This window comes from Netta rufina (assembly GCF_964035555.1).
Source record: "Netta rufina genome assembly, chromosome: 10".
NCBI lineage: Eukaryota > Metazoa > Chordata > Aves > Anseriformes > Anatidae > Netta > Netta rufina.
The window spans coordinates 10,594,943-10,830,582 of NC_140133.1; the positions used below are offsets into that span (position 1 = coordinate 10,594,943).

Consider the following 235,640-nt stretch of genomic DNA (forward strand, 5'->3'; position numbering starts at 1 on the left):
TTTCCTAGGAATTGAGAAAATGCAGTTTTTCCTCACCTTGTGGAAGACTTCACACTTTGAAGAAGTGATTATTAAGTTGAAAGCAATATTTGCAGGATAGAAACTGATCTCAGTGGAGTTTGTGTCTGTTAATAGCTCACTATAAATAACCTATCATAAGATACTCTGGGACTTTCTCCACGTTTCTTTCATACAGGTTAGTTACATTTCATAACCTGACCTGACAAATGGTGTCAGCAAAAGAAGAAATTTGAAGTTCTGTTTATTTACAAAATACTCTTGTTTAAGTTTTCGGAATGAGAAGCTGAGAACTGCAAGTAGTAAGTACTACCTTACAGAGAGAAAAAAATCATTAGTACTTCACAAGGGTTCACTACAGATACTGGCAGGAGCTTGTTTAAAAATGGATAAGATGACACATAAAGAAAATAATACAAGCAATAAAAGTAAGTATAAACTATTAAATAAAATAAAGAGATGACCCTAATAAAATTACTATGCACTTCTGATTGCCTATTCACAATTTACATATAAATATTAATAGAAACAGAAAAGCAAACAAAAGATAATATAGAGTCTGTAGAAGGAAAAGGAGTTTTTTTCAGAAAGAAACATCCCAAACCTCTTCTACATGTAACACAGAGTAAGCAATGAAATGAAAAACAAAGTTGTCTATTTATAACAGTGACGGTAGGCTGGAGTGAGACTTTTCTGTGCTTAATTCACTCACTCTATTTTGTGGAGGGATCCTTGCAAAGAAACAATGATAGCTGTGTCTGAATGCAAGGTGGAAATAGCTCTCCTCTGCTAAAGAACTAAGGTAGAACGCTTTACTAATTATCTTTTATTTATTTTAATTTTTTTTAAGAAAACCAAAGTACAGAATCATTGAAGGAATTAAAACTGGACTGCCTCTCTGGAGCAACAAAGCAGCAGAAATAACATTTTATGGCAGGCAGTCATAAGGGAGGATTTGATCATTTCTGCTTAGCAGAAACTGTTTGGAAAAGTAAAAATAAATAAATAAATAAATAAATCCAAATTAAGTCCTGAAAGATGAATTTGCTGAGCAAGGAAGAGACTTGGTAGTGCCTATTACAGACTGAAATCCCCAAACTTACTATCTATTGGGTTTCCGCTCACACAATTCAACACTCCTAACGCTTCAAGTTTATTAATTGTACTATTTCTCACAGAAAGTGCACACACTTTGTTTTTGGTTAAGATATATTTAGTGATATTTTAGTAATGCATAAAATGTACGTTTACACATTAATAATGTTTCCAAAGGCTAAAAGCCTAACCATACCTTTTACAGATTGTAAAGGTGCTAATAATAACACATACTTATTTAAGGCAAAATACTGAGGATTAGAAAACACATGCCCTCTTTTAAGATTAAAAAAAAGTCTCTAAGTTTCTGTTATACAGCATGCTCCCCTTCTGTAAGCAAACGAAAGGTATCTTTTGACATTTGTATCTGAACTGGTCAAAGTTAGTCATCCAGTTGGCAGAGCAATGCAACACCTCGCTTGATCCAGTGTTGGACTGGTTTATCTGTGTTAAGCGTCAGAGCAATGACAAAGTTAGTGGAGTGTCCAGTAGTAGATAAGACTCCTTTACGCTCACTTGTCTTGTAGAGAGGGCAGACATACGCATTAGATTTCTTTATATCCGACTTTGCAGCTTTAAAAAAAAAAAAAAAGAAGGAATATAACCTCCACATTAAGTACTAATCTAAATATCACATACTTATAGTAACAATCTTAAAGCTAAATTAAAAATAGCAATATTGCTTTGTGAGCAACACAATATCTGTTTTTACAGAATTTATGCTTTTCTGCAATTCTACAAAACTTGTAATAATTCAAAAACACATTCAAATCTGAATAGTTGCATAATTAAAACATTTTGCATTCTGCTTTCATGTTAGGATTAACATTTAGACACAAGCTTTTAGAATCTCCCTAAGAATTATGGTCCAGCAGCCACAGAGCCTAACTGCAATTCAAATCACTGAAGATTCAACAATCCTCTTAGAACTAGACGGTTCACATGCAACTTGCACAATGTTTAAAATTAAGCAAGCCTGAGAACAGATTCACCCAATGCCAAAAGAAGGCATAGACAGAAAAAGTAGAAACCTGGTGTGACTGCATATTAGCTAATTATATCTAAGTTGCAACAACTGCAATATAAAGTCTTGCTTAAGTGAATAAATGAAAATCAGCTATTTACTGTTCTTAATCAAAGAAAAGAGTCATAGAAAATATTTCACTAGTATCACAGAAAACTAGGAGCAGATAAAAATAATCTGAGCAAACCTTGCTAAATCACGTGAGGTAAAACAGCAAATCTCTGTAGGTCAATTCAAAATTCTCCTCAACTTGAGTAAGCCAGGAATTCAAACACCATGTGCTTTTCCTACCAAAATTATCTTTTGGTTGAGAAACAGATCAGGTTAATCTAAATAATCCATTGGTCAAATTAATAATTACGAACACCTGTGAAGAGGGGGGGACAGGCCTACAGCTCAGATGAAATGAGACTGTGGTTGCCAATTTGACTCATTCAATCTTTTATGTAAAAGTCAAAGGTCAAGTGCACATTTGGGTGCTTTGGTGAGGGTATGATCATTGGTCTTGTGTAAAAAAGGAATTCATTGTTCAAGTATCTTGTCAAATAGCACATACTTCAAGGTAATTATACTCACTTGGCTTTATCCAGATGATTGGCATTATATCAAAGAGCAATTTGGGATACTGCTCAGCTAACATTCCCCTGGTGAGAGAAAGCAACAAAGTCATTATTTGTGGCTTGGTATTAAACCAAGCCAAGGCTGACAGAAAAAATAAAATCTCAGTGCTCTTTTTTGATGTTTGTTTTCCATCTTCCATGCATGAAAAAGTATTTTTACATATAAAATACTTCTATCTAGCAATATAACGTTTATTTGAAGAATTTGTAAGAAAAGCAAAGTAAGTCCTACAGTCACAACAGTCTTAGTCTTAAGATGACTCAGGCTAGATACCAATTATTGGTTATTTTTTAAAAAAATTGGAGTATCTGCTTGAAATCTTTCTGCTACTCATGCTGGCAGATGATTTTTTGAAGGAGTGTATTTTAATGCATTTCCATCACAATAACATTTCCAGCACAATAATATTTAAGAGTCACTGTTTTATTTTCTCATCTTGAGACCATGGGAAGAATGAATATATTTTCAAGTGTTTTATTGTAATAGTATGAAAAGTAACTCTTGAAATATTTAAATCTTGTTTGAGCACTTAAAAAAGCTTTCTAAAACTGTATTAAAATAATTTTTACTGACTTTGTCCTGTCCCAGCGAGCTCCATCTAAAAATAATCCATGTATATAAACACCATCTGCTGGTGCAGTATCAGCAGTGTCCTGAGGAATAACCTACAAGAAATAAGTGATCTGTGTTAATAAACTTTCCTAGGTGTTTGCTTTTTCAGGTATTATACCTATTGCCAATGTTCAGAAAATCGATCCAAAATCAGAATAATATAGTACCTTCTTTGGGGTACTGCTTTTATACAAAACCATAAGGACAAAAGCTTTCTGTGGTTTGTTAGCCTTTCTGTTAATTTGTTATGTGGTTAACCTTACTGTAGGTTATAAAATAAGACTTTAATCACACAGACAAATATGCACTGTGTAGGCTGTTTTTTTTCTCTGAGTGGAGGCCCAGGTCCAATGAGAGAACTACTTTCAAAATTTCTTTTACAGAAATGTGCCTACCTTATCACAGAATTAAATGTATGTCTTCAATTGCAGCATGACAATTGGAAAATGAACATTTCAGTCAGGATTTACTTAGTGTATCTCACTGTAACATCAGGACACAGATTAATAAAATACACACTTAATTTAATTTAATAATTCATCTGTACCTGAAATTCATATCCCAGAAGGTCAATAGGGATTCTGTGTTTCCTAGCATAGTTTTGCATAGCTCCAGTTAAAAACGCTTGAGTAAAATAGAATCCTGACAGCCAAAAAACTGTGGGCTTCCCTAATTCATACCAATCCTGGAAAGAGGAAAATGATACATTCAATAATCAGAAAGAGACAAATCCTATGTCCTTTGATCACTTTCTACATAATTGGATTTAGAAAATCTGGCAAACTCTATCACTTGTTTCCCAATATTCCTTTAACATAAAGGGCAAGTTATATGAAAAAAGTAGATTAAATAATTAGTAGCACTGCCTCTTGTACATTACCTGTAAAAATTTCAGCCTTTCCAGAAAATCTAGAATATAGCTCCCTAATGGTTTTAGACTAGGATACGAATGCTTAGCCCAATTCTCAGGAACTTTTCCAATAAGTAGACTGCCACACAGAGCCTCCAATTCTGCATCCATAACAACCAATCCTTTAATGGCTTTCTTCAGGTTAATTAGCGTTATGCGAATAGTTCGGATTAAACTAGAATTAAAAAATAAGACAGAATTATTTTAAGTTCTTTATGATTTGTAAGATGCTACATATGCACTGAAAACAAAAAGGACTATAGTATGATCTATGGAATTTGTGTAACTGGTATATAACTAACTGTAACTGTTTCTTTAAAGACACATCTTTAATGTTACAGAGTTATTTAAGACTACAAAGAGTTGAATATATTCTTTTTTAATCTCTAATATAATCTATACTGTATGGTAAAATGATAAATTTGGAAATCCAAATGTGTATATGCTGTATACTAGTTGAAGGAAAAAGTTTTAGATTAAAAAATAAGAGGAGGGTAAGGTCTGAAACCATGGAGAATTACAGCCACAGAGTATTATTACAATTTTGGAAGAAACTGAAGTAGAAGGGGTAAATAGAGAAATAAAGAAAAAGGAGAGCAGAGAAAAACAAGGGAGAAAGAATGGAGGAGCAGGTAGAGATAAAAAAGAAAACCAGGAAAACAAAACTAGAAAGAGACTAAGGACCCAAAGAGAAAAATAAAAATGGATAGAGTTACATAATCTCAAGAAAAAATATGTTAAAGAGAATTATAGCAAGAAAGGCATCGGGAAAGGGGAAAACAAGTAAGAATTTAAAAACAAAAGCATATGAGATGATATAGAAATAAGCAGACATACTTCCAGCTACCAAGGAAATAAACTATTAACTGCGTGCACATTACAGTTTCTTAGCTCTTTGCTCTGCAGGCCAGAAAATGTGAAGGAAGAAAGTAAAATATAATGAAATACACTGAAAAAGTAGTTAATAAATAAATAAATAAATGAGAATATTGTTCACATTCTTTTAAAATGCCTCCTTAGACTCAGACTCTCTTCTTCTATCATGCACTTTTTCCTTTTCAGTTCATTTTGCCACCAGATCATTTTTCCCAAAATCTATCCCACATTCTGAATTTCCAGTGTTTACGGTATATGAGTGGCTGAAAAACATTCTCTGATAATGGAGTGGTTTGGGTTACATTTAATAAAATAAAACCCTCTTACTTGTTAAATCTTTCCATTTCTTGCACCAACACAGTGTTCATACTTTCTTCGTATCTCACAGGATATTTAGCTAGGCAACTTTCAATGTCAAAATCGTTTGGAAGCTGTAAATGTCAACATGTTTAGAAATCATTCCATATATCATTATAAATTGGAGTTATATTAAAAGCATGCAGATATGAAACTGTTAAATTTGCTCATGAGTATCTAATCAATATTGTAGTAGCATAATCCAAATAAAAGCAATTAAGTTGTATTTATCTTTTAAAAACCACCAAGATTTTTCCTTACCATGAAAAATTATAAATACATTTCCATTTTATTTTTTTTTAAACTTGTTTACATGAGTGAAACAAGTATTCTTTCAAACTTCATTTGCTGTTTTCTCTGTCCTATCTCCTGTCTACTTTGTAAAAATAGTTTCAAACGAAATATAGCCACACAATTTCTTACTTTCATATTATTGCACTTAATTCTTTCCAATAGATTTTTCCTCCAATATGAAGTCAATTTTACGGTGAAGATTCTGTCTAAAGAATTTCTGCTTTGTAAAAAGATAAATTGGAGTCATTGGTACACTACAATACCTTGCTGAGAATATCATCTGCAATTTCATAAAGAGTGCTGTCACCACCTCCAGAAGAAGTTCCCTGAATGTCTCCTCCTTGTGTTAAAAGCAGAGATTCAAAGAGGATCTTAATTTGCTGAAGATCTTTTGAAATATCCACATTTTCATGCAAACCAAATACCTCTGGTTCCTGACTAAAGGGAAGATTCTAGGACAAAATACAGTAAATATTTGCATGAGATAAAGCAAAAGACTGAGAATTAAATCCAACATTTGTTTAAGAAGCTGAGTGAAAAACTACTACTGACTTCAACAGAAAGTGGATAAGGACCTTAATGATGGGTATTGACAGACCATATTACTGGTGATAGAGCCATCAACTCACACACAGAAAGCCATTTCTAAGGAATTCTTGATTATCTGTGCTACATCCTTCTATCTACCTTATTGAGTCACCCTCCCTCACAGAAACACATACTAGACCATAGCAAGGATCTTACAAGGATGTTAGGCAAGAAGCCAAGCACACAGTTAAACGTGCTGCAAACCTATTTTTTTTTAATGCAGAGAAGCGTTTAAGGGATGTGTTCTTAGCCATCTTCATTATGACGGTCATTTTGCTACTTTTTACCTTAATAAATTGAACGTAGTCCTCATATGTGCCTTTTGGTGGAGCATAATAGATTCCACTGGGAGAAAAGGTGTAACGAGGATTTTCAATTATTTCAGGATTATAAAAGTCATCTAGCATCGTCAGCAGTAAGCGTCTGTCCCAGTCATCTGTCACACGACCTCCATAATTGCACTCACCAGTTAGGTAAGATACAGCTTCAAATGGAACATGGCTATATTCATTTATGAATAACTGAAACACAAGAGAGACTTGAAATATCTGCAGAGCAACAGTCTGACCTACAAAGTGAGGGCCTGGAAGCTGTAGTGCATGCAAAACTGCCACTTACAGAGTTTTCTCCCCACTTAAGTGTTAGAATTTCCAAAGTTCTGATCCCCTCCCTTCCCCAGCTCTCCTCCCAGGTAAAATTACTGTTTAAAATTAACAGGAGTTAGTAGTAAAAGCCTCTCATGAACATCAAAATTAATAAGTAATTCAAGTCATTCTTGAATTATTTACAAATGGATAGTTTCTTCAACTTAAACTTTCTAGAAGGACACTTCTCTTTCTTGTGCATAAAGAAATGTGTGTTTCACAGAATTTTTCTTCCAACCTTCAGAACCTTCTGATCTCTTTCATTAACTGCTTGATAACTTCAACAACTTCTGTAAATCAGTTTTAGCTCTCCTGATTTTGATCTATTAAAGTGCCTGCAGAAGACTCAAGGTCAAGTAGCATAGAGTACTTTGTTTTAGGGGACAAGAACAGTTTGGACCTCTGTTTATTTAACATTATATACATAAAAACAAAATTCCTTTTGCTAACCACAAAAGCCACCATAATAGGTGACTGTTTCTAGCATGGTGTTACTTACAGGACAATGAGCTCTTACATATGACAATTTAAAATTTATTATATATACACTCATTATATGCCGTAAGTCTGTATGAACCAAAACCTCATGCAGAACAATTTTATTTCATTTGTCATTCTGAAAATATTTATAATATGATTGATGTTCCTTGCCTTTGTGGCTGAAGTGCGTTCATGGAAGTCTGATTAAAATTCTGTGAACATTTGATATAACTGAAGTGGATGTTCCTTTCTGACTATCAGGCTCTTCCCTATGGTTCATAAAATCAGAGATTAAATAAAAGCAGTGATAGATGATTTTACCTGCAGCTGTCTGATACTAATCCGCAAGTCTGATTCATTAAACCCATAGGGTATATTCCAACCAAGAGGCCCAAATTTTCTTCTCTCCTGAACCAGAGCATGGAAAAAACAGACTCCAAAGAGCAGTTTCTCCCATACCTTCAAGAAAAACAAAACAAAACAGAACAAAAAAGTATCATAAAATGACTTATATGTTCATTCTATATAGCAATTTATACCAAGAACACACCATTTGATTACTACTCTGTCTAGTGTACAACTACAGGCAACTATGAAGTACATTGTGATTATTTGACTTGGGAATAAAATATGGATACATTTGCCACGTATGCAAGCATACTTAGGTGTGCCATTATCATAAAAATCACAGAATGGTTTGAGTTGGAAGGAACCTTTAAATATGCTCTAGTTCTAATACCCCCACGATGGGCAGGGATGCATTTCACTAAACCGGTTGCTCCAAATTCCATCCAGCCTGTCCTTGAACACCTCCAGGGAGGGGGCATCCAGAGCCTCTCTGGGCAACCTGTTGCACTGACCCTCCTCATAGTAAATATTTTATTCCTTATATCTAAGCTAAATCTACTCACTTTTATTTTAAAACCATTTCCCCTTGTCCTGTCACTGCACACCCTGATAAAGAGTATCCCCATCTTTGCTGTAGTCCCCCATTATGTACGGGAAGGTCCCCACAAAGCTTCTTTAGGCTAAACAACTCCCAACTCTCTCAGCCTCTCTTCATAGGAGGACTGTCCCAGCTCTCTGGATCATTTTTGTGTCTCTCCTCTGGACCTACTCTAATAGGTCCATGTCTCTCTTGTGCTGGGGGCCCCAGACCTGGATGCAGTACTCCAGGCGGTGTCTCGTGAGGGGGCAAAGTAGAGGAAAATCACCTCCCTTCACCTGCTTGCCATGCTTCTTTTGACGCAACCCAGGACATGACTTTCTGGGCTGACAGTACACATTGCCGGCTTATATTGAGCTTCTCAACCATCAGAACCCCATGTCTTTCCCTACAAGGCTGCTCTCAATCTATTCATCACCAAGTCTGGTGATGCTGGGGATTGCTGACCCTGGTGCAGCACCTTGCACTTGGCTTTGTTGAACTGCATGAGCTTTGCTTGTGTCCATCTCTCAAGCCTGTCAAGGTCCCTCTGGATGGCATCCCTTCCCTCTAAAGTGTCATCCGCACCACCCAGGTAGGTGTCATCTGCAGACTTGCAGAGAGGACATTCAAACCCACCGTCCATGTGACCAATGAAAACATTACAGTTTTATACAAGATTTTTCTCTTTTTCCGTGTAAAGGGGTGCTGACTTCATAAGAATTCAAATATCAGATATTTAATTTTAAGCCTCAGTAGACAAACATATAAAATATAGTTGTACTGTTAAATGTAAATCCTTAGTTGCACCCACTCACAGCTATATATATATTGATTACAATATTCTTTGCTGACTAATCCCACTGTTTTTTCACTTCCTTCACAGGTGATGATTAGCTAAGTGGTTCCTTATTTATCAGGAAGAGATATGGGCACTGCAGTACTAGTCCCTGAGAGCAAGAAAAGGATTTGAGTGCTTATCATCTCAACAGTGATAATGCTTATATTTATCCTAATTTTGTACTTTCAAAAGGAAGTTTGGCTTTGCATGTGCTTCTGTTTGGAATGGCATTACAGCTGAGTTCTGACCCTCAGTTACAGAACTTGGACAGGTATCCTGTACTAATGAATGTTCGAAGTTTATACAAATTGTGTAATATGTACATGTAACATTTCAGATTTGTGTTATTTAATAAAGCCAAAGAAAACATTCTAGTGATTGCCACATGAAATTACCCAGTATAGCAATTCTCAGGTCATCATTTTAATCATTCTAAAACCTAAACTCATAATCACTTCAGCTTATGATACTAACTGGACAGAAATCAGTGTATCTGTGGATCAAAACAAAAAAAAACAACAACAAAAACACCACCACCACACACAAACAAACAAACTGTCAAGAGATAAAGAGATGAGAAAATTACCAGCTCCTTTTCAGGGCATCCGGAGAAGAATGCAGGATCAGAAATAGGATCAGAAAGAAATGACTGAAGTAGGTTTAACCGGAGACCAGTAGGAGGTTCATTTGTCATCTTTACTCCGTTTTGCAGAATAGTTACTGGGAACTAGAAATTAAAAAATAGCAAAATTGGACTCAGAAAGTATGGAATATATAAATTATATTATTATAACAATACATTATTATGTTTTGTTTGCTATATTAACTGTTATCTGTAAGAAATCACATATTAAAGATCAACAGATTAAAAAAGAACTCAAAGAAAGCTAAGACTGTGCTGTGAACTACAAACCTGTATTTTAAAGAGTTTTGTTGGTATTCAATACCTTACAGGTAAAATGTATGCTGCAAAAATAAATTTTTCAATTTATGTGAAAGAAAAACTCACAGGCAACAAAAAAACCTCCTTAATTACCCGTGCTGGCAATATGCAGCTCCATTCACTACTATACAAAATATCACACATCACAATATCAAAGTATTGAAAAGGTAGATTGGTATAGTTATTTTTAGAACTAATTTTTAAATGACCTTTCTTGATTAAATTATCTCTTCAACAGCCTCTAAGCATTTGAGAAAAGTCCCACATTATTAGTTCCTTCAGGTATATGAAAAATTTGGATAAAATTTCACCAGCTTTTCCCTTCTATGAATAAATAATGTTTGTCAATGCACGTACCTTTGGGGACGGGTAACTAGTAAGCCAAAGTCTGAAGTCTGGATGACATTTTTCACTGCTAAACTCTTCACATATTTTCTCTAGTACTGGCATCCAGGAGACAGCTAAATGACAATTTTGTAAACAAACCCAAGTTCCTTCTTCCATTCCTTCTTGAATCATTTTTGTAGCAATAGGTCCTTGTCCTTGTCCTAATGAGATGGACTGAAACTTATTTCCGACCATCTCTTTGTCATTTGCAAATTTCAGAAGGCCTTGAAAAGAAAGCATATGATTTTAGCGTTTCTTCATTAAAAAGAAGCTATGTCATGAAAAAATGTTAATTACTATTTTTTAAAAATATACATACAACAAGAAGGTATAGCTTTAGTGTAGATTGTAATTATTCAGTATTAAATAACGTTGTCCTTTTTAGGGAGCACATGATTGTATCAGTCTGACATAATGCACTCAAATCTACTTGTGCTAAGGGCAAAATAATCTCCACTGTGTATTGAAGAGGAAGAGCAGGTCTCGAATCTGAAAAAATATTCTTGGCTTTCATTTTCTCTTTGTGTATATACTTACTGGACATGGGATCTGCTCCTGGAGATAGCACAAATATTAGAGGGATTGTAGAATTTGAATCTAAGTAACTTTTTGTTAGATCAAAAGGTGGTGGCTCTACAAATTTCTTCCCCAGTTTATCTGTTACAAACGTTGTTATAGCTGGACCAAGCTGGTGAAGTAAATACAGACTATTAACTTAAATCAAACATAAATGATTATTTCACAGCATCTTCAAAGTACACTGTACCCTAACTCAGTTAAATTCCTCAGCAAAACACCTAGAGAGAGACCTTTCTAGTTTGCACAGATGTGAGACTAGTTTTGCTGAATGCTTCAGAAGCATAGGTTTCAGCTCATGTTGTCACCCCCTGCCTTTCATTTCTTTTTTTTTTTTTTTTTTTCCCCCAAAGGTGATTAAAATGTTTTTAGCAAATAAAAGGTAAAATAACTCATATGAGCAACACTGAATCACACTAAAACTTTAATTGAGGCTTTACCTAGTGTGAAGGACCAGCATGTTTCCCCCTTAGAATTAATTACACTAATGTTCACTAATAAGCAGTTGCAACATGTACTTTAAATCCTAACATTGGTTGTTCCTAAACAGCACACAATACAATTTGATAAGTGAAATAAGGAAGAATGTGTTAAAAGTTCTATTTGGCTGTTCAGCACATTTCATCTCTCTATTCCCATTTAACCTTTAGTATGAAAGCACATTGTACTGGACACTGTGCATTTCTTCTTGTTAACATGTCCTGCTCTTGGGTATATAGGGTGCATCAAAGAACAGACTGAACATGAATGAGCACTTGAAGAAAACTAGAATGATGAATATCCTCTGAAAAATGCAAACAGAATATCTCAGATGATGCTTCTGGTGTTTTCACTGCTTAATTGAAAAATAAGAATAGCATTTATTTTCTTAATAACCTGTTCTTAATAATCTGTTGTTCATCATATTTTCTTTTAACAACTATTTTTTTTTTAATAACTATTGCAAACTATGGTATAAGACCTGCAACAGTCTACAAACACATGATAATGTATCATTTTACCTTGTCTGGCCTTAAGCACCGAAGAATTACCATCTTTTGTAATTCGTTTAATGTATTATTCCATTGTTCTGGTAACGGAAAGCTTTGTGGCTCTTTGCTGTCATAAATTTTTTGCCATTCACCTATATTTTCAGTCACGTGATTCCTAGAGGAAAAAGTGCTTACAATTACTGTAAATACTTGGAGTGTATTTTGATATTTATCAAAAATACATCTATATCAGAAAATAATCCAACAGCTGAATGAAGCTCTTTCCCCAGCATGCTGTTGCAGAAATACAAGACTTCACCTGAAAGGTTCTGAGTTGACAGTAAGCTCTGCTTCCTCTTCTATCCAGCATTGTGTGGTACTTGAAAGAATCATAGGTGTGGGATGATGGCATGAATTTTTGGCTTCTTGTATTTCAGGAAAAACTCCACTTTAGAACATTTCTTTTCAGCATGTTGTGCGTAATTTGTTCAAAAACAATTATGGATAATTCATATCATTTTACTATACCTCAGTCCTTTCAAAGCTGGGATTTCACTTGCACGACATATTTCATCCCAGCTCTTATCTGGTAGCCAAGATGGATCTGGATTCTTGTATTTATTCTTGAGACCCACACCACCAGTTAGTAAGAACATAAACTCTTGACGTTCAATTTCATTTTTAGCCCTATATTCCAGGCAGGGAAAAAAACAAAAACAAACAAACAAAAAACAGTTAGCAATACTCCTACTGCAGTAACAGCTGAGATCAGATCACAGTATTCTAGACAATCAAGAAATTGTATGGTAGACAATGACTGATAACACCTACAGTAATGATTTCAAGATTTAAAAGTATATATCTACTTATTTGTTTTTAAAAAGTGCTATTATTCTTAATTTTTAAAGGCTTGATAGAAAAAATAGATTCTGGGAATACAATAAAGGAAAAAATTGGGCCAGGAAGAATGGTCCATATACAGGTATGTACACACTGTTATTAAATAGATATGTGCATTATAGTCATGATCACACAATTTTGAATTTATCTTTCATTTCACAATGTATTAGCACAAAATTCCCCTCCCCCCCAAAAAAGGCACAGGAAGACAAATAAAAAGACAGTAGAAGAGAGAAGACTACAACTGAGATCTCATGATGGATGCAAACAGGTATAAGAGGAAGATGAGGGAAAATGGAAAAAAAAAAATAAAAAGACAAAAAGCTAGAAGTTGCTAGAATGGCACAATAGCATCAGACTTCTATTTATAAACTTATTAAGTAATAGCAATAGCTTTTGATACTACTATCCATTTTCTTTAAACGGATGTATTTTCTTTAAAAGATGTATCAGTGACTAAGCCATTGGTTTAAATATGAACACAAACATTTTTTCTGTAACGTGCCCAAAGGCTATAGTAGTGATACATGTACCCACATCTTTCACTAGTCCATATTATGAGTATTTAAAACCTCAAATATTCTTGACTTTTTCCCCAGTAAGAAAATCATTGGTTTCTGTTATTAAAAACTTCGGAAAAATGAGCTTACATGAGAAGATTGCAGCAGAGTAAAAAGGAAAAGAGCAGCTTGTCCTTTTCAAACAGTGAGCGACACACATTGCAGTACAAATTGTATGTAAAGTGATCAGTTAGATATCGAAGTCGCTTCTCCAAAATTTTGGATTTGTTACTAAGAAGAAACAAATAAGGTAAGACTTCAGATTTAATAACTTAAGCAAATCAGTTAAGGATCTAAATCTATTTAACGCTGTGGATGAATCATATTAAGCCTGCATGCTCCACAAGAGACATAGAAGCCCATTTCCCCCCAAATTCAATTACACTCAATGCTTCACAGCTCTGTTGAGAGTTCCAAGCAAAATAATGAACTGATTTGCTGGAGTTAGGTGGCAGCACTCTTGTAGTGTTCATAGTGAACACCCTTTCTATAAGCAAGATTCTTACAAATACTTAAATATTAGTCTGCAGTGCATGCTTACAGTTCATGACTTGCTCAAACAGTGACTAAAAAGAATATTTATTTTACTAACAAATTATATTTTGTTTCAAAAGCCTACATTTAAAGAGGGCTGAGAGGTAAATGGTTTAAAAACAGAGGGAACTGTTCAGAAGAAGAGAATGAAAACATCTTATTTTATACTATAAATACTGTATTTACCTATCATGAATAGAGTTGATGAAGAGATTAACAAACCAGCTAAGGGAGTATTGGTACATGGGATCAATGTTTGCCAGGTCTGCAATACTGAAGAACAGCACCGATGAATGCTTTGCAATTGGTCGATAGCCTTCTCGAGATTCAGCTATTTTAAGCTCCGTTTTCTCTGCAACCTACATATCAATAGTAATTTCAAGTTTGTTTGTTTGTTTGTTTTCCCCAAAGACAATCTTCCTGTTCTTTGGAACAAAAATGTTCCTACCAAGTAACATCATTAAAATATTTCTACACAGCACTTTCTAACACTACAGTGAGACAACTTTCATGTTCCAAAATGCACAATCACAATAGGTAATGCCTACACTAGGAAAATGAGCACTTTAATGCAGTAGTGCCTGATCTATTTATCTATACTGTAGGATGCAATAGTCAAAACAAAGGATAAACATGTCACAACAGTTCTGATGCATCATTTAGCTGCAACTGTATCAATCTTTATCTCTGCAATATTAAAAAATATGGGCAATTTCGGACTGCTCATGTATTTAAGCTCTATTTATTCTACTACAAATCAGCTTTATACAAAATAATACTTTGAATATAAAAAGGTTTTTCAGAATTAAACTGTTAGACATATTCTAAGATTACCCTTAATAGGTATTAACAAAAGGACAACATCAGCTTAAAGAAAGTTTGATTTCTGTTAAGTCTGTAATAATTTTGAAAACATCTTTATTCTTTTATTATTTGGGTCTCATTTACTTCAGATGGTATTTTATTCATTAAATATAACAAAAGAATCTAGGCTTGAATACCTATATTAGTCACCCAGATTATTAATGTCTGAGTTTTCTTTTTGTTTTTAAAATTAGGTCCTTCCTTTAGCTTAACATGTTACCTTAACTTCAGAATTTGCCACTTTTTATTCAGTCCTTTAGATAGATATATATTCTTCAAAACATGTGTAAATTGGAGACTGAATAAACCACCTGTGGAGATTCTAGAATAGTCCAAATCTTATTTCTTCATATTTCACAAGCACAGAATTTCTTCCTTGCATCTAATCCACAGTTCTTTTGCTAGCTGCAAATTTTGCATTTAATTTGTACATATTATTAAGGAAAAAACATTATCATTCCTTACCTGCTGTTTTTTTGTGATTTCATTGGCCGTTATTTTAGCAGAATCCAAAATCTCAATAGCACTCTCATCTTCCAGAATATTCCCTTCAGATGACTGTAAGGTTTCTAAAATTTTCCTCTCAATTTCTTTTAGATTCTTTTTATTGGCTGCAGACTGAAGGATGAGAATATTTCTTTCCTCTTCTAATTCTGGTCTGATGAAGAAAAACACGTATAGCAAACATAGTCAATTCTCATCTTCCACTGACTATAAAGGAAGCCCATGAAGACAACTCTCTGTTCCCACCATAAATATTTGTGAGTATTCCCATCAGTTTAAATAGGTTGATACTGTTGAGCATATATTTATAACAGAGTACAGATTTCTTTGCATAACTTCAGTATTTGGAAATGAATTGCTGAGTTTTAACATCTTAGTACTTTACAAATGTCGGCACATCCAAGTTTTACTTTATTATATCTCTGGATCTGAAAAAAAAGTGCGATATGCGGAGTAAGTTTACTCCTGGAAGCAGTTTTTTAGCAAACAGAATTTAGCCCAATTGCATAGACAGTTCTGTATGACCCAGAAACTACTTTATGTCTCTGTGAAGGTTCAGATAAGACCTGTATTAAGTTTCAGAAGTACTCTGTATTTATTTCTCAAGAAATTAAAACTAAATCTTAATAATTCAGCACCTATGTCTGGCAGCTTAATCGACTTGCAAAAACACAGTAATGATTTAAACATAGAAAACTATGTCAATATTATTCAAAAATAAAAGAATATTACAGGAGAAAATTGCCATAAAAAAATAAATTGATTTTACATCTGCTATTTTGATTATCTGTTGACACCTCACAGTAAACGTCACATAATCTACTTGCATTTCAGTGAAGTCCTAGTAAACTTTGTATAAGACAACTTAGAAAACCAAAAAAAAATTTAAGCTTTTACTGAGCAACACTTACAACATGTAACATTCATTTTGCTTTACAACAAATTCACCTCTCATTTCCTTGGAATTATGCCATAAAATATTTTAAGTGGCCGTTTGCCAAACAGAGATACCTACCTTTCTTTTGCTACAACAATACCTAGCAATTGGTCCTCAAGTCCCTCTGGTGTTATCATAAAATTGAGTAAAGAAACTTTTGTAGAAAGTTCAGGCAAATAATGTGGATTTCTCAGTTTTGTGGTAATGAAAAACTTGAAATCACTGGAATACTCAATAACCATCTCACCAAGCCTGATACAATCCATGCCTCCTAAAGTTAAAATTAGAAACATTAAGAAAAACTTTATGTCAATTGCTTATAGAAAAAAACATTATTTCTGTGATGAATTAAAAGCAAATTTAAATGACAATTTTCTGAAAAGTAAAAATGAATACATAAATCTGATACTCTGCAAAATTTTCACATTGACTGAAATTTTCAAACTGATTCAATCCAATTTCTACTGTACTTTCAATGTACATATACAATACCAGAGATGGCAATTGAGAACAGTGAAATTATTCTCAAATACCGAATTCTTAGGGACTACCCTTTCCTTCAATTATCTTTCTGAAATAAACTCCAGTGAACAGTGTTTCAACTTTTCCCCTTTTCATTTCAGAACGGAGGAGCACATACTTGTGCTTGTCTGCATTTTCCGTCTTTTTCCAGATAAAAGAGAAAGAAAAGTTGAAAACCAAAGTCACAGCTACTCAGCAAGTTTCAGAGAAGCACAAGAAAGCTGTGGAGGTAGCAATAAACCAGGAAGTAAACCAGACAATAACATAGACTAAAAGCTGAACAGTAATGTAATCAATGGTTTAAAATTAATCTTGATGTACCTTGCTTAAAAGTCTGTTTAAGTAGCAGAGGTTCAAGTGATGGGTCTAGTTCTTCCCCAACATTTTCCAGCAGAAGTGGAGTTCCAAACTGAATGCAGTTCTCCAGGGTTCTCATATAATCTGTGTCACTGACCTTGATAACATTCAGGCGGTTTTCTTTCTCAAGATTCTTGATCCATTTATTTGCTTGACCTTGAGGATCAATCATTAATGGCCTAGAATATACAAAAAAAATTCTCTGTTCTTGCAGAAATTTCAAGCTATATTAAAATGCTTCCGTGTCAGGTTGTCAAGGGAAAAGTGATAAAATCTTGATTTCAGTTATTTTAAAACTTAACTGACATATGGAGTACAAGTGTTTTATCACAACTTGAAAAGTAATAGCAAAAATAGTTTTAAGGGGTGCAAAAAACACTCATAACTTTTTCATAAAATACACCTGAATGCAGAATTCTATGAAGATCTTGTTCTGCCCCTCCACTAGAACTATCAGCATTTATTTATCTGTAGTTTTAAATTAAATTTATTTTTACAAATGCTGATAGTTTTGAGTTCTCTCTCACATATCTTTGCACCTAAAAAAAAAAAATCAACAATCAGTTGCAATTTGAATCTGAGATGTTAGTATATTAGTTGGTATAAGGTTGGAATTGTAAGAAGGACAGGGCAAGATGACTGTATTTTGATTTTGTTGAACAAAATTTGTTCCCCATTACTCTTGCTGATTTTATCCATATTTATGTATTTTAATAGAAGTCAAGAATGAACAATATTAAACATCTCCACTTAATGCACCCTTCAGAGAATTTAAGTAACATTCAAAGAATGGAATTATACATTGTAATCCAAATGCAATCTGAATCTATAGTTAAGACGCTTAAGATAACACAGATCACAGGAACATTAATAGGAAGTTTTATAATCTTATGTTCCAGCTCAGTGCAGATAATTTGTAGATAGCTAATGGAAGCTTTCACATCACTGCACCTCCAGAAAACTTCCAGTAACTATATATTCAAATTCCTCTAGTCTAATATCTCTCAAACTTATTAAATTCAGAAGATAAGGATAAAAGGTTTCCAGTTCTGCTTTCCAGTACATTGTATTTACAGAGGCTAAACTGTCTCTAGATGTTTAAGGTTTTTGTTTGTTTGTTTGTTTTGTGTGTGTGTGTGTGTGTGTGTGTGTGTGTGTGTGTGAAATCTTGGGTTTTCTTGGATTAGAAAATTAAATCTTTTTGTCACCTACCAACGTCTGGAATTCTCAACAATGACCCCATTGTCTACAGAAAAGACATCAGTTGGTAAACCAGCAATATTCCAGGCTCTTATTTTTATTGGGTCACCAAGAGTATTACTCAAAGAGAAAGTATCAGAACAAGGGATATTTTTCTTCTGCAAGAAAAGAAAAATATAAAAAAAAAAAAAGAAAGAAAGAAAGAAAAAAAAACAAACCTTTATTACGTTTCTTTACATCTTTTATTAAATGTCTTCAATTCAGATGGCCAAAGTACATTTCCTTTTAAGAGTTTTTTTAAGAGATTTTAAAGTTAATTCTTCTATTTAAAGGTAAAAGAGAGAAAATTCTGAGATTATATTTAAATAATAATCAAGCCTCACAAAGTTAATGATGTGCTCTCAATTTCAGACATGCTATTTTAAGTTTGAAGTAAATTCACTAATTCAATGAAGTCTAAATTTACATAATATTGGATTAGCAGAATTTATCTCACTTATTTTAATGAGTTTTATTAGGCTAGTAATAAACAAATTAAAAAGGATTTTAGGTTTAGGCCCACATTATGAAGCCTTTTGCAGCAGTCTAAAAAAAAAACTATTAAAAAATAAGATAATGTTCTAACCTTGCATAGCTTGCTCCAATCTTTCGTACATTCTTGTCGAAATCCAGCAGTAAATGCTCCTAGATAAGCTATCACACCAGCTGATATCAGAACATCTCCTGTCAAATTATCATACACGTCTTGAAGATCATTTGCAGCATTATTCCATCTATGACAAGCAGAAGATAAAGAATAAAATGCTGCTGAAACTCCCACATTTATGGCATTGATGACAAGCATCAACCTTTTTGTTGTTGTTATATCATATATCATATAACATGTATGTACATGTTATATCTGTATCTCTATATAGAGAGATGTTATTATATATATCACATTGTTGTTTCTTCTTATTTTCAATACTTTCTCTACAATTCTCTCAATGTTACTGCCTGCATTTTTATATTACCATAATCAAGAATCTTCCAAGGGCCCAAACAGTTATAATCCCATACAACCTTCAGATAGAAATAGAGTATTAAAGCCTCAGAGAACTGATGTAGAAACTAATGTTTCTACAATAGATACTATATCTGACATTTGATCTAACCTTGATTTCTCTCCACCAAGGCCTCCAATCAACTTCTCTGCTCGTTCTAGTTTTTTAGCACACAGATCAACCTGGAATTCTAAACGAGCCTTTTCTTCAGTTTTCTCAGTAAAGGTTTGTTCCAAAGCAGCCAAACGATTTTCGACCTCTTCAAGTTCATCTCTCTTCTGATTCAAAAGTGCTAGTGTCTCTGCTAAGGATTGCTGTGCCTCTCTCAAACGATCTTTCTTGGGTGCAACAACCTATTCAATTGCAAACAATACACAAATGCACACTTTGTATATTTATTATTTAATAACAATGCTTAAGGTGAAGATACCAAGCAAAGGAAAAAAATCATAATCACTGTGGGATTAGGATCAAAAACTTACCTTTGCAACCCTGTCATACACCTCCATTGCCATTATCCACTTACACAAACCCTCTGCTGCTGAGGAAGCTTTAGCCACCTTTGGTGGATCAAACTCTGGATTAGTCAGGTATTCAGCCCGAATCTTCTGCATGACAGCTGCCTGGATAATGAATGCATTACAGGTCATTAAATTTTTCATACAGCAAAGGCTTGCTGCTGACACTGATTGCCATTTCTCTATATATCAAAATAATAAAGAACTGCTCAGCATTTATTAATTGTTGTAGAAACCACTTCTCATTTGTTTCCTTAAATTTCCCTGTCACTCTTTGCAGCCTTTCATGTTTTCATCCTAATCCTATCCTTATCCTTCATAATCACACAATTAGTGTATCTTCCATGTGGCAGTTACTTAAGTGTTAAGATCATTACAGCCATATAGAAGCCATAATTTACACTGTCCCTTAATGCAAAACATGCTAATTTCATTATTTGCTATCATTTCTTGACACAGCTATTGGGACTGACTATAAGAATGTGTATCTACTAACATAAGACAAGATCTGAATGAATTACATTGCTTGTACCTTCTTTTTGGAACCAGCTTTCTAAAGGGCAAAGCAAGCTCAATCTCTACTGAACTTGGAAAACTGCAAGGATCACACTCTTGAATAGTAGGTCATAATTTGAAGTTATGTAGCTAGTACATTTTGGTTTATTGTGTATGTTCTAGTATATGTAAAAAAATATTGCCCATTTTTTCAGCATGCATGCAATCGAAATTACACAATTAGAAAAAAAAAAAACATAAAAAGAACCAATGTAGACAGTTATTTTAGAAAATGAAAATATAATACTGGAATAATTTACTGAGAAAAACTATCTTAAAAAAAAGGCATGGAAATATTGGACAAGGATCAAACGTTCACTGTCTCTACAAAATAAATAAATAAATAAAAATAAAACCAAAACAAAACACGTGAAATGAGGCTAAGAGGACCAAGCTTCAGAAGAAACAACACAGCTTTTCATGTCACTTAAAATAGACTTCTGGAGTGCTTTGTGAAAAGATCTTGTGGATATTGAAAGCGTATATGATCTTAAGGGGACTAGAGAAGTTAAAGAAGAGTGATTCACCAAAAGCTATTAAAAACAGAAACTATCTAACTTAGGGCATCCTTCATTTAAATTCTGGGAGGGTGGAAAAATATTTGGTGAAAGTACCATACACACTATCCCTATTCTTATCAAGGCACCTAATTATGGCCATTTTGGGGTAAGACAGATGACAGTTTTGTGTTATTTTTATGTCTTTTTTTATGAGATAGTACTTTTAAATTTCAAAGTTAGAAACATTTGTGCACAGGACATTTCATTCAAATAGAAAATAGGCAAAATAGAAGCCTTAGAAACTCCCAAAGGGAATTTTAAATCCTTTTGAAATGCCACTTACGAGGAAGAGAGAAAGTTTGACTCATTTGCGATGACAATATTCATCCTATAAAGATGCCTTGTAATCTTGTAAGCATTGTTGGTCATAATAAATTGACAAATTCTGGCCAAATGCGGCCACTAATATAATATTTTCTAATTTTCCCCCCCTGGAAGAAAATATACACATGGCAAAAACTACTGAATATTTAAACAAAAATCATACCGGAATATTGTCCTTGTCATACTCTTTCAAATCCTTTAAGAAATTCATGTCACCAAGCAGTTTCTTGCTTGGACCCCAGTAATCTAAAATCTACAGAAGAAAGCAGGAAATAACTTTTCAAACTTTAAAACAAACACACGCACAAAAAAAGAGTAACCTTCTCTAATAATCATGTATATTTAATACGGATGATCTTGTATCTCATTGACACAGCAATGAAGTCTATCATATCAAATATATTCCCCCAACCAAGTCTAAAACCAGGCAGTGACTCAGGGAAGAATTATTTATTATCTCTTTACCTATATACGAGTTAAGCAAATTACATGTTTTCTTTGCATGTTTCAAAATTCCAAATTATGTAAATTGGACACTGAAGATGTCTGAAGCATAGTTTTCAGCAAAATAATGAATGGAGGCTGTAAATACTTGCTTACTTTACTGGACCTTGTGTTATTTTACTTATTGAACAAGTGCTCTGTGTTGTGACAAAGAATATGAATTACACTTTTATTTGCAACTCACAAGTGTGTCATATTACCTTGCCTCCAGTCCCCGAAGGATCTGGAATTCTTTCAGGTTTTATGTCTTTCATGACACAGACAGCAGCCATGACAAGTTTGACACCAGATGGAGGATTTTTCATTGATTTGACAATTGATATATCAGAAGGCTAAAATAAAAATCACATTAAAAAAAATAATTATGATGTTATGCTCTTCTCACCATTAAGATAAATGAAAAGAAAAAAAAAAAAAAAAGAAAAGAAAAAAGAAATTACAGCACCATTGCCAATGAACATAATTATAAAGGACTTTAAGGACTTTTAGAAGGGATGATACAGCATTAGCTAGACAATTAAAAATACCCATTAATTTATCCTATGCAGAGGTAATAAAAATGAAAGAAATACTAGTAACTATAAACTAATGATTAACTAAAATTATATTTTTAAAAGTCTAGGTCAGAATACTTTTATATGCTTTCATAAGCATCATCTAATATATATCTCATATCCTTCATGACTCCTACAAAGCAAATCCTGCAGGACTTCGTAAAAAATACTGCTTTCAGATCATGTCTAAGTCATGACTAAGTTATGACAAAGAGGAAACCTTTCACTTAAAGATCCAGATAATTCTTAGGCACAAACATTAGCTTTCTAACACATTGCTGGTTAACTTTAACTTAGCTGAAAGAAAAAATTCAGCTGATACTCCTGTTGATAACTTCAGGTTTTGGGTACTTTCCCCACAGGTGGACTTTCTTGCAAAGGAACAAACAAAATTTTAAACGCACAACCCTCCCCTCCCCTCCCCACCCCCCTTCTGTACTGTAATCTGAGTACATTGGAATGAACATCTACTGAACCATAACTGTTAATAGGTATTATATCTCTTTTGCTAAAACTCAGGAAATTTAGTACTTTTTAACATCCTTTCATCTCAGTGCATTCTTTCCCAAATAAACGGAAGAGTATCATCATATTAAGTAACTCTTCTGACTGTTGAAGTTTAGATTAGCTTGCCTTTAAAGTGTCAAGAGCATTAAGTGCAGCCTCCAGCGCTGGGATCGCCTCTGCCAGATCACTTTCACACTCATTTTTCAAAGCCTGAGCTTCTTCAGCTTTTTCTGTCGCAATTTCTTCATCTACTTTTACAATTTTTCTTTTTTGTTCTACTTCTGCAGATTCTATTTCTATAGTCTAAAGAAAAAAAGATATGGGTGAGCTTCCTACTGAATGATGAAACAAATTGAGATTACCTAGGTTAGCAGTTATGGAATAATTTGATATTCTCTTTTTATTTTTCAGTATTTCAATATTTTCATGTATTTTCAATTTATGTTAAAGGAATAATTTATTTCTTAGCATTGTCACGGATCTCGCAGCATTGTTATGGATCTTTAACAGTAGGTACACTGCATGAAATCAGATTACCATCAATAAAAGCTAAGCTATGTTCGAAGTTCATGAAAGAAAACAAGTGTGTGCCTAAGGCTGTAATTCAAAACTGACTAGCTTTTACTTTGAGTTTTCATAGCTTCAGTTTGTATTACTGACTACATAAATTTATTTTATGTTCAGGGACAAGTCAACCCTTCAACCAAGTACTCCCTCTTCAGTTCTGCAGAAGTGATATTTATTTTTCTTAGATGCTGTTTGCTCGTAGTGGTGGAGCTGAAATCTCAGTTTCTTAGAGTAGGTAGAAGACATACCACTGTATCTGTAAAAATACTTACAAGCACCAGAAGCCAGTGCACAGAAATGTTACTCAAATTTCACTTTTTTTGTGATGCGACAGTAACATACCAGATGTGTTTTTTCTCAAGTCAGAGTTTTCAAATACACTTAAGAGACTGTTCCCAAATCCCAATAAATTTCTATGAAGTTACTCCTTTTGAGGATCCTTTTAAATATCAAGTGCACAATCCCTGTGCACGCAAAGACAAAGCATGCAATACTTATCTTACTTATTTTGTATGCTGAAAAACCACAATGTTTGTGAATAATTGTGAGAAACCCAGTCTAACCCCTATTAGCGTGAATGTTTCTCTACCATCCTTTAGCACAGAGCTTAGACAAGGACTGTGTATTCATTTGACTGTATATGTATTTTAAATAAAAAGTAAAATTTTCTTCCAGTTCAAAGGATATAAGCACAAACAGTGGCAAATTTTACAGTACTGCTAAGCACAGTAAACAAGAAGCTCAAAAACCTGAACTCAGCTCTTATTTTCTAAAAGATACATATCGGTACTCATATGTAGGCATATTCTTTAGAATCTGTCAACAGTCAGCCAAGACACGGAACTACATTGTATGATTAGATTCCTCATTCAAAACTAATTACTATGAAGGTGAAATATATGATATATATATGCACATGCCTGTGTTAAGAATACAATGTTTTATGCAACTCTACCTTCATCATGTTTGCATTATCCAATTTAGCCTCTTCCAGTTTGGGCTGCAGCTCAACTAGTTCTTGTTTCATCTCACCAACCTATACATATGCAAAAGAATTAACCAGGATTCTGAATTGCAAAATATAATTTCCAACAATTGATTTAGAACCTAGAAAATATCCAATGACTAATTTATTGGTGGAAGAAAATAACATTTGTTTTCAAATCAAAACACTTCAGAGACTTATTTTTATCTCATGTACACTCTCTAATTTTAAGAAGTACATTCATTTTTAGTACATTCACATAACTATTTAGGAAGGGAACTCTGTTCACATACTGCTTAGAAATGCATGCTTAGAGGCCTTTGGACTCTAACATGACAGCTATGAATGCAGGAAAAAAAAAGCAAAACAAATTCATTGTATTTTTACTGTTTAAGATTGACCTTGGGATTGATCTTGAGATAATTTGTTTGAAATTAATCACACAAATTATTAGGTATAACAGAAAAATAATATATCATAAAAAACCTGTATGGGTCACTTTTGTATTTGCTGAAATGTACTGCCCCTCATCGTTAGAAAATATATTTTTTTAAACAAGGAATATTTTGTTCACACAGACCCAAACTAGAATGCAAATCATTTCTTAATTTTAACCAGATTTGGAACCAGAAAATTAAGGCTGCTCCCCACTTTAAGGAGACAAACCTCCATATATTTAAAGATCTGAAGTAGTGCTTTTGACTTATCTCTCTAGCAAAAGACCTGCTTCTGCCAACCATTCTGTATTTTCAGTTCCGCTTCCATCCCAAATCACCTGTGATTCAGCAAAAGCTAGTTTATCTAGTCCATTCACATATTTCTTCTTGGCTGTCATTACAGAGTCTCGTTTCTCAGTCAGAAGTTTCCGAAAGGCAGCAATAAGTTCAAGATAAGAAGTGGGAGTAACATAATTATGGCGTTTGAGACTTTGAAAAAACCTATTAGAAATAAAGGATACCTTTAATTGTTGTTATTATTATAATTATTCACCTAACTATTGGTAGAAAAGGTATGCAATGAACTATTTGTCAATTAACAGAAGTAAATGGTTTCCACAATTTTATATATTTTAGGCAGACAAAGCTTATACATTAACTTATAAGACAGAGATGAGTGGTCATGCAACTCAGCCACCTATCTTGTTTCTTGCCCCTTCTAAATCAATTTTTGAGTTCTCTGATGTTCATTTTACTCCTTCCATTAGTATAATCTTTTTCTTGTTAGTATTTCTAGAAATTAATGTGTTGTTTTTAAAAGAAACAAACTGACCTTGAGGAAAGTGATAAAACTGAAGTATGAAAGTATTGACAGATGGGCACAACCTCCTGACGCTCACTGTCTGTGAGCTCAAGTGTTTCTAAGAACTTATTTGCCACACGCTCAAGGGCATCTTCGGGCCACGGCTGATGGAGAAATGAGGAGAAAAGAATGTGTAAAATTTAGTTGTTAGCAGTCTTCATAGTTTAAAGAGATTTTTCACTATTTGAAATACCAGTATGAGACACGCCAGTCCCAACTAGGTCTCAGGAATGATGAACTGATACGAGAGTTACATCAGGCAGCAAGGTCACTACTCATGCAACCTATTCTGGTGACTCCTGGATAATCTTCTAGTTAAAAACTGCATATTGTTATGCTATCCAAACATTTCTGCATCTATGTTATCCTTTGGTAGATGAATCAATTGACTTCAGCACCAAGCCAACCTATTAAACTAACTGCACTTTAATTGAGAATAACTTTGCTTTTTAGCAAGGATCAGTAGTTTTCCAAGTTTTATTCTGATATAAAAGATTTACTTACAGTATTCCAACAGGACTTGTATTTGCTTAACACACAGCAGAAATTACGACAATTGTGCTGTCACACTGAAATGTTTTCTCTAGTCATTTAAAACATGTATATTATGAAAAAAATGACAAATTGCCATCACCAAACTGAGATTACTCACTACTTTAGAAGTGTAAAATTTGTAGCGATAAAACGTGAATTTCTTTAGTTCAAGAAATACTGAGACTACACACCAAAGAGCTCCCAAAATATTACCAAAACTGTCTATGCTATTTCAAAATTTTGAAAAACAGAGTAATTCTATACCATGAAAACACAGACATGGTTAAAAAACTGACATAGTTCACTGACAAAAAATATATATATATATATATATTTTCACATACCTGGAACCAATCAATAGTACAGCAGTTGATGAGTGAGGGAAACTGTCTCAGACGATTGCGGAAAGCATCTCCAATTGGGCTGAATGCTACCACGATATGGAGATTTTCTTTGCAGCAGTTCACAAAAAATGCAAATAAGGCCAAGGGACTGAGTTCTTCATGTTTATTGCCAGCTTGAGCTAGTGCACGAACACCCTTGGGAATGATACATAGGGTAAAAGCTGTTATATAATTTCTCATCAAGTACTTCTGAAGTCCTTTAACAATCCTGTTAATGATAGTAACACCATGAAATATATATATATTTAATTGATAAATGAAATAAGTAGAATAAACTAGAAAGAAAAAATGAACACTAAGTACTAGTTGAGAATAAGTAAATGAATAAATATTGTAAATATTTATGAGTATATAAATATGAGTAAATAGTACATTTACTGTAAATCTGTGACACTAACAAATAATTCTAGAAAAGATCACCTGTTGCGCTGAACAACCGAGAATACATCAGAACAAAAATTGGAAAAAAAAAAAAAGATTCCAAGTGCCAGATACACAAGACACATTAGGATAAGACAGATGGCTAAGACAGATTTGGAAAATCAAAATTTTAAATTAGCTCCCTCAGGAAATAAAGGACCAAAGTCTTCAGGTGATGAACAAATAAAATTAGACTTAATCACAATCCATCTTCAGTCACTCAAAGGGATTTAGGATATATGAACAGATGAGGCAAATTACTACTCTCATTACACAAAAACACATGTTGTTCTCATCTACATTTTAAGCACTATATAAATTCCCTAAACAACACTTCAAGACACTAACCTACTGAGAACATTTTCAGTATTAATATTACACTAAAATATGCTGTATTTACCTAATTGGAGAGGAATATTCAAGTTTCAAACACATTCTATTCATTTATTAAAAAAAAAAATCTGTCAAAAAAAAGAAAAAAAAGACTACTTCATAAAAGTATTACCCTCAATTAACAATCCATGAAACACTTAGACCTTACACTTAGACCTCCCTACAACTCAACTTATTCCACAAGAGCATGTATGCTTTACATAACCCTGCAATTAAAGTAAATGACAAAAATCAGATTATTAGCAATAAAGTGGAAATATTTTGATGAAGCAGATTTAAATGAGTAACAAGTAACTTTGTTCTAGCTGGCATATTACAGATAGCTACCAAGTGCTACCACACACCAATTGGATATGTTTGTACAAACTGTAAAGTTGTAAAAGGGACACATTATGTATGCAACTTGAGGGATACAGAGATTGACACCTCCAGCTCCCCCATACAGTGATTGTTATTTTGAAAATTCCAAGCATGATTTAGGTTATATTTATTTATTTATTAATTTCCCATCTTTACTTCTAAGCCTGATTTCATGGAGCACCTTCCCCCAGCTTCTCTCTGATCAGATGTGTCAAGACTATGAAATGCTGTGTAACAGTGCCCTAGACAACGAGAGTCTACTGACAAAGACAGGCTGTTTTTTTCTCAAAATACATCTTTGTCCTGAATGGATAAATGAAAACATTATGAGGTACATTCTTATTCTGCACAATATAATGTAAAAAATAACTATGGCCCCAGCATACTAACATATTTGTGAACAACATTCCCTATGTGCACAACTTAATGGGTTTGTGAGCAGAATGTGAGGTCAGAATTAAAGCTTGTAGTAGGCATAAACTATTCCAGCTTACTAATAACTAGCTGATTGATCTAAAAATCTCCAAAAAAAAAATCACAAAATTGAATGCATATACCCCCAAATTACTTTGAATTAAGGCATACTTCATATTGCACTGACAAAATAGATTAAATGGGAGATGACAGAGAATAAGAGAAGTTATAAAGATACCTCTATAATTTCCTGTTTTTCATCTGCCGCAAAAAGATTGGGTACCTCCCCAGTGTTGAGGACACTGTCAATGTCTTCTAAAAAACTTTCTTCTTTAATTTGTGCGTCTGTGATTATGAATACAGTTTTCAAGCCCTTTACACCTGCACTCTTCAGCAGACTCTAAAAATGCAAGACAGTTAAAATATTGTATAGTCCGAAACATCCTTCTTCAAAATCAAGTCAAAATGCAAACAGGTTATTAATACTCACTTTCAGGTCTTCTCTCCACTCATTTGTGCCATAGGTTTTTGAAATCTCTGGTTGAAAAACGCACATTTTTGACATAAATGCTGCTAGACGAGTCAAAGACTGACGTCCACTTCCTCCCATTCCAACCAACAAAGCATTACCCCCTGACTGCTTCAGTATACGGCTTATACGAGACAAATGTTCCAACACATACCTAAATGTGAAATGTGTTAATTACCAGAATGGCAGAAATATACATACACCTGTGAACCAATAAACCCATTAAAAATGTACAGAAGTACCACCTCCAAAACAAATTTCTAAAGCACATGGAGGGTGAGAAAGGCAGTTATATACACCACGATAAAATGAAATCAAAAACAAATATTTTATAATTTATATGTGAAATAGAGAAGGGAATGACATCTTCAGAAACCAGTATCTGCACATCACTGAGAGCCCTGCCTATTGTGGAAACACAACCGTGGTTTATTTTGGAATATGCAGCAAGATCTACAGGAGACCTTGCTTAAGCACGGGGTGTAGGGTATTTAAGGTAAGCTGAGTAGTTCCAAGTGGTCTTAAAAATAGTTGAAGCATTTCAAAGTCTTGTTCATTTTGATTGGTTAGAAAAATAATGTAGTCAAACGAGGATGCTGTCCATGAGAGGGGTCTCTAAGGCTAAAGTCAGACATGTTTCTCCTTCCTCCTGGCTGCCCTTCTGTGAGGTAACTGGGTTATTGCTTCTGTGCTCAGGAAGAGGCCTTCAATCTGAGGCTGTCAGCTCTTCACACTCCCAGTACAGTTGTATATACAGGTACTTACAAATCTGGATTGTCAAAATGACCTAGACTAAATAAACCATGCATAAACTAACTAGTCATCTTCACAGATCATCTACATGTCAAATTACACTGACAATTATGAAGGCACAGTAACCTCTACTAACAGGGAGGTGGCTGCAGGCTAAACTGACATCAGTCTTCACTGGTAACAGAAGCCCAGCAGAAGTCAAGCACCCACCAGATTTGGTGCACAAGGCTTCTGTAACAGCTGAAGAATACATTCAGAGTCTCTCAGAAAAAAAACAAAACAAAACAAAAAAAACACCCTTCTCATTATTTACTCTCTGATAGAAAAATGCAGAGCCATAGCAGAAAAATTAGTTCATTTCCATCCAAAAATGTGCAACGCCAGGAACACATAAAGGGGACGAAACAAAAAACATAGCCTGCAAACTTGGATATGCTGAATTAGCAACTACTGCTCAGAGCTCTTTGTATTACAATAATACAGAGTGTACACACCTGAAAACCACAAGATTCATTCCTGTTTTGTGTGTTTGATTATATTCATCCAGACACTGCTCTACAACATCACCAAACAGCTGAATGTTTGGAATTTCAACATAAAGTCTTTCATCTCCTTCAAGTTCTGGATTCATGTAGTCACCAAAAAACAAACTTCTCATGTTTTCTTCTGTCACCTATTGTATATATACAACAAATGATGTAGTGTTTAATAATAATATTTGTCAGTAGGAACTTTAGGAAGGAACGGAGAATTTAGACAAATACTCAAGAGAGCAGAACAAGCACTGAAGTATTTCAACTCACAAGCAACACCCACCTCAAAATTCTGTATTTCCCATTGTACAAATTTGTACAATGTATGTTTCACAAATCTCAACATATGAAATGGACAACGATGACCACAAAGTTATTTCTATTATACAGCAATTAAAGGGGGGAGGGGGGGGGGGGGCGGGAGGGAGGAGGGAGGGGAATGTCAAGGAACATGACATGACTTATACAACATTCAAAATATTAAAATGTCGATACAATTACAGAATGCAGTTTACCACACCATAATTCATAAATGATGGGCTAGATTTAAAAAGGGAATGTCTTTCTGCTCAGTAAATCAGGTCTCTGAAAGTTACATTTTAAATTAAATGTTATTTTGAAAAGGAAGTTTATATACATGTATGACAGTCAAACACCTTCCAAACATTTTCAGCCGTTTTTTTCAAAGAAGTCATTTTGCCAAATTCAACTCTGATTTTCAAGCATACTTAATCCAACATCTCACTTGTTATTGAGAAATTTTCTAGTCCTAAATTTTTAACAAAAACAATGATTTTACAACAGCTTAAATGAGATACTCACAGGAGTGTTTTCCTGCCTCAGATGTGCAAAAACTGAATCAAATGCTTCTTTGAAATGTTCTTTCACAATATTCTTAATTAAATTGAACAACCATGCTCTATCATCATCTTCCACTAGACGGTCATAGAAGACACGAAATACCTCATGTACAAACAAACGAATCATTATGTGCTTATTTTCAACTGCATGTCTCTTAATGAGCAGACAGCCATGGATAACACGTGAAAAGTCACGCAAGTTGAATGTATAATGAGATTTGGCTGGTGTGGGCAAAAGATTTTTGATAGCTTTCTTATACACCTAAAGGCAATAAAAACAGAAAAAATGAGCAAAAATTGACAAGACATTATCACTGACTGTATTATTAGAATAGATATTTTAAAATGTCTTTCTTCCAAAAGTGTATTTTTCTAAGAAAACGCTTCACACATTTCAGAAATCCTAATAATGTCCAAAGATCTCAAAGTCCTGTGAATATATCAGATTCTTTTCATGAAGTTCTGGAACATATATGCAATATTAATCTAAATTTGCAAATGAGATAAGTAATCAGTTATGTAATGCTAATTTCCTAGTTTTCAGGTGTTTGAATCTATTTGTTTGTATACCTACAAATTACTCAAAACTAAAAAGAAAGTCCACAAAAATGATGAATGAAGTCAGATTAAGAAAAGTATCTTTTGATGATGTTTAACTGTAACATTGAATGTATATGTTGTCAATAGCCTATGTTGTATAATGGAACTAATGTCATTTGACATTACATTTAACATACGTAACATGTTAAGGGAATGCCAGCAGAGGACGCTTTTGATCTGTCTCTGTGTACTCATATGAAGAAAATTATCAAACATTAAACTTGCAAACCAAAACAAAATGCTAAAACAACAGTTTAACAGTCATACTATATCCATGGTACTGTCTACACACTTATTTCACCTGCTATCTCATATCCAAAGCCTAGTTCTTCCATTACACTTTAATCCCAGGAGTCAGAAGATACTACTGTCTTGGATGTAAATCCATGCTAGAACAGATTCTCTATCCTTACAGAAGTAAACAGTTTAAATAGCATATAGTCAAATGCGCTCAAACAGCTGTATGTAATAACTGTACTGGGCTGCTACTATTATTTTCTGCTGAAAGAAGCAAAACCTTCTTGCAAATTTCTCCCCCCCTCCCTTTTTTTTTTTAAAAGGATAAACTGAAAGCACAAAGAGATTTCCAGTGGCAATATTCAGTCAGCCTCACATCATTCATACTTTGAATGTCTTATCTGGCAGGCGTTCCAAAATATCGGCTCTATAAGGCCTCGGAACAAGGTGGATTCAGTCTTGAATACAGCCTTGGGTATAAGTGGAACTAGTGTGTAAGTGTGAGAAAGGCCTCAGTTCTGCAGCAGAAGAGAAAGTCACTTGCTAATAATTCCAAACTCATGTCCCCTGTGAAACTTGAGCCATTTGATTTTGCCTTTGGAGCTTATCGGATTTTTTGTCAGAATTCCTCACCGGCCAAATATTAGCTACCTGATGCATTTCAATTTTGTATACTTAATGGTAGGCATTAGATTTGTTAACATTGCTACTAGTTTTGGCTACATAAGCTGTTAAATCTATATGTATATGTAAGATGTTGTCTTCAAATTGATGCTTCTTTGCAAAGATGTCACAAATTGCCATTCCTTTTTTGCACGTGGTACCTTGCAAATATGATACTTGCCAAAATCTGCAACATGGAAGTTAAAAGAGTCTCCACAGAAGTGGAGAGGATTATTTCTTCAGTCTTAGTCTCTCAAAGAAGGTTCTGGGGAGTGTTGCAACTGCTATTTTCATTTTGCCTTTGCATGACATAGCTTCTTGTGCCTGTCTAACCCCAAAGAGACTGCAGACTGACCTACTTGATGTATGTGGATAGGTACCATGAAGCCCTTATTAACATACATTCAAAAAGACTTTTCCTAGAATAAGAAGGTCACTGCAGCCATAAAGTTGAGATAATTTTATCACGGCATATGAGGCTGTATGTTAAAAATATCAAGGAACAAAATATCTAAAATCTCTATTTCACCAATTAAGTTATAAAGCTAATGGAATTTTTCTAAAACTAAAGGAAACTTCCATTAAGGTTCTCTCCTCTTACCTCTAACGTGGCAGCAACAATTTGATTTCCAACTGAGAAGAACTCAGGAGTAAATTCCTGAGCCCGTAGGTAGAAAGCTACTACAGTAGAGAAGATGCGGACCATTGTTTCATCACTAAAAGAATTAATAGTGCAAATGTTGAAGTGTCGCAAAAATCGAGGAGTAACAGGATTCCTCCCACCGCCTGGAGGCCCCATAGCAGCAAGTAACTGTATATCAACGAGTGTAATTTTAGATGTATCCTTTAAATCGTACCTTCAAAATAAATTGTAATGTGACATTTAGTTAGAGAAAGATATAACACATTTGTTAAAGTTTAAATGCACCCATACTACAGAATGCTCTCTGTGTGCATAACATATGTACATACATATAAAAATATAACAATTAAAACCAAAAAGCAATAAAACCCCAAACTAGTCTTCTAACTAACTATGTCCCAGCTCATCTTAACACATCAAACTGGCCTGAAAGAAAGATTATTTGTTTAATGAGGGTTAAATAAAATTTGATCTGAAATTTTGAAACAAATATTTAAAACTGTAGGGTGGCAAAATATATATTCTCTCTATTCAAGAGTATCAGACATTTGAGCAGTGCCTGAAATCACAAAAGTAACATTATTCAGGAAGTGCCTGGAATCACAGAGTAATTCAGGCTGGAAGCAACCCCAGGAGGCAACCTGGTTCAATCTTCCAGTCAAAGCTGAGCCAAAAAATCTCAAAAGCTAGGAAGAGATATAGCTTGTTTCTCTTCATGCCTACTACCAAATCTGATTTCAATGTTATTAAAAAAAAAAAGGTAATGAAAAATATTCTAATGAGCAGGAGAATCTTGGATATCAGTAAAAAACAATGTATTGAGTAAAATCAAAAGTTACATATAATTGCATTCTAAAAAATAGGAGGAAGAGAATGGAAAGTAACAAAGAACACTGAAAAAAATAAAAACAAGGATAAATGCTGACACAGAAAAATTAAAGCGTAAAAGAATTATTTTTTTTTATACGTAAAAATACTGAATTTCAGCAAGAGCCCATGCACAAAAAAAAAAAAGAAAAAAAAGAAAAAAAATATCAATTTCCTAAATTGAAAAATCACTTAAAGAACAACATAAAAGTTACTTCAACTTTAAATGTTTTTCATATAAAGCAAAGGTATCATAAAATTTACAAAGCATTTTACGAAAATTTTGTAAAGAAAATTCAAGTGAATAATTATATCACCAAATGCAGCAACTTGAACTTTTCAGTTTTGTTTCAAATAATTACCAAATTCCATGGTCAAAGAACTGTCTTAAAAGTTCTATAGGAGGCTGTGCACCATACTTCTCCAAGGCAGGCATATTCATATCATCTATGAAAATAATGCACTTTTTTCCCATTGGAGGGCCAAAGACTCCTTTACGCCTCTTGTCCAGCCTGGCCATAATAATGTTCTACAATGCAGACAGGAATATTCAGAACACAGATTAATTATTTATATAGATCATATTTTTGAAGCACAGATTGTCTGTTCTACCAACCTGAGTCTGATTGGCACTGGTTCGTGCTGAAAAATTAATGAAGAAGGGAAAATAGCGCTCCTTTTCCAAGTTGTTCATTAACTTGTCCTTGACATATACAGATTTCCCAGTACCTGTTGGTCCCACTAAAAGCAGTGGTCTTCACCAAGAAAGAAAGAAAGAAAGAAAGCATAGGCCACAGAAATCTGAACAACTACAAATTAATTGCAACTAGAAGACAAAGGCTCTAAGTTCTATCTCTAAAAATATTAAATGCCTTAAAAAAGACACTAATGTTTTAAAATACTCATTCACGCAACCTCTTTGTAATTGACAAAGGGATCAGAGGTGGAGAAGGAGAAATTTCTCATTCTCTCATTCTCCTGGCCTTGGAGTATATATGGAAGTATGTGGAACTTAAATTTCACCTGATTGGTCTTCCAGTAATTTAAACTTCATAAAACTTTCAGCCTTGAAATTCAACCTGAAATTGTTACATTTTGTTCTTTTGTATAATAATATATTTATACACACACATATATGTAATATAATTGATTTTAACTTAGTACTGAAATATATTTCAGTACCAAAGAAGAAAGAGTACAAAACTTCCTCAAGCTGTTGTTGTAACTGAATCATCAGAAAGACACAGAATGAACACACTAAAGCAGAATTATAACAGGACTTCATTGAAACAAAACAAAACAAACCTAGACATTAAGGCAACAAATTATATTCTTCATAATAAATGCCTCTTTTTAACAGGCCAAACAAGCCTTGAGGGCTTGATAAAAAACATGAAGTCAATGGAAAGAGTAAAAGATGTTTCTACATATGACAAATAGTTCTGAAATTTCTATTGAATTTACTTACTTTCCATGGGCAATGAATAGTTCCATCAGATAGGTATATCTGACTGTATCCATAGTTGGGACTATGATATCTTGAATCTTCAAATTTTTATCACTGTAATTAATATTTTTAATAAATCCATTCCAATGAACCCAACATCCTCTGCCTTTTAGCTAGGAAAAAATACAGATGTAAAATGAAGGCTTTTGGTTAGGAAAAGAAAAAAATAAACAAAAACAAAAAGCAACCAGATAAAAGAAAAAAAAAAAACATACAGAAGAACATATGCCTAACTTTAAACCAGCAAGTAGAATCTAACATTTCCAGTGGATATGATAAACACAACTGTAACACAAACAAATTGCCCACAGACCACAGACACAATATCCATCTTTACAGAAAATAGCCATCTTTCCTTCCATGCAAAACCAGACTTGACCCTGTCAGCTTAGCTTTATCTAAAAAGGGACCATAACTGATGTACACAGCTTGGTATTGTCTAAAAAAAAAAAAAAAAAAAAAAAGTGGTCAGCACATTAGTATTTTAAAAATACTAATAAATGAAATATGCACTATAGGATTTGATTCAGCACCAACACTTCACAACATCCAACAATCTTTGTAAAGTTAAATATACATCTCCCTCTATTTTCCTTTCTTTCAGACTGTAAAAATTTACTTCAATCAATACAGAAGCAAGGAATCTTACCTCAAACACGTAGTCATAGACCAAGCCTTTCTCTTCAAAGGGACATTCCCATTTTCCCACTACCTTTGGTACAGGATTTGTTCCAGATTTTCCAGCCAAAGTTTCCCTCAAGAAATTATCAAAGATAATTCTGCTATCACCATCACAAGTTCCACCAATGGACCAGATTGTGGCAAAAGCAAAGCAACCCTGCAAAGGCAAAAAGATGAGCAGCTGTCTAAAAAGATGACATAATCTGAACACTGTACAGTCTCATTAACAGACATAATTCTGAAACGTATTTAAGAATAAAGGTGTTACAGGTTGCCCTTGAATACACTTGGTCTAAAGAGATCTAGAAATCTGAGTAATGACAGAGCAAACTAAAAAAGACTTGAAAAAAAAAATAGAGGCCAAAGAGTAAATTATTATGTCACATAACAGAGGATGAGATTTGTGGTCTCATGGATTCTCTAATTGCAAATTAGGATCTAGGAATTTTCAAATTCAATTTTAAATACAGGCTCCTACATTCTGGTGTGTTTTTTTTTTTTTTTTTTTTCCCCTGATCTATCTTAAGAACCACCAAACAAGGTGAGACAGAGGGTCCACCTACTATAACTTCTAGAGAAAACTTGTCCTGAGGAAATTTTGCTCAAACAAGTCAATCTGTAACAGTAGTTATCCCAGATAACTGGAAAAGCAGTAAAATATCTAATCACATCTGTTACTTGTAATGCTGCTGTCACATCTGGGCACTCCCAAAGTTTGTGGAAAGGGAACAACAAAGAAGCAAAATTGTTTCTTGTATCTTTTACTCCTAAACTAAGTTGTTTGTGTTAGTCCAATTAGTTTTGAAAACAGGCATATGCAGAAACAGATACATACAAATTTTACAGCATGATTAAAAAACAAACAAACAAAACAAAACAAAAACAACACACAAAACCAACCATAATCCACACATGGATGTTTTTGTTGGTGGGATCTTCTTGTACGGGTTGACAGATCAACATTTCAAAAAGCCGTGTAAGAGCTACTACAGTATTGCTATTGCTTGTAGGTACCAGTTCCTAAGAGATACAAAAGGAGGGGTATTATACTTTGAGTTAAGTTAGCTTACATTTTGGAGTCAAAATATTAAAGTAATTAAACAATTAGCTAATTCAGAACAAATACTCGGAGGCAAGATTTTCACTGATTTTCATTCAAAAGATCATTTACTTCTTGCTAGCCTTGAAATGTCAACATATAGGTTGTTAACCATGTTCACGGCTACCATGGGGCCTCCAATTCTTACATCTTAAAATAAAAACACACAGAAACAACTACAACAATGAACAAGCAAAAGCCCATGCACTAAAAAGCATGCACTAAAAAACACATAGTTTGAAAAAAAAAAAAATACATGTACATTTCCCTAAAACTTAAAAAAGTGCTTTCTCTATTCAAAACAACATCTTTAGAGGAAAAAACAAATAAACAAACAAAAACAAAAACACAGAAAAGCACCACCAAAAATGCAAAAAAGGGTGACTTTCCACTCAATACTTTGAATGATTAATTTTTGAAAAGAACAAGGTAGAAACTATGATGAACTTACAACACATCTTACCTAATGTTCTCTTTCCAGCTTTTCACACCGGATACAACAGTTGCACTTCCCAAAATAATGGGTGGCTGCTGCATAGACATGGTAATTATCCTCATCAAGAGACAACAGCTCTCACTACCCAAGTAACAAGAATGCAAGTGGACACCTAACTACTGCAGGAAAAAATCACAAACAATACCTTGCACTGTTTCTGACGGAGCTGTAATGCTGGTGGTATTAACCAATCAAAAAGTCCCTGCAGAAGATCTTGATGTACCTTTAGGTTAAGAGGTTCAGGCAGTTTACTTAACCAAGAGGTAACAAGTGGTGTCCAGCCTAGTTGTGAAGGCTCCAAATAAATCATGCCACAGCGACTGACTGTAGCAGGCTAGGGAAGAATGGTAAACTTCCTTTATTATATATTTAATTTATTTAACTTAGTTTTATATTTCCATTAAATACAGAACTTACAGATGCCTGGGAAAGGTCCATTGTTTCAAAAATTAGACTCATCTGAAGGGACATTTGGATGATTTCTCCACTCATCAAACAAAGCTTCAATTAAGAAAAAATTCACAAGTAAGATTACAAAAAAAGAAAACATGCAGTTGTCAATTACCCTTCCTATCACACTGGATGTATACGTGAAGATTAGCAAATCCCACTTTAATCAGAAGCAATGCCAACCACATAAAATGTTTAATAATTTGGAGCAAAAAACCAGTAGTTTATAAGCATTACCTAAATTCTTCACTTACATCATAGTACTCCACATCATCCTACCAGTAGGTTCATTACCAATAACTATCAACCCTGTGTATGACAATAGTTCAAATCGAGTATTTTCACAAATTATCCAAAATTTAAACTCAAAATGTCGTCTGTATTTTTTATATACACATTCAAATTCTTAAGGCCCATTTTCAGAAGTTGTATGGTTACAAATTTAACTTCAGAATTTAATATTGAAAGTGCAACCTTTTTTGTCTTCAGTTGGAATTGCAGAAACTTAATTAGTGACAACTTGAAATTGTGGACTTTATATTGATTGTATTTTTTTTTTAATTTAAAATTGAATTATTCATTTTCATTACAAACATCTGATATTAAGGGAATACTATACATTAAACGTCTTAGGGGATGATACTATGATTATGATTCCAAAATAAAACAACAAAAAACAAACAGAAGACTTAACAACTTATTCTCAAAGCCACCTTGTATTTGAAATGCCAAGTTTTCCTGTTCCCTTTTGCGTTTTTATATGTAGAAGAATAGTTTCAAAATGTCATATATCATTTAGGCATTTATTTGCACTGATACCTTTTTGTTGTCATCCAGAACCGTGTTCATGCTTTCTATCCACAGAGTATCAATTGGGCCATCAAAGATAACCCATTTGCGTTCAGGAGTCTCAGATAATGCAAATTCTCTGAAAGTATTAGCAACTATACCATCTGTCCACTAGAAGGGGAGAATGTAGGAATGAAAGGTAAAAAGACAATAGTATAGATATTTCAAATTAAACTACCAGTAATCCTATTAGTAAGTACTTGCCAAAGACTGTTCATATTGAACTGAAAAAAAAAAAAGTAAGCTATTCCTTTTCATTTTTCTTCTCTTTAACAATTTTCTTACTCTATGGAGAGCAGAATACAGCTTTACAGTTTCACAAAGGGGCACACAACATCAGCAAATTTAAAAACAGTGATCTTTTGCCTTTAAAAATACTTTTTGTTAAAACAGAAGACAGTGAATTCATTTCACAGAAAGTTAGAAGTACTTTTTTTCTGGCTTGCATCATCTTCTTCCCAGACTCATCCTAAGTTTCAGTACTTCATATTCACTCTTCTATATTTTTTCTTCTCCAAACCTAAGTTTTACAGTGGGGAACTGATGAGTTTATAAGTTTTTCCAGATTGTTTTGGCACTTCTTTGATTATACTAGATCAGAACTGACAGAGAAATTAATCCAGTTAAGTTTGGTATGTCTCCCTAGCATGGATAGAGCTATATTAGGACAACGCCTCTCAGAATGGCATTGCTTATTTTGCATATTTAAACCTATGTAACTACATACACACTTACTGCTGCATTTTCAACATTAATTTGAAACCAGCCATCTGAGTTAGAACAACAGTAATTAAAATTGTATTCTCATGTGCGTTTAAAGTGATAAAACCACAAATTCAACTGTTTACTATCAAGAATCAAGGAGGTCTCACATATATGGGGTTTAAAAAAACAACAAAAAACAAACAAACAAACAAACAAAAAAAAACACATACTGTTATATCTGCTTGTTGATTCTTAAAACCAATGAACCAGTAATGTTATTAACAGTACAGCCCTACAAACACTGGATTCCAGAGAATGAAGAAACACTGTCTGGAAGTGGGACTTAAAAGTCAGAAGTAGATGCCTTTCCTGACCTGAAAACAGCTGTGCAATAACATCATGAGTTAACCTAAAGTTAAAATGCAGTTAAAAAAAGTAAATTCACACAAGCCCCATGAAAGCCACAGCATGTGACAGGATGAAACAGATAAAGACAGGCAATTAATACACACTATTTTAAAAACATGCATTACCTCATGAGATACCAAATCAAACTGCCCAAAAAGCTGACCCATAGTGATTGATTTTGGATTCACAGTCCTAAAAATTACTCTTTCTTCTTCACCATAACCACGCTCATTCATCAGAGACAGTGTATCCGCCAACACATGTAGAACTTTGGTCTTCCCAGAAAATGGTTCCCCTACTAGCATAAAGCTGTTAGATGGAAGAAAGAAAAAAAAAAAAAAAAAGCTGTTAATAGATGTCTTGCAATTTTTACTTTTACAGACCACATGAAGGCCAACATCATCATCCATATGCTTAAATATTTTGGTAGATCTGTCCCACATATCTAGAAAATAACTTTTTAAATGTGTTGCATTCAAAATCATACATGAACTTGCAAGCCTATATTGTGTATCTGCCTGATTTTTACAACACGCACACACATACCCCTAGGAACAGAATGGCAGAGATCTGATAACTAACACACAACACCATTGGTCATTACAACTGACTGATGGCCAATCAATCTCCGAGCAACGGCAGCCCCCCTGGCCAAGTCCCCCCAGTTCCATTGCTTAACACAATGCCACATGGCGTGGAATATCCTTTTGGCCAGGCTGGGCCAGCTGCCCTGGTTCTGTCCCCTCCCAGCTCCTTGAGCACCCCAGGCCTGCCCACTAGCAGGTGGTATGAGAAGCTGCGAAGTCCTTGACTCAATATAAGCACTGCTCTGCAACAGCTGTAACATCGGTGTGTTACCAGCATTATTCTCATGCTAAATCCAAAACACAGCACCATGCCAGCCACTATTAAGAAAATTAGCTCTATCCAGGCCAAAATCTGGACATTAGATTCACAAGAATTTTGGTACACGTTAAAGTAGTTTTGGTAACCAAATGTTTCAACACAAACATTTTGCCACCATTAAAACCTTTTATATGTGATATAGATAACCATGATATAAACCCAAATGACAACAAATGTAGCTTGTGAAACAGTAATAGGAACCTTACCCATGTCTAACAATCATCATTTCATATGTCTGTATCATTTTCTCTATGAAAGCTTTTACAGGTTGGACATTATGTTGAATACAACATTCATTCGCACATTCCAGAAAATCCTAAAACCAAAACAAATCAGTCTTATCATTTGCTACAAGTTTTTCTTTTCTTCTCCCCCCCCACAACCTTTAAAATCCTGTTCTTGTGTTTACTAATTATAAATGTATAATTCCAGATTAAGTATATTTATTAATTTTATTCGTTAAAAAAATTACAAGTAAATATTCATTGCACCATATCAAGTAAATTCATCTCCTGGGCTACAGTAGAACAGTTACGATCATTGTCAAGGTTTTCACATTAGTAGTGTTTCAGTTATTAATTAGTCAGAATAGAACAAACATCCCTGAAGAAAAAAACAAAATCACTTCTGTACTTCCTATGCTAGAACAGGAGTTAACTACAAATTTTATCCTGCAGGAAAGGCATATCAGCAGCAGCAAACCAACCCTGTGCATCAGTATACTACATTTTTGACAGGAGGCTAGTATTTACTGGAAAATTTTTAAAAGTGAATCCATTCTGTTTTTTCCACCATCTTTACCTTCTTCCCAATGATCCTCCTACAAAGGAACTGTGCTTTATTTGTTGTTACAAGCAAAAGAAAATGCAAGCACAAAGCTTAATTTCACTGAACTATATCCAACAATTAGGATCAATTACATCCAAAATTAGGATGGAAATCAGCCAGAGACTCTGAAATCTGGTAAATTTTCAGATCAGTTTCTGATTTGTAAGATGACTTACACAGCCCTTCTGGATGTAAGGGAACTCAGATGTGAATTAAACTTACAACAGATCCAAGAATTTTCTGTGGTACAAAGTTTCATTGCAAACATTCACAATTTTCTGTATCTCACAACAACTCACAAATTACTGTATCAATTACACTTGGTTACAAGATAAACAAGCAAAACTGATAATTTTTACTAACAAAAGGTTACAAGTATACTTACATTGTAGTCTGCATCAGGAAGTTTGATTCCAGGAAATAGATCACTAGTTATACCCATGAAAAGGGGTATATCACATGACAAAAATTTGGGCTCGTTCACATCCTTAATTGATCTAAGAAGCTAGAAAAAAAAATTACACAGTTTATTTTTCTCATTAGAAACAAAGAATAAACTTTTCAGAAATTAAAACAATATGTAATAAAGATTATTAATTATATGGTGCCTTTGATAAGCAGTTAAACACAATTGTGCAATCAGCAGAAGAGCACTAGAAAGTGCAGCATGTATTTAACATATGTTAATAAAAAAAAAATTAAAAAGACAATCTTCACAAATAGGGAAGATAAATAAAGTGGAGCAGTGATGTGACAGTGAAGATGTGGTGGAAATACCCTCAGAACTCAGAACTGCACGCACCAATAAAATTCCTTATGAATTATTCCTTGAACTCACCAATACATCTTCATCTTCCTCTGGAAATTTCAATTTTAGATTCCCAGCAGCCACCAAAACAGCTTTAACTGCTCGCATACCATAGTCATAGTGATACTGAGAGGAAAGCTGTTCTGAGCAAAGCCTGTAGGTCATTACTATCTTCACTGACAATGACTTTGCATTCAGAAATCCGTATGAATAGAGAGAAATTTCTGCTATCAGAGCATAGTTAGGAACCATCATGGCTACTGTTCGGAAAAGAACCTGAAACACATACCCAAAGAAATATCTTTAGATCATTTTTGTGGGTAATGGATCATCCCACCACAACATCTCCACTTTCTACTGAAGTACTGCTTAATATGATTATGTAGATAAGCTGTGGATCATTGACACAGTCACACTGGAAAGCAGTAGTGTGCAGAACACTGGGAGTCAATCAAATAGAAAAACTGCTAATTTATGCAGAGAGAGTTTATGACTTGCTATGAAGCTAATGTAAACACACCACCATCAAGATCCATCATCATGTACACTTCAATGCAGAAAAAACACTCTGCAGCTATTTCCCCTCAACACTGCCCCAGGAGTGCAGTTTGTCACTTATGGCATCCAACACAGCAGTAAGTGATGTAGATAGCATGAGAGAATGCACTTCCTTTCCTGAGGTAATCAGTGCTTGACATATTTTCATACCATATTAAGTCTGCTTTAAATTGACACGTATAGTGTAGCACGTACTCTGCCCTACCCTGAGTGTTAAGGAACAGCACACTGTAGCACTGCTTCCAAAAGGCTCCTAATTACTTTGTTAAAGCCAAACCTCCTTAATGAAACAGCTCACCTAGTCACAACAATAATCCCTTAGATTTTATTTAATCATGTAATCTAAGCAAACTCATTATATGTATGAAGTGTAGTTCACCAGAACTTCTTTTAAACAAGCCTACAATAAATGTTATGTAAAAATACTTTCTTAAAGCATTCTTCCAACATATCCTTCCATCCTAAAAAAGTTATCATCCAAATAATACAATATAATAACAGTCTGACACTTGCCAGTTTACTTGTTATGGTATTGAAGTCTTCGGCCTGGAAAAATAAGCATTAAAAACAGAAATAGACACAAGAGGAAAAAAAAAAAAGTTTAAAGTCTTTCAGAAATAACAAAAGTAGTTAGGAAAAAAGAGATTTGGTATGTGTAAATCACAAAACAAGTATGTGGTAAAATATGAAGTAAACCTGAAATAATACCAGAAATATGTATTTTTATTACTATTTTAAAAATATTTTTTTAAGCAAAGGCATGTATTTTACAATTTTACCTTCAGATTATCTGGAAGTTCAGAACGTCCTGCATAACCTGGGTTCATAGTGATAGCTACAAAACAGTTGGGGTTAAGCTTCAGTTCAGTTCCTTCAAAAACAAATGTTTCTAGCTTTATCTGTATGGCTCTCTGGATGCAAAGGATCTGCTGTGCCACAACAGACAATACTTCCAGTTCAATGCGATTGAATTCATCAAAACACGCCCATGCACCTGACGAAGCCAATCCCTTGAAAAACTGTAAAATTAAGAAAGACAACAATAATATCTCTAACACAATTTTCAAGGATTCAAAAGAAACTAAGAGTATCATGTTGGAAGTTTAATTATATGAAAGATACAATTCTGATAATATCTAAGCCTGTTTAGAGCAAAGGTCAATGATATAATGACAAAGTCTTTGTTTTAAAGAAAGCTAAATCACAAGATTATTATCTGGTGAACTCTTGTTTCTTTTAATTAGTGACTTACAGGATTTCATGATGCATAGAAAGTTTAACATATGTAGGGAGCATTATATTGTGTCCAAGGGTAGCAAACCACAAGTGACACTAGTTTATTCAAGTGTGGCTGCTAAGTGGGCACCCTACAGTTTTTCATCCTAATAAATAAAATACAAAGCCTAACATTTAATTCTATTTACCTTTCCCATTGCCAGGTAATCGAGGCCATCAGAACAGTTGAAGACAACACACTGCACAGCCAAAGCTTTAGCTAAATCTTTGGTGGTCTCTGTTTTACCTGTTCCTGCTGGACCCTCTGGGGCCCCACCAAGGTTTAAATAAAAAGCTCCGATCTAAGGAACAGACACAGTTTATGGAAATTATTAGTACTTCATTCATATGAAATTATTCTGAATGAAAGTGTTACTTTAAATTGTATTAGATAAATAAAATGACTGTATGAAACTAAAAGAAAAAGTACATTTATATATTATGCAAATTTAAAAATAACCTGAAATTTACTAATGGCTTAGAAATAGAGACAAAAGAAATAAATTTTCCCTAAAAGATAATTTAGTTTTATACATTATGATCATGACCATGATTAGTTACTCGAACTTTATAGAATCCAGTTTAGATACATCTTGTTTAGATACTTCTTTCACACCAGACTTGAAGCAATTAGTTTACTCTTTTCTACCTCCACTTCTACTTTAATATACTTTTTCATATTTTCTTTTTCTTTCCTACACTGTCCCTCTTTGTTGCATTTGTACTCCTCACAGTATATCATTTTGGTATGCATGGTAATTTTCCATTGTAAGGTTAGTTGATGATAAAACAGTAAACACCTCTAACAGGAGCAGGGAGACTAAAAAGTTGCTAAACTCCTACTACTCTTAGGAAAGCTATGATCAGAAGTGGTTCCTTCGCCATTTCATTTAACAACTACAGGGCATCAGAAATGGATTTTGTGTTCTTGTAACCTAGAAAGTGACAAAACCTAAACAGGGAAGTTTTTCTGTATATATTTTAAAAATCATATTCACAACGAAACAAACGTAAACCCACTACATCCACTAAAATTTAAGTCATGTTGATGGGCTGTCCAGATTTGCTACTGTAGCTCAATTTCATTTTCAATAATCTATAGAAATTATGATCTTTGAAAATTATCTTTTACAGAAATAGTCTCAGAACAACTGAGAGCCCTAAAACTATGGTTATAATGAACAATTCAAAAAATAACATACTACAGTAAATATGGTATTTAGTACCACTTATTGTTGAGATCATACCAAGGTGCGATAACACCTGTCTGTTAGAGGAGTAATGACAAGGCGTGGTGAGTTTCCAAGGTATTCATAAGCATATTTTACATTGCAATTAACGATGCAGACACGAACGTTCTCAGACTCCCAGTAATACCGTAGTTGTGCAAGCCACTGAAAGTCTGTTTCACTCTGTACACCTGATAAATACATAATTAAAAGTAAGAGAAGTTTTAGGTAACTGGATTTTCTATTAGATTTAAATTTAAAACGACTTTGAAATTATTACTGTTTATGCTCGCGTCCAAATACTCGCATACATTTGATGCTCATGTCTTAAAACTGTTGTGTTTTATGCAGCAAAATCAGACTGGTTAGCATTTTTTAATTATCTCAGCATAATGAAATTAAAGAGACACAGAAAGAAAAATATTTTTAAAAGAGAAGTACCACTTTGAATCATTTCCATGACGACATCTCTAGCATGAACATCAATAGTAACCAAGGCACCCAGAGTAGTCCTTGTTTGCTTTGAAAGTTTTCCTCTTACCAGCTCTACGATATCATTTAGTTGAAGCTGAAGTGTATTATAGTAATCCTTTAACTCCTGGGAAAAAAAAAGGTAATTATGAAACTGAGTATATGACAGATATTCATGCATATCAAACTCATACGCTGACATTTTATCAAATTTTATTTTGATTGTAGAAAAAGAAGATTTGACTAGGCAAAATACATCAGCTGAAATGAAAAATGAATAAAAATTTAAAAATAAAATAAAATAAAATAAAATAAAATAAAATAAAATAAAATAAAATAAAATAAAATAAAATATGCATTACATAGTACCTCTGGTCCATTGCAAAGAACTTCATGTACCTCACTTGTCCAGAACATTTGAGACACACACAAAACTACTTGTCCAGGCCACTCCAGAACCCAACTTTTTCTCTCAGTCTCTAGATATGCCTGAAAGAGATAAATACAGTGTACAAACACAGTGTCAGTGCATACTTAAATATTGGGGTATTGCTGGATGAAAAGCTCAACAAGAGCCAGCAACGTGCACCTGCAGCCCAGAAAGCCAGCTGCATCAAAAGAAGTGCAGCTAGCGGGCTGAAGGAGGTCATTCTCCCCTTCTGCTCTACTCTCATGAGACCCCACCTGGAGCCCTGCATTCAGTTCTGGAGCCCCCAGCACAGGAAGGATGTGGACCTGTTAGGGTGAGTCCAGAGGAGGGCCACAAGGATGATCAGATGGCTGGAGCTCCTCTTCTATGATGGAGGCTGATGGAGTTGGTGTTGTTCAGCTTGGAGAAATGAAGGCTCCAGGGAGACCTTAGTGGCCTACCATTACTTAAAGGTGGGCCTACAAGAAAGCTGAAGAGGGACTCTTCAGCAGGGAGTATATAATAAATTATATAAATATAATATATATTTATATAGGATATATAAATAAATTATATATCCTAGAAACACCATATTGCTGTGAATCTTTAAAAAAAAAAAAAAAAAAAAAAAAAAAAAGATTAAATCCACTGTTACAGGAAAACAACTTAATTCTTATCCAAAGTAAACTCTTACTTAACTCACTATAAATGCAAGTCATGTTAACTTGTTCCTGGTGCCATAACTTCATCTATATGAACACTTGTGATCAGTAAGAATTTTAGGAAGCCAAAAGACATCCTTAAAATAAAGGTCTATTTCTCTTTGTGCCACTGTTACTAAATTATTACAAAAAACATAAAAACATACTGCAAAATCCATACCATTCTTGACTTAGCAATAACATCATGTACACTCTTCAGCATAATATCTTCTACTTGAATCAACCACTTCTCCACTGCACCTCGAGCTTCAGTAGTAGAAATCTTTGAAATCAGTTCAACACATTCTCCTTCGGAACTATACATTGCTTTAATATCCAGATTGGGAAGGAAATGTAGTTTAGCAATGCCTTCAAAACACTTCTTCAAGTGAGGCTGAACTCGGAGAGGATCTTTAGTCTCTGATAGGATCTCCAACATTTCATCATTAGACAAGAAAAAGAAGCTAGACAAAGATTGAGAACATGAAGAAAAAAAAAAAGTGTTTTTTTTTTTAAAAAGGAAAAGAACGAAAGGAAGCTAACTGAACTATCAAGCTGCTTTAAAGGCTGACCTTACTGAACAACAATATAAATGTTCAGGACTTTTGTTTTTGAAATAGCCTAAACACATCATACCGAGGAAAGAAGAGACGCTTTTTCTCAAGGTATGCATTAAGCCCTTTCATGATTTTGTCAAGAAGCTCATTACAGTTCTGAAGCTTCTCCAACAACCCTAGCAAGGAAGTAGCAACAAGAACCTGTAATAACAAACACATGCAAACTATAAGTTATAAATAAGATACTTTGCACAGCAAAAATTACTCAACTAACGTACAACATTGTTTTATTCCTAGAAAGCCTAGGCAGCTAATGTAGCTGATCACTGTATATTCTATAAACAGAAATACTGCTGTTTCTTTTTAATACAGTCTTTCTTCCTTACCTTTGGGTCTTTGGCACAATATTTCATAATATCCTTCCACTGTTTATCAACAGTCTGAAATAGACGCCCCTCTTCTGGCATCTGTTGCATGATATCCTCAGAAGAAAAAATGGGTTCCAAATAAAGCCATTGTGCTTGCACTTTCAGCCATTCATCAATTATCTCCTGAATTTGAATTAGGCGATTTTCCCATTCCTTAATAAATATTTAAAGAATGTTACATGGATATTTCCACACAAATAGTATTAAAGAGAATAATTAGAGGAAAAGAGGACACTGATAGTTCCCAAGAAGAAAATAAAACAAAAAGTGTCTAGCGGTCTGCAAAATAATAGAAAAATATTTAGGAGTATTTAGGTTCTTTGACTTATACTGATGGCCAAAGGAGTTCAGAAATTTAATGTATCTGGAAATGAATTTCCCAAAATGCAGTTATCACTTTAGCGTTACAAGCTTTTGATAACTTAATGGTTCAGTAACACCCTGCAGGTTACCAGTGACAAATGCTGTTCCATCTTCCACAGCAAGGAGCTCTTGCTTTGCAGCTGAATTATAGCAGGGACACAAGAATACCAGAGAGACCACTAGATCAGAGGACCAATCCAGCCAGACTAGTATCCTGTCTCAAAAGTAGACAATAGCAGATGGCTCTAGAAGAGGCTGTCTGTAAAGGATAAGTACCTTTTACGGGATTATTACATGTTAACTGGGCCTGCCTGAATCACCTATTTCTAAATAAATAGAAGGAATTAGAGAGGGTAACTGCAAAGCAAATTGATGAGCTTCTCTCCTGACAGCAGACATAGCATCAGCACCACAAAAAGTACTCTATCTCTGCAAATAGACAAGCAGCTGTAAATTGAACCCATCATTGTTCTGAGGCCTGATTAAAAAAAATAAATGAATAAATTCTCCCAGCCCTCCAAAAGTTTCCCTGCCCAAAAGTAAACACTATAGTTCAAAATTTGATTCCAAAACTCAAGGACTACATCACTAAATGTGGATTATTTGAACAATAATGAAATCTTACTTTGAAGATATTAAGAAGCAAAGTTAAAAACCATAAATGAAAGAGCAATTTTCAAAGCCTGTGAAACAAAGTTTTTTTTGGTTGCACTTGTATCTGAATGGCAAAAGAGAGAGGAAACAAAACTTGAGATGTAGAGGGAACTGCAACACTGAGAAATAATGTAGGAAGGACTTAAATGAACTCCAGAGAATCTTGCTGAAGAAACAATAATGCATTTCACTAACATCAAATAATAATGTTGTAATACTGTTGGCTTACTCTTGCATTACAGTTATTATGCAAATCAAAATGGAAAAAAAAAAGTATGTTTTTCTCATCATACTCTGATTTCTTTGTCAAATGGTTTAATGAAAGGCGATCCCCTCATTGTCTGAGTTTTCACAATCTGATCATCGAGAATGGCTTGAATCTCATCCACTGCAGACAGAATATGAACACCAGTTTCACGATACACAGTCGTATTGAAGGAAATCGAATCCCAGGTTTCCATCATGGCATGCATTGCTTTTTCTAAGGAAAATTCCTACCATATGAAAAGAAAATAATTTATTCTACTTACTTTATTATTTTTTTCAGGTTGATTAATTCAGTACATAAACTTACTGAGCTGAATAAACTATTTTATCTAACAGCATAAGTTATTTTTAATGTTTTTCTTAGTAATTCATTTTCTAGTGCATAGAAAGCAGTACCCTCATAAAATACAAAGGACGTAACATGAAAGACAAATGTTTACACACTCACGGTTATCTTTTAATGGGCCGAAGTTTCACCAAATTTCTTTTGTATAAGGGCAAAGGCAAAAAGTCTAGCAGGTCATAAAAGCCAGCACAAAGTGACATGACATTATATTTGTCACTATCTAATCTCCATGCTTACCTTACTCGCACCCACACTTATAGCTTCAAATTCTTCCAAATAAGGGCCTAGATTCTGCTTTAAAACTTTTCTCAGGGTAGTCCCAGAGTCTGGTGTTAAATCATATCCTACTATATTTGACATCTGCTGCCAATGCCGAGTTCGCATGCCAGGGTTACAAAAGACATTCACGGTGGGAATGTTCTCCTAGTTGAGGAAAAAACATAACATAAAAATTGCAATGTGTATTATTTCTCAACTTTTTTTCTCATCCTTGTTTTGCATTTAAAATTGTTGCAGTAGCTGATGACATTAAAATCTTTTCTGAAAAGTGCAGACAAATCCATTCCATTCCTAAATAATTGCAGTAAATTACTGAAGAAGAAATATAATGCTATGAAGCAAAGGTCTTGGCAAGAAAGTGAAAAGGAACACAATTTCAACTATGTTGTGTTAAATCAGACTTCTACTTAATATGGTCCCAGGTCAAAATTCTTAACTACATTCTTAACTGTTTCCCTGAATCCTCAAAGCACTTTTCCCCTGTATGCATTCACTCTTTAACTGTCCACATCCCTAAAACTGCTAAAAAATCTATAATCCTATTAAAATAAATGGGACAGTACAATGTAGGCATGGTGATTCAGAGCTCTGCCTCTCTCTATCGCAATAGGAAGAAGAAATAATTTCCAGAGGATACTTCAGGGTGCTTAGGTTCAAGCATTTTTCTTTAGTTTCCTGTGACTAGATCTAGATGTCCACAAACACAGAGTAGCAAAAGAGCAAATCCTTGTATACTAGTTCACACATAGGGTCTAATCAATGCAAGTTCAACAGACATTCTTAAAAAAAAATGCATAACCATAACTATTACTCAAACAAGCAGTAGCTTTCTGCTATCTGGCCTTCCTTTTGAAGCCCTGCTGGACAGAATGGAAGAGGAAAGGCTTTGCCCTCCTGCATCTCTGAACATTTGCGTGAGGTCAGAAAAAAATTGGCCCTGGTGCACCATTCAACTCACTAGGAAAGTTAGTAGTTCCAAATGGGTTTTACTTGTATGAAACATCAATATCCTAACTTAAAGAGGAAAACTCTGACACTGCAGCAACCATACTTAATTTAGGATTTTTCCCTTAGCATTAAATATTAATAACCCTCGCCATTTTATTTTTACCTTAAAGCCTTTAATCTGCTCAAGAACTGAAGAACACATTGTAAGAGTTGGATTTGCCTTTATTTCTTCCCCTTTCTTCTCTTCTACAGTTCTGTGTTGTGTCTTTTTCAACTCCTGCTGAATTTTCTTCTGTTTTTGTTGGAAGAGTTTTGACATTTTGTATATCTCTCGAGAAAAATCATCAATCTCAGCCTCCATGACTTCCCCATTTAGTTCCAAAAAGGCACCATCCATCCATCTGAGAAAAAAAAATGAAGTTAAAAAACAGAATAGCAAATGTACTCCACAAACATTTAACACTTTGTTTTGCAACACGAATGAGTAAGATTAATTTAATAGTTATTTACATGAGAGTAAAGCTCTTGTTTCCAGTTACCATCATTTTACACAAAATTCTAATGCACTATTAAGGGTGGCTTGATCATGCTCTTCTGTGTATTTCTGTCCTGCCCTCAGAAAATATTAATACTTTCTGGTCTTATTGAAAGAATACAAGAACTGGTAAGAAATCTCACTTAATTTAGAGCCATATTACAGTTTTTGTGGTAATATCTAGCCACTGAAGAGCAAAATAATCATTTGAGCACATCTACATGGCACTTTGGACAGACATTGAAGTATGGTTTTCATTACATACAGACTGTGACCTTCCTAATTAAACTTCTTCCTCTTCTGGCATACAAAATGGCTCATACCTAACCTTTTTTTTTTTTGTCCCAATACATTTCTTTCACAGAACTTGTCTTATTTATAGATTTACCAGTGTGACCAATACAGTTAGAATCCAATATGAAATACAGTTAATTGTATTGCATTTAAAAACAAACCAAACCAAAACACAACAGATGTTTTCTAGCTGAATTGAAAACAATAACCCTAATACATAAACTATATTACCATTAAACTTAGATTTCTAGCAACAGATAAAAGCTTACAAGAAAACAAATGCCATGTTCTATATCTGACATGAACAAAAATAGCATGAGTATTTTGTCCACTCTCCCTCATTTACCCTCAAGTATAGAATATTGAAATACCTCTTCTGTGTTTGCTGCCATTTCAGTATAAGTTGGAAGAGTTTCTGATATGGTTCAATATCAACTTTTAAGTTGCTGAGTAGTGGGAAGTCACTCAATTTCCACTTGAACAGAGTCTCTTCTTTATTAATATGAGCTACTGTTTCATCTGCCTCTTGTATGCGTTTCTGTAATGCTCTCACGTCAGCTACATACTGAAATCAAATAATCATATGTCTTGAGAAATAACTAAGCTATCAAAATAAAGCATCAAAACATAGTAAGTCTTTCTGTTGACTCCCACAAGGGTAGAAAGGCCTTGCAGAGAGATCTTGATAGAGTGCTGGGCAATCACCAGACGTATGAAATTTAAGAACAAATGCTGGATTCTGCTCCTGGCATGTTTGGTTTGTTCAGCCCAAAGCAAAGCAAGCTGAAGGGAGGCCTCATGGCAGCCTGCAGCTTCCTCCCAAGAGGAAGGAACCTATCAGCTAATTTAAGCACAGTTTTATAGTAAACCTTCATTTGAGTCAGACATTATTACCAATATAGCCCAAGAAAACAGAGGGGTGGGGATAGAGCTTTTAATGAGTTTTGACATTGTGGCAAGAGGTTAATACACTTTGTAGTTCACATTTGCTAACAGAATTTATTACTTAATTCTAAATTTCTTCCATGATTCCTGTGTTTTAAACATACAGAACATTTCTATCCATTTTATACTAAATGTTAGTCACACCTGTTGCATGCAGTCCAGTTCTGAGTATTCTTCAAATTCTGTTACAGAATGTGTCAGCTTTTCTAATTCCACCATCAGTTTCTCAGACTTCTGTATTAATTCTTGTTCTCCTTTACGTTTGGACTCTTCAATCATCTACAAAACAGACAATTGTTTTTATAGTAAAAAGCAATGCAGAAGTGGTTGTAAATCCCCACAATAATTAACATACATAGTGCTGTCTAAATTAAATATTTAGCACAGGCAGAAAATAAATGATACAGGTAAGTTATTATCCTTAAAATAAATACATTTCTTGAGGAGTTGCTTCCTGTATGTCCCATTCAAGTGTGTGCAGCCTCTGTATGTTAATGCGGAACCTGTACCTCAATAATCGTAGCAGTTAGAATTGCATAAAGGACTCCTTCATAAAAATATAGGGAAGCTCCAATTGCTACAGCACAGGGTAAATGTTAACGCCAGAAAGACTGGTTGTATTACAGCAAAGAATAAAGAGATTCTCATCATTAGGATTCAATGCTTTATTGCCAAAAACTGAGACATCTACAGTTGCTGAAGGCCAATGCTATCCCACATGTATCTACTGCCATAAAAGGTAGAAATTGTAGAACACAAGAAAACTCTAAAGCACAGGATATGCACAAAAGTGGGTTATTTTTAAGGTATCAAACAAGAAATGAATCTCTGCAAAAGAGATCACCTAAGACAAGAATAGTACTGCCACACAAAAATTGTAAAGGACAAACAGAACTCCTCCCGAGGAACCAGTTCTTTTCAACTGCATTACAGTATGATTGGCAGCAGTTTTAACCTGAAAGAGAGTAGTTTTAGATTGGATATAAGGAAGAAATTTTCCACAATGAGGGTGGTGAGACACTGTAACAGGCTGCACAGAAAAGTTGTGGATACCCAATGATTGGAAATGTTCACGGTTGGTTTGGACAGGATTTTCAGCAACCTGATCTAGTGAAAGATCCCATTCAGCAGGGAGGTTGGGCTAGATAAGTTTTAAGGGTCCCTTCTATGATACTGGGATTCTATGAGGAATGGACTTATACTAACAGTATAAAATGCAAACTTGCAGACTAGCCAAGACCTGATGTAAAGATATACTTTTCCTTAATCTAGCAAAATGCAAGTTGCCAGATAGTCAGCTACCGAGAGATACGCTTCTGAGGGACTCCCATTAATAAGTCAGATACACTCTGTACCAACATTTTCATTAAAATAATCTGAACACGCGTCATGAATTCTCTGTGTACAAGTAGAAAATTAATTCCACTCATTTGGGGGGGGGGGTGCTACATTATTGTAAAATATTTTGTTTGCATGTTATCAGACAATCTCACAGTCTGGGTATATTTTAAGTTAGAGACTTATTCAATACCCTTGGACAGATTCTGTAGTATGGAAATCAAGCATAGTGGAAGAGAAATCCTCAATTGTGATATTTAAAAGGTATTGTTATTTTTATAAATATGTTAAATGCCATTTCTAAAATTCATTAATAAAACCAAGGACAAATTTTACACAATTAATACAAAGAGAAAGAAGAACACTGAAAGACTTGACTTATTATATCATAGCCAGAGAGAAAGAAGACAAAGAAAGCAAGAAAGAAAGCAAGAAAGAAAGCAAGACAAACATAGACCAGAGGAGATAAAAAAAAAAAGAAAACAGGAGAGAGGAGAGAAATCTAATGTTCTCTTTGTGACTGTAGATGTCATGTATTTTCTATTAGTGATGGCTACCTAAGTAACACAATTCCTACTGTTCATTACTAACAAATGTTATTAGGGGCTGGCAGTTATATTTTCAGTAACGGTCAATTGCATTGTAGTAATTCTCTACAGTCCTATGTATTACTTAGTATTGAGCACAAACGAATTAAAATATTAGGACTTTTTGAAGGTTTTAAATTGCAACGCCGATTTTTTGCATTTGTAAATTAAAATTATAATAAGTTCTGCATTTTTAAATTTTACTCCAGAAAGCCCTCTTTTGATATAAAAATCTGGAAATGCATTATTTAAGCTCTTCCAAATGTGTAAGGTTCATGTTATATGTATAGATACATTTAGCTGCTGAAAAAATAAATAGCTCAAGAAAAGTGAAAAATGTAACAAGTGAAAATATACCATAAACAAAGAAAATATCCTTACATTATCATGTTCATCAAAAATAGGGTTAATCTTCGTTGGCCATTGAACAACTGTTGCATTCAGTGCAATGTCTTCAGGAGCAAATAAAAAAACATCTAAGAAGTAACTCATTTGCAAACAGCACTCCTATAATAGAGATATCACAAAACCTTATGTATCATAGGTCTGTTTAAGGCACAGGATAGGAAAAAATTATCTACAATGATGCAATAGGAATCTACATTTCGTGGACTTTTCAGAATTTAGAGCTACTTCAGGAAATTGAGTATTAACAGTCAAAATATGTAAAAAGTTACTCAGATCCCTACCCCCTTCATGAACTTCTTTCTCTAAATACAACTTCTGTGGCCGGTTAATCTAAGTGTGAAATCTTCAGCTATCATTTTATAACATTATGCAACATAAATGTGTTATGCTTAAAGCCGTATTACCAAACCAGAAAATCTGATGCACATCATCCTAATGTATAACAAAGCACAGAGGTTCTTATCCAATAATGTTTTTGGCTGACACACACCTTACACAATTTTCCAGGTTTGTTCTCCAAGCACACACGCAGTACTAGTGCTAACGTATCATCGTCTATATTCTGCTCAAATAGCGAATTGCTTCTTGTGTGTTCTAAGCCATGATTTTTTATACATAAAATTATCTTTATACTTGCATGCTGCTTTTACACAAATAGCTTTTTCAAGCAGCCCTAAAATAAATTTCTAGGCACAACTAATAACCTGAATGCTTTTCAATCTGCTTTACTTTATCAAAAGCTGCATTTCCTCACTGATGAGCAGAACACATGGGAATGGGGAATCAGAAGCCTGGCTTGTTTCTCAAAGAAAGGTACATGACAAAGAATGAGCAGAACTTCCTTGTTTATTAATACAAGCAATAAGACTAGACTACATTCGCTGCACTCCAGAATGAATGCTGTATTTGTATATGCCAGCACATTTGGTAAAAATAAGAATGAAAGAATAGTCATTTACCTTGATCCTTAACAAGAGGTCCTGAACACCTTTGATTTTGACCTCCTTTATGTAAGCTATTGTTTCCATCATTTCCTCTGTAGTCTCAGGAACTTTCAATGCACGTTCTTTAATTGTTTCAAATTCTCTACATATCCTATATTTTTTACATAAAATATCAATTTTTTAAGATTTTAGTTTGGCTTTTTAAAAAAATTTAAAGATTTTAAAGATTTAAAGATTTTAAAAAAAAAACTTTTTAAGATTTTAGTTCAGCTTGAAAGGAAATAAAGTTCAAATTACTGTCTTTCAAGTATTACCCGTGTACAGCTCCATTACTTTATGAAATTAAATATATGAAATTAAATAGAGAATATGAACAAGTAAACCTAGCAAAATGTTATTTATTAACCTACAATAATGAGTTTGTTTGAATTTGGGGGTATTCTTTTGTGACAAATGCTTCAATTATTTTTAATAAGTACACAAAGTACTTAAGTAACTTAAGCACAGTATCATTAGCACACACTCAAACACATCCCTAGTAAATATTCTTCCATTCTGCTGATACGGAATCACTGTAAAACAGGACTATAATTTGTTCATCTTAACTGAACAATTTAATATGACTTCACTAATGATCTAATCTATACCTGCAAGTTAACCATTAGAATCCATTAGTATTACTATCTGTCATTATCTATGAAAGCCTAGAAGTATATATCATGTAATATGAGAATCCAGCCAGTCTTTGACAGTGCTGTACTACTGTATCTCACACTTTAAAAGCCATAACAGCAATGAAGCCCTTTGATCTTTTAGCTCTCCCATTATCCAAGCTTAATAGTAATTTCCTCCACTAGTTTTTAAGTCTAGTGCAGAGGAAAAAATGCATCAGCTGGAGCACCTTCCATGAAATTTTTACTTAGCCAAGAGCCTTCATTAAAAATATCTATATAAAAATAAATATTTGCATTTCTTCTAAATATTTCCACTATGGATTTAGCACACATAATGTTCACAAACACAAAATTCTACTTACTTTTCATTTTCCTCTCTGTAATTTGCAACTATTCTGTCCATCAACATTTTTGCAAAGGTGTTTGCGCTACTAGCCAAACCTTGCTTTAAGTCCTCACAATTCAAACTGATCATTGGAAAATAAGCCATCTCTGGTAAACTCAAGATTTCCTTCTCAAGGGTGAAGAATTCATCTATGAACTTCAAAAGAAACATTAGATTTTTACATTGCAGAGATGTTATTTAAATAGTTGACTAAATAAACAAGTATTACACATCCAAGAAAATAAATACTCATTTTTTCTATTTACCACATACACTTCTACGGAAAGAAAAAGCTTATTTTTTACATTTGGAGGCAGTCAACATAACTTTTAGCTAAAGGCTGAATACCTGTTATTCTCTGATCCCTTTTTATTACTGCTATACATACAGTAAATATTACTTACAAAATGTAGAAATGAACTTACAGTAGTGTATTCACCAAAACTGTGTTGTTCTGCTTCAAATCTTTCTATACGTGCCTGTGCAGTTCCATCCACAAGCCAGCCGTACTTTTCAACTGCAATTCAAGAAATACACATTTTATAACACACTGTACAGTAAGTTACTTATTTCAAAGTAACACAGCCATTATTTAAACATGTTCTTTTGTCACTCACCATAGTTTTCAAAATATTCCTTTGGACCTTCTAAGTTGTCTTTGATAGAGCTTTTCAGTGTAGATGTGGCCCATGATACGATATGAGTAGGAAGCTCAGTGTCCAGACAAGTAGTGTCTCCCGCTAGCCAAGAATGTACTGTTTGGACATTCTAATAGAAGTGCAACTTCCGATTATTTAATTTAAATATAAAAACAATGCAGGGATACATTTATTTTAAAAGTAAATTGCAATCTCCAGAAGACACGATATCAGAAAAGTATGAGACCCTAATCACAATTAAGGCCAGGCACTTGACACAGACCTAGAACAACTCCTCCAGATTCAAGTTTAACAAGAAACATGTAAGGTGGACAAAAAATAACTACATTATCCAATCTTATATAAATCTGAATTCTGTCCTACATACAAAATAACATGAACAAATCCAAAACACTTTTCTGAAAGTACTATCACCTATGATTAAAGGCCAATACTCAGTTTGCAGGGATACACCTAAAAGCCACTAGGAAAGTTTTGCCTTCCCTGCATCACAAATTGGTTCCTATAACATAAATCTTTAGTAATATAAATCCTTAGATATTGTATATACTAGTTGTTTGGTGCCTTTTTTTTTTTAAAAAGCAAGCAATATCAACTCTGATTTTCTTTGTGATCTTAGTTATTAATGCAAGTTTATGGTAACTCATCACACATAAATAAGGTATTAGAGATATTTCTACACAAAATATTAGTTTACGGTATGCACTGCAAAACTACTTGATTTTCAGTGTTAAAAAGACATGCCTTTAAAAATGCATAAATAAATTGTTAAGTGTGTCTATTCACATTTAAAGCACTACCAGATTTTCCAAACATATAAAAGAAAAAAAAAAAATACATAAAAGGTTATCTTCTAGCTAGCTTTCTTTCCTGGTTAAGTTTTGAGGCTGATTTCTATTCAATGAACAGGCCAACTATTCATTTGTGGACATATACGGAGTTTTGCAGTTTTAAAACAGCAGACTAAAACAACCAGTAGCAAATGTGCCAATTTTTCATGAACAAGGAATAGCAAAATGAGTTTCAGAGCCTTTATTTATCTTAAATAAAGATAAAAGCATACCTGGAGAGTCTGTCCTATACGATACACTATAAATAGAATTGCTTCTTCCAGGTCTTGTAAGCTTGGATAAAATTCCATTTCTTTTTCGTCAAGAATCAGTTCCATCTTAAATAAAGGTAGATGACTTCTGTCTTCAGGGTCAAAAAGTTTAACAAATGCTTCAACATTTCTTCTCAAGAATTCTTTCAGCTAGATCATAAAATATATCTCCTATTAGTTGAAAGAACAGGGAGCTCCATCCCACCTTCCCTTCATTCAGTAAATCATGTTTTCCATTCACTGTAGTACTTTTGGCCTGATTCATAGATAGCTGAAGTAGTATGAATCTTTCTAATGACTTCAGTGGATATTAGTCTCAATTTTTTAAGAGCTCAAGCTAACGAACATGTACACAAACACTTCAGTAAAATCCATGCAACTATTCTTGCTAGAAAACTAAGTCTCTAAGTAATATGTGCCTTAAATATGAACGGAATAACTGGAATGCATTTTCCTCTAAATGTGGTGGTGGATTTTTTTGGTGTTAGTTGTTTCTGTTTGGTTTTTGATGCACTGTGCTTTTTTTTTTAATATGACAATAATTTGATTAGAATATTTTCCATTATTTTTCTACCGAGTAAATAAAGGTTTGATCCTAAAAACGTCTGCATTCTTGAAATGCTGAACTTAGATATTCCCACTGATTATTATATTCATACATGTAAATAGAACTATGTAAACAACAGATGCTTCAAGTTAACTTGATGTTAAAGGATTGTTAATCTTCAGTAAACTCAACCCCCCCCTACATTTCACATGAAGTTAATCACAAGGAAGAAGCATATTTACCTGATTAATCATGAGCGTGGCCACACAGCTGTAAAAAGAGTCAACCTGATCTAAGTTTATACCATTCAATGCCTCCTTCTGAGTGAAGAGGCTGATAACTCTTTGATACCATGTATTCAGTATCTTCTCTTCTGCTTTTGAACAGCATAAAGAAACATCAGTCTTTAAAGATTCACAGTCAATTGGCCCCTTCAATCTAGAAAAGAAAATTACAGCCTACTGTATACAGAAAATAGTAAAAATAAATAAATAAATAATAAAAAATAAAGAGTGAAGAGATAATAATGTTACACTGTATTAGAAACACTTCTTTCTTAGCAGTAAGTAGAGTGGGAACCTAAGTACCATTTTTGCAGTCTTAAAAGAAAAAAAACAATACCGCAAACCCCAGAAAATGAAGAACAGTTACCAGAAAAAAAAAATGAGGTAAAGACAATGAAGTTCCAAAATTAAAAATAAAATTCAATAACTGATGAAAAATAGTAAGAATAAGAAATATAATCCACTTCAACCAGAGTTTCATGGAGATAATGGCATTGACATTAACTAAATAATGAGGAGACCTTAACAGAATTACAGTCAAAACATCAACCAAAACATCTGATATTATCATAAATTTAAGGGCAAGTGAAATATTTATGCTTAGAAGAAAAGTTAAATTAAATGTGTGACAACACAACACTATGATTCTATGAACACAAAATAACCTGCTCAAAGATCTTTAAATGACAGATTGAACAAATTTATTATAGAAAAAAGCCCCCAAACACAGTAATTAATAGAAGTGCACAAACTCTTTTGTTTACCAGCTTCAAAAATCTATTGGCTAATAATTCACCAAAACAGACATTACCTGAAACTTGAAAAATCCACTATAAGAAAGGTAGAAAATGCTGAATAACCAAAATCCAGTAAAGTTTTCATTGTGGGGTGAAGAATATGCAATTTAGAAAGGATCCGATTTTTTGCTTGGATAAAACTGTTATGCCATGGTCTAGAAAAATCTAGGCCTCTGAATAAACAAACAAACAAACAAACAAAAACAAGTGAAGAGTTCAAGTAATACTTGAGTAAAAGATTCTTACAGATAAAAGTATCAAAAACCTTATTCACAAAAACATATACATACTTCACTGCCATACATACATCCTCAGTATAATGCCGTGGAAGCTATAATCTGTCTAATCATCCATGATTTTATACTCCAGGATATTTTCAAATCACCTGCTCCTCCAGAAGCTCTATCAATGTAAACTTCAAACTTCAATAAACTGCTAACAGGAAGTATTTATTATCAATGTTTAGGTGGCAGATGTTCTAATGTTCCAGAAATTGTACCATTCAGATAATTATATTCTGTCTACCTCAATTCCTCTTCTACTTTGCAGAATATAATACTCTTTGCATTTGGTCTCAAGGTTTCACCGCATAGCACCAAGGCCAAATGAAACCTTGGCATTGGATGCAGTTTCAGCATGTTAAACTACTGCATGATGTTGCTGTCTGTGAGTAAAGTGTCTTGCATGAACACACTCCATTCCAGAGGCAACTTTAGTATATAGGCACTCATTGGTTCCACTCTTTGTAACTGTAGCAAAAGCATTAAAACATTGTCAAGTTTGTAATTCTGAACTTTAGACATAAATCCACTACAAACAGAAAAAAACACCTCTTTAAGGGTCTCCAAAATTAATATTATGCCATAACTCTGTTCATGCAGCTCAATTAGAATTTCTCACATGCAACTGAGTGTTTTGCCTGTGGGTAATTTGCTAATTTAATCCACTCACAAAGGTGATAAAGGCAAAGGTGCCTCCTCTTCATATTCAAGCCCTTTTACATCTGGCTTAATAAGAACACTTCGCACTAGGAAGAAAAAAAGTAAAAATTAATAAATGTATGAGCATGTTCAATAGGCACTGTACTTCCTCTGCCACTCTCCACATCGGCCTACACACATAGTGGGATGGGAAGGTAACGGTACATCCAAGTCTCCAAAAAATCATTCTCCCAAAGGTAGCTCAAAATCACAGCTTTTGAAAATACCCATACAGAATCAGGTATATAACTTCCAGCCAGTCTGTCCCTTATTCACTAGATAAACTAGTATTTAAATAATTATGTATTTATGGCAATTTTATTTCATATAAATATAGTGGGATACTATAATTATCCCACTGATGACATTATAAAGTTGGTCATAGTTTAAATTGTTGATTTTTTTAATTGGTGTTTTAAAAAAGATTGACCTTTCACTAAAACATTGACAAAAATGGCTAAATTTTAGTTTTCAGATATTAAAGATGTAAATAAAGATGTTATGACATGATTTATAAGGAATCCACTTTCAAAATTCAAGTTTATGAACCTCATTTAAAAGTTTAAAATTTCAGATGAGTTGTGAGTGATTTCTGAAAATAGTTAATTATCTTTGCAAATTTTCATTAGGATCTTATTCATGAGCAGCATCAGAAAAAATATGCATGTGCTTGTGGATGAAGGGCTTAAAAAGGCTGCTATTCCTGAAGCTGCAAAAAAAAGAAAAGAAAAGAAAAAAGAAAAAAAGGATGACTAGTACATAGAAAGGTTCTACTGTCTTTAGTAGAAAACAGCCATACATTCAAGCACCACATTATAGAAAAAGGTCAAAGGCTTAATGAAATACAGTCATGAGTGCGAAGTCTACAGCTGCCTTTGTCTTTGCTGGAGCCATAGCTTGAGACTGGTTAAGACAGGATTATATAACTTTTTACTAGTCCAAATGAAAGAAATGAATGGCTAATTGCAGAAGTCATGCCTCACTGAAAGAACAATCTAGAAAAATATTTTCTGTGGGAGAATATGTAACAGCTTATAATATCTATATAACATATACGTGTATATAATACATATGTGTTATATATATTATTATCATAGATAACATATCACATTATAAGCTGTTATGTATTACATATACACACATATATACAGATACACATACATACAGTAATATTAATACTGTGTAGCTTGTGGTACTTACCCACACATCTGTTCATGCTCTTTTCATAGTCCTTTATTATCTCCCCTAAAAGCTTTTCAGCTAACAGCTCTCTGTCTTTGCCTTCCATGAGTGACTGTGGCACCAGTGAAAGCACAGACTTTAGACATTGCTGCTGAATGGGAACCACTGGGTTACTTTGCACACACTTCTTCATAAAGAGGTAGTTGTTCTGAAAGGACAGTATTATCAGAGGTCTAATAATGGGCTGTGTAAGTATTTTTTTTTACATGAGATTTCACAATGAAGTCCCTTTTTATTTGTCTTTTTTTATACCTATGGATGGGAGACATAATCAAATCTTTTAAGTATTCACTCAGTAGTGCACTAAAAGCTACTCACAAGCTGATAAAATGGTCTCCCTGTCTTAGTGCTCAAATACGAAGCATTGCACCTTTTTAGTATTTTCCTTGTTTCTCTGATGAAGTTCCTGACTGATAATAAAAGAGTTCCAAGTTCACACTACTGTTCTTTGGACAAATATTCATCTAGCAAAGAGTATGCACAAATAGGTGTATTTTGGGGGGGGGTTGTTTTGCCAAACAAATAGGTATCTATGCTTTTGAGTGATGCATTTGTTATAAAATGGTGTATATATATAGTCTTCAAAATGAGTTTATCTAACATCAACCAAGAAAAACAGAAGCTCCCTTAGGTTACTTAACACAAGTATTTCAATGCTAATTTAAGTTGAAAGTGGCTTTCAGAAATAAATTATTTTTAAAACTGTACACAATTCAATTCAAAAAATTATACCAGTATTCACACATCTTTATTCCTTGTTAAATCAAATGAACAATGTCAAAGACTACTTTTTGTAAAGGCTAAAGTACGATCTATGACCTCAACTGAAAAAAACACTGAAGCTTCATAGGATATTTTTAATGTAATGATCTTTAAGTAAATTTTAGATCAAAACTTTAATTACTGCTGGACATACACACACTTTCTGTAACAGAAAACACTTTCCTTCCTCTGGGTCTCAAGAAAGGATTCCCATTTTTGCCTCAGATTGCATTTTTCCCCTTACAAGACTATTGCAATTTTTTTTTCTGTCTAACAGATATAAATTCCACATAACATACTCAACTCTTCTGAATAGAAATTATTTATTATTCCACTTTAAAAAAGCAGAAGAAAGAATTTAACTCACTCGTCGTTGTTTTTGCTCACTGTTCATCTGTATAAAAAAGAACAAAAAATCCTAATGTATTAAGAACATATACACAAAAAAAAAGTCAGAAATATAAATGTTGATTTTTAAATTTAACAGATATGATTCCTAAGACTTAACTGTGTATATACAGGTATCATTTTCAATAGGACTACTTGTGCATATATATCTATTTATGAATTACTAAGAACTGAGATAAAAGTATCTTTTAGTAAATATTGAGAAGTAAGAGCATAAATGCCCAATAACAAAGCATAAAATTGGCAATAATACTGAAGAAATACACACTTACAGTGGCAGGTAGTTCTGGGATAGGGGGTGCAGGAACTCTGTGATATTTTTCTTCCATGTATTCAGAATAGACTTTTAAGGCTCGATCAATTCTAAAGTAAAATGTACAGTCAGAAGTTCAGAAAAATACAAATAACAAATACTACATTAAAAATAATGCAGTTTTTTTAATTGATGTAACCTGTTTTTTCATGTTTGTCAACTGATCACTAAAAAGTGAGGCTAGTGAGACAACAAACATATGTCAAGCAGATTTTTGGTGCTGTAAAATAAAAAAAAAAAAATCAGAGATTCCAACAAACAAATGCTCTTATACTAAAAAACGCCATTATTATTTCCCGAATATCTAGTGTGATGTTTCTTTCATTTGAACTTCAATATTTCTTGAATTGCGTGAAACTCACAGTAATTGATTAAGCATCTCTTGCTGTTCTTTGCTTCTTCGGTATGTCAGTAGCTTATTCTGTAATGGTGACATATCTGATGTGACTGTTGAAGGTAAAACCGTGGGAAGAAGCAAAGTTCTCAAAGTCTTTCTATTGGAAGGAGTTCCACCTGAGTGTAGCATCTAAAACCATAATAAAAAGGCAAGATGAGAATACAATTAATCGTGTCCAGAAAGCAACTGAACAGATGCATATATTAAATTGAATTTACATATGACATAAAATGTGGTAGCCGCAAGGATAGCTACAATTTAGATATGAAAATTTATGTTTCAGAAAACAGAAAAATAGTGCACATGCTAAAATTGCAAAGTTTAACAGAAGGTACATACAAAGTCTGCAATCGTAGAAAACGATGGTACATTTCATTGACTCAAGATTTGTACATTGCATAACAGTTAAGTTCTGTTACAAGATTCTTTGGGTGCTAACCCACCAACTGTATGAAGCACAGAAGATACCAGCAAAGTAGTCTATGAACCCCCAGCCCTAGGCAGACTGCACCAAAATAGCTCAGTCTCACAGCTCCTGTTCTGATAGGGCCTCAATCCATGTTACTGAATATGTGGCCCAAATGGGTAAGAAGCAACTTGAGCATGAATTAGCAAAGAATAAAGTGAAATTACTAGAACAAGAGACAAGTGAGGTGTTAATGTGGTTGAAGGAATGTGGCTAAATCCTGGCTTGTGTGTGCAGAGTGAATTACCGTTCAAACTATGGTTTCACAGGGGGCTGTCATTTGGAAGGGTGGGTGTGGGATTCAAACTAGAAGGTGTGTCTGAGAGACAGGAGTTTTGGGTTGCGATCACAGTTTTGGGAAGTAGTTGGGCTGCGCAACAAGAGAGGGGAGACAGATAAGGATTTGAAGTAGGAATCTTGGTCGGGGGGCAGATGAAGATGTGTAGTAAGGAAAATGAGGTGAGGAAAGAATAGTAACCACCACAGTTACAGACATTTGGCAAACAAAATTAGTTAATCTCCACATATAAGGACTGAAAAATAGAAAAAACACCGATATATGACTGGATTCAGGTGCACTAAACGCCTGTCCTTATGCAGGGGCTTCAGTGTTGTGCAGCCAAGCCTGGCAACACCCACAGCCTCACGGCAGGGTTCCCCTGGAAACACGATGCCCAAACTCGCGAGTGCCTTTCCTCAGGTTCCCGCCGGGGAACACAAACCCAGAGCCGCCTCCTCCGTTAGTTCTACATCCTAAAAGCGAATTAAAACGGGGACGGGGACAGGGTCCGGCAAAAGAAACACATCTGGGCTGAGGAGAGCCGAGGGGCTCCTCCTGGCATCTCCCCCGGCCCAACAGGACCGGACACAGCCCTGTTGGGAACAGCAGCCCCAACCCAACCCAGCCCGGTCCCCGCCGCCCTCACCTCCCCGGGGCTGCCGGGCACAACGTTGGCCGGTCGGGACAGCGCCGCGGTTGCCGGGCGGGGCGAGGCGGGGCCCGGGGCCGCCACCGTTGGTCACCGCCCCGCGGGGCCGCCCGGCCGCCACCTCCCCTCACCGGCGCCATCTCGGCTCGGCGCCTCCACAGCCCGGCGGGGCTGCGTGTGGTGTGGGGGCTGAGGCTGCGGGGGCAGCAGCTCGAGAAATTGCTGAGCGGCTTTGTAACGACTGTGGGAATCAAAATGTTGTTTTTGCACAGTTAACGCTGTGTAGAGGGGAGGAATGTGGTATTGAGATGTGCTTGCGGAGATAAGGAAGCTTAACAGGCGAGCTTGTAAAATGCACACAACCACGATCCTTAGGGCAATCAGGCGGAAATCACGCTGTGAGAAACGTTACCGCCTCAAAAGGGTAAAAAAAGTCAAAATAAATTTGAGTTGTAACAGGCTGACAACTGAAAGCCAAGTGTTGTCTGTGAGGCACCGGATAGATTGTGAGCCTGGGTTACCCGGTCAACGGGAAAGCAGGGGAGGGTCCCGGTCGTAAAAATATATATATATACATATATGTATATATAGTAAATATATATATACATATGTATATACATATATTATACATATACATATATATACATATATATACATATATATATATGTATATACATACATATATACATATATATAATATTATACATATTATATTATATATATACATATATATACATATATGTATATATAATAAAAAAAATATATATACATATATACGTATATACATCGTGTTATGGAACTAGTAGGCGCGCTCCTGCTTGTGGGACGCCCGCCATTGCAATCTTGACTGAGATCCTCGCCTGAGCCCATGTCATTGGCTAAGGATTATTTCTCACAAGGACTGGAATTTCATTCCAGCTTCAATAACCGTTTCTGAGCAGCAAACGAGCCCCAACCCCCTGGCACAGGGGCAGGGGACAGGAGGGAGCCGGGCGGGACCCCTCCCCGCAGCCCCCTGAGGGCGAAGGGAGGTGCCTGAGGGGCCGTGACGTCACCGCCCGCCTCAGCGCGGCCCCGCCTACCTCCACCAGGCCCCGCCCCCTACCTGGGCACGAACCGCGACGGTCGGACGCCCCGCCCCTCCGCTACGAGACCGTGCGTGTGCCGTCACTTCCGGCCGGAAGCGGGCGGGCGGCGCCGTCTCCATGTGGCAGCGGCTGCGCGCCGCTCTCGGCCGGCTCCGCGCGGGCGGCCCGGCCCCGGGCCCTGTCCCCGTCCCCGCGGGCATGGAGCGGGCCGTGGTGCGCTGCGTGCCGGCAGAGCCCAAGCTGAGCGTGCGGCTCGTGCTGCCCGACGGCAGCTCCAGGCACATGCAGCGCGACCAGGAGGAGCCGCTGGGCCGGGCGCTGGCCCGCCTCGCCGCCACCGCCGCCAAGGGCCGCGCTAAGGCGGCCAAGAAGAGCAAGAAGGCGCGGGCCGAGCCGGGGGAGGGAGAGGAGGCGGCGGCGGCGGTGCCGGCCGTGCGGTTGTTCTCCCGCGACGGGCTGGCGGTGGCCGAGGAGGTGCCGAACGCGGCGGCGTGGCAGGACGGCGCCGTGCTGCAGGTGGGCGAGGCGCGGTACCGCGTGGAGCGCAACCCGCCCGCCGTCACCGAGCTGCGGCTGCCCCGCTCGCTGCTGGCCGGCTTCCCCGTGTGCCCCAAGGTGAGCGCCGAGTTCGCCGCCCCCAGGCACTGCGTTTTCCGCTGGTACCGCCAGCGGCGGCCCGCGGATGGGGAAGGCGGTGGAGGGGACGCGGCTTGGGTGGAGGAGGCAGAGGGCACCGAGCGGGTCTTCACGCCCTGCAACGCGCTCGTGGGGCTGCGGCTGAAGCTGCGCTGCACGCCCGGAGATGGGGAGCAGCGCTACGGGCAGCCCTGCGAGGTGGAGAGCAGCGGGCCCGTGGAGGCCGGTCCTGGCGCCTGCACCTTCGACTCGCGGCACCTGTACACCAGGAAGGTGTGCGGCCACGGCTCTGTCCGTGCTGTCTCCTACAACATCCTGGCTGACACTTATGCCCAAACGGAGTTTTCCCGCACTGTGCTGTACCCGTACTGCGCCCCGTACGCGCTGGAGATCGACTACCGGCAGAACCTCCTGAAGAAGGAGCTGGCGGGCTACAGCGCTGACCTCATCTGCCTGCAAGAAGTGGACAAGTCTGTCTTCGTGGACAGCCTGGCTCCGGCTCTGGATGCGTTCGGACTCGAAGGGCTCTTCAAGATCAAGGAGAAACAGCACGAGGGCCTGGCCACTTTCTACCGCAGGGACAAGTTCAGCCTGCTGAGCCAGCATGACATCGTGTTCAGTGAAGCCCTGCTCTCAGACCCGCTGCACAAGGAGCTGTGCGATAAGCTGGGCGAGTACCCTGCGGTGCGGGAGAAGGTGCTGCAGAGATCATCTGTGCTGCAGGTACCAACTTTTATGTGTCTGTTCCCTCCTTCCCCTTCCCACCGTTCCCTGGCAGCTGAGCAAGGTGTGTTTCAGTGCCCAGCTGCACGAGGAAGGGAGGCAAAGCACTAGGAATCTGAAGTGATGACAGAACAGGGGGATGTTCTCCACCAGTTAGGGTAACAATAATGAGTAGGGGAAATGTTCAACTTAACATGAAGGAAATGCTGACAATTGGACTTGATATATGAAACAACATCAAATTAGGAAAAAATGCAAGCTTACTTTGCTTGAAGATGAAATCAGCTGTTTGAGAATCAATCTGGGCTTGGTGTTGATTGCTGGTTTGTGGCATTTGCTGCCCAGTTGTTCACCACAACATTTGTCAAATATCTGATGTCAGTGGAATTCTGTAGTGGTACTACTGGCAATATAAGTGGCTGATACCTATACTTTACACAGAGGATAAATAGATTCAATTTAGGAGACGTACCATTCATTGGTTTATAAAGTCTCAGATTCTGTTGTTTGGAATGGCATCAAGGCATAAGCTAAATAATGCACTTAAAAAAAAAAATGTGTAGTACCTTTATTTGAAATTTATCAGAGACTTCTTTTTCTTAAAGGTTTCTGTTCTTCAGTCTGCAACTGACCCTTCCAAGAAGATTTGTGTAGCTAACACCCATTTGTACTGGCATCCAAAAGGTAACTTTCCTGTATTCCTGTATATGGGATGACTGGATTCTCCTTCCTGGGGAGAACTGATTTATCCCTAACCTTTTGCAGCTATTACCTTTTCTCATGGAACTGAGGATTTCCTGCTCAGTTCCTTGTATAGGTAAAACCAAGCCAGGCTATTAGACTTACTATCTTCCATACAGTGAGATTGTTCTAGTTTGCCAGGAAGTCAGAGTACAGCTGAAAGTCAGTTGTGTTACACACTATTTGTCTGAATCACAGACTATAAATACAGCCCTGTGTGTGCTCATGGCTCCCTGGCCCTTTTGTACCTGAAGGGGAACCAGCTTTGGCTAGAGAAGCTTTCAGAAGAGACTCTCCTTTAAATTAATTTTTATCTTAGTTCTGTTCCTTTTAGGAACAGTATTAGGATGGTTCCCAAGAGTTGTAAAGCTCCTGTGATATGGATGTCTAAGGTTTGTAGTACTTAGGTTTGTGAATTTGAAGTTAAACATTTCTGCAAAATTCTGTAGTTGTGAATAAAGGCATCTTTATGTACAAAAATATTCTAAAAGCGCACAGGGAATTTAAAGCAAGATTGCTGTTTTAGAGCCATACATGACATGCCTAAATTAGCAACTTTTGATAACTCTTCCAGTGCTACTATGAACTAATTTAAGCAATACATTTTTATATTTTCAGGTGGGAACATCCGTCTCATCCAAATCGCTGTAGCCTTATCTCACCTCAAGCATGTAGCATGTGACTTGCATCCCAGTATACCAGTCATATTCTGTGGAGACTTTAACAGCACGCCATCGTCTGGAACTTACAGTTTCATCAGCAGCGGTGGCATTGCTGAGGATCATGAAGACTGGGTCTCTAATGGAGAAGAAGAAAGGTGCAATATGCCTCTAACCCATCCTTTCAAACTGCAAAGCGCTTGTGGAGAACCTGCTTACACAAACTATGTTGGTGGGTTTCATGGATGTCTGGACTACATTTTCATTGACAAAACTGCTCTAGAGGTTGAACAGGTCATTCCATTGCCAAGTCATGAAGAAGTAACAACCCATCAGGCTTTGCCAAGTGTTTCACATCCTTCTGATCATATAGCACTAATATGTGACTTAAAGTGGAAATAGATCAGTTCTTCTACGGTGCTTTTTGGGGTTTTCAATCATTCATTTACTGTTGGGAAACTGAGGTGCCCTGGCTTGCATGCTACTAAAAGGAAAGTTAGAACTACTGAAAACTTTGTGTTTAATGGTTTAATCTCACTGTTCAGAATATTTGCGTGATAACATTTCCCTTTTTTTTATATGCTAATAAGAAAATATTTAAGATGGGGAGTTTTGAAAATTGGATTATCATATACCTTTTTATAGGTTTTTAAAGATTAAAAACTTTGTTAAAAAAAGCTATATTCATATAAGTATGCAAACTGAACCCTGTTTAATTCAGAACCAAATGCAGAACCTGAAAAAAAATTACTTCAGTTAGTTCAATTTTACTGTGATTACTGTCAAAGACAAAACTTTTAAAATAAATTCAGAACTTGTCTTGTGCCTAGTTTTTTAGCAAGCAGCATGATGGGTGTACTGGCTACTTTCTGAAAAGAAGGTCTTTAATGTTCAGTGAATAGACTTGTTCTGTCAACAACTGTGTTAAATTGAAGATCATAATTGATTGGGAAGCACTTTGCCCACCTAGTATGGGTAATGAGGGTAACTTCAGCACCTGTTAAAACTGGATTCCATATATAGGCTGCTTCTGTTGTCATTAGTAATATAAGTAATATTTAAGGCAGCTGACTTGGGGTGGGAGGGAACTTTTTCAGTTCAACAATCTGTTTCAAGGAAGGGGAGGGGCAGAATAACTAAGGTGGTGTGTTATCTATGCCAAAATTAAAAAAAAAAAAGTGACTTGAAAACCTTTGTAAGGTTCTATTAAAAATACTTCGAATATCTGAATATCTTCTGTATTTTTTTTCCTGTCTAGAACTGTTTCCTATTGTTTTGAAAAAAATTTGGATGTTGGGAAATATATTTTATCCGTATCATCACTGAATGTGTTGGAGGGGTATGAATCACTAACTATTCCCTTGCATAATTATATGAAACAAAATACCACTTAATGCTTTCACTAGATCTTGACTAATAAAGTTCCCTTTTAAGTTGTTTGTCTATCACAGTTCTCATTTGACTTCTTTCTATTTACTGGTATCTTCCATGGCAAAAGAAGTCCTAAAGTGCTACTGGGAAAAAAAAGTTCTCTAAATATATTCTAAGGCAAAAGAAACAAACAGAACTGTAATGTATCTGCAGCCTTACAGCAGCAAGTATGTTAAAAGATTTAACAGAATCTGTGCTTAAACAGAAGAAAAATACTAAGGAGAATAAAAAAGGTAATGCAGAACTCTGTGGGTTTGGTAACTTTCCAAGAAATAAAGCTAAAATCCAATGCTGTGCTTCATTCTGTACTTGCTTTAGTTACTTAAAATATTTTCAAACTCTGTCTTCCTTGCTAATGTTGAAATTGATACCCAGTTTTTAAAGTCTCTGGGAAAAGCCAGGAGATAACTTAGTCATGCTCAGAGAGGTGAAAATTGATTAAGGATTAACTTCAAATAAACAGGAGCCAAAACTTGTGCCCCTGTAGTCACAAAGGGTGCTTGTAACTGGCTTCAGTTGCAGGGAAAGGTAGCTTTTTCCATAAAGGTAAACAGCAACTGACAAAAGGACTGTTCCAGTAATATATGGAGGTTTTTTGTTAATTCTTCAAGAAACATAAGTAGTGATTTTCTCTTTTTCCTCTCATCCCAACCTCTTTTACCTGATTTTACTCCACCGCTTCTGAGTTCTGGCTATTTGTTTCTGCTTATGCATACCAGACTAAAATATGGAAATGATCCAGCTAAAATACAGGGTCTTCTCTTAATTGTATTAAGATTTCAGTGGGTCATTTTCCTGAGCTGGTTCACCATGAACATCTTGTACCCTAAAAACAAGATACAGGCTTGGAACTGGGAAGAAGTCATCCAGGCAGTACCTGCTTCAGCATCATTTCAACATCATTGGAAGTGCTCTCATTTACAGTAATGAGCTTTGGTAAGCTTACATGTAAAATTTTCAGATGTCAATTTTGGCTAATTAGCATTTTAACCAAGCTAAATGGTAGCCAAGGGCCTTTGGATGATTAAAGTGGAAGCAGAACGCAAAATGTGGCAACAAATTATGTTAGATCATTGCAATGCAGAGTGAAGGACAGTACCCAACCTGTAAAATTGGACCCCAAATACTTTGGATTGGTCCTTGGTCAGTTACTGGTCTCTGCTAAAAAGGGAAGTGAAAATTCCCTTAAAAAGGGAAGTGAAATTCAGCCTTGTGTATGATTTGGTGGTGGTATCTGTCCTCTTGTACACTATAGAGCTGATAGTAAAAAACATCCAGAGCTTATAATTGAAATTCAAGATACAGAAATAAAGAGAAAATTTTGTGCACAGAATGGAGACCATAAACCTTATACCTAGGCAAAGAATATTCACTGATTTAGTGAGGGAAAGCTTACACCTGAAGACTTAATGTTTGCAAGCATATGGCATGTTAAAGAGAAACCCTTCAGCCACTTAGAATGATAAGATACTCATTGCAATTACAAGTGTGGAAGTGAAGTTGTGTTGCTTACATAGGCTAAGCTCCCCTTAGAAATTGAGAACAAGTATGTGTCCTGGTTTCAGTTAGGACAGAGTTAATTTTCCTCCTAGTAGCTGGTAGGGTGCTGTGTTTTGGCTTAGGATGAGAAGAGTGATGATAACACGCTGATGTTTTTAATTGTCGCAGAACAGTGCTTACACCAAGCCAAGGACATTTCAGCTTCTTGCTCTGTCCTGCCAGCGCGTAGGCTGGGGGTGCAGCAAGAGCTGGGAGGGGACAGACCCCGGACAGCTGACCCAAACTGGCCAAAGGGGTATCGCATACCATCTGGGGTCATGCTGAACAATAGATGGGTGGCTAGCTGGGGGGGGGGCCAGGCTGCTTGGGGTTGGACTGGGCATCGGTCAGCAGGTGGTGAGCAATTGCATTGTGCATCACTTCTTTCATACACATTAATAGTACTATTATCATCATTATTGTTATTATTATTTTCCTGTCTTAATAAACTGTCTTTATCTCAACTCAGAGGCTTCATTTTCCCGTTTCTCTCCCCCATCCCAGAGAGGGAGGGGGGAGGGTGAGCAAACAGCTGTGTGGTGTTTAGCAGCCAGCCAGGTTAAACCACAACACTATGCTTTTCCTCCTTTTTAATACCTACCCATTACAACTGTGTACTCTTATTTTCCAGAACATTGAAAAAAAATTAATTTCTCCATAGTACCACAAGATGGAGCTGCACAGAGAACAGACTTGCCTGGTATTGTGTCTCTCTTCCAAGAAGCAGTACGTCCCTCTTAATCCCCATATCAGTAATTTGGGTTGCTTCTTTTGCCTCCTTGCAGACTAGGGAGAGGAAGAGCACAGAACAGCTGGCATCTGGAGGAAGCAACTGATAAGGGAAAGCACAGCACTAGAACAGACCCAGTAAAGTAGACGGTCCTTGCACATGGCATTTAATCCCTTAATATCTTTGAGAAGAAATACAGCCCCGCAAGTTAGCGCTGGCTGCTCTCCAGCACAAGTATCCCTGGTTTAATTAGTAAAATGCAGCAGCCCAGCCTGGGCTGACTGCCAATAGCAGCGATGTGTCAGGCATTAGGCAGGCATTTCTGGAGTGAGAACACAGCACTGGGGTTTAGGTAAGGAAAAACAAAAGACTTCTGATTTTCTTCCTGGGAGGTAAGGGATGAGTGGGGTGGTGGGAGAAACAAGCCTTAGATACACCAGTAACCCACACCTCCCATGCTCCCAGCCTGTTTTTACATCTTATGAAGCCATACATCGTACTTCCTACCCTACACAACTACATAAGGTGATTTTAGCTCTCAACTTAGTTCCCCCTATACAGCTAGGCATATCTTGCCTAGCAATGAATTCTTCCCTAAAGCAGCTCTAGATCCCACTTTAATAGGAGCCCCATTAAGCTTGTTGCCATTTTATTTCATAACCCTGAAGTCATCTGTGATTCCAGCAAGTGGAATTCTCCATATCTTCCACATAAGAAGTAAAAATAAAAAATCAGGCAGTATTCTTTCAGCATTTTTCAAGTAAGTCCATTACTATATCTTTCTAGCCAGTTAAAGGAAAAAAGGAACATCTCATTTTGCCTTCTCATCTATTTTCCCTTCTCTGATACAGGATGCAATAAACTCAGGAGAGCACTGCTCCAGCACATGCTCTGACTAGCTGTTATCTCAGGAGGCAGACATTTCTTTTCTCATCGGCTCCTGCCTTCCAGTATAAGCTGTAGTCTTCACTCACCCCTCATGCAGACCTCACTGCACTTTTAACTGAGGCTGAAGATCTTTACTGCTTTGACTGATCTTGTAAATCACTCATATTGTAGCAGAATTACAACCTACTGGTATGCTAAGCCAAACACGGTGACCCTTTGCCATATTAACTGCTACTCACATGCTGTAACTCAGAAGTGTAGTTGCTACCATATTTAATTACTCAAAAGCATCTTAAAGAATTAAAACAATGAAGTCATCTATCTTTACTGAAAATAATCTTTCCTTCAAGATAAGTCTTCTGTTTTCCATGTACCTGCTTGTGTTTTTAGTCTAATGTCTACCTTGGAAGAGGAGAGGGCATTTAATGTGTCACAGTAATTATTTCATTTTACCCCCCCGGGACTAGCAATACATCCCACATTACAGACCAACCAGCTCTTTTGAGCAAGGTGTTCCTTTCAAGGTTTATTTCAAGCAACTGCCTTACAAGAAATATGCATATTAACAGCTGCTGATCCAAAGAGCAGATGTATCCACTCAGGTTAATATGTAATCAGCAATCCATTAAAGGTGCAAGCAAAACCTTACTCACCTTAACTATCTCCTGGGTTACTGTTACATGCTGAGGAGAGTCAATGACTCGTTTCAAGGGCTCTGGAATTTCCTCCAGTTATGTGTGTTTGCAGTACCACTACTTCCTAGAAACTTCAGTCTCAGCTACAGCAGAACCTGCCTTGGGAGTTGCTCTTAATCTAAGCTTGCTTGAGCTTATCAGACCTTGTCACTGGGAATTCTTGTAGCAAGATAGCAAGACCTGCACTAAAAATAAGAGAAAAGCGTGAGCTAAATCTGCAGTGAGATCATGCTCTGGGTTCCTAAAGACATATAATTAATATGCAAGATTGAGCCACGTTTGTATCTGTACAGCAGACAGAACAAGAGAAAAACGTTCTAAAAACAAAAACAAATAAACAAAAAAAACAAACAACAACATGTTAATTTAAATATTTTGGAACCATGGTAGGGAAGAGGGAGGCATAAGTATGAAAGCACACAGTAGCGGTTACATAGACCTTATTTTTGGGGGTGACCATCACCATAAGCGTAGTATTGGTTAAAGCCCTGTATAAATGTTTGAGTTAACTTTCTAGCTAGCCACCAACAGAATTTGTGATTCTCCTGCTAGCCCCCAGGTTGTTTTTAAACGTAGAAACAACTACGAAACAGACATGCATGCTTTTCAGGCAGTTCGTACTTGTTTTATTACCATTTTTGTAACTGTTAGTATTTTCATATCTGGACATCTTAAAAAGAATTTTAGATTTACAACTTCAAAAGACACTTACAGAATCATATGTCTTTATGACAACTACTCTACTGCACTGTATACAACTTCGTTGCCCACTTTGTGTCCCCATCTATATAGCTCAAAACAAGTGAAAATGAGATTTATGTTCACATTCAAGCTGCAGGAAAACTCAGTTTATGGAAAATGATTAAGTGACAACTTGCAATTCAACTATTTCAGGAATCAAGAAGAGCATACACGGAACTATACATTTTATCATTTTATTAGGAATAATTCCAAGTGGGTTATGAATAAACTAATCCATTGAGTTTGATGAATTTTCCAAAATTTCTTTATGAAGATATGTTCACCAACAAACAGTAAAACTTCAGCAGAACTATTATACACTGGGCGAAAATAGTCAGGCTGATACCAAAAAGCAACATGCAACATAAAAAAAGATACAATATAAAGGAAGACAATCTGCTGAATATTAAAAACAACCTCAACATGAGCTCTTCGCAACCAGCACAGAACTATTCTACCCATCGAATCCAATTCACACAAAGGCAAGTTGGGCTAATAGAACCCAAAGATTAATAAAAATGTTCCTCAGTGCAGTAGATTTGAATAGTGTTTTAGAGCATTTTCTTGGCGGGAACAAGCAATATTAGGAATTCTTCTTGGCAAGGGATAGAAATAAATACATACAGAATGCTACATTTTTAAATCAGCAGACTGTCTGAGGAATGAAACAGGGCATCAGTAAACTAAAAGTAGCAGGGAGAAAAAAATTAAAACATTAATTTATCAGGGCTCAAAAAGTATTCAAAACAGATCTCAAAGATGTCACAATAACTATATTCAGGCATTTAGACTAACAAGGGGAATAAAATCAGAAGATACACTTTGTCCAAGTTAAGGAGATTTTTACCCAAGCATATTGCTACCTTTGCAACATGTAGCTCGGTAAACAATAATTGGCAACAAAATAAGTTGAAACGCTTTAATATCCTGCCCAAATATCAGTTCCAGATACTGTAATAACCAAGATGCAAACTAATTTTGTTGTAACAAGCCTAGACCACTTATATCAAACATGTCCCTGGTGAAAGAGTCATCCAGTTTGAGTTAGCGTTTTGAGAGTTCATTTGACAGCCAGTCAAGTCCCTCATACAGACCAGTTCCTTGCGTAGCACAGGTAGCTTGGACGTACCACTGTTAACACAGAACACAGACAAAAAAAAGTAAACTTAGTTTGAATTTTGCTAGTATTTAAATTATCACTGTGGGTGACACTCAGATCAACGCTCAAACGTTCTTTAAACATAGTTTTGTACCACAGAATCAATACTGAGCAGAGGGTATTTTCTAAAGTTTTGAAAAATATATACATGATAGGTAGGGTTTAGACATCCAAAAGCTCTGCATTGGCCTAACAAAAACCAGAACACTATTTAGTTCATCAAGAAGAAAAGAATTCAGAATTTGCATTTGTTTTCTATGCAGGAAGATAGCTTCTTCGTTTTCCAAGACAGCTCTCCAAGAAATGGGTGTGGAATTATCTAATTTAATGGACCTCTAAGACATCTTAAATTATCATCTTGGTGTGTCAACAAAGAGACTGAGTATTACCTAAAGATAGACGGTTTATGTGAAGCAACCATACATCTCTAAGGCTTGTGCAGATGGAATCTAATGACTCAGCAGCTACTTAATTTCCTCCCATCTCTGGAGAGGTAAGAACGCAGAATGCATTTTCTCCCCTAGAACAGCTAGTACTGAGACAACAGGCAAGCCCACCACACTCTTTGTCAAACATTGACAGCTAGAGTTCAGTAACAGCCTGGAGTATTTCTATTTTTCCAGAAAGAGCTAAGAGATGAAACACCTGCAACAGCTGTACAAATTGGATTATACTTCTAAATCACGTATTTTGAAGGAAAACCTTAAGCACTGTCCACAGACAACACATCTTTCTACAAAAAGAGGTAGAAACTTCCCTTTCCTTTAAAGAAATTATTTTTATGATATACAATAAGGGAAGCCAGAATTAGCAACCAGGCAAGTTCAGCACTTACAGTTCTGCTACGCAGGGACTGAAGACCTAGTTTATCTGTCATTTCACTGATTGCCATGGCATTTGGCAGATCTTGTTTGTTTGCAAACAGAAGCAGCACTGCATCTCGCAGCTCATCCTCTTGAAGCTAATAGGAAAAAAAATGGCCATGTTATTGAATTATCTCTGTTAAGTATGTCAACGAGCACTAAAGAAATCTAAATACTGTTTAAAGCATAAGTTTTTTTAATTCTTGCTCCTGAAGTCGCTAGCAAGGCCATAGCGAAATTTATCTGGTACCAACATAAATTCCACATGTAAGGAAGTATTCTTTCATTAGGCATTTAAATTTATTAGGACATTGGTGCTGAGAGCTTCATGGCAATCTGTTTTTACTAAAATTGTTCTTCCATCTGCTGCATTTCTCTTAATGTTCTAGCAAATGAAAGAAAGGTTTTGACACATCAGTAGTTCTTGAGCTAAAGCACTCTACGGAGTTGTAACTACAGCTCAATGCACTACTTAAACTAGCACTAACCGGTACATACATTATGCACTCTACAAACTCCCTCAACTTGAAAAAAAAAAAAAATAATAAAAATAATCTGTTCAGGAATCTGATACATAAAAAAATAGAAGGTATCAACATTTACCATTTTCTGCAGCTCTTCCGCTGCCTCCTGGATTCTCTCTCTGTCATTGCTATCCACCACAAAAATGAGGCCCTGCAAGAAAGTTAAGCAGTTTTGAAAAACCACTGTAAAATGCAAACATGCAATATCATTTTAAAAATTGAAGAACTCTTATGGAAGCAAATTTAACAAAAAAAAAAAAAAAAACTGTTCAAGGAATGCAAGATACCTGTCTGAACAGCTACATAATTAGTAGCAACTGCACAATTAAACTACATCTTTTAAATAAATTTAAAAAAAAAAAAAAAAAAAAACAGAAATGTCAGTTTATATGCTAGATTGGGAACTGTTAATTTGAAAAACAAACAAGACAAAAAAAAAAAAAAAAAGTAAGGTTTCATAAGCTAACATATTACTGAATACTGACAGATTCTAAAGGGCTTCATCCTTGCCAGGCTATGTTCATGACTTAAGACCTGAAGCCTTCAGGGTAACAACCCAGCTTCCACTAGAATAAAATCTGGGTATCCTCACAACTTTAGGAAGATAGTGAGAAACCCTTCTGACAGGAAGGAACAGAAGACAACTTCCCATATTTATGCTACAGAACACAGAGTATATAGGGTACAAAACAATGAGTCTTTACAAAACAAGTAATTAACTACTGTTGTCTTAAAACTCTTACCTGTGTATTTTGGAAATAATGCCTCCAAAGAGGTCTAATTTTATCTTGACCACCAACATCCCAGACCGTGAAACAGATGTTTTTGTATTCTACTGTTTCCACATTAAAACCTGAAATAAAAGAGTCAAGTAGTTAGAAACAGTTAATGCTATTGTTAAAATGGTAATTCTAATCATGTTAAAGACAGCAACTTCAAGTGTTACTTCCAGCAATTAAATTCTGATGAGCCATTTTATTTTTTGGGAAATCAAAAAGAAAAGTGACTGAAAGAAAAAATAAAATCATTTACACCCAAGTACACCACCTTTAGTTGAGAGTCTTTCAGCCACAACCTGCTGGAGGCTCACGGTGTTTGGGCTAAGTACTGATACCTCATTGATTCCCATACTCCTGAGCACTTGCTGCTGGCCACTGTCAAGAGCAGGATTCCAGTCTGGATGCATGTTTGGTGGGATACAGTTGGACGGTTACTCTGCCATGGCATTACCAGATCTTACAAATTATTCTGAGAAGCTCACATGTGTCTTAATTCCTACATTAACAGCAAGGTCAGCAAATTCCTACCCTCAGAAGCCCACTTCCAGAGCAGAAATACAGAGTAATGAGAATGAAGACAAGAATTGGTTAAAGACATCAGAATTGGTTATCTTACCAATAGTGGGGATTGTGGTGACAATTTCTCCTAGCTTCAGCTTATAAAGGATGGTTGTCTTACCAGCAGCATCCAAACCAACTACAAGAAACAGAAAATTTGGCTTAGTTCACAATAAGAACTACAACCTCTCCATTTCAAAGGTTGGCCATTTTAAATGCAGAGTATTAGCTTTTTTTTTTTTTTCCGCCCCAAGAGGATACAACTGTTTAAATACTCTAAGTCACTGTTGATATAGTACTGTATGCTTTGCCCCACCTTCTCTACCCAGCACCGAGACAGAGCACAGGCAGCAAAGAAAACAAGCTCAATAACACATTTTCAACCACAACCTACAGACGCAGAAGCTTCTAGTCATCTTCGTTCATGTTTGTGCTACTTACGTTTTCTCATTCTCTTTGAAAGTTTCTTCTCTGTAAGTCAAGATGGTCTTAAGTGCCTGGAAACATTCTACAAGCAGAATGTCACTTCTAACTGATCACACAACTACTACTCTCTCTCATTGAAGCCCCTTGTTCCTTCACCAAAATATGCCTCTTGCAGTACCAAAACCACAAGCATGTTAGGTATAACCTGCCCTCCCTCCACATAGACCATAAGGGCTGTAACTCTTTCCATGACATCACTTCTACTCATTGAGACCCCCAAGGATGCTTTCTTCAGGAGACTCTCTCCACTTTTGATCCTTATAGAAGGCCTCCTGCACTGGAATTTGCTCTTTTGCTGTTACAACTAAAATTAAGCTTGCAGTTTTAAAAGGCAAGTTCTAGGGTAAAAATGTGATCCTTAAAAAAAAGGAAACTGGAGCCTTGAAGCTGTTTTTCTGAGAAGCATCACTGACATTGTAGGCACACACTGTAGTTTCCTAAAGTTGTTTGTGCAACTGCTTAGTGTTAGACATTTCAGAGCTTGCAAGAGCAACTCAAAATACAGTTATTTATGTTATAATCCAATGCTGAGCACAAACACCTAAATAAAAAGTAGGTTCTAAGCACTCAGCAAGCAATAGCTTGAATAAGATGTCTATTTGTGCAATTTAAAATTTTTGCCCAAGCAAAAATAAAACCTACATAGAAGAATTGAATAATACTTAGAGCAGAAACCTACTGTCATCCTTTGTTGATAACACTGCTAAGTGTTCTCCACTAATTTCCTACTTGGTGACTGCCATACATAAGCTTTGAGTGCTCAATGACTTGACTACTAATAATACAACCATTTCCTTGGCATTGCAATAACATGGGATTGAAAATACCCTACTTATTCAGAACGAAACCCAGCTCTTAAAAAGCTGCCTCCTTCTCAAGACAGAAACGGCTGTTACAGGAAACTATTTATAAAACCTAAGCGTTCTATATTTCAATACCACAAACAAGATCATACATGTGAATGCAGTTTCTTTAGTATTGTTATTGTGTAAAAAAGCATTGTTCTAAGTATTAATATAATGGAGTAAAAGGGGGAAAAAACTACCATCAAGAAAAAGCTCTTTGAGAAGGAATAGATTCCCCAAATGCTCAAATTAAAACTTAAAAACCTTAGAGTCTTACTTAAAGTTACTGTCTAAGCATTGGTCTAGAACCAAACGCACAAGAACAAAAAACAGAGTGCAGTTTCACAGGAACAAGTCATGAAACTTGTAAGCATTAGCATTTTCCCCGTATCACTGAAGTGCCAGGTAGCCTTAAAAAACCCTTTAAGCAAACTCTGAAACCCTTGTACACTCCATCTAAACTGAAAAACAATCCTTTAATAGCACAATGCTTGAAACCCAATATTATTACATAGGTCATCCTCAAGCAAATGTTTCTAGGATGCCTGGATATTTACAAGAAAGCATATTGTGTACATGCATTGTATATAAAAGTTTTCCAATAAGTGAACTTGAAGTGAACCACCAAATTAAAGATACACATGCTCACGAACTCTCCCCAGTCAACAACAACAAAGAAAACAGAAATTAGTCAAGAATTTTAAGTTGTCTGACCTCCAGAAACAATTGTCCCAGCTACCCACCCTGCTCTTCCTCCAGAACCTCCTGCTGCCTTGATGGCATTGGCAGGCCACGTTAGCTCTGCGAGCACAAAGCCCAGAGCCTTTGCTTAAGCCCACTCTTATCCACAATTTTCATTAAGCCGTTGGACTTTGCACAGAGGCAAGCTGAGTTATGGACAGATGTTTTCTTCTTCTGACTCCACTGTTGAGACAGCAGCTTTTAACAGAGGGAAAGGGTTTCTGCAAATCGTCATGACCCCACTCGCAGAAACTGCCACTTCAAGTCAAATTAGAAACCTGAAGTTTAAATTATCAATAGCTACCAGCAGCATAGCCTCTGTTCATACTTTTTATTCCAGTTTGCTGATTTTCCCCTTTTAGAACAGAAGTAGTCAGAATACCACAGAATCACAGAATTTCTAGGTTGGAAGAGACCTCAAGGTCATCGAGTCCAACCTCCAACCTAACGCTAACAGCCCTCCACTAAACCATATCCCTAAGCTCTACATCTAAACGTCTTTTGAAGACTTCTAGGGATGGTGACTCCACCACTTCCCTGGGCAGCCTGTTCCAGTGCCTCACAACCCTTTCAGTGAAGAAGTTCTTCCTAACATCTAACCTAAAACTCCCCTGGCTCAACTTAAGCCCATTCCCCCTCGTCCTGTCACCAGGCACATGGGAGAACAGGCCAACCCCCACCTCGCTACCAAGTCACTTTTAATTTTTAGTTTAATTTTTAGAGCCACTAGGAAGCTTTTAGGAGTCCAGCAGTTTACACTACTTGCTAGATCATGTGTTTACCAAGAATAAACACATTTATGTTTACTCTGTAACACTAAATGTAAATCTAGGAGTTACTTCCGTATCATAAAGCTTAGGTGTTGATCTTGATAGTAACCTCAATTTAAGTCTTAAATCCTCAAATAATATAAATTTCCAACTCTAGATGTCCACTCTGCTCCCACTGTGACTATCCATTGCCAAGAGGACAAGGTATAAGCGTAAGAATCTCGATGTAGGGTATTACAGCCAACACTTACAGCACAAAGCACAGAGGTTACAATTCAAGTACAAATGGGAAGCTCCAACTTGCACTTGAAACAATTTAAGTCAAACATCCTCTTCCTCTAGCTAGAGAAAAAACACCTACAGCACTTCCAGCTGCTGTTAAAACAAGGGTAGTTCTAGGTCCTTTACTTCTCTTCAGGATGTTTTATTTATAGTCTGTCCATCACGCTTCTACATCTCCAGCATGCAGTTTGCTTGTCCCTGGGAACAGCAACCCCAACACCACATCACACCCCCTCCAACAATACCCAGCTTCCTACTTTGATCGGAGAGGGGGTGAGAGGAGCTTCCACTGGATTTAACTAATTAAAGAAGTCTACCATGTGACAAACAACAGCTTAAAGATAAACAAAATTACTGTAGCCCAATTCATTAGAGATGGCTACTCCTTCACTTCTTTTAGCTCGATACCAGTTCTCTTAACACTTGTCTTTATTTATCCTTCACATACTAGTCCTCTTTCAGGCTTAGTTTCAAGTGGTAACTCTTTGGAGGCCCCAAAGGGGCAATTCTCAACACTGCTTCAAGAAAACACATGCATGAAGAAAGCCAACAGCATGCAAGTGCACAGTAGCTTAAAGAAAATAATAAAAAAAACCTGCTAAATAGTTGTGTTCTGCACGATAATGTTCCCCAAAGAATCTGGCCTTTTTTTAAAATGAATGTAACAATTACCTTTGTATTTGAAGCTTCTGAGTAGCTATTATCTTGGTTACCATTCACACAACTATACCAGAAGATAGCAGGCTGAATTATGGCACTGAAAGGCACGCAACACGTACTGTTCCTTTGTAAGCATAAGAAGTACGAGTGAAGTTTTAGAGACACGTCCACGTAGGATCAGGACTGAGTTTCTCTGCTGTAATGCCCTGGTTGCCTTGTCTAACGGTAAGTCATTTGATCCTTCCCTTTTGTTATTTCTTTTCTCTTCTCTTACGTCACTTCCATTTATAAAGTAGATCCAGGAATTATTTTACATTCCTTTCTTCAGAAACAAGTTAGTATTTCTGAAATGCACCTTATTATTCAAAGGCACCTGAAAAGAAAGCTCCATAATGACATACCAGCCACCTTTCACTACAAATGTAGCTTGAGACTATAAAAGATGACGTGCTGTTTGCTGTTGGCAATGAAAGTTCCAGGTGCCCTCAAAACACCCGATGATATGTACTCAAATTCTGCATAACTCAGTAACATCAAGTCTGTTTTACAAGCTAGATTAATTCTACTTAACTTGAATTTCAGAGAAACACAAGAAAGCTGTGAAAAGGAAGTATGAATTATAAATGAGTCATCTGTTCACTACCAACTCACTCCTATAATATTTCCCCCCTAAATATTTCTTCATGAACATCTTACCCCATTCAGTTACTTCATCAGTATGCCACATGCAAAAAAAAAATTAACTGCCTAACCTTACGAGCTCATTTTCAAAGCATAAATCTAAAGTTACCACCTCTGAGGAAAAGTTTAATTCAGTCTCAGTGTTCAGACATCTCTCCTCAAAGTGGCAACATACAATGCACAATGCTACATTGAGCTTCTTTGACACTTTACAGGTGAATTATGCAGTTCACAGTACATATTCTGCTTCCAAACACCCAGTTTAGGACCTACGCTACACCCTCGTCATGATATAGGAAACATTTTTTCCTCTCATACTACCTAACAAGCATGGAGCATTCTCCTGCTCTCACCCTGCCCTACATTTGAATAGGGTAAAAGCACTGAAATCATGGTCAGAAGAAACTGATGCAGCAACTAGCAGAAAGCACAACTCCCTAACCCATATCTAACCTCATTTGAGCTAATTACCGATGAAGAAACTAAAGCCCTGGCAAGTTCTTTTGATTTGTCTGGTGTTGCGTGCCTGTTTTCATTATTTTGCAGAATGCAAAAGAGCTACAAGCATCATTGACACCATCTCATGTTACAGTCGAGCTCATTTGAAGATTTCGCATCACTCATTTAGAGTCATATGAAGAGTCCGACTGCTAGGCAGACAGTCAAATCACTTCCTTGAAACTAACAGATGTCCTGTGTTGTCTCAAAAGACAGAAATTACTCAGGTTATTTTGAAATGGATGAGAGTCTCTCATTTCAAGCACAGAATTTACAATAAAAATTACTGCGCGTGTAACGAAGAACTTTGTCATCACAAAATGTATGCAGAGCATGAAAAATTATCATTTAAAAAAGGTGCATTTAGTGTCTGCAGTGCAGCATTAAGGCTGAGCCAGCGTGCCAAGAAGTTTCATAGTCAGGCCCCAGCCCTATTGCTGGCTACATCGACGTAAGCAATTCATAAAATTTCTTAGGACGAGCTACTCCAGACAACTACGAGTCAAGTTCCACTTGCTTTGGTAAAAGAATGTGAGAAAAAAAAAAAAGGGGGGGTTAAGATCCGGTTGTGCATAAAGCTCGGCAGGGTGGAGGAAGGAAGGGAAGAGTTGGAGCGGAGGAGGAAATGGTGAAGGCAGGCAGGCAGTGTGCGCTCGCTTTGACCTTTTGAACTGCAACCTTACAGTGGGAATCTTCAACAGCCCCTGGCTTCGGCTGCTGCACGACGAACCATAACCCAGCCCCAAATAAATAATTACGGCCAGGCAGTAAAACTCATTAAGCATTAAAAAAGCCAACCTACGGGGTTTTACGGTCTCGTGCGCGGAGCGGGGAGGAAGCCCAGAGCGCAGATGCTCTGCCAGGGCCTCTCCTTTCGCAAAGCAGCGGCGCCGAGCCCTCAGCTGCAGGAACATCGGCCATGGCGGGGCGAGGGGCGAACCCTAGGACCCCCCCCAGCCCTGAGGGGCGAGCCTCGGGGCTCAAACAACTGCCAGGGGGGCGGCAGGAGAGGGCGAGGACGGGTGAGGAGAACAAGGGTGAGGAGAACAAGGATGAGGAGGAGGATGAGGAGGATGAGGAGGATGAGGAGGAGGAAGGGCGGCCCCCCCGCCACCCCCATCCTCACCCTTCGCTCCCCAACGACCCTGAGGGGAGCGGGAGGGAGGCCGTGAGGGGAGGCTGAGGAGGCCGGCGGGCAGGACGCGAGGCCCGGCGGGCCCTTACCCATGAGGATGCGCATCTGCTTCTTGCCGAAGAGGCGGGAGAAGAGCGAGGAGATGGTGAGGCCCATGGCGGCGGCGGTGGTGGTGGTGGTGGGTGAGGGAGGGGAGCGCGGCCCGGCTCCGGGGACGGCTGGCGGCGGGCGGGCGGCGCCGATTTATATGGGGCGGGCGGCGGCGGCTGCTCGGTGCCCGGAGCCTCGTCGCTCCCTCGCTCGCTCTGTGCCACGTCACGCTCGCCACGACCGCCCCGGCTCCAACGCGGACAAAATCACGTCACGCTCGCCACATCCCCGCCCGCCGCCCTGCCCGAACGCCCAACGGCGGCGGGGACTACGTTTCCCAGCAGGCGCCGCGCCCGCTCCGCGCTTCGCTCCCCTCTCAGCGCCGCCGCTGGTGCGTGCCGGGGGGTGTAGGCGAAGGGCTTCGCTCCCGCCTCGCCGCTGCTTCCGGCTGCCCGCGGAGCGCGGCATGCTGGGAAATGTAGTCCGCGGGGCGCGTAGAGGCCCAGGCCTGGCATTGTGCGTGGCCACAGCTCGCCCCCCGGCCCCTGGGGCTCGCCCACGGGGCGCCTCCAGCGTCGCTGGCGCAGCCAGCAGGGCCAAAGGAGTGTGGAGAGCATGAGAGGGTGGTTTTGGGGGGTAAAACAGCCCCAGAGAGACCCCAAAGATGTCCTAGTAACAAACAGAACACACAGTAAAAAAAATAAACTAAAAAAAAGTCAAAACGAAACAAAACACCCCAAAGCCCCAGCCCCAGGAGCACTGATCACAGCAGGACTGCTCCTGACGTTGTTTCTCTAACTGGAGCCAGAAGGCGCAGAGGGAATGTAAACAAGGTGATGCTGGCACCAAGGTGTGCGTGTGCGGCTACCCCAGCAGGAAGCAGGCAGCGCACAGACACGGGAATGAAAACTGAAAGAAGCCACGTTTTAGTAGCAACATGTTCCTTTTTGGGAGGTATGATGTGAGAAGGAAAATCTCCGATCCCCACACACAGCTTTCTTTAGTCTGTACTGAACTGTGTTTATTTCCAAGCCTGGCTCTGGGTTCTGAGCCCTTCCGTGAAAGGGGCAGGTGGAAGGGCAGGGGGAAACCAGAAAACTGCAGGGCGCAGGACCGGGCTGCTCCCATCCTCCTGCCCACCTCTGGCCAGGGCTTGCAGCTCTAGTTAAGGGGCTTCTGAACCACCATTAAAAAAAGCATTACAGAGCACTGACAAAGATGGCAAACAACCCAGTACAACTTTCCCTTTTGCCTTTCTTTTGAGCAAGGTTCAAGTAATTCTGTTGAAACATTCAGTTCAGGGATTTAAGCTAACGCCACCTCCATTAAAGAAACTTGAATTGAACTTCGCTTGCAGCTTGCTTCCCGCTGTCACGTTTCTCCAGGGCCCGTCAGCTGTGTACAGGAAATAGTTTGAAGAGTGGATAAATTTTGCTATTTATAAGTCCCTGCTATTTGGATTCTTAGAGTTGCAGGATCCATATCACACAATAACCATGATGCATAATCAAACTACAACACTCCATTGCATCATGTATTTCTGGTCACTTATATGATACAGCCTCACAAGGTCTGACTAAGCAGAGGTCCCTCTCTAAGAGATGCTGAGCAGCTTTGCTTACCCAAGAGAAAAAAAGAAAAAGACATACCCTGCATCTAAGACTCATAAGTCCAAAAAACAAAACCATTTATTTTCTTTTACAAAAATACATATTTGCAGTCATGTAATAATATTTATCAGTTGTTACCAGCTTATATGGGTCCAAGAAACTACACAGTGCTCCAAGTTAAATTTAGTATAAGAATGGCCACTTATTAATTTCTAGATTAGAAATCATATTCATCATGGTGTGCAAAAGAAATTCCAAGTTAGAAAGTAATGCTAAAGTGAAGTAGTTTAAGTAACATAATAGATACATTAAACTTTTGGTCATGAGTAATTGTATACAAACCATAACAGTATTAAAATACACATCTTCATAAAAATACAATTGTGACACTATCTAAATAAGACATTTTTAGAAAGATGGTATGAAATATTTATCATACAAAAGCATTTTCTTATAGCAGGATTACAATGTCATGTTTTTAAAAGTTCTATCCAAGCACTTAAAAGCAGATTTTTTTGATAACCGTGATCCACTTGTTATACAAAAGTTTATGCTGTGCGTACACTATAGCATTAAGTTTATTCTACTTGAAATTGGTCAAAGTACAACACTGCATGTGGAGCAGCTGAGTTTTAATTACCACGGAACCTTGTTCAAGAAAAACATCATGTTCTTGTTGCTTAGTATGCAAGAGGAAATTATTCTTTATGCATGTCTGCTATATGCATATACCAAGAACAATTTCCTACTACAATCTTTTCTTGCCACAGTTTGACCTCTCCATAGGCTTTTGTCAGCTGAACCCAACATCATCTCCTCCCACCCTGTTAGCTCCTCAAAGACCCTACTGGTGTAAGTAAAAACAAACAAAAATAATTAAAAAAATATATTTATAAAATTTTCAAACAGAAGCTATGATCTCCAACCAAAACAGATTGCGTATCAGCTAATTCTACTGAAGTCATTGATTTTAAATTCTGTTTTAGAAACTACTGCTTACTTCCTGTGATGAATACTGTTACTGTGATGAATACATTTACACTGGTGATCCACTTTAAATCCTGAATGTCAGCAGTTTAAAGCCACAAATTAGTATATATTTATTTAAGGCATGTGAATAAGAGCACCCTAATTAACTGACATTGAATAGAAAAGGCTTCTCTTCAGGAAGTTTCTGTCAGCTGCCTTCTGTTCTCTAATGATTCTCTAAATCAATATGGTCTTTGGAAAGAGGTTAAGAAGGTGAAAGGAAGAAAGTTAAGAACCAGTCTGATGATTTCAGCTGTCCCTGAAACAGTTTTGTAAACTGTTGATGGTTTACCAGTAAAATACCTCAAATATGATGCATACTGACCAAGTCACATATTATCCAATTAAAAAAAAAAAAAAAAAAAAAAAAAGGCAGATACTACATCAACAGGACAGTACAGGATCAATATTGCTTACCCCTGAGTTAACAGGATTGGGTATAGCAGCACCAATTAGAAAATGTTCTGCAATGCCAGCACTGCACTGTGGTCCTATACTGTGGTATAATTTCAGATGCCCACAGATTTTTCTTTAAGAGCACTTATTTGAAACGTTATTAGACACAGGAATTCCTTTAGTTGCATTGGTACTTAAGTGGGGAAAAAACAGTGAAAATATTACAGTGGACTATACTACTAGTGTAGTCCGTTTGTAGTGTTAACGTACTATTTAGATATGTGTCCTGAACTTTGTAAGCCACTGTCTTCCACAACACTACATTCACCTTCCATTTTCTGCACACATACAAACACACACACACAAAAGGCCAGTAGAAATCACGTTGTGCCAGTTTTGAGCAAGATATCCTGCAAGTCATCTGGAAGTGCTAGTATAATATCATGGATGTGTGCCTGCAGCTTTTTCAGTGTGTCAGTTTTCACGGGAAGATGTTCTCTGTCAGCCTGCAACTGCAAAATGTACAATAAGAAATTACTTCTACCAAAAATGCCAGTTTACCTCAAGAGACACCAAAATAACATATTAGCAAATCTGGAAAATTAATTCCTCATTTGTCAACCGAACAGGGATTTGGACCTGCTGTTCTGGTCAGAAACCTGCCACAACAGGTTTCCTCAACATGCATACACCAGCATGAGCTAACACTGATCTGGACTTCCAGAAATGACAAGAAAGTTTGGTTTTCTGCTTCTGTAAGGATTCAGCCTTGCTCCCAATCAGTTCCAAGTGTTTTTAACTAGATCTCTCTGCAATGCTTCTAACATAGCTGGCTAATGTTGGGAAGCTGGCTCGCTTTCAGTCATGGCTGAACTGTTTGTTTATAGTAACTGGAATGACTGATTCCTTTAGCCACCTAGATTTTAAAGAGTATTCTTGCTGAAGTACTTGTGAACACAACTATATAATGCTTCTACCTGGTTTATCAAAACAAATTACAGCCATGTTTAATTCACATACTTACCAGTTTGTTCTTTAACTTTAAGACAAGATCCACCGCTTCTACTTCAGTATGCTTCTGACTCCAGAAAACCAAATTCTAACAGAATAAAAATTAAACATTGAAGTATTTATGGCAACATATATAATTTTCAAAAGTGGTATTAATTTACGCCTACTGTTCATAGTGGCTCTTCTCCTTTTCCTTATTTTTATGCTATTCACCTAACTTGTTTTACTCATATACTGTCTCTGAACTGCAAAATCTGCTTTATTTGCAGGTTCGCTCAGGACTTAACATAAAAGGAGACAAAGGCACAACCACAATATGAACAAATATAGGAAAAAAAATCATGCCAAACAGGCTTAGTTTCAAAAATAGCATCTACAATGCAAAACGGCAGTGAGTATTTTCCAAGCAAGATTGGTCAGCATGATTATAGATTAAAATAGTGCCAAGCTGCACTTCTTGTTTCTAGGGCATTAAAGGAAATCTATCACATAGCTGATAACCAGCAAAATGTAGTTAAGTGAATTTCCTTATGCCAATTCTGTTCTCTTCTTCCTTTACTATTCACCTATTAAATACATTTTCTCATGTACAGAAAGATTTTAACTATTAGATCAAAAGAAAAAGCAAACAAGGAGCAGAAATTGTAATAAATTTATGACATAAATCCTTCTCTTTGTAATAAGTTAGTATGAAATATACTTGGATATATTCTAGGTGAGCTAACTGGCCTAGCTATTGCCCTGCAAACTATTAGGTTGCTCTACTTGAACAATCTGTTTGTATTCCTATAAAGTACTGTTTAGGAGTTGACAAATCCAGGGATAAAAATCAATAGCTTATTTTAAATTAACTAGTGGATCTATCTATATCTATTTAATTTTAAAGCTGTGATGTACTTTTTGCTTTTCCTATTCCCTGTTTAGCTGTACAATCTCTTCTCTGTTTGTGATGCCTTTATTTCAGCATAATTTGTGTCAGAACAACTGGCTGATAGCTATCTCACCTGCTTATGTAAAGAATGGATCTTACAACATATGATTGTTACATACCAATAACAGATTTCGCATCTCAGTTTCTAATTATTCTTGATTAGTTGTAGGCTTATTTCCTATCAGTAAATAATCGGTTGTCAACTTCCGATGGTATTCACTTAGTTTATACCTTCAAAGTTAAATAGTAGCTCAAAGTGTGTTATGTCAAATCAAACAAAGGGAAAAGAAGCTGAATGAAATAACATTGCCAAATAGGAGGAAAAAAACACCTTTTTTGAGGAAAAATGTGAAATTCAAAATATATAAAAAGAAGAAAAAGATTAAAGATTTGTTTTATAAATGATGACAGTCATTTAAAAAAAAGGAAGCTGCCTATCATACTGTTTTCTTTTGTTATGTTAGTTCTAGCCTGTACTTGGTTAACAAATTCATGTTTTGTTACATGTACTTGACAAAGTTATCAACTTTATGTTCAACCAATGCAAACAGCAAAAGTAAAACTGACTTGAGGGAGGTATTTTTTTTTATTATTACAAGTTGATAAATACAATCATGAGAACTCATTTTTCTAACCTCATTACAGAGTGCTTCTAAATGAAGGGCTTCCAACTTCTGTGTCATTTCTTTCTGCCGGCTCCTAAACCAGCCATCAAAGTTTGGTGATTTCAAAAAATGCCTGTTAAAACAGAGAAACAAAATAAAATTTATATTTTAATTACAATCCTGATAACAGTTTTCTATGTCATCAACTGTAAAGTAGTTATGTTTGACATTGAATAAGGATCAGGGCCCTTTCTCTGTTTACTTTCACAAAAACATGGTGTAACAGTAGCTTGTATTAATCCAAAAAAAAATTGAGAAATCAACATAAATAAAAGGTGTCAGAGACAATAGATGTCAGACAAAAAAAAGCAAGGCTTTATTTTAAATATCCCTATTTTTATTTCTGTGTTTGATTGGAATCAGGTATGAAGTTCGGGGAAAAGTCCAGTTCTAACCTCCCAACAGATAATACTTGTTTACAGGGACAATTTCTATTAAAGTATATTTTCCAAAAGTCAGATTTATAAAGTCTTACTCAAACCAATACTGATAATAAGCATGCTCAGGAAAAAAAAAAACAAAAAAACTTTTTTTGTTTAATGTTGATGAAAGAAATGACCTGTAAAGTCCTATCCAATCTCCTTTTAAACCCGAAGTGAGCTGTGGTCCTGCTTTTTCTAGCGTCTTCATGAATTCATCTTGGCTAAAATGCCTCAGTTGCGGTGGACTCTACATAAAGACAAAAAAAAATCATTAGAATACTGTAACTGTCTTCTCCAGTCACCCACCTCCATCTCATGCCAATGGTATTTTCTTACCTTCCACGGTGATATACATTTTTGCAAAGGCATTAGACTTGCCACATAACGTTCCTAGGGAAAGGGAAAAAAAAGGTTGCTTGCATAACCAGTATTTAAGATACACAGTCCACGTGTATATTTACTTATCACTTGTGACCACAGAGCGTTCTCTTCTAAGTAATGGTACAGGGTGGGGTCATACATATTTGCCACGTGAGAATATGAGAAGGAGCTTATCTAATCCCATATTCATTTCTCAGCTACAGAACCTGACATCAGCAAGGTTCTAAAAGGATGGAGGAAAAGGGAAAGCAGGACAGCAAGCAAACAAATATGTGAAATATATATACCCTGAACTCCATCCACTAGTTAATAGTTTCTCATCCTATTTTGGTAGCTCACAGGTGCCTTTGTATCCTGGGTGAATGCCAAACACTAATCCCGTGTTGTATCAAGTATTTGGAAGGGGTTTTTTTAACAGTCTCTTACACAAAGAAATACAGAACTACCCTACCAAATGCTGTTTCAGCTGTGGGCCTCTCTGCAGTATCAATGCTTGGCAAAGGCACTGGCAGCACTTCAGCTGGTTATCTCAAGCATCAGTGGTGGAGACATTTCTTAGGAATGCCAATCCGAAGCTTAAACTCTGACTACAGGGGGCAGCTCCACCTTGCCAGCTCACACAAGCACATCAATACAAACTGTTGCACATGGCCATACTTTTTTGATCTATAAACACAATCAGCTTTGATAACATTATGAAAACAGAAATTGGATGTCAGTCATGGCATGCTCTAAAACGATGAAAATTTCAGCTCATTCACTGAGTGTTTAGGGAGCTCAGAAAGGGATCATCAGTATGTACAATCCAATGCCTTAGGTATCACTTTCCTGTTTTTAAACACTTGCCCAGAGAAATGACTCAATCTCATACAGAACTGTTTGTGAATGTCCTAACTCCAAATGCTAGGTAAGACCACATTAGAACATGTTTACATCATCCCAATGACTAGAGAACAGATAGCAGATTTCAGTGTCAGTGCTAGTCAAAGTCTCCAAGCTGTCAGCCTGCATGGATTCAGCAACCTAACCTTAATATTCATCTGTTAGCATAAAGGTTTGTCACTAGTCTGCAACCACTAGAACTGGATTTCAATTTACAGGGCAGGTAAGTTTTTACTATTAGAGTAGATAAATTTTCCTACTTTTAAGTTTCTTTCAGCCAATTCTCATCTCAGTCAGGAATTAAAAACAATCTGGTGAACATTTAGCATTCCAAGAAACCCTGCTTACTGGCTAGAGATCAGGCAAAATTTGCCCCCTCAGCTTACTCTTAGAGATTTGAACAGGTGAAGTAACACGTTTAGAGAGCTTATCAGCAGGCATCCGCCACTTGCTGAAGAGTGGGATACTGTAAAATAAATTATTCTGATTCACTGAAAAAAGTAATTTGTATGACACCCTATTAGATGAAAAGTAGGTCTATTTCAACCTTCAATGTAAGTCAGTCTCTGTTTTGTAAAATTTTAACAGCATCTTGTAGAGTCATCTGAACACGCAGAGTTTGCTGGAAATTGGTTTTATTGCACCCAAAACCAGAAAAAATAAAACTTGATAAAGCAAACTCTTGTGAGAATCATTCCTTTACAGGTTGAGCTGGCTGATCTGTCATGCCTTAGTAGAGAGATTACCCCTCAGCTATCATAACACATTACTACAAGAATCAACAATTTTAGAGCTCTTCTCATCACCAAGTACTTTCCAACTCTACTTTTTCAAAACTGCCATTTCTCAAGTTCAGGAGAAACACCCCTTTATTTATATGCACATACAGAAAAAGAAAAACCTCCAACAGAAAAAAATTCAAACAGAAAAGGGGTGGGGGTGTCAATTACAAGTGTCAAGGAAGGATTAAACAAACTTCCTTCTTAACCCATGTTAAAATATATGCACAGTTATACTTAGCATTTTCACATGCTTGCTTGTGATGTACTGTGTATCGTTTATGCAATCAACTTACACAATGAAGCATTCATTTTTTGAAATCTGAACCTGCTGTCTAGGAATATAAACGTTTCCTTCTCTGACATTAAGCTCCTGCATCGTTTTTCTGCTAATTACCATACGTGAAGAAATGTAACACTACCGTATTTCAGAAAAGTCAAGACATAGCCTAATGTTAAATTTCTGCAGCTCAAATATTATTCATAGAATCACAGAATGGTTGAGTCTTCTCTATGCTACTATGCTAAACAGCCCCAACTGTCTTAGCCTTTCCTGGTGTGCCCCAGTTCCTCAGTCAATCACTTTACTGGCCCTTTGCTGGACTCCCTCCAGAAGTTCCACAAGACTCTTGTACTGAGGAGCCCAGACACGATGCTGCAGGTGCGGCTTCACCAGTGCTGACTAAAAGGGAAGGTTCACCCCCCTTGGATCTGCTGGAAACAGCCCTCCTCCTGCAGCCCAGGATACCACTGTTTCTCTTTGCTACAAGGGCACACTGCTGACTCATGGTTCACCTGGTGTTCACCAGGACCCCTATATCCTCTTCTGCAGATCTGCCTTCCAGCTGGCCAGGCCCCGTAGGGAATGCTGCATAGGGTTATTCCTCTCCAGGTACTTTGCATTTCTCTTTGCTGAACTGCAAGAGGTTCCTGTCAGCTCATTTCTCCATCCTGTTGAGGTCCCTGAGTGGCAGCACAACCCTCCAGAGTATCAGCCACTCTTCCCAGAGTTGTGTTACCTGCAAACTTGCTGAGGGTAAAAGCTGCCCCATCATCCAAGTCATTAATGAAGATATTGAACAGTACTGGACCCAGTATTGACCCCTGGGGTACACTGTTACCAAAAAAACCTTCCTTGTATTACATATACAAAAAAAAAAAAAAAAAAAGTCTAACAACTTACTAGTGGAATAATGAAACTTTCTGTCAATTCTAAGAAGTATCTCCGAAGAATCACACTCTGTGCTTCTGTAGGACGTTTCTGTTGCACACCCTTAAAAAGAAATCAGATAAGTCTGATATGTAAGTAGGGCTTCTTTTTATTTAAAATAAATAAATAAATAAATGAATATTTGTTCTAATATTGCTGTACTCGTTTGCCATAAGCTTACACATTGTACCCCCTTCTCCTGAACCATGAAAGGAAAGCAATAGGATCAAGTTCCTTCTGCACATTCAAGCCTTCAATAGCTAATTTCTTAGTTTGTAAGCTCTGATTCTTGAACACCTCATGGGCGAAATTTCTGGACTAAAGAGACACGAGAAGGATGGCAGAAGTTGGAAAAAACAAAACAGATAAACTAAGCGCTCATTTCAATTATCTAAGACATTAAGCTAGCTTCGTGAATTTTACCATTCATGTTGTTATAGAAACATATATAAGAAGGTCTTTCTTCTACAGTGAGAATTTCAAAGTATCTATTCAGTTATGAATCAGGGCAAAGGAATCAGAATGCTGTTTCATTTTAGTTATGTAGACAGAGCTCAACTCTAAATGAGAACATTGTAAGACAGCATATGATAGTGTTTCCATGAAGAGACTTATAGTATTACCTTTTGTAACTGTTTAACAATTTCTTCATCTTTGTTCAAGTATGGCTTATAAGAGGTATAAACACCTAAAGAAAAAAAGCAGTAGCATATAGCCAAAGGAAAAATGGTTTGTTTGTTTGTTTTAAACTAAAAACACTGGTAATTTAACTCTGAAGCAACTTGATTACCGGGTTTGGAGTCCAAAGTTTTTAGGTTCTTCAGTTTTTTCACTTTCACCTGCTTTGGAACATCACCTGCCAAAACATTCAAAGCCACCTTACTAGAAATCTCCATTCCTGTTGCTAGGTATTAGTATGCTATATGTTGCAACGATTTTTAGAAACTTTATAATATTTATAATAATATAATAATTTACAATGATGTTATAAAATTTTAATAAATTATCAAATATTTGTAATATTTATAATATTATCTAAGACGTTATCTATTCTAAGAGGTATCAGAAACATTAACAAGCATCCAAGTATACAGAAACATCCAGTGAGAACATTAACACCTTCACACAGGCTTTTAATTTATATAAAGGTTCTCTGTTGAAATAAAAACTAAAAAATTAATAAAAAATAAAAAATAAAAAATGACAACCTTCTGAACCGAAGTAGCCAAAGAAAATACTGACTGTTGAGCAATGAATGTTTATTTCATTCACTTCAAACTTTATTCCATCTTCCTTTATTTCTTAGGGTGAACACTTTCAGGAACAAATCATTAGTACCTTAGCCAAAATTAAAGTCGTTAGATATATATGAAACTAAATAGTAGTCACAGACTATGTGTTATAACAAAATCCATTTAAGTCACTGTTTCAAAGTAAATGTTTTTTCTTTGTTTTGTTTTGCTTCTAGTCAAATATATTCTTGTCCAGCCCTAAGACCCTAAATATTGTTAACAATCTTGCAGCCTTGGTAGAATTTTCCTCTTATATTTCGTTGGATAATAGTATAAATTATTACTGAAACTGGAGAGTGGGGAGAAAAGGAAAAAATAAAAATAAATCACAAGCCCTCTCTTTGTACCAAAATAAATGAAGTTCAAAATTCTAACGGCAGGTCAGACAAACACATCTCCAGAACTTCCCAACTAAGCATTTTACACAGTTCCTCTGGAACTTTAAAACTTCAAACTTGAAATCACGTATCCAATTTGAAAGCAACCTAGTACATGGCCTTTCAGATCGATAGTCTAAGGAAGAATCTATTTTTCAGATCTTAACTACAGAGTTCCATCCTCCTCCTTACGAAACAAGTATTCTGAAGCACAGACGGGGTAATATTTTGAAGCAAAGCAAAAACTTCCATGACTATAAAAAATTATAAAATCTGATTATAAAAAAATCTTCCATGATTACATTGAACACAGTAATCTTTAATTACTTTGGTACATGCAGAAATACAAGGTAACTTGTTCTTACAGATGTTATGGTATATTACCCTAATTGGATATTTACACAGTCCTACTTTCAGAACAGAGAACCTGTCACAGCAAACAACTACAATCAGGAATTTCCTATCATAAATGCAGCACTACAGGATTTTATTACAGACCAGCCATACATATGATATCAAATATTACATTAAAATTAAGGAAGTTGTCCACCTTGAACAAATAATAATTACTGAAATGTTAGAAGATTAGAATTATGTTATTAACTTAGCTTTTTTAAAGGATTTTACTTTCCATGTACTTGCTGTAATTGATCTATTATATTCTGCTAATCCTAAAATTAGTATCAGAATCGACGTTTCTCAATTAATACCTTTTTGGTAGAATACAGAACCAGGATTGTGTGAAAGTTTAGAGAAAACATTATTACTGATGAATATTGTCACCTTTTGCATTAAATATACTAGTATGGGCAATACAAAACATGCTGTACTGGAGAGCCTAATTTCACTTGACAGATTTTTATTTTTTGACAGGTATTTGGTTAGTTGGTGGTTTGTTTGTTTGTTTTTTTGACAGGTATTTGGTTAGTAGTAAACTAAATTCATTAAACTAAACTAAATTACATGTTTGTTTATAAATAAGTACACAGTTAGATCTTGTCACACAGGATTGTAGAGGATGTTTATACTTTACCTGGAAGTTTAATATCTCCAATCCGAATAATGTGGGGCCAGTGCTGGAGTGTTTTAGCAAAAAAAGGATTCGTCACCCCTAGAATGACAGATGGTCTAGAAAAACAATGACAATGTTTAAAATATGACAGCAAGAGCACGTCTTAATCAATACAAGAGGTCAACTATAATTCTTAACTTGAAATTATTCTGGTTTTGTATTTAAGAGTTAAATTTTAAGCTGCAGGTAAGACAACATGTTTAAAGATTCTAAGTTTTAGAAAGCAGCTGGACAGATGTCTCAAAGTCTGAACAGCAGCAGAGAATAAAAGTGCCATAGCTTCCACTTGACGCTCTTAGCTATTTCCTGCCCACTTACAATGATGAGAACAGGATTATCTAACATTATTGCGGGCTTTGTTTGTTTTAAATGAGCAGAAATTTAACCCTATATTTGAAAAGCTAATTGCTATGTTTCAAAGTTTCATTATGACAGACTCTCAGTACTTGAACATTGATGTCCAATGCAACTGCTGCTGTTTGTTCAAAACTTCTCAGCTGAGCTACTGCTCAGAGGACAAGATTAAAGAAAAAGACACTTGCTGTTCTACTTCCTTTCCAATGCTTCAGAGTCCTTTGTTAAAAAGCAATTATTAGGTTATTAAGTACATGAACATTGTAAACTTGGGTACAAAGCTGTTAAACTGCCAGATTTTCCTTTCTACTCTGTGTATAGAAACCGGCTTTGAGGAAGCATACAAGCAGAAAAAGAGGCAGTAAGTGCAGGGCTGCAGAATTTGGGACTTATATCATGATTACATCATGTTAGTCCTATATTTTTTCTATATAGTGGCTGCCATCTGTTTTATAGCCAAATGTTAGCTAAGGACAGAGTACAACTGCAAACCTCACTGGAACTGCTACACTAAAAATAGCTTATCATTACTTCTCCAGATTGGTTTTTAAGAATCTTATGTTTTTAACATGATGACAAGTGGGTATAAATTTTTATGCTAATCTACAACTATTTTTGACTTACATTCCTGCCTCTACTTACTAATTATAACAATATATATTTTTTAAACTCAGGCATGAAGAGATAGGACAAAAATCTGAACGCAGCTTTGTAGCTTGGTATAATGCCTAAGCTATGGAAATAGCAACTTTCATCTCCCAGCCTCATTACACCATAGAATGAGCAGTGCGTAATCACATCAGTATCTCTGAAGTCTTTGCTTGCTTTTCACTGACTCAAGTTTCACCAGTAAATCAGTTCTTCCCAGTCCTATTGCTCTTCAAGCATGTTCACCTGGAAACACTTCATTCCACATACTGATTACATATTTATACACACACTATTGTGAATTCAGTTTCATTATTTTTGGCGTTTCTATAATCCTGCTAAAGTCATGTTTATTGTTGATTTAAATTCAGTGGGATTTGCAGATATTGCTTGTGATTTTTCCCTGTTATCATAGGAGATTTACATTTTCTCTTCCAAAACAATATAAAGATCAGTGTCCATACAAATGTTTCAACACATCCTTCCATTGCACTCTAAAAAAGATCAATTTGCGATGACTTATCTATTATTCTTATCATTATGAGAAAATCAGCATAAACAGTAAATAGTCTCAAACAATCACAACCCTAGGGATGGATAAGTCCAGCCTAGCCTAGCCTAACATAACAATTATTTCATGCCTATTGCGTGGAAACTAAAAAGCAGCTTTCACATGTAGTTGATTTGGACCAATGTACATGAACTGACACTCTTTTACTAGCTGGAGGAAAACAGCAAGGTTTAAAGTAAGGCTTTCTTTCACACAGAGAAGTTTCTCTGGGTTAAGGTAAATTGGTAGAAAATCACGAGGAATGTTGTTTTATTGCTACGTGTAACACAATAGCAAGATTTTGTGGTAAACTACTTGGTCTCTTTTAGAAGCATACTTAATAGAACCAATTCTGATTTTGTATCACTGAAGTAACATTTGAAAAAGCCTAAGTCAAAACAAAGGAAAAAAAAACAAAACACTCCTTGCTCCCCTCTCCCTAAAGAGAATAAAAACACACAGAATCTGCATCATCTGCATTCTTCCCCTTCTTAGAGCCACTGCTTTAAACACCTATTTCTAGCCTTGCCATTTTTCTGTAAGAAAGCCAGAGAAATTCTAAGGTACTGAACAACCTTTATATTTTGCTACAGATGAGTAAAACGTGGGTGACTAAAGTTTAGTTAAATTCTTCTTGAAATTATTTTTAGAAGTTAAATTACATACTGTATAACCACGCCTCTGGAATACAACTGGAAGCACAATGCCTATGTTTAGATGTTTTTCCACTGGCAATACTTTTTTGAGAGGAAAAACACAGCAAAAAAACAAACAAAAACCCAACACAACTGCCACTGCCTGTTGAGGAACTAGAAAAAATTGTTTACAAAATGTAAGTGAATCTAACACACATACTCCATTTCCCAAATCAAGCTGCATTTAAATAGCATAAGAAATAGCGTAGGTGTATGCTCTTAAAATAAAAGCAGAATATATTAATCTTTTTTTAAAAAGAAGCAGACGTCCTTAGAGCAGTTTTAAAAAACTGTTTTGTACAGGATTTGAGACTCATGCTCTTAGAAAAGGATCTTAACTTCTGAAGTATTTGCAATGTTTTTCTAGCAAATTTAGTGAAGAGATACTTTTGAAAGGACAGTCTCACCTAGGACACCAAATGAACTAACTTTGCAAAACAGACATCCAGATGTTGAATTCTAGATGTGTGTTCAATTATTGCTTAAGATTAGTATAAAACAATTTCCAAAGGAGCTATTCCAGAGCTGATATTGCATAGGCAAAGTGTTACTGAAAAGCTGAACTTAATCTTGCTTTCAGACTTCCATTTTTATTTATGCTGTGCACAAGAGTCCTATGAAGCTCAAATTATGGCATTGTTGAGTAACTTCTTTATCCTATCTAACTGCAGTGACAATTTAAAATGTCTCATTATTGTATTCCATAAGATAAATCTTAAAATCAGAATAGTTGAGTAGTATCTTAACACAGGTTTATGGTTACAGGTGACTTTAAGCAACACCTTCACAACAAAGTTTGGTTTACTTACGGGGCTTGTGTGCGAGTTGTATATTCTTTGAATTCACTGTCGTGTATGGTAAAGTATGGCCTGAAATCACTGCAGTATTTTAACGGTGAAATACAACTGCAAGGTAGAAAGAGTAGAAGTTTGTTGTATGTATACAATACAAAATTTAATGAAAGAAAAAGCTAATCTAAAATTTGTAAGGCTTTGTTATATTCAGATAACTCCGATTGCAATCAGCTGCAAGCAACAATGACCCACTTATTCATCAGTTTGGCAGCTCCATTGCATTTACCTCACAAGTGCCAACACAGTTTCTGAAGATTCTGATGGTGATGGTGCCATCACGACAAGTGGTTCTCCTAGCAGTACTAGTTCCCAAAGCATCTGGATGTGAAAGAACACTGGACAGAAACACCTAAAAACAGATTGAGAGATTTTAATACATTTAAAATAACCAGAAGGAATGCGTATCTTGTTAATAACTGTATAAAAAGGTTTCCAGGAGAATTGGAGTCATTTGAAAAATATAAAATATTATTGTAAAAGGGAACATTTAATGAACTTGCTTATTTATTGCAATTTCATGTTGTCTGAATTCTTTTTTAGACAGTTTTATGGAAAAAGAGTATTAAAAATAATACTGGTAAACAATAGCTTGTGACCTGTTAACTATGTGTTATGGAACCCTCAAACTTTAACTTGTGGGAAATTCACAGTTAGGAACAAATCAGTCCAAATTCCTACCTGAAAAGGTCTACTTCATGAACAGTGGGTAAGGCCATAGAGATCTGAGCATTTGCCTAAAAGACATCACAATACTAGCTTTTTAGTCATCACAGGTATTAAAACAGTTTGCCTTAAGGGCTTATATATAGTAGATGCTATATACCTTATGTACCGCTACTGTACTACTGAGGTTGTAGTGCATTGTCTCCCCAAGTAACTTTTTTTTTTTTTTTTATGATAAAAGCAAGATTTTCCTAGCATACACACACTCACCCACCCACCCCCTTATGCGACTGTCAGACTGAAAATTATAAAAAAAACACTAAAGCTGTTTCAAACAAGAGCTGTGCTGCATATGAAGGCAAGGACAGATTTATTTTATAACCAGCTTCTATGGGAAAAGATTTTTGATGTGATTTTTGTCCTCCAAAAAAGAGTTTTGTATAGCTTCACTCTTTAAAAAGATGCTTAAGTTAAGTAATTTTGTTAGCCAACTATCCTTTTCCAGCAGCAGAACAACTCGTGTCATCTCCTGACGTGCCCAGGGTAACAGGATTAAAACACTTTTATATGAAGAATCCAACACTTCTATTCAAGAATCCAATACTCTTCTATTCAAAATTTCAAAGACTGGAATTCATTATCATCAAAAATATATAAGGATTTGCTATCAATCTTTTATGAACAAGCTTAAAGAGAAAGAACGAAGGCAGCTATTTAGCTTTGTCTTATGGTTATACACAACAGCAGTATCTAATCTCTACCTGGTGCATGTTCTGTACTATTTGGGTTGTTCCAGGCTTGTCACGGTATGTTGGAATCCGCAGCTAAGAAAGAAAGACAAATAATTTCTCCTTGAATCAAATCTGGCATTGACCTAAAATAATCACTTTCAGATAAATTGCAACATTTAAAGAGAACGTAATACAGTACTGTGCTTAACTTACTCTCCCAAATATTCACATAACAATGAATACATAGCTTAAGACTACAGACAATTATTACAGGAATCGATATGCAATGCTACGTAGCACTATATTACAATTTGAATATTAGAATATGAAAATTATACTTACAATAAATTCTTAAAATAAATTCAAACCAACCAAAAGCATTCAAATGCTCAAGAGAACAATCTAAAACAAGGTTATGGGGTTTTAAGGTGATACAGAATTACTGCTAGGAGGGGGGAAAAAAACCCACAAACTGTCAAAACATCAGACTTCTTTGTGGGTATGGCACAAAACCCAAATATAGTGAACAACAAATATATTTTTCTGTCCTCGCAGTCCGCATCTGTCAGTCTTGTAGTATTACTAATTCAATCATACTGAAAGCTGGTGTGTACAAATACATGTAATTTATACACAACTATTAAGCTCACTGCCCTAGCAGTGTAAAAACCAAACAAACCACAATATGGGGACAATACCCAATATGCAAACAAGACATACATATGTGACATTTCATTATCATGTAGTGTCCAGAAGACTGCAACATTAAATTTGTGCCTACAAAATAGCTTCAGAAACTTCTCCTTTCTCTCCTTGGTAAGGCAAATGTGTCTGGCCATAAGCTTGAAACTATCTGCTAAGAATGTACTTCTGCCTGTAACCTCTGGATCCATCAACTCCATTTAATTGCATTTCAGATAAAGATACTGTGGCTCCCAGAGGCACAATTCTTGGCCACCTACAGTTCTACAGTTCTCCATGCACTAGATCCAACTTCTTTAATAGATTTCTTCAGACGTATTTCCATTTCATTGAGAATTATCAACAGGACAAGGAATTAATTTCTGGTGCACTGGCCAAAACAGATTTTTGTTTGTCAAACTTCAATAACAAGAATGTTTTCCATCAATACATTTCATTTGGTTGACTGGAATTTAATTACCAGTATTTTCAAGTGTTACTTAATATTTGACAAATATAATTAGCATTAAAGCCTCCTGCATATTCCAGAAGGTTAATACAGAGACTGCAATTAGTAGTTGTCTTGAAATATCTCTTTTTAATATCCACAAAAAGCAAATGTTAACCTATACAGCAGAAAAAATAAAAAATGACCCCCTCAATCAAGGAACCTAACGAAGACCTCCCCAGCTTTTACTCAGAGTGGAATATAAGTCTATTCTTGTTCTGGATGAAGTACGAAAGTATGAGACAATGAAAATAAGGCAGAATACAGTGAGTACATGCTCAGCAAATGGAGAGGAAAACACCCTCAGAGAAAAGAGGTGCTGGAATACTTACCTTCATTATAATACCCATGATAGGCAAATGTAGTATCTCCCCTGGAATTGGTGGTGGCCAGCGATCAACATCACTACAGACTTAAAGAAAAAAAAAGTATAAAGCATAACACATACACATACAGCTACTATGGATATGCATTAACTCACGGTATTGTAGTCACCTTTGTGCACACTGAATTTTTAAGTTAGTGCTAATACCCCACAGTATTATCTTTTCTTCACTCCATACTCTAAGGAAGTTTTACAGCAATGTTGACTTTCTTAATATACTATTCCATTAGAACTACAAAATTTTTCATTTCATGAAAATAGTATTATCTTGTCTTCCATTTTTATAACAGATTTGTAATTCATTGAAGAAATATTATGAGAAAGCATGAAAGTACATTATTAAAAAACTGAACATGACATAAACATTTAAGCAAATCAGCTACTGTAGAACAGAGACACAAGTAATTAAGGGAAAAAAAGTCCTCAGAGATATTAAAAGTTTGCCTACAAAGTTTTCCAGCATTTTGTTGTAAACAATTGCAAGTATCATTACTAATTCTAGTAGTAACTTTGTTTTAGAACTTATTTTGTTCATAATATAACCTGTCAAAAGTCTGCTTATATACAGGTAATTCTTTTATCAAGAACAGCTTCCATAAATTGCTGCTCAGTGCCAGTACATAGACTCAGATTTTGTATGGGACAGGTTGATGCACCTGTTATCAGTGCTGCCTTGTTGCTTCTTGTATTTTGTTAAAACAGCCCCCTCTGCCAATGCAAGATGACATTTGTACAGTTGCTTAACAAAAGTTATCAGAATGCCTGAAAGGACTCGATTTGTCAAGAGTACACATTAAAGGTTGTCATCGGCTGCTTGTACTGAACAGCTAGTTCTGAAATTTATGACAAAATCTTAAATATTTTTCAGTGGGGATCAACTCTCCCACAAAGGATCCCAAACCAGATTAGTTCTGTTCAATGATCTAGACAGAAATCAAGCCAGTTTGCTGAAGTTTTAGCCCTCCACCCTGCAAAAACAAACGCACAAACTCAACTGTGACAGTATGTTATTTTTTCCAAAACAGGTATGTGATATTGTAGGAGAGCTTCAAGAACTATATAATAGTAGCACTACCTGCTTCCAGGAAAGCTTCACTTTTTTCAAAATATTCTGGTGCTATTTGCTTAAGCACAGTGCGAAAGAGATGGACATACGGCAGCTTGCTGATGAGGACCAGTGACTGGAATAAAGAGTTACAAAACAAAAATGCAACTTCAAGTTAATCACTTGTATTGCAGTTCTACTGATTATCCTCAGAGAACACCAAGTGTGACTTTTCCCACGCACATACAAGCTAACCACACATTTTACCACGGGCCATTGAGAAAGAACTCCCCAAATTTCCCAACTTTTTGTTTTAACATAAAATAGTTTTCTTCCAAACAGTGCTGCTGGAACATAACAAAGCTGACATAAAATTAAATCAGTTTACTGCAAATCACCAAAGAATTTAGTTAAGAGAGCAAGATATTCTTCCTGCTTCTCTAAGGTCACTGAAAAATAAATAACTTTGAAATTTGTATTTTCCTAGGATAATTGAAATTACCTTCTGGAAATAGCCTCTTTTTAATGATTTGTCTCGAACTTGTCTGAAATATACATAGCCATAGTAATATGCTGGATCTTTCTGCAAAAGAACCAAAATAATTAAATATACCAACCTGAAAATGTCCTTCTTTTGGAAGGATTCTATAAGTATTTTAGAAGTTTATTTACCTGCAAGCTCCTAAGTTGATTAGATACAAAAAGAGTACTCTGCATTAAAATATTTTCAATTACTTCAAAGAGAAAGCACCAGTGTGTGGAAATGGAATTGTGCTTTCTGGCTTCACTATTTTCATATCTACATTCTCTTGAAATACCATGAAAGCAAAAATAGAATTAATTCCCTATGGAATCAACACTCAAATTTCACAAAGATGCACTAAAAAGAATTTAGCAGTTAAAAAAATTGAAGAAATCCAAACTTGAGAAGATAAATACTAGTCTTTTAACGTATAAGTGTTATAAAATATGCTTGGAATATTAAGGAAGCATGCTCTCACATTTCAACAGTAAAACATTAGCTTCATACATGCAGGAATTCAACTATTTGCCGCATAAACAGATTCAATTTGAATCTGAGAGTCAAACTCCCACTGGCATAGTTAAAATACCAAGAATGACTTTTTGGTCACTACCTCTTTTAGATAACTCCTCCATCTTCAAGAACATGAAGGGAGGAAACAGAGAGAGACCTCTCAACTTTGTGAGGTTTTGCTTGTTTGTTTTTGTCTTGTTTGTTAACATTATAAAGTACTTCGGATTCCCTATACGGTAAGGGTTCCTGCAATCTGATATCCACGTTTCCAGTCAGTAACAAAATAGCTCTGGTCATCAGTTTGACTTTTTGCAGTCCAAAATCCATTATTAGTTACTTATTATGATAATGACATACTAAAAAAAACCCATCTGCTCAGCTTTATCTTTCAGGACATCTAGTTCAGTTTTTGTTTTTCGAGCATTAATCTAAGTGTTAAGACCTATTAATTAACATTATCCAGAAGAAATTAACATTATTACTATTATTTTTAATTTCCAACCTTTAAGTAAACTGGTAGATCTCTATCCAATTGGTCCAGAAAACAACACAATGAAACTTTCCTTCCAGGAGACCGTCGAAATCTAAAACAAAACTGCGTGTCCCCAAGACAACCTACATAGGGGGAAGAAATAAACAACAAATTACAGTATTTTGAATTTGCTTAAATATTAGGACTTGTCCACAGAAAGAGATAAAATAGTTCTGGTTCAATTATTTTGCACTGCTATTATGCCCATTGATTTATAAATGTATACATTTGGGGTGAGTGATTTGGCACCTGTGGCAGCAATAAATAGCTTTTCTTCAACAAGAGAAAGTAAAGTCATTCTACCTCACAGTGAGTTTATTAGCTGTAAAGCCTTAAGACCTTAATGTCCCTGAAGAGCTCCACTAACAGCTGTCCTCCTATTGTTATTACCTATTTTATTGGTCTGGCTGTACAGTTTTCATCTTGACCAAGTTTCTTTTCTCTGTTCAATGACAGTATTTAGCCTTTTTTTTATACCAAGCTGGGCCAAGTTAATAGAGTTGCACTGTAAGAGCAAGCCCAGGACTACTATTAGTAACTTTGAGGGTTGCAAAATGAACAAAACTGAACAAGACTGAGTGAAATTAAGACATATTTATGTTTTGACAGTGTGTTCAGAATAATACATACATTTAAATACAAATATTTGCTACTAACACAAAGTCACATCAGAATTCCAGGAAAGGACAAAAACATACTGTCCCATAATAACCCAAAAAGAGTAAAGTTTCCCTTTATTTCTATTGAAATAAATTTCTGAAAGGAAAATATAATTAAGTATGTCAACTATCTGCAGTCTGAAAATAAATTTTGGCCAACTTCGTACCAGACATCAAAGAAAGACATCTCCAGGTGGAACGTAAGAACTATAGTATCAGAACTTGTAGCACTGATGCCTTCATGACTATGTTCTTGCCGTTAAAAACATTGCTTGCCGTTGAAACAGAGGACGCTCCAAAAAAAATACCTGACATTCAAGTAGAAGCTAGATAAGCTGAGCAGACTGCTGTTTGGCTAGAATCTTAAGAACACGCAAGCACATTGCGCATTGCGGCAAACCTGTTAGAAAAATTGCCCCTTTGGAATGCAGTGTTAGTAACATGAAAACAATAAATTGAAAAACAACCTCTCAAGCATTGCCAAGCCATGGTAAGCAGACTATTTTTACTCTAACAACGGAAACCTTCATGTAAGTGACTATAAAAAAGATCAATTGCTGAACCTATAGCTATTGTTATTGCAGTAGGTTTCCAGATGGTAAAGGACATTCAGCATGGGGAAGCAAGTGTAACTTCTTCATTAGAGTTTTGCTCTTACAGCTGTTAGACAACATTTGTCAAGCTCTACAGGAAAATAAAAATCAGGAAGTGACTACTGATAATCTGGACTCTTAACAGCTGTCTTTATACTAGCCAGTGCTAATTGACTGAACAGTGTGGCAAAGCTCCACACTCCAGCTAACTCTTCAGACTAACAAGTTCAATTTCATTATTTATTTTTTTTTATTTCTCCATCAGCCACATGCTTACTGCTACAGCAACCACAGGCAGTCCAAATCCTCAGCCAAATTCATGTGCTTGTGCAACTGGCAGCATGGATTAATAATGGCACAGTCAGAACATCCAGGCTTGAGGCTCAGAATCCCTTGAAGCTGCAGTGGGAAACCACAATGCACCAAGACAAAGCCAAAAACACCACAACACTGTACTCCAGATGCCAGCCAATTCAAACAGCTAGCTGAAACAAGTGCTTAAAACATGGACCTAATCATCACAAGAAAAATACCGTATATGCCAATAACAAAGCACTACGAAGTTACTCCATGTTTTCAGTTAGTTCCCTTCATTCAGAGCAAAACCAGCTATTATAAAAAAAACTACCACAGAGGACATAAAAGTAAATTACCCTTTATCATTAACATCCTGGAGAATTCATCATATTGTGAATGATATTTGAGAAGTTCTTTATGTACATAGAATTCAAAAAGAATGGTAAATGACTGTTCTTTTCTTTACTATCCATGCAGAAGAGTCAAATATACTGTTTTAAAAATAACAGTATCACATAACTTCACATAAAAACACAAGTGTTATGATCTAGCACCTGATTAAATCTTTTTTTTTCCCCTAAATTCATGGTCACCAAGAGTCTTAGGATGACTTCTATTCACAGATACAAAAGCAAAAAGATGAAGTGATCTGTCAAGTTCTCCACACAAATAAATACCCAAACCAAACAACCCCTCCCAGGCCCTTTATGCCTTTTTAAGCCATGAAAACCTAGGAAAGACTGACCTCAAATTTACCTACAAGCTAGTAACTTCCTCTACTGCTGTATTACACAAAGCTTTTATGTTACATGCTACAATAAAAATAAATCAGAAAGGATAGCACATACTTCCAGCTAATTTTTAAACACAAGTTTTATGAAGGTAACCCCTCTATACCATTTGAAACTTCAGCCTACCAAAAATCAAGAACAATCAAGAACCTGCAGATAGTCACATCATAAAGAGAAGGTGTTTTTTTTTCCTGCTGAAAGGAAACCCTCTTTACATACCCCTATTCTGCCTAACATAACTTCACTAGCACTTACTTGGAAAAGGAAAAAAAAAAAAAAATCAGCCTTTGTTCCTAATGCATTATTTTGTACCTTTAACAGCTTTCAAAGGTTGGACAAATTTATAACCATTAACAATGAGAGTAAGAAGACAATTAACTCATTTTCTCTTTCAATAACAGAAAGACACTTTTCCTCTATTTATACATAGGATACCAAGAACAGTGAAAATATCTTAAGTTTAATGACATTAAGACAGAGGAAAAATAGCTAAGGCTTTTTCTTTAAATGATGTATGCCAAAGCTCTCTCATATGTATTAAAAGCATAGATCTGCATCACTTGATATCAGAGCTATGCTGCAGAACAACCAGAGAGTAAGAACAGTATCGGGACAAATCTGCTACTATAAGCTTTGATTTTTGTAAAGAAAAGAATGTGAAAAGAAGCGTCTGTACTTTTGCCATCTCTTTCTGCAGGTGGTCTAAGTCATCAGCCACATGCCTCTAATTCCTCTTTGGCAGCAGAACAGGAAAAGTTTAGATGAATGAAGAATTCAGCAAGCAGGACCACACAGCAACAAAAGCAAAGAACAGAGAAGAAAATTTAAGATAATGTAAGTTTTTCCTTCAGGACTGTTCTCTCTCTTGAATTTAAAAGTCCATTTCACCGTTAAGAATTTAGAAAACATACATTTACTCCTTTACGAGAAGAGGGTCCCAAATCCCTTCCATGAGTTTCTGAACTCTGTGCCTACACTCTTCTCTTCAATAACAGCATTTTTACTTTGTTTAAAGGAGACATTAAATATTCATTCTTTACTGGCAAAGAACTTTAAAACCTCTGCATGCATGTCACCTGGAAGCTGTTACATACTCACATTCCCAGTATTTCACTTACGCTAAATAAAGAGTTCTCAGACCTTACTGCAATACAGACAGTTATATTAAGTTATATTAGACTGTGATATTAAGATTTGCACATGAAGAATTTAACCTAAAACCACGGATATTTACTGTTAAATTCTTTTTTAATGTAGCAACAGATGAATACAGAGTAAAAGAAGCACTTACCTGAGTTGGAATCTGGAAAAGACAGATAGCAAATACTGGTTTTCTAAGGAATAGGAAAAAGGAAGAGAGCAGTTATATTTCCTGAAATTACTAAACTAAAAACAGATGATATACTTACACAGCAACCAAGACTTACCTCTTTATCTGTGAGTTTTGAATGTGGAGGATATATTACCTACAAGGAAAAAAAAAAAAAAGTAATATTTTATTTGAAAATAAACTGGATATAAGCAAAAAGTTTCCCAAATATTTTTACGATACAACCCTAAAATACTTGCAAGCTTTGGCTATTTTCAGTGTTAAGTTAGTAACACTACGTGTCTGTTCTTATTTCTCAAATGCTTTTAGGCTAACGATCTTGGAGAGTACAGATAAACATCTTTACATGGTGTTCTGGGTGACAGTTAGAGACCATATGGGTACACTCAAAAATTCATAGTACTTGACATTTTGACACAACTGGTCTTAAGGAAGAGCTAGCCTTGATATTTAACTTGTACCTAGAAAGGCAGCAAATTATTCCAAAGAAAGTCAGTAACATTTTGTTGTCTGAAACCTGTTGCACTGGGGTTAGTTAGGTAGGAATAATCAAAATTCAATTGCAGTATCAATATAGATTAATACTTAACTGGTGAAGGATGAACACTGGTGCCCTAATGAGAGCTGACAACTGTGAAAGCTCAATTAATAAACTGAAAAAAAAAACACTTGAACTGACAGAACAAAAAATATATACATTTCATATTGTTTACAATGAATAAATCAAAAACACTGCAAAACAATGTAAGACATGGAAACATCATTTACAAAAAAAAGGAACTGGATGTACAAAATTCATTATTATGCCAATAAGTAAGAACAGAACATTAAGGAAAAAAAAAATAATGAGATGCTTGAACTTCAACTAAAAGGTACTGAAAAAAAAACAAACTACTAAAATGGGTGGCTAGCCTGTAAGCAAAATAAAATCCAATATAAATTCAAAAATAATGTTTCAAACAAGGCTTCAGGGCTTCCACAGATGAGAACCTCTGTAAGAACAGAGGTTCAGTGCAAGAACAGTAACACAGTGTAGAGTCCTTTCATACTACTATACCATTAACGCAAGTTGACCATATTCAGTTATCTCATTTCATCTTGTTTTCTACAAAATTTTAAGTAAATGTATCTCCTGTTAATATGTCATTCTACTCTATAGAAAGCAACAAATACATCCATTGGCAGGTCTCCATATAAGCAGACTTGCCATTAAATCCCCACTTCATTTATTTTTTCCTCAGTCTCCTATCCAGTGACTTCTAGATATACAACACACTATAACTAAAAGCTACACGTAGCTTTTAGTATACACGTAGCTTGTTCCACCTATGTTCTACCGCATACTGCATGTACTAAATTGCACTTCCTATCTTCGTGTTTCTTAATCTCTTTACATTCTTTTGTACCAAGGTGATGATGTAAGGAACTTACCAGAAGTAATACACTTGATCAGAACTAAGCAGCTGAACAATGCTAAAGTGATCTGCATCTAGTCAGGTAACTAGGACTACACACCTGACTTGAATTCATATTCCTTTTGCTCACTGACCACTGTCTTCCCAGAAGTTATGAAATGTTGAAGTGAAATTAATTAAATGAATGAAATATTAAAAACAGTTGCAACTTTGACCTCCATTCTGTCACATCTCCTCAGCCTTTCTGACCCGCATGGCCATGTCAGAATGATGCTGTGATAACGAATGCAAGCACAGCACAGGCGAAGTTTTAAACCTTTTCCCAATATTTTGAATGACCTTACTAAAGAAGTCCAAATAGAAAAGAACATGAACACCATTCATGTGAGCTACTGCTATGCGAGAAGGTGTTGAAGCTGCCTATCAAAAGAACACATGCAATGACAGAAAGAGAGCGCAAAGTGGACACAAAGAAGCAGAATTATGGGAGACCAGCAATGTTTCCAAACATTTCCCTTTATAACCTACATGTCCTTTACACACATTTTTCTTTCCTGCCTGAATTAATAAATTAACTTGCTGGGCAAGAAAAAAAATAATAAGCCTAAAAGACTAATTTTCTGAAAAATGGATTCCAGTGTTACAGCAGACCCAGCGTCACAAACTCCAACTGTATTATAATTTTAAGTGCATGTTCTTATAAGTGAAACTTGAAAAGTTCCTTCAAAAAAAGTAACTTGCAAAGTGTGGGAAGAGGAAATTATTGGAGGAAATGTAATATTACACTACTTAGAAATCACTTTCCTCCTACTCCCCCCAAGCACAGTCATCAGAATTTTCTCCTAGAATTGCAGATTTAGGCACGGAACTGCTTCTGTCTAGGGAGTTTCCAAAAAAGAAATAACACATCTTGTGGGTTTGAAACAATGCAAGTGTTTACATTGCATTTCCACATCTTAATTGTCTGCAGTGTTAAGTAACCTAATTGTTAAGGATTACAATGGAAACTAACCTAATTATTTGTCCTGCAGCAATACAACTGAAACAGCTCAGGTCTTACTCCTGTATACATTTTGAGTTTCATTCTGTGTGCGCTTTCAACTAAAATTAATGGAACTGATAACAGTTTTGAGTTGTTTGCTGATAGCACAAGGGATACTCTGCTTCCCTCATCCACCACAAACATTATCTGCTTAAGTCAGAGGTTATAAAGAAATACCTGTCTTGGTTGTTAGCAGCACTCTATAATGTTAGATGAATATAACTCAGACAATAACGCCAGTGTGCCTGTTTATTATTTGTATTTCTCTTGCAGCCAACAATGCACATCAATTAGGTATTTTAAACGTTGTAATAGCTACCTTCGTTGAACTTTAAGCCAGTCTGCCGTAAGCTTATACTAACAGCACTTTAACAACAACCCAAAGAACTAGAGAAAGGACACTCTTCCTTCCACACCAACTGTTTGCTGCACAATCATATGATGAACACGGTGGAACAGGATGTGAAACTGATCCAAATGAAAGTACACTTTTAGCTTGTTTTCCATCCCAGTCATATTATCATTAAGGTCGAAAAAAGCACGGGAAAGGATCATCTGTCCCAATGCGGTTCAATATGCTGCTCCAGAGATGTCTGTGCAAGATGGCAATGGGCAGCGGGAAGCTAAAAGCTGCAGTGTGGGGCAGCATCAGTAGCTCACAGCTCGATGTTCATTTAATAGTGCAAGGAACGTACTTCAAACGGTTATTTTGGGCTCCCTCAGGGTTCCTTCAGGGCTCCCCGAGGGCTCCCCCAGGCCACCCCCGGGGCTCGCTGTAACATTTTGCCCACCCCGCTTCCCTCACACCCCCCGCCGCGTAACACCGGCCCCTGAGGAAGCTCCCGATGCCCCCAGAGGACTCTCCCGATGCCTGCGGGGCGCAGGGAGGGCCCTGCCCGGAGCGGGGCGACCCAGAGAGGGGGAAACGGGGCCGCGCTGCCCGCACCTAACGGTGCCCGCACCGCCGCCTCACCCACCTCCACCGCCTGGCCCAGCTCCAGGTCGAAGCCCACGACGCACACGCAGTGCAGCCAGGCCGAGAAGCGGTCCCAGGGCAGCAGCGCCAGGCACGGCTCCGCGTCCTGCCCGCCCTCGGCACCGGCCCCGCCGCCCCCATCCCCGGCACCGCCGCTGCCCGGGCCCGGCTCCCGCAGCGCCATGGCGCCGCCGCGCGTCACGTGACGGGGCCGCCGGCACCACCCCTGCCGGCTCCCCCCCCCCCGCGCCGCGAGTGGGAGAGGCCGCGCGGGGGCCGCGGGGGAGGGGGCGGGCGGCGCCGCCGGGCACAACCATCGCGACCGCGGGGGGGAGCCGTGGGTTCTTCTGCACCCCCCGAGCTGGGTTGCAGGGGAAATGGGGCTGAGAGATGGGGAAGCAAACACAGCTCTTAAAACCTGTGTCGGTGTCTTAGCCAGACGCCGAGGGTTGCTCCTCATTTAACGCTTCCGAAATATTCTCTCAAGTGTTCCTGTAGCACAGTCCGTGTCCCACGGAGTTCGTGGCATTCGAGGTAAAAGCGCTACACAGCTGCCCTGAGAAATAAATAAATAAAAATCACACCTCTCCCTCTAGAGGGGAAAAAAAAAGGCTTTCCTAAACTATCACTCTTGTTATTTGGTTACTCACACTAGGCTTTTGCTTGACTGCTACCAGAAAGTGTCACCTGTAGTAAATGCAGCCAGGCTGGTTGCCTGAATTACCTGACACTTCTTCCAATTCGGACTTGCAAATATCAAAATCAAGATACCACACCTGTGCATACTTAACAGAAAATTCAGGACTATTTGGATGCACTGTTTCCTTAACTCGTTAACAACATTTGTTTATCTATCAAAACCAAACTGGCAGAAATTAACACATGCTTTGATCATTAGAATAATTTCCTAGACAAAGGAGGAATAAATATATAACTCAGGCAAATAAAATTATAATACACAAAATTATCATTGTAATACTTTAAGATAGAGCAGCCTTCTGTTACCATAAACCACTAATGGTAAAGTGAATTTTAGATATAAACTAAGATATGAAAGGAGTTATGTAGCGTGCAATGGGAGCGGCTGTACAGGAAGGCTTGCGCTGTCTCCTGTTGCTTCAGGTATTTTGCCATGATGCCATTTCAGACTCATGAACTTTTCCAGTAGCTAATTCCCAGACTCTGTAAAAGATTGCCATCCAAAATATGATGTGACTAAGGCTTAGCTTAATCAGGTTAAAGTCACAGCAGTGGTATTTAATTTGCTGGTTTCATTTAGGAGCTGAAACAAGGCCTGGCCAAAAGCTTTTATCGCTTGGTTTAATTAAAAATGACATGTTGTGGCTTCTTACAGACCTTCCTATTATGCATTCCTTTCTAGTTTTCATTGGCCTCTATTTTTAAGTCTTTATGAAAACAAAAAGTATACTCCTAAGTATGTCTCTCTATATATTTGTACACAAGTAAACTACAGAGAATAAAGTCCTTTAGTAAGACTGATATTCTCTACTCGTTTTGTTAAACATAGGCAATAACCAGTAAATTAATTCCACCTGATGCTTAACAGAAATAAACCTTTGGCAGGAGAAAGTTTAGAGAACAGAGATATGATCATTGAGAAAGAAGGATTCTCACTTACTGGAAATTTTCCTAACTACTAGGGAAATAATCAGTTCAGGAAAATTTTTACCTAGACATTTCAAATGCATTCCAGGTTTCATAAAACGTGATGATCTTTCTTGGTTGAGAATGGATGTCAGCCATTTATGAAAAAAGAATTAAGATGTTCCTGCATGTATTTTAGGTATTGTAATAACAACTGAGGCTGACTGCTTTCTTCTTCAGGAAGCTTATACTGGGTCAAATCTGTGCAGGTCTAAGTACAAGCTTCAAAGTTGGGAACCTGTCAACTCAAGATGCATTGCTATAAGTTGCACATGAAATTGTAGGGCTCTGCATATGGAGTTTGCCCTTACTAAATCTCTTTGAACTCTGCCTTGTTTTGCAGAAAGACAGCAATCTGTTCATATAAATATTCTACAAGGTTTGGACATGAGTATCTTCTGAAAAAAACTATCCTCTGTAATGACAGCTGATGAGTATAGGCCTATGCAGGACAGGTGGATTCATAAAGTCCAAAGCTGTTCAGCATTTGAAGCTATCTTACTTTCTTCCACCCTCTTTCAACCACAACTGCTCTCTCTGCTGTTTTGTCCTGCCTCTCAGCAGGAAGCTTTCTACCAGGTAGCAGCCAATGTAGTGGTGGCTGCTGGCTGGCCAATTTCCATCAGCTTCAGTAGGAAGTGATGGTGTGGAATGCACGTATCTACTGCGTAACACCAAAGGGCTGGATAAACATCTTCTGCTCATCTCCCCTTGCCTCCCACCCTTGAGATTTTAATTGAAAGCAATACTTAATTTGTATCAGAAAAATTGGTGTAACAAACATATTCATAAAGAAAGGTACTTAACACTTTGTTTTCTTACTCTTCAAACCAGAGAAAATTTCAAACATCTCAAAAATGTCAACCTCTTACTAAGAGAAGAGCCACTAGGAGCTAATCACATGATGACTGTGTTCTACTAAAATGATGAAGCAGGGAAGAGGCCAGGTAGACCAATTTAGAGAATTTCATTAGAAATAAAGAAACATTCTATGTAAAATTATATATTAGCATTAATATAAACCGATTAACTATTAACAGTATGTTACATTATATTTGCTATATACATTGTATTAATATTATCAACATACAACATAATGTATGTAATAGAGATTATATAGAGAATACATTTTACATGTAACATTTACTTTACATAGTATATAAAACTTACTATGCATATTACATTGTTATAACTGTATACAGTGAAACAAGATAAATGGAGAATCTACCTGACAAGAGAGGATTAAACCAGCTGAGTTGCTTTGTCCTTCAAAATTAAGGCTGAAAGATAATGCAATGGTTCTTTAGTCAGACAGGTGAAAGAACAGAACATAATTTTGAAACTAAAGAAAAATGGTAGCACTGCAGGTATAACTACCCTTGAATAAATTCTGGCTGATAATTAGAACAAATTTTCTAATCATTGGAGAAGCAAGGTTTTGAAGAAAATGTTCCAACAAGAGTAGTGAGGACTAGAGCCCTAAGTTTTTAGGAAGAGCTTGGTGAGCTTGTAGAAAGATTTTTATGGAACCACTGCCACTGGAAGCTAAGGGACTCAGGAGCCAGATCATTTTCACTCACATACCAATGTTTATAGAATCATCATACAGAATCTTTTCCAAAAGTCATTTACATGCAGTGCTTCAAACACTGCAATGCAAGGTTTGTAATTAAATATAAGGTATAACGCAGCTCTGATACGTATTACGGGCTTTTTTTTTTTTCCTATGATCTTTAGTTACTAGGATAATTTGACTCTTTTTAAACATGATAATGAAACTAGCAAATAACATTAGCAAATGCCTGTTACTCTTTTCCACTAATGATCATTATTCTGAGGAAATGATCTTGCTCCATTTATTTCTCATGATATATCAGCAAGGACAGAAATACACTGCTAGAGAAAACATTTGTAGAAAGTATATGCATTCAGCATGTGAAAACAACATGTATCTGAAAATTCAAATTGGATTGTTGTTGTATTGATATGCACTGCAACCACACCACTTAGTCTTGCCACTGTCCAGAGATATGCTATCATGCACGCACAGAATATTGTGAATTTTATCAAGAACTGCAAGCAGTGTATTTCAACAAACTGTAGAATCACCGGTGTCACAAGAACCTTGCCATTCCTTGTTTACCTTATTTTGTGAGACCATTTTTCCTACCTAGGAAAAAAGTTACTATATATTCAGTCAGTGGATCTGAAAAGCAACTGTAGATCAGCAAACATTTGTCTGAGCTAGCTAGTCTGAGATGACATGCAGTTGGTCCTCCCCCTGGCCCTCTAGCGGACAAGTGATTGCTATGAACCAAAATATTATTGTCTGTTCTCATCCGAACTGACACATTTATAGCTGCAGGAAAACCAACCTACTGCTCTGAAACAATTTTTAACTTTTTGATGCTTCAGCTTCATTCTGTATGTCTCTACAGCTACTTGCGAGGCAAGCTTGTTTTGCAAGGGATATAACATCAGGACACAGCTGTTCGAACTCTGCTGTATGTTTCCACATTACTCTACATAACTGTAAATCTCTTTATGTAGTGTTATATTTTAAAATTTGGTATGGCTTCATGTGGGGCAATTATGCATATTATTTGTCATATCTCTGGTAATCATGAGAAAAATTGATTTAGTTAGCTGCTGCTGAATGAGTTTCAGGGGTGAGAACACAGCAGAAAATCGTGCAACTCCAACTTTATCTATTTATTCCATTTTCAACTTATATCATGATTTTTATATTGAAAATTGAACTTTTCTACACAGCATGCCTCATGCATTCCATATCTAATACTCTCTCTCTACACAGGATCTCCCACTAAGCAATTGGGTCACAACACCTTCTCAGTGACAACCTTAATCCAACATACAACATTTTGGTAGCCTTCTAGATCCTCATTGCACACCATTCAGAAATTTGTAACTGAATTGGCTATAATGATGCTCAGTGTTTTTTTTTTGTTTGTTTGTTTGTTTGTTTTGTTTTTTTCTTCTTCTTGGCAGTTGGAGATTATTTAGAATTCACAGCAGTCTGTCTTCAGCAGAGGATCCTATTTTTCAGCAAATCCTTAGAACTAAAGGGTCTTTCCTGCACTTTGGCACACTCAAACCAAAATCCAGATATTTAGCAGGTACATACATAAACCGTAACCCCGCCACATTTCACCATTCTGAAACAGACACCAGTTCTTTGGGGGACAAATGAAACAGACACCTCCCTTCCATTTCCCTCATCCAATATGGCTATACAGCATGCTGTATCTGCCCTCAGTTATGATGGCTATCATTAAATTTTATGGACTTCCCGCCCAGAAAAAGGATGGCCACCAAAGTGGCATCTTGCTGCCCTTACCTAACATGGCTGCAAAAGCTCACTGCCTCTTTCGGTTGTGTGACCAACAGTGGTTTGCAGAAAAGATGCATGTGCTTACACACCCTCTGTACTCCTGCTGAGCAGAGTATAGTGGTTGATTGCTCCATCCTGAACTCTCTCCATCCTCCTGTTGCTTTCCACTGTTTAAATAAAGATCGACACTTTCTGATAAGTATCCAATACCTCATAAAATACTCATATTATAGTTTGTTTCCCCAATTCAGAATGCAACCACTTCCTGTATTTTTAATTTAAGTCTACGACTCAGCCTCTAATAACTTTTGAACTCGGTAGCCAATTTAAAATAGGATTAAAAAAAGTCTGACAGAACTAAGTCCATCCAACTTCTCCGAAAGCTGGCACTCACACAGAAGAGGAGGGCTCAAGTTAGGTCCCTTGATGAAAGCAGGCAGAACTCTGTTTGCTGAGCCACTTGGCAGCACCCAGAAATACCGGGCAGCTGGCACATGCCACTGCTTGCCTCTTGGGATTGTCGTAATGGGATTTCTCCAGGGGATAGAGGGAGAAAGGTTCAGGATACTATGATATGGATAGCACAGGCTTAAAAGACACTTAAACGTGGGGTATTAGTTTGTTCTACTGGTCACATAAAACCTTGAGAAAGATATTGTACAGACAATACAGTATGAAATATGTTTGAATTGCGTTAATATCTGAAAAACAGTACTTACAGAGAACATCAGCAACTAATATCCCTCTTAGTTCTCTTGATCCTCTTACTCCCTATAAATGCTAATGCTGCTTCTTCATCTTGGATTTGACTTTCAAACTCCTTTCTCAATTAAACATGCATACACAAATATGAGAAATGCTCTCATAAACATTCTTTTCATTCCAACACCTGTTAGTAGCATTTGTTCCCGCTACTTTGGACTCCTTTCCAATTCCAAAATGTTCTCAATTATTTCTACTTTTGCAGCCCTTTCCCTCAAATTTAACTCCTGGTAGACTTTTATTTCCCCATTTCCCCATCCTCTTGTTATGTTCCTTTCCTCTTTTTGATTCATTACGGCATCCTGTATGCTATAAACAACAGACATTCAAATTTCCATTTACATAAAAGAGTAAATTAGAAATATTGTTGTCACAATAGTACAGTCTTACAAACAAGCTGATGGAAGCTATGAGGTGGTGCATCATATACATACACCGTCTGTAGAATTAAAAACTACCAGTATACAACCCTAAAGCTTCCACATATAGTCTGTTTTTGTCCTCAAAAATCAAACTTGTGTCTCATTTTGGATTTAATCTCCTTGCTTCAAACACAGATACACAAACATGTTTTTGCTGTTGTTTTTTTCTTGGGATCATTAGAAGAAAAACAGAAAACTAGGCTGCAATGAATCCAACCCTCCCCCCCCAATAATAAGAGTCAAAAAAAAAAAAAAAAAAAGGTTAAAAAAATGACCCTGAGATTTTACTGTGCTATAACGAATAACACAGTAATCATTCTTTCTCTTAGGCACTTCACTGCCTTACCTCAACTGCTATGTATTTCTCTCCTATATTGCTGGCTAAACTGCCTGGCACGGCTCCACTTCTTTCCTCCACGGCCTTCCTGGCATCACAAAACCCTCCCATCTCCCTAATCCCAACACCTTGTCACGGGGTAATTATAGTGCTGGCACAACCCCAGCATCTATCCTATATCAAACAATCTCTGCTTGTTTGCTTTATAGGGACTGACTGACTTAAAAATGAATTCGGACTGGAGGGACCTGTTCTGTGCTAGCCTACTGTATGACCTTGAAAAAGTAACACCCTTTCCTCGATCTCTATAAAATGGGGATAACTACGGCCTTGTGCCATAGTTAATCGGGCCTCTCTGAACAGCTGAAGGAGAACACTGGGCCAGTGAACCCCATCTCTGTCCTCCACTGAACTTTTTTGCTCAACCGCCTCAAGGGGTCACCCCCAGCTGCCAGACGGTTACCAAAGCCATCAAAACCCAGCCAGCCTCTCCGCCATGCAACATTCCCAAATTTCACACCTAGGATCACAAAATGGCATGAAAAACACATGGAAGGAAGGCGGGAGGTGTTGGGGAGCACCCTGAACAAACCAGATATTGGAGATAGTGCAGAAACCCTGCTTTGCCTTGGGGTGCCCTCACCTCAGGGAGGGCAACCCCCTCACCTCAGGGCAGGGGGACCCCCACTTCAGGGTGGGTGAGCGAGCCCCCACCTCAGGGTGAGCCCCTCACCTTAGAGCAGGGGAACCCCACCTCAGGGTGCGCCCCCCTGCGTGGAAAGGAGCAAGGGGGCTCACCCACCCTGTAGGAGAAGGAGATGGCGCCCACCCTGGGTGCTCATTCACCTCAGCAACCTTCCCCCGGCTCACCACCTCATAACCGTGCCCTATCTGCGCAGCCCCTTTCCCCCTTCACAGCCCCTGAGCCCCTCACGGGGCTGCCCCCGAGCCCCTCACAGCCCTGCGCGGACCCCCTCACAGGGCTGCCCCCTCACAGGGCTGCCCCCTCACAGGGCTGCCCCCTCACAGGGCTGCCCCCTCACAGGGCTGCCCCCTCACAGGGCTGCCCCCTCACAGGGGCTCCTCCCGCGCCCTGCAGAGGGCAGCAGCGACCCCACAGGGGGGGGCAGCGGCGGCTTCACGGAGCCCCAAGGCGGCTGCGCGGCTCCCCCTCCACCCCCAGCGCCTGCGCGGAGCCCGGGGGCGGCCTCTCCGCCTCGCCTCGCCTCCGGTCAGGCCCCGCCGAGGCCGGCTCCTCCCTCCGCCTGCCCTCCCCCCCCCCCCCCTCCCTCTCCCCGACCCCCGCCCCTCCCCGGCTGCCGCACCGGGTAGGTTTCCAGTCACTATGGCGGCCGCTGCGCTGAAGGTAAGGGAGGGAGACCCAGCCTCTACCCCCCCCATCTCCTCCTCCTCCTCCCCCGGGCCGCCCCGAGCCTCCCTCGGGGCCGGGCACCGCTAGGCCGGGGGGACGAGAGGGAACGAGGGGGGGTGAGGAGGAGGAGAAGAAGGAAGGGGGGCGCCGGGCGAGGGCCGCGTCTGACCCGGTTTGTTTTCGCCTCCGCAGGTCGGAGGAAAGTTTTCGCGGCCGGCGGTCGCCTGAGGAGAGGCAAGAGCTACCGAGCGGGAGGCGCCCGGGCCCGGCCTCCAGGCCTCTCCCGCCGCCGCCGGGTGGAGAAGCGTGAGGGGCCGAGGGGCGGCCCCCCCCCGATGCGCAGCCACCTGCGGAGGGGCTGAGAGGAGCGGAGCTGCGGCCGCCTCTTCCTCTTCATCCTCCTCCTCGTCGTCCTTCTCCTCCTTCTCCTTCTCTCCCCGAGCAGGGGGCTTCTGGCCGGGACCCCCCCTCCCCGGGGCAGGAGGGAGCCTGCCCCGCGCCCGGCCCCGCTGGCAGCAACCTGTCAGCCCGCTCCTAGGCCGGCCCCGGAGGAGTCTCCCTTCGCCTCGGCTTGTCCCCGGGAGAAGCAGCTTGCAGCCCTCTCCATGCCTTATCAAGTTCCTTATCTGAGTGGCGGCGAGGAACTGTAGAGCAGTTCGGCTTTATCAGGGGGTAGGGGAGGAAAAGAGCGTAGCGCCTAAATCCAGGACCATCGGTTCGGCTTTGTTTTAATATGCGAAGATGATGAAATGCGGCTTGCCCTGTGAGACGGCTAGATCCCTGTTGCGGCGCGAGGGCTTCGTGGTCACCTTCCAGCTCCTCACCTGTGTGCTTTGAGAGAGGACGTTGATCCTTTTTCCCCCTTCCCTAAACCTTTCTTTGCTTCCATGTTACGTGGGTCAGAATTTTGGTCAGTGTTGTTTACGGAAGGGGGAAAAAAAAGAAGGCAGTTGAGGTCCCAAACAAAAGTATTTGTATGACTCATCTACTTGGATTTGAGACATTCTATCCTTCTTTCAAGGAGCCTTTGCTTCTCTTTGAAGGAATCAGATGCTTGTTCCTATTCTTCCAGAGGAGGATGGATTGAAAGTTGTGCGTTTTAGACTTTTTCTGGGCCACTGCCGATGTTGTTAAAAGACATAATGGGGCTTTTTCACTGGATTATTGCCAGAATTAGTTTACACACTGAAACAATGAGTTGTTAGGCCTCTCATACGTGATAATGTTTGTCGTGCTTTAATGTAAAGTTGCTGTGGAGGTTCGGCTTAAAAATCGTGGAGGACAGTCTGCATCGGAAGAGGTTCTCTTCATCTCTGGTTGGTGTGGCAACCCCAATCTGTCCTCGATGCCTTCAGCCTTGGCCATCTTCACTTGCCGCCCGAACTCTCATCCGTTTCAGGAGCGTCATGTCTACCTGGACGAGCCTGTCAAAATTGGCCGCTCAGTGGCTCGCTGCCGGCCAGCTCAGAATAATGCAACTTTTGACTGTAAGGTGCTGTCCAGGAACCATGCTCTTGTCTGGTTTGATCACAAGACAGGCAAGGTAAGGCGTTTTGCTTTCTTTATTTAAAAATAGTGACTTTCACACTTACTTTAACAAGACCCTGTGTGTTGCGGGTCACTTTAGTTTCACTGTAATAAATACGGTTACATGTGGAAGGAGTAAGATTTGTGTTAAAGTGATTAATTCTCAGGTAAGTTGATAATTTCTTACTGTGTGGAAACTTCACCTATTGTTAAAAGTACATAAAGCAAGCAGTTGAAGATAAGTGATGAAGAATTTGCATGCATATTGTTCATTACTGGGAGTAAGTGATTTTGAGGTGAGTAATAATTAGAAATCTGAAAGCAAAGGATTGTATGAAGGAAGTGGCGTAACAGTATTTTTTTTCAAATGCTGAGAAATTATTCACTGGGCGTGTAAATAAATCTCATCATAAGGAGCCATCAAAAAACTGGCTTTAAAGAATGTTGGATTTGCGTGCCGCTCTTCCTACTTGTCATTTTGAAATTGTGTATAGAGTGTTTTGTTTGGGTCTGATAGAAGGCTTGTTATGACAGCAGGAATGTAGCAAATGGCATACAAGTTATTTTGTCATTGATAGTGCAAATGATATTAAAATATGCCTGTGTTTTATTAACCCATCACTGTTTGTCTCAAAAAGACAGTGGATATCTTGTTAAGTGCAATTTAGGGGCTCTGCAGTGCGTGTTTTGTCCACTAGGGATTGAACTGGGACAAGGAAAGCCATTTTATTTAATGACTGTCAAGTTAATTTTAAATTTCCAACAAGAAATGAACAAAGTGCAGATTGCAGTTGCTCAGCACAGTATTTTTTAAAATGTATTGATATTCCACCCTAGAACTTCATCTGCTATAAATTAGCTTTTTTTTTTTTTTTATGTTCTCTGGATGCCCTTCTGTGAAATGTGGTCAGGTGTAGCTCTCGATTTTGAGAATAATATGATCTGTAATTAATGCAGTATTTCTTAGTAGATCACACAGCATGAAGAATAGTAGAATGCAGTCAAAGTTCTTAAGCCTTCCATTGTTAACTATCCCATGTTATGCAATACTTGGGCATGATGGGACAAGACAAGCATTTAATTTCTTAAGGCTGGGTTATGGCTTGGCTTTCAAGTTACCTGCGTGTAATTGTGCGAACTGCTATCTGTGCGTTTCATTAAAAATGTTGTTTTGGCTCTCTAGCGTGTATAATGCGCCTTCTTGGACACTTTAGAAAACTTACATGCAGGAAATATTGCTATTTTTAGTTTAAGCTTAGTTTTTAACCTTTGACTCAATAAAGTGTTCTGGTTTATTGTACTGTTTTTAAACTCAAAAGCATTGTATGTACAGCTTTTTATTAATATTTCTCATGATTTTTAAACATTTTAAGACTCTCATATACCCTGTGATAGCTATAAATTATTTAGCCATATTAAAGAAGGTTTAATTTGATAAAGCACTGGGTGGTGAGCAAGTCTGCTAATAGAGGAGTTTAAAAGAGTCAACTGGTTTTTAGTTCTCTTTTTAAATGTTTACGTAGTTTGGCTTTACTAATACATGTCAAACAATATTATATATCATTATTCCTTTTATCTAGCTGATCTAAAGTAGCAACTTAGTAGTATTAAATAAGTAGTAAATAAGATGATAACATGTGATACCTCTTGAAATACTGTCGTGTGATGAGCTGATGGGGGTCCTGATGAAAATTGCCCGTGTGAGTATCTTGATCAGTAGCCATAATGATCTACTAAATACAGTGGGTTTCAGGTGATGCGTAGGAATATGTTACTATAAATTGTATATGTGGTACTGTAAAAAGTGTAAAGTGAGATGTAAAATTTTGGTTTCTGTGTTTGTGTCATTATCAGTGTCATCTGATTTTTGGATCTGTCTGAGCATTTGAATGGTAAATCTTGGGAAGATTGATAGTTGAAGGAGAGGAGAAAATGCATCCTAAGAGATATAAGCTGTTGGGAAAAGGCAGGTAGATGAGCTGTTGGTAAATAGTCTTAATCTTGTATCACAAAAGTGATTTAAAAAAAACTGTGGTGTTTCAAAAGAATAAACAAAACCCTAAAATTATGCCAGAATATTTGCATGTGAGAACGTTTATTATAATTGTTTACAGAACTTCAAATAAGTATGTCTCATCTAGGAATATGTCATTATCCTATCAATGATGTATATTTAAACCTACAGAAATTATTTTTGCTACAGTATTTGTAAACATTTCTTAGGAGCTTATGTATAGGACTTTTACCAGTTCTGTTTTTTGTTGTGTTTTTTTTTTTTTTTTAATGGAAGATAAAGGACCTTGAAATGTTAACTTAGTAACAAAGAGAAATCTTTGAATAATTCAAAATAGTTCATGAATCATCTGGGGCTATACTTTGAAAAGCTGTGTACTTCAATGGCAGTACCAGTTTCCTGTATTCCCAGTCCATCCTCTTTGCTGCCTCTTGAGCTGTCTTTCAGTTGTACTCTTTTTTTTTCTTGAGGGTTTGAAGTTTTGTTTGTTTTTATTTTAGTGAATCATGTGAGTGATCCTGTTTGCTACGTAGCCTGTAAACAACAGTATCAGCATAATCAGGAGGGAAGGATGGAAAGTAGGGAGAGGGAGCATCGGTAAATATTGGTGAGGGAACTATTAAACATTTTTTTTTGAGGCAGGGATATGCTTAAGCTGAAGTGAATCACATAAATACACCAAGTTGAAGATGAAATGTTATTCTGGGTTGAGACAGGTGAATATTTACTTTGTACAAAGACACTCTAACTATGCATGGGAAAAGCTGCCTGCCCAAAGGAGATAATGTCCACGTAACGCTGGCATTATTAATGATAAAAGCGGGGTGAGTCTTCAAGATCACATGTAAATAGCAATTAAAAGCAGATGTTTAAAGTTACATTTCTTTTTTAAAATGTTTTTGAACACATACAAACCTTTTGAGCATGTAAACCTGAAAAAGTAATGGTGGAGGCAGTGGAGGGGGGGAAACTTGTACTCATTTTTTTCTGTGCTTAGTAGAATATTTATAGAAAAACAGCGCAATGTCTCCATTTGCTTGTGTTTATAGAAACAGTGCAATGTCTCCTTTTGCTTTTTGTGGATTTTTTCATATATCAGTAACATGAGAAGCTTAAGCTTAGAATTGATTTTGATATTTTTTTTAAGGGGGGGTGAGTAATTACATTTGGATCCTTTTAAGAGAGGCCTGTAGAAATGAGTCACTAGATATGTAGGAAGTGGATGTTGTGCTGAGCAAGGAGTGTTCCAAAAAGTGTGAATCAAAGCAAACCAAAGTGTGCTATGCTTCAGAAAATCTAAATGTGTTAGTTCAGTTTCTGTCACTGCAAATGGACAGAAACGATGTAAAAGCTGTTTAATTGGAATAGTATTAAACCTGAGTGGTTTTTTGTTTGTTTTTGTTTTGTTTTTTAAAAAAAGCAAAGTAAAAAGCCGTGATAATTTATGTGTGACTTCTCCCAGGCTGAAATGCTTCTGGCAGATGGGAAAGAAGCTTTTGGTACAAAGCTGAAGTTTCCAGCAGATATAACAGAGAATTCAACTGTGTGAGAAGTAAAGTATTGTCTTAGACCAAATGGACTACAAATTACTGGTCATTTTTAACAACTGAAAAAATCTGTAGGCACAAGCTTCCATGTTAGGGTGGCAGTTAATACTACTGTTTTCATTTAAGTCAGCGTGGGTATGAATTGAGTTGAACAGGCTCATGTTATCTTGGTTACAGAAATGCTAATTAGTAGATTAAAAGCCAAATAGTCAACATGATAGCAGATGAAGTTTATTAAGGCTGTACTTCATGGCTTCTAGCCTTAAATTATGTGGGATAAAAGAATGTTAAAGAATGTTCCCTGCAGGGAGCACCCTCTTCAAACAAAACAACAAAAAACCAACCCCAGAGATACAGCCAGGGAACTACAGGGTGGACAGATTTGTGTTGGTCCCTGGGAAAGTCTTGGAACAAGTCTTGGAACACATTTTTGGCCACGTGAAGGAGGTGATTTGGTAAAAGTCAGCACAGATTCAGCAGGGACAAATCATCTCTAGTGAGTGTGGTTGTCTTTTATGAATAATTCACTACGTTTGTGTGCAGGGGAAGGCAGTGCACACTATTTACGTTGTCAAAAGCCCTGCTGAAGACAGCGTTTTCCATGGCAGTCTTCTGTCCCAGGTAGGGCATTGTGGTCTGGACAGCTAAACAAGTAGATGATTTAAAAAAAAACAAAAAAAACTGGTTGGAGGATGAAGCCTGGGGAGTAGTGGCTAATAGGTGGCAATCCACCTGAATGTTGGTAATGAGCAGAATGCTACAGGAGCCTGTACTGTGACCTCTTGTATTTAACATCTTTATCAGTGACCTGAGGGAGGTACTGGAGTGCACTCTCCAAGGCAGGGTCATGAAGTTGATGCGCTTGAGGACAGGGCTGCTATCCAGAGGCCCGCTGCCTTGTGGAAGGAAACCTCAGGAGCCCAAACAGGGACAAACATGAAGTCCTGCGCCTGGGAAGGAGGAATCCTGTACAGCTCTGCTGGCTAGGGACCAACTGCCTGGGGAGCAGCTCTGCTAGAAAGGACTTGGATAAGTTCTGGTGGGCACAGCAGGCTGAACAGGATCCAGTAGTGTGCCTAAGTAGCAAAGAAGGCTGAGAATGTGTTAGGCTGTAATAAGAGGAGCACAGCCAGCGATTATCCCCCTCAACATTTTGTTATGTCATGTCTAGGGTACTACATCCAATTTGGACCAACAATTTAAGAAACACATTGGTAAATGGGACTCAGATTAGTTGCTCTTTTTTCTTGCTGTATTGTACAAGGGATAAATATGTTTTGACTGTGGAAGGAAAAAAATATAGAAAGGAATTATGCTGTTCAAATAACATTACACGTTATGTTGTGTGGAGGTCAAGACTTCAGGAAGACTCAAACTATAGGACACCTGCCTAGGACATGGTTTATGTTCAGAAGTGTTTGAGTAAATCTGTTTCACAGAACTTAGTGGGATATGAAAAATGGTATTTGGGGCTGCAGGATTTTCATAAGAGGTTATTTCTGCTGCCACCTATAGAGATACCTGTATGATACTCTGGGCTGCATGGTGCTGGTCTATGTATTAAATGTTTAACTTGTTGTGTATGGATAGCATTTCTTTAGATAGGTGACATGTTTGATATTTATTTTTCCTGTAATACCTCTTTTCAGCATTGTTACAATTGTCTTTGAGAGCTGAAGAGTGCTATCAGTATTTTCAGTGTTGCACTGTGCTTGCAGTCTGCAGTGTCTGCTGAAGAGATACTTTATCTTCCAGACATTGATTGTTTATTCCAAGCGGCCTGGGAGACTGACCTGGGATCTTCCCTAATGCTCCGAGGTGAAATTTCAGTGCTTAGATGCTTTTAGTGAGAGGGTGAGATCAGCCAGCCTGTACGGATACTTGTTAATATTTTTATGTAAGTGCTCCTCACCCTGAATGAACTATCTAATTTTATGCTGGTATAATCGTAAGTAGGATAGAGTAGGGTGTTAACAGTTTCGGCAAACTTCACCAAAATGTTTCCGTTAGAAGCCATGTAGAAGGTCGGCTAGCCATTTATAGCAGAGGTGAGCTGCTGCCGATAAGGATTTCCCTGCAGCGATACCATCTAGAGCCACTGCTGCAGAGCTAATACTGTAATTCTTGGAGCTGATCCACTGCAGTCATGATGCATCTGTACTGAGCCAGGAACGCCAACACATTGATTAGGTTTTAAAAACAAACAAAAATCCCTTTTGTATTTGAAATGAATTTTTACAAACCTCAAATGAATTATGTTACTTAGCAGTAATGAAGGCCAGTAAATGTGTTTAGGCCTCTGATGCCATGGTTTACATTTGTTCCTGGTTCTGTGCTTATAAATGTAAAACTTTGCTCCCTAACACACCTCTGTTATTCAAAATCGTGTAAACTTTTTTTCTTTGAAAAACTTCCATGTGTTACTTGCAGTAATCCGTTGCTCTTTGGCAGGCAGACTTACATTATACTGGAGAAATGCTTTTCATTTGTTTTGCCCTCTCATTTTTCTTAGCGAGTTTGAACAGTTTTGGTTGCTTCATTATCTAGCGAAAGTAATTGAATTTGTGTCCTTTAAGGAGCCGTGTGGGTTAGTAGTGTTTATCTGTGTCAGTGCGCTGCTTTGAGTTGATTTCAATCTGATCTGGCTGAAACTTTGCAAAATGTGTAGACAAATTCATCAGCTGATTTATTGCGTTCTGTTTTTTTCATTTCTTTTAATAGATAATGTAAAATGAAAGTGGTGTGAACTTCGTTGTTTACAGACCAACCTGGCAAGTGAAAGGGAAGGAAGACTGCTGTCTCCGTCCCTAAAGCTAGCAATTTTACAGGCTATTGCTACTAAATTATATGATTGTTTGTTGTCTCTGGATTATTTTTATTTTTTTTTGAGTCATCAATAATTGCTTCCTGTTGATGTTACTAACTTGCTGAGTTTGGATCATCGAAGAACTCCAAGTTAAGTCTTGCTGTGGCAATGCATTGGTGTTCCTAACTCATCTGTATCTCTAGGAGTATTTCTTCATGTAGAAGAATTGAGGGAAGAAGGCTTGAAGCACTGTCAGGTTTTTGTCCAGTAGAGCCACGCCTTTTTTTCAGTCTGGTTTAGGAGTGAGAACCTCTGGCAGAAAGGTGGAGTGGGCTGCACTATCTTAAACCCCCACAAGATGTGTGCCAGAGACTCTGAACAGTTTCCTTTTTGAGAAGGAAAATAATTGTGCTGGAGACAGACACTGAATCAGATACAATTTTGGCTTTACCTTGCACCAGACACACAGGTATGTGATTGAGTGATGTCTTAGAGTTCATTTCAATCTCAAAAATAATGATGAACTTCCAGCAGGCTTATGACAGAAAGTCCCAAATCCTGAATTAACGCTGTAGTTGAGTGGAAAAGCACAATAAGCCCTAGCAGCAAACTTGCAAACATAAAAAGTAAATATTAAAAGTACTGGGATTAGTCAAGGATAGTTAAGGGCTTGAGGAATGTATAATATTTTTGCAAAAGTAAGTTATACACTAGTTAATGGTTCATTTCTGTATATTCTCATAAGTACAGCCATAATATGTCTTCCATAAAAATAAAATTAATGCAAGAGCTTAAGGTTAAAAAAAGTTGTGGATGTTTGTGTATAGACTAGAAACCTTTTTAAAGGAAGGAGTCGAAATGCTTATGTTTCAAATCAAAGAAGAAAAACTTTGGTATTGGCCAAATAGATGTTTGTACAGCACGTTCTTTTGAGGACATTTGGTACTGGCTGCTGCTATTTGCATATGCCATCGGTCTTGCCTGATACAGCATTTTATATTCTTAACTGGCACTTTGTCAGAGTTGTGCCTTTTCTGGATGTTGAGCAAGATTACATTTACACATAGATTTTCTAAAACTTTGGTATCTTTTTGATGATGCAATATTAATGCTCTGTAAAAGGTTTTTGTTTGTTTAACACTTTACTCCCTTCTCTAAAATGAAACAAAAACAGATTTTGATGACTTTGTCTTGTTTTCTGTTACTACATTTCTTCTCTTGAAGTGTGATACTTAACCGTATGGGGTAGAAGCCAGATCTCCTGGGTTTGCAGAGCTGGGCTTTTAGCCTGTCTGCTTGTTTTCCTTTTAAATTTCTGGTGACCTTTCCAGTGATTTCTGGCACAATTAATTGGCCACTCTCTCCTCGTCTGGTTGTTGGCTATGATAGTTGAATGAACTGACAGGCAGTGGCATTGCAAATCAATGTTGATGGTATTATTACTTGCAATTTTATTCTAGCATTGCTGTTTTCTGTACTTAGATTTACCAGTTCCAGGTGCTTGAAGACTCTGAAAGCTTTCAGGAGACATAATGAATTATTTGAAATTCTTAACGTTTTCAATTTTGTTTGTGGGGAGAAACAAAACAAAACCAATTGTTTATATTTGGATGTGAAGTAATCCACTCTGCAGACAAAATATTCTTCTAATCTTTGCTCTAGATAGGTAATCTCAACCCCTTGTTATTTTCTTGCTGTCATTACAGGGATTCCTTTTGCTGAATGTCAGAGGATTTTTAAGGCTATGTGGAGTCAATATTATATTATTAAGGAACAAACTATAAGTTTAAATATCTTTTGTTTCTGTAGGTTGCAGAACTGTAAGTCATTATGTACACGTATAGCTACTTGGAAGGAAGTTAGAATGCTATGAACAAGGGCTGCCAAAGTGCATGGTATGGACGGATTGTCACAGAATAAGTTAGGTTGGTAGGCGCCTCTGGAAGTCATCTAGCTTCTCAGCAGGACTAATTAGGTTGTTTGTGGTCTTGGGACAGAATTTTGGGTACAGAATTAATCCTCAACAGCAACAACAAACTAAGTTTGTAAGGATGGGGTCAGGCATATCTGCTAGGTAGGCTGCCTGATATTGCTATTGTCTTAAGCTGTGTATGTTCTGAGGACCTAGAACTTTCTGTATGTGTGTGTATGTATATATACATATATATATATAAATCTAGTATTATGAAATACCTAGAGTACTAATTTTATGGTGTAACTTAAAATTCCCGCCAAAATATGTCAGCTAGAAATTTTCTTAGAATGTAGTTGACAAAAAGAAGTACTAGATGAAAGACATAATAATGTTCCTAATTCTCTCCTAGTTCCATAGGGGTGGAAATAATTCAACACTTTCACTTACAGCTCTCAACCACCACTTCCTTTGAGTTTTTAAAAAGGGGAAACTGGTTTTTTAAATCTTCCTCTTTGAGAACTTTTCCTGGACTGCATATTCCAGAGTCTGTAGGAGAAAGACGAGAATACAAATCATCATAGAAAAGGCATATCTGTTTTTGAAATCTATGTGGCTAGCTGACACTAGATAAAGCTACAATTGTGCTGTTTAGGCGGGGATTTCAGTGGGTATATAAATATTGTTTGTGACTATAAGCCAGAGATTTGGTCTGTGGACAGAGACCTTACTAAAAAGTTAAAGGAGGAACTGATGGACTACTTTTATGGTAATACAGAAATGTGGTTATTTTTAGTCACTTTGAATGCTCTTTACCATAGCTTCATCCTGATTTTTGGTTAAATTAATGAATCTGACTGTTAATTAGAAAATTAAAACACTGTTTGTTTTGGGTGGTTTTTAACTATCACATAAACAGAAGGGAAAATGTTTGGTGGTTTTTGTACGTGAACAAATGTGTTGACATACACTGACAACTTTCAAAACTCGCTTTCTGTTTTGGAATCTGCATACAATCACTGCCACCTACTCAGTCAGCGCAGGTTATACATGCATCCCATCGCAGGCTGTTGCCTTCAGAGAGTTTTAATATAGATCTATCTACCTTTTAGCTTCAGGTTGAGTTAATCTGACCCCACGTTCCAGAAATGGGTTTGAGAGGTGTTAGTTTCGTAAAAACACTGCACTAACACAGCTGCCCAGACTTCTTTGAGCTACTCTGGGAGATCCTGATTGCGTTCCTGGGGGCTCTTTCAGTTATCCTTGTTCTGGGATTTTCCACATAGCATGGTGTAAATGTTCCTGAAATTGAATTATCTTCTATGCAGATATAAGGACAGGTGGGGTTATTTGGTCTCCCCTGGATGATCAAATCAAAGTGCATTCAATTTTCTTCTTCCCTTTCCCACAAAGCTTTATTTCGAGTCTTCCCCGGGGTAGATGGTACTGGATGAGTTTGAGATGATGATGTAAGTTTTATGATCTAATATTAAAGAATGATGATGACTAGTCTTTCTTATGAGATCTGTAACTTGTGCTCTTTGATGTATTTTATAGTTTAAACTTGCTGTGCACAACTTCCTTTATAGTTGCAGTTTTGTTTCCAAAAGATTTACAAAAATAATTGCTTTTTAGTATCCTTTAAAAACCTTTAATGAGGATGTAGTTTTGAGTAATGTTAGGGGAGCTGTAATCTTGTTACATTATGTCAGTGACTGGATCTGTCTGCTGGTGTCATGCCTCAACCTAAATTAAGTCTAAAAAGTACGTTACATAATGATGCTTTAAATGCTGCTTTAGACAGTTTTTTACATAGGTGAGCAAAGCTGAACCAAAACTCTGCATTGTCTCCTATCCAGCGCAAATACTGCAGTTAATAGAAAGATGTAAGAAATAGTAAGTGCTTGCTAATACTCGTGGGCATTTGGAAAAAGTAATGCTTTTATTCCACTGTTGTACTCGTGCTGAGGTTTCCTAAGTATTCCTTCTTAATTCTACTTAATTGTTGACGGTGCTTAGAATTGGTAATTTGTATATTTTAGTGTTCTGAAATTGAGGTCCATTATCTGCATCCGAAAGGAAGCTTTTGCCTGGTGATGTTTAATGAGGTCTTTGGTGTTAGCACTGAGGAAAACTTTTTTGATACCATCAGGTTGAAGCTGTTTTTCCAAGACACTCTTGATTTCCTCTTTAGTACTAAAATTACAAATTACTTGGCAATTAAAGAGTAAAGATCCGGTGAACCTCTCATTCTGTTTTGCTTTTTTTAAGCTGTAATAAAACATGAGAAATTACTTGATGCTGTGTTAAAAAGTAAGAGAAAAAGGAAATGCAACAACTGACCTTCCAGATTTGAGGGGTTTACTTCAGATTTCTTTTTTTGACCAACCAAAACCAAAACAAGCAAACAAAAAAACTCTTAGATATTTTTTTTTATTTAAAATTTCTAGTCCTCGACTGTGCAGGAGCTAAGTATTCTAGCCATTGATAAAAATTTGGTGGCTTAACAATTGTCTGTTCAAGAGTGGCTGCCTTTGTGTGAATGGTCACATCTATGACGAATACAAGGTACTTTGGTTTAGTCCGTACCTGAAAGCTAAGAGTAAGTGTGGGCAGCTGCTCGGCTTCTCAGTCCCAAGCTATTATGGGCCAGGCTGTTAGCATTTACTAACACAACAGTAAATGCTGATATATTGGGAAATTGCATTTCAGTAGAGAGCTTTTATGTCAGGGTCACTTTTAGAATGAGAATAATGAGAATCAGTGATTATATATGGTCAGAAAACATTTTTTTAACTCAGAACTGAACTACTGCATTACACAGCCGACTTGCATTTTTATTTTAAAACTGATTGCGTTTAGTGGATGAGAGAGCGAGAGTATAAGCAAGCAGCAAACAACAAAAGGCAGAAATGCTTTCTAGGAATAGTCCCTTCAATCTGAAGAGAAGTTGCAGCTTTTGGGAAGTTCTTTTTGTAGTCTAAAATAGCAAATAACGTGGGGAGAGCACACAAGCAAAACATATTTCACACCAAAGCAAGCGGGCAGCTTTCTGCAGTTTTAGTATTACTAGCGGCTGTGTAATTGCTAGGATGTTAAAAAGTGTTTTAGTGAGTATACTGAGTCAAATATGAAAAATGGGCCAATTCAGCCTTTGCTTTTATGGTTTTTGCTTATAGTTCACGCTCTGGGGTTTACTTTCCATAAAGCTAGAGAAGCTACAGTGGGTGGAGGGGATGCCCTGCTACTGATCTTCCAGTTTGTTTGTTTTTTTCCCTGTTGTTGTTCCTTTTGTGGTATTTCATTACCTTATTGCGCTCACGGAAATACTAAAATAGTATTTGAATTGTTTGCATTTCTGATTGCAGTAGAATTTCTCATTGTTTGTGCTTTTTATAATTCTTGATGAAATGTCCCATTTCAGTGGAAGAACATCAGTAATAAATCAGAAAAAGATAAAAAAGGTATTAGATGCACTTCATTCACTCATACAGCTGGCCAGGAGGGCAACTTTCTTTAACCGTGTCAATGTGCAGGTCTTGAGGGCTTTTTGCAAGTTTTTTTCTTTTGCTTTAAGCATAAGCTATGTTGACTCTCTGCTGGTTGGGATGAGCTCCTTATTTTCCTGATGGACTGTATTTATGACCAATTGAAATAGTGTTAGATATATGAGAATTTACTTTTTTAATGCGGCCTTTGAAGTATGAGCTTTGGTTGTTGGCATCTTAGAGGAGGGAGAAGAAAGTTTATCTGCTTCAGAAAACAAGCTTTTAGAAGGAGCTCTGTGACCTTGCTTGAAGAACGGCGATGGGAGGAATGTCCTGAATATTTATTTGATACAGACAGAAGTGGTGAAGTCAGTTACAGTGCAGCTCAGTTAAAGTGCAAAGCACTTAGACACCTGCCTACACTTGAGATATAGTAAGGACATTAGCATTTAAATGCCTGAATTATAATAATTAATATATTTGCTTAACATACTAATAGTGTATTAAGCCAAACTTTAGAGTTTTGGAAATATTTAAATACTTCCAAGTTTTTCTTGAGTGTTATGACTTCAGCATCTGGAAAGTAGGAATGAATGATTGCTCTTCACAAAGTAAAGCATTAAATTTTTTTTCGGTTATGCTGGTATAATGTTTGGGTAAAACTTAAGTGTCCTGCAGCAGGAAGTGTGTATGTCTTGCATCTTTCCACAGTGCTAATGAGAAATTGGAATATGAAAACTGGTGGAAGATGGAGTCTTTGTTACTTTCTGCAAGACTCAGTGCTGCAGTTCAGAGAGTGATGATGCTCTTTAGTTTCCAGTTCTCCTGTCTTAAAGGATTTCAGTCCACCTCAAAAAGTACTTGTTTCAATATATACTTTCTAGCTCCCTTCACAAAACAGCTAAATCAAATAGCATGAAGCAAAACCTTGTCAATGTGATCTGTATTTTGTCCAGTGAAAATATCTTTTTTAGAAAGTCCAACATCACTGAACCTACGTATTTCTGAGCATGTGGTTGACAATTGTCATTGAGAACAAGATGCTCTTGCCAGTAAGCTAACAGAGAGTGAAATGGAGTAGGCAACAAAGGCACCATTGAGCTACAGCATCAGACTGAAGTGATCCTTGTTTCATATTTCTAGCTCACTTGAGACCTAGAGCCTATGTAGCTGTGAGTGCTTTAGTTTTTGTTGTGGGTGTTCTGGCTGTTTTCTTGGTAATTTTCCCAAAGTAGTTCTTGGAAGTCAGATGAGCCCTTCTCCGTGACTGGTGCCCCATCCATCCTGCCATCCACACACCTACCCTTAACTCAGGCTGCTCTGACAACAGCTTGGCCACAGACGTCGGCTCCCCTGCCTGTGCTCTAGGCTGTGTGCTCCTGTATTCCGCCCATTCATGGGGAAGAAAAAAAATTCCAGCCTTTCATAAGGAGCTGCCCTATCTACTTGCTGTCTGTTTTCAAGCACCCCTTTCTCACTGGGTACTACACAGTCTATACGTGTCTTCCCAAAAGTCACTGTGATCCTGCTTGCCACCTTCCCCTTCCTGCTGTCCCTCTCTGCAGCGCAGGAAGGCAGGATTCCCAGGGGCTGTGGCAGTGTCCTGGCTCAGCTGCAGCTTTGGTTCCTTGCAGCTTTTGTCCAGGTTTTTGTAGCAGCACTTGCGCACAGACGGCTTTTCAGTCTTAGAGCTAAACCAGTCAAATGAGACAAGCACCACAGCAGTGAGGATACACCATGGAGTTTGATGCTGTTGAAGATTTAGTGAAGATGGGAGAGAGACCAGGTGATTGATGTTGCAAGTGGGTGGAGTGATGCAAAAGGGAATATTGAAACTTTACAACAATTGAAGTTAGATTACACACTTCAGATTGCAAGTTGCTCTTTTTAAAAAAAAAAAAAAAAAAAAAAAAAAAACACATAACAGGAAACATGTATTACCACTTCTCCTTTTTAAATTTACTTCTACCATTAAGTGTAGTACTTGACGAGCAGACTTCTATGCTGGTGAAAAAAATCATCGTAAAGGTTAGTTATCATTTAAGGTAACAAAGCTTTTCCTTGAAAAATTTCTGTTAAGTTTACTGCTTGCATATTTCATTTTTAAGAATGCGTATTTCTCTCAGCTGAATTTCTTCAGTTCTATGGAAATACTCTTAACATGATAAGTGGAGCCATCTTTGTGAGCAATGCAGGAATAGCATTTATCATTAGCTTCTTGTGCAGCAAGATAAATGTTTCTTGATCAGAGTTTTCATTGCAAATGTAAGGTAGGTTGTCTTCTGTTAAAGATGTTAGGGAGAATAGTTCCATATGTCCATGGAAGCCTGTTCCTAAGCTCAGTGAGAAATACGCAGTCTCTGTGCCATAACTGTTTGTTCTATGGAGACTTCTTGTTTACCACTTCACCTGTTTTTAAATGGGTTTTAAATAGATTTTTTTGAAGGTTTTTTGACCCTCTAATGGAAAGCATTGGATTTGAGGGTTTGCTTCAGTGGTTTTGCTTTGTATTTTAATTAGCAGCATAGAGCTGCTGATGTTTATTTACTTTGTTGTCACAGCTCAAAGAGTTTATAGTTGGTGTAGTTTTGAATATGTTATTTCATAAAATTCAGTTTGCACTGTAGTTGATACAAAGTAGAGATAAATGTTTGAGTCCTCAAAGTGGCACGAGGGATTACTTTTCATATCTGCAGAATGTAAAAGTTCTAATAGTTGTCTTCAGAAATCCAAGGCATTTATTTTTTTCTGAGACTCTCTGTGACTGTAAATAGCGATTTTGATCTGCTAAGTTTGAACATCCATGTAAAACAGTATCGGAAATGAATGGAAAACAAAAATTTAGATGAAATGTGAGAAGTAAAAATACTGTTGCTCAAATTAAATCTTTATTTGCTCTGTTAGTTACGTATTTGGAGAGTGACTCTTAATGTAAGATAAGGAGGATTAAGTACTGCTTTATAATGATTTCTGTGCTCCAAAATGAGGAGAGTTAGAAGTATTTTATTATTTGGCTGAATTAAGGCTTTTCTTTTTTAAATCTTATTTCTGTTTTATTCTTGAAATGGTTTAGGGACTGAGTTCTTCTGGTATATACTGAATTTTCAGTTGAAATGATGGCTACACAAAAATCTGAGAGAAGTTAAGCAGTAATCTTTGTAGTTAAGTGGTGTGGAGGTTCCAGCTGTTGACTCACCATGGGCACACCTCTCCTGCTCCTGGAGTTTGTAGAGCAAGATGCCAGTAAATATGCATTTGTAATACAAGTGTAAACCTTTAGAAAGAGGGGAGTGGAAGAGTAAAAAGTGATGGTTGTTCCTGAATAAAGTTTTCAAATAATTCTCATCTTACTGGGAAAGAAATGTGGCATTCTGGCCCAGTGCAGTGATACTTTACTGCAACTTACAGGATTTTACTGTTGAGTGAATCGCTTTGCTTAATGCCTATAATGTTCTCTTAAAGTTAAGGGGAAAAAATGCCAGTTAGACATTGAGTATATGAATGATTTTTTCTAAAATTGTTTAGTACATTTGTAAATTATTTTAAACAATATAATTTAGACATTGGTAGAATAGTTAGAAATAAAGTATTGAGTTCAGTGAGTTTGAAATGCCTGCTGGTTTTCATCAGATTAGTATCTGTGTGAGTTGGCCTGGGATTTTTCTTTTTTACATTGTTACTCTGAACTGTCGCTGTGCCTTAACACTCTTGTTTACTGCTTCTGTTATTTAAATGTTCAAGCTAAACCTTTCAAAAGGAAGTGAGGAAAACGTCACCATTCCTGATGTGCCTATTAAGAAACACTGAGGTTATAAAACCGTTGAGAAACTCAGAGAAGGTGGACGATAACGAGTGAGATGCTTTGAGCTGGTTCTGGTTAGCTGTGACTGGCGTTGAGAGTCTGGAGGCAGTGAGCTGCTGAGCCTGGAAGCTGGCAGGCTGTCCCATGTGTGCAGCCTGTAGGTAGATAGGCTGTTCAAGCTGTCCAGCTTTGAATTTGGTGTGAAAAGTGCAATTTAACAGTGTAAAGGGGGGGACCTTGGTTAAGTGCTTATTTGGTCTTGTACCTAACTTTAAGAAAGAGATGAGAAAAGCAAGGCATGGAATAAACAAACACCAGGGGAAAAAACAAAAGTAGCTTATTTGTCCCATGAGAGCTTGTAAAGAATTTCCTAAAGTATTTGCCTGCAAGTGCAGCACTCCCTGGTTTTTAAGATACCTTCTATTGAAGGTTGAACCTATAGTGCAGGATGTTCAGTGGTGTGTTTTGGTCACTTACATGCTTTGGACACATCTCAGTTCTGTGGTGGGAGGGGACCTGGCTGCACTTGGTTCCTCCACATGCCCAATTTTCCTTCCAAAAGAAACCAGAGCACGTAAACAGGGAGGAAGCTGGGGACGCGGAATGGAGCAGCTCTGAGAGCAGATGGCTGGGAGAAGAGAGAGGCTGTGCACTGCCCAGCTCACCTTCCCTGCAGTTGGGTGCCCTGTGAAACGTTACTGCTGCATGGCATAGGCCTTGTGAGAAAGAGGGAACTTGTCAGGATGCAAGATGTTGAAATACACAGAGAAAGCAGAGAACTGACTCCTGACACTTCCCTGAAAACTTAGCTGGGGGATACTGAGCGCTGTCAAGGAATGTGCTGTCCAGTAAAGCCAGGTGATGTGTAAAGGCTGAGCTTGTGTGCATGTTTCTTTCCAGGAACTGCCACTGAATCTCTTATTTAAGAGTATCTGAAATGGTTCTTCAAACCCCTGCTGTCAGATGGCAACAGAGGAAGGAGGTAGTTTTAAGATCCCGCAGGAAAAGGACTTGCTTCCTCCTTTTGAAGCCCGCAATAGGCAGGCTAATTACTGCCTACTAAGGGAAGCAGCATGGAAAGGTACTTTGATGTAAGAGAATCTTACCCTTCATTTATTGCCTTTATCTTCCAGGTTATGTAGCTTCAGTGAATATTCACATGGATCTGTATACAAGCAAGCAGGAGAGCTGTTACCGATCTCTATATAAAATGATCATTCCATTCTTATTATAGTAATAGCATCTTGTTTTAAGACTGGGCAGGCAGCCTTTAATCTGAAGCGTTTTACGTGTTTTCGACAGGTAAACACTTTGTAAAAATCCATCTAGTAAATTGTTCTAGCAAAAGAGACATTTTTTTATTTTTTATTTTTATAAATGATGGTGTTGAAATAATGCAAAGCTACAATAATCCAACAAAACGTTCTGGCTGGCTGCATCATCTACAGGTTTTGATATGCCTGGTATTTGCATAGGACCTCAGTACACTGCCAGGCTGCAGGAGAAAACTATGATTCAGAGGAGTACAGAAGAAACAATGAGGGAACACATTTCTCTTGAATTTGTGTGTAGTCATGTTGCCCTTAATGCTGCCAATTCGCAGAAACCCAAGTTATTTTCCTTTGAAGCAAACTATGGATAACATCTAATCCTAATTCAAGGTTATTAAAACTTCATACTAATACTAGACTATGCTACCTAATTATAGGTAGCGTAAAAGACTTGCTGATTTTTCTTTAATCAAAGTATAAATAGTCTTGTCTACAGCCATATTAAATTTAAGTTGGGATGACAAGCCTCCTGGTATGTGAAAGCTTACTACTTAAGAGCAAACTTGTTTTTTTTGTGGCAAGGCTGTGTTTACACTGGGGGTGCAGCCGGAGTTTCATGTGAACTGAATTTGAGGGTTCATCTGGTTTTTGTTTTCCTTCAGATGGGACTGATCTGATGCGTGCCTGAATGCATCGAACATTTATTCAGTGTCATTATCATTCTTAATGACTGCAGAAACCAAGCTTGCTGAGTTTCCTTCCGCGTCCTAATGGAACTGTAGATCTTAAAACAATTCTTTAAATGTTATTGCTTAGGGTTACCAACGCATGTTCTTCTCCCAGTCATCTTAATGCTCGTTCTTTTAGTAAATGACTCAATCTGCTGATTTGCTTTAGTTTATGGACTTTCTCTTTTGTTCTTCTGAGAGTCTGGATAACGAATGGTAGCAAAACTTAATATATTAAATGCCAATAACACATTTCAGGAAAACGCTTTTGTGAAGAAAAAGCCTCCCTGTTCTCAGAACAGCAATATTTTTGAACTGCTGATTAGACGTGGAAAAAATCTGCATGGTGATTCCAGTTCTTTTGGAGCATATGGCCAACTTCTAGCTCGGTATTTTTTTTTACCACTGAATAGGAAGTTCACTTCCTATGTTTAATCTGAAAAGGCTTTGACAACATTATGATTTTTACACATGCTTACTCTGGATAGAATTTCAGTAATTTACGTAATTTCGGTAGCAGGAACATCGAAGGTGAGAAACCTGATTTTCAAATCTGAGAAGCAGAAGAATTGTTAATGTGAATGTTGTAGTTTAAACATTGCTTCTGTATGAAGACTTTAGACTGTAAAGATGGAATTCACAGTTTAGACAACAATATATATACTACAATTAATGACTTGGTATGAAAAATGCTTAAATAAAATAAACAGACCTGATTTATTTTGTGATAGGTGCTTTTTTTTTTTTCCATTGAATTTGTTCACTTTACCAAATTTGGATGTGTGTGTGTAATTATTGCCCTCTAGTGGTTGCAACTCAGGTTTAAATAGTTGAAAAAAGACATTTTCATGCTTGCAAACTTTTTTTTTCGTTGTTGGTCTGTGGGACTGCATGCTGTTTCCTTGTCAAATGAGTAACACCATGATTTTACAAAGAAAAAACATAATATTGATGTTATGTAAATTGACAGGGAATACTAACCATAATTACTGTGGTGTACTTAAAAAAAAAAAAAAAAAAAAAAAAAAAAAGTATTTCATGTATAATTTAATTATTTCCTAATCTTAAGAAAATATTATTTGGGCCTCTTTGGTATGTTAGTTAAACCTTTTGGGACATGCCTTTGGCAACCACATGGGAAGCGTTACGTGACATTGCTAACCTTTTGGCGAGGCTGCTAATCTTTTGGTAAGGTTCACCTTTTAGTTGATTGGATTTTATTTAATTATTATTATTTTAAAGTATAGTCAAGTCATTTAGGCCTACACTAATTTCACTTTTAGTTATTCTGTTCTGTTCAGCAGCTTTTCTTAGTAGGCAGGATAGTTTTGCTTTATATGTTCTCTACAGCTGGCCTTTATTTATTTATTTTTGCCTACTTTAAAGTATCACGACTGAATTAATGAGAAAAGTCACTTAATGGCCCTTTATTCATGGATGAATAATGTACGAGGCCGCTATGCTAAGCAGGACAGGGTCCCTTGATGGGTAGCTGCATGGAAAAGCATGTTAGTCAGAGACCAGGCATCTTTCTATAATCTTGCATGTGCTTTTCAGGTGGAAGCTGTCTATACCTCCCACCCTCTTTTCTTTTAATCAGTCTGGATCAAAAAATAATGCTTATCCAAACTTTTTTTTTTTTTTTCCCAAAGGGTCAAGGTGGCAGGGGAAGAAGGTGAAATTATTATTTTTTTTTCTGATGATGATACCTAAGTGCAAAGAATGACCTGAGAAAATACACTTACATAGAATCAGCCGCTTAATATTGGTGGTCTTAGGGTGTGAACTGTGGAAAGAATCCACTGCATGTTTCTAGCAATTACAAATGCCTATCCTCTCAGTAAGAATGCTGTTATATTGTGTTTTGACCTTTGGATAATATGACCTGAGATCCGCCTGTAGATGCCTCTGGTTTTCATACGCTGAAGGATCTGCCATTTGAAAAATTGCCTGGTGGCTGATTAAGGAATTAAAGCATCTACTTCTTAATCCCATATGAGATTTATCATGGGGGGTATTCCTTTGGTGACAATCTAGAGCCACTGGTGCTCGAGGGAGGTTCTTTTTGTACTTGTACTTTGCTTTAGAAGGAAATAAGGCACGTTGATTGATAATGTATTTCTGATAGGTGTGGGCTCCTTCCCTCTCTGCTGTGCAGCTCAAGGCTGAGGTTGCCAGCAGAGCTTTGCAGCTCCCTTCCCTGTGCTCCTGGTGCCCCCTGGCAGGTTGGTCATGTGCATTTGCACGTGTTCTGAGTGCTTTTTTTTTATTGACAAAGAGATTTGAAAAGGCATTCAGGTTTCTTTACCTTGTCCGAAGAACAAAAGTCGTGGGCCTGGTGTTATCAGTGTGAAGTCCCTGGTGACTTTGTGGAAGTGATGGAAAATAACAAGAAAAAAAGACACTGAAAGACTGTGCATGGGAAGCTGTGCTGCAATAATTAGCTTGGGAAGTTTTGCCACGTTTGCAAAGCTTTTAATCTGTAAACCCAAGGTGCCATGGATGTGATTTTTGCCCTTCGCTAAGACCAGTATAAATCGTGAGTCACTGTGCTTGAAACAGCAATTACCGTGCTCCTCAACATCCTACCTGTGCTCTGCCGGGGCTGGGCTGGCTTTCCGGCCCCAGGAGGTTGCACAGATGGCTCACGAACACCCTCCAAGATCACCCATCAGAAGCAGCTTGCACCATCTATCGCGTCACTGGCAGACTCGTCTCAGTACGTGGATGCGTGCTCTAGGTATTTCCTTCCTTAAGCTAGAAAAACGGTGAACATTTTTTTCATGTCTAATCATTGATCTCAAAAGGACACCGGAATAATCAGCCTGTTGTTTGCAAACGTTTCAATTGCTGCTTACTTTGGAAGTCTTGACCTGAGAGTGAGTTGCAAATAAATCCAGCCTCCTCCCAGACTATTTTCACTCTCACTTTGTTGGAGGTATGACTTGGCAGTGCCTTGAGTACAAATAAACTCCCAATTGTCAAATTTCTCCTCCGTTCTGGAAAATGAATTTTCCGTCTTTGGACGGAGCCGCACCCTTCTCTGACAGTGTTTTGTTTCCAGTTAATTACATTTGCTCTCTGTACGGAATGGTCAAGTTCAAAACACAGAATGGAAATAAATTTAATTTAGTCCTTATAAAGAATAAAAATGTTTTGGTCTTTACGTGACCCAGAGAAGTTTTCAGAAACAGATGGAGGAGCAAAGTGCCCTGGTGACCCCCTGTTTTCAGTGTGGAGATGTGTGCAGCGAACTCACGGGGCTCTGTTAAGGAAATATTTGTGTTTTGGACCTGTTACAGAAATACCTGGTTTGACACAATTAAAATTAGTGCAGAGTCACTTGTGCTTAGGCAGTTGTTTTGAGTTAGAAAATGTGCTTCTGCCTCTTTATTGGCTGCATTGAGTTTATAGCATAAAACGTATCCCAGTACAGTCATTTCAACTGCAGTTTAGAAATGTGCTGAACGTTTTGAAAACTGTTGTGCTAATAAATAGTTTGGGAGCAGATGGTGTCAGAAAGCAAGACGTCTTTGCTTTGTGTAAAGGAGAGGTGAGTTACCTAGCTCTGCTCAGATGTGAGCACCAAGCACTGCAGTCACATCCCAAGTCTTTGCAGGTGGCACCTGACCCTTGCTAAAAGGAAGGAACCCCTCATTAGTTCTTCAGGATTTTAAAAAGTTTCCATACAGTTTTATTGTGAAAATTGCTTCCCAGACCGTGTTTTAAATTGGGAACGTTTGTGAAATCCAACGTGTGTTTTTTCTGTATCTGGCTGTGTGATCACCGGGAATTTTCTCTGCCATAAACCAGCCGTAGTGCGGCATTAATGACTGTAGGCAAACACGGCAGGGCCTTATGCGGAAGGAGTGGAAACGAGGAAAGGTTAAACCAGCTGCACCAAATTCTCCCTGTATTCTCTATACAGTTAAAAGTGAACACGTGAGGGGAGATTTTTTTTCTTCGCAAGGAGTAGAGGAGCTTTGATGTAATGATTAACCAAAGGGAGAAACTTAGCAGTGTGGCAAGATAGCTAGCAGCCTTTGCTGTGCTGCACCGACCTCCGACTGCCTGGGGTTGTGGATGAGAGTTGGAGTTTCTCGATACACCAACTAGCCTCGTGCTTTCTGCTTGCCGTAAAGCAGATTTTCTCTTCTGGCTCTTCATCTGGCAAAGTATCAGGTAATCTTGTTGGCTTCTGCTTTTGTTTTCCACTTTCTTGCAAATGAAAAATATTGTTTGGTGATTTAATTAAATTTCTAAACGAAAATTTCAATTTCAGTTAATTTTTTGTGTATGAGTTACGTAGGTACTTCAGGATTTTTGAGGAAGCAGAAACTATGGATAATGTTAGTGTTGAATTTATTTTTCTAATTTTTTGCTGTGCTAGATCCTGGTAGTATTTCAAGATTTCATTTTTTTAAACATTTTTAAAATTTTTCTTCTGCTTTTTCTGTCAGTTCTGCCTGTCTTCCAGTGTTTTCCCACTGAAACAGTTCTGCATTTCTTTTAGTAGGTGTTATGGATCTTTGGGTTTCATTTTTATTTGTGCTAAATTTTAGTAATTTCAGCCTCTTAAAATGTAAGGAGTAGAAGAGATTTATGCCTTACTTCTGGTCTTAAATTAGAGCAAAATTATGCTTAAACATGACAAACCTGCCTTTTTGTCACACTTTTCATCACTATAGTCAGCGACAAGACCATGTTTTCTGTTTTTTGCGTTTTTTTTTTTTTTTTTTTTTTTTTTTTTTTTATCCTGTACTCAAGCATTCCTTTAAAGTTGGTCAGGGAAAGTAACTGTCACGTGTAATCACTTCTCTTGATCGTGAATTTAAGAATAAATAATTTAGTTCTCTGAATAGTTCTAGCATTCTTCCCTGGTGAAGAAATTTAGTACAGGTGCTTTTCGTACGTAAAGGTGAGAAACTGCAGTGATAAATTGCAGACTTCTAGGAACACACATTTGAAAATAAAAGTTATGTGGGAACCTGTTCTTTGTAGAGCTAATAATTCTTTGCTTATTTTACCTGGATATCTGTTTCCAACAAATACAGTCTTCAGGACTGCACGCTTCAGGATAATGTTTACTTTCATTATTGCAAAGTTCAAATATTTCATGTTGCCAAAGTCCCATAAAAGTATTACAGCAAACAGGAGTACTGTGCAGTGAGCTGAGTTTTGGAGGAAAGTACTCATGCAAGGGCATCAGGACTGATGAATATTTCTGCAGTTTTTTTACACCTAGAGGTTCTTGTGCTATCTGAAGTGGTTATCCTGAAGAAGTTTGGATTTCTGGGTAATCACCTAGTCAGTCTTTTTGTTTCTTTTTTATTTTAGAGCTGCGTTGAGTTGTGGTGTATTTCCATAATTGATTTATACGGAGAACACAGTAATGTAAAGAGGAATGTCAGAAAGTCACCTTGTCCATTTGTTTGCCCCAGGTTAAGTCTGGTATAGTGATAGAAGTTGATGTAAGTTACACAGAGTAATCACTGGTATCACCGTGATAAATGATAGGTAGCCATATTAAATGTAATAATAATAATTTTTGTGTAATAAGAAAATCAGCTTTCTTAAGTAGAGCAGAACAACTGCTTACTCAGCAACAAGTACAACATCCTTCTAGAAAACCTGTTTTTTATCCTTTACTGTTTGTATAAATCTGTAATGAATCTGTATGAATCTGTTTGTGTGGCCTGTTCTCCCACGTGCCTGGTGACAGGACGAGGGGGAATGGGCTAAAGTTGCGCCAGGGGAGTTTTAGGTTAGATGTTAGGAAGAACTTCTTTACCGAAAGGGTTGTGAGGCATTGGAACGGGCTGCCCAGGGAAGTGGTGGAGTCACCATCCCTGGAAGTCTTCAAAAGACGTTTAGATGTAGAGCTTAGGGATATGGTTTAGTGGGGACTGCTAGCGTTAGGTCAGAGGTTGGACTCGATGATCTTGAGGTCTCTTCCAACCTAGAAATTCTGTGATTCTGTGTGTGATTCTGTAACACTAGCCAGGTTTTTAATATGAAGCTACAAAAATTTTTTTTTTCAAAGTATCTGTATGTTGTAAAAGATACTGTTGTCTGTGACAGCAGTCATGCAAAGTAAGTCTCTTCATTATATTGCTTTTGTAGTCTGATGAATCAGTCTGGGCATCTTGGGACCATGTGAGTAACCATTCTCAGGATTGCACTTTATTGTTTGTTTCCTTTAGCTTAGCACTTGCAGCAGCAATATACCTTAAAATACCTTCAGGCTGAAAATTCACATTTTTTTTTTCCCCTCTCAAGACAATTGTGTGAAATCAGTAGTGAGTTGGGAAATTGGTCCTGCTTCTGTTTTCAGAATGGAGTCGCTGCTGCTTTTCCAATGCTGTTAATGCCCGTAGCTATTTTGTGAGTTACTTCCAAAGAGGGGTTTTAAAACAGACCGTGTGTGAAGTGACCGACGTTAAGATTCAGCCCTGAAGAAAATTAATTGAAATCTTTTCTGCTTGTCCTGAAGTCATCCAGCATTTGTAGCAAAAGGGTGATTTTGGGAAATTCTTATGAACTGTGAGGACAAAAGTTAAGTAAAAGAGGTATTTTAAAGAGTAGTAATTAGTAACTATGGTGACAGATGTCTTACAGTAGCAAGTCAGTCAGCTATATATAAACCAAATTACTTGTAAATCAGATCTCTTCCTCTAGATCTCATCTTTTTAAAAATAGTCTTTTGCATCAAAACTAGTGACATTGATGTAGAGAGAGATCTATTTTTGCATAGTGTTCTCACATTTTTTGGTTAAAAAAAAAAAAATCAAGGTTTTTCTCAAGTATCTTGTCATCTTGCTTCTCCTGACTGTGCCTGCGTTTCTGGATTATTTGCATAATCTACGGACGGAACAGTGTTCGTGGGTAACTTTTACCGTTTCAAACCAGTTTATTCCACATCTTCTGTTCATCACAGAAAATTTTATTCAGTAAGCAGAATTAATCCTAGGCAGAGTGCACAAAATTGCTGCAGGTCATGTCCTTCAACATCAGTCTTCTTATGTGGATGTTGATTACAGAAGTTTGAGTTATGAAGTGTTCCTGTACAGTAGGGGATGTTCAGGACTCATCCTTCTATGATGGGGTGTTTTATGGCATTTTTCAGTTACAGAATGATTTTTGGGGGCTATTAAATTCACAGCTGTCAAACTAGGTTATAAATAGTTTCTAAGAAGAGTTTGTGAGGTTAAAAGTGCTGTCAGTTATGCCAGAGGAGTATGAGGTCAGGTAGGTTAGCAAGGGTAATAGCCTTTCTGATGATGCTTCTGTTCTTCTTGGTTGGTTCCAGTTTTAAAAAAAATAAAATTGAGAGAGAGAGATGGAAGCATCTTTTATGCAAAGTTTTGGATGAGTGCACAAGCACAGAGTAAAAGCACTGCTCTCAGTGTAAAATATCATTTTAACATTGTCTTACCTGTGTCTCATATAGAAGAATATTTTCAGTATAAACTTCCCATCACACTTCTGTGTCTTTTTGCCAGAGGCTATGTTTTTCTAGGTGGTGACAGTTCCTTATAGAGCTAAAGTAAATAAAAGAAACCTGGAAGTGGGTTAGTGACAGCCATACAGTTCTGTACTGACTGGTGGGGCGTTCCAGGCACTCTAAGACACTTCGTTCACTTATATTTTATGAAAACAAACCTGATGTTGTTTTTCCTTGTTTTCTAAGTTTGTCTCCTGTTTCAGATAGCTGTCTTTGTAATACAGACAGCTCCGGATTCTAGTTGTAATATGTACTTTGCAGCCTTAAGAAGCTGACATGTAGAGAAACCAGACAGTTGGCATGGTATGTGCAGGCTGCCCTCTGCCATGCTCTTCTCAAATGCTGCTGCTGCAGTGGGTGGTACAAGTACGTGGCTTAGGAACCAGCCCTAAACTATACACTTTTTTAGCCCAGGTCTTCGTCAGCCAAATTAACAAAAAATTAACAAAAAAAATGATAGCAGTTCTGAAACTGCTCTGAGTTGTTCAGCTGTACCTGCCATCAAACTAATTTATCTGCTCCTTCCCCATCATGGAAAGCAGCAAAGGGCAATGGGTTCAGCTGCCCCAGTTCTTCCATCCATTGCCATGTGCGAGTTGAAGACCTTGGCTGTGAATGGTACAGTGGGTGTGAAAGGTGCATGGGACTGGTTTGGACCTGTAGGCAGCAATCCATAATTACAGCACACTTTGGGAGATAAATAGTAGAGATATTATTTCTCGGTCTTTTATTTATATCCACAAGCTTTAAATTGTGACCATGAATTTTTATTTATTAAACTGGAGGGCTTGGATTGTCATTTAGTTGGAGATCCTGAAGTTATACTTCTAGCCATCTTCTGCCAATCTGTTCTATGTAATTACTCTGAACAATACAACAATATAACTTGAGGATTTTATTTGATAATAAATAGCCCAAACTGTTTACATAAAACTCCTTTATGCTCCAAGTAGGTCATTCTAAAGCTGAATAATTAAACATTTTTAATTTTTTTAATGGTGCTTCAATTAATTTATATTAGGAAATGGTCGTTATTAAAAAATTCTCGTAAAGTAAATGTTTGGCATCCTGTTTGTGAATTTTCCTGATCTAAAGATTACACGTTGAAGAATAGCATAGTGTTGTTGACCATAGGTAACCTTGAGTCCTGAACTTTTCATCTTCAAACAAGTAAGTTACAACTACTAGCAAACACGGGGTTTTAGTGCTGGCTTAGAAAGTAACTTCTTCTGCCTGATTGGCCTGACAGGTAGGAGGTGGTATTAACTCTGCAAACATGCTTTCACATGGTTTTTGGTGGGTTTGGTGTTTTTTTGTGAGTGCTTTCAGTACCATTATTTAGAGTTGTGCTAAGTGCACACTCTTCTTGTCCCAGTTCTTACTTTAGCTGGAGAGGTCAAAAGAACGAACTGCACTGAAACGTTTGCAGGTACAACGCATCTGGAAATGTTTGCTTGGTTTTATTGAGAAAGGTGACCTTTTGATACGAAGGCAAACACTGGAGTAACTTGAGGCTGGACATAGACATACGTTCAGGCTGCAGGTTGAGCTGTTAGTGTCTGGCTGCTCTGCATTTCCCCTCTGCCTGAGGTGGTTCCTCCTCCCCTGCCTCTTGGCTTCCTTGCCCTGTCGCAGACCCTGTGCCCATTTCAGGCAAAGGCGGCTGAGTTAGCTCAAACAAAGCTCCGCTGAATGACAGGGCCCGTAGTGAATTTGAAAGCACTCGAACTATCAGGGCATGGCAAGCAGCAGAGGGATTAATACTTCGGAGCACTTCAGCCACATCCAGAAAAGGTTGTCTGTTTATACCCCGACTGAGTTATGCAGGCACAAAGCTGCTCTCACTGCTGCAGTTTATTTTGCTTGACAACAGATAGGAGCAACCAGCAGGGTTGTCCTGGCAGTACAATCAACAAACCTTCAAGGTGTAAACAGACACGAGCCACTTGGGCAGCAGATGAGTGGTTCCCTGCTGTCCTCTCCCTCCTGCCCCTTGGGCCTGCTGGCAGCTTTGGAAGTATGGTGCTGAATTCCTGGGGATACCTGAGGACTTCAGCCTTTTTCACCAGAGTTGGTAGATTTAGGTTAGGCGTACATCCTAGCTGAAAGCTTAGGGTGAATATTTTTGCCCAGTCTTGTATCAAAGAGATGTGTGGTGTGTGTCTTTTTTTTTTTTTTTTTTTTTTTTTATCCTTAATGCATGGAAAGAATGGTTAAATTTATTTTCCAAACAAGCTACTAAAAAAAAAAAAAAAATCAACTTTTGCTTCTCTCTGCACACCTTCAATAATTACGGTCTCTGAATAACCTGCTGCTTCTCCTTCAGTCCAAACAATCTGCCTGGCAAATCCCTCTCTTTTTGTCACTTGTAGTTTCACAGCGTGTGCGTGCCTCAGGTAGCTGGTAGAATCCCTTTAACAAGAGATTTGCTGAGAACTCAGAAGTTAATGCCCTAGTTTTGTGTCCACATTGTTTAAGGAGCTGGAGTTCAGTGAGCAATGAGCTATTAGGTCCATGTGTTTAGCAAATATAAAACTAAATAGAAAAGCAGTTTTGCTTGATGTACCCCGCCCTGTGAATTATGCTTGCTTATGGAGAAAAATACTTCTACTTCCTTGATAGGTGGGTGGAGTTAGCCGAGTGAGAGGAAAGGAATTTAGGATGTGTCCAAGCAGACCAGAATGAGGAACTCAATCAATTGAATCTGGAGATAATTTAGCATTTGAACTTCTCATCTATCTTACAGCCAAAGGAGCGACCTGGAATTCATTGTAGTTTGTACAGTGTACTCTGTTAGCTGGAGTGCTGTTCCCAACTCCAGAAAATACTCAGTGTTAATACTTTATGGAATATAAAGTGATCTGCTAATTGTATGGGAGAAGAAAATTTTGGCTGCGGTGTGATAAATGTTGGCCATATTGGTTTGACCCCATCGTGTATTGTTTTAAGATCCTTGTGCACAATTCAGGGTGTACACAAGCAATATACTGCACCTGACAGTAGAATACTCAGTGTGATGCAAAACCACAGTTGTGTTATTTAGATCAATTTAGCACTGAAGTATTAATAAAAGGTGAGAATTCCAATTTTTACAGCCTCATTTATTTGCTGCATTTGTTTATTGGCTTTAGTCCTCAGGGGCTGTGTTTGTAATACCAGCATTAATCATTCCACGAGTGGTCTTCTAGTTTGTAGCACGGTAAGAGGGAAGAACCTCCCATCTTCAGCTGCAGCATTTTCTGGCTTTACTGCTCTAGCTGACAGCCGTGCTGCACCTTTGTGGTAGTAAATACAGCAAAAAGGAATTCGTCATCTCCTTTGCATTGGAATTTGACATTTAAATCTTTCTGGACTAAATTGATGCCTTCAAGTCTGTGAAACAGGGCTCTCAAGTGTGTGGGAGTTGTGCATGCTTCTTTCACACAGGAAATAGAGATGAGGAAAAGGGTAACCGAGGAAGCCCTGAAATGGGGAGGTTCTTTCTATGTCATTTGTCTAGGCGTGTAATGCATTGAATGAATAAGGTATAGCAATGGTTGATTTTCTGTAAAAGAGGCGATGGCCTACATTTTGGTGCTTATTATTTGCTTAATAATTCAGTGATGGAATAAGGATGATGTGCAAGTGTTTGCTGTGGTCTGTGTCTGCGTTTTTAGAGAGTTCGCTCCTCTTCCAGGAGTGAATCTTAGATTTGCAGAGACAAATTGTCCCAGTTCTTCAGTAATTCTTCTCTCTGTAATTGTCAGTGTAATTGCCCTGAACAGAAGTTTGAGGTTGATGGAACAGCAGTAGTGTACTCTTAAATGGAAAAGGATGCCTTTATGTAGTGATTGCAAGTGTTCTGCAAGTCTGTCTTGATCACCATGCTTCATTTACTGCCTTACTGCATTACCGGTGTGTTTCCATTCTGGAGGTTGAGGTTTCTTATTCATTGTATTGTACTTGCGGTAGTTACATCATAAGAGTTTTTGGAAAAAAACATTTGAATGATCAATAACTCATCAGTAGAGTACTTACTTTTTAAACATTGGTTTCTTCTTGTCTTGTATGTGAAGCCCTTGTTCTCCATCTCTACCTTTGCTTTGTAATGAGAAGCCATGCCATAGACAGATCTCTTATCTTTGGCTTCTGCATATGTGTGATTGATTATTATACACTGTTGGGTTTTGAGATCTTAATCTTGTTCTGAGAAAGCTAAAATGTTAAACTAGCAAGTTAACTGATGATTTATTTGCCTACACTTTAGGCTAATTCTAGAACTTCATGTTAAATTTCTAGGGTGATCCTTAGCGAAATACGGCAGTGTACTGAGAGAAATGCTGTACGTAGTCAAAATGAAGATGCAAGAAGGGAATGCTAAAAGCAAGTCTTGTAGAAGAGACCAAAACAGAAGCACATCGGTTGTTTGTTTTACCCTAGTCTTGTACTGTAATTAAATTGAGGTAATTAAATCACTGGAAAAGCGTGCTTCTCTCTTTCAAGATTTTCCGTGCATCTCTGACCCGGTCCTTTGTCTTTTCTGAGATCCTTCAGAAGTGTCTCATCCTATACTGGAATTCCATATGGCTTGGAAACACACACATGCACACTAAGTAAGGAGTTATCTTCAGCCTACCTGCTGGAAATAGTGTGTTAGCATAATACCTGTTTATCAGAGTGATTTTTTTTCCTTTGGTTTTATTTCATTGAAGAAAAGTCTCCTACATTTCATAGTAAAGCTCATATGTAAATCTGGCCTTCTGGAGCATCGCAATTCTGTAACTTCCTAATATCAGCTAGAATTCATATGCTGTGCATAAATTTCATGTATTGTCATAGTCCTGAACTGTCTCAGGAAGATTTTTTCTCTTTCAGTACTTAGAAAATACTAGGACTTCTTTTTTTTTTTTTTTACAGGGGGAAAATGCATAGTGCTATCTGCATGAAAGTAAAATGTGTTCTGTGATTTAGCAAGTTGCTGGTACTCTTTTGAGTCATTGACCTAGAAAGCAATGGAATTTAAATGGAGTCAGATTTTTTTTTTATCCAACGCAGGTCAAAGCAGAGGAGGTACTTTTTTCACTTTGCAGAACTGAACAGTAACTTGAAATATGAGCAATGCTACAGAATTCCTCGTAAAGTGTTGTGGAAACAAAAATCTAACTTTTTGGAACTTAATGCCATTTCTGAATAATATGGGCTGTCCTGGAGAAGTTTGAGTGTACAGATGAACTGCAAATTTTGCTTTAAAATAGTCTCCTTAAGTGTGGAAGCAGTGTGGTAGGATGTCCACAGTTAACTGAGTTTATTAAAGAGGTCTAAATGGGAGAGGATGTAAATGAGCATAAACCCATAAATGACTAAGGAAGAAATGTGGGCTGGAATTTTTTTCTGTCTGAGGAGGTGTTAGGATACTGGAGAGCGAGTTTTTTAAATAACAGCATGTTGTCTGGTCGTACCCTACATGTAATTGTCTGTACCAAGGATGAACTAATTCTTTAACAGGCCTCCAAAGCTGAGGTGCTCCGAGTGCCCATGGTCTGCCCTCTAAAGTGCAGTAATTGTTAAGGTAAGGCACGGAAGGGCTGAGCCTTTAGCTTGATCTGAAGAGAGGTGGGGATTGCAAAAGCAGGTGTAATTAGGTCAGTATGTGCTGCCCTTTTTTCTGGCACTACCAGCTTAAGCACCTCCTCGTGCAACTGGTGTCAGCTCTCAGAGCTGGTTTGCTGGGGCTAAATAAAGGCTCGAGCCAGAACAGCTGAGGAGGTGGTGGTGAAACTCAGTGATGAGCAATGGGAAAGTGAAATGTTTGGTTAGTCTTTAAGCTGGTTGCTGCTGAAGTTTGTCAGTTTGCACTGAAAATCGGGAAGAACAGATGCTGGTGCTTTCACAGAAAGGCACTGTATTACCTACCTGAGGTGTTAAAGGCATCTGGGGAATTGTACATGAACACTGAACCTAGTACATGGCACCTTTCATACTGTGTTAAATACCAATATACTGCTATAAATACCACTTAATGGATACAAGTGTCTGTTTCAGGGCTTGTGCTTGTTTTTGGTTCAGGAGGATAACTTCTAACAACCTTACAAAAGTGGTGGAGGAATTAACCTTTGAGAAAGACCATGTCAACTGGTGAAAACTAGTAGGGAAATAACATTTGGACGTGGTACAAGAAAAGGACACAAATTTCTTCACTAGCTGCAAGAAGCAGAGTAGTTTAATCCTGTTTATAAAGACTTCAAGTTGTTTAAAGAGCATCACTTTTCTAAAATTTACATAATGAAATTCAGTAACGTGCACATAAATGGACATAGATTTGATAGTATTAAATCTGATGTGTATTTCTTAGTCATTTATTTATTTTTTTCCCCACTTTGAGTTTTGTGACTCCATTGGTACTTTCTAAGTTTGGTGTTGCTGATGCTTTGTTGCACTCCCTTTCCTGCGGTATCTCTCGTATTTCTCTGTGCTATATTGTCTGTTGGTTCTGCAGAAATCTGTTTACAATGGGCAGTGATGAATCAAAAATTTTGAAGAGTAAGAGGCAGGTATTATGTATAGGAAAGAAAAGGGTGGGGAAAAGCAAATAACATGTTTGTTTCTCCTTGCCTGTGACTCACTTTTTCATAACAGAAGGATTTTCAAGTGGAGCAGAGCACTAATTGAAAACAAACAGGATGTAAAAATAATTACCTCTGCATGGAACCATGAGAGGGTTGAATACTTTCAGATTAGTAAATTAATGAGCTAATTAATTTGATTGACTTTAAACTGTTATAAAAGCTCTATGACTTATGTTTATATTAATATTTAATAATATATACAGACTACTATTTAAAGTGGGTGGATCTGATTGTTAATACAATGAACGCAGGCGATATTTCTTGATCTGTCCATAATTCATGTTTACCTTCACCTTTATGAGCATATGACTAATTGATTTTTCTTCTTTAAGACCAAAGGCGTATCTCTTAGAAAAAAGTCTTTCATGTGTTGCTTTTCATGTTGCCATCTAGCTGAGCTTTCCAGTTTTGACATTCACCTTACCTGCTGTATTGAGTCCTAGCTTCTGGACGCGATGGCATTGAAGCTCTCAGGTTAGGGACGCTACTTTATGCCACTCAGGACAAGCACGTGTGTCATGTGCTTGCTGTTATTTGCAAGATGAGATTTGAAGAGTAGCAGAGCTAGTCTCTCCGTTTCAAGACCACATTTTCCTTCAATATTTTTGGGGTGCTATATTTATTACTTTTATTTTTTTTGTTTTGAGGAATATGATAATAGAGACAAATAAAAGCTTTTTTTTTTTTTTTTTTCCCTCACAGAGTTCTAAAAATAAATATATAATAAAACAATGGGAATATCCTCATTTCTGAAGGCAACACTTGTCCCCCAGCCTTATACTTGTTTTGGGACATGATGAGATTCCTTACAAGTGCAGGCAGTCAGGGACTTCTAGCATCCCATAAGGATCCTTTAACAACTGGCGTTGTCTTTAACTCCTGAATATGGCTCAGATAGCAGAGCTCCACCTGGCTGCTTAATAACATTCCAGTCCCCTCTTTCATGCTGTCTGCTGAACAGGTCTTAGCCAGTGGCACCGGTCCTCTGCCAGGTGACTCACCTGCTCGGTAACCTCTCCTCAGATGCAGCAGTTCCTCTGACTAGAAGTCTTGTGTCATAATCCATTTCAGATTCAGTAAGTGGCTATTAAAATTGAATTAATTCTACAAATGGATATTTGCAAAGGTACTTGATGATGCAGCAATCTTAAGATTAACATAATAGCGTGAACTAGTTTCCCTGAGAAGTGAAGGCATCCTCATTTTGTTTTCCTTAGTTTCACTGAAGTGTTATTACAGTTCCTGAATCCTGTCGTCTTCCAAACCTTTTCTTTTCACCCTCAATGCTAGTCTTCCCTCCAGCACTTTTGTGTCATGGAATGTTGCCATCATAAACTGTATGCAGTTAGAATTGTTGTGAGCTAACATAAATTCTTACATAAAAAGTGTTGCTAACAACGTCTGATTCTTTCCATGCAGGCAGTAGGTTAAGTGTAGTTCATTGCAATTATTTGCATGATGTATGTGCTGGAATTCAATTGTATGTTAAACTAATAAAAATCAAATAAAAATAATTGTTGATAATGTAAAACTGTTACATCCTGAGAACAGTTTGATTTTAATCCATTAGTTCTCTTCTACATTGGGTATCAAGCTATATTTTAAAACAAATAAAATTTTACTGGAGCTCCAGTTTCATCATACTTGTTTTGTTTTGTTTTTTTCCTGTATAACTTAACTACTCTTTTTGTTTCTTTTTACAGTTCTATCTTCAAGACACTAAAAGTAGTAATGGTACCTTTATTAATAGTCAGAGACTGAGTAGAGGATCTGAGGAGAGCCCACCATGTGAGATTATGTCAGGTGACATCATCCAGTTTGGTGTAGATGTGACGGAGAACACGCGGAAAGGTAAGGGTATGGATCTTTTTTTTTTTTTCCCCAACTATATTTATTGGAATATCTTGCTGCAGTGTGAACTTGAAGAGTAAATGGTATTCCTGTTGTAAGAAAGGAAACAGTTTTTTTGTTTGTTTGTTTGTTTTTGGTTCCATTCCCTCTTTTGTGCTGGCAGTGAGTCTTGTGGCTGCAGGGTAAACTAGATCAAGAAACTGATTTGCTGAAAAAACTGGCTCTGTCCCCCTCCTCCACCCTGACAACTAGATTTTCAACTGACTTGCTTCCCTAAACCACATGCTTGGGTGGCTGTATGAGTGCTGGTGTGTTTTTGAATGGGTAATGCAGATCCAGAAAAGGAGGATAGGTCACTAGGACTGTGCTTGCCTGTTGTCTCACTTCAATTGACTTAGAGCAATTTTAAAACTTCAGTGTGAGCATGTGTGCGTGGGGCTGTATGCATAGTTCTTTTGGGTTTGGTTTTGTCACTACCTTTCTTTCAAGCATATGAACCCTAAAGTTTCAGCTGATAATGCGGCGGAAGTATGAAACCGAGTTTATTGATAAAGTGCTAAACAGGTACTAAACACAGTAATTTTATTCTTGTCAAGGTATCTAGGTACTTTTTTTTCTATGACTGGTACTACTTCTGGTTCCTGCAGTTACTTAAAAATGAGGATAGAAAAAAATTGCTAGCTGAAAAATGAAGTGATGGGGTTTTGTTTGGTTTGGTTTTGTTCCTGTCCCCCTCCCAGTATTCACATTCAGGAGATCTCATATTATGATAAAAGCTACATGTCTTTGTAATTCGATTAAAAATGCAGCCTCAGTCTCTATTCTTTTGCATTCATGTACCGTGTCTCAGGAGCCATTTCTGTTTTTAAAGGCTGGTCTGTGTTTGAATTATTAGATAGTAATCAATAGATGGTAATAAATATCATCAAGACTTTTAAGATACATAATGGGTCTGCTACTTTCATGGACATCAGTATTCTGGCCGTGTGTGGAAGGATCGTAATCCAGTGACTGATTTATCAATAAAACAGCAGAACTGTCATCGCTGCATTTCTACTTTACTACTTTATTGAACAAGACCTTCATAGGTCTTATCCATGCTTATCCTTAAAGGAAAGTATATTCGGAAAGGATGAACTGAAAGAATAATGTTAAATATTTTTTTGCTGATGGTAAAATTTTTACTTAAAGCACACAGAAACACACACACACAACAACAAAAAACATTGTACAGCAGTAGATTTTTTGAAGAGCCTTAAGTGAACAAAGCAACTATTAAAGTTGTAAGTAAAGGTCATTAAAATGTTTGTTTACTCACAAATTATGTTATTGAAAATTTAACTCCTGGGTGTTTAGTTGGTATCATCTAGGAGTTACTTAAAATGTTACTTCATGTGACACAACTACAAATATTTACAAACACTAGTAGTATTCAGTGTATCAATAGGTCAAAGGAATACTTTGCATCTCCAATGAACCTGGGACTGTCTATTTGATATGGTACTGTCCCCACTAAAAGGAACCAAATTTGTACATGTCTATTCAGACCTAAATCAATACTTATTTTATTTTAAGATTTAGTTGGAAGAAAAAAATAGTTCCTTTGTTTTTTTATCAGCAATTATTTGCAATTCATTTATGTGGAAGTTTCGCTGTAAGCAGTCACCTGAATGACAGCAGTAGTTCTTCCCAATGGCTTTGTGTTAGCTTTACAGGACACGATCCCTGTGACCAAGCTTCTGTGTCATGAGCGATCCGGTTTTGCTGCCTTCCCTTTGCTTTGAACATAGGAACTGTACTCCAGAACTGCTCATGAATGTGCTGAGCTGGCTAATGAGGAAGGTGTACAAGTTTGCTGTCTTGCTCTCCGTGCCTCCTCAAGCAATGAATGAAAATTGTATCATGCAGGGGCATGAAACAGCTGCATCACAGCTAACGTGGTTACACATGAATGCAATTGGAATGCACATAAAAGTTTATTTTTCTACCAATTCATTGCAGTAATCTCAGATGTTACTGTTAACCTAACCTAGTAACAAAACACAGACATGAAAGGAGTTTTTAAATTAGTGGTTCCCTTTAAAACCATTTTGCATTCTGATATAACACTTTACTTGCATAAGGCATCACAGCATTTAGCTGTATGCAATTATAAGGTTATGACTGGGTAGGCAGTGTGTATTTGGCTAGGTAAATTTTGAATTGCGTAAATATTGCTAGAATATATTTATTTTTATTTTATTGTTCAGCCTGTGTTTTAGTAAGTCATTTCCTTGCAAATATGACCTTGGTTTGGATCGTTAAAATAGTGGCACGTTCAGTGACTTTTTTTTCGGGCTGTCTTATGTAAGCACCGGTTCTTCCAAGTTCTGCTGCCGAGCTGAAGTCATTAACAGGCCTGAGAGAAATGTTTCCAGCCCTCCTGCTTCCTTATTCGTCTGCTCGTTGTTATTACGAGCGAGCACCCAGGCCTGCTCATTTCCCTATCCTTATTGCCGTGTTTATCTATTAATCACCCTACTGTGCTTTTCTCCCTGTGTTGGTGTGCTTTGCTTTATTTTCTTTTAGCAGTTCCTAAATGTCTTACTCCTTACCAGGACACTCTAAGAGTTAACAGTACCCACTTGGAAGGGAGCGAGGCTTTCCAGCGCCATCAGTAAGAACCTGATGAGTCAGTTCAAATACAGTTTGTACGCTTTTTTTCTGGTCAGGTTTGGACCTTTCATCCCTCTTTTCCCTGGCATGGAGTTCGTAAAAGCCTGTGCAGGTGGGGCACCCGCTGCGTGCCGTGTCCTAGGTGCATGGAACTGGCCAGGTGAAGTACCAGAGGCAGCCTCTTAGCACTTCTGGGGTCCCTGCCCTTACTGCTCTTTTCCCAGTAACACATGAAAAACAAGAAAAGAGCATAATTTCCCAGTAGTCTATCCATGAAGCAAAAGTTTTGAAACAAAACAAAACCAAAACCTAAGATAAGAACCCCTTTTTATGCTGCTTTGCAGTCGGCTCCGTCAGGTTTCCTGCAGGCAGCCAGTTTTCCCTTCTTTGCCCTTGCTCTCGCTGGCGCTCCCAGGCCCCGCTTCCCCCGGGGCCGTCAGCGCCGAGCCGCGGGCGGGCATCGCCCTCTGCTGCCTCCTCGCAGCCGCCGCGGCTCCGCGGCCGGGCCGGGTCCTGTCAGCGGGAACCGAGCAGGAAACCGAGCCGGGAACCGAGCCCGGAACCGAGCCGAGCCGGGCCAAGAACCGGGCCGGGCCGCAGGCCCCGCCGAGACCTCTTCACACCGCGTCCCTCAGCCCGGGAGGTGAGTGCAGGTTAGCGGGAAGCCGTACGGGGCTGAGGGACCTGCTGTGGCTGGAGGGGCATTTCCCTGCCCTTTGGGCAACCACAGGTCTCTTTTTTTAATTTATTATTGTTTATTCTGAAGGAAATAATAGATATTCTGAAGGAAATAATAGAGACAGGAGGGAAAGCAATTCCTACTAGCCTCTCCAGCTGCCACTATAACGCTTAATGTGTTGCTTTACCTTTCCCTTAGGCTGTCTGATTTTTCTTCTGTTTACCCTTTAGCTGTCGGTTCATTATAGAGTAAGATTTTATTTTATTTCTTGTTTTATAAACCAAACAAAATGCTCCGTGCCTTTTCACTGTCACTATTTCAGTCACTATTAAGACCCATATTTATTTATTTAACACCACAAAAGCTTTAGATTTTTAGTATGTTTTTTCAGTGTGAGCATTAAGGAAAAAACTTGAGAATTACATAATCTCACTGTGTGCTTACCTGATGCATGGTGCAGTGGTAAGGCTGCCTGTTACCTTTGATTTCACATACCCTCGTATTTTCTTCCTGAAATCAGTAGTTTCCTTATGGTGCCTTAAAGGAAAGGAGCCTTCCATGTGAAAGCAGTGTGAGTACAACAAGCTACAGCTAATACAGCTAATATTCCTAATGTACCTTTGTTTATTCTTATACTGTTTTCTCAAGAACAGATTTGTAAATTCTGTAGAAAAAAGGCCCCCAAACCCATGGATTAATCTGTTCCAAGAAAAAGGTCCTGTCCTTTGCTGGCATGTAAATTTAATGTTTCAACTTAAAGGCAAAGCAACTTAAGGTGCTGTAGCCAAAAGGATATTTCTCCAAAGTATTTAGCTTTTAGTACTGAATGCAGGTTAAGGAAGAACTCTTTAGGTGGATCGTCTCCTGTATTTTTAGATTCTATTCAGGTAGCTTCCTCAAAGACCTGTCTCTTTTCCCTGGAGTACTTCCGTTGTCCTAAAACACCCATTGTCCTTTTTTTTTTTTCAAAGCCCGTTTAACTGTTTTGCTGATATTAATAACTACGAAAGTAGAGCAGCTGTGTCTTATATGTTGGTGGGTTCTTTAGGTGTAGCGATAGAAGACCATATAGTTACTTGGATCCAGCTTGCTGGGGTGGTTAGCAAATAACTTCTATCCTCCTTTCTGTGAGATTGAGAAGATTTACTTCCCAAATCATAGAACTACACAAGGAAAAAAAAAAGCTGTGATTTGACTGTTTGCATTCTTATCGAAAATGATACCAGTGTAATTTTTGGGAAACGAGGAGAGAGATTGATCTTGATGTTTGAAGAATATTTGAAGAATCTTGAGTGTCCTGAATATTTGGAGAGTCAAATACTCTATTTCCTTCCCTTATTCTTCAGGATCTTTCGTCAGTTCAAAATATCCTGAATTCAGTCCCGGAGAAGCAAACTTTCTGAATCTTTCTGAAATGAAAGGTCTCTTGACTAGGGCTGTGTATTTCAGATACATACTACAAGCATACAATAGTAGATACATATTGTCCTGAATGCTGCTGGTGCTCATAGTGCCCAAGAGGATGTTCCTGTACTCTCTGTTGTGCTCCCTTTTTGATCTCTATGTTTTTAAATAGCGATTACTTGGCAAGTTCCAAATGCCAAATGAGTGTCAGGTGACATAAATTGTTCATGTTACCTCTGAAGTCTCTAGATACAGGAATTGTGTCAAAAAGCTATCTCATTATTATGTTTATACTTCTATATTCCTGTTAACTAGCACAGGTAAGATGCATTCTTTTTTACCCTTGTATTATGAACCAAATATAACGTTTTAACTCACTGCAATGAAGAAATCTTCCAGGCATTGCTCATTTGGAAGAATTGGAATTGGACCTGCTTCATAGGCCAGGACCAAGTACACAGCCTAAACTGGAATTTCTAATGGTAAATTTTCCTGTGAACAGAGAACGTCTGAGAAGGCAGAGCAAAGCACCGATGCTGGAAGGCATTTATGCCTTTTCTTGTTCACCTGCCTTGGAGTTTCTTAAGACAGTTCACTTGGTTCTACTATATCATTAAGCATTGAACTTATAATTAAATAGTAACGGATCATGATGATGTACTATTTGTTTCTTTTCAGTTACCCATGGATGTATAGTCTCCACAATCAAACTTTTTCTTCCAGATGGAATGGAAGCTCGATTGCGATCAGAGTAAGTATAAGTAACTGTGTATGGCAAAAAATAAATTTTTGGATTTTGAAGATTTGATGGGTATTATATTTAAAATCAACATATGAACATTTTTGTGTGTTCAAGCAAAGAAAACTGAGAACGTGGTTCTTCTGCAGGCATTGTGAAAAAAGAAATTGCGTTTGATTGTCAATTTTAAAAATCAAGGCAACTATGAAAGAATAACTAAGTCCTTACCAAGTTGGACTTCTCTGTTTGAATGTGATTCTTAGTATACTGAAATGGTATTAAAAACAGAATAACACAGGAAGAAAGAAACCAAATGAAGCATTCTCCTTCCCTGTTTTACAATTTGAGATTGTTATTTTTGTTAATTTAAATGCACAAAGTCTACCAAAGTGAAGCAAGTATCATCTCTGTCTGTACGTGTGTACACATAACACTGTTTATATTCTTCAGATAAGTAACAGAATAATGTTTCCTCATGGTGTAGTTACTCAGTGTTACAATGAAGGAAAGTTTTGTCTGAGTTGGAGGGGAAGGAATCATAAAATATATTGGATGAAAGAGTATTTGCAAATTCAGATGAATACTAAGAGGCTTTTCTGTGAATATGTGCATATATTGGAGAAAACTTCAAAGAGCAGTAGAAACAACAATAACAAAAAAGTAAACATTTGCAGTAACTGAGTGACAATTATAAATGACGTAATTTTAATCAGTTTTCATCCTCAGCAACTGTATGCCTTTGATTATTTAAATATTCCTACATCATTAGGATTCAGAGATATTTAGGGTATTCGTTTCTTGGAAGGCTAAAGTTATTATTAAAGTTATTATTATGGAAAATTTTCAGTGTAATTGCATGTGCTAAGAAATAACTAGAAATGTGTAGTATTACATTTTTTTTTGTGATGAAAACGTGCAAGTGAAAGTGTACAGAATTATGTAAATCAGTTAATATACTCTGAATTTGTGACCAAGAGTACGATATTGTCTCTCTTTCCATAAGCATTGTTCTGTGCATGCAAATTGTTTAAAGTCTTAGTAAGTTGGTTTTAGAAACATCAAATATGTAACTACTGGATAAGAAGTCGGTTTTAGAACACACTTCAGATTTATAATTTGAAAATAGTTCTGTAAATTCAAAAATGTCACTTAGGGTAGTACGTTTTTTCATTATTGTTATAAACTCTTCATTTTTACCCCCAAGAAAAAGCTTTAGTACAAAGTAATGTGATTAAATGCACAGTAATAGTGATCTCATGGATTTTGAACTACTGTCCTGTACTTTGCATTTACTTTTTTTTCTTTTGTAGTGTTATCCATGCTCCATTACCAAGTCCTGTTGACAAGGTAATTCATTAACTTGCTGTCGAAACCCTATTAATAGGTATTACTTGCCTGGGACAAGTGATTTTCTGTCTAGCCTATAAAAAAAATGGATTACCTTAAGCAGGTTCAAATCAAAGTTTTTAACATGCAGAACAAAATTTTGAGAAACTAAGGAAACTTAATTGTGAAGTCAGCAGCCTGAAGAGTTCATAGACTTTGCATTTAAGGTTTCAAAACAGTGTATGTATTGTGAATCTGGGGTGGGAGGGCAGAAATTCTGAAGAGGGGACTGTAGGTGTAACTGTGTGGAAAAACAGTTTCAGAATGATGTCAGTGTAGAGAGCCTGCAAGTAAAGCAACAGCAACAATGCACCACATCACCTCCTTAGCCCTAAATCCAGAATAATTTCTGGGGCTGGAGAAAGTATAGAGTTAAAGTAAGACTTGGCAAAAAGCAGGCTTTCTAAAGCCATGCTGAGATGGTGGCACTGAACAGTGAAACTTTATTTATTTGGATGTCTATAAAAATCGATTAAGGTGATGGTGCTAATATGCAGCAAGAACAATTATGCTTAAAGATAATACAGGTATTCACCAAATCTGAAACACATACTTCTATGGTGAATAAAGATGATGAAGTTAGGTCAACTAAAAATGTATGATGAAGTCTGAATGGGGAGGATGAGACGCATTGAATTTGAACATGAAACTAGTTTCTCATTTCTGGAATGCCCCTGATTTGTATTTAGAGATTAAGCTTTTTGGGGCTTTGGTGATTGAAAAACTTGTAAAGGTGGTGACATAGTGGGGTCTCAGTCCAGAGTTGTGAAGTTCTGTGTTAAAGCAAAGAAAAATAATAGTAGAACAATAAAGAAATGAAAACACTATTATTTATATAGTGTGAAGTTTATCTTCACGACTAGATTTAAATTACGAACTTTGCATTATTTGTGTCTAGTGAAAAATCCAAAAACATTTTGATTCATAAATTCTCTTATTCATCAGGTTGCTGCTAACACTCCCAGTATGTATTCTCAGGAATTGTTTCAGCTTTCACAGTATCTACAGGTAACGTTTTTCATCACAGTATTTGTTTGTCTAAATATTTAATCTCTCTTCAAAAAAACCCAAATCCTGTGGTCCATATATCTTTGTTTGGCTTGCAGTTTGTAAACAGGAACATAATAAGCATTTAACTACCTTTTTCTATAGTGAAAAAGTGTAAAAATTGTTGTAATTTAACATAGTATAGTTCTATGTAAACTTCTGGAATTGTTCATGAGCAGTATGAACTATGACTTTTCCTGGCATTTCTCCTCTCCTCCCTATCTGCCCCCAATATTCTTTTGCTCCTGGCATTTTTAGCATCATGTATTGCTGCAGATGTACTGTGTAATACAAAAGAATGGCAAAACAAGGTGTCACTTGGCTTATCAAGGACTAGTTTCTCTGAATATAACTTCTTAGTGTGACTATCTCTGTCTCTGAATTAATTGGAAATAACTAAGGAGGGGACAGTGCCAGCAGTTCTTTTTCCTTATTCACACCACCAACCTTTCTGTGTTTGCCTCTGTGTCAGTTTTTATGGGTGTGTTTTTTCCCAAAGGTATCATATCACAAAAGTGTTAGACTGCAAAATGGCAACGCTGAAAGTGTGTGTTAACATATGTAAATAAATGCTTCAGAAATTATAAGAAGATTAGCTTTCTGGAAAATAAATTAAATGTTCTCACGGGTAAATTGTACGTAGCTTTGTGTGTTATTCTACTGATTTATTTTTATCTGTATTTTGTTTGCTAATGGCAATTACTCAAAACAATGATGAGGTTTTTGAGACAGGTATTAACTTTTATATGTATTTGTTGACGCAGCAGGAAGCAGCTCAGGCATATGTTCTTTCTTGAGAGGGCAAATACAGATTTGCTCACCAGTCTGTTCACTCTTGTATCCTGGAATCGTTAACAAAGATGCTCTTTTTTTCTTACGGTTTCAAAACAAATACAAACAAAAATCACTTCTTGCTTGGCGTTTATCTGTTGTGACCTGACATAAGGACTAACAGCTAATTGCATGGGAGCTACCAAAACTGTCTTTAGGTCATTACACCAATTCCGTTGCTTAAATTACTGCCAAAAGTCCAAGTGGGTATACTGTTTCAAGTCTTGGAATGAATAACTTGTTACTATGTGTACTTGGCATATGCAACATGTGCATGAAAATTTAAGCTTTTTAGGAACCTGAGGTTATAGGATAATGTTTTCTAATTGAAATATCCAAATAAAAATGTGGATGGATAAAATAGGATGTGACAGTGTTTGCTACTCACATTTCCTTTTTTCTTTCAGTCTAACAGTATTAGGTGTTTCTTCTGTTCCTTCTGTTTTTCTGAGTTGTTCTAACTGAACTGACCAGTTGGCTCTCTGCTCTCGTCATAGGAAGCCTTACATCGGGAACAAATGTTGGAACAGAAGCTGGCAACCCTTCAGCGACTACTTGCTGTCACGCAAGAGGCTTCAGATACTAGTTGGCAGGTACTGGCAGCCATCCTTTCCCTACTTAGACTGAAAAAATAGTGATATATAAATTGTATCTATTACTTTACAAATGGGGGGGGGAGACCTAAGAATAAAAAGCATGCAGTGGTTCTCTTAAACTGTGAAAAAGACAATTTTTACTAAGTCTAACAATTATGTACAGGTTTGAAATAACTGTTAATGGTAAATAGTCCAATAAAATGAAAATAAAGCAGTTGTGTACTGGAACTACTTAGAGCACAATATTCTATTGAAATAGTTTATTTGTTTTGCCACATCTAATATTAATGCAAAGAATGAAACGTCTCTTCTAGGCTTTAATAGATGAAGACAGGCTGCTATCAAGATTAGAGGTTATGGGAAATCAGCTACAAGCATGCTCAAAAGTAAGTAATTAATTTAGTAGAGCTCTGTGCTATGAACACTGAAATATAGCTCTTCTAAAGTATTTTGAATTAGACGTTTAGGAAAGCAGTTGGATTGTGAACTTTCTGAGATGAGGCTATACCGTTTTGATAATCTGAATATCATGAAAATTATAGGTCCGTTCTGTATTTCATGGAATCATTTTAAATTTAAATAAATGACTATCGCTCAGCATCTTTTTAGCACAAACTGATTTCTTTTTTTTTTTTTTTTGTATATGCATATAAATGTGTATAGTGAAACGCAGAAAAGAATTTGTCATAAGTGAGAAGCAACCATTCTGTCAGCCCTGTTTACTGTGAATATTTCTTTTCAAGTAGGAATTCGGAAAAAGGCATTAGACATGTGCTGTCTCATATTTAGAGACAAAGTAACAAGTATGCCATGCCTTGCATATAACGTGCAAGGCCACTGTTATGCCTAAATTATTTTTTTTTTCTTACTCACATCTACCTAGGTTATAATAACTTTTTTGTAGGTCCTGTTTGAGGTCTTTCAAATTGGGACCTCAGATGGTTCTGGTTTATCATACCGTAGGTCTCCTAGGTTTGACATTGATTTTAGGAAAACTATACTTTTTCTGAACACAAGACAAAGCTCATTATAGAATGTGTACCATCATCATACATACAGGTGGTTTACACACAGTTATGTCAAGAATCCTTGATCACTGATTTGCCTGCAACATTTTTCTCATTTGCCAGCAATTGCTAAATATTCTGGAATAGAACAGGTCTTATCACAATCTAATGTATTCAGCAAAATATTAATTTATATTTTATCTTTGTATTTGAATTGTACATACAGAATCAAACAGAAGACAGTATACGAAAAGAGCTTATAGCATTACAAGAAGACAAACACAACTATGAGACAACAGCCAAAGAGTCCCTGAGGCGGGTCCTACAGGAGAAAATTGAAGTAGTCAGAAAACTGTCTGAAGTGGAGGTATTCTAGTTTCATAACCAGTCTTCTGGAAATACTGAAATAGTTGTAACAGCTGCTGCTTAAATCCATGTTTGTTGCCTGTAGCAGGCCACTATCTGTTGTATTGTAGCACTTGCAGTATATTAAATAACATTGTTTATTATATGCTAATCTAGTACTTAACGTTGTTAAAGAAATTGAGAAATTAGTCTTGAAACTCTTTGCTCACAATTTAGAATGGATAAAGTAGTCTTATAGAAGTTAGTATGACTGGGAAAGATGCAAAGCTTAAAATGACACGTGATTTAGAAAAACTGCTGTTAGACCTTGTTTAAACCCTAAAATTTAGGGAAATATAAGCTGAACTGCTCATACAAATTACACTTAAGAATGAGCTGTTAAGATGATGATGTGTTAGACACTTTGTTTAAGGTTCTGCACCTATTATATCTCTCACTACTGTCTTTTCCAACTCTCTTTCCGTTATTCTTATTTGCTATGATTCTATTAGGTTATGAAATATCCTAGACTTGCTTATTATATTCATGAAGTGTGCATCCACTTCATGCTTTTTAGGGAATACAACAGATTTAGTGCTGTAATAAATAATCTTAAGAGACTTCAGTTAAATACACCTTTGTATATTTTAATAGTTCTTGACAGGTTTGTTAATGGTCAGAGTTTCATGTTTACTTATAGCTTTCTCCTACTTTCCAATCACATATTTCAGCTCTTTATTCTTACCAGTCACAATTAAATTTATAGCCTTTTTTTTTTTTTTTTTTTTTCATGTGCATGAAGCTAATATCTTTTAACATAATCTACTGGTAATGTTCTATAACAGAACAGAATATTACCAAGTTTTATACAGGTGGCCTTTTTGGTGGACTTGATTTGTTGTGTTTAGCCTTAATAATTAGGAACAAAACAGTTTGAAAGCAAGTATGATTTGTTGCATATATTGTTCATGGAAATGATGGAATGTTTGGTATTTTATTAGTAACAAATCTTGTATTTATTGTAATTCTATCTTACAGCGGAGTTTAAGTAATACAGAAGATGAATGTACTCATCTTAAAGAAATGAATGAGCGGACTCAGGAAGAATTAAGAGAATTAGCTAATAAGTACAATGGAGCTGTAAATGAAATTAAAGATCTTTCTGACAAGCTAAAGGTAATGACAACCTTATCTGACTTACAGTGGAACTGTAACGCATGAAAGAAAGTTCAATTCCTAATGCAGCAATCAAGCAAAGATTAAGAAACTATTAAAATGATAAGTAAATGAAAGAAAGATGCACATTAATGTTTACATATTCTTTTGGTTTACATTTAATGTGCCTGAAAGTGTCTTCAGTTAAATTGCTAAAAAGGTTCCCTTTCCATTCACCTTAAAAGTTAACATATTTTTGAAGCTGCAGTATGTTTTTAATGTAAAACTATGTAATACATGAAATTTCATATTCAGTTGTTTCATATAAACAAGACCTTTCAACCTTAAAAAAACTTAACTTAGTTAATGGGAATGAAAGCTATATCTAGAAATAAATTTGCATTTCACGTTGCCTTATTGTGCAGTTTCAAGCACAGATGGCCCACGACAGTAAAATTATGTCTCAGCTTCTAGGTGGAGAAGAGCACAATGTCATGTTTATTCAACTAAACTCCTAAGTGTATTAATATTTAAAGGTCCTTTATGCTGGAGAAAAAACTAATGACAGTGTGATAAAGCCTGTTCCCAAAGAGACTCCTGTCTAGATTGACAGGATTGAGGAAGGTAGCGTTCTTTTTTTAGCCCTGAGACAGATGTAGTTGTCCTGGATAAATACCGGAATTTTAACTTAAGTTCTTTGAATCTCAGCTTAGCATTTCAGATGGAAATTTCTTCTTTCCAAATTAAAATACTAAGTTGTTGGTCTTAAGGCCCCTGGTGTCTCAATTTTGAATTAATCATTGATGATGATGAGTGTACACAAAAGGATCAAAACCAAAACTTATTACTTAGCTTCGCAGGGAGGGAAATCTATGAAACTTACAATGAGGTCCAGCAAGTGAGAAGCTGTGTCTTTCAATCAAGTTGATCTGTGCAATGTATGTTCAATTCAGAAGGCCCTCTGGGTTTTGACTGGTAATTTGAGATGGGAGACTTCAGGTATTTCTTCGTTCTTGGGCCCTGGTACTGTTCTGCAGAACTCAGGTGCTTCAGACAAAAATTTAGTTGAAATGCTTTGAGATTTTTTCTCTCTGTTATTGTGCCTAAATTGAAGCATATAGAAAAATAACAGTAGAAAAATTTTGTGTTGTTCATGTTTTCTTCATCTGACTACCAAAGGAAGTTAGTTTAGCGCATTTAGTCATAAAAACATCAAGGAAATGTACTCCTTTAGATGTTAATTTTAATTTCTTTGGGGATTTTTCTTTTCTTTTGAGCAGGTAGCAGAAGGAAAACAAGAAGAAATCCAACAGAAAGGATTGGCTGAGAAAAAAGAACTGCAGCATAAAATAGATGAGATGGAAGAGAGAGAGCAAGAGCTTCAAGCAAAAATAGAAGCTTTGCAGGCCGATAATGACTTCACCAATGAGCGGCTAACTGCTTTACAAGGTTAGTCACTAGTGGGAAAAAATTGTTTTTTTGTTTTTTCTTTTAATCTGTGAAATATCTTTTTCTTGGAATTCTGTTTACAGTACGGTTAGAACACCTTCAAGAGAAAACTCTTAAAGAACACAACAGCTTAGGTAGGTGTGATCAGTTTCTTGTTTAAAGCTGGTTTCCAGACTATATCTGTTCAATTCCTTTTATTATAATAATCATGTTGTCTCGGTTTCTGGCAATAGAGTAACGTATTTACAAGTTTGCCAGTATTGGATTCTTCTCTGCACAGATTAACATTGAAATATGTGTGACCACAACAGAGTGCCAGCAGAGGGCACTGCTGTTGTGAGTGTTCGCACCTAGGGTTCGTTGCTCAATTTGAGTGCTTTTTGCCTCCCTGTCCCTTAATCCCACCAAAGATTTTGTTGTTGTTGTTTTATTTTGTTTAAATTGTTTATATATATATATAATATACATATATATGTAATGAACAGTAATTCTTTGGATGATAGCAACATCGTACACATTTGAACAATCGGAAACATGATCTGTACTGCTGGAAAATGTGTTACCTTTTATCTGTTTTGTTTGATTAGATTAGATACTTGGAAGAAATAATGTGAAAAGCCATTTACATTTCACAGTGCTGTATTTATAAACAAACAAAACCAAAACATTTTGCTTGGTTCTAGAAATAATACCCTTTCTTAATCCTAGGCATACAAGTCGATGACTTCATACCTAAAATTAATGGGAGCACAGAAAAAGGTAGTGTATCTCAAGGCTACCTTTTGTCTTATGGTTGATGTTTGAACAAATTCTTTTTGTTCTGTGAAGTCTTACTTTGAATAATATTCTCTTTAAAAAATGAAACAGCATTTGACCACTCTTCTGACCAGCAGTTTTTTTGCTTAGGCTCTCAGTCCAGGCAGGTTGTTTTGTTTTGTTTTAGCAAATTCTGTAAATTCAAAGGAGCCAAATGTGGAAGTTGTCTCTTTTTTTTTTTTTTTTTTTTTCTTTTTTTCTGTTGGAGTCTCACTGGAATCAATGGGAATCCAGTGAAGTGGTGTCAGACCCGTGACACAAAGTGGAAAACCTTCATTAACCATTTTCCCCTTTGTTTTCCCTTGCAATACAGACACATACAATTTTTCTATTAAATTGGGTATGGTAAGTAAAGTCAGCAAATTTTTTTTTGCTGTCTATAACGTATGAAAAATGCAAGTGTGATGTGCAATGACACACCAATAGCAGAAGCTATCTTTAAAACTTGAGTATCTATTTACAAAACAGGAGTTAATGTAGATTAACTATTTTTTTAAGACAAAATTAGTCTAAGCTAGGTTTTTTAACCAGTACATCTTAACAGACATTTGAGAGACAAACACTTGAGGATTTTAGTATAAAATAGTCTGACTAAATGTTTGCCTGATTTCATATATAAAAAGATTATTCCAGTTGTGATTCTAAATTCACTAAATTGTTCCATTAACTAAGATAAATTTGTTGTCATGTGTTCATTTAAAATTATCCCTTGATGTAGCTTTCTTGACCATTTGCTGCATTTTCCTGGGTAGTGAAAGCTCTGAGGAAGCCTGGTAGCTATTGCTACCAGGATGAGAACTTGTCGTTCCAGCTAATATTTATGCTGTTTAAGTGTTTGGAAACAAAATTTAAAAGCTGTCTATGCTCTAATTTTTAGCTTTTTATCTAATTTCTTTGTACTATAAATGAAGAGCTTCTTAATTAGGGAGAATAATAGCAAAATAAAAGCAGTTAATAATGGCATAACTTCATGTCTTTTACTTATTTGGAGCAGGAGGAGAGAAACATTACACACTGACAGGAACTGTGTAAAAAACTCCTTTATCTAAGTGCTAGTTATCCCTTTGCCTTAGCTTCAATCCATCTTTTCTATGAATTTCCATAGGTTTCAATTGGTAATACTCCTCATGCTTGATGGGTAGAATGGTTAAGAAATAAACTTGCCTTTATTTTTATTTTTTTAATTTTCCACCCTAGAAAATAGTTAACTTCTCGACAGTGCAAAACTGAAATACTGTATAAAAATCACCATTCTTTGCTCTAAACATAGAAACTGTAAGACTTCAGTAAGTTAGGTTGTTGGAGGTTTTTAGAAAATCGTATAAAACAGTGGAAAAAAAAATTGCCTAGCACTGAATTGAAACATATACTAAAAGCTTTCAAGCTATGAGCTCAAATATATTTTGTTTTACAGGGAAATAACTTGCAACATCATAGTAAACGTAGAATAAATGCCTGTTTTTTTTGTCGAACACTTGCTTTAAATTTGTGCACAGGAATACCACATCTTTTTAAATACTGACACCTCTTTATTCATCAAAATTGATAAGTTGTCTGAAATATGATGTCAAAAACAAATTCATTATTATGCAATTATAGCAATTAAATACCAATGTACCTTTGCTATTCACTCTTTTTCTCAAAGTTTAAGAAGCAATCCCCCTTTTGATTTATTTTGGATCACATAACAGTCAAAATGTCATGTGGATGAATGCACAGAAATACATATTCCTTCTTCCCATGTAACAATAGGACAGGCACTTATGCTTAAACCTGGGAGTTTTAGACAGCTGTCTGCCAGGTTTTTATTTTCATTTTTTGACTATAGACACTGTAGAACTTCCCATTCAAGTTGTCTTTGTACATGTTTATGAAATCAGTTGCCTTTTTCTCTCATGCGTCTAACGTTATTTTATTCTGTGTTTTCGCTTAGCTTTCCATATTTTCTGTTGTACCACATTTCTGCACATTTCAGCTATACCAAGTCCATTGACATTTCTCTGTCTCTTTAGAGTTTGCTGTCTTATGTTCTCTTTGTGACAGACTGTGCCTTTCTCTGTTCTTCTGTCCTTTATCCAGCTCTCATATAATGACAGATGGGCAGTAATTTTTTTCTGCCGGATTTTGGATTTTGCCCTCTTGAAATCAGCAGGGAACAGTTACTGTGTTTTGCTGAGTAGGCTCACATTATTTTAGAAGAACTGAGAATTCAAGGGTTGTAATGTAGATTCAGCTGCTCCTGCAGTGAAAGAGGTTGTGGATAGTTTGCATAAGGAAAAGACGCATAGATAAAGGTAGAAATTAGAAATTCTAGAATTGGATTTGTACTACATAGTATAGCCTGTAAGAGAGAAAAAAGGTTTCCTCTATCTGTTTATCATTACAGTATTACACTCTTCCATCATTAAATGCTCTACACAGCTAAAACTCTGAGACAAGATTTTTCTCTTAAATATTTTTTGATGTGCTGCATATGACCCCTCCCCCCAATTTATTTATTTATTTAAAGAGGAAAAAGGTAAAATTGTACAAACTTCGTATGTTTTTTAATGTTCCTTTTGTCTCTTTGTCTCTCAAAACTTCAGGTCAAGTCCTTAAGGTATATTCCTAGACATAATACTTAAACTGTTGCAAGAACAAGGATTTTACATGACTTTTTAATGTTATGGACAGCCACAGAAGTAGAGGAACAAAGAGCTCTTCTAATAGTGTCTCTAGAGTCATTTTATAACTAAGTGTTTTAAAGTGCTGATGGTTAGGCATTCATTTTCTCTCAATGCACATATGGAAATTCTGGTGCAAAAGGGAGTAACTTATATTGAGCCACTGACAAACATGTAGAACTAAGTTATTTCAGTAACTTGTATTTTTCTCAGTGGCTTTCAGATTTAAATTTTTTTGAGCCATTGATTATATAAAGAAAGATACTAAAGACTTGTGTACAGTCATTTAAGAGGATCATGTACAAAAGCTTAAAAAAAAAAAAAAAAAAAAGAGGGCAAACAGATGTTATAGCCATGGTGACCGTGGTGCTGTCTTTTAAAACCCTTGTCCTTGTGGGTTAGAAAAGTAAAACTTACTTTTTAAAGTTACTTTCAAATACAGTAAAGGTGCATATTATGTCCTTCCTCATAACAGCTAGGTTTCTGATATCAGAAGCTAATGATGGAGCAAATTTGTTGAAATATAACCAATTTTGCTGGTTTGTGTACAAAAAAGCAGCCTTTTCTGTTGAGATTGTTAGACTCTTGAGGTCAAAGGATTTTAAGGTTCTTCAGAATGCAAATGCTAGCACTGTTTTAAGAGATGCAAGGTTCTGATGGAACTGGGAGCTGAGCAAGGTTCTTTTCCATAAAAGACTTAGATAAACCTGGGAGTTGAGCCCAGTTTTTAGATCTTTACTGCAGAATGTCCTCCTTTCAAAAATCAACTGTTTCAATGCAGTGAACCTTTTTTAAAAAGAGTAAAGGAAGATATTTACACTTGTAAAATAAATATTGTTGCATTTCAAGAGGGTATGCCATACGAAGAATAAACATGAAAAAAAACTAATTAAATACCCTTTTAAAGCTAAGAATAAAATGCTGAAGACTGTAGGTTAAATACACGCTCCCTATTTCTTCAGCAATTGGGTTTGGTATTTTCCGATATTAATGTCTCATTCTGAATTAACAAATAGGAATTGATGACAGCACTATGGAGTTGCGTGTTTCAATAATGTATCATCTTATGTATTCTAAATTTATTGTCATTAGAATATCACTTGTGTGTTGATCTTTTTGCCAGAGGTCTGAAGTTGTAAATGGGAATTCAGTGGAATTCATTTGTCACCACCTAACCTGAAAATGTAATACTGAAAATGCCAAATGCAGAATGTTTGGAATTTTCTAACTTGTTCCTACTAAATTTGGTAAATGAAGTGTTTTTTTTAAATAGCTTCTACTGAGGTAAGGGACTTCTCCTCATGCTTAAGAACTGCTCTTAGACTTTAGGATTTGAAGGTACCCTTTTGAAGCTGATCAGACAGAGTAATCTCTTTCTAGTATCACCCAATCAGATGTTATTTCAGATACGTATTGTCTACTTGCATCTAACCCAGACCTCAAAAGTTCACTGTAAATACACAATGACGACTATTGTTAATATACCTTTCAAATTTTTGTTGCATCAACCTGAAAATGGTAAGAAGATGTAAACTTCAGTGTTTCTTTCTTTACTAGAGCACTTTCTTTCAAAGAGTGGAGGGGACTGCACTTTTATTCATCAATTCATAGAATGTCAGAGTGAGTACAAGAGTGTTCGTCACATTTGCTTTAAAAACAACACAAAACTCAGAAAAGGTGGATAAAACCCAGAATTTGTCACTTCTGTTCATTATTTTGGTAGTAGCAGAAACTTATTAAGCATAGAACTGTGGCATTGTGGTATTAAACAGATGCCTCTAGTAGGAAGAGGATATCGTTGCTCTTGGAAACTAATGATCGAATTGTCTTTTCTTAGCAGTTAATCCATTATTTTCCTCTGACCAGTAAAAGGGTGGTAGTGTTGCCACTTGATACTTAAAACTGAGTGTAATTTTTCATCTGTGTTACAAATTAAGAAGTTTAAAGCCTACAAACGTCAGTTTAAGCAAACATGACAGGCTGCTGTGGGACAGAGATGAGGTAATGATGCCTTTTCTCCATTTCACTTCTTTTTTACATATTTATATTTTTTTATTTTACATATTTTTCTAATTATCTGTTACAAAGAACAAAAAGGGAAACAAGGTTTAAATTCCTATGTGGAAATATAAGAGATTCTTTTAATAAAAATAGCGTAAATACGCAATACCAATCTTTGGAAAGATGTAATATTCTGGAATGAGCAACTTGTTTTTCAAAGCAAATGGGTTTTGAAATTGAGTGATGAAGCAGCAGAATCTGCATATGTGTAATTAACGAAAAGGGTGTATTAACACTTAAGGTGTTAATACTTGTTGTCCAATTAGGAAAAAGAGAAAAGTGCTATTAAACTTCAAAGAAAGGTCCTTGGTAGCATAAGGAATTATTTTTCCCCTAATACATAATTTCTGTTAACTCTTTAAGTTAAACAGAAATAAGATGGTCTTTTTTTTTGACATTTATACCTGTTAGGCTCCCTCCCCTTTGTATTTCAGTAGGGAAACATAACAGACTTGTTTGACTTCACTGCTTGTGATACCGATTGCAGTGCTATAAACTGAATGACAGGTTACTACTAAAGTTTATCAAAGAAAACTTAAATTGTATTAAATTGAAAAATCCTTATTTTTAAAAGTGAATGAGTGGTAGCTGTCTCCTGGAGAGTTGACGTTTAAAATAATTTGAAATTTCACAAAGAATCCAGTTCATTTATTACATAATCTGAACTGAAGTTGTTTTTTTGTTTTTTTTTGGTCTGGATTGAAAAAACGGGCATGCAGAGTCATGTTCAAATAAAACTAGGTTGACTGTTTTCATTGTTTGGGCATTAGCTTAACCTACTTTAGCAAAACTTAAATTAGTACCAAGTCTGCAAAGGAAATGTGGCCAGTCTTGTCACTATTGAGAAGCAGAAGCAACCATCAGGATCTAATGAAAGATTTTAACATGCAATTTAAAGTAGTAACAATAAAATAAAGGTCGATTTATGTATGTCTCCCCTTTCTTGAGGGGTTTGAAAGCTAGAGTAGAGAAACTGTAAGGCTTTGGTGGATTCAGCAGAATGGATATGAGCTTCAAGGGTTCAGTGTTTTGCATTTTTCATTAGTATGTTTTTACTATCAACTAAGAAAAAGATTCCAAGTCTGTTTAATTTTGTATGTAAAAGCTGTTCTTTTAGTCCTGCTCCTGTGTTTTACTCTCTGCAGCAGTGAAGGTTGGGAGGTAGTGGGGGTCACCAGGAACGAGGCTTTAAGACGTTCAGCAAATACTGAAGTTTAGAACGATATGACAAAGACTGGCAGGATTGAGAAAGGGCAGCCTGTCATACTATACTACGCTTCTCCTCCCTCCCCCCCCCCCGGTTTTCTTTGGGAAAGGAGCAGGTGTATTATAAAAATAAAATGAAATCCTGGAAATGCATGTCACATCTTTAAGTAGTCTTTCTAGAGTTTGCTGTTTCATAATAGAAGCAGAGGCATTAAAACTATCATCTGCAAGAAATCTAAAAAGGAAGGAGAAGCGAAACAGCTGTGATGCAGTTTGAGAAGAGAAGGTTTTGACTTCTGCTGGTAGGAAGAGGAAAGTGTGCATATTGCTAGTTCTGGGGAAGAAGCAGGGAAGAAATCAGGAAAGCTTCAGCAGGGAAGTGAAGAAAAATGCAAGAGGAAAGAGTCAAGGAAATGTGTGTAAAGTAGCATGAGAAAGAGAATTTGATGATTAAGTTATTTAATATTCTGTATAAACAGTTGCTATGAGGTTAAAGGCAATTAAAAGTACTTATATGTTAACATCAATCCAGACTCCTCAAGATAGTCAGATTTTTTTTTAATTTTTTTTTTTTTTTGGTAGGGAAGAAACAATAGGACTCTTAAAATCTCAATTGCAATGCAGCATGGATGCTTAACGTATGTAGCATTGTTTGTAAAACCTGACTTTAGTGTTTTGGTTTTGTTTTGTTTTTCCAAACAGTAGGGCTCACAACATCATCCAGTAACTCTTGATCTACAGCAGCTATAAAATGTTATGAAATCTTGCTCTGAATGATCTGAGAAGTATGCCGTTTTCTGATCATTACGTCCAGTTCACCTGATGCTCATTTCATAACTTTTTTTTTCGGTTACTACTGGTGAAATCCAGTACAATTGATAGCAAAAAAGACACGTTCTTCTTCCTCTTAATTAGTACTGGGTATGAGTTATTGCCAAATGTGATGATTAATAGACAAAAGAGATGTTTAGTGCCCTGTCAGCTTCCTATCTTTTGTTCCAATTTAGCTGTTCCTTATGACCTAGTTTTTTCCTCATTTTATGATTTTGCATTTATGATTTTAAATGCAAGTCAATTTTTGCCTTTTTACTATTCCTTTGCACTTCTGTTTCAATAATTTATGTATCTAAATGGAGTAGGTTTTGAATGGATTGAATGGCTGTTTTCAACTTTTAAAAATGTATTTATGACCTGTGGGTGACAAATGAAGTTAAAACTGGTTAGTATAACTTTTTTCTGGATGTTTTGAAACTTCTGTAGAGGGCCAGGTTTCCTTTCATTGGTCCTCAAAACTGGCTTCCTTGAGAGATTAATTTGGTACAAAAAACGAAATATATTGAGAGGGAACACTTGCTTAAGCAATCATTGTAATGCTAAGATATCCTATCGGATTGCACATAGTAATAGGCAACCTACTTCTAAAGGGGAATTCTTAAATTTAAATGACAGGAATTGACTTAAATATGATCTGCAAATCTTAACTTCAAAGCATGGTATTTCAGTAGAAAATATTATATATATGTATATATCAACAGCTCTTTAATTTTTGATAAGTAATTACTGGATAACATGAAATATTAAAACTATTTCTGCCAGAGGTTAAATCTAGGATCCTCTTTTTTCTTTTCTTTTGTGTGTGTCCAAAAACGAACATCCTGATTCAGGACAAATGGAGATTTTGTTTTTAATTACATATTTTTTAAATTTAAGTGATGGAGTTTATGAAGATATTTTTTTTTTTTAAAATAGTAACATGTAAAGTTGCAGAGATCTGAAACAGGGAAGTTTTAAAGATACAGGTATATCTACTTCAACTTTCTCTTAAGTCCTGATTGTCATCTGGATTCTGCTGTCTTTAGTGACTAGGGAGGTAAGAGTACAGAATCGAAGTATGAAATGCTATTTAATTTCATGTCTACATCCAATTTTCTATTTATTATCTAAGTATACACAGGCAAGCTGAAATAAGCTATTTCTTGTTGGCTTTCAACTATCCTAATGCTTTATTTTTAAAACACAGAGTATTTAGTCTCTTTGGAAGTTATGAGAGGTGCCAGCCACCAAGTAAAAAATATTTGCTGTACCAGCTTCGGGTCACACTGGGCAAGGGGACTTGAGTGTTATTGCTGAAATAGTGTCAAGAAAGCAACTTAGTTACAAATGTTGAAATTAAAATTGCCATAATGAGCATTAGAAAACAGTAAACCTCTATGGGAAAAGCAACATTTTTTTAAATCTGCACATAACTTTTAGTCATGGGAACTCGGGATTCTCAAAAATGTGAAGAGCTGCTGCCAATGTTCAGAGAGTTTGTGAGAATGACTGGGCCAAGAAGACTAATTACTTTCTTTTGTGTTATAATTATTCTGTTTTTTTCAATGTCAAGACTTCAAGATTCATCAGTTCATAACATAAAATTTTCTTCTGTAAGCTGATCACAGAGGTGTATTTTAAGCTAACCATCCAGCATATAGAAGATCAGCCCTTCAGATCAGGCAGTTGATAGCTATTCTGAGTGCAAGGTTTTACTTTCAGCTCATTTTTTTAGAAATAAGGGCAGAATTCCGCAGTTCCTCTCTTGCTGCCTTCCTACCTGCACACTCTTCCAGCCTCAACTGAGTCCTGGAAAAATCATGTTTTAAGGCTTTTGTTTAGGTTTGATTTTATATATTTTAAGCAGAATAGCGTTCATAATATCATCAAGTCACTCTTTGCTTGCGGCTGTAGAAGCTCGATGCCCACTGTTGTCCTTCCACAGTCTAGGCACAGTGACTGTTCTGAACTGGATGACAAGTGACTTCCTGAACCCAATCCCAAAAATCCAGAGAGCATTTCAGTGCTTTACTGAAACAGTATTTGTGAAAGCTTCTGAAAATGCAGGACAATATTGGTAGATATGAATAGATGGGGGATGTATCTCTTACAGAGTAGTTTGGCTGGGGTGCAGGAATGGGATGGGACAAGCTTTTGGTCATACAAACATGTTTTCAGACTTCAGGTTTTCATGTCTAAAAGCTTGTCCATTTCCATCTGTGGTTGAAAAAGATATCTCCATTCAACTCTTGTCCTGCATCTGTCCTTAGATTGTCATGTTGACAGCAACACGCCATCAGAGGAATATAGAGACTTCTTCATCTCCAGACCTACATGAAGCCAGAAACCATGACTAAACTCACTATTTTTTGCTAAGGAATTGAGAATGATTTCCTGTCAGCCAGCTTGCTTACTCTGAACTCTTGTACGCACTGTATGTCCTGTCTTCTCTCCATCTCAATTACCTGTTAAGCACATGGCTGAACCAGCAAACTGTGCTCTGCCAGATTGTCAGGGATCCAGCAGGGAGAGCGCCGAATGGGGATGAGAGGCAGCTTCAGCCTGGTGTTTCATTGGGTGTTAACAGCCCCCTAGGAATGCTTTCAACACTGTCTAAAGTGCAAGATTTACTGCATAGAAATTGATTATTTGATCTGTAAGATACTTGACCCTCAGTAACTTTGTATGTTGGCATTGCCTAACCTCTTGCTAAGCAATATGAAATAATGAAATCCTGTAACAAGAAATTAATTGCTGCTTTAGTAGTTCTCTTGGTATCATTGATGAATCCAGACTTATTTCCCTGGGTCTTAGTGTTTGTGTTCGTGTCCTCCCGGAATAGGCTACTTAGTTAGAAGTTAGCAATCTAGCCTCAAATTCAGTTTTTAGGTGTTTATGCACCTGACATACATGGGTAGACTGCCCTGTCTGTGCTATGTAAACTCGGTTTTGTGAACCTGAATGTGATGTATGCACAGCCTTCTGGAAAGCAGCGTTCTGAAAGTTTTAAGCTAGTAAAGGCTATTTCTGTATACTTTTCATGGGCACTGATAAAGCAGTTGTGATGTGGAGGTGGCTTCTCAACTGCTATTTTACCATGGTGTATTTCTAGATGTGCACTCTATTTGGTGGGTGTTCATTTCAAGCAACTAGCTCTTAGAATTCCTTTTTTTTTTTTTTTTTGCTAGTTATAACTTGAGAATTTATTAATTATTTTTTTGCACCCACTTAGATTAAAAAAAAGTTCATTTTAAAAAAAATCATAACTTTTCATTAGTGAACCAAAGCATTAATAACGTAAGTTTAATAAATTGCAAATGAAATAATTATGCACTTTATCACCAAGTTCCACAAGGTTTGTGTGCTGTTTCATTATTCCATGCCAGAATAAAGTTTTTGTTCAAGCCTGAGTTGTAATATTATCAGCTTTTAATTTGGTCATGGAATGTAGTCTACGTAGATGTGTGCAGGGAAAAGCTTGCTTAATTTGAGCTTGGAAAGTAACACTTATTTTGTTTGGCAGACAAGATCATAGATGAAGGACATCTAACCAAAGTGGAAGAAACAAAGCTTTTGAAAGGTTAGACTTACAGATTTATTTAATTGTTTTTGAAGCATGGTTTTTACGTCACTTTAATGTCTGTTCTGTCTTTAACTAGCAGTTTGAGTGTTGTTGAATATTCGTTTAAGGAAAAAAAAAAAAAAAAAAAAAGCAAAAAACAAGGGGAGCTATATTGTGTACTGAACTCTGCTCCAAATACTATTGTGGGGTAAAAATGTTTAGGGGAAACTAATTTCTGAAGATTGAGTGCATGAAATTCTAGTCTTGACTGAATTCTTAACCTGAATCTATGTTTTCTAAAAAATAGATAGTATTTTTTTGCAAATTGATTTAAATCTCTCATGCCTGCATAAATTTCAATCATGATTTTGTTTTTATTATAGGAGGACATAGAAATACTGTTTAGCTTCACTCAAGTTGTGATTAAGAATTTTTAATTTGACTTGTTTCTACTTTACACCTTCATAATTACTTTAAAATAACTATTAACCTTCTAAACTTGCCTTTTCCAAGTAAAATATAAATGTGCATCTTTAACTTCTTTCACTCTTCAGTGTAAAACAAGTGAAACACAAAGATCTAATTAGAAAATATTTACCTTTTGAAAGACAAATGATCCTTATCTTGCAGTGTCAAAACCAGGGATGTTTCAAAGTGCATAGATCAATATTTCTTGTATATCTAATAATGTAAAATCATTTGGACTTTTAGGCTGATTCCACTTTCATAGCTTTTTATTCATGTCTAGACATACTAACTCACTTCTTTATCCTCTGTCCTTCTACAAAGAGTTACTGTATTGAATAAACATTAACTTGTTTAAAGTTCTGGTATTTTAGAAACTTTTCACCTTATGTCTGAAATTGCACCTTTAATCTGTTGCTGTATGTGAGTAAGTTACAGACAGTGTGCCATATTTGGCAGAAGAATGCATACAATAACTGTAACTTAACGCTTGCATGCCACTTAACTTGCAAAATGACAAGCTATTTTTAGTGCTTGTTAATATACTCAAACTCATCAAGTAAGTATGATGTCAACACATTTTAATATACTTTATCATTTTGGCTATATTTATTCAGCTCCGTTTTATTACGGGAAACAGGAATGACTGCTGTGAAATAATGTAGTACAAAAATTTTGTCCTTAAGTACAAAGTTTTGTCCTTAAGACTGTGGCTGCAGAATAGTAAGCAGGTTTCTAAACCATTTCTCTTTTTTACTTCTGCTGTTTCGGATGGAGATAGTTGCTATATATATTTATATCATGTATATCATATATATCTTTCCTCTAGTGCCTGATCTTGGTCCCTGTTTCTGTAGGAGGAGGATGGGGGGAGGAGGAATTTGTGTACCTGAGGATGTGTGGGAGGGGAGTATAGGAGGAGGTGGGGAGAGAGAGAATTAATTCAGGGTTTGGAACTTGCACTGCTCCACTTCTCACAGAACAAGGAAGCTGTGTCCATGTATGCCCAGATATGGTAAAGTTAGCTGGATACAAATACTGCTCAGCTTAGCACTTCTGGATTGACATGGGTGAGGTTTTTAGGATATACTTTTCTTAATACCTAAGCTTTACAAAGAATGTATTACTTGTTTTAATAATTATTAGTTTTCGTGACAGTCTTGTGGGCTTGTTTCTATTTGATACCTGTAAAATGCTTTATATTGTAACATCTTCAGATACTATTTTTAAGGAGTAATGTTTTTAAATTAGGGAAGTACTGCTTTCACTTTAGCATAGAGGAACCCCCAAACATCAAGTTCTTTGCTCCAGTCCATATGAGCTTTGAAGTCAGCTGTGAAGTCATATGACTTCTATTTGGAATAGCTGCCAGGTCTGAACCCCTAATGTGCTTTAAGTGTACAGGTGCTTTCCCCTTCTCTCTCCAGTGATTTCAGTTATGTTAAGGTAGGAAGTCTGGCTGTTGATCAGCTTCTTTGTTTGTACTTGCCTTCTTCTGTTTCATTTAAAAGTAGATGTTCTGGCACAAAGAAATAGAAAACTTTTCACATTAAATGAAGAAAATGGTTTCTTTCTATTAGCCTGTTGTGTTTGTCATCTTGCTAATTTCCCAGTGTAAGTGCGTATCTCTTCATTTTTCCACGTCTCATTTTGGGGGCATTCAGTTCCATTTGTTCTCTTGTTATTTGAAAAAACAATTTCCCCAAACTTTCTCGTGACTCCTTTGCTTTTTTTAAAAAAAAAAATTTCATATACTAACCCTGTTGGTATAACACACTTGATTTGTTTACTACTTGACGCTTTTTAATATACAATATCTCTATACGTGAAGAAATTATTTATGTTCACCATGCGTTTCTGGATCTATGGTAGAAGAGAAGTCTGTGTAATGGGAATGTTGCAATGATGCCTTTGTACGTATGTATGTATCTCTCTCTACCTGGAACTTGATACTCAGAAGAAACATCTGTTAATCTGTGGTAGGCAGCAATGCTGTCAAACCAAGGCTGGGCATAGTTGGCCAAGGAAGACTTCCTTATGTTTAACCTCGCTTGCATGTTGGTGTCAAGGTTCATAGGTGCCAAACTTACTGGGTTTTGGTTGAGATGCTGTGCCTTTGTGTAATGGTTCCATCATAGCTAAATTGAAATAGTTATTAAAAAAAAAAAAAAAAAAAGTTCACAAAGTCTTTAGACTAGGAGTCAGGGCTGCTGCTGTGTCCCCTCATATTTTGAAAATGTCTGCTTCCCATTAAAAATTTAGAACTGGTGAAAAAAACGCGTGAGGCATCATTAAATTGCATGCAATAATGTGGTGCAGTTATTTCATGAAGGTTTTTTTTTGTGGAAAAGAGACAGTGACTGCCTTGTAGTAATACAATCTGAACTGAAAATTCTTTCTAGAAACTAGTCAGTGTATTAATTTATATTACTAGGATTCTTGATTGGTTAACGCTACGCTTTTTTTTTTTTTTTTTTTTTTTTTTTTTACAGTACAGTATATACAAGACTTGCTGATATTTTTTTGTCCAAAATACTGAAGCACAGTTTTGTTCTTTATAGCAGATTCATTCTGACTTGTAACAATATCTGCATTGTTCTACTTTTCTTTTCTTATTTGTTCCCTGATTGAATAAAACAATCAGCTGTTGCACAGAGTTCCAACTGGCAAGAATACAGCTTTAAACAAAAGTTCAAGCTGTGCATGAGGCTCTTACATCCCCTATTAGATGCTAGGCTAGATAATGACTTCAGTAATACTGAATCTATTTGAGCCCAAATTTATGAAGAAATAAGCAAACACCAGGTTTTTAAGTGTTTTCAGCTCTTTTCTAGTCACGTTTACCAGTCATTAGATATATATGTGTAGAGAAAAAAATATTATTAAGAAACTGAACAAAGTATTTACTTACTGTAGCTGATTCTCCTTGTCTCTTACAGAGAATCAGGCAAGAGTGAAAGAATCTGATTTGTCAGACACTCTCAGTCCAAGCAAGGAAAAAAGCAGCGACGACACTACAGGTAAAGATTTAACTGAAGTTTCTGTAAAATCTAATTAGTTTGAATTAAATCACTTAATCATGAGAATTTTCTAAAAGGGCAGAGAATACTTGTATTGTGTGTTATGTATTATAGGTCAGTTATAAGTTTAAGCAGTACTGTTTACTTTGCAACTTTATAAATAACTGTGGGAAGAGCATAAAAGGTTCTTTGCTTAAAGAATGCATATATGAAAGCTGTCTGTGGTCTACCTGTTCTCTGAAAGTGGTTTTTTTCTTCCAGATGCCCAAATGGATGACCAAGATCTAAATGAACCTATTGCTAAAGTAGCTCTTCTGAAAGGTAAACAGAAATTTATTTTTGTAATTTTAGACTCATAATCTGTATTTATAAGTCAGTCTACCAGCTTTTTTTGTTGATTTTTAATGAAATGTGTATTTTTACAAAAACTCAAGAAATGTTTAAATCATGGTAGTATGGAAGAATTGCACTTAATGATGTTTCCTTTGGGTGATACTAAAGCATGCTGCTGAGTGTTAATATAGAAGTGATTTGTGCTTCAAGTTTGTTAGCTGCACTCACCAACACTGTTCTATGAACTTGTAACTTCAAGTATTGTTGAAAAGTAGTTCCAACATTTACTCAGTTTAGGGCTAATAACCAAGGAGAAAAGGGATTCCTCCACCACTGACAAATACTTTAAGCATTGTTACATTTTACCTGTGTAGTTCGCATCACTGCCAGAAATGTTTCTGTTGATTTGCATCAGTGGCTTAAACAGAAAAGTCTAAAGTCTTTTTTTATTGTTAACATAGTGAAGATTTGAATTCCTTGCTTTATCAATATTTGGAATGATTGTTGAACCTTAGCTATGATCTTTATAGTTACAAAATCATACTTTTTACTGCTCTGAAGGCATGTACTTTTAAACTTGATTAGCAAGCTATTTACATATTTACATGATCTGAAAAGTGTTGTGGGGTATTGTTACATTTATCATACTCAAAGTTAACTTTTTTGGCCTTATGTGCTGCCGCATATTTGCGAATATCTATGAAATGATGTTTACATTGGCATCACAAGTAAAGAAAAATGTGAGAGCTTTTCATGGTTCAGAAAGACAGGAAACCACAATGAAATTTAGGAAATCTGTAAGAGAGCTTTTTTTTCTGTAATTGTTTACACTTCTCTGATTTTCTGTTAGAAAGAACTTTAAAATATATAGTATATATATTTCCAAACAAGAAACCTAAAACTGAGTATGAGATTTTTCTAGTGAATTTTAGTTCAACAGAACTATTTAAAAAGGAGTTTTCATAACACTGTGCATGTTTCATTTACGTTTTGCTCTGCAATGAACAGCAAAAAATAGGAAAGCATATAACCTTACTCATACATTATATTTATAATTCAAAAGCAGTTAGCTAAATGTTTTAAGCAAATACACACTTGGTGGAAAAACAAGTAAAAAATCTGTAGTGATAGGTCCACTGATAAGTGATTTTTCCACCCTTCTGGATTCTCAAAAAAAAAAAAAGTGTATGTATATATATTTTTTAAGTCAGTGGAAGTGAATGTTCTCACATAGCCAACTGAAGACTACTCGTAATTGGCTGGATTTCTTAGTTAGCCTCTGCAGGCACGTGAAAAGTAGTCCATGGACCCTGAGATTGAAAATCACTGGTGACTGAACTCTCCTTAAATGCAGATAAAGCCTTCCTAGGCTCTGTCAGAAAGGTTGCCTTTTATAGCCCAAGAACGAGATAAGCCTTCTGTGAGCATGCTGTTTCCTGGGTTAGAATGGGCTCGTGTTCCGTTAAGGGTCGGGTGTACTTACACTTTTTCTGTCCAGGCTGTATTAAAGTGACAGGGACGGGTAACTAAACTCTTAAAAAGCTAAAATCAAAATTTTGGTAGTAACATCAAAACAGTCTTGTATTCATGTGGATGATTGTTGTTGTTTTATCTGTCTTTACCCAGTTAGACTTAAACCATAACCATCACTGAACTTCAAAGAAGTAGAAAATACTTATTTGCATAGACAGCTTTGCAATCAAAATACATATTATAATTAACTAAAGGAATTGGAAAAGCTTCTTCTCTTGAAGCTATTTATAGGCATTCCTATTTTGTTCTCCTGAAACCATTAAAAAATATCTGTACAATGAATCATTTGCCTTTGTAATTTTTATGAAGAGTCTGTAAGCTCACAGTTTTGTTTGCAATTATGTCAGAGAGCCACTGCATACTCTTGACTTTGCCCTTAAAAGGATCTTATTTGCCACAGAAAGACTTTCAGTTGGGTTTGTTATGCGTTCGTGTAATTAAGGAAGAGTGAGAACATTTCTGATCTGGCAGCTGCTGGAATGCGGAAATGGCTGTTGGAAAAGGCACTGCTCCTTTTTGTTTAACTGTCGGAACTTAGAAAACAAATGTACGGAACAAGAAAATGATGAGATGTTAAATTGTTGTAGTTTCCTCCAAGTGTATTTTTCATCAATAACTTCTGAGAGCATACAGGGATCTGCTTCAGCTTTCTGCAAGTCAGAATCTGGCAAAGATGGGGAAGGGGAAGACCTTGCACATATTAGTAGAGCTAAACATCTTTATTAGCCATTTATAAGAATTCCTTAGATGTTGCTATGTAAGTGGCTTCTCTAACAAAGAAAAATCGCAAAGTGAAAAACAGGTACATGTTAAACAGATGGAAAGTAATAAATGCCATCAGGACTTCAGTGATCTTGTTCTTGTCAACTTCCTCATATTTTTTTTGTAACTCCGGGACTGATCTGTGGAATCGAAGTAAAAAGTGTGTTTGGTTGAGGGTTTGCTGAATAGTGTTAGTTTAGATAATAAATATCAAGAATCAGTAGTGGTCTCATTCAGGAAGTTTGGGAACCATTTTTTTTTTTACTGTTGCAATAGCCAAATATTTTATGTGCATTATAAGGTTTCTGTGAATCTTATAAAGCTGAAGAAAACTCAGATTTATAATTGTCTATCTGACTTCACTGAATACTCTGAAAAGTACTCATCTGAACAAGCTCAGAAATCCTGCAAAATTCTGAAAGAGAACTTTTGTGAGACTTGGAGAAATACCAGCCTACCAAGGTAGTTGCTTCCACAGACCAGACATACAGATAAGGGATGAATTAAGACAGCAGCCTACGTATCATTCTATCATCTCTGTTATCAGAACAAAAATACAAAGGCAAACATGTAAGCAAAGCTCTGCTAATGTCCTCAAGCTGATTTAATCATGTTGATTAAATCTCAACTTTGTCTTTTTTATTAAAGCTTTACAGATCCTGAAATTGCAAAATCCAAGTTTATGGATGGAAAATACTCCTTCACACACTATAATATTTTTTAATGAATTGGAAAAGTTAAATTTTCCTTAGAACTGACCCATGAGTTGGGCTTCTTTTCTAGAGCCAGATTGAAGGAGAAGCAGATTTCATGTGCATTGGAAATGATTTGTTATGTATCACACTGTTTTGTTTTATTGTTAATGACTTTAAATCTACCAGTAGAGTGAAAAACAAAAGAAATGTTAAAGGAAATCTTATTGTGTTGGGGTGTGGGGCAGAAAGTGGAGTTTATTAAGAATCTTTTATAACACAGCAAACAATCTGATCACAGATGAAAACTTCCCATGAACTAGAATAAATGGATGAAGGTTTTCAAACAGTTGTATTTTTTTTGTACCTCATAATTAATGATAGAACTCTTTAGACTTCTGAGGACAGTTAGTCCAATGTTAAATACTTCTGGAAATTGCTCAGATACTTGTTTAATTGCAGCTTTTTTGCATTGGTTCTCTAACCGGTTTTCATGACATCAATTTGCTTCTAGAAAGAATTATTTCAGAGCCCAATAATAGTTTTTACTAGTTACGAATAGAGCAATGCTACTACAGAATTTGTTTCACATCTTAGAGTTATCACAAACATGTTTGTCAGTTTGTAGAAGACCAAAAACCTGTTAGGTTTTTCATAGGCATACTTGTGTTTCTTGGCTTTTGATTTGAAAGCATATCACGTGTATGGAAATTTCCCTTCTGCATTTGAGTAGAAAAGAGTTTTTACCTTGACACACATTGCGTTTCTGCAAAATTGATTATGCTGTCCTATAACTTAAGTTTCTCATCTCCCTTGAAGTAGTGTTATCTTTCGTGATGTATGCTTTCATTGATTCGAAAATGCTGTCCACCAGAAAGTTCATTTAGGGTGTCTATTGTTTGATTTGGGACACTGCTTCTTTATCAAGAACATAATTTGCCAGCTTCCTCATCCGTTTCTGCTGAACTGTCTCATTAAGGAGGACTGAAAGTCTAATTGCTCCAAGTCTTCATCCATGAGAAGCTAAGAACAAAACATCTCCAGTAAAGAGCAACTAGGATTTGGAACTCTTAATAAATTTATAAAAGAGTATTTGGATGAAATATTTAGTCCTCTTTGTTCTTTCTGCTCTCATAATTTTGTTCTGAGAAGGTCTAAAAGCACATGTGCACCCATATCTCTATTCTGTGATCACACCAATTCATTACTGTGAGAATAGGAAAGACACAGCCTCTTTTCTGAGTGCTGGTATGCTGCTGGACCGGGCTGGGATGTGCTTGGAGGAGCAGGAGTGTGGGAGGGTGGGCTCGGGTGATAGGGGATGCAGGATAATTACTGCTAAGTCTGTGCTAGGAAAGAAGGCTACAGTAGCTTCCTTTTAACAATAGAACAGTTGTAAATGCAGTCAAGGATTGTCTTATGCTTATCATTTCTTCATTTATGTCAATACAGAAATCCTTGCCGATATATACAGTATTTTTAAAAATTATTGAATTTGTGTATGATTTTTTTACTGTGTTATGTAGAATGAATGTTTTAAACTATGCATATGTTTACCTCCTTTTAAAAATGTATTAATCTTTTTGCTAATATTTACCTAATCCAATTTTGAGTTTACTTTAACTAACTCTGGATGATGTGAATAAAAAGGTACTTGACAACACATGACAGTGCAAATTAAGCTGTTGTATAAATTTATGCTTTAAAGAAAATGTTCTTTTATCAGATGAATTGCAGGGTGCACAATCAGAGACTGAGGCTAAGCAAGAAATTCAGCAACTACACAAGGAGCTGATTGAAGCCCAAGAGCTAGCTAGAACAAGTAAACAAAAATGCTTTGAACTTCAAGGTGAGACTCAGATCAACTTGATTGTGTAGGGTATCCATTAAAATTGTATTTAATAGGTAACCTTAAAAGGGGTCCAGCTTTGTTGACTGTTGGATAGATTTGTTTCCTAGAATCTCCTGCACAGAATGTCAGAAACCTTTTTTTTTTATATATATATGCATAAGCAGTCAGATTGAGCCCCTGACTTTTTTGGTTCAAGATTGACCATTTTTTCATAGCATTGAATACGTACATTAACTCTATATATTTCATTCATAGAAGATATATTTATCTAGACATATTGGTTCATCCATATTTCAGTCAGATAAGGCACATATTCTAATGCATTCAATGGTAGCTCTTCAGATTGTCCTTTCAAACATGGAGCTGTATCATTGCCATCAGCAAGACCATGGGTTGTTTTTTGCAGGAAATAGCGTAGTCCAGTTTAACTCACATTGTTCAGTGGTTGTGCTGAAGCTTTTTCTTCCCACCCCTACACCAGTTTGCATTTAGCACACATGGAGTTTTTGGATCAGGCAACTGATTGCATTAATTTCAAATTAATTGCAATACTACCACAATAATAATATATTTACTATTAACTCTTTATTAAACTACTTACAGTTACTAGCTTTGATAACTTACTGGAATAATCTGACTGTTTTAATCTTTAATTAAGGGGAAGTCATGACTAAAACTAATTACAAAACTGAAATACTTCTTACTAACAAACATTTGGGCACATTTTCGCTTTCATTTGTAGCACTTTTGGAAGAAGAGAGAAGAGCATATCGAGTGCAAGTTGAAGAATCTAACAAGCAAATAAATGTTCTGCAAGGTATGAAATATTTTTTTCACCTCAGTCTCCTAGGGGAAATATATAGCTTTAGCTGTTCCCATGGCATCATAAGGACTTATGAAGGAAAATGTTAAGTGAGTGTATGTTTTAAATATGATTTGTTTCACAGTATCTCTGAATTCTGTTGTTAAATGTTTCCTATTCTATGCTTTAATCATAACTTTAATAATGCAAGTAATGTAATCTGTAACATGTTCCTCTTCTCCTTTCTCTTCCTTCAGTCTTTCTTAGCTTTGAATGATCCAGAGATTCTTACTGTGGCTGTTTTACCTTTTCCTTAAACACTGAGGTTTATTTTTGTACTTCTCAGTCTCTTCACTTTAGTAGTAAAATCCTCTTAAATAATTTTTAATCGCTCCAGATCTGCACTCAAGTTGGATGCATTAAAATGTCTTCAACAGAGGCACAGTCTGTGCTTTATGAAAAATGCAATGACCACGCTCGTGCTCCTTTCAGCCCAAAATGGTTATAGCAGAATAGAGTCCCATGATTTGTGTAACTCTTACTTGTGACACAGAAGCTACTGTTTTCAAGCTAGTGAAGTTCATATTGACTGAAAGCAGAAAGGTTTTTGGAAGAGCAGTATAACTAGCCAAGTTTGGTTTTCTACTGGTTTGTTGATTACCTCAGCCCCTCCAACATCTTTCTGTTGCCTTGGTGTTATAAGAGATCTGTGCTTGCTCAAGCTTTGACAAGAGTCACTCGTCCAGTATGTTGGGCTAGTGGTAGCATGTCACATAAGCATTTTCGGCATTACATGCCTACTTGTCAGCCTGTACGTGAGAGTGAGTTCCGTGGTCGAGAGGCTATCTTGCCTTAGAATTGATAAGGGTTATTTTAGGACTCCTCCTTAAAACAAATGTTAGTATGAACACCATCATTATGAACTCAGCCATTGAGAAGGAATGTGTAGGAACTTCATACCTTGAGATTGTTGTCAGTATATTGCTGGGTTTGGACATCAAATGGTTAGAAAACATGAACAGACAGGTAAATGGACTGACAACACAGGTCTTATTGTCTTAGGAAATTAAATTAGCTTTAGAAAATTATTTTTTATGGGTAGTAGTTTGTTGTAGAATGTGATACTTTTCATATACCAGTTACACTTACTGAGAAGCTTATGACTGCACTGTTTTATAGGAATGTCAGCAAAGCGTATTTAGGTCTTCTGCCGTTATTCCTCTAAGAAAGAAAAGCCTTCTTCAGAATAAGAGCAATTAAATTTTGACTTCTGTCCTGCTAATAATGAAAATTCTCTAAGAAAAAATACTGTAGAAAAAGTTAGAAATTAGGGTTTGATAGCCATTTTTGTGCAGGAGGAAGAAATTTTACATCTTTTCTCAAAAAAAAAAAAAAAAAAAAAAAAAGTAGAAGCTTGACAGAGCCATGCTTAATTGCAAGGTGTCTCTTTGTGTCTTGATCACTTCCCAAGTGAGTTCTTGCTAATGATTCTTGCTCCTATCACTCCATTGTGGTTTAAAACATTCTGATATTAGTTGTCTGCTTGCTGCTTTCCAAACTTCTAGGGTGTGACATATCTCACAACTTGGGAAAAGTTGTCGTGATGTCACTGTTCTATCTTGGCAGCCTCTGTGAACTGTAGTGGAGAAAAAAAAAATCCTGACAATTTCACATGGTAACGTTTGTTCAAATATTTTAATGGAATCAGTGTTTTAGGCCAGCCTGTGCTGTGTTTGACATAGAAAGGGTGCTGTAGAAACAACTGAAATCCTGTCTCTACGTGTGAAGTTCTTTACATGCACAAATAGGTAAAGCAAGGAAATTCTTGTATCTCAAGTAACTAGTCATTGCCCATTTAAAAAAAAAAAAAAAAAAAAAAAGGGCAAAACATTCAGTTTGGGTGAGGTAATGGCTTACATAAATAAGAGTTGTAATGGAAGCTTTTTTTCTAATTGCCATTTCAAATTATATCCCGTGCATCAGAAAACATTTCAGTATTCTTTGTAGTAAATCCTCTATGTAAGTTATTTCTACAACTCCACCAAATTTTAGAAACACTTGTATATTTGGGATTTTCATTCATACCATGCTTGTTTTCATGCCCGAGTATTTAAAGGGAGAGCTGCTCATAAATAATGCAGACCAAAAAAAAAAAAAAAAAAAATTCTTGGAAAAGCTGCCTGAGAAGCAGCAATTTAGTTGGACTTTATTAAAAAATATATATTGAAAAATCACTGCTTTGCTCACTGATGTTAACAAGTCTGAATTCTTGGTGTTTTAGAAACATGTACTTTTAGTGTAAGGGTTTGGTAGGTTCAAAGCTTCAAACACAACAATACACAGGTGATTGTTAATGTTCTGTTGTCTTACTCTGTTAGATTGTTCTCATCTACTAGTTTGATTACTATTCTGTTAGTATAATCCTGTGGAAATTGTTTCCAAATGAATGAGATGGAAGCCTTTTGTTGCTCGCATGTTCAAAAATCCATCATGCTACAGATGTTTTTGTTATGGAACAGGTATTCTGCTTCATCTTACACAGGATTGCTGTGAAATCTCATTTAGTATAGTCTATATTAGCTATTATGTTTTATAATGAATAGGAGCTATCATGGTCTTTCCCATGCTATATTTTCTTTCCAAAGTGTGGAACTGGGTTGTTCATAGATTCCTTAGCTCATCTAATGAGCTAAATGTCTTGTTGGAGCCTGTTTAGAAGAGAAAAAAAAAAAAAAAAAGCATGTTTCTTCTTTACTATATGGCAACTAGCAGCAAAGTTTCTAGATTGTAGCTGTGTATGAATTGTGCCTATATCTCTGTATATGAAAGGTCTGAAAGACATCGAGCATCATGGATAGTTGTCATGAAAGCCCCTCCTGAGCAGTTTCTATGCTATATCAGGTTACAGCATGACTTGCTCACATTCTCGGTGTCATCTTCTGTAATGGATTGAGAGAACAAAAATAAATACAAGAAACCTATGAAGGTTACTTAGCCTCAGTTATCTTCCCCGTGCTTTCCACTGTCCTTGCTTGCCCTTTGCCTCAGAAAAAGTAACATACTACTGTAAGTGCGTAATTCTAACCCTCTACAGTATTTGATATTAGGGTTTCGAGTGATCTAAAGAACTTTGTTCTTTTCTCAGAGCATTTCTTCATTAATTAGGTAATTGCTTTTTCTCTTCGAAAATCAGTGAAATACATGTGAGCTTTGATTTGTGTACTTTAAAAGGCAAAACAAAAACACTAGGCAAATTATACGTTTTGCTTCTATTAGTCAGGGTTTTAACTATGATTTTGTTCTTCTTCCTTTCATACTTTCCTTTCCTCTGTACTGTATTTTTTGTAAGTATTTGCACAGGATTCTATTTGCATGCATATTTATGAAAAATAATTGTGCTCAGAGAAGGGAAGTTAAGTAATGAAACAGTTTTGAATAGGAATAATTTATCAGGTTTGCTTCATGCAGTTGTGAAATTCTGAATAACCCAGCACTTATGTGACTGCTGCACATTTGCAGTTTGCAGCCACTCATGAGCGCTAAAGGTCTTCTTACAATTCAGTATGTTAGGTGCAGCTATTGCTTTTGATCTAAAATTCATCTTGAGCCTTGCAAAACACTTTTTGCAAAGAAGTAATTTTTAATCTACAAGTTGAGAGAATGGAGTAGAAATTAGACTCTGTGCCTCAAGTATTTATAGACATCACAGGTTAACTTTAGCTGCTGAACAGGCAAACATTTACAGTGTAGTATTGCGAATCTGTTTGGCTTGTCACAGAAGCTTTTTTGCTTTCCCTCTTGTGTCCTCCGTCTGTAATACTGGTTTTGTTTACAATAAGTTTGGATCCAAATCTTGATTTCACGTTTCAGGAGAGTTCCTTTAATGCCCCCCACATAACCACCCTGTCTAAGAAAGCTTTGTCAAACCCGTTTTCTTATTTCTTAACTCTCTGTAATACGCAACCCCTCATATGTGCATTTGTTAAGATTAATATGTTTTTAATTGCATTAGTTTTCTTTAGTTCTATTAAACATCAGCAGGTTGAGAACAGGAGGGTTTTGTTTAGATTTTCTGTAAATGAAGTTTATAAAAATTGTAAAAATAACATATGTTTTCCAGCTCAATTGCGGAGGTTACAAGAAGATATTGAGAATCTTCGTGAGGAAAAGGAGAGTGAAGTTTCAAGCACTCGAAATGAGCTAGTCAGTGCTCAGAATGAAATTCTGTCCCTTCAACAAGTAGCCAAAAAGGCAGCATCAGAACGAGATACTGATATTTCTACTCTTCAAGAAGAGCTGCAAACTGTGCGAGCAGAACTTGAGCGGTGGCGGAAAGATGCCTCAGATTATGAAAAAGAAATTGTCAATCTACAAGCCAGTTTTCAGCTCAGGTGTCAGCAGTGTGAGGAGCAACACAAGGAAGAAGCTACTCGTTTGAAAGGTATTTGTTTAATACAGTGCCACGAACCACCACAAACAGCATCCTTTTCAGTCTGATGAATGTCAATAAATCAAACTTTCCTCCCTTCCTCTATCCCTCCTTCCCATCATGCATGCACACTCATTTACTATATCCTTATTTATAGAAGTGTATCAAGGCTTATAGTGTTATAAAACCCTTTCATGTATTTCATTAAATAGAAACTTCCAATTATGCTTAAATTAGCTTAGGTACCCTTTTGATACCAAAAGTAGGCCAAGTGCAATGCCATTTGGAAAACCTGTGTTGTTAGAGGGATTGATACTGCTACAGGTTTTCAAAAGGACTTGCATAAAATCCGTATAGTTAAATCTGTATAACTAAAGCCTGTAAAGGGGTAGCTTCTGAACTTTTAATTTTTATAGCAAAGGTTCACTTGAGAAACCTGCATTTACTATGGGTTAATAAAACAGATGATATTGTGTTCATTTATGTTAAAATACATATAGTTTTATTAAATGTAGTTTTATTTTGGAAGCATGATGTTCAGAGATGCACAAATACTTGGTGCTGAGCCAGATCTGCTAGGCTCATTCATTTGCTCTTCACTTTAGCTGCAATACATGCAGGTAAATACACTGGAGCCACTGCTCCAGTTCTATAGCTTCAGGTCTTGGAGAATCTGCTAACAGAGGTTAAAAGCTCATGCTAAAATATTCTACATGCCACAGCGAAGCTGGCATCTGTAAAATATGCTTTGAATTCTGAATTAGTTAATCGTAGAAGTCATCAGAAAAGCCTTTTTCCAGCTGAGGCTCCAGTCTCCATCATTATATTATGAAGACAAGTAATACTTGATAAAAAACAATTTTACCATAGACTGATTTATTTCAAAGGTCTTACTTTAACCATTTAGTTATTTCTTTAAACACTGTTACTTTTAGCCGAGGCATGGTTATCTAGGGATTTTAGTTGTTTGTTACTTTCAATTTGTTTCCGATTTTCTGCCGAGAAGTGAAATCAAATATGATTCAAATACGCATTGCGAGCAGACATATAAGCAAGACAATTTACTACTGCTTTGTGCCTTAAAGAAGCTCACATTAAGAAAAAACACTAGCTTGTGTACGGCTCACAAGCTCTTCCTAACAGTAAAGATACTGTGACATGTTTTATAAATGATTGCAATAGAAATCATATAACATGATTATAATAATTTGACCTTTACAGCTATGTCGTGGTTTAACCCGGCTGGCAGCTAAATACCACGCAGCCGTTCGCTCACCCTCCCCCCACCCTCTCTGGGATGGGGGAGAGAAATGGAAAGTGAAGCCCGTGAGTTGAGATAAAGACAGTTTAATAAGACAGGAAAATAATAATAACAAAATAATAATAACAATAATAACAATAATGTGACAATGGTGATAATAGGAAAGTAATAATAATATGTACAAACAAGTGATGCACAATGCAATTGCTCACCACCCGCTGACCGATGCCCAGCCTAACCCCGAGCAGTCTGGCCCCCTCCCCCCAGCTAGCCACCCCTATATATTGTTTAGCATGACGTCAGATGGTATGGAATACCCCTTTGGCTAGTTTGGGTCACCTGTCCTGGGTCTGTCCCCTCCCAGCTCTTACTGCACCCCCAGCCTGCCTGTTGGCAGGACAGAGCAAAAGGCTGAGATGTCCTTGGCTTGGTATAAGCACTGCTCTGCAACAATTAAAACATCGGGGTGTTATCAGCACTCTTCTCATCCTAAGCCAAAACACAGCATTCCACCAGCTACTAGGAAGAAAATTAATTCTGTTCTAACTGAAACCAGGACAAGCTAATACCAGCTTTTCCACCATTTATTAGCTGGTGCTGCTTGAAGCATTCATGAAATTATTGTACTCAAAATTTAATTTTATTAATTGCAGGTGAACTTGAAAAGTTGAAGGCAGAATGGAATGCTCTGGAAGCTGAATGTGTTACACTAAGAAAGGAAAATACTTCGCTTACATCTGAACTTCAGCGACAAGAGAAGGAGCTTTCTAGGTAAGGGCATGGTGGATTTGTCTGGAAAGATATCAAGGAAACTTTAGAGGTTGGTTATTCTTATTTCTTCCCTAAACTGGTACTAAATGTCTGATGGTGTTTGTGATTAAATGAACTGAAATTTTGTTTCTATCTTAGTTTTTGACAGAACACAATTTTGCCATTTATTTCTCCCCAAACGCTTCTGTATTACTTCTCAGATACGTTACATGGTATCCTGATATATTTTCCTATTAGCTTATACCACTGGAGTATGCAAAAGAAGCATGTGTACAAATAAATGAAAAGCTTCTAACAACCTTGGACAGACTTTTTCAAATTACAAGTTTGTTTCACAATGCTTTCATGTATATAATATATAATTAGTGACCAATAAAAAAAGTAAAATAAGAAAGTAAAAAAAAAAAAAATCTAAGTTATAGTATAGATTATAATTACATTAAACACGATGATGTGTACACATGCATTTAAAAGCAGGTCTGTGGGCAATCTTATATCAGTACTTTGCATTAGGGAGTCAATGTTGATCTGCACTTCTATGATTGTCTCTAGCTGATTTTTCTGTATTAAATAGAGATGTGAAGCTTTTGAGAGTGAAAACTGCTTTAAAAATCTTTTGTTTAAATTTAAAATATGTAAAGAAACAATTGTATTTTATTTTTCAGTTCTCAGAAGCAGAGTTTAGCGCTAACCAGCAATATAAGTGTTCTTGAAATGTCTCGAAAGGAACTTGAAAATCAGATGGGATCTTTGAGAGAAAAACATCAACAGGATGCAGCTAGTCTAAAAAGCCAACTCAGTGAAGCTGAGAGTCAAGCAAAGGATGTTCAGAAAGAGGTAACATGAAACACTTTCTGTTTTGAAGGAATACAATGCACAGTGACTTTCCTTTTATTTCATTATAAAAGCTTAAATGTCAAAAATTCAAAATTTTTAGTAGCAGAACTTTTATTTCAAGTACGTTTATGTTAGGTAACAATATATACATCAATGGTTAAATCTCAAAGGGAAGATTTCAAATAACATGACTTATGTGTGTTTTGGGAACTTCCTTAAATTTGCTTCCATTCATTACCTTAGTAAGAGCATTAGCTTACTTTATAAGCTGTTAAAGATAGGTGACCATTACTCAGAAATGTTCCTGATCATCATGGTCTGGTTAGCCGTTATGAGTCAAAATGTATTCTTCTTACTCAGTATGGTTTAACCTTTATTTGAGAACAGGACTACACATTCTTTAGAGATGGTTTCCTTTCATCATAATGGATCGCTAGGCTTCTAAAGATGATTAGCAAGTGCATAAGGAAAAGCTAGCATTTTGAGCCTAGCTACTAATGATCATGTCTGGAAGAAGGCCATAGTCTCCATCAGTTACTTGCTTTCTTCAATAAAGGAATTTTGAGAGAAGTTTTCCCCTGTCACTGCTATTAGTTTGTGTACTGCAGTGTTTTTCTTTGCTTTGTCATTAGGTCATCCATGTCACATTCCTTTCTGTTTTTCTAATTTGAACAGTCTCACTAATCTGCTTGCAGTCAGATATGTTTGTAAAGTTGCTTACTCTTTTACGTTTGTGGTAAATGCCACAGACAAATTGTGGCACAAACAAATTGAAGGTCATTGATTCTGTCCTCAATAACCACTGTTGTGACGACTGCTGGAAAACTTGTAGAGAAAAACTTCTGTAGAGAAAATTGAACGCAAGTTTGAAAAAGGAGAAACTGTCCATAAGGTAGAAAGATGAGATGCATTGTCCCAGTATTTATACTTAATCCACAGTAAGAATTGTGGCATGTTATTTTTTCTAAATGCCTTTCCTTCTTTTACGATTGATTTTGATGCGTGGGAAAAAGGTTTTATTTGCTTCATACAAAATGTTGTTTTTTGCACCTATTTGACTGATCAGCATAGTTGTAAGACCACTATTTAAATGTAAAGGACTCCTTATTCCGCTTTATTTTTTGTCTTTTTAGATTTTACAGTTCTGTCCCATATGGTAATGAATAATTGTTTGATATGAGAGATGAGTTAATTTACTTCATATTTCCTTGCTTTGTAAATCATTGCAAGAGTTGATAAGCTGTGTGTTAGCCTTGTGTGCTGAGGTTAGCATGAAGATGTATTAATTGTGAACTGTTCATATTAATTTCTTAATGCACTGTTGTCCATAATTATTATTGATAGATGTCATGTTACTGTATTGTTACTGGTACAGCACATAAATTGATCACTCTGGGATAGACTCAGTACAGTTGAGTATGAGCAAGCTGTCTGGAAAAGGACACAGTACTCAATGCACTGATTTTTTCAGAATATACGTGACAGTCTACTAAAATGTAGTTTACTTCTAGAATGTCCCAGGTAAAAAGAAACACATTGTTTTCTATCCAGTGATTTGCTGTCTGTGAATATATTCCTGAGAAGTTCCAGGTCAGGTAAAATTTGTCTGCAAAAGAATACTCTAAAGTAATATAAAAATGTTATTGATTACTTAATGAGAGATAATGGTGAGCTCATTCTGAACTACTGCACTTGTATGTTCTTAATGGCATACTGCATGGGCAGGTGCTACATTTGTCTGAAGTGGAAAATTTCTGAAGCTCTGGACACTTAAAATGTTTGAAACCTAATATAGAAATGTAGCTAGTTAATCTGTGTTTCTAGACTTAATTTGTTTGTAGAATTCTATCTACTTGTGATTTTTTGTAAGTAATGCGACCTCTAATAATCTTTCTGATTCTGAAGCAAGTTGTAATGTCATTGCTGCCTGTTTAGTCATTAAGTGAGTTGTATTTTCTCCTCCAGTAGTAGGGGAGATCATTACATACCTAACATGAAATTTATTATACTTCTTCGTATCATTCTAGACACGATCACAGAATTTACGCTTAATTATCCTGAAAAAGCATACAAGGAATCCTAGTTTTTCCAAGTCAGAAACAAAATCTTAATTTAACAAAAAGAAAATCTAAACCAATATTTTTGCCTTGCTTTTATTAAGAGAGAATGTTCTGATCCATGGCAAGTTATGCTGGGCAGAAAAGAAAGCTGGGTGCTAAGCAATTGTAAGCAAGCTTTGAGCGGCCAAAAATCTGCAGCCTTTTCTTTCTTTTTGCATTTAGTATGAAAGAACACAGGCAGCGCTCTCAGAACTGAAGGCGAAGTATGAGATGGCTGAGCAAGAAAAACAGTCAATCACAGAAGAGCTTAAACAGTGTAAAGAAAACCTGAAGCTGCTACAAGAAAAAGGAAACAACGTAAGTCTGCCCAAAATATTTGGGGAAGTCTGGTTATGACACCAATGACAATTCTGTTGATTGCGAGAACACCCAAGTGCTGAATAGAAAAAGGCTGGCCTTCACAAAAGGTCCATGTACCATATCATATGCAAAACTCCATTCTGGTACTACCTGTGCAAATTTGCAGGTCATTTGCAGGTCAACTGGTACAATTTGCATGCAAGTTAAATTTACAGCTCCATGACAGTTTTAAGTATGGCCTTAGATATCTGCTGTATTGAAATAATCCATCTTAACTAATCGCAAATGAGATCTAGGCAAAACTTTCTAATTTCAGAGACTGATACGTAAGCTGAGAAACCTCGGTCCAAAAGAGTTAAGCAACCTTCTTCAAGATGCTTTTATTTTATTTATTAGTGAATATTACAACATATGTTCCCTCCTCACTCTTGCTTATGCTTCTTAACAGTGGTTATCCCTGGTCAGCTCATGCTTTATACATGTAATTGAACCATCCTTTCTATTCACTAATGGAAATCTTTTCTGCTACAATTAATTTGAGAGGTTCTATCAGTAGAATTAAGTTTACAGCTAGGGACATCTTTTTCTTATACTGAGGCACCTGAGATCCTCCAAATGTTAACTGTGGTAGATGTGTCAGAGGGTAATTATAGCCTTTTTAGATACCTTACTGCTCTGAGATGACCAGTTTGTCTTCCTGTACTGCTGCCACGATCTGTGGTGGGTCAACAACTCCTGTAGTGGTCAGTACAAAATAAAAAGTTTACAGGTATTACCCCCTAAAATCAGCTGTGTGCTACATGCCCAGTTGATATGAATACTCTTACTGTAGCCCACTTACTGAAAGTAAACCTCTGCCATAGTTAAACAAAGATGTAAAGAACTCAAAGCTGTTCTCACGTTATCATGACTGTGACGCTAATATCCTCTTGGAACCTGCTTCCTTTTTAGAATTCTTCTGCAATGCCAAAACAATGTTGAGTTACTGAAATAGACAGATGTGCAGAAATAAACAAACCAAAACATTCTAATAGAAGAGACCATAACAAAATAATTGTGAATGTGAGACTTCCTGTTCTGTTAAAACACTAATCTCAGCCCTAAGGTGATTAGTGAAAAAGGGGGGTAGTTGAAGGAATTAAAATACTGTGAGGGGAATTGGAGTACCAGATGAAAGCTTGTGAGGTAAGGGATTTATTTTTTTTAGGAAGAATTTGAGGTGGGTGTTTAAATGAAATAGGAACCAGACCAGTTGCCAAAATCTGTTTCCAGAGGAGCTACAAGAGTTGAAGCCCAGAGGTCAGGGTATGAAGAGCATCCAACCATATAAGGACTCGCAGGACAAGCTTGCTTATCCAAGTGAGCATTACTCACAATCAGCAATGTAAAATATGTCTATCTTGTGGATTATTTGAAGCATCATGGATACTGGGCTGAGCTCCAAACTCTAATTTTTCAAGTACTCTTGTCCCCTTTTTGCTGGAAACATTATCCATTACTTCATCCTTTAGGGCAGTGTCCCGCAGAAAGTGACTTCCCAGTGTGGGATTTGTTCCTTTTTGCAGCCCATCTATATCTGAGTTTTTGTATATCTTCATATTCTAATAGAGGATGCATGTTGTTGATGAAGCACCTAGTGAAGTGCTCTTCAGCATTAAGGAGAATTTTTAAGGTATTTTGTTAAGTTCATGAGGGGGAAAATTTAATCATTTGGAGGCAACCTCATTTAATGTGGTGGATATTTATCATCTGTTTCTCTGGTCAGGATGCCCCAGACTTAAATGTGTGTAGCTTATAAATAAACAAATCTATAAGATTGTCTGGTGAACTAATAAATGTTAGAAAAGAGAAGGCTTCTCTATTCCATTTAGAATATCATTTAAATACCAAGTTTTTATCCTTTCCCTTTAGGAAGGATGAAGTTTTTTACTAAAAAAAAAAAAAAAAAAAGCTTTGTGTTCTGAACCGCTTAGCAGTGTGGTATACTACTTGTGCTTGCATGTTTGTAGTCACTGATTAAGTCACTGATTATTTCCTGATGCGCTTCATACGATGGATTTATTTATGTGAATGGTTTGAGAACATTAGCTGCTCTGGTTGACTTAAACTTTTGGCGCTTTTTTGAACACTGCTGTGATTATTTCTACCAATGTGCTTTCTGTGGGAAGATGGCACTGTGATTTGTGGCACCAATGACAAAAAAAAATAATACTGCATGGAAATTACTTTAAGAGTTGCACATGATTTGTGAGATTCTATTCTTCAATCACAATGTTTTAGAAGACTTCAGACTTGAATTGATCATGTATTTATTTGGCTGAACAAAATCAGGGTGGCTTCAGCACAAAAAAGTTAAGAAAATACAAAGCATGGTTTGAACTTAACCTTTGTGTGTCTGTGTGTGTGCACAAATATATAGGCTAAGATGCAGAGAAAGCAGATGTCTTCCAAGGACAGCTGAAAAAGAAATTAGGTCCATTTTTGCTTCTAGTTTATCATTTTAAGAATAGAGGCTGTATATCCAACATGTGAAGTAGTTTACAGTTAACTGAAAATAATTGAGAAAATATGCAGAATCTAATAAAACCATCAGCTAAATGAACCCTGAAGTCTTGCTAGCTGGTAGTTTGGCCCAGCTGCATCATTGGATCAATTTTTAGAATTGCATTTGCTCACAAGGCTGATGCCCTGCCAGAGATGCTGATCTTTGTGGTGTCTCTAACAGAAATATACTTCCCTGGTTCATAGTACCTTGGTGCTGAATGTTATAACCTTACAAAAATGTCTGAACTACTGGGTTTGCCTGTGGACATAGTTGTAACTAATTCATCAACAAGATTGTTTTTCCTGGAGGCTGGTGATGGAAAATGAGAAAGGTGGAATGAAGAAGCAGCTGAAAAATTTAATATCTGGTATGAGTCTTTCTCCCTTAAGAAATCCGGTTTGGATTTCCTATCACACAGAAAAGAAAAACAAAAAGCAAAACAAAAAATAGAATTAAGATACAGGCAAATTCCAAGTTGAGATGAAGTTTCTTAGAACATTTTCTGCCTCCTTCCCTTTATTTTTAAACATTCCCATTCATTTGAGTAGAATGGTGTACTAACTTTGTATACCAGATTAGATAATGCTGTATTGTGTTAGATGTCTTTAATACATTTCATTTAAAACAAAGCTCACTGACTTATTTTCCCCTCTCTAAATCATCTTTACCTGATTGATTTATAGCACAAAGTGATTTTTAATATCCCTTCCCTTCTTTAGCCTTCCATATTACAACCCGTCCCAGCCGTATTCATCGGCCTAATCCTGGCTTTCCTGTATTGGTGTTACGGCCCATTGTGGTAGCGAAAGGTACAAGCACTACTGTTCAGTCGATGTATGTTTGTCCCTCTCACCTGTATGTGCCATTTCTGTATAAAATAGTGCATGGTGAAATGCTCACAGGTATGCCTTTACCTGAAGCAAACCCTTCATTTAATATTGCCATTCTGTCGATACTGATGAGCTGAGCGATCAACTAATCACTTAACATCTGTCTGATTTCTTTAATTCTAACAATGACTTCCATTCTAACTGGTTCTGAATGTGCCTCTTCTAACTTGGTCTCAGTTTGTCTTTAGCAAATGGGCTACCTTTTGCACAATGCTGTGATGCTAGGGCCTGGAAGAAAGCTTAATTGCTTAATTAACTGTGAAAAAATGAAGAGTTTGCCTCTAAATAATAATAAAAATCAACAAGCTTCAGTTCTTATTTACGGACTAAGAAATTCCTCTCTGGCTGTAAACCCTTATTTTTCTCACTATGGCTGTGAAGAAGATGGGATAAAACCAAGATGCGAAATAGGTGGTTGGTTTGTATTCTGACCTCTCAGCTTGCATTTCCTCTAACGTCTCCCAGTGTGTCCTTCTCTTATTGTCGTCATAAAATGTTGTGACAGTCCGTTGGAAATGATTTTGTTAGGATCTGTTATGAACTAACTTCAGAGATCTGGGTTTGAACCTTCAAAAGCCAAGTTAAAGATGTCAGTACTACGTACACCTGGCTAGCGATGGCTTCGCACAAGTGATGTTTTAAACATCTTAAGCCCTCACGTGTTTAATAGCAGATTTCTTTGAGGTGTGTACGGTAACGAAGCTGAAAATACAGAACTGGTTCTCCTGGCGACCTTCAGTCATGAAGAGCTGTGGAACTCCCTTGGCCAGAGCAACGTGGGTCACTGTGCCCCTCCAAGTCAGGACTAGCCTGCAGTAGGGCTCGTGGGTAACATTTTAGAGATGCCTATCAACAGGTACTCAGGACTTTCAGGAACCATGGGGTAAACTGATTAGTGTGAATTAGAACAAATATGATATTGATTTTTTTTTTCTTTCCACACAGAGACAATGGCCTTGGATGCCTGTGATGGCAGCTTTGGTTGCTGTAACAGCCGTGGTGCTGTACCCAGGCCTAACCAGAGCTTCTCCATGAGAACTGTTGTTGAATCCATACACCGTCCTCCCTTTAGAAGCTGGCAACATTCATATACTGAGGGAAAACAGATTAATTCTCTTCCTTTTTACCTCTTAATACAGCACAGCTCCGCGTGAGAACAGCAGTAGGGTCATTTGCTTTAAACTGTATAAAATGTATCTGTCTATAAAGAGGGAATAAAATTGTGATTCATCATACTGTGAGCAATATTTTTGCTTACAATTTCATGCAAGTTTTAAATTAGTATGTTGGGATTCTGAATACTATAATGGTGGCCTAAAGTAGGCTTCTTGGTACCAAATTATTTATAATAGCTAGGTTTGCAGACACGTGCTTTAGAATCTGATTGCCAGATTTAAAAGGAAAACAACATTTCTGATTTGGACACCCAAGCCAAGTAACCTTGCAGATACTTGGAAAACGGATGCAGTGTGCTCAGTGCCTTTCAGTATGATTTTTTTTTTTTTTTTAAAACTAGTATATCATTTTACTTGCTGTTAGTCACTGAGCTGTTGGGAACAAGACTTACGAAAACTTCTCTTATCACGCCTTTTGAAGGAAACATATTTTTCTTTGATAAGGATTGCTTTATTAATGACTTTTGGGGAATAAACACAATTCATGTCCAGCCTTAAAGAGATAGAGATACTGATGGTGGAGACCAGCCTAGAGTATTTAGTGTGCGCGTGTGCGAGTATAAGCATGTGTGTGTTCTTGAGTGAGCTAAGGTATTTCTGGGAGCAAACACTTGGTCATTTGATGGACATAGTGCAGTGGTTCAACTCACGTTAACTTTAGTTTGAATGTAATTTATTAAATTTCATATATTTAAAGAGGTGCGTTCTTTAAAAGTATGAATACTTTCTCACATATCACATTGTATCGATTTATTTTTTCAGTCATTTGATACTTTCTTACGAGCTGGATAAACTCTTTAATTAAGCTTTTATTGACATAACTTCATTAAGAGAACTGCAACAGTGTGATTAGCTGAAAAAAAATCTAAGATACATAAAATACTACAAAATTGGAATCATATTCCTGGTAATGTATTGTCAGGTGAATATGATTTTAATTTGGTAGTAGAATTTTGTGCATCCTCATCCCATGGCTGTAAGTACGATGCAGTGGTCCCCATTACAAAGTTTATTTTCCTTATCCAAGTACTATGCCTATTGCTTTTTGCTGACTTTTGGTGGGAATCACTGTAGTTAGTGCTGAATTAAATGTAGACTCTAGTTGTCTTGTTCAGCTCAACAGTTCTGTCAAAAAAGTTTATTAAAGACTTAAATAATATGCTAAAGAATGGTAAAGTAAAATGGCTCTGCTAAAGAAAGCTTCAACATAGGGAGATAATCTCAACATTTGAATTGGCTTTAAACAATTCTATGGCAATCAACAGGTAGTTTAAATATTTAAATAGAAATTTAGTATATAATTTACCTTGTAAAGTTTTGAGGGTCATTGTCCTTTAATCAAAGGGTCTATCTTAAGTTACATGGGATTTGCTCTTGGGAGGATTATTAGTTATGGAAATAAGTCCGCAAGTGACTTGTAGAAAATATTGTCATTTAGTTCATTCATTTCATCATTTTCAGTTGCAGGAGGCCACCCAACCACAGAACACTCGTATGCCAGTGGTACTCAGTACCTCTTGTATATAGGTTATTGCAAATATTGTTCTGAAATGCTTAACTTCAGAATTACATTTTTTAAAGTAAATAATTGTTTTAAATCTATTTTGTAAAGATATAAAAATACAATAGAATTTCTGGAGTACAGATTAAACTATTTGCACTAACACACGTGATGTGCATGATTTAATAAAATAACTTTACTCTCCCTATGCATGTTTGAGTTGAATCTCATTTGAAAACAATACTCATGCTAAGTTTCTTTTGTGCTAGATGTTGCCACGATTACTAGGCACAATGTCTGCAGCATGTTCAGTAATATCAAAAGACTTTTTTTTTTACGTTGTATTTCACATTTGCACTGGTTTTTGTCTAGCTGATCTCTCTCCTGTCTGTGGCTTTCAGAAAGAAAGGGGGGAGGAGAGGGCCATGAAGAACTTGGGAGCGTTCTTGCCGGGGAGAAAATAATAAAGTTTTTACAGCTGAAAGCTGGATTGCGCCTGTGGCAGAGGTCATGAGATCGCAGGAGCAGTGGCTGTGGATATGGAAAGCCCTTCTGGGGGAAGGGAGCCTGATGCTGCCTCTGTTCCTTAGCATCCTGCACTCCCCGGTTGTCCCTTTCAGCCACTTTTCCAACTGATCCTCTTCCCTCCTCCCTGCGGGTAGCATGTAGACATGGTGTGAGGAGGTGGAGCAGAGGCCAGGAGCAGGGGTCCCTCGTGGCTCACAGCGGGGAAGGGGCTGAGTTCCTTTGGACCCACATCGGTTGGGGGCCCCCACTGCCAACGGGTGCCCCATACTGAGCAGTGCTGCCTGTGACGTAGGCCTGGTTTTGTATTAAAGACAAATGTTGTGTTTTCAGAAATCTTTAGTGCATCAGAGAGCTGAAATTTGAGACCCAACATGGCTGTATTAAAGGAGAAAGATTAATTACGTGCATGTGTGCATATTTACATTGCATACACAGATGCATAGTACACATTGCATGGGTGCTCATGCTTACAATTATACCTGTGTTTCCCTAATACCAGGCCTTTCCCAGGAGTTCTTGACATTTGCATGTTCAAAATGATCAGGAATCAGCACAGTTCACTCCCTGAGAATCCCTGGAGAAGGGCTGGGGAATGGGAAGTTACTGTTCTCCAGCGCGTTGACACTAAAGCAGCAAGTGAAGTTTTGTAAGCAGCCTGTCCACAAACCTCTCTTTTCAGCTGGTTTTCATTGTGTTTGTTTATGGTAAATATCTGTGCTCTTTTACATTCAGATTTTTTTTTTTCTTTTTAGTTTTGAGGCTTGATTAGCTAAGCCTTGGAATTCCTGCAACAAGAACAGCTTTTCACAAGCATTTAAGATGCTCTGAGTCTACTTGTAAAATGAGTGCTCTGAGCTTGAACCAAACTCTGAGGTTTTAAAAAGGTTTCTCATACTAGGAAAATACATCTGAGAGTTATTTTATTGGTTACTAGTTCAATTTGGAAAATTTATCATAATAAAATGTCCGAATACTTCTTCAGTTTTTCTCTGGTGTCTTGATGAGGCACTTTTTTTTATTATTACTATTATTTTTAAGTTCTAATAGCAATTCCGCCTTCCTGGGGACTACTACAGCAACAGGCCTTTGGTGTACAACATAAAAAATGTACTGTAACTTTGCTGTTCCTTACAGCTGAACTAAAGGTGTTCTTCCAGAGTCTTCCTGACCCTTCTTCCAGACTCTCTGGATGTTTTGGTGCTAAATAGAGAGTTGTGAGCCTGCACAATATACTGCAGTTTTCTCATAAAACAGTCTTAGGGAGATTTAGTGTCAAATGACTGATAGCTGAGGCGAAGGTATATTTTGAGGGTATATTCTTAAATTTTTTAAATTAAGTTTTCTGAAGTATATCATCTGTTCAAATTTTCAGCGTGCTTTACATTTTGAATGTCTCCTGCCTTAATCTGTGTGGCTCTGTCGTTTGCAAGAGTCATTTCTTCAGCTTCAGTCTTCTCTGTGGTAAATGCCCTGCCGATTCATTCCACCAGCAGCACCCGAGTGCTTTAAAACACCGGGTCACCCCAACCCCAGGGGCTTTCGGGAAGCTGCTGTAGCTCACACTAGCTCTGCAACGAGTTGGCTGGTTTCCCCCTGGGGCCTTTTATCCCCTCTGGTTTTTCATCTGCCCTTGGCAACTTGTCTCAAGAGTTTTCTTTAAAATATCAGTAGGTCATAGGAAAGAATTAGAAGCCATATTCTCCCTCCCCTTCCGTCTTCCAAGCACATACCTCTGAATCTGTTCTAAGGGTGATTTGTTTCTAGCAAACAACTGCTCTGAATTCCTCAGATCCAGGTGCCTTGATGTTCCCAGTCCCTCTGTGCACTTCTGGACGCACAATCCCTTCCTTCCTTTCTTCTGTCCCTCTGTCCATCTTCCTCTGGCAGGAATCAGGCTGCAGTATGTGTCTCCCAGTCCTTCCTGCTTCCTTAGGTTTTTATTTTGTGCCAGCTAGTTCAAATTAGTAAGTATTCAAACTAGTAAAAGGTTTGCCCATAGAGCCAGGTTCTTCTGTTTGGAGAGGATTTGCACCCATTACTGCTTTAAGAACTGCTACCATATTATCAGATTTGGCTTGGCAAATTAGAAGTAGAAGGCAAATTAGCAGTTGAAACAAAAGTTTCAGTGGTAATGGCCATTAGAGACTCAAATTTCCATTCATTCAAAGGTGGAGGGAATTCACATCTGATTACTGCTCTGGGTATTGCAGTCACAAAACTTCACTGATTTTAATATCAGAAACATAATGTCAATATGTGCTGCATTACAGCACATATTTTAGAAAGAAATATTGATTTAAGAACTTCAGGGAAAGAGTTGGTCACTTCTCTAGGTAAGTTACTTGAGCAATTACTGTACTCTTGTTATTAAAAAAAAAAAAAATGCTTGAATTCATCTGGTTTGGGCTCCCAGCTGTTAGATTTCAGTGCATCTCTTTTAGAGGATGTTTTGCTACTGCAAGTGTTGTCCTGATCCAGACATTTGACACACCATGATCAAAATTCCATTTAAATAAATACCTAATTTTCTAAAAATACCTTCTAATATTATTTTATGTGAATGGATTGAGTTTCTTATTTTTTTTTCTTCATTCCTCTAATTTTTGTTGTCAGCTTCTAAAATTATTTCTAATTGTGTGAGCGTTATTTTTTTGGAGGGGATGCCAGAACAGAAAATGCTCTTACAGTGACAACCTTACTAACACGGGATAAATAATACGTTTTGTATCCCACTCTGATAATCCTGTTTGGCTGCCTACCAGATCCCTAGGACCTTTCTGGTATTCACTGGCTTCTCTAACATTTGGATTTTAATCTTGCGAATCAAATCCGTGCATTCCTCACATCGCTCCAGCCGCGTGGTATCTGACTGCAGGATTGTTCAGCAGTAACTGCTGTAAGTGGGCAGCGCAAGACAGAAAGCTGTTCCCATTACTGTTCACCATCGTCAGTGTTCTTTTGTTTTTGCTATTTTTTGTTTGGTTTGTCTTTTTTTTTTTTTTTCTTTCAGGTTTTAATAGCAATGACTGTTAAAGCTTTTCTACATTATTGATCAAAAAATGTTGAATGGTAGTGAGCCAAATCCCAGATCTCTGCAGGACAGTAGAGAAAACACACAATGATTACTTCACTTTGTTTTTGCAATGTCAGCTGTTTCTTAATCTGGATTATTAGTAGCAGTGCTAGTAGTGTAGCAATCATTTATATTGGGCTGTCAAGTGACTTACAGAATTCTTGGTATAGTAACACCAATAAATTCACTTTAAGAAAAAAAAAAAAGAATTTTATTTAAAAAAAATGCTTTGATAGTTATAAATTATTCTATGTTCTGGCATTCTGTACTGATTGCTTCCCATAGATTACTAGGTGATTCGATTAGAGCTGAAACAGTTTTCCCAAGTTTTCAGTTTTCTCAAGACCATACATCTTTTCCTTTTCTCCTAGCTATATTGCTGCCTCTTACTGCCACTTGCCTCTCAAAGGCATTTCTAATTCCAAATTATTCATGTGACTAAATTTTTCAACCTACAGAGACTGTCTGAGCATTATTTCCAGTGCTGGCAATGTAACACTTCTAATGCACCAAGGATATGTGTGCATGTGTATAACTGCTCTTTGAGATTGCGCTTGCGTGTGGGAAAATAGATCACAATTGCTTGCGTTTAGCAACCATGCAAAGGAAGGTTAGTATGGAGATGTAATTATTTCATTATATGTAATTATTTCATTATGTCAGGAGATATATTGAAAATGCAGGTGTGCCTCTAAGCATGTTCTCTATTTACCATATCTGATGAAGGTAAACCAAAGCTTACGTAATTTTCTCAGACCTGATGAGTAACAAGAGAAAAGTGATTGTTCTGTTCCATTGGAATAAAGTTCATCCAAAATCTAGCTTGTATTTGTTTCAGTACCCTCTGATAGAAATCCCTTAGAATCACCACACACACACACTACGAGTGTTCATGTAAGGGCTTCAGTATGGAATGGAGTTATTTTAATCTTTTCATGCCAAACCATTATGTCAATATTATATTTATATTTCTTGTTAGGAGTTCTTACTCTGGAAAATACTTTATTGGATGTGTCATCAGTTTGATGCAGCAACAATACTTGTCTTGAAGAATATAGTAACTCGTATTTAAAATGTTCCGAATATACAATGTGTCTTTTGGGATGAATAAACAGTAAAATTTACAAGAATAAATCTACAACACAACAGAAAGTTGATTTGTATTGTACATGGTCTTTCATTCAGCCTAACTCCAAATTTCAGCACTCTACATTTTCCCAGTAACATGCAGCGCTGCTTTATTGCAACAGATGACAACTCGTTAATGAAACCAGTTAAAACGTACTTTTAAAATAAATTTGGATTTATTTAACTGTTTATTTGGTACAACTGGGGTTCACAGACACACAATGTTTCTTCCCCTGCTCCAAGGTAAAGCAGGGCTCCAAGCAGTGCTTGTTTTTGTTCATAAAACCAGGGCGAGATGGGCTGGCAGTACTTGGTGCACGGTGTGAGTGCGGCCCTGGTTTGTTCAGTGCCATCTTTCACAGATTTGGGGACGTCGTTCGCGGATCATCCTATAAGAAAACCGAAAAGCCTACAGCTGCTAACCTGTGCTGTAAATCCTGTGTACTTGTAGAGCTCTGATCAGTGCTGGCTCCTCAGAAGGGCAGTCACCGAGGGCAGGCAGGTGGCTCTCAGCAAGCTGTGGCCGTGCGAGGGGGAAAGTTTCCTCTGTGTTTGCTGTGTGCTTTGGATCCAGCCCAGGCTGGGATTTGAGTTAGTATGGTTGCACGCCAGGCCCTGACAAGTCCTGGTGTAAAAGCCTAGCTAGCTTCTCTCTATTCTGTTTCTCTTTCTAAAAAGTTAAACTTTGAGTTGACATTAAAACATTCTACAAGGTGCATTAGATGTTGGCTTTTAAAGAAAAAAAGCCTATAGTGTTAAACATATCTAACTGCTTTTTGTGGATGTTGTTGGTACCAGATATTACTCTGTCTGCCAGTGACTTTGTCTTGGGTGCCTATCTCCCAGATGCCAGTGCAAAGTACTCATCCTTAGACCAAGGCGACAAACACTGAATTAGTGTTTGTTTTTTTTTCTGAGTAATGCTGTGGGTGGAAAATGGTGATAATTTTTTTTTTGTTCCTGAGAATTCAGTATCAGTATTACAGACTGCTTAGGTTTGATATCAAAGTGGTTCTTTTCAATTGTATATAGCAGTCAAGCTCATTGGCAGTTTCTGTGTAGCAGAATGTAACTGATCTGACTGTGGCTGGGCATTGTAATAGAAATGTATTGCTCAGGGTTTTTTTTCCCCATTTCATACTTACTGCAATGGCACGCAAGTGAACACATAGCCTGCAGCAACTTCATGGTCATTTTCATTGCACTTGCTGATTTTGGTTGGCCAGGTGTCAGCATCTCTGCTGTCCTGGCCCTACGTGTTGCAACAGTAGTACGTCCGTACGTCCTTCCTCTGAGATTTCTCTGAGTTATAAGTCCTCCTTAGTTTCCAAAACGTTCAGATGTAAAGGGCTCTCATCAGTCTGTTTAAACAGTAAATTTCATGTTGCTGCCATCACGCACCTGCTGCATAGTATCATGTTTATATGTTCTCAATTATGTCCTAGCCAATAACAGCTGATTAACAATCTCCATTATTATTACTTTACACTGTGTATGCAGTGAGCGAGGGTGTTCCCAAGTACATCCATTCCTCTGTTCAGGAGAATATTTTTAATAGCAAAGCAACAAAAATCTTGACTTAAATGGTGCTTCTCATTTCAAAACTAGAGAGAGTGGTAAAAATATATATTTGTCCCAAGCTGATGCTTTCCTGAGTAATTAAGAAACAAATACTGGAATAATTGCATCAGAAAGAGTGCTTTGGGGATATTTCTTTGGTGGGACTGAATTGCTTTATCAGATGTATTGGATCCAGCATCTGCTCAGGAAGTGGGTCTGGGTCTGCTGGGAGTCCTTGCTACTGAACGCCCCTAGGTGTGCAAGGAAATTCATCGATGAAGCATTGATGAAACGTGTATCAGGATGGAAGATGCAGCTGTTGAACTGGCAGAGGTCTTTTTCAAAAGCATCTCAACTCTACTCATATACACACAGACTCATATAACAGTGGTGTTAATTTGGTTCATTTAATGTAAATGTTTTCCAGTTCCCATGAAAACCATTTCACTGAAGAATATTAAAGCATGGTAAGTTTGAAAACCTAATAAATAAATAAATAAATAAATAAATAAATAAATGGGTAATGAGTTATATTCTGCAATTATACAGGTCAACTTTTTTTTATTTCATGTACTATAAGTGGGATTCAGGTTTAGCTAGATCCTGATGGCTTGGACGTTTCATTGGGGAGCTGCTGTGCTATTTTTTTTAGATTTTGAGCACGTATTGGAGGTCTTCAGTCCTTTTTGGTGTGAATATACTGTGAAAATACCAAGTTATAACTGTTTAAGGGGAAGGTTGCTACCTGTGAGACAAGCATGCAAAGATGTTTGTCTTGATGAGGATTACCGTAGGTAATAGTAATACATGTGCAAGCAGCCGTCTCCAATTGAGGATGAAGAGGCTGATGAGTCATGGTGGAGTCACATCCTGTTAACGCTGCTTATGGACACCACTGCTTCACCCTTCCATGTTCTGACTAATCAAGCTGAGAAAAAAAAAAAAAAAAAAGTGAAAAGAGGTCTCTTGGAACATGAAAAATTGAAAGATAATCCTTCTGAGGTCTGTTGCTATCCAAATCTTGTATGCAGTTAGCTCACCTGTTCAAAAGCAGCTCAAGCCAAGTGCAGCATTTAGAGAGGCCTTAGCATCCAGTCAACCACGCTTCCTTGGTGGTGGCTGTTTCTGTCCCTGCTTTGTATCATGGTTGTCTACAGACACGGGCAGGTATAACGGCCTTGCTTGCATCTGGCTGTTCCGGCTGTGCCTTTCTGTGCAGTCATGCAGGTTAAGATGATTCAGTGAGCAAATGTGGGTTCTGGTGGGTTTGGAGAAGTGAGATCTAAGGTTGATTCAGGAAATGTGATTACATCTGTGCCAGCATGTCCAAGTGCCCAGGGTGGGAGAACTGGACCTAAGCCATGCCCGTGTGATTGCGCTCTGAACATTTACACTCTGGTGGAAAGCACGGTCTTTTGTATCTCAATATCCTGTAGTCTGCCTTCTGGCTCCCAGCTGGAGTCCAAGTTGTGTGTTAAGTGTACATATGCAACTTCGATTTTACAACTACACATTCTAACAGCCATCCAAGCTGTGTGTTTACCTGTATTTTTGAACCAAGTGAACAGTAGAGCAGAAACAGCTTGGTGTAGCAGGGCACTGTATAAAACTCACCTGTGCAGTCTGTCTTAGCATAATGAAGCCTTGTGCTTCTCAGTTCTGTTTTAATGGGATGGATTCAGGCAAAACTGAAAGCATTTCAGGCTTTTAAAATCCACTGTGTTGAAAGGGTGCAGTTGGAGTCGATATTAATGGTAATTGCTGTGTCTGCAGATCTCTGCTGAGGCACCTCTTTGTTTGCAATGGGCAGTGTAAAAAGCATCCCCAAATATATTGGCTGCCTCTCAATAACTCTTACACTGGCATTGAAACTGGAGAGGAATTTTCTTTCGGTGCTGCACTGCTTATTGCATGCAGAACTGCCTCTCTTCAACGAGAAGCTTCCCGTAACAGCTTGAGATGTCAAAACAGAAATTTCGAACGCATTTTATCCCACATTTCATGATGGAAAACGCTTCCCCTACAGCTTTCTTTAGAGAGTCCTTGCCAGTAGTTCCTGCTTCTGTTTTTCCTCGAGGATGTCAGGCTATTTGTGCTGAAATAAGCTACCTGTCATCTTCAGCATGTAAAAGCCCTCACATCCTTAGCCGTGCTGTCTCTGAGTTCACCGCCCCAGCAGCCCCGTGCTGTTGGTGTGGCTGTTCCCAGGTCACAGCCAGCCGAGGGCCTGGGAAGCGAGGCTTGGACGGTGTCACTGCAGGGGGGCAGCAGGCTTTGCTGCAGGAGGAAGCTCCAGGTGTCTTGAGAGGAAGGAAATGGGGGAGAAACTGTGTGTTTGGGGAAAGTTCTCACAGCACGCAGCAGAGAGGCACGGGGGGCATCAGGAAGGGAAGGGTGAGGCGAGCAGGCCTGGGAAGGAGAGGGGTGTTCCTGGGTTTTGCATCAGAGGAGGGAAGCCCTCTCACGGCCTTGGAGGAGCACCCCCATGTCCTCAGTCCCTGCCTGCTGTCCTGCTGCCTCCCGTGCTGGGTTGCTGCTGCCTGGTGGATGTCCTGCAGCCACCAGCGGCCTGCATGGTGGGGAGCTGGCCTGCCTCGTGCGGGAGGCACGGCTTCGGAGGCAGCAAGGCAATGGTGCTGCTTAGAGCACTGCCTGAGAGAGGGGCCCTGGAGACAGCGTCTGCCTTCCTGCTCTGTGCCTGCTGAACCTTTTGGGAAGCCTGCTCCATTCTTGTCCCCTTCCTGGCATTCAGCTGGGGCCCGGGTTTCCTACTGCCCTTGCGAGGTCACCACCACTCAGCGCCGCCTGAGCGGCCGAGGCTGGGCCCGCATGCAGGCTCCTTCTGCTTTACGTGGAGCTTTGCTCACAGCATCCAGCAGGTGAACAACAAAGAAGGTAGCGATCCCTTCCAGGGTGTTTAGTTAGAGATCGCCTTCTAGTCACTGTGGTCTCCAGGGAGCAAAGGCTTTTGCCTCGGCCATCACTGCTGCAGGAAGCATAGGGTGAGGCGTAGCGGCGGTCACCTCACACAGTGCATGTGCCCTGTGCCCCTGGTATGGGGCCATCATGGGGACAGGCGTAGCCAGGCTTTGTTGTGGGGCACAATGAAGGGTGACTGCGTCAGGAGAAGGTAAGACCTGTCGACCTCTTCTGCTGTAGGAAATAGGATGTTGGTGTCAGCACGTCCTCTGCGAGGTCTGGGTATTGTGTTGGCTAAATCCTGTGCTCTGAGTGAGACGCGCTCGATGCATTTGTTGCTTCACCCGTTGCTTCATCCGTGGAGCTTTGCTTTGGCCATCCCTATGGTTACGGCAAAGATTCTTTGGAAACTTCAAAGAATCTTTGTTCTAATTTTGTTTTGTCTTGTTCTCTCTTGTATATAATAAGGTACAGAATATATATGGAAAAAATTATCTTCACTTAAATGTTTTCTTCTCTATACACATGCAAATGGAAAATGCCTTATAGAGACTTCCTACAGTCCCACAGATTCAGACAATGCAGTTTACAGTACTGTTTTAATGTAAATTTGATGTTAAGTAAAATGAGATGGTTTGTTATTTTTACCAGAATCAGATGTCAAGTATAACAGTCTTAAAGCAAAACAAATCCAACAAACAAACCACTCCAAACCAGAAGAACTTTGGACAGCCCTCAGTGTGTGGCCTGAACACAGCAGTGTTATCGACCACGCAACCCCCAGCTGTGCTGCTAATTGGGCCCCACTCTTCACCCTTGTTAGCCTCTAGGGCTGGGTACACTACCTGTGAGAAACCCCCCTGTTACGTGGCACTATAACACTTAGCTGTTAGATGCATCCCTGTGGGAAGACATATTCGATTCACACCCTCTTAGTCCAAACGATAAGGTAAAAATAATCCCTTTTTATTCTCTCCTAAACAGAACTGCTCCTGGAAAGCAGAAACAAACCCTAGTAATTGCTCTATGTCCCTGGAGTCCTTAACAGAGCATCTGCAGACATGACAGGACCAAGACCTGCTTCGGGATCACTGCAGTGTTCAGCAATGGCAGAGATCAGTTCATGCATTACTCTTTAAGTGCTGTGTGTATGCTCAGTGCGGTGGCATTGCAAAGAAGATGACTTTATTTTCCTGCTGCAAGGAGGTTGAAATCTTAACATCCTGACCGTGTGGAAGGAGAGTTTTCTCTGACTGTTCAAACTCTCGTAAAATGTAAGCTGGGGGGAGAGGGGAGGCCACATGCATGCTCGGTATTAGAGAAAAAGCTATTTGTGCTTAGAATAATGGCAATACTTTTCAGTTACAGCTCTCCTGTGTGGAAGTTTAATCTCCCTAACATGGACAGAGGGGGAGCAATGAGAACTGTATCACTTTTGACTTAGCCAGTTTTCTAGGAACAAAAGAAGTATGTGTCAAGTATGTGTTTTCAGTTACTTTTGCACATTTTTCTCTTTATCTATGTTTCTATTTATACCATGGCCAGTTTTTACACTCTCCTACCTGATAAGAAAGTTAACGTGGTTTCTAAACTCTTAGAGCAAAGAGACTGGTTTCCTAGGTTTGGTCTGAGCACCATTACATTTATTAAGAATGACATCATCTTTTATTATAGAACAGGAACCTTAAATAGTTCTGGAAGAGCAAATGTTAAGAATGATGTTCTTATGAGCTACATCTGATTCATCTTCACGTTGCATGTTGAAGAGATGCCGTGTCCTGAGCCAGATCAGCTTTGTGAATCAAACTGTAATTTATTAGCAAAAACTATTTTTTTTTTTTTTTTAAACTGTGTGAAAATTAGTGCTTGCAGCCTGCTGGGAAATGCTAGGCAAACACAGGCAGCTCTTTTGTCCTCTTCAGGCTTCCTCCAGAAATCTGTTTTTGTACTCCTCCAGAGGCCTTTTGTAAATGATGCCTGAACCATAAAGTAACGGGAACCGCTGCCTTGCTGCTGTGATTCAGTGTGTTAGTCATTCGGAGAGGTGCTGGTGCTCAGGGCACTGATGAACTGTCGGGGAAGCGCTTGGTTTCCTACCAGAGAAAAATTTGGTGGTGAAGTTTGCTGGTGTCTGTCAGAAAATATCACCACGTTCAGGTTCAGCCTCCTTCATGTAACACAGCCTGTAGGAAACGCGCATCCTTTCTGGCCGTGGCTTAAAAAGCAAGATGATGCACCACGGCACGGCTGTAGTTGCTGCCAGGGGTGAACATCTGCTCTACAGCTTGTCATTCAGCTTTTGAAGTTGTCCTGTCAGCAGCCAAGAGCGCTGTCCGGGCTGGGTTCACACATCGGTTTTGTGCCTGAGTGGGAGAAAATTTGCTGTGATGGGGAGAGCCACAGCCTGGTGGGCTCTACCTTGGTGCAGGCTGGCCCTTGGCTGCAGTGCACTGATACCTCTGCTTGCTGGAAAGAGAAAGCCCCGCTTTCTCCTCATCTCGATTTTCTATGCCATGTTTACCAAAAAGAACAGATTTCTGTTGAATTGTCATGAGAAAAGCAGGTATACGCTGCCCGTTTCCTAGCACTCTGTGTGTGGACATGGGCTCATGTGTCAGCAAGCAACTTCATGGGTACTGTTCGTGGAAGGACACAAGACTCTGGTGGCTGTTGCCACTTCTCTCTGGCCTTAAGCCAGGTCTGTCTCATGAGCTTTTGGGTCAGATTCCTGATTTCTCTCATCTGGTTGTTGCCTTTTTTCCCTGTTGCTGCTTGCAGTGCTGCCAAGCTGTCAGCTAGAGCGGGGGAAATGCTTACAGACCGACCCATCAGCCCAGCACCTGGCCCTGCAAAGGGCTCCAGTGCTGCTGAGATGGTTTGGAAGGGGCCACACACTTTCTTTTTATGCTATCTGCTGTGTTTTGCTTACTCTAATACCCAAGCTCAGGCTAAAATCTGAGGGAAACTATATGTTAGAAGATTTTGACCGCTTTTCAAGAGCCTGCCCTCATTTGGATATTTTGGGTGCCACCTTCACATGAAGGTTCTCAGGAATACCTTGAGATACTATTTACCCAGAAGATTTGCTGTGCCTGGTGACTTTAGGGACACGTGCCTCTTCTCTGGTCTTCCTAAGATCCTGGTTAGCCATCTGGAAATCTCATCCTGTGATTCCTCCAGAATCTGGAAGACCTTTTGTAACTACTAATCCCAGAAACAGATTTTCCCTTCATCCTGTCTGTCAACACAGCCTTTAACTTATTTTTATGGGCTTCAGCACATGTTTGATGCATCACTGCCTTAGGATATGGTCTATGTTTTCCGGATTCTTTCAGTGGTCATTATATCTACATATAGCACTTTCTAGAGAAGGGCTAACTTAGTGGGTATTTAATAGCATCTTCTCTGCATCCTTTAAAATTCAGCACATCTTTTTGCACATCTGGAGCAGGAATCAGTGTAATTTAGAGTATCATGTGTGAAATCCTAGGAAATTATACTTTACACCGCAGTTCATTATGCTTCAACAGAATTGAGTAATCTTTTAAGATGATGCGATAAAGATCGCATTAAAAAGTACTGATCCTATTGAAGCAAGGAGGGTGAAGCAAAAAGGATATTCTCAGCTAACTGGTGCCATACTAGACTCAATATTATATATTTTGCCTTTTTTTTTTTTTTTTTTTTTTTTGTCTTGGCCATGAATTGTTGTTTACACATCAAAATAACATCATTGTGAACTTTGTTTGCATGTCTTAATGTCTTTGTGGAGGCAGATAGGATACGGCGGATAGGGATTGACCCTGTGTGCAGTGAAAGCTGTCTGACAGAGTGCCACCCACACTGGGGGAGGCCAGCGGGGTCTCTGCTGCAGTCTTGCCTTCAGCTGTGTCCCCGTGCTCCTGCAAGAACCTAAGGCCCAGCAGAGATTCGGAAGAAGTCACCAGACGAGGTCTGCAGGACGTCTTCCCTGTGGCTTCAGCAGGCCTGTGTGGTGGAGAAGGCAGCAAGATGTCTTTGCATGTGCACAGACCACAGAGATGGGCTCACCTGAAGTTCACAGTCTTTCTGGGCTTGCTTCCTTATGCCTCTGTGCACGAGCAGACCTTGGAATACAAGATCCTTCAGCCCATCCTTGTGTATCTGCAGAGCATCACGTAAAGCCACTTTGCTGGCCAGGAGCAAAACAGGGAGAGCTGCTGCCTCCTTTTCTCTGTTCTTAAGGAAAAGTTCAGATGTAGAAATGTTTCTTGAAAGCAGTAAAAAAGCTTGACCTAATCACTGCTCTCTATATATATGCTTATGGCCCCTGAAAGGCCCAGCAGGATACAAAGCCACCAGTTCCAGTTCTCATTTTTGCCAGAACTTCAAAGCGTTTCCTTTCATGCAGTAATCTTAAAACTAGTCCAAGAAAACACTCGTATGATTACTTAGATATTCCAGCTATGCCACCAATATGGAAACTTGAATGATGATATTTTCCACAGGCAAAGCTTCCCTCGTTAGTTTAATGCAACAGTCTTCCGCCTGCTTGTAGGGAAGGTGCAACCTCCTTTCCACGGTCTGAGAAATGGTTGCTGCTGGTAAGGTGGCGAGCCAGGAGTAATAACTGTGATGCACTGACAAACGGGGCCAAGACACAGTCACTGAAGTCCTATTCTATTTAGGATTTGAATGTTGTTTGTTTTTTTTTAATTGTAGTCATAACCTTCTCTGGAAGAGAAGCTTCATAATGACTACCCAATATTTATTTAATAAACACTTTGCTCTTTTAATATTTGAGACTGTGGTTATCAGTTTTCAGCTAGCCAAACTTTAAATAAAGGTAAAAGCTCACGTAACTATTGATTAAAAGCAAAATGAGTCTGGGTGGGACCCATTTCTATCCCCGAGTCTTAATCTGTTCTTGAAAACGTTGGAAGCTGTTGTTCACCCAGCTCCACCTGTGTGGCCAGATGTCATCCGGCAGTGCATTTATTTTGTTTGCGAGGCCATTGCACGGGCTTATTTTGTGCTTACTCACCGGGTCGTGGCTGCTCTGCTCCAGGGATTATACCTATATTATGATATAAATGCATTATAAAATGAAAGAGACGTGTTATTAGATTTTTTTAAAAAAATATTTTAATTTTTGGTGAGTGCAGCTGTGCAGGCAGGGTCTGAGATCTTTTTCTGCTGGAATGACCTCACGGTAGCGCTTGACCTGGCAGCAAAGCTGAGGTGGGTTTGTCCCAGGGCTGCTGGGCCCAGGAGATGCTGCAGCAGATGCTCCGGGTCCTGGTCAGGAGGAATTCCTGGAACGCTGAACAGCAGCCACAAGGGTCAGCAGAGACCCATCATACTTGAAGTGGTTTCAAGGACTACAGGAAGTATGGTCAGAAATGAAGAGATCATTCAAGGATCGTTTAGACGTAGAGAATTCCTCCTGGTTAAGCAAATATCATGCTGAGTTTCTCCTGGAAAGGAATTCCATGTGCAAGTTTGTATCTTTTCCAGATTATTTGGGTTGGGATAGAAGAGAAACTTCTATTCCTACCAATTTAGACTGTGTCGGGGCCTAAAACTCCTTTCCCAGTTGGAAAGCTTGCAGTTAAGAAAACGAAATAGATTTTTATGAGCAATATTTAGTTCAAGCTTTTTATGAGCAATATTTAGTTCAAGCATTTAACTAATTCTCCTGCTGCACGATTTGAGGTCAAAGTTTGATTCACTGACGTGTGGCAGCTTGAGAACTGGAATGGGAGGGATTAGGAGAGGAAGCAGAGTTTAGGAAACATCTATATTTTCTTGTCCAGTAACCCTTTTTTCCTACCCATCAAATGTATGTTTGACCTATGTTTCTAAATTAAGCGACACAGCGAAACATTCCTACATGCTTTCCTGTACTCCTTTTTTTTGCACATTGTCATCAGTTCTGCCGTGGGTGTGTTCAGCTTTGCTCTTTCAGGAAGGGAACCTGATCTTTCCAATTCTGGAGAAATGCTCTGGACGTGACATTGTTGTACAGATGCTGTGAACTTATACGTATATTCCATTAGGTTAGAGAATGGAAAATGGGTGTTTTATTATTCTTATTACTCATTAGAAGTAATTTTTAAAATAGCGCCCCGTTCACCATGGGATGTTCTGCAGTGACGCAGGCGTCGCGGGAAGCCATAGCCCAGTACCTTCCTTCTGTGGCTACGTGTTCGTGTGTCTGCGTAGGTGTGCGTTTCGTTCGGGATTCCTACAGAGATCAGTCTGGGGATCTGTCTGTAATCTTTTCTCCTACCAGCAAGGCCAGTCTCCCTCTGTCTCTCCTTGCTGTCTCCATTTTTTTTTTTGCATTCCCTCCCCCCAGCAGCTTCTGCTGCCCACCACCTCCAAAAAAGCCATCCCCTTCCCCCTTGTCAGTACTTTTATTTCTAGAGATGTAGCAGTCATCAATCCAAAATCACTTACATTACCCCCATAATATCTTGAGTGATGGTTCTGAATGCTTTTCCTAGCTGTGTTCATAAAGCAGCTGCAAAAAGGAAAAAAAAAAAAAAAAAAAAAGCTGTCAGAGGAGACAGGTCCACGTCCTGCCCTGGCTTTGTTACTGTGGAGCTGCAATTGATTTACTGCTTCCATAAATGCAGTGAGCAGCATTGCCAAACCCAGAGATTTATCTGGGGCCACCCATGTGTTATGGGAAAAAAAAAAAAGAAAAAAAAAGAAAAAAAAAAAAGAATAGCTCATCCTTCCTTGGAGAAAAGAATGAGTTGTACCGTTTTTTTTCCTCTTTCCTTGAGTTTGCAGTAATTACCTTGGGAATAACTGTGATGCTCGGAAGACAGCTGCTTTTTATGGGTTGTGAGACATGGAGATGGGAGCAGTGGGAGGCTCTGTGCAGGGAGCAGCAGCCCCAGCCCTGCCCTCCTGCTGGGGACAGGGATGGTGCTGTGGTGACAGCCAGGGTCACCTTGTGGCAGGACCTAGTCAGGTAGGAGTAGATTGAGGGTGTCCACGGAGTAGTCACTGAGTAGGGAGAAAAATATTTTCCACAGGGAAATCAGTGGGCTTGGCAGTGCAGAGGACCCCATTGTTTTTCTCCCGGTTCTTACCATGTAATTCATGCTTTGCTCTGTAAAGCACTGTGATATAGTTTGTATACATTCTGTAAAATAAGTTGTATTCTATTATATTGAAGAAATATGGATATAAAATAAAGTCAAAGGATGGAGTAAAGTAGCTGTGTGGTAACTGGACCCCAGATCCTGGCTGCATTGGTCGTCCCATTCCCAGGCCCATCCCCAGTGTGACTGAGGAGTTCTCCACATGAAGATACCGTGTTAGGTACGGTCTGTCCTGGGTGAGAAGGGATGGAGACACCAACTTCTGTTCCATGTAGCTCCTTGGTGGAGCCTGTCTCCCCAGCATCCTGGGTCCTCCTGCTGCTTGTGGCCCTGGGCAGTTCTTGCGCCCTAAGGCATTAGCAGATTGTGTGTAACCGTGCTTCAGGTTTTTTGAGGCTGGCGAAGTCCTGTTATTGCTCACAGCATGAAGGTAGGTGAGCCTTTGGGGGCAGCACGCTGGTGCTGGGCCAGCACGATTTGTAATCTAGGGATAGCAAACACCCAAATCTCCATGGTTTTGTAGAGGGCAGGGCTGAGGGGAGGCGGGAGGTCGCCTGTGAGCACTGCAGCCGGGCAGCTTGCTCTTACAGAAGCTGGAATCTGCCTAAAAGCACCGAGGTGGATCTTTCACGGCAGCAAAGATGTCATCGTGAGCTGCCTGATGCTGCGGCCAGCCCCTGCTCCGGCCGCAGGCAGAGCTGTGAATCCTCGCGGCCCCGCAGCGTGTCAGTGTGGGGGGCTGCGGCCCAGACCCTTCTGCTCCGTGGGAAATTCCCCCGCCAGCAGCTGCCGTGCTTTTTAACCGGAAGATTAATGGAGCAAGGCCGTGGAAAGGGCCAGAGTGCTGAGTACGGGTTCATCGGTCTCGGAGCAAGCACGCACTCAGTGAGTCACCGGCACCGCTTCCCGCGGGCTGACGTCGAGCCTGGAGCGCTCCCAGCGCAGGCGCCCGGCCCAGCCCCGCGCCTGGGAGCTCACAGGGCCAGATCACCACATGCTGAGCCTGCGGGCTGCTCGTGCTGTAAAATAAAAACTAATCTCGATTAATTACGCCGCACGTGGTGTTCATCTGTAATCCTGCTGCGCGGCCTCTTTCCTCCCCAGCGCAGCTCCCCGCTGGTTCCTGTTCCCTTCCTGAGGTGCCTTTGACTGCCTTTGGGCTTCTCTGGTTTGTCTGAGGGGCGGGAGGAAGGTGCCTTCACCCCCAGGTTGAGCCTGTCAGCAGCCACCATTCCTTGCTCGGACACAGCATTGTGTTAAATCAATCACTTTCCTCTCACACAGCCAGTGGAGCTGGGTGCAGGCACGTGTGGTCGCAGCGGCGGGTGAGCGTCGTCACCTCCCGCGGGGAGCTGCTGCCGGCCACCCCTCCTGCTCTGCTCCTCGTGGCGGTCCTCAGCTGCACCACGTGTGGTGGTGCTGTAAGCGCTACGAAGTTGAAAGGTGTCAGCTCCACAGATGAGCACGTAGGGTAAGGTCTGGTTCCCGTCTGGAGCCCATGGCCACGTTCCTCATGATTCGAGGGGGAGAAGCATCGAGACCCTGACCTCGCGAGCTGACAGAGAGCCAAGACTTGCTAAATCTGGACAAAATAAGCCGTGCTTCTGTTTAGCTGCAAGTTGTTTCAAGCAAAAACACATTTTGAAAGGATCTTTGTACCACACACAGAATCATTGCACTTTCATGTGATGCCAGCAGCATCAGCGGCTGCTCCTTTGGGGTCCTGGGGTGACGCACCCAGAGGCCTCCAGCCCCCTTGGGAGCAGCGGTGGGTTATGGGCATCATCCGTTTATTTCCCAAAATGTTTTCTGTCATGGCTGCCTCCAGCAGGTGATTTTAAATATGGCAACCATTCATTTCTAGTCCAGCTGTTGCTTTTCTCTTTTCCTCACAAGTTTGAACGTTGCTGCCACAGAGGAGTGGACCAGAAGGGCCGGACTGCTGGAGTGGAGGTGTTGTTTCTTTTAAACAGCTGAATTTTTAAATGACGTGTTTATAAGTATGGACCTTATTTTCAAAACAAAGCACATGGCTAACTTTGTGAACAGATGTTAAGAATGAGAGTCCAGAGGGGAGACATTTAGCATTTATAACTCTGGATGTGTCCCTGCAGGAGCCACCGTTGGTGCAGGGGACTTGTTCTTGGGGTAGGTGACAGGAGTGGCTCCTGACCACTGTGGGGCTGCGTGTGGCTGGGTTTGGAACCATTCATTTGAGCCTGGTGACCCTCAACTACCTGCTCCCTTCCTCAAGCAAGGCCACTTGACTTGAAATGGCTGAGGACCCCGAGCATAGTGCTGCGGTCAGTCAGGGCAGACACAATGCTGGGTGGCTGCAGAGAAGTCCCTGCTCCTGGCCCCACTGTTGGGTCAAGCTACGTTTAAATGGGCTCAGAGATGAGGCCAAAGAAGCAAGGCTTAAAATTGAAAATGGTCCATCCTGCCCTGGCGTGGCACGACTCTCCCTGTGACCCGCTGGCCCAACTCCTGGGAGAGATGCTGTTAGAGCTCATCATGGGGGCAGTTTGATGATACGCATGGGAAGGGGGGAGAAAATAGCATTTAATTGAAGCACACTGCACATGTATGCATGTTTTTAGTTTAAACAAAACAGATTGGGCAAATATTTATTTCTGCCCCTACTGCTGCAAAGCAAACTTTCCCACAGCTTTTGACGGAGATAATCTGTTTTTTAGCCACAATGGTGAATTTGTAATGCCAACTTTTCATTTTTAATGTTCTAGAATTTCCTGATGGGTTCTCATGCAATTATTTTGATTAACAAAGAGGTTTTCAGACTGACTTGAAAGGGTCTCAGAGGCTTAGGAAGGACCTGGCTCTGTGTTACTGCTCTCTCACTGGGCTTGTTTTTCACAGCTTTCTAGCTCTTGAATCAAATTATTTGGAAATCAAAGAAAACTGCATCTTAGAAATATTTCATATCTCCACCCCTTCTGTGAAAAGTTTCTCTGCGGTGCTGGTTGAAATTTGGAAGAAAACTTATTCCCAGATCAAAAAAGAAAAACTTAAGGTTGTTATAAGAGAGAAAAAAGCGGCACTTCTTTAAAAGAATAAAAATAATAATGATAAAGTGTATTGTTAACAAAAAGACGAATGCTTTCAGTCATTTCTGTGAAACGCCAACCGCTGAAAACAAAGACGGAGAAGTATTCGGGACATTTCTGACTAACAAGGAAATGAGATCTCCAAGTAGGAAAGTTTTGGATGTTTCTATTTCATTAAAAATGTAGGAGGTGGCTTAAGAAATTAGGAAAAAATCCATTAGCAGTGTTTACTTGGATTTCATCATTCTCTTCTCATTGTTCATACTTTTTACTCGTTATTTTGGACATTGTGGAAATTTCAGGCTGGCTTCACAGCATGTGTGCCAGCAGATCCCTGCCACAGCACCCATTTCTATGCTCCAGATGCGATCATCTCCAGGACTGTGGGGCTGGTCCTTCTCCAGAGCTCCTGCTCCCCTAGAAAATGCCATCAAGGGCAAGTAACTATAAGTAAAAGCGATATATTATGTGCTTGCACATGGTATGTCCTGGGCCATGCAGGGTCCAAAGGAGCTGCGATTGCTCCTCCACGGCCTACCTCCTCTTGGGGAGGTGAAGATGAGGAGACCTGCTCACATGAGATGCACTCGGAGGTCACCTAATTTGCTTTCAGCTGAGAAATCACCAGTGTTTAATGAAACATCAGCAAGGGCCAGCTGCTGAGGTGGCTGCGTTGCCTCCCTGGTGCCCAGCTGCAGGGGAAGGTGAGCTGCTGATGTCTGCCTGGTGAGTGGAAACCTCACAGCATAGCACTGTGAGGCGGCTGCCAGGACAGGTCCTGCAGATGCTTTATTTCCTGGTTTCATTTGTCATCTTCTAATAATTTAAATATAACAGCTCCTTTAAACATCATGGCAGCAGAGCCCACTGATGACTGAGGAGAAGGGCAGTTTAGGTACAAGCTGAAAAGCCCTTTAGTGAAGCTTTCCAAATTCCAACAATCACACAACTGAACTATCTCAGTTTAGCAAGCTAGCAGAGGATTTTCTTTCACATTGCAAAACCTGGGAACATGAACCACACGCCTGATGCGATCTCCATACAGATGGGCTTGAAACGCTGGCTCTGTCCCCAAACATCATTACTTTTACAGTGGACTTTTTAAAAATGTATTATTGCTGCTAATGCGATGTATATGTATTTTAGAAGTAATTTCCCCGGACTCCAATTAAATGTTCTAACAAGGTTTTGTTCTCTAAACAATTTGAACCCGCTTCTTGCCCTGGGGGGAGCACATTCGCCCCCAGGCAGCACCGCAGCGTTGCTGGCTCAGTAACCCCAGCTGCGGCAGGGGCTGCTGCCCAGTGAGATGACCCAAACCCAAATCTGGTCCCCAAGGAGAGCAGAACCCCTCTTGTACTCCAGGACCTGGCGACCAGCTGTGGCACACAGGGGTGAAATTCAGCTTTGAGATGAAGCTGAGGTGGGTGGCTGGGCCAGGGGGTGGGTGAGCTGTGGCAGCAGGGTTTTACGTGGAGGCAGAATTTTGTGAGGAACAAGGGGTTTTTGAGGAAGCCTCGGAGAAGGCTAGGTTTAGCTTGGTTTCCTAGGGGGCCTGGAGCCCAAAAGTTCCCATCTATGGCCTCAAAACAATCTGTAGGGGTGTGTGCGATGGGTCAAGGTGAGAGCTGGCATGGGGGCACGGCCTAGCAGAAAGCAGTGCCCCAAAATGCTTGCACCCGAAATGCAGTGGCTTCGTGAACAGAGCAGGAGGAACATGGAGGTCAGGACTTGGCATGTAGCGGTTTTACACATCTTGCTGGAAGTAAGAGGAGGTTGAATTCCCAGGGGCCAGCCCTACCCTCTCCACATACACACAGGTTTGGGGAACACTGAGTGAGCAGGGCAGGACGCTCCCCTCACAGGCACAAACGCTCTCTCAGCTCAGGCCCGGCTCAGCCCTGTCCCTAGCACACCCACTGGGATTTGGGTGCACGAGTAGGGCCCAGCGGGCTCTGACCATTGCTGGGGCACCCCAACACCCCCTTACAGAGCTGGGCTTCTCCCCCAAAAACCATTCCCACCCCTGAAGCGCTTGGCAAGGAGGCATTTTGGGGAAGAAGCGCTGCCAGCAGCGCTCCCCAAACCTCCCCAGGCGTGACCCCCGGGGTCTGAGGAGGGGGCACCGGGCACCCACACCCCCCCAGCCGTGGGGGTAAGGGGCTGGCTGCCCCCCACCAGCCCCGAGGTGCAGCCCAGGAGGGGCCGAGCCCGCCCTGCCCGCGCCCCTCCCTCAGCCCGCCCGCCGCCTCAGGGAGCTCGGCCGCGGGCCGGCAGCGGAGCGGAGCCCGGAGCCCTCCCGCAGCGGGCAGCCCCCGGTAGGTACCGGGGGACGGGGCCTCGGTCCTGGGAAGGAGCGGAGAGGCTCCGGGGAGCTGGGGGTGGTGGTGGCGGGGGGAGCCCCCTGCATGCTGCGGGTGTGGGAGGGAGAAGCGCTGGATGGGGGTTTTCGACTCCTGACGGGTGTTTGCTCACAGCTTCTGAGTGATGAAGGGTCTCGGCGTGAACGGAGAGGGGCTTTGGGGGCTGGAAATGTCAGGGTCTGGTCCTAATGACAGCGGGTGTAGCTGCAGGGAGAGGTCTGGGTTGTGTCCCCAGCCCTTTGGTTTGCTGGAGGCAGGCAGTACCTGCCGGGTGACAGGCACTGTGCCCGTCATTGGGCTGCTCTTTATTCTGCCGGGATAAAGCAGCGGAGTCTTACCTAAGGTTTTTGCATAAACATTCACTGTATCGTTTACATCGTAAAACGTTGGGATTAGAGCAGTGATTCCTCTTGCTCAGAAATCAAGGCTGGATCAAAAGTGATTATTTCAGCTGCGGAAGCCTTATGCTTGGTTCAAAGGAAAACGAGCAGCGCCCCGTCCCCATAAACCTAAAACAGCAAATTGTTCCCCTTATCCCAAAGTATATCCTCCAACCTTACAGCGTTATATATTTTTCCTTCGAAAGAAACCAGAAAAAGTATTTCCCTAAAATCTGAGACCCACTTTTTTTTTTTTTTTTCTTTATTATAACACTCTTGGCTCGGTGTCTCGCGGAGGCTGCCAGACGGATGGCTGTTAAGTGGTAGTTTCTGAGCAGGGTGAATGGGATTGCAATCACCGTGTTTCGGAGTCGGAACAGCTCGGGTTGCTCTTTACAGGCCCCTGAGTCGCCAGAATCGGATTCCCACGAGGTGCTTTCTGGCCAGAGATGCGGCTCTTGGTTACAGAAACGCAGCTCTCCTGGCCACCGCCTTTGATTTATTCTTCCGTATCACCGAGAACAAGTCAGCGTTATTCTCTGGAATGATGAGCTCCTCCAAAAGCCAGTGTGTTGGGAGAAAGAAAGCAGGATTTTTTATCGTCTCGCTAATAGCAGCCCGCAGGAACGCGCTCGCAGCGAGCCCTCCTGCCTGGCTTCTGGCACCTTTCCTGGAGCCTGCTGGCACAGCCTGGGACTACTCGTGGTCCGTCCAGAAGCAGGCAGGGGAAGCAGTGCACGTGGGATCCTGCTCCCGAGGGCACCCCAGAGATGTGGGGTTAGAGGTGAAGCCTCCAGGGGGCTGGAGACGTCCTTTGGGGCTGGCATTGCCCAACCTGGGCAGCATCAGCTGGGTCCCTTGTGCTCAGCCTTGTAGGCCACCCAAGCAGGGACATGGGATGAGACCACTGGGTGTCTTGGCTATTACCATGCAGCCCTTGGCTCGATGCCTTCCCACAACAGTGGGGTTTGCCCCATGGACATCCCCATCCATAGTCTGTAAGCAGGGTTGCAGGGAAAGACATCTGCTTTATAGGCAGCCTGTGCTTTGTCCAAAGGGAGCAGAACCTGCCCAGGCTGGTGGGGTTTATTCAGCAGGGACCTCATGTCACTCCCATTCAGGAGGGTAATAAAACTCCCATTGATGGTTTTCATTTCCATATGACTTTCTATGGACTCCTGATGAACACAGCAACATGCCCTGAGCGTGGAGGGCGCGGGGGCTGCGGGCGACTGCCGAGCAGAGGAGTCTGCTGCATCCTGTTTTTGTAGAGGGCTTTTCCTCTTAGCAGTTGTAGTGAAAACAAACATGTGGGAGAACAATGGTGGTTTTTTTTTTCTCTTTTCCTCTACATTTTAAATGCAACAAAAAAAAAACTATTAAAACTAAGTAAAGTTGTCTTAACGACAACAACAAAAAGCAATACCTATTATGTTAATTAGGAAAGTAAGCGTAACCCAACGCGGAATCCCAAGCACAAAGGTCACTTGCCTTCTGGATCTCAGTGTGCATTTTTGCCATGGAAAGCCTGTTTCGGACAGGGCACTGGCAGCAGAACAATGCTGGTGCCATGCAGGCGTTATCTGTGATAAAGGAGGGCCAGCTTCACACCCCAGAGGTACACCCCTGTGTGCTGCTGAGGGACTTCGCAGCCTTGTGAGTCATCCTCTCAGTGGGGAGCAAATGGGATTCCACAGAAAGTATTTCCTTTCTCCAGATCAACTTTCCGGTATTTCATTTGTTGGGTCTAAAATGCTTTACCATAAGCAAACAGGAGTAATTCTGTAGAAGTGGAAGTAAGATATTTAGTTCTTTCTAGGAGTAAGACTCGGAGATGCTGTTTGTAGGAGAAATCACCCCTTGGGGAAGAGGGGCTGCAAAGCCAGCAATGAGGTACAGCGTAGCGGGGGGACAGCCAGCTCCAATAGTTCCAACTTAAGCTAGCTTTAGAGAAACATCTGATGCTGTTTTTTCAACATACAGAGGTGGAAGATCCTTTGTAGTAAGTGAGTAGGGGCGTGGGTTGGTTGGTCACCAGGTTGCCCCTGTTGGGGACGTTTGCGCAGCTGCCTTGGGGGGAAGCCCCCACCTGAACCCTCTCATCCTGTGCAGGTGCTGCAGTGACTGAGGCTCGTCCCAGATCAGGCTCCTGAGGCTCTTCGCTACGAGGTGGGTCCCGTGCTTTAGCCATCCTTCTCCCCCTCCCCATTTTTTGTTTTTTCCTGAGCAGTGGATGTCACACCTGGACCCACGTGTCCAGCACCGGTGCGTGGTTATACGGGGCGATGCTGTTCATGCCACCAGCAGCATGCAATTCCCTGCTGGTAGAGGAACTTGGTCCCATCACAGCCCCTTCCTTTTCTGTTACCATCTTTGTGAAAAATAGAGGAATTAGAACAGAATTTTCTTTTAAGGGAACGGGAGAAAGAAATAAGCTGCAATAATGTCAAAATACTGCATGCAACATTATTCGGAGTGTAATGCTGATTTGAAGCAGCGTATCCTTTCAAGAGCTGTTTTGGTTTTGTTATGTCGAACACAACACAGAGCTGAATGGGGCGGTCTGGAAGTGCCTGAAGCTGAGGGGAGCAGCTTTTACGATCCTTCTCCTGAGAGCTTCACGCACTGGGGTTCTGGCTCCAATTCATAGTGATGCTAAATTTAAAAATCCTTTCAAAACAGGACCCAACCTTTTCACTGTTCTCTTCGTAAAATGCTGAGCATTGAAGTGATAATGTTCAGAACAAAGAAGGTTTAGTATAAACATTTAGTTTGTACTAAATAAATTACACTTAGCCTTGCAATCACGTTACTGGTGACAGCTTATACAGCCTGCACTCTTCCCTTGTAACGCACCAGAACAAATCAAATATACATTGTTGGGAAAAAATGCTTGTCTTTTGTCAAAAAGCCCAACTGCTGTCAGCAAACATATTGTGGGAATATGGATCTGGAAACAAACAGATCATTAGAGGGTGAGTTAAGGTTTTCTGATTTAATTCTAAACATGTTGAGTGAGGGAACCAGAGATATGTAATTCCAGGAAAACCGTGCACCACAAGGCTTTTTTTTTCCCTCTAATGAAAGCTGGTATTTATATTGAACACAAAGTGCTTTGGGTGACAAGGATGGTTACATATGGAAAATATGAAGTTCCATTTGTTCTGGAGGGCTGTGAAGATCGCTTGATTAGAGGTAATATTGCACTGATGCAAGTTTTGCATTCTTTCTGAAAACTGCTCATCAACTGGCGGCTTTATTAACAAGGTACACTAATTTTCTAATGTTAAAAGGTGCGTGCACACAGAGGACCCCTGCTTGCAGGGAAAGCAGGGGTGGGGCCTTGTTCAGTCGTGCCCCCAGGTGGGTTATGCCTGTGCTTTGCCCTGTCCCAGCTGGGAAAACAAAACGTGCTTCCCACCGTGGGTGTGCTTGGTGGGCAGAGCCAGCAGCGGGGCCACGGGCACGAGATGCTGCATCCCCTGCCCTGCAGTGAGGCTGCTGTGGCCAGGTTTGTGCCTCTTTGGGGTTTTCATTGGGGTTACAGACATCGCTGCAGAGAGGAGAGGATATCCTGAGTTGCCCCGGCCCCTGCTCTGCAGGGACAGTTGCAAGGCAGCCTGTGTCCCTGTGTATTTTGGCACATACTGGAGCTTTGCTCTCAGGGAAAGGCTGTTCTGGTCTCTCTCCCCTTCCTATAGTCAAGCAGCTACCGTCTTGGCCCTACCACCATGCTCGTGGCAGCCTGAGCTGCTCGGCTGCGCTGAAGAGGCGAGGGGTCGGGCAGGGAGCAGCAGGACACCTCCCTTTTGGAGCGCCCCGCCGAGCCCACGAGGACCTGGGAGGCTTCAAAGGCTGCATCTGGAAAAACAGAAATCCCCCGAGGGGTGCTGGAGGTGGGGGCACGAGGCCAGGAGGGTGCTGAGCAGAGCGGGCACCGGGCACATCACCTGCTGCTTCCCCTCCTGTCCTGCCTGGATGTCCTAGCAGGGGCACAGGGCTGCAGCCGTGATAATGCCTCGTGTGCTGCGAGCAGCCATCCGCAGCCACCTCGGAGGTTGGGGCAGGGATCAGCCTTCCTGCTACGAGCATGAAAACCCCAGTTGGAGCTTCGGCCACGGACTGAGTCTCCACAGGCAGACGGTGATGGTATCACATTCGCTTTTCATTTCTGCGTGGGCACCGTGCCCGTGCAGTTATAGCACAGCTGACTCTGATTTTCATATAGTTCATTGTTTACTTATGACTTACTATAAAGTTGAGCTTGTCTTATTTATGAGCAGCCATGAAGATATGAGATTTCATCCGCTGGGTGATGACTCATTCATTGGGTTGGACTCCTGAGCTCCTAATACATGACATATTTTGGACTATGGATGAGCAGCGTTTCTCTGTGAGCCCAAATTAAATGAGGTGAATGGAAATAATTAGTAATTTGTTTTGAAAAATCCTGTTTGTAGCCGGGTTTGTGCTGGATTAGCTCCCTGCTCGTTTCACCCCTGTGCACATGGGCAGAAGGAGCGGCCGTGTGCTTACCGGGAGGTAACGAGCGGCACTCCGGGGTCAGGCACTTGAGCACGCCAGGGCTGCCTTTGCTTCGTTCCTGCTGCACGAGGAAGGCCTTCGCAGCGCAGGAACATTTGATACTTTCTATGAACTTCAATGACCGCAACGCTTCTCGTGCTGCTGCAAACAATTTGAGAAACTAATTTGTAAAATCGCTCATAAAAATCTCATGTTCTTCCCGTAATAATAAAGCTTCTCCGCTGGACAAAGAGCTACAAATCTTCAGGAACAGCAGGCTCAGCAGGAGGGGGCTTCAGCGGCTCTCGTCTCGGGCATGCTTCACCCTCCCGTGGGTGCGTCATTGCCAGTGAATGCGGCAGGAAGGATTCCTGCGGAGGCAGAAGTATTGCCCCTGGTAACGCTCAACGGGAGGCTTGTTAAAAACCTTTCCTCCCCCTGCTCCTCTCGACCACGGCTCTCACAGACAGGCCAGGTACCAGCACCTTGGTCCTGGCCCTGGGAAGCATCGGTGGGACTTCGCCGAGGTCAGTGGCTGTTGGGGCTCACGGGTTTTCGCAGCCAGGAGCCGCACCGGCGGAAATTTACGCCTCGATTTCAGCCGTAACGATGCTTCCCCGAGGTTTCGGCGAGCCCCGCTGTGCTGGCGGATGGCTGCGAGGCAGTGGCAGGGCGTGTGGGGGACTCGCCATGACATAACCGCATTCCTACGGCATTAGGAGATATTCCCAGGCTGCGGCAGGGGCAGCACATCCCCTTCCCTGCCTCCCACCGAACCGCTGCCTTTCTCGAGGCGTGGGGAGAGCAGGAGAGCTGCCTCAGGTTTAAAGATTTCCCCGCTGCGGGGATTTTCGTCGAACCAAACCTCTGGCTGGTTGCGCTAGGGCTTGTGCCATGCTCAGAGCACCAGACCTGGGAGCAGCATTAAGGAACAGTTTGGTGCAAACAAACCTTGCACGGGCACAGCGGTGCCCGCAGGGTGTCCCTGGCCCCGGGCACAGCCCGTGGGGCCGGCCGGGCTGGTGGCAGTAGATGGCAGCATTGTAAAATGTTTGCATTTGGGGTTTGTGCCTCCTGGGGCGTGGGGCTGGCAGCAGGGCTGCCCTCGCAGCTCGCCCCTTTCATCCCAGCCCACAGCCCCACCGCGAAGCCACCGCGCTGGGGAGGCACCCAGGAGCTGGGCTGTATCCCTCCGGCCTCCTGGGCTGGCAGCTGAAAGCATTTCACGCTGATTTGTGTCTCTGAGGGTTGCCAAAGGGGCTGGGGTTCGCCCAGAAGGGAAAGTGCCCTGTGCCCGCAGGCTTCCAGCCTGGGGCAGCATCAGCAAGGCTGGGTTCCTGCTGCACTTCACCAATTTGCAGTCATTTCGTTGTGCCCCCATCCTGCCTCGGGGAAGCTCGCTGCTGTTGAGGAGCCAGAGAGAGGATTTTGATTCAGAGAAGGACAACTCGCTGCTGCTGTGAGGACTGCAGGAGATGCAGCGGGCCAGTGCCGCCCTCGGTTTGTATGTGCCCGGGCACGCCATCGCCACGGCTGGCGGGGGAGCGGGAGGAAGGCACGGTTGTCTCGGGAGCTTGCCAGGCAGCAAAGGACCAAAAGGACTGAGGAAATGTTTTATGTGCAAAGTCCAACACTAAGGAGGTGGATCCAGAAGACCATTTCTGCGCAGAACGAAGGAGGAGGGAGCTGCCTGTGGCTACGCTTTGTCCTGCTCGCGGCTGTTGCAAATGAGGGGTGCGAGTACCCAGAGCAGCCTCAAGCCTCAGGGAAGCCAAAAGCCAACAAGGGCCATTCAGGGGTTCCTGGTGGCCACCAGGCATTATCCCCGTGGCAGAAAGCTGAAGCCACTTACCTGAGGCTGCTGGCTCCACGTTTCACTCTGCCCTCTCCGCTCTCCAACAGCAACGGGGCATCCGGCACCGGGGCACGGGGACCACCCTCAAAAAAGGCTCTCGAGCAGTGCCTCAGCCCCATTTTATTTCATTTTTGCTCCCTCCAGATGAGCAGGACCGGCAGGGCTCCTTTCCCCCCACTGTGTAGTGCCAGCTGCTCTGCTGGTGTTTTAGCAGCGCGTGTGATTTATGAAGGCAATGTTCCTAGCTGGGAGCGCTGTACCAGGTGTCTGCCGTGAAGTGCCGTGCCCATTACTCCAGCAAGGCTGAATTGCC

At 38.1% G+C, this 235,640-nt stretch overlaps 5 protein-coding genes across 27 annotated transcripts; 2 read left to right on the plus strand and 3 right to left on the minus strand.

The window, feature by feature from the left end:
* Nucleotides 1–1,495: 1,495 nt before the first annotated feature.
* On the minus strand, nt 1,496–67,591 carry DNAH12 (dynein axonemal heavy chain 12; the record flags this gene model as incomplete). Its single annotated transcript, XM_084292899.1, has 74 exons — nt 1,496–1,686; nt 2,714–2,781; nt 3,332–3,423; nt 3,918–4,055; nt 4,251–4,455; nt 5,484–5,587; nt 6,071–6,259; nt 6,683–6,916; nt 7,841–7,978; nt 9,872–10,012; nt 10,586–10,839; nt 11,153–11,303; nt 12,193–12,337; nt 12,691–12,849; nt 13,713–13,853; nt 14,343–14,515; nt 15,486–15,678; nt 16,540–16,732; nt 17,305–17,519; nt 18,553–18,698; nt 19,166–19,313; nt 19,695–19,936; nt 20,066–20,206; nt 21,704–21,793; nt 22,245–22,376; nt 23,232–23,408; nt 24,628–24,708; nt 25,433–25,595; nt 25,927–26,060; nt 26,835–27,029; nt 28,720–28,881; nt 28,972–29,164; nt 30,258–30,436; nt 31,119–31,418; nt 33,258–33,513; nt 34,529–34,695; nt 34,783–34,921; nt 35,635–35,786; nt 36,323–36,511; nt 37,255–37,374; nt 38,095–38,283; nt 38,367–38,450; nt 39,219–39,359; nt 40,487–40,670; nt 41,474–41,583; nt 42,481–42,600; nt 42,934–43,179; nt 44,241–44,480; nt 44,886–45,038; nt 45,984–46,156; nt 46,407–46,563; nt 46,806–46,925; nt 47,728–48,010; nt 48,183–48,304; nt 48,490–48,684; nt 49,842–50,042; nt 50,399–50,584; nt 51,552–51,789; nt 52,589–52,782; nt 53,307–53,441; nt 55,469–55,594; nt 56,455–56,590; nt 57,476–57,654; nt 57,924–58,015; nt 58,116–58,266; nt 59,221–59,409; nt 60,049–60,244; nt 60,902–61,060; nt 61,839–61,914; nt 63,068–63,257; nt 64,239–64,265; nt 64,552–64,642; nt 64,955–65,118; nt 67,490–67,591. 74 exons carry the CDS (start codon nt 67,589–67,591, stop codon nt 1,496–1,498), a joined length of 11,979 nt encoding a protein of 3,992 aa, XP_084149025.1.
* On the plus strand, nt 67,577–71,723 carry PDE12 (phosphodiesterase 12). The gene is made up of 3 exons (XM_084292802.1): nt 67,577–68,831; nt 69,437–69,515; nt 70,191–71,723. Exons 1-3 carry the CDS (start codon nt 67,590–67,592, stop codon nt 70,631–70,633), a joined length of 1,764 nt encoding a protein of 587 aa, XP_084148928.1. The 5' UTR covers nt 67,577–67,589; the 3' UTR covers nt 70,634–71,723.
* Nucleotides 71,724–76,114: 4,391 nt separating this feature from the next.
* ARF4 (ARF GTPase 4) lies at nt 76,115–86,609 on the minus strand. Its single transcript, XM_084292795.1, has 6 exons — nt 86,326–86,609; nt 80,197–80,277; nt 79,545–79,654; nt 78,881–78,952; nt 78,250–78,375; nt 76,115–77,386 (listed from the first exon to the last, which is right to left on the minus strand). Exons 1-6 carry the CDS (start codon nt 86,390–86,392, stop codon nt 77,300–77,302), a joined length of 543 nt encoding a protein of 180 aa, XP_084148921.1. The 5' UTR covers nt 86,393–86,609; the 3' UTR covers nt 76,115–77,299.
* Nucleotides 86,610–88,075: 1,466 nt separating this feature from the next.
* Nucleotides 88,076–114,352, minus strand: DENND6A (DENN domain containing 6A; the record flags this gene model as incomplete). Its single annotated transcript, XM_084292901.1, has 20 exons — nt 88,076–89,873; nt 90,386–90,460; nt 91,939–92,041; nt 92,528–92,637; nt 92,727–92,780; nt 95,616–95,705; nt 96,266–96,330; nt 96,433–96,498; nt 98,345–98,439; nt 101,440–101,535; nt 101,711–101,833; nt 102,163–102,218; nt 102,909–102,971; nt 104,400–104,479; nt 105,528–105,633; nt 106,000–106,080; nt 107,036–107,148; nt 110,697–110,739; nt 110,833–110,871; nt 114,170–114,352. 20 exons carry the CDS (start codon nt 114,350–114,352, stop codon nt 89,742–89,744), a joined length of 1,773 nt encoding a protein of 590 aa, XP_084149027.1. The 3' UTR covers nt 88,076–89,741.
* Nucleotides 114,353–121,943: 7,591 nt separating this feature from the next.
* On the plus strand, nt 121,944–211,591 carry SLMAP (sarcolemma associated protein). Of its 23 annotated transcripts, XM_084292852.1 has the most exons (25): nt 121,944–122,072; nt 122,271–123,621; nt 156,986–157,133; nt 162,550–162,622; nt 163,921–163,957; nt 164,942–165,004; nt 166,372–166,467; nt 166,785–166,856; nt 167,704–167,844; nt 168,861–168,998; nt 170,258–170,426; nt 170,510–170,560; nt 171,135–171,185; nt 175,463–175,525; nt 181,509–181,565; nt 184,952–185,032; nt 185,294–185,353; nt 190,079–190,201; nt 190,947–191,021; nt 195,127–195,447; nt 197,350–197,467; nt 198,133–198,304; nt 200,587–200,721; nt 203,989–204,078; nt 205,105–211,591. In XM_084292852.1, the coding sequence occupies exons 2-24, from the start codon at nt 123,424–123,426 to the stop codon at nt 204,070–204,072; spliced, it is 2,526 nt and encodes an 841-aa protein (XP_084148978.1). In that variant the 5' UTR covers nt 121,944–122,072; nt 122,271–123,423; the 3' UTR covers nt 204,073–204,078; nt 205,105–211,591. The 23 variants fall into 23 exon arrangements, with proteins under 23 accessions (XP_084148978.1, XP_084148967.1, XP_084148971.1 ...); XM_084292841.1 differs by lacking the exon at nt 203,989–204,078; XM_084292845.1 differs by lacking the exon at nt 190,079–190,201.
* The last annotated feature ends 24,049 nt before the right edge of the window (nt 211,592–235,640 follow it).

Bases quoted from the DNA above. Each gene is read 5' to 3' on its own strand.
- PDE12 (XM_084292802.1), top strand. From the start codon at position 67,590: ATGTGGCAGCGGCTGCGCGCCGCTCTCGGCCGGCTCCGCGCGGGCGGC. The intron at 68,832-69,436 runs GTACCAACTTTT...TTTTTCTTAAAG, and splicing joins AGAGATCATCTGTGCTGCAG to GTTTCTGTTCTTCAGTCTGC. The intron at 69,516-70,190 runs GTAACTTTCCTG...TTATATTTTCAG, and splicing joins TTTGTACTGGCATCCAAAAG to GTGGGAACATCCGTCTCATC.
- ARF4 (XM_084292795.1), bottom strand. From the start codon at position 86,392: ATGGGCCTCACCATCTCCTCGCTCTTCTCCCGCCTCTTCGGCAAGAAG. The intron at 79,655-80,196 runs GTAAGATAACCA...CTTTTATTTCAG, and splicing joins CACCACAATCCCCACTATTG to GTTTTAATGTGGAAACAGTA. The intron at 78,953-79,544 runs GTAAGAGTTTTA...ACTTTCTTGCAG, and splicing joins ATTATTTCCAAAATACACAG to GGCCTCATTTTTGTGGTGGA.
- SLMAP (XM_084292841.1), top strand. From the start codon at position 123,424: ATGCCTTCAGCCTTGGCCATCTTCACTTGCCGCCCGAACTCTCATCCG. The intron at 163,958-164,941 runs GTAATTCATTAA...CTTATTCATCAG, and splicing joins TACCAAGTCCTGTTGACAAG to GTTGCTGCTAACACTCCCAG. The intron at 185,354-190,078 runs GTAAACAGAAAT...TTCTTTTATCAG, and splicing joins TAAAGTAGCTCTTCTGAAAG to ATGAATTGCAGGGTGCACAA.